Source organism: Podarcis erhardii (genome assembly GCF_964252035.2).
Source record: "Podarcis erhardii genome assembly, chromosome: 13".
NCBI lineage: Eukaryota > Metazoa > Chordata > Lepidosauria > Squamata > Lacertidae > Podarcis > Podarcis erhardii.
The window spans coordinates 38,963,553-39,213,383 of NC_138502.1; the positions used below are offsets into that span (position 1 = coordinate 38,963,553).

At 44.1% G+C, this 249,831-nt stretch overlaps 2 protein-coding genes and 2 long non-coding RNA genes across 5 annotated transcripts; 1 reads left to right on the top strand and 3 right to left on the bottom strand.

The window, feature by feature from the left end:
* Nucleotides 1-21,736: 21,736 nt before the first annotated feature.
* Nucleotides 21,737-197,658, top strand: MYO1D (myosin ID). 2 transcript variants are annotated; one of them, XR_014150687.1, is made up of 23 exons: nucleotides 21,737-22,018; nucleotides 52,540-52,748; nucleotides 53,818-53,911; nucleotides 55,586-55,751; nucleotides 58,137-58,190; nucleotides 61,161-61,256; nucleotides 63,115-63,231; nucleotides 73,517-73,720; nucleotides 74,682-74,827; nucleotides 74,916-75,030; nucleotides 76,160-76,330; nucleotides 82,997-83,067; nucleotides 84,862-84,936; nucleotides 85,648-85,780; nucleotides 92,366-92,532; nucleotides 95,575-95,782; nucleotides 112,214-112,437; nucleotides 112,953-113,097; nucleotides 115,688-115,792; nucleotides 128,774-128,887; nucleotides 139,853-140,007; nucleotides 185,917-186,016; nucleotides 197,433-197,545. XR_014150687.1 is itself a non-coding variant. In XM_081837683.1 (22 exons), the coding sequence occupies exons 1-22, from the start codon at nucleotides 21,924-21,926 to the stop codon at nucleotides 197,587-197,589; spliced, it is 3,021 nt and encodes a 1,006-aa protein (XP_081693809.1). In that variant the 5' UTR covers nucleotides 21,740-21,923; the 3' UTR covers nucleotides 197,590-197,658. The 2 variants fall into 2 exon arrangements, 1 of the variants encoding a protein (XP_081693809.1); XM_081837683.1 differs by lacking the exon at nucleotides 185,917-186,016 and having other exon boundaries at nucleotides 21,740-22,018; nucleotides 197,433-197,658.
* Nucleotides 87,532-141,285, bottom strand: LOC309328332. The gene is made up of 2 exons (XR_014150785.1): nucleotides 140,938-141,285; nucleotides 87,532-87,922 (listed from the first exon to the last, which is right to left on the bottom strand). It is a non-coding gene; the product is annotated as an uncharacterized lncRNA (long non-coding RNA).
* On the bottom strand, nucleotides 197,410-197,873 carry LOC309328327. Its single transcript, XR_014150779.1, has 2 exons — nucleotides 197,656-197,873; nucleotides 197,410-197,594 (listed from the first exon to the last, which is right to left on the bottom strand). It is a non-coding gene; the product is annotated as an uncharacterized lncRNA (long non-coding RNA).
* A 6,597-nt stretch (nucleotides 197,874-204,470) lies between these two features.
* On the bottom strand, nucleotides 204,471-210,304 carry CDK5R1 (cyclin dependent kinase 5 regulatory subunit 1). The gene is made up of 2 exons (XM_081836690.1): nucleotides 210,227-210,304; nucleotides 204,471-209,182 (listed from the first exon to the last, which is right to left on the bottom strand). Exon 2 carries the CDS (start codon nucleotides 209,034-209,036, stop codon nucleotides 208,125-208,127), a length of 912 nt encoding a protein of 303 aa, XP_081692816.1. The 5' UTR covers nucleotides 209,037-209,182; nucleotides 210,227-210,304; the 3' UTR covers nucleotides 204,471-208,124.
* Between the last annotated feature and the right edge of the window lie 39,527 nt (nucleotides 210,305-249,831).

The following is a 249,831-nucleotide window of genomic DNA, read 5'->3' on the forward strand; positions in this document are numbered from 1 at the left end:
GAGGACAGGAAGGGATTCCCCTGAGAACTGTGCCAGGCAAGGAATCTCTGGGCTGGCTTATGAAAACCACACCTGATTGTGCACTGACTGAGTCCATTAAGCTAAGATGTAATGAATTTAAAATAGAGGATTGAGTAATGTGATGAATATTTATGAACACAATGTTAGAGTTTTAAGGTAGCAAGAATGATATCATGCATGTGACTGAAGGAAGTCACATGGGTATTTGGGTAAATAGTGAGTTGGGTATAGGGCTTAGGGTTAGATATGGGGAATCTGTATATATATTATATATGTAATATATAATGTTGAAAATGTACAGTAACTAACATGTAAAATAAATAAATAGAGGGGGGGAGAAAAAAATAAAAAGAAAACCACACCTGTGCTTCCTAGGCACATGAGCCCAATGGAAATATGTATGAGCCCTAAAAGGACGCTGTGTACACAGTCTATGGTTTTAAGGGAAAGGCCTCTAATGGGCTTTAGCTTGCACAGGGCAGGAGCGTAGTGAGATTTATTTTGTATTATCTGTTTGCACCATCACTGTGTGCGACCCTTTACAAAGAGGCTGCTGTCCTGAGCGGCTTAAAATCTTTAATTTGGCACAGGGAAGCAACAGGGAAAGGTTGAAGGTCCAAGGTTGGCTCCCGTGTCCTGCCAGGGTCTGTGAGTTTAGACTTCTGGGTTCCCTGGCATTTCCCATATATGATCTCTTTCTTTGCTTTTATTTTCCTTTCTGTCTCCTAGGTCATAAGGCATGAAGGTCAGAGAAGCTGCTGTGGCGGCATGGACAAGCTGAGAAAGGGGAGGCCGCCATACTTCAAAGTGGCATTTCGCAGGTGACGGGCACTGTGATATTTGCAGCAGGGAGAGAGTTTTGCTGCATGGTTCCCTTTCCGAGCTTAGCCCCATTTCACAGCCATCACCAGGAGCCACTCTGTCCCTGTGCAGCTGCCGCTCAAGGTTGCTGCAAACATCTGGGTTGGGCCACTGTTTCCTTCTGATTCTCTGCATGGACGTGTTCACAGAGGGTGGGACTGCAGCAAAGAGCCCCTTAGCAGCAGAGATGCTTTGATTCAACCCTTTGTATGAAGCGTCAGGTAGCAGATTGTGGGAAGGTTTCTACCCAGTGGTGGCTGGTGCCCACTGTGGTTTCCCCATTCACATGTGCAAGCCTTCACGTGAAGTCGCAGTGATATATGAAGCAGCTTGCCTCATCTGAACATCAGCTGCCGTTACAAGTTGAGGGTAACTGGAGAATGGAAGTAGTAGAACCTTTCTACATGAGATCAGAAAGGAAGGGCTCTAGTTCCTTGAGAAGTTAGTCAGCCAGGCTTCTTTTGGAAGTTATGGCATGTTAATTCCATTGGATATCCAATCCCCACATATACCAGGAAGATACTATATCCTGCGTCCTTTGTGGGGCCATGCTTCCAGAGAATGGTCTCAGTCTCCAGCTCCCAAGATGATGGACAAGACAACAACCAAGCCATCCATGCAGTTCTTGGCTGCCATTTCTGGATGCCAGCGAATCCTCAAAGAAAAATCTTGATCCTCGTGCCTCTTCTCCACTGCCCCTTCTCTGTGTGGGCATGGCTCCTTCTCTGACTTCTGCTGCAACCAGATCTTTGGTCCAGAAGCAGTGGCTCAACTTTTCTCTTCTGAAGACAACAGCGGGGAGCCCAGCCAGGCTAGATAGCTGACCATCTCAAGGCGGAAACATTGGCTTCTGAGTGAAACCGCCCAGGATGTAGCAGAGCCCACCCCATTTGCACAAAACTGGGGAAAGGCCCTGAGTTCAGGTAGGAGGAAATGCTTCCTTCCCTTGTCCTCCACCATCATGGCCCAGACTGGTGCTAGCATGGCTTGGAGCCAATGTCTCCGTTTGCTTTGCAGCAAGGGAAAGAAGCAGCCTTGCTTTGGGAACCGCTTCTGCTGTCCCATCCTCATCCTGGGAGAGACTGGAGCCCAGAAGAAGGACACCAGACTCAGAGGTACTGGGGCAGGAGGAAGGAGGGTGTCCTTATGAAACACATAAGAGCCTGCTGGATCAGGCCCATGGCCCATCTGCTCCAGTATCCTCCTATCCCTGTGGCCACCCAGATCCATGGGGAAAACCTGTAAGAACCCTCTTTCCAGCCGTGACTTCCAGCAACTGCTATTCAAAAGCATTATTGAAAGGTTGCCCTTTCTGGATCCAAGCACTAGCCCTTCCATGTCTGTGAAGGAATCTGCAAGGAAACAGCTTTATGTCTGCACATCTTTCCCGCTGCCCCTTGTCCTCATGGGCATGGTGCCTTCCCATTTGGTGCAGAACTTGGCCCCTGCACCCTTACTAAAAGGACAGCTCCGACGCTGGCACAAAAAAGTACTCCCTTTATAGACATAGCTGTCAACCTTCCCTTTTTTTTGCGGGAAATTCCCTTATTCCAGTGCCGTTTCCCGCTGCTATCCCAGATTGTTAGTTATCCCGTAGACTGTCCCCGGGACAGGTGAGGCTGCTGATCCCTTATTTTCAAATCTGAAAGTTGACAGCTATGTTTATAGAGGTGCACCGTTGAAATAATATAGGTTTGTGCATGTAATACGTGTATCAGAATGAAACATCAGGAAACCCTTTGCTCTGGAGGAAGATCTCTGTGTGTGGAGAGAAACACTTGCTTGAGTGCTCGTTTCTGGGTGGATTTCCCCTTTGTCTAGTCCTCCCCTTCATCCTATTTGCTGGATCATATTTCTGAGCAAATTTTCACACACACACACCCTTGTCTGACCCTCCCTCCTCCCAGCTTTTTCATTTCTACTTCATTATTTTTGCATTTCTCTCCTCTCCCCACCGCCTGTCATCTGGGGAAGGGAACAGTGTATAGGGGGTAGCTGGATTCTGCCCCAATTGCCGGGAGGAGTCCACAGAGGCAACGGGGTCTGAGTTTCCCGCCCTCTTCTATTTTTTAAAAAAGGCGGGAAACGCCATTTTGTTTCAACAGCTCAGCCATTTTGTGGGATGCCATTTTGTTTCAACAACTTAGCCATTTGGTTCTCCTCCCTCCTGCGTGTGAAACTGGAGGGGCTGTTCAACTGCCTGCTTGGGGGGGGGGTCTTCTTATGGAGGCCCCCAATGCTGCCACCCTCTTCCAACTGCTCAATGACCTCTGAAGCTACAGTCTCGGGGAAAGTCGAGAGGCAAAAAAAAAAAAAACATGGCGACCAGCGTCATCTCTGCGCTGCTGGCCTTTGCCCAAAGCTTTCCCCACTTCAGAAACACAGTAGCTCGGCCGGAGTCAGCCTAACTCTGGCCAAATCGAAGCGAAGATGATATCATCCTCGAAGACTTGTAGTCTTGAAGGGGAAAAGGAGCAAACATGGAGTCAGCGTTCGCAGCACAAGGCATGGGGGACCAGGACACAGATTTCTTACATAGTGGGAAGAAACCATTTAAGTGCAAAGAGTGTGGAAAGAGCTTCATACAGAAAGAAAGTCTCAGATCTGCTAATATTTTAAATTTAATCCCTGGGTCGTCCCCCCAGTTAAATTTCGATATGTCTCTTTGCTATTGTTTGAAGCAGTATAACCGGTATAGTTTGAAACAGAAATAGCATTTTCAGTGGTACATTCATCTCCAGCTGAAAGATTTTCATCCTTCCCCATCAAGCTAATTCTTGTTTCACCTCGTACCATACTTCAACATAGTTATTCGGATTTAGCGATGCAATTTATTTCTTAACCAAATACCCAAATATTTCACCTCACATACACACCCACACCCCGATGCCCGTTTTGTTTTGAAGACCCTCTTTCTTTTGATGTGTCAGATTTTTTAGCCAGGAGAGAGAATGGGCCTTCTTTGCAGTGGCTCCCTGTCTGTGGAATGCACTCCCCAGGGATATTTGCCTGGCACCTTCATTATATACCTGTAGGCGCCAGGCAAAAACATTCCTTTTTAACCAGGCCTTTGGTTGATCCGATTTACATCCTATGCCCTTTTAAAATGTGTTTTTTGTTGTTGTTGGGGCGGCTATTGGGTTGTTTTTTTATTTTTATTAGGTATTTTGTGATTTTATATTTTATTCTGTGAACCTCCCTGAGACCCCCAAGTATAGGGTGGTATATAAATTCTAATTCTAATAATAATAATATAAATTTAATTTCTCACTTTTTCAATTTTTGTGACATACAAACATCCAGTACAAAAAAATCCCCTTTGATTTTTCCCTTCCCACCCCTTTCGTGGTTCCTTCAGTTACACTTTTTTATTGCATCTCAATAATCCATTTTTTTGTTTACTCCCTCTTTATTTCTTAGTCAATAGTTTTTAAGTTTTAATGTAGTTTTTAATTTTAAGATAATCCTGCAAATGAATTTAATTGTTTACAATAACTTTTCAAAGCTCGTTCCATCTTCCATGTGACAGCCCTGAGATCTTGACTCTCTCTGGTGTCACTGGATCAAACTGATAAATTTTCTTGCATTACCTAAACTAAACAGTTTTAAATGGATTTTGAATAAACGTGCAATTAATTATTTTTTAAAAAATAAAAAACTCATCCATTTTTTGGAATGCCATTTTGTTCCAACAATTCAGCCATTTTTTGGAACGCCATTTTGTTCCAACAACTCAGACATGTTGTGGAACACCATTTTGTTCCAACAATTCAGCCATTTTGTGGAACACCATTTATTTCTAACAATTCAGCCATTTTTGGAACGCCATTGTGTTCCAGCAACTTAGCCATTTTGTGGAATACCATTTTGTTCCAACAACTCAGACATGTTGTGGAATGCCATTTTGTTCCAAAAACACAGCCATTTTGTGGTATGCCATTTTGTTCCAACAACTCAGCGTATCTCCGGGAGGCCCCTACAGCCTCTTGAGATGTGGTCGCTGCACGTTTTTGGGGGGGCCGTGGGGGATTCTGGAGGAATCACAAACAATAGGACAATTCCTTCCTGACTAGGCTCAACAAAACTGTCACGCAAAGTCGCGAGGGAACTTTCCAAGTTCCCTGAGAGCTCCTCTCGCTCAATCTTCAGGCAGGGGCACGCGGGCAGGTGGATTCAAAAAGTGGGGGACAGGGAAAGAGCACAGCAAGACGGAAACAGCCCGAAGACTGGACTTCGGTAACCATATTCAGGGGCCCAGGCTGCCTAGTTATAGCTTCCCTCTGCTAGTCGGTTGCAAGAGGTGCAGTTGTTGTAAACAAAAATTGCCCTTTTCCCTTATGGGGTATCCAAGAGCCCATAGGTTCCCTATTGGTAGGAGAGAATAACAGAGGCCAACCAGAGAATATTGAGAAGCAAAGCAGCTAGTAAGCTTGATCTTTATTGATCTGTTGCAACAGGGTGCTCCCCTCACACACAGGAGAGAGGAGGGACCCAGAAAAATGCCGTGCAAGGCCTTCTAAAGACTTTTGAAATTGCCACCCTGTAGATCAAGACCACCCCCAGAAACATCATACATACATCACAGAAGGGGTATAACCTAAGACCACCCCTCAGATACATCACACCTTCATCACAGAAAAGGCGGTCTAAAACAGAAATTTGAATATTGTTTTTCTCCTGTTGTTTATCTCCTGTCTGGCAGGTTACTTGATTGGCTTGCCTGGGGAGCCTGGCCATTCTTTTGTAGTGATAAATACTTATTTCCTGGGCCAGGTCACAGGCTCACACCCTATTCAAACACAGACATACCCTTAAGACAGGATTTCTGAAGGAAAAGACAATGGGGAGGCTTTTCCAGTTTGACCTTGCAGAGAAAACATTTGCTCAGTTTAGGAATCAAAATGGCTTCAGGTCGGTCTTCCTGTGCTGATCTATGTACGTGCGGTTATGAACATTACCATATATCTAAGATCTCAAAATTCCTATCACACAGTGTTGAAAAGCTGGTTTCCTAACATTTCCTGCAGGGAGACTTCCGCCAACTGCTTGCCATTGTCCCCCCACTTTGCTCTGCAATACTTTGGCACTGACTACCCACAGTCCCCTGGGCCACCTTTGCACTCCTAACAAGATGCGTGGCTATGAGACGGGTCTTTCCCTAAACCCCTTTTATTCCTGATGCCACCACAGATGATATCAATCCCGATATTTCACCCTGATGTAGCCCAGTGTAAGGCATGCGGATGAAATCTGTTTTTTTTTAAAAAAAAAAAAAATCCAAGCAATGGTTGCATTACGGCTTGGGTACGACTTGCATCTTGTTTGTTACTTTATTACATGGGTAGGCAGACTAAGGCCCAGATCCTGCCCAATCGCCTTCTCAATCCAGCCCGCAGATGGTCCGGGTATCAGCGTGTTTTTACATGAGTAGAATGTGTCCTTTTATTTAAAATGCATTTCTGGATTATTTGTGGGGCCTGCCTGGTGTTTTTACGTGGGTAGAATGTGTGCTTTTATTTAAAATGCATCTCTGGGTTATTTGTGGAGCCTGCCTGGTGTTTTTACATGAGTAGAATGTGTGTTTTTATTTAAAATGCATCTCTGGGTTATTTGTGGGGCATAGGAATTCGTTCATTCCCCCCCCCCCTTCAAAATATAGTCCAGCCCCCCCACAAGGTCTGAGGGATAGTGGACTCTGCTGAAAAAAACTGCTGACCCCTGCTATTACAACTACAGCAGTGGGGATTAAACTACTGATCCTAAACCGATCCTAAGGCTGACCCTGCTTCAGATGTAACTACCACCCCCTACCGAACCAATAGCTCTCAACTGACTCCCAACTGCCTCACTGCCAACATTCAAACTCCTTTTCAACATTCAAACCCATTTTCAAACCCAACTGCCTCATCGCCAACATTCAAACCCCTTTTCCAGTCTTCAACAACATTCCACGCTCCCTCTCCCCTCTCCCTTCCTTATTAATATTCCCTTAATAATTCTAATATAATTACCTTCCATTTTTAATAAATTTATTTGGTTTTTCAAATTAAAGTTTTACACTCCAACATACATCATAAAAACAAGATTCCAAAAAATATCCTGGACTTGCCCTTCCTCCCCTTGGTGGACCCTACTGTTAGTCATTTCCTCCTGCATCTTTTATAATAATCCAAATCTTTTACATCTCCATTATATCCAAAATTCACCACTGAACAACAAGTGTTATTCCAATCCTACTAATGATTTCAACTGTTTGCAGTGATTTTTAAGATAAATTATAAATTTCCCCCATTCCTTATTACAATTTTGGTCTTCCTGATTTCTGATTCTTTCGTTCATTTTTGCCATTTTGGCATAATCCATCGACTTAATCTGTCATTCTTCACTGGTCTGGACTTTATCTTCTTTCTATCTCTGGGTCAATAACATCCGCATAGCCATGGTCGCATACATAAATAATCTTTTCTGCTCCATTGCAATTTCTTTCTTTTAAAAAAATATTTTTATTGGGTTTTACAATTTTATCATCATCACAATCATTATTTCAACAAAACAAAATAAAGTGTAGATCCCCAACTGCCCCGCCCCCGGGTGACTTCCCTCAACTTCCTTTTCTGGTTTTTTGGGCATATTATCTCTCCCTGCTTATTTCTTATTCTTCACAGTTGTGTTTTTTTAAATAGTTATTGTTATTCTCTTATCATTTTAACATGGTATTTCTATTTCTATATTTGTTTTTTTGCTCCATTGCAATTTCGGCACCTCTAATGTACAGTAATTACCTTCCTTTCCATATTACATCCATGCAATATTTTACGCACCCTACTCTCTGTAATCATACTGTTAAAAGCCCTTGAGCTTCCCTTTCCTGGTTCCTAGGAAACGGAGGCAAGCAAGCTGACTTAAGCTCTTGCCTCCTCCCATTGCATGTCCCTCATCTATGTTCTAAAAAGCAGATATTCCACCCCACCCTACCCCCCCAAAATGATGTTAGGAACTGTAGCATGTTAGCGTTAATGATTAAAAACTGGAGGGCGAGGTGAGAAGAGGTGGCGGAAACCCCACACCTAAATTTACCCTGGGCAGGTTAGAGAATTTCTGCTGCCCTTAAAGAGAGATTATATTTGTTTAACGTTTACTCCATGTCAGTTCATTGGTTGAACTGCTGCAGTTGAACGTTTTTATATGTAAGCCCCCTTGCGTTCCATCAGGGGGAAAGGCAGGGTACCAGTAAATACTTAATAATAACTACCATTACTACCCGATTTTCCACACAAAAATACAAAGGGGGATCCTGAACATAAGCATGCAATAATAATAATAATAATAATAATAATAATAATAATAATAATAATAATAATAATATATTTATTATTTATTATTTATACCCCGCCCATCTGGCTGGGCCTCCCCAGCCACTCTGGGCGGCTTCCATGGAAACCAAAAATACAGTAAAATATCACACGTTAAAAACTTCCCTGAACAGGGCTGCCTTAAGATGTCTTCTGAATGTCAGGTAGTTGTTTATCGCTTTGACATCTACTGGAAGGGCGTTCCACAGGGCGGGCGCCGCTACCGAGAAGACCCTCTGCCTGGTTCCCTGTAGCTTTGCTTCTCGCAATGAGGGAACCGCCAGAAGGCCCTCGGTGCTGGACCTCAGCGTCTGGGCAGAATGATGGGGGTGGAGACGCTCCTTCAGGTATACTGGACCGAGGCCATTTAGGGCTTTAAAGGTAAGCACAAACACTTTGAATTGTGCTCGGAAACGTACTGGGAGCCAATGTAGGTCTTTCAAGACCGGTGTTATATGGTCTCGGCGGCCACCCCCAGTCACCAGTCTAGCTGCCGCATTCTGGATTAGTTGTAGTTTCCGAGTCACCTTCAAAGGTAGCCCCATGTAGAGTGCATTGCAGTAGTCCAAGCGGGAGATAACCAGAGCATGCACCACTCTGGCGAGACAGTCCGCAGGCAGATAGGGTCTCAGTCTACGTACCAGATGGAGCTGGTAAACAGCTGCCCTGGACACAGATTTAACCTGTGCCTCCATGGACAGCTGTGAGTCCAAAATGACTCCCAGGCTGCGCACCTGGTCCTTCAGGGGCACAGTTACCCCATTCAGGACCAGGGAATCCTCCACACCCGCCCGCCTCCTATCCCCCAAAAACAGTACTTCTGTCTTGTCAGGATTCAACCTCAATTTGTTAGCCGCCATGCAATGAAAGGGAGGTGGAACTAAAACCCTTCCTTTTACCATTCTGAGTGTGACTTGTAAGATCTTGCCTTCTCCAATCACAGGTTCCTCATCTATGTTCTAAAAAGCAGATATTCCCCCCCCCCAAAAAAATGATGTTGGGAACTATAGTTTGTTATGGTTTCTAGGAATTTTAGAGGGAAGCTACAATCCCCAGGATCCTTTGGGAGAAGTCATGTGCTTAAAATGCTCATCGGAGGCACTTTAAATCATAGAATCATAGAACTGTGAAATTTCTCTTTTTTATAATAATTTTTATTCATTTTCAATTACCATCCAAGAATAGCCTCTTTATAACAATACCAAATTATAATACAATTACTAATAATTTAGGTGGCCCCCACGGGCTAGATTTGATGGTTTAATTATTTTCTTTTTTTCCTGCGTTCCAAAATCTAATTAATTTCAATTATATTCCAGTCAAAATAATAATCCTTTATACAACAACTGCAATATTATGTCTACAAAAAGTGTATAAGGATTGGAGAATCTTTAAAGAATATTTAGAAAACTATGGAATAAAAGGAAACAGCTTGGCAGAATTAGACTGATCCCTGTATTGCATAAATATAAGTTTGTAGGGAGGTAAAAAGAAATTATATAAGAAATATGTAACTGTGCGGTATAGAGTAATGGATAGACAGAGTACAGTGAGATTAATTGGAAGTCAGTTTTAAATTTCTTTTCTATAAATTTTATAATTGTGTTCAATACCAGGAGTATATATGATGATAATTATATTAATCTTCTTATATCTTATAGTGTGGTAGTTTGTTTGATTTTTCTGTTATTTGTTTGTTTGTTTGTTTGTTTGTATGTTTGTTTACTTGTGTGTACAGTACATCTGTTTTTCATAAATGTATCTATTTTAAATTAATAAAGATATATTTTTAAAAACTAAAATGTTATGTCTATCTCTTCCCAAGGGTCATCTTTCTAGTCCGACCTCCTACAATGCAGGAATCTCAACCAAGATCATCCAAGGCCATCCAACCTCTGCTTAAAAACCTCCAGCGAAGGAGAGTCCGCCGCCTTCCGAGAGATTCTTTTCCACTGTCAAAGAGTGTAAAAGGAGAATGGGGAGCGTACCTTTCTGCATGAGATCAAGAAAGGAAGCACTCCAGCTCCTCAAGAAGTTGATCAGCCAAGCTTTCTTTGGAAGTTGTGGCCTGTTAATTCCTTTGGGAATCGATTCCTCACATGTGCCAGGAGGAGATCACATCCTGCTTCCTTCACAGGGCCATGTTTCCAGAGAATGGTCCGTGTCTCCAGCTCCCAACCTGATGGGCAAAGGGGCAACCAAGCTATCCGTACGGTTCCTGGTTGCCGTTTTTGGATCCCAGTGCAGCCTAGAGAAGAGCAAAGCTGTTAACACACCCGCGTTTGCTCGGCACACAACCCAAGCGGAAGCGGAACTCAGGGTCTTTCCCCAAAAGGTATGGTGTGTATACAATCTATGGTTTTAAGGGAAAGGCCTCTAGCGGGATTTAGCTTGCACAGGGCAGGAGCATACTGAAAAAGAGGTTCATGCCCCAAGGGGCTTACAACCTATAATTTGACATAGGGAGGCAACAGGGAAAGGTTGAGGGTCCAAGGTGGTTCCTGAGTCCTGCTGAAAGACAGAAGCCAGGGTCTGTGAGTTTAGATTTCAGTGCCTGGTGTGGGTGTGACAGCTGAATGTGCTTCTGATGAGACGTTCTGTCCATGGAGTTCAGTCTGTGGTTTCCCCATTCACATGTGCAACTTCACTTGAAGTTGCAGTCATACAATATATGAAACGGCTTGCCTCATCTGAACATCGGCTGCCGTTTTTCTCCCAGAGGGCCTGGAGGACCCACCAAGGAAAGGACCAGAGGAAGGTTTGAAGGAAATAAAAAGTAAGGCAAAAAATGTTTGTTTAATAATAATAATAATAATAATAATAATAATAATAATAATAATAATAATAATTTTATTATTTATTCCCCGTCCATCTGGCTGGGTTTCCCCATCCACTCTGGGCAGCTCCCAACAGAACACTAAAATCAGAATAAAACTTCAAACATTAAAAACTTCCCTAAACAGGGCTGCCTTCAGATGTCTTCTAAAAGTCAGATAGTTGTTTGTTTCCTTGACATCTGGTGGGAGGGCGTTCCACAGGGCGGGCACCACTACCAAGAAGGCCCTCTGCCTGGTTCCCTGTAACCTCACAATGAGGGAACCACCAGAAGGCCATTGGAGCTGGACCTCAGTGTCCGGGCTAAACGATGGGGGTGGAGACGCTCCTTCAGGTATACTGGGCCGAGGCCATTTAGGGCTTTAAAGGTCAACACCTACACTTTGAATTAACACATACAATCAGGAACCGCCCTCAGACCTGCAGGTACAAGGCAATATATAAATTCAAGAAACAACAACAACAATTAGGATAGAAAGGAAAGGGTTAAGGAAGAAAAGCTGCTGGAGGAGGAAGAAGTGAATGTAAAAAGAACAAGTTACAGGTAGGTAACCTGTTCGTCTGCCATAGGTAAAGGTAAAGGATCCCTGACCATTAGGTCCAGTCGTGACCGACTACGGGGTTGCGCCGCTCATCTCGCTTTATTGGCCGAGGGAGCCGGCGTACAGCTTCCGGGTCATGTGGCCAGCATGACTAAGCCGCTTCTGGCGAACCAGAGCAGCGCACAGAAACGCCGTTTACCTTCCCACCGGAGCGGTTCCTATTTATCTACTTGCACTTTGATGTGCTTTCGAACTGCTAGGTGGGCAGGAGCAGGGACTGAGCAACAGGAGCTCACCCCGTCGCGGGGATTCGAACCGCCGACCTTCTGATTGGCAAGTCCTAGGCTCTGTGGTTTAACCCACAGCGCCACCAAAAAAAATAACAAGTAAGAGGGATGAAAGATTTGCATGGCATAGGGAGGACATGGTACAAGTTGAGCAGAAAAGGAGAATGAAAGAAGAAGAACCTTTCTGCAGGAGATCAGAAAGGAGGGACTCAAGTTCCTCAAGAAGCTGGTCAGCCAAGCTTCCTTTGGATGTAATGGCAAGTTAATTCCATTGGGAATCCATTCCTCACATATACCAAGAGGATCCTATATCCTGCTTCCTTCACAGGGCCACGCTTCCGGAGAATGGTCTGCGTCTCCAGCTCCCAGGCTGATGGACAAGAGTGCAACCAAGGCGTCCGTGCAGTTTCTGGTTTCCCTTTCTGGATCCCAGGTCAGCCCTACCAAGGCACTGAAGCATCTTTGTCCTCGTGCCTCTTCGCCACTTCCCATTGTTTGCGTGGGTATGGCGCCTCCTCAGCCATTTGTTGCGTTCCGGACTTTGGGCCAGAACTTGGCTGCTACATCCTCGCTAAAGGAGAGCTCCAGGATAGGAGGTAGGAGAAACTATCCATTGCGCGACCAATAGGAAAGCTTGCCTCCCATGTCCCCCATCATCATACCCCAGACTGGTGCTAGCATGGCTTGGATCCAGGCGCCTGCTGATGTCTCTGCTTTGCAGCGAGGAAAAGCAGCAGCCTAGCTTTGGGAACTTCCTGAAGCCTGGAGAGCGAGAGGGGACAGTGCGCACCAATGCCTCTCACTCTCCAGGCTTCAGCGAAAGCCTGCATTCACCCCATAGGATGCACACACATTTCCCCTTCATTTTTGGAGGGGAAAAAGTGCGTCCTATGGGGCGAAAAATACGGTATTTTTTAAGTTATACTGAACGTCTTTAACTCCCCGTGCTTCGGGTGAGTGTCTGCAAGGCTTGGGGCGGCAGCCACGGCTGGGGAGGAAATATATATTTTTTATTCATTCCCCCCCCCCAAAAAAACGAGGTGCGCCCTATGGGCCGGTGTGCCCTATAGGACGAAAAATACGGTAATTATTCAGTTCTCCCTATCCCGAGGACTCAGGATTCCTATTCATAGCTTTCAAAACCAATGAAGCCAATAGATAGCGCAAGTGACTTTCACAATGATGAAAAGCAAATGCATAAAATAATAACAGTAATTGCACGTCTGAAGAAGACGGTAATGTGCAAAAGCTAATGCCGCGGCAGATTTGTGTTAATCTTTGATGTCTCACTTCCAAAGATGCTGCACAGAACTCTCTTTTTTATCCACTTTTGAAGAAGAGCAGGATGAGTCATTTACTATAGGGCTCAAGTATGATAGCAATTTAGCTTTGACTTGTTAAGTGTTACCAGGCAATGGCTGTCCCGATACAATCCGGAAGAGCTCTTGATTTCCTTCCAGTGCTGGCGCAGTCGTTTTTAATTCACATGGAACTTTAGCTGCCCTCACCTCATACTAAAAGAATGCTCAGGACCTGATTTTATGTGCCTGAAAAAAAGAGGAGGTGGAGGAAGCGGTTAGCAGCAGATAAAAGTACCAGAGAGCCTGGCATTAATGCACTAAAATAATGCTACAGTGACTGGGCAACCTTCCTCTATTAGGGAGATTGCATTTGATAGTCTAGGATGGCAAGGGGGATTTTCCTTTAATGGATGCTAATTTGGGAGCTATTGCAGGTTTCATTTGTTATGGCCATGCAAGGGCCTAAGCTCCCATATTTCAGAAACAAGGTTCATACCGTGCTTTTTTCTGGGGGGGATGCATACCCCTAAACATTCTGTGGATCTAAGTTTGGCCTCATTGAGAGGCAGGATTTCAATATGAGTAGGAAAATGAGAGTACCCCTAAACATTTTTTTTAGGAAAAAGAGCACTGGGTTCATTTATTTAGATATGTGTGCATTTATGAATATTTGTTCTATAATTGAGACCTTTGAATTGTTAGAACAATGTTCACCTGATCCTGGAGGAATAGATCAAAGGAAGGCTCTTCATAAGAGCTGGATCAGGCCAGTGGCCCACCTACAGCAGCATCGTGGTCTCACTCGGTTCTGACTTCCCCTAAAATAAATCTTGGCTAGCCCATGTTCAGAAGCATTATATTATATTATATTATATTATATTATATTATATTATATTATATTATATTATATTATATTATATTATATTATATTATATTATATTATTGCAATAGAAAAGTTTTGTTTAGAATAGCATTTCCTAATCTGTGGGTCACACAGCCTGTGCAAGTGGATCACAGGCTTTAGAAGTAAACCCCAAGAATCTGTCCTTAACTGATATGAACGCCTCTAGTTTTGTTAGCATGATAATACTGTTTTGACGTTTGTAACTGAACATCAGAAAGACTCAAGCTCTATTATCACAGGGCTGCCATACGTCCCTGTTTCTCCAGGACATGTCCGGGAACTGTCAAAATGAAGTCCAGGCGGAATTTCGCCTAATTGGAAAACCTGGACGCATGGCAACTAGGGCGATGTTCTGAAAAAACCCTTAACTACTTAAATAAATATTTTGTTTTTTTGTTATGTTGGATATGTGATTGTAAAACTTTAATTTGAGAAACCAAATAAATAAATTTATATATATACAGTGGTACCTTGGTTTAAGATCAGCTTAGTTTATGAACAACTTGAATTAAGAACACTGCAAACCCGGAAGTAGGTGTTTTGGTTTGTGAACATTGCCTTGGAAGCAGAACATGTTCCACTTTCTGTTGAGTGTGTTCCATTTGTAAATTGAGTCCCCCACTGCTATGGGAAAGCACACCTTGGTTTAAGAATGCTTTGGTTTAAGAATGGACTTCTGGAACGGATTAAGTTTGTAAACCAAGGTACCACTGTATATATAAAAAAGAGAAACGTAACTGAATTTGACAATTGAATAAAAACGTCAAGTAAACCCTCCATCATGCATGCTGGGGTGTGCTTCTTGATTTAATATTTACCCGTTTTAGAATCTTGTAGCTATAGTATGAATAGCTTAGTTACTTTTTCATTCTGTTTGGAAGGATGTGAGTGAGTGTTGAGGAACAGAGTCCACCTTGCTGATAAGGAACCAATGTTTCCTTTATTGCAGCTATAAAGGAATAAGGGCACAAATCACAACAGTGCTGACAAACCAAGATAAGGTTTCAAGAGGAGTTCACTGAAAGTTTAATCCTACGTGCCCTACTTAGAAACAAAATTTCTTTAAAAGCATTCAGACATTAGGAACATTTGAATACAGTCCTTCCTGTTGCCTCTGCAGCGTCATTATTATGTTTTATAATTGTATTATTATTTAGAAGAACCACAGTTTAAGATGTGAAACAAGACAAAACTCCAAAAACAAAGTTCCTAAGCACTAAACTGGGAACCAGCATCTCACAAGTCTATACACATTCCATGTTAGGCACCATCTAGTGGCCTATTTCCATACAAAACTCATGAAACTGCCCTCCTGGCTTATCTAATGCTATTTATGTGAGCGTCTGTCTGATACTGGGGAGTGGGCGGAAGCAGCAGCAACATTTGTAATCTCTGTCTGCATGTATGAAAAAAGCCACAAAGCTTGATTTTGCTCGGGTTTTTCACCCCTAGCAAGCTACAAGTAGTTCATACCACAAACATATATGTCTGCTCAGAAGGAAATTCCATTGGGTTAAATGGAGTTTGCACCCAGATAAATGTTCTAGGTCGGATTATACCCTCAGTCTATAGGATTATAGCACTGAGGATACACACCGTTAAACTAAGCCCTTACAGGTGTTCCATTAATTTATATTTTATCTTCATCAATTCTCAGGTGATCATGCTTGTTTCTGTGCTGCAAGAAGCTTATCTACTACTGCCTACAGCCCAAGTAACAACTGAAATGACCCAAGGACCCAGAGGTGGCTGAAGAGCTGGAAACCCAGATTAAGGTAGCATTTAAAGCACTCTTGTAAACTTTGGGTCTGTCAAGGAAACTAGACTACAATTCATGCCTAAAGAAGGGGAAATGAGGAAGGACACTGTTGCACTAAAGAAAACACGAAGTACAAGGAAGTTGGGCTATATATCCTAAAATTGTAGACGAGTAAACCTATAGCTGGGGACTCAGGTGGCGCTGTGGGTTAAACCACAGAGCCTAAGACTTGCTGATCAGAAGGTCGGCGGTTCGAATCCCTGTGATGGGGTGAGCTCCCGTTGCTTGGTCCCTGCTCCTGCCATCCTAGCAGTTTGAAAGCACATCAAAGTGCAAGTAGATAAATAGGGACCGCTCCGGCGGGAAGGTAAACAGTGTTTCTGTGCGCTGCTCTGGTTCGCCAGAAGCGGCTTAGTCATGCTGGCCACATGACCCGGAAGCTGTACGCCGGCTCCCTCAGGCAATAAAACAAGATGAGTGCTGCAACCCCAGAGTCGGTCACGACTGGACCTAATGGTCAGGGGTCCCTTTACCTTTACCTTAAACTTATAGCTAAGGCTTAGCACAGTATTTAATAGAACAAGCTGTCTCCCCCCAACCTTTTCTTTGTAGTGGCTTTGTCCTTATGCTTTTTAGCTGTCCAGTATGCAGCGATTTAAGAAATTAAAGCTTCTTCTTTTAGGAAAGCAAGATGAGCACCACACCCCAGAGTCAACTTTTTAGCTTTTTTGCTCCAATACAACTTGGGAACTCCTTCCCTAGAGAAGCTGAACTGGTTCCCGCCCCCCTTGTTGTCTTTCCACAGGCTTTTAAGAACTGACTGTTTTTAACAAAAGGGCTGGTGCCCTGCTGTTTTAGGTGCGATTGTCTGTATGTTTTTAATAGATCTTTCCTACAGAGAGAGAGTTTTAATTCTATTAATGTTTGATTGTTTTTAATTATAGGTGCCCCCATGTTTTTAGCTATTCTTACATTATCTGAAAACCACCTTGAGTCCCTGTCGGGGGGGAAAGGTAGGGTATAATAATAATAATAATAATAATAATAATAATAATAATAATAATACATTGGTTTACTGTCTTTGTGTCAGAGAGCAGAAACTCTGTAAGGAGACATGTGCAGTGCAATAGCTAGGATTAGCATCCAACAACGAGACTGGTGCATCTCACAGCATGTTCTTTTTATGACAGCTATGGGAAGCTGCATTGCATGTTTTCGTTAAGTCCACTTTACTAGTGCATTCTCGTTTATTGTTGTCCCCTTTATCGGGGAAGGTCTCTACCTAACTTGTGCTACTCCTCTCATAACAGAACAATAAAGCAGAACTTTCCAAACTTTGCGTTGTGACACATTAGCATCTTCAACACAGTGTGTAGGCTGGAAAGGGGATAGTTTCACCTCTGCTTTGCTAGTAAAATGGAATTACCGTGTCACGAAATGTTGCATGTCTAAAAAGTGTGCCACCAGCATGAAAAGGTTGGAAAACTCTGCAATCAAAATTCTTTTTTCTTTTTTAAAAATGCAATTAAATTGCAAATCAAGGGTCGACCTAGGCTGACATCCTGTCTCATCCTTCATATCCATCCTCAATAGCAAAACCAAAGTAGCTGCTTGAAATATCCCAAAGGCATTGCATTTTTTAAAAAGAAAGAAAAAAGGTTGGAGCATTAGCCTCTCCAACCTGGACTCACTCATGAAACCCATTGAGGAATATGGATAGAGAATTTACTGCATTAAAATTATATGAAAATGATACATCAATGGTACTGTTATAAGAACTCTATGGTCCCAAGTATAAAATAAATGTTCCTAAATGTACAAGGGAAACACATACATAAGTATATAAACCACGTGTCTGAAATAGTACAGGAGAGCAATCCTGAAGTCATTGACTCTCCCAAACCATTCTGACCCTCCCAAATTGACCTCAAATATTTCTTGGCAAGGAGGAAGAAAATGGAAAAGCCTCTTCATTGTCTTTTGCTTACCTGTCTTAAGGACATATTTGTGTATGAATAGGGTGAGCCTGTGGCCTGGATTCAGGAATTAAAGTATTTACCATCACAGAAGAATGGCAGGGCTGCCCAGGTAAAGCAATCAGTGACCACTGTCAGGTATCCTGGCAGACAGGATTTCTGCTGTAGACAGCCTCCTGTGATGTATTTCTGCCATAGCTGTCAGCTTACAGATTTGAAAATAAGGGACCTGCAGCCTCACCTGTTCCAGGCACTCCAGTCTTCCTGTCCTCCTGCAGTCTGGTCAAACTCATGCTGGTAGCTTTGAGAACACTGTCCAATCAACTTTGTAACCAGAGGTTCAACTGAATAGAATCTGAATCACATGCACCACAAGGCCTGTGCATCCTCAACTTAAGATGGCTCCCCGGCCTGGCTTTGCACTGCAAAGTTTGCAGCAGCACGTGTAATAAAATGGCATTCAGCATTCAAAAAACCCCTCAGCTTGCATTAACTAGCCACACACAAGGCATGCAAGCTCCACCCCCAGTCGTTCTTTGACTTCTTATTGGGTGAGCAACACAGTTGGAGCCTCCCTCCTCCCTGGCCGGCAGGGAGAGGAGCTGCTTCCTTTGAAATTTAAGGGTACATCATTTAAGGGACATTTAAGGGACATCCATCAATAAGGGACAGCAGCAGGACATGGCACTGGAATAAGGGACTGTCCCTTCAAATAAGGGACACTTGACAGCTATGATTTCTGCTGTAGACCTGCCTCCTTCTGTGATGTATGTATGATGTTTTTGGGAGTAGTCTTGAGCTACAGGGTTGGCAATTTTAAAAGTCTATATAAGGGCTTGTGCACCATTGTTCTGGGTTCCTCCTCTCTCCTGCGTGTGGTGAGTGAGGACCCTGTTGCAACAGTTTAATAAAGATCAGGGTTACCAGCTGCTTTGCTTCTCAATATTCTCTGGTTGGCCTGTTATTTTCTCCTACCGACAGGGAACCCACTTAAGGACTCTGTACGGGCTCTTGGATACCCCGTAAGGGAAAGGAGCAGTTTTTCTTATAACAGTACCTACCACCAAGTAAACTGGCAAAAATGTATAACTCTAAATCAAATAAGTGTTGGAAGTGTAAAGAGAAAGAAGGTGCTTTTTATCATATGTGGTGGTCTTGTAGTAAGGATAAAGCTTACTGGAAATTGATATATAATGAATTTAAAAAGATGTTTAAAACAACATTTGTAAAAAACAACAACCAGAAACTTTGCTTTTAGGAATTATAGGGACAGAACTATCCAAACTGTACAGAAATTTATTCATGGATACGACTACAGTGGCTAGAATGTTACTTGCCCCAAAATGGACAGAAGTCCCAGCGAAAGAATAATGGATTCAAAAACTTTGGAATATGCAAAAACTGCAAAACTTACCAGAAAAAATAGAAATCAAGGTAACAAACTTTTTATAAGCTTTTTATAAAGTTGGAGTTGTAAAAATGAGATATGGTAGTAAGATCCTATGTGGTGGACTTGTATGGTTATAAGCGAGTTTTGGAATAACATATGATGAATTTAAGAAATTATTTAAATTTACTTTTAAAAAAAGACTGGATATTTTCCTTCTAGGAATACTGCCAACAGAAATAAAGCAAAATACAAGACCACTGCTTATGTACTCAATTACAGCTGCAAGAATACTGGTAGCAAGAAGCTGGAAATGCGAAACAACACCAAAAGACAGGATGCTATAAGTGATATTCTTTTCTTATTGTTAATTGTCTTGTGTTCTTTTTATTTTTATTCTCTTTATTTTTTCTCTTTTTATCTTCGTGTTTAATTGTTGTAACCATTTGTAATACATTTGTAAGATGATATTTTAAATCAATAAAGATTATTTTTTTAAAAGGGATATGCGGAAACTGCAAAACTTACCAGAAAAATTAGAAATCAAAGTAACAAACTTTTTATAAAAGAATGGAAATGGTTTACTGAATATTTACAAACTAAACAGATAAGAACATTGGCAGGATTATTGTAGTAACCTGCAGTTTCATAGGAGTAAATATTTAAAGCAGATCCAAATTAATTTGGTTATGCAGCAAACATGAAAAATAAATTTAAGGAACTGCAGAAAGAGGGGGAAGGCAGTCAAGCTTTGAAATGTTCAAATGACTGTAAAATTATGGAAATGTATCAAATTGAAAATCAATTTTTTTAAAAGAAACCCATTGGAGCCACTCTCTGTGGGTTTAGCCTACCTCACAAGATGGTTGTGGAGATAAAAGAGGAAAAGGGAAGAAAAACCACGCACCTCGCCTGGAGCGCCTTGAGAGGAAAGGTGGGCTACAAGCGTTCTAAGCTACCCATGCCTGGAAGAAGCGGACCAATTAGATCCCTTCCAGTCAGGATTCAGGCCTCATCGTGGGACTGAAACTGCCTTGGTCGCACTGGTCGATGATCTCCAGCGGGCTAGGGACAAAGGTGAGAGCTGTTTCCTAGTTCTGCTGGATCTCTCAGCGGCTTTTGACACCATTGACCATAACATCCTTCTGGACCGTCTAGAGGGGCTGGGAGCGGGGGGCACTGTTATACAGTGGTTCCCCTCCTTCCTCCTGGGCCATGTTTAGAAAGTGGGGGGGGGGATGAGAGTTCAGACCCCTGGGCTCTCACTTGTGGGGTGCCTCAGGGTTCTGTCCTCTCCCCCATGCTTTTCAACATCTACAGTATATGCAGCCGCTGGGAGAGATCATCAGGGGTTTGGACTGGGTGTTCATCAATATCCGGATGATACCCAGCTCTTCCTCTCTTTCAAATCGGAACCAGTGAAGGCGGTGAAGGTCCTGTGTGAGTGTCTGGAGGCAGTTGGAGGATGGATGGTGGCTAACAGATTGAGGTTGAATCCTGACAGGACAGAAGTACTGTTTTGGGGGGACAGGAGGTGGGCAGGTGTGGAAGACTCCCTGGTCCTGAATGGGGTAACTGTGCCCCTAAGGAACCAGGTGCGCAGCCTGGGAGTCATTCTGGACTCACAGCTGTTCATGGAGGCGCAGGTCAATTCTGTGTCCAGGGCAGCTGTTTATCAACTCCATCTGGTACGCAGGCTGAGACCCTACCTGTCTGCGGACTGTCTCGCCAGAGTGGTGCATGCTCTGATTACCTCCCGCTTGGACTACTGCAAAGTGCTCTATGTGGGGCTACCTTTGAAGGTGACCTGGAAACTACAATTAATCCAGAATGCAGCAGCTGGACTGGTGACTGGGAGCAGCCGCCGATACCATATAACACCGGTCTTGAAAGACCTACATTGGCTCCCAGTATGTTTCTGAGCACAATTCAAAGTGTTGGTGCTGACCTTTAAAGCCCTAAACAGCCTCGGTCCAGTATACCTGAAGGAGCGTTTCCACCCCCATCGTCCTACCCGGACGCTGAGGTCCAGCACCGAGGGCCTTCTGGCGGTTCCCTCATTGCGAGAAGCCAAGTTACAGGGAACCAGGCAGAGGGCCTTCTCGGTAGTGGCGCCCGCCCTGTGGAACGCCCTCCCACCAGATGTCAAAGAGAAAAATAACTACCAAACTTTTAGAAGACATCTAAAGGCAGCCCTGTTCAGGGAAGTTTTTAATGTTTAATAGGTTATTGTATTTTAGTGTTCTACTGGAAGCCGCCCAGAGTGTCTGGGGGGAGGGACCCAGCCAGATGGGCGGGGTATAAATAATAAATTATTATTATTATTACATCGAGACACGACGTTTGAACGTCACGTCGTATGCAAGCGCGCCCTTCGGAGCGAGCCGCCAGGTGGCCCTGCAAGTAAAGCTTTCATAGAGCGAGAGGGGAGAGGAGCGGCAGGCATCCAAGAGTGGGCGTGGCTTCTCCCCTCCCGCAGCCCCGCCCAACTCGGGCGTGACGCGCGCGCCTCCAGTCTCGAGTGGCCTCTCAGGTGAAGGGGGCGTGGCCTCCTCGAGTCGACTCCCTCGGCCGGTCGGCTGCGCTTTTCTGCCCGGCTCCGGCGCGCCCGCCCGCCCGTCCTTCTTCCCTTCGCCTTCGCCCGCCGTGTGGGCTTTGCCGCTCCGTCCGCCGGGTCCCTTCGCCCCCTCGCAGCGCCATGGCAGAGCAGGAGAGCCTCGAGTTCGGCAAGGCGGACTTCGTGCTGCTCGACGCCGTCTCCATGCCCGAGTTCATGGCCAACCTTCGGCTGAGGTAAAAAGAAAGGAGTGGGGGGAGTGGGCGGGGCGTCGCGGGTCCCTCTCTCTCTCTCTCTCTCCCGGCGCCCCTCCCCATCGAATTTCCGAGGGAGGGGGGCAGGAGCAGAGCTCTCTCTGATTGGTGGGTTGAGACGGGAACGGGGAAACAGGCAGGTGCTAAGGGTCGCGGCTTTTGCGCGGGATTCGAACTCAGCGCTCTCGAGCGGTCCATTAGCAGCGAGCGTTTCTCTCTCGCGCGCGTACCTGGAGCTCTTTTTTTACATCCTTGCGAGCCCTCGCTGCCCCGGAAAACCGCCCGGGCGTTGCTGCGGCTCCCCGGTGCGCGTGGGGTGGCTAAAGACCGAGAGCGAAAGAGAGGGCGGGTTGCCTCTGGGCCATATGGGCTGAGTTCGTGGGAAGAGGCAAGATTCAGAGCGGATTATTTCCTGGTTGGTTGGCAACTCCGTTTTCCTGGTCGCTGCCTGAAGTGCACCTGGTTGCAAAAGTTTCCTTCTCTGGATAGGCTCTTTTAATCTTATCCTGATAATGATTCTGTGGTTTTTGGTTTTTTTCAAATCCAGTCACTTAAATAGGAGCTCCGCAGCATCTTATTGCCAGTTGTGGCCATAAGGAGGGTGTTAGTTTTCATAGAATCATACATCAATGGTTTTGTTCGGTGGATGAGTCGGAGACCATATTCTTTTGGGGGAAGGTAGCTGTGGACCACCTACCTGTGATGGGGTGTGTGGGGAGGTCTGAAGCAAAAAGTGGGTGGAAGAGTTTGTCTGTCTGCCTCTTCCCTTAATTTGTTCACCCATGCATTCATTCTCTCCCTTTCCACACTCACTCATTCATTCACTCATTCTCTCTCACACCTGTTCACAGTACCCTTCTCTCACTTTTATTCTTCTATCCATTCATTACAGTGGTGCCTTGGGGTACATACGCTTCAGTTTACATACGCTTCAGGTTACAGACTCCGCTAACCCAGAAATATTACCTCGGGTTAAGAACTTTGCTTCAGGATGAGAAGAGAAATCGTGCTCTGGCGACGCAGCGGCACCAGGAGGCCCCATTAGCTAAAGTGGTGCTTCAGGTTAAGAACGGACCCCTGGAACGAATTAAGTACTTAACCCGAGGTACCACTGTATTTAGGGCTTGGTAGACCACACTGAAAGTGGTGGAGGACTGTAGGTGACCCTTGAGCTGTAGGTTGCCCCCTTGTGCTTTGTATTGTACATGTATGGTCCTGCTAGGTCAAATTAATGGTCTACCTAGGCTGACATCCTGCCTCATGCTCAATATCAATCCTCAACAGCAAAACTGAAGTAACTGCTTGAAATATCCGAAAGCCATTTCATTTTAATTATCTAAGTATTTTGACCTTTCCCTGACTTTCAGGGTAGATCCCCTCCCAAAGGAGAGCATAGAGAGATTTTTATCACCACTATTTCAACGTTCATCAGTAAGCACTGTGATTTGAATGGCATGTTTGTAATGCGTCTTAATCATAGCATTGGTAAGGTGGTGTTAGTCAGGGATCCTGCCATCATCACCGTGCCCACATTCCTAACCCTATGAAATCCAGACCACAAAATGTTTCATAATCAGAAAAGCTGCTCTTAGGTCAGGCATCCCCAACCTTCGGCCCTCCAGATATTTATGACTACAATTCCCATCACCCCTGACCACTAGTCCTGTTAGCTAGGGATCATGGGAGTTGTAAGCCAAAACAGCTGGAGGGCCGCAGGTTGGGAATGCCTGTCTTAGGTATCCCTCTGTCCCCATATTACCCAACCAGGACTGCGTAGCAGCCTGTAAAAATAAAACAAAATACCAGCCATTGTTTTGGCAGCTCCAGCAAGTGAACAGAGAGGGAGAGACTGAGTATCTCTTTCTGATCTGTGTTGCTCACAGCAGTTGTGGCTAAAGTCTGAGAGTATTTTGCCATCCTGTCCAGAATCTTCATCCAGCGAAAATGGTAGCTGAGTTGGGTTACCTGGCACATCTTGCTTTTCAGTAATGTAAAATATATGTTTAAAAACTGAACTATAATTGCTTCTTAGAAAAAGCAGAATTGAATACAATGGTTAATTGCTAATTCCCTCCAGGGCTGCCATGTGTTGGCAATGTGATCATGAAACACCTGCCCTGCGGCTATTTCATAATCACTATGCCCTGGCAAACAGCTCTTTCAAGGAACAGAATAATGGCTGAAATTCTTGAAGGCAGAACAGGGAAAATAATTTGAAAGGAGGCGGGGGAGAGAATAAGGTAAATTTTTCAGTCTTCTCTCCCCTCACCATCATTCAGAAAGTAGCATTTATGTTTATGATCTTGAGAGTGCTTGTTTGAACCCTTCCATTTATTTGAATGGGACTTATTTTCAAATAAGTATGCTTAGGCTTGCTAAGTGGAGTATCAAAACTTTTTGCAAATATTCTCTTCCTTCATTGCAAATAAGTTGCATCTAGCTTTCTTGCAGTGAAACAGGCATCTCCTCTTCTAGATGTTTAGCTCAGTTGCAGCAGCTGGTCAGTGCCTATTTTTGTTGGTTTCGTGGCAAAATGGTATTCCATTTCTCTGGGCGGGTGTGTGGTCTGTGGCTGTAGACATGTCACTATATTTAAACACATTTGGCACATATGAGCATTTCTGGGTTGGCGAAGTTTATATTTCATGAAAACAGGCATGCTGATCCTGGACATATCTTTATGGAACTTTGGTCAATTGGTTTCAGTTCAGTTTATTTTTAAGTAAATATGCCTAGCACGTTAGCATAAGCCCTAATTCATCTAGGGATAAATTGTGCAATTTGGTTTGAAAGACATAGCTGATGAACAGGATTTATGGTCTCCTACTGAAGTCTCTCTCCCCTTGTGCGATCTGACATTCTTTCTCCTATACGCTGGATTAGTTGTCCTCTTTGTGTTCCAAATCTCTCTTGAAAATCCACTGCTTCCAGAAGTGTTTTCAGGATCACAAGAGTAGTCCTGCCTGTTCTTCCAGAAGCAAGAGAACTATCTAGAGTTGCCTAATGGAAGTTCCTTGAAAATCTGGGCTAGGTCAGTTCCTGGATGGGATAATTTTTGGAAGTCACCATAGACCTAGAAGGAGCCATATAGGAACCTCTCGTTGCCTCAATTAATTAATGGCTTTCCAGAGTCTGCTTGAAGATCTTCAGCAAAGGAGAACTCCACCCCAAGTCTTTAATTCCATTGTCAAAATTGATATTATCGTTAAGGAGATTTTCCTAATGTTGAATCAAAATCTACCCTCCTGTAACTTAAACCCATTAGATCTAATCCTGCCCTTTGAAGCAGCAGGTAGCAAGTCTTTGTTCTTTTCTTTAGTGACAGCTGTTTAGGTAATTGAAGTGTGCTGTCATCTCCCACATCCTACCCCATACATGGCCAAGATAAGCATTCCCACTTCTTTTAGTCCAGGATTGGGGAACTTATAGTATTGCAGATATTTCTGGATCCCATATCCCATCACCCCTGGCCATTGGTCATGCTGACTGAGGTTGATGGGAGTTGGAATTCAACGATATCTAGAGGACCACAGATTCATAGAATCATAGAACTGTAGAGTTGGAAGGGACCCTGAGGACCATCTAGTCCAACCCCCTGCAATGCTGTTCCATACGGGGATTGAACCTTTAACCTTGGCATTATCAGCACCACACTGTAACCAACTGTCCTGCTTTAACTTTTCCTCATAGGGCTTGTTTTCTCTTCCCTTCCTCTGAACCAATACTGGACTATCTATTTCCTCCTTTAAGTGCAACAGCCCAGAACATGGCACAGTACTCCTGATGAAGTAAGACTTAGGCATAAAATTGAACTACTGCTTTTTGAGTTGAAGTGTATGACTCTCCTGCAGCCTAAAATTTCCCTAGCCTTGTTTGCAGCTGCCTCACACTGTTGACTCATTGGTATCTTGTGATTAGCTACAATCCTGAGATCATTTTCACATGTACTGCTGCCAAGTTGAGCATCTCCCATCCTATATCTGTGCACACACGCCCCTTCTCAGATGCAGAACTTTGTATCCCACTCAGTTATTTGTCCTTGCCAAACTAGATAAGGATCCCTTCTGCTCCTTCATCTAAGTCATTAATGAAAATGTTGTTGAAGTATATGGGGCTCGGGAGGACTTCCGGGTTGGCGCCATCGCCGAATGGCAGACTCCCTCCGAGCTCCGGAGGGAGCCTGCTCGGCAGGGGTTGGGTTCTACCGCGCCGGCGACGCGGGGACCCTCAAAAACCATGGGCGCTGAAACCCATGGGCATGGTGACTCGGCAGGCACCGTTTGCGCCCCCCCGACCCGCGAAGGTGGTGCTGTGAGTCCTCCGCTTTCCCTGCCGAGCGAAGCCGCATGCCATTCGATTAAAAAGGGGGAAATTTTTTTTTTAAAATTTGGAGCGAGCGGGGGAGGTGCAAAAAGGAAGTCAGCCTCCCCCCTGTTGTAGAGGAGTTAAAGCAAAGGATTTGACAACTAAGATCGAGTGCAACCTTATTTTGATAAAGTCATTAATTTCGCGATGGAAAATTACAAGACTGGGCTGGAGGAGAAAAGTGGAATGTGAATTAAAATGCAACCCCCCCCCGAAACCCCGGGAGCGAGCCGTGAGAGCGCCGGGAGAGGAGAAATAGAGGTTTTGACAGCTGTCAAAGGAGCTGTCAAAGCGGAAGAACAAAAAGAGAACTTTGTTACGAGGACTTTGCTGGTTACATTTGTTACAAATTGGATATAAATTGTTTAAAACAAGGAATAATAAGTTACTTTGACTGTTGGGTGTGATCGGGAAGGAAACTGAGTTACTATAATCCCTCTAGAGGAGCTGTGGGACACTACAAGTATTGCTGGCATGGAATTTGAATAGGACTTTTTATCTCCTGGGAAACTGCAGAAATGGAACACTATTTTGTCTACAGAGGTCTATACACTAAAGGAGACAATAGATTTATCTATTGAAGAATGGAAGGGACTTGACGTAATGTTTCGTTCCTGAATAACAAAGCCTCTGCAGAGGAATTAGAAGCTTTTGGAATTAGAACATTTGTGCAGGAGAGCAGGGGAAAAAAAAAAGGAGGAGAGAGATCAACAAGAACAACAAGAATAACAAGAACTGGACAAAGTTGGAAGTGGGAACATTTGGGACATCCAGATCTGAAAGGTCTAAAGAAATAAAATTGGAGTTTTTACTCTTAAATACAAAGATCTGGATGGAAAAAATGGACCTTTTTGAGACAGACTCCTTCCATTCGAAACTAAAGATGACCAAAAGACGGCAAAGACTATTAAAAAGACGGCAAAGTGGACTGGTGAAAGATTATGGCTTAGATGTGGGAGCTCCAGGATGACAGTAGACATTGATGGACATTGGGAACGCAACCGGGAAAGGGGGGAGGGAAATTTGGAATCCAAAGGGTGTTAAATTACATTTTATTCTTTTTTCTATCTTTTTTTTTATTCTAATCTGTATTGCATACTAAAGAGGGGAACTCGTGGAAGGGAACAGGTTGATTTTAGGGGATGGGAAAATATTTTGAAATTGGGACAATGATAATAATTTTAAAACTTGGGGTAAGAATTTGTTGAATTTATTTGAAAGAATTGGAATACAAGAGGGGGAGGGGAGGGGAAGTCCTGGAAAGATGCCATTGAAAATAAGGTTTTAAATTTGGATGTTTTTCTTTTTTTGTTATATTTGAAAATCTTTAATAAATATTATTTTTTTTAAAAAAGAAGTATATGGGGCTCGGAGCAAAGCCCTACTCCACTCTTGAGTACAGTTTTTCAATTAGCTGTTAATCCAGCTGACAGTGTTCTTGCCTAGCCTGCATTTAACCAATTTGCTAACCAAAATATGATTAAGGACTTTGTCAGATGATTTGATGAAATCTAGATTAATTACATCCACAGAATTCCCACAATTCACCAAGCTCTACAATTAGAATAAAGAAGAAACGGGAGTTGTCTGATAGAGTGTTCTTTAGTAGAAGCCAGAATAAGATTGTCCCAGCTTCTATTAATGACTACATTGTTATCAAGAATCTTACAAATGGACTCCTTTAAAATCTGTTCTAGGATCTTACTGTGTCAAAGTCAGATTGGACCATGGTGCATCCAGTCCAACATTCTGCTTCCTGTAGTGGCCCCTCTGAGAAGCCCATAAGTAAGACATGGTCAATAGCCCTTTCCTGTCACTTGCTGGCAACTAGTATTTAGTGCGCTCTCAAACAGGAGGTAGTATATAGTTGTCATGACTAGCAGCTATTGATAGACTTATTCTCCATTCTTCTGTGATGGCGAGTTCCATAAATTATACATTCTGTGAAGGAATACTTCCCCCCATCCTCTCACTTCAATTTCCTGCCGGTCATCTTCATTGGATGACCTGAGTTCTGGTGGTTTAAGAGAAGTGTGGGGAATTATATCCATTCCCCCCCCAAAATGTGTTTAGAGTGTCATCTTGGAGCACCTTAGATTTCAACATTCTACTTAGCAACAAAAATTTTGCCCTCTACAATGTAGGGCATCCCAGTTTACTCTGTTCATCGTCTCTTGATCCTATTCTATAATTAAGTGGTTTTCAAATCTGAAGTTCCTGGAGCAATGACGAGAGGAGCACAAAATTCTTGAAGCAGGCAGTGTCTTCCTTTCCTCTATCCAGGATCTGGGTGAATTTTATGCCCCTTGGCAGAAGCCCCTCATTTCTTAGGGGTAACTGCTGGTTTATTTGTTGTTTATTTATTACATTTATATACCACCATTCTCTGCCAAGGATCTCAAGGTGGTGCACATGCTTCTCTTCCCCATTTCACCCTCACAACAACCCTGTGAGGTAGGTTAGACTAAGAGATAGTGACTGGTCCAAGGTCACTCAGTGAGTTTCATGGGTGAGTGAGGATTTGAACCCTGCCTTCAGTGCCTTCTCAGTGAAGAGAGCTGCTGCTTTATTTATTTTTTGAACATATTTTTTGGTTTTTCAATTGATTTACAGCCATCCTTTTCATACACGTCAACACATACAATAAACATTTGAGATCTCTCAACATTACACCATCGAACATGTGTGTGTAAACAAGAAAAGGAAAATAAAAACTATGTTACTTATCTACTCATTGTGTTTTTACATTGTTTGCACCGGACTTCCTTCCACCTCTTACTTGGGTCCATAGAATTCTATGTTGTACGCCATCCAAGTTGTATCTAATCTGTTTACCATCTTTTCCACAGTTTCTACTAGTTATCTTTACAAGAGTTATTCTCTCCCAGTCAAGATTTTTAAATCAACGCAGTAATCTTTCAGATTTTTTTTTTAATTACTCCAATTGTTGTTAAAGTTTTGGTACTCTTGGTCTCTTAATTGCCCTGTCAACTTGTCCATCTCTGCGAATTCCACCAGCTTCACTTGCCACTCCCTCTTCGTTGGAATTTGGTCTCGTTTCCAATTTTGTGCTATCAATACTCTCGCTGCCGTGGTGGCGAACATGAATAATTTCTTCAAATCTTTGGGGATCTCATCCCCAATGATTCCTAAAAGGAAAGCTTCTGGCTTAGAGAGCTGCCGCTTTAGGCTTACATTTTGCTGAGCATGGTTTTAGGGATCTTATACTTTTTCCTAAGTGTTGAGCTTAGTATCCCAATCTAAAGGCCCTTGCAAGATATTTACTCATCTTCATTAAGCACAACCAACCATTCTGGAAATCTTAAATTCTTTAAAGAAGTGCTCGTTTCTTTGGGTTTAAATTCCTACCTTAGGGCTGGTTCACACTTATACGTTCATCACAATAGCTGCAATGTCCAGTGATGACTTGGAATCACAAGTAGAATTCTCACATAACTTTTTCTCATCAGTCACAATTTGTTCATGGATGTCAATTTAAATGTTCAATACTATGACTGCAGCATTTGGGGAAATAGAAAATGGTTACCAGCAGCTGTCATAAGTGGCTCTGCTGTTGCCACTGGTTCAATGGAAGCAAAATGTTTTTAAAACAATAGCTGAAAAGTTATTTTTTCAGAACTTGTCACTCAGAGTTAATTTCTACCACAATACTGATTCCCCACTGGCTTCTGGGACAATGTGTTCAAGAACTCTAAATATACCCTAGTAAAGCATATGTGCAATCATCTTAATACTAAAGCTAGAAAAAAATATTTGGAACTGAATGTTTAAAATTTAAGATTTGGCTATAAATTGTGCTGCAATCACTTCTTTATGAAGGGCACAGAGCATGGGAGTCTGAAACTGCACACTGTAGTGCTTTTATTTTTCTCCATATCTTATTGTAGATGAAAATATTTTCCTTCTGTTTGCATCTAAAAACATTTAGGAAGTAAATGCTACTTTTGATGACCAGCTGTATTACTAGTGAGAAAATATATGCGGTGCTGATATCCTTTTAACTTGCCCTTGGAGTGGTAGATGTTAAGCTTTCTGAATGCTGCTTTGTGCTGGTGACGGGAGAGGTTTCTGTAGCAGGAAGGGAATTCACATTATTATTATTATTGCCAATGAAAAACCAAACTCACCACAAGAATGTCCCCATATCCCCTTGTAATTCCAAACATATTACTCCTTTTGCAAAAGCATGAGCAAATAAGGCAGGGAGACTTCCTAAAATTGGCTTTCTGGTTAGACAAACAATTTGTGGACTATATGCTAGAAAAAGAAGAGTGTGAAAGCAGGTCTCATTTTACAGGGTAAACCAAACAGACTCGTTTGCGAGTGTGCTGTGCTTACTTTTGTCTCATAACTTCCTGTAACAATGCTGGATAGGAATCTGACCGAAAGGAGATGGTGTGGAGATCAGAGAGCCCTACCTTTCTTTAGCCACACATCTTCTATAAACCCCTGTGAAAAAATAATGCCCGTTTCCTAGGCTAGTAGTATATCCACTAGACCAATGGTTCCCAATTAGCGAAGTAGATCAGACTCCCTGTTTTTCAAAAGCCAAGCCATGGACCCCCTACTTTGATCTGTATGGTAGTTTTTGTTATGTAAATGGTGCTGTGGACCCTCTGCGGTCTAGGGACCATGACATTAGACCATATGATTGTAACAATAGCTAGTAATGGTTCCTCTACACACCTTGACTGAAATAAAACCCTGCATTTTCCTATCAAAATGAACTTTCTGCATGCACTTGTCATGTATATCCACATTTGCATGTTGATCAGCTTAGAATTAATGCTACATGATGAGCATTGAAGTCAGTAATCAGATGAACGAGCACAAACAATCTAAAGTTGTATCTAGACAAAAATTTGCTGCTTCTGCGTGATTGGGGCCAGGATTCTCTGTCAGAATAGATGCAGAGTTTGGGAGTCCTGTCCAACCCTACTTTTTTATAAAGACGTTCCTGTTGTGTTCGGCAGTGTGATTTATCATCCTCTATTCCTTTAGAGGAATGTCTTGCCACGTTGACTTCTGCATTTTAAATCTTTGTCATTGACTACTATATCACTCTATGTGGGCCTATCCTTGAAGGCAACATGGAAACTTCAGAAAATGCCAAATGCCACTGTGAGTTTCCTTATGCTGGTGCTAATCTTTAGAGGTTTTCAGAGGGCCTTTTGGGTAGTGGCGCCCATTCTGTGGAATGCCCTTCCATCAGATGTTAAGGAAATGAGTAATTATATAACATTTAGGAAACATCTGAAGGCAGCCCTGTGTAGGGAAGCTTTTAAAGTTTTTGTGTTTTACTATGTTTTTATATGTGCTGGAAGCCGCCCAGAGTGGCTAGAGCAGCCCAGTCAGATGGGTGGGTTATACCTCTGCAACCAACTCTTCCTCTATCAACCCTATGACAGCTTTGGTCATCTAGTTGTATAGCAGCAAAGTAAAACACTGAAATAGGCTAAGTTCTCTCTTGCACAAAAAGAAGAAAATGGTGTGTTTGTATGTTTCCCCTCATATCTTGGATTCTACAAATTCTAGAACCTACTCTTTTTTTAAAGAAATGAAAGCTTAGGTGGGGCGATCCCTCCCTTGCTCTCCTTGTCTGGTGCCATGAGGTAAGAACTGTTTCAGATAGAAAGAGGACCTTTACATCAGCTCTCCAACCCCTCATAACTTCAGCACACTCTCCTTATTGGCTTTTAGAAAGCGTTTCAAGCGGTATGTTTTGTTTGGCCTCTCGCGTGGTTGGCTAATCTGAATCTCTTCCACATTTTCATATTGCGTTTTAATCTGCTCTCATAACTGTTATAGGCAGTGTTGAGCTTCAGTAAAGCATCTCTCTTCTCCACTCCTTCCCTTTCCCTCAAATTCACTGGCCAAATCTGGACTCCAGTCAAGTAGCGGAGGTTAGACAATCAAATTATTCCTACAGTATCGGAAGCCTATAGTGCTCTGGCATCTATGAGGAGACAGCTCATACTGGGAATTACGTTGACATGACCATTGTGCTTGGGGGCAGAAAATTTACTTCTCTCCCTACCCCGCCAATAATGCCCTGTTTATTATTTACAGGCAGTGACCGTTTTAGGTGCTTCTGATATGTGCGCAAACTTCTCACACATGCACCACGCCAAACCCGGAAGTGATCTGAAAACGTCGCTAAAAGGGGCAAGGACGGAATGGGGTGTTTGCAGCCACAACTCTTTCATACTCTTCTCCCCCCCCCCCAATTTATTTATTATATTGTGGTGGGGTTTGTGGTGCTGCAAAGGAGAATTGACACCTGTCATGTGTCTCCCCCCCCCAATTAATTCCAGGGTTTTAAAGAAGAGTAATAAATTGATGTAGGATTCCCCCCCCCCCCAGCTGATGACAGGCTAAGACGCCTACAATAAATAGCAGCCTTGTTTCCAGATAACTTAAGAAATGCCTAACAGGTATTTTAGAATCTATCTAACATAAATGCCTTGCATGTGAAACTATTTGACTCGCATTCATGTTAGGGATATATTACAAGGCATCCATAGTAACTGTGCCTCATTGGATACCATAATGTTGAGTCATGGATGATTCTCTTCTAGGGGATTTTCTTCCTATCAGAAAGGTAGCATCATCCTTCACTGGGAGGCTTTTTGTGATTGTGACATCCTTGGCATGTAGCAGTATTTGATTGCTGTATGTGTGAAACTAGCACTGTATACATTCTCTGTTAATGTACTTCTGCATGCAACCCCTTTGCTCACATTGGTTCCACTATGAAGAAGTGTGCATGCACACGAAAGCTTATACTGTACACAGAACAAATTTAGTTGGTCTCTACGGTGCTACTGGACAATTTTTTAATTTTTTAATTTATTCCGACTGCACCAGACCAACACAGCTACCTACCTGAATCTATGAAATTCTTGCTATGCATGAATCAGAGTCCAAGCTTTTGGAGCTCTGAGCAAAGTTAATGAAGCTGAGATGCAATAGAAAGAGTTAATGGCACAGAGACTTCCATTCTGCTGGTATGCCGGGTTCACGCCCTTGCTTTGTTTGTCTAGTCTCCCTTGATAACCAATTAGGAGTTTCACACATTCAGGTTACCTTGGATCACTGCCTTGCAAACCTCTCAACAAGAGCATTGATATTCCTGAAACTAAGCCTTGCCTTAAATTTGTGTTGTTTAAACATGTAGGATCGCTATAATAGGCACCATAATTGGGCACATAGAATAAATGTATTGCTTTATTATTACTGTATAACTTGTTGGCCCCTATGACACTTCAGCTAAGGAGTATTAAGATAGTAAAGGTAAAGGTAAAGGGACCCCTGACTATTAGGTCCAGTTGTGACCGACTCTGGGGTTGCAGTGCTCATCTTGCTTTATTGGCCGAGGGAGCCGGCGTACAGCTTCCGGGTCATGTGGCCAGCATGACTAAGCCGCTTCTGGCGAACCAGAGCAGCGCACGGAAACGCCGTTTACCTTCCCGCCGGAGTGGTACCTATTTATCTACTTGCACTTTGGCATGCTTTCGAACTGCTAGGTTGGCAGGAGCAGGGACCTAGCAACGGGAGCTCACCCCGTTGCGGGGATTCGAACCATCGATCTTCTGATCGGCAAGTCCTAGGCTCTGTGGTTTAACCCACAGCGCCACCCGCATCCCTTTTAAGATAGTAACACAATATAAAAAGAGCCCTGGTTGGGTCAGATCAAGGATTCATTCTGTTTCCAGCAGTTGTCTGCCAGATGACAGTGAGAATCTTGTAAGAGGGCATTAAGACAGTAACCATCTCCCATCATAGTTTTACAGTTCTTATTTGTCTTTTCATATAGCCCTGAAACTTAGAACACTATTTCATTTTTTACAGGTTGGGCCCTGAAAGAGACAAAGGAGGACTGGCCTAAAGCCACCCCTGCTAATTCATGGCTATTTAAAGTTGCTTTCAGCCTTGAAAAACAGACTACCAATTTCTTTACGTGTGCCCCTGGGGTGCCTGCTAATAGAGCCCCATATCCAAAGGGATTTGCTGCTCTTTCTTCTTCAAATCCCAAAGAGACCAACTTACTCTCTTAGCATATGGAATCAAGTCTGCAACTATACAAGGCAAAGCAGCTAGGTGTTGCTGTCTTCCAAGTTCTTCATACATATCTTGCTTACCTCCTGGCTTTTGCTACTCCTGAGTTAAAATACCTGTGTCATCAAGGAATTCTGCATATATAGCTGTAGGAGGGAACTTTTTTTAATGAAACCCAGCATGCAGAAAAATGATTTCCCTTCAGTTATATTGTTGTGTGGAGGGTTCAGAAGTGGCCACGTGAGCAGCTTATACATCTGAATGGTGACATGGCCAAATCTGAGATAGCTCTTTGCTTACATTTAAACCAGAGGTGGGAAACCTGGGACCTGTGGACTACAGCTCCCATAATCCCTGACCAGAGGCCATTCTCACTAATGGAAGATTCAAGCCATCGGGAGGGCCGCAAGTTTCCAGTCCCTCATTTTAAGTCATTCTGTTGATTGAACTGATTAATTAAATAATGACTTTTAGTCTAAAATGCTATCCAGTCCCTGTTTCACTGCTACCATAACCTAGAGAGGAAAACTAAACAAGGATGGAATCTATACACATATTAAAAAAAACGCTGTGAAAATGCTTTGTTAGAAAACGTTTTGAAAAATATATTGAATTTGCCATAGCTCACCATCGCCATCTAGTGTTACATTTGTATATTGCACTTTACAACACATTTAAAAAGTTTTATTTACAGCTGTATAGCTGAGTACAAGGTAAAGAAAAACATTTGTTGCTTAATAGTAGGACCTGTTCCTGGTTCCAAAAGAGGTGATGCTTGTCATCCTTATTATCTAACTAATTAATCTGCTTCCTTGACTTCTAATGCTGCTGTTGAACCTTTTACGAGTGGCCTTTGTAAGAGCACGAGTAGTGAAGCATCTTGAGTTGGTTGCTACATAACCATAGCATGCAGTTGCTTGCCATGTCACTTTAGACAGATCCTTGTAATAAAGAGTAATAATTAACCTTTGGAGCAGTTAAACAACTTTGAATGGCAATAAATCCTTGTTACAAGTGCATGCATCTTGGGGAAGGTGCTCCTTGGAGCTCATTCAATGTGAGCAGCAAGCTGTGGCCCTTTGTTGTTCTTTAAAAGGTCCTGCTATGGCGTGATAGTCCTAAGTATCTGTCTGAAAATTAAATTCCATCCAGGAAATGGCTTTTTAAATGTGTCTGGTTCCCATGAGGTGGGACAAACCGTTGCTACTGGAAGAAGGCTTAGAGGCAGAGTCCATTATTCACCCCACCCACGTATAGCATGAAGATAGTAGAATAAGCTGTTTTTGCATGCTGTGTGCCAATTGTCAGTGCTGGCAGTTGCTGCAGCAACCCCTTGTTTGGATTTTTGTAGCTTATTGCTTCCTCCTTTTTCCTCCTGGATGTGTCCATTCTCTCTTTGTACAGTACATTTTCTCTAGGGCAGCCTAACTGATGTTGCCTATGCTCTGATAACCTCTAGGTTAGATTACTGCAATACATTATACACAGGGCTGCCTCTGAGGTTTGGAAACCTCAACTGGTGCAGAATTTGGTGGCTAGATTGCTCACCCGGGCAAGACAGTTTGAGCATATTACAGTGTTCTGCAGTGGCTGTTGATTAGTTTGTGGACCTAATTCAGATTGCTGGTTCTGACCTATTGAACCTTAAATGACTCAAGATCGCAATACCTCAAGGACCGCCTCTCCATATGAACCTACCCAGACCCTGTGATCATCCTCTGAGGCCCTTCTTTGTGTGCCACCTCCATGAGAAGTCAGGAGGGTAGCAACCTGAGAACAGGCCTTTTCTGCAGTAGCTCCCCGTTTGTGGAATTATCTCCCCAGGGAGGTTCAGCTGGAAAAAGAGAGCCAGTGTGGTATAGTGGTTAAGAGCGGTAGACTCGTAATCTGGTGAACCGGGTTCGCGTCTCCGCTCCTCCACATGCAGCTGCTGGGTGACCTTGGGCTAGTCACACTTCTCTGAAGTCTCTCAGCCTCACTCACCTCACAGAGTGTTTGTTGTGAGGGAGGAAGGGAAATGAGATTGTTAGCCGCTTTGAGACTCCTTCGGGTAGTGATAAAGCGGGATATCAAATCCAAACTCTTACTTGCTCTGCAACTTTTACTAATGTTAGAGGGCATGCTTCTAGGTAGGAGGACATATTTCACGCAATCTACTGTGTGTTTTGGAAAGTGGTTTGTCTGTCCATTTGCTTGTTTGTCCTCTCTGGTTTGGACGCCTCTCAAGATTATCATTGCCAAACTCTGCATGAGGGTTCCTAAGGGGGGAGGGAGGGGGCTTTGTTAATGTTTAATGCCATTTGAATCAAAATGCTGGACCAAAATGTGACTTTGGCATAAGTTCATCTGATTTTTGGCATAATGGGACCAAACTCAAACTACACTATCCATTTATTTAAGAAACCAGAGTAGTCACGATGTCCAGTACCACACTACTGTGACACATTTGCAGTCATATCTTTTGATGTCTGTAAGCATTCTTCTGTTGTCTGTTCATATGTATGCAGGACAGGTGGTATAAATAGATTTTTAAAAGTACATCACATCTGGTTGGCTTTAGCTTCAACATTTGTCTTACATTTCAGTCATGAGCCTAAATGGATGATCGACACTGTCCTTACCATTAAGCCAAACAAGCACAACTCTTGTTTATGCTGGCAAAGAGAACCACAGGCTAAATATGACTTGTTTCACTGGGCAGCATGAAACCCTGTTCTGCCGCATCTGTTAAATAGGAAAACGGTAGCTCCTGATAAATGATAGGCAAGAAAAATATGTATTAAGCAAATTTGTATCTGTAGGGAACTAGTTTCTGATTCAGGTGTGTTCTTTCCAACTTATGTGCAGCAGAATAACGTTTGGTATGCAAACACTGAATTCAGCAATGTGCAAAATTTAGCTTTAGCTTGGCACACTTTCTCCTATTACAGGAGTAAATGGGCAGCAGTGGGAAAGTATGATCACGAGGGAGGTGTTTGTCAATGATAAAATTTTTGAATTGGTCACAATTGTGACTTTCAGAAATATGCAAATATCCCTGCAGTGCTCACTTAAGTTCAGCTGGGAGTTTTTCCTTACTTTATTTTTTTTTATAAAAAAAATCTGGGTTAGTGCCCAAAAATCACTGAAATCGGTTGGCTAGAGAGCTCCAAGTTTGCAGCTATTTTTACTGCTTGCTGTTGGCTGCTTGTTTCCTCCAGAGAACTACAAAGACGATTTGTTCTTTTCAAGTCCTTCTTTATTATGATTATGAATTGTCCAGTGCCAACTGTGAAGGAGGAAATACCGAATAACCCACTGTAGCACTGCAAATGTGCTGTCTGGAACAAAGACTATCCAGCAAATATTTATTGCTGTTTCAGGCTTTGCTGCATGATGATGTGACCTTAATGTTGGTGTTTTCTAGATAAATAAATGTGATTTTTGTTTGTTCGTTAAATCCCTTCTCTAGCAATAGAATGGAAAAAACTCAATGCTTCTCTAATGTTTTTTCTGCCATACCTCGTGGACCACCTCTCCCCATATTAACCGATCCAACCCACACCCAGAGATCATAATCTGAGGCCTTTCTTCATGTGCCTCCTCCATGAGAGGTCTAGAGGGTGGCAACATGAGAACGGGCCTTTTCTGTGATGACTCCCCATTTGTGGAATGCTTTCCCCAGGGACCATTACCTGGCATCTGCGTTGCATGTCTTCAGGCACCAAGCAAAAACATTCCTCTTCTCCAGGCCTTTGGCTAAATCAACAATCTGTGGCCTTTTAAACTATGTGTGGGGGTGTTTATTGTTTTGTTTGCTGTTACGTTATGTATTTTTGTGTTTTCATTCTGTAAACCATCCTGAGATCCTCAGATGAAGGGCGCTCTATACATTTAATATAAAGATTAATATAAAGAATAAGACTATAAGACTATTCTCTCAGTATTCTCATAGTGGAATAATCTCCTGAGCTGCAGTTACCTGAAGGGCCTGCAAGCTTAGATTCCAGGGAACTATGGTTCATGTAGGATTATGTAGACAGTGGAACTGATGAACCGTGGAACTACCTACAGAACATTATTGGCATGGGTAGCTTATTGCAGACAGACACTGTGCCGTTTTCATATACTATGTAAGAATCTGCTTATTACATCATTATTTCTGTTCTTCTTGCCATTCTATCATGTTGGCTGCAAAGGGCATGCTTGGTCTGTGTGTGGAGTATGAAGAAATGAGCAGGGCAAGCATTGCTATATGGATTTGGATTTCTAAACTGTACCTGTTTAGACAAAATAAGACAGAATCCTTTATCATCAGTCTGAATTTATTGCAACTTGATTTTTTAAGGCAATAGCCACTGCATGCATAAAACTGTAGTGATCTGCAACCAGTATTAAAATTGTTTGCATGTTCTTTTTAGACAGGGTCAGCTGCTGAATCCCGGTAATCCCTAGTGCAAATTAAAGTCACTGCCTTGCAGCTTAAATAAAATACGTGCCCCTGCTTATGAAAGTTGTGAGTGTTCACCATTTCATCAGATCCTGAAAATTACATTAAATGTTCTCCAGTTTAATACTCTTCTTAAAATCTTGAAGCCACTGCCTGAACACTGTAGCACAAGTAAACAAACACCAGTGACCAACAGTGTACAGAAAACCAATTTCTGGTCTGTATGTTTATATACCTGGGGCCTGAGGCACGAGAAAGTAACTTGGCTGAAAGGAAGTGCAAGGGGCGAGGGAGGGGTTGACATGCCCACTCTAAAAATGTCTGGTTTTACTACTACTCAAGTCTTTGGAATGTTTATGAATAAGTCTGTGAGTGAATGGGATTACAAGGCAGAAAGGACACCCTTTTAAGGCCTTTACAAGCTTTGCTTAAACTTCATAATCATACGTATAGTGTAGATGTTTAACACTGTTGTCTACTTAATAAACTAATACCTCTCCTTTTCCCTAGCACAGTTGACACTCCTGATACTGTCCTTGATTTCATGAACATTATTGGTTTATGATCTGTTTCGGTTGCTGTGGCCTGCACGGTTGGCAGGGAATGCAAATTATTGTGGGATTCTGTGCTTATTCGTGCTAAAAGTTTTTTTACATTGTGTGCTTTGAATTTGATTTTATCATTTCAGATCTGGGTTTCTCTTGACCACTTGGTCAAGACAATGTCAACATCTCCCATTTTAAAAGTCTTTATTCTCCCAGCAAAGGTACTGCATCTAAACAGAAACTGGCAAACCCTGGACCAGATCCTGCTCTTTGGGAAGTTTCACTTCACTCCTGCTTTTGCATTCCAGGAGGCAACTCCCATGGTGTCATCAGAGCTTGTCAGCAGTCCACCTTGAAAAATGGGGAGGAGTTTTGCCTTCCATCCCTACCTCCTCTGCTTTGTGGCCATCTTAATACCAATTGCTTACTGGAGTCTGTAAACAGGAGTAGATTACTCTACATAATGGTACCAGCTTTCTTAGTTTGGGGTGATTGAGGAGAAGATTAGCTTTTGCTTGTAAGGTTTGGGACAGGCTGTTGTTGCTGTACTGATTTCAGAGCATTATGGTTGTGTTCACACAACTGCTAAAGAATCTGGGGGTTGGGAACCTTAGGCTTTCAAGATGTTGTCGGACTAAAGTTTTCATCGTCCACTGTTGGTCATGCTGGCTGGGGCTGATTGGAGTTGGGAGTCCGTTTTGGCTCCCGAACAATCAAAAACTGGAAGTGTTCTGGTTTTCGAATGATTTTTGGAAGCTGAATATCTGGCATGGCTTCTGCAGCTTCTGATTGGCTCCAGGACACTCCTGCAGCCAATCTGAAGTCACACCTTGGTTTTTGAATGGTCCCGGGACGGAACGCATTCTGTTTGAGAATCAATGTACAACTGTATCTAGAGAGTCACACAGTGTTAGAAACTGGGATAGAAAAGCTAGGAGCCAAATGGCTTCTGGGACCTGGGTTGTGCATGCCAAAACAGAATGTATAGTCACCCCAAGGGGTGGGGTGGGGTGGCAGCAACACTTTTTATTCTTTTGATAAGCATGAATTAATACACAATTCACATAAGTGACACATTGTTAATATCACATTTTTAGCAGAAATTGTTAATACATGTTTAATTTTGTGTTTGCAGTAAGAATAATGGTACCATACTTGAGTTTTCAAAACACTCTACTCTTTATTGTTAAACTCCTTAACATATTGTCTATCCTTAACATTTACTTCGAGGCTTCAAAACACAATACATTTCAGTAATCCTTGACTGTCAGCCAGGCGCAAAAAAGGGGCACCCAGACCACAAATGAAGAACTTTTAGGCGCGAAATGTGCCTGGCGCCCTGCTAATTTCAAACCCTGGGGCCACCGGTTCCCCATCCCTGCAAGAGAGGCTGCTTGCTGTGAGGCAACAAATGTCTGCTATTTCTGGCTACTGACTTTTAAGTCCCACCTGTGGTGAAATGGAAGTACTACCACTCTCTTGCTACATAGGGGAGTTCTGTTTTAAGAACATATAGCTGCTGAAAATAGCATATGGCAAGCAATATTGCCAGGCAGCAGCTCTGTGAACACTGTGGCACTTTTTCTTCTGGATACTGACATCATGAAGCCAATTTGTAGCTAAATATATGAGATTGTTTTCCTTATGTCACAGGGGCCACCTGTAGGCAAGTGCATTGCCCCAAATAGCCATGTGCCATCTTCATGAGGCAAATTTAGCTGCTTTTCCACTGTATATAGTTCAGAGTTGATTACAAGTGTATTTATTTATGTACCAATTATCTTTATCATCATCCTTAAGTCTCTTGAGTGCAAATTAGCCACTTTTAAGTCTGTTTGAAGGATTCTGGGTATTTCAGAAGCTTGAACTCTACTAATAATTTTTTTTAAGGAAGATGACTGCCTTGCCTGTTTTTTAGATCACTGTTCCTGCCATTGTTTCCATCTCCTTTTGTATCTTAAAAAAAGTGTACGATTATGATGGGCCACTTCACCTATTAGTTGTTGACAAGTAATGGTGACTTGTCGGAACTTGCAAACTAATGTCTCATACCTCTGTGTTTTTCCAGCTGGGGTTGCATCAGTTTTGTTTTGTCATGGAACGTACTGTTTTTTCCTGGATATTACCATGGAGGGCTTGTTTTCAGTCAGGGCTTAATCAGAATTTAGCCCTTGCGTGTAGAGTGAGGGCCTCTCAGCATAAGCAGAATATACTCCCTTCAGGTTGAGTAGCAGCAACTAACCCCTTCCCAATCCTGGGTCAGAGGGTTAAGTTCTAAGAAAGCTCGAGTTCCTCCTGTTAGTAATAGAGTACTGTTATGTAGCATGTAGTGTTTAGTACAATGATTTTTAGCGGTAGGTAGACGAGAGGTTGGACAGTTGTTCCAATATCTTGTTGACATAGGCATGCAAATTACCTTAGACATGTCATCTTACACTTTTCCTGGAATGGAAATAATAACCAAAGATCAAATATAAATTTGCATTGCATCTTTCAAGGTCAAAAATGCTTTGTCCATATGCAGAGAAAGTTACTGTGGTTGTCACAGCTCTTATTAAAATGTATCTTGGTAAAAGGCTACGTTGCCTTGACATCCTAATGTGTTTAAGATGGTTATTGGAAAGCATAGATACTCCTTGACTATCAGAAATGGGTCTGGAGAATGGTTTTTCTAGGCCAGAGGGTTTCAGACTTTTTCACCTAAAAGGAAGCCTTTTCACTTTTGTGCTTAAGGACACTTACCATATTTTTCGCTCTATAAGACACACCAGACCACAAGACGCACCTAGTTTTTGGAGGAGGAAAACAATAAAAAAAATATTCTGAATCTCAAGCCAGAAAAGCAAGAGGGATCGCTGCGCCGTGAAAGCAGCAATCCCTCTTGCTGTTCTGGCTTCTGTGATAGCTGTGCAGCCTGCATTCGCTCCATAAGACGCACACACATCTCCCCTTACTTTTTAGGAGGGAAAAAGTGAGTCTTATAGAGCAGGGGTGTCAAACTCAAATTCATCAGTGGCCGCATCAGCAGTTTGGTCACCCTCAAAGAGTCGGTTGTATCTGTAGAACTATGTGTCCACTCTTTATTATCATAAATTATTGTCACTGCATTCAATTATTACTGTTTTTTATAATAATCTAAGTAATAACTAGATCTGAAAGCAGAAACATAGTCAGAATAATGGCAAGTAGATATTCATACATCATATGTACTTACAGTACAGGAGAGAAGGGTTCAGGCAGCCGTTGGATCTGTCACATCACAGGATGGCATGCGCTCAATATAAAAACAAGTGGAGGTTTCCTGAATGCATGTAAAGTGGAGGTTTCCTGTGTAGAACGGCCGGCGCCGCTAGAGGGCAGACCTTCTCTGGCTTGTAGGCTGCTGCACATGCGCTGAAGAGGTGGCTTTCTTGTGTCAAAAAAGAAAAGAAAAGCGAGAATAAAAGGTGAAGGCTGGTGGCCGCCGGCGGCTACACGGGCCACATGACGAGGTCTGGCGGGCCGGATTCGGCCTGCGGCCCTTGTGTTTGACACCCGTGTTATAGAGCAAAAAATATGGTACTTGTTGCCACAAACCTCCTGCTCAGTGCAGAGCATTCTTTGACATGTTCTTGAACAGCCTTCCTCAATACGTTGCCTTCCAAATGTTAGACTACACTAACCATACTGTCTGGCGTTCCTAGGACTTGCTCAGGGCCAATGGTGCTGGTTCTTCAGATCATCTGGAGGGCTCTTAAGCTGAGGAAGGCTGCTCTATGGCACATCATCATACATGCAGGTCACTAGACATTAGACTGCACACACCCGTGTGAACTGTGTGTGTGAGCAAACACCCTCCCTATAGCTGTGTGGTGACAGCGATGATGATAAAATATCCATTGATATGCCTCCAATGAATTTAGGGGTTCCCCAGTTTGAAAATGATGGTCCTAGTGCCTTAATATTTTTCCTTGGCTGGGTCCAATATATCAACAGCCATTTATGTCAGTATTGCTCTAACCTTATGTCCTCTCAAGTCCCCGGACCTGATTGCAACCATATCTTTAGCAAGCAAATGTGCAGAGTCCTCACACACAGCTGTACATCTCTAATTCGCTGCTTGTAAGGCTTTGTTGACTGGAGTGCTAATCCAACACTGGCATTCGAAGAGGACTAGGATAAGGCATTTCAGACTCCCTCTTAAACTAGCCAGTCAGTGAAGGAAGGCAGGAGGAGGGAGAGCTGCGCCCACATCTTTCCTGAGCTTTCATACTTAGCATAGCACATTTGGGTGGCTGCTATGCTAAACTGCTGCTAGAAATTTGCCTTTGGCTTCGCTTCTTATAGGATTCTCTTCTTCCATGGATGTTTGCTTCATCTTCATTGAGGTTTTATATTGCATCTCTTAGCAAGTACTTCTGGGTTTCTCTTGATCAGTGGCTTTCAGAGCTTCAGAGGGAGCTGATTTGCCGCTACCAATCTTCTACATCGTGTGTATAGTATTGGGTGTGTTCTGGATGCCTTCTCCTTTTGTGCAGGTGATTGCTAGGACCAAAGGGCCTGGCTGGCACCCTGTACAAGCCCCTAGTTCTCACAAGCAGCAGGTGAGGTGATAATCCTGTGTCTAGACTTGATCAGTTCAGACTGAAGGTGAGGTGTTGCATGACTGAATGCCTTTCCATACCAAATAATAATAAATTCCTGCAGAGAACTAGGTGTCAAGGAGAAGGGTTCTAGCCAAGTTTTCTCCTTGACACGTATATAGTTGTTAAATGGAGCAGTAGTCAGTCAAGTGAGCCCCTCCTGCAGTCTGAAGAGGTCTGTGCGCAGGATTGCCATCTCAAGTGTTATTTGGGAAGGCTGAGTACATGTCCAGGAATATGCCCCGGAACCCTCTATGTACAACATTATGCATATCTTTCATGCTTAGATGTACTGTACAGGAGTTGTCAGCAAGATGAATAGATTTGCATATGAGAGTAGGAAATTAGTAAATTGCTATGAAATGTGTTTTCACAAGGATTCTTTAGGGGATTTCATGCACCCCATAAGTGTATTGGATCACCCGTGTCCACCTGAACTGGTGGTCAGAACATTCATTATAATGTTGGAGGGCAATTCCAAGACTGGTACCTAACCATTCTTGTGCCTGCTGAGACTTATTGGGTTGGCACCAGAGCACTTTCTCTGTTATGTATTTGTTGTTGCATTTTCTGTGGTGCAGAAATAAAGCACCAGTTCTAAGGAGTTCAGGATGCTTCCATGACAAGCTGCTTACAATAATGTGTTAACATGGAAAATACACTGTAGCGTTGCATTAACATGCAAGGCATGAAATAACTCGCCAACAAAAGAGCAATAATACTGTGCTCAGTCTCTGTTGGGTTACACATTATCTTGCCTTAGAAAGTTTAATTTAATATTTCCCCATTAGTTTGCTACTGGTGATAATAAATGGTCTGTTTAAACCAAAAAATGGGAAGAGGAAACAAAAGGCAATATAGTATACTGTTTTGGTTACCCTGGCATCTTCTTGTCCTGAATCAGCTTATGGGGCACATCGAGTTCAATTATTTCTGCGCGTTTTATGTTCTTCGGAGAAGGCCTGCTGCCTTTCCTGACTATTTCTAGGACTGGAGAACTAAATCGGTACATTCAAAAGCCCAGGCTCAAACACAATGTTCTATTCAGAAGTTCCCAGTGTTCACAGAGCAGTACCGAGTGCGAGTTTGACAAATGTAGAATATTTTTAAGAGAACAATGAAGCATCTGATGCTGCATTAGCAGCTTGTGTCTAGCTGATGGCAAGAAACAGCTCGGGATACCTATAAGAAATATTGTGTTTCCGCTCCTATACTTCAATAGTAGGAAGCAGAGGGGCTAAATTGCAGCAAGACTCAGTGTAAATTAAACGGGGGGGGGGGTTGCAGCTGGGATTAATTGTCACAAAGTATGTCCCTTGTGTGTAATCTTCCATCTCCTATATGGTAGCAATCTAGGCCTGTCCTCTGTGACTCTGGTGGTACCCACTAGTGGTATGTACCATATTTTTCGCTCTATAAAACGCACTTTTTCCCTCCTAAAAAGTAAGGGGAAATGTGTGTGCGTCTTATGAAGCGAATGCAGGCTGCTCGGCTATCCCAGAAGCCAGAACAGCAAGAGGGATGGCTGCGCAGCGATTCCTCTTGCTGTTCTGGCTTCTGGGATAGCTGTGCGAAGCCTCTTCAGGGCAGGGGGAGCCTTCCTCCCACTGCCCTAAAGAGGCTTTGCGTTGCTTTCACTGAAGCCAGAACAGCAAGAGGGATGGCTGCACAGCGATCCCTCTTGCTGTTCTGGCTTCTGGGATTCAGAATATTTTTTTTCTCGTTTTCCTCCTCCAAAAACTAGGTGCGTCTTATAGAGCGAAAAATACGGTAGTTCATACACTGCTGTGGTTGCTACAAGTTTTGCTCTTGGTTCATTCATAGTGCAGTGTGAAAGATTCTTGGCTTCACATGCCCTCCATGGTGATGTCTCCAGATAAAAGGGATCACTAAACTGTTACCCTTGTACAACACTTGTTTGTTTCATTAGAACTTAAGCTAAAGAAATTCATGAATGTGCCCAAGGTGAGAGATTTTAGTTGCTTTACCAGGAAGCATTTCTTCAGTACATGGAAATTGGCCAAAGGAGCGCATTCCAAATCCCACAGGTAAAATAGTAAGGAAATCAAAACACTTCTCCCCCCCCCCCCTTGTATTATGTCTAGATTCCTGTCATGAATGAGGATTGGTTTATGACCTTATAATGTAATGTCCTTGTTGTGAAGCTTTTCACCCCACACCTGTTGTTTGGAGTAAAAAGGGTGATTATTTGGGGTTGGAGGCAACTAAAAGAAAAAGTTGGGGAGAAAAGAGGTGAATGAGGTAGTGGTGAAAGAGTTATGTTTCTGCCATATTGGAGGTAAGTAGGGGAAACCAGGCAAATGCTAAGAAATGAGAATGAACAACAACCCAATGAATGTCTACTTGGAAGAAAATCCCATTGAAATCAATGAGACCTACCCCTACATCTGTGTGTAGAATTGCACCCTATAATGAGAGCAAAACTTGTACCTCAGGTGTTGTTTTTTAAAGAATGCAATGCTAATTGGTTAAAGTGCCATTATTCTGAGTCCTAAGATGTTCAGTTTTGATGATAGCCTAATGCACAGCTGCAGGGTTTGGCATAATACTGTATGTCAAATTTCCTCAATGCCAATACCACGTCATTAATGTTGACTTTGCTGAAAATTAGTGAAAACACCCCCCAACATTTCCAGAAGCATAATCTTTTAGGCACCTTAAAGAACTTCTGCAGCTCAAGCAAGAGCCTGCATTATATGGGGCCTAACTTACTCTTTCCCCCAATTATTAACAAGCTCAGATGTTTGCTAAATAGTGTGGTATTCAGGTGCAGTGTTTCCGAAGGGGCTAAATACTGCAGGTGCATTACCAAATCTTCTTTTACTTGACACTCCTTTGGTTCCTCCTTCTGTAAAGCTGTTACTAATGTTTTCATGTGTGTATTTTGTGTGTATGTAACACTTTTGCTTGGATCACATTCTCTGTTAATTTTAGTGAAATGGAATTTGAAGCACGTGTGCTTAGCATTACCCTTTGTTTTGCATTATCCTAAAGGCAAAAAAACTTGTAACTCTTCTTTTCTTTTCTTTTGTCAGGGAGGTCCTTCCAGGTGCCTCCTATTCTATTCTTTTCTCTCTCTGTGTGTGTTCTTTCTTTCTCTGTGTATAGTATAATTACTTGGAGTTAGGTAGTTGGTTGGTTAAAACAAATTAGGCAGGTGGCAATGGTAACATTTTTTTTTCTTGATTTATTGGCAGAAGGCACCATTGCCTCTGTCTGTTCCAGGAAACCAATCAGTTATCCCTCTGCTGCCTTTTTATTTTCCTTTCTGCCATAATATCTGCAGATAAAACAGGCATCCCAAGCCTGGCTTGCACTCCGCAGCCCTCAAATGTGGAGGAGGAATGCCTCACAGTACCCACTGACGCAAGCAGAAAGAAAAGTGTTCTTACACTCCTGCGTTTAGTGGTTTGGCTTTTATTTGCTTCTGTCCAAGGTCTTTTGCTCTGTAATATGCCGAAATTGCACTGTGCAGAAAACAGTTTCCCCTCACAAACTCCATATTCTTGCAGTTTGCCTTTCCCTAAATAGTGGCATGCCCCATTTTTTCTTCTGTATTTCCCAAATCCTTCCACTTTCTTCTTAAACTGCTGCAATAACCTTTCAACATGCCTGATTTAGAGAAACAAGTTATTGAGCTGTGTGTGTGTGTGTGTGTGTGTGTGTGTGTGTGTTCTGGCAGGAGGGCAGGAGGATGAATTTCTGGTCGGGCCAGTAAAAGTCTGACCTTTTGGCAACCCTAGAATTACAAGCCCATCCTGCTCCCCTTCCAGACTTCCTTCAAAGGAGAACTTGCCCTGTTTAAGAGTTGTATGTGAGTAAATTGCTTATCCTTGCCCTGCCCTTGCTTCTCAGTCCCATTCAGGAAAGGAGGGGCTCAAAATGCACGCTGAATGGCATTTCCTACTCTGGAATTGGCAGCCCTTAATGCTGAGTTGAAAAGGGCGTAGGACTCTTTGGTTTTCACTTGCAAATCTATTAACATTTATTGCAGGTGTGCATACTTCATAAGCAAGAGCGAAAACGAGATCAATGTCTAGGGAGGATGTATCAAAATGCTTCTGGCATTGTAAAACTCCATTGAAACCTGAACTCTCTGGGCTATATCTAACTAAATGCTTCTCAGAGCAGATCCATTAAAATAAGTGGGCTTAAGTTAGTCAGATCCATCAATTAATTGGGTCTGCTCTGAGTAAGACTTAGTTGGCTACACTCCTTGGTCTTTGGAAGCAAGTCAGTAATGCTGAACTTTCCCACTACTTACAAAGGAAATGCTTTCAGTAAGAAAACATTCCACACTAAATGAAATTTGGGATTCCGCCTCCCTTTACCTGTGTGTTCAGTGGGAAAAGAATTCAAATAGGTTGAGAATTTGTGAAACGGTTAAGGAATATCTCGTGTGAGATTAGCAGAAGGTGCTTCACTGCTGGGATTTTTTTTTTTTTTTTTTTTTTTTTTGCAGCATCTTTATAGCAATCTGGATGTTATGCAGTAGCCAGGATTTTTGTTGGAGGGGCATGTATTTTATTGGGGGGGGCAGAACCTCAGCTATATATTCTTATTGATTTTGTTGACTGCCCCTCCCTGCCCCCCTCCCGGCTACACCCGTGTGCAGTAGCACATGAAACTTAAAATACTGTATTTGGAAACCCTGAGCTCATGTTGAGTGGCTGTTTTACGGTACTTTAGAAAACATAGGCAACTCCATATAGCACTGGTATACATCAGCAGCTGAGAAGGGAGCAACCTGTGATCTTCACCGCACACTTGGTTTGGTCTTCCTTTCTCAAATTGAGCAATGGAAAAGGATTTGTCATATCCTGCTGTGTGTTTTAAGGGCATGGCACTGTGTTTGGGCCAGGATTGTGGTTCAGTCAGCTATCTGCTTTTAGAGTGAGTTAGGAAGTATACTGATCCCACCTAGTGGTGAAGGATTAGTAATAGGCTGCAGAAGATGGGGAGCTGTTGTGTGTGTTTTTTTGAAAGAAAATGTGGTGGGCAGGGAAGAGGTGGCTGCACAGTAAACAATCTCTTAGGTCAGGGATAGGCAACCTAAGGCCCGGGGGCCGGATGCGGCCCCATCGCCTTCTCAATCTGGCCCGCGGACAGTCCGGGAATCAGCGTGTTTTTACATGAGTAGAATGTGTCCTTTTATTTAAAATGCATCTCTGGGTTATTTATGGGGCCTGCCTGGTGTTTTTACATGAATAGAATGTGTCCTTTTATTTAAAATGCATCTCTGGGTTATTTGTGGGGCATAGAAATTCGTTCATTATTATTTTTTTCAAAATATAGTCCGGACCACCACATGGTCTGAGGGACCGCGGACTGGCCCACGGCTGAAAAAGTTTGCTGACCCCTGACTTAGGTCATCCATAGGGAAGACTCTCACACAGGTGTGCTAGAATCCTTTTGGACCTCAAAAGGAGATTAAAGACGCAGACCTTTGAACTTAAGAGCCTGCCCTTTATGGTTTCTGTGAAATCACACACATGCAGTCTGGAACATTTAAGACAGTTCTAGAGCTTCAGAGAGCATTTTAGTCTCTACCCTCGAGTAGGGAAACTCGGTGCCATGTGACTGACTTGAGAGTGAGAAAAACGTCTCTTTTCCTCAGCTCTGGTTTGACAGTGTTGTGAACTGGAAAGAGACAGCAGCAGCAGAAGAGTGCCCTATTGTTGGACCTATTACTTATAAAGCTCAGGGGGAGCTGGCAGATGCTGACTAATGCCTCCACCACCTACAAAGATATCCTGCTTGAGAAAGCCACAGGTTAAAGGGAAACAGTGTGCCCAAAGTGATCCTGCTCCTCCAGCTCCAGACCTGCCAAGATCACCCCCAGAACCCCAGAGCAGAGGTGGCAGCAGGCCTGAGTGGAAGCCCAGAGCCAAAGTTACAGTGCCCATCTGGCCTTATAAGCTCTCTGGGCTCTGAGCCCTGCTCTTGAGGAAGAAAAGCAGAATTCCTCTTCTGCTACAGATCAGGGCCACCATGACATACCAGGAAAGGATAGAGCAGCAGAGCAGAACTTAATAGGGACTTGCCAGCTGCAAAGCAACACATTATTCTGCTCATTATTATCACATTAGTCCGTGACCCACTTGACCTTTCTGATAAGGCAGAATTGTTGAGTCACATACCAGGGACTGGCCACTTGGCCTTAAGCATTATGTTATGAGCTTCTCTTGTGAACTTTGCTCGTTCTGCTGTTGTGTCTCTCTCACACGTTCCTTATCTTTCCTTATGATTTGTACAGTACTCTTTCATTGGTTTCCAAACACATTCCTGACATTTAAAAAGAACTTTGATCACCGTGCCATATTTCAAATGCTCTTACATTTCCCCTCATTGTTAACAAGAAATATTGTGCTATCATCTCCTTGTGTGTGGCTCACTGGACTTAAAAGAAATGTTGTTGAGCAAAGTTTCCTAGCTTGGAAGCCCACAGCCTTTTGTTCAGGAGTGTCTTATAATCACATCCTGTCTGCACTGCTTGCACTTTACCAAGCAGGAATTCCACGATACAACCCTTTGACTTGGAGCTTATCTCTGAGAAATTCCCTTAATACCGTTGGATGAGATAACTGCATCAGGGTCCCTGAAACTGAGAATCTGGTGAGTCAATCCCTTGAATGGATTGTAGAGTTGTGTGAACCATTTTTTTCTGTTTTAGAAAGCCTTCCACACAGCAAATATACACAGTTTAAGTAGTGTGGCTGATTGGAACATGCACTTTGCAGTAGTTTCCCCCTCCCTTCACCCCCCCTTACCTGAAAATAACAAGAGAGACAAACCTGGATAAGAAGAGTTCACTAATATGCTATCTCTGCATTCATCGCTAGGACTGATAGCACTTCCTCACCCCAGGGATTGTATCAGCATGGAGTGTATCTTTGGTACTGAGTCAGTTTATGAGAAAGCTGTTTGAGCCTATGGTTACTGTGGATTTTATGCTCTCCTTTAAAGCTGCCTTTCTTGTGGCTTTAATGTCATCTAGGTGTGCAAGTGAGTTATGCAGCCTACGCTCTGACTTGCCTTACATCAGAGCTTTCCAAACTTTTCATGTTGGTGACACATTTTTTTAGACATGCATCATTTCGCGACCCAGTAATTCAGTTTTATTAGCAAAGAGGAGGTGAAACTAACCCCTTTCCAGCCCCAGGAGCATTTGCGTGACACACCTACACTCTGCAGTTGACACAGTAACGTGTCGCAACACAGAGTTTGGAAAGTTCTGCCTTATATTATCCATACACAAGGGCAACATTATTCTATAAGCCGATATCCCTTTCCTAACTTGAATACAAAGTACCTTGGAATTTGTGTTTAGGAAGGATGTGTGTGAAATACTATTTTTTTTGTTAGGCCTACACTGGGAATTTAGACTTGCTTAAGAGTTTTTTCACACAACCTTTTACATTTGTTTTGATGCAAACTGATTTTTTCCAACTAGATTTTTAAATGTTTTTAAAGTGGTCTTGTTTAGTGCTTCAGTTGTCACTTTCTGTATCGTATATTAAAGTACAGGCAACTCCCAATTTACACGGAAGTTGTGTTCCAATGCACCACACATTTAAGTGAAATTGCGTATACAGTGGTACCTCCGGTTGTGAACAGGATCCGTTCCGGAGGCTCATTTGCAACATGAAAAGCCCACGACCTGAAGCGCCATATCTGCGCAGGTGCATGGCGTGATTTGGTGCTTCTGCACATGCACGAAGCGTGATTGGTGAAACCTGGAAGTAACCCTTTCCGGTACTTCCAGATTGCCACAGGATGCAACCTGAAAAAACGTAACATGAAGCAAACGTGACATGTGGTATGACTGTATTTGAGACACCATTGAAAAAGCCTGCAAGCACCCCGTTCTGCTCCCACCATTTCCCGTTCCACCCCCTTTTGTGACTTTTTGGGTCACTTCTGGGCTCGGCATTCGGCGTGATGTGAGTGTGCACAGTCACACACATATTGAATGTGGGGGGCAGTTTGCTTGTACTAGCTTAATATTCTTCTAAAAGTTGTTCCAGAATAGTGAGATTGGTATTTGGAGCCTTGATAGGCAGTTCTGGTAGTAGGACTGTCATCACAACTTCTTACACATGTTCACTTGAACCTATAAAAATTGTCATGGGAGCTAGATTCTTTTTCAGTGTAATAAAAACTGGTTCTCAGGATGTCTAATTCTGCTTCTAGATAACCAGATTCTATGTTTACATGGAAAACTTGGCGGCATGTACAGTGCCTATAATCCTTCCTAATGTACTACATATGTTTTCCATACAAGCTTTCAAACGTTATTACCTTTCTGTTAGTCTGTGAAATACTTGGGTCAATTGACTAACGGGTATGATCAAAAGCAGCTGAGGAGATGTGCAGAAGCTCTTGTATGCCCTTTGAAGTTAACTCTCTCTGTGTCCTTTGTCTTTGTCTTGCCCTGCCTAGGTTTGAAAAGGGACGGATCTACACTTTTATTGGGGAAGTGGTCGTTTCTGTAAACCCTTACAAGAACCTGAATATCTATGGACGGGACATGATCGAGCAGTACAAAGGTCGGGAGCTGTATGAGCGGCCCCCTCATCTCTTTGCTATTGCGGATGCTGCGTACAAAGCCATGAAGAGGCGATCAAAGGATACCTGCATTGTAATATCAGGTGTGTTGCAGGGTACCTGCTACCTCCAACCTGAGTCACATTCTAACAGCCCATTTGAAAGTTGAAGCAAAGGAAGTGAGTCTGGCTGCAATTGTGTTGTTTCTTCTAGTGCAGGGATGCAGCAGTCACCCTGTAGTTGTTGTTGTTTTTTCCTGTTTCCTGTTGTTTCCTGTTTACGCACACACGCGCGCGCAGACACACACACGGCACTCAAGTGCCAGCAAAAGTACAATCAGCATTCCTAATTTTGCCCAAAAGGACCCAATTGAAATAATGTCACCCACCCAACACTGCTTTTGGGATTGGTGTTAATGGTGCTAATATGGTTCCATTGGGTCAATCCATGGCAAATTAGGAATACCGCCAAAACTTGCAGCTTTGCTGAGGCTTGAAGTGTCAACAAAGCTTCAAAAAACATAGATGAAGCAATTCTACAAACTATGCTTTTAGCAGTGCGCCTTTCCCAACTTTCTCCTTCTCTAACACTCACCCCATCTCCAATATAAAACTTAGAATTATAAGGAGCTGTAATCTGTTGAATCAACCTCAGCTTAGGGGCAGGCAGTGCTTTTTAAAGAGCTGAACATTGCTTGAGAGCTGTTTTGCTTCCTATGGTTTTCATGTTTCATTTTTTCCACACCGGTCAAAAGGGTTTTGCAGTGCTTTGAGGCAAATCCCACCCTAAAACCTGTTCACCAGAAGCAAAAGTGGAATGAATTTACATACCACAAGTAAGCAGTTCCTCTTTCTGTCCATCTTCTACTGTCTCAACACTGTATGCAACTTTCTAGAATGCCATACAGAGGTCTTGCCCACTTCTGCAGTTGCTATTCTTCAACTAGAAATGCTACAAGTTGAATTTGGGACAGTACATGGTCAACACATGTCCTTAAATTCAGCTTGCATTAAAAACTGACAAACCAGAAATGACTTAAACAGCAAAATACTGTAGTACCGTGTAGAGTGATGCTGAGAATAAAATGTGTCCTCTTTATATCTACTACAACGTGATGTTTTTGAACTCTTGTGAAAGCTTAGAAAACATTTTTTCCCCTGTCTGTGCCCCCAGGTGAGAGTGGAGCAGGCAAAACAGAAGCAAGCAAATACATCATGCAGTACATAGCTGCCATTACTAATCCAAGCCAGAGAGCTGAGGTAGAAAGGTAAGGCGACTATGGTCCTGGGAAGAGGGAACATGTTTGGAATGTAATATGGTACATGGGGCTGTCCTTGAATAATTACCTGGAAGCTTCAACAGCATCTTGCCGCTAAATTGTGTGAAGGATGGGGTGATGCTGATAGCAAAGGACACAATTGCCCCTACCTGACCCCGTGGTTTCTAAGCACAGCTCCATGTGCTAGTGTTAAAATGGCTTGAGTCCTACATGTCTTCAGTGCTGTTTCTTTCTGTATGTTCCATTACAATCTGTACTGTTTGGTTCTTTGTCCTGGCCTTTGACACCCAATATATGTGCCTCAGGCACTGTCTCAGTGGTCTAAACCACTGAGCCTTTTGGGCTTGCTGATCATAAGGTTGGCAGTTTGAATCCATGTGACAGAGTGAACTCCCATTGCTGTCCCAACTCCTGCCAACCTAGCAGTTTGAAAGCGTATCAGTGTGAGTAGATAGATAGGTATCACTCCGGTGGGAAGGTAAATGCCATTTCTTTGTGCTCTGGCACTTGTCACAGTGTTCTGTGTGCCAGAGGCGGTTTAGTCATGCTGGCCACATGACCCAGAAAAGCTGTCTGAGGACAAATGCCGGCTCCCTTGGCCTGAAAGCGGAGATGAGTGCCGCACCCCAGAGTCAAATTCTACTTGACTTAACTGTCCAGGGGTCCTTTACCTTTACGTGCTTTAGGGCTCACCCTATTCTTGTGAATGTAATGTGTTTTAACTGTTTTAAGTTTTAAATTTAAAATTGTTCTAACCTGCCCTGGGACTAGCTGATGAGGGGCAGATAATAAAATAACTTAAAAATAAGTAGTAGAATGAATCACCTTTGGGCACCAAGGATGCGTGGTGCATGCCCTAGGCTGCACATTTTCCTTCCATTGAAGGTATGCCTAGGTTCAAGGGTTGCTTTGGAAGTGCAGACTTGGGCCTGGATTTTTTGGGGGAAGAGATTGAGCTTTTAATGTGCAATGTTGGAGCTGAACAGACTGGGTTTTTTTTTAATCATCATCATAATCAATCTTTATTACGGTCCAGAGACCCAACAAATCATTACAAAGCAATACACAATTCATACAGCCTACCTCCAAGTTAAGCAAGCATTTTGTTCAGAATATAGGGATTATTTGCTCTTGCAACCACCGATAAAAACTTTGCCACTGCTAATGTTCTAGCATTTGTCCGGTCTTCCAATAGAAACCTGACATAGTGAGCCTCCGATTTTCCTGGGAAAGGTACCAGCAAGGGTAGTATCAGTTCAGCCCTGGCTTGCTCATGTTTTGCACAGTGCAACAAAATATGTTTTATGGAATCGATGTCTTGAGCACACGAGCAAAGTCTGTCCTGGTAGGGAACTCCTCTCAAGCTGCCATCCAACACTGCAGAAGTTTTTTTTTTATGGGGCTGAGCTTTAGATACAAACAAAGAATACAGTGTCCAGCAGCGCTGGATTAAGCCACATGCCGGAGGGGAGCTTTATGTTGAGACATGTTTTGGTCTACTTTGCTTGAGCCTTTCATGAGCACAGCTTTTTTAATCCCACAAAATCACTAATGTGGCCATTCCGCTGCTTGCATATAAAACATGTTGATATGCAAACTTAGAAATACATAACGTCTAGACCTGGTTTCCTGTTCCTTTTTGTGCCTGTCTGCTCTCCAAAGGGTGAAGAACATGCTGTTGAAATCCAACTGTGTCTTGGAAGCCTTTGGCAATGCCAAAACCAACCGAAACGACAATTCCAGCCGGTTTGGAAAGTATATGGATATCAACTTTGATTTCAAAGGGGACCCAATAGGTGGGCACATCAATAATTACTTGCTGGAAAAGGTAAGTTTGCCTTGCCAGTAAAAAGCCATCATGATTTTTCGTAGACTTACTTTAGAATGATGAGAAGGATTACTATATTGTATGCATCCGCTAAGGAAAGCTCATGGGATAAGAACATGCCTTACTCCCAGCAGGACAAAAATCAAAAGAGTTGGCTTTAGCATAGTGAGCTTTCCAGAAAATAAAATCACAGCAGATGTCAAATGCCATGGTTTTAAAATAGAAGATCATGCCGCAGTAACAGAACTTTCTATTACATGTTCAGTCATGGGTTGATGAAAACCTCACTTAAAAATGGACTAGATGGTGGGACTGTTTTGCTTTGCGTGACTATGAGAGCTGGCTGGCTTTCATGTGGATTTCTGTGACAGCATCTGGTGTTTTGGGTGTGGGTGTTTTTTTTTTTAAGCATCTGCATTTGTTGCCCTCGAGCCTCTTTGCAGAATGAATGTAGTCTCAGCCTCTCTCTCTCCCTCTCTCTCCATCTCCATCTCAGTCTCAGGGGTTATTCCATATTTGGTACTCATATCCCCATTTGCTCATAGTGACACACTTGGGATAATTTATTTATTACAGTTATATCCCATCTTTCCCCTCCAAGGAACTTAAAGTGGTGTGCACAGTTCTCCTCCTCATCATTTAATCCTCACAACAACAGTATAGGTTCAGCTGAGAGGCAATGACTGGCCCAGTATCACCCAGCGAGTTTTATGGCTGAGTGGACATTTGAACCCTGGTTTCTCAGCTCCTAGTCCAACACTCTTAACGACTACATTGCACTCAATCTCAACCATTATAGCTGTGATGGCTTGCAAGGCATTTTAGTGATTTATTTTGGGTTGTTTTTTAAAAAGTGAAGTTGGTTTCTATCTCAAATTAAAACATGAAGGCATTTCTGCTGGTTTGGTAAGCATCCCATTTTTTAAGGAGTTGGCCCAGTTTGGTTCATTTGGAACAGGCCCTAGACAGTGGCGGAGGAAGGGGGTGCGGTCTGCCCCAGGTGTCATCACTGGGGGTGTATGTGACAAAATGAGTTTTTTTTTTAAAAAAAAAATTGGGCTCACGAAACTTTTTAGGAATGACATGGTGACTTAGGCGCCTGCAGGTTCTGCGCTGCCTGAAACGGCAGTGTGGGACCTGCGTCTGCCTATTGCCTGTCCCTCAGCCGCCCCATAGCTGAGAGGAAGGCAGCGGAGAGGCTCCAAGCATCAGAGAGGCTTGCCCCACCCCCATAAGTGTGGATCACCCTGCCCCATAAGCGTGGATCGCCTCGCGCCAGCTGCAGGACACAACCCCACACCAGGCACCCGAGCGGCTAGCTACGCCGCTGGCCCTAGATACAGTACTTGAGAAGAGTTCTGAAATCTTGGATTACCTAGGAAGAATGGACTAAATTTAATGATTATTTAATTAAATATGTTAAATTAATTGGAAACAGCTTGCAGATACTTAATTGGCTTAGGATTTTACATAAGTTAAGTGATGAATTAATATGTTCAATTTCGAAATGAAAAGATTTAAGGATGTTAAATGTTCAAGTTAAATTTTATAAGAACTATGATTTGGAAAAACAAAACAAATTCCTTCCAGTAGCACCTTAAAGACCAACTAAGTCAGTTCTTGGTATGAGCTTTCGTGTGCATGCACACTTCTTCAGATACACAGATTTGGAAAACCGTTAAAAGGATATGCATTGAAATTCAACCAAGGGGAAGTGAGGAAGTGACTTAGCAATGTTAATAAGTGTAATTTTTAATAAGGTTATGATTTACGTTTGTTTGTCTTAGTTTGTTTATAATTTTCTGAAAATCAATAAAAAAAATTGGGGGGAAAAAAAGAAATCTTGGATTACCTAAAAATACTAATAGAAATAATACCCTATTTGTCATTGCCATGTCCTCTTTCAGCCAGCTTTTTTGTTGCTCTAAAGTGCTTAATAGTAACTTTTGGGCATTCCATCCCACCTTTAAGTGGCTCAGCAAATAGACCATAGTGGTCCTGTGCCTCTATTGTAAATCCAAAGTGTAACTGCTGCCAATGCTCTTTACCTAGTTGCTTGTTCAATTGCAGTACTAAAAAAACTGCCACCACCTCGTATTTGTATTGGACTTTACAATGCGTGGGGGGGGGGGGGGGGGAGAGCCATTGATGGCAACACATCATCAAAAATTTACAAACAGGCTCAGTACTTCAAAACAGTATAGACATGTCACTAACTAACTAACTAACTAATGTTATATAGGCGGTTTCCCACTCTGGTGTTCTGGCCTGAGCCCTCTAAAACTTTGCCATGACATCACTGATGCCCTAGTCAAGAGACTTAAACTATGTTGGGTAGCAAAGCCAACTCGTAATCTTTCCCTTGTTTCTCTTGTTTCTCTCTAGTCACGGGTGATTGTGCAGCAGTCAGGAGAGCGCAACTTTCACTCCTTCTACCAGGTGAGCTATAGGCTTGGTATGCTAAGGTGAAATCAGCAGCCGAGTGAGTGAGTGAGTGAGTTGAGTGCCTCTGAATTCCCAGGAAAGACTGCTTGATTGCTTTTTGCAGTGTCCCTCATTGTGTGTAAAATTTTCAACAGATGCCACATCTCACTAATCCATGCAGGGTATATGCTTGGCTTTGATTTGTCATTTGCTAAATACAGTAACTTACAGATCATCGGCTCCAACCCCTTGCTCTGCTCAAAGGCAGGCTCTTCAAGCCTTACTCATCCAAATCGAATCCTCATTGGGTTTTTTGTTTTTGTTTCTCTTGGAAGGGTTGGTGATGCCGGTTCTAGATACAGATGGAAATAATTTCCCTATACTTCCAGCAAGCAATTAGAGTAACTGGATTCCAGTCTTGAACTCCTCTGCAGCAGACTATTCCTTTGGGGTAGTCCTTTCCAAAAAGACAACCTAAGTAATTAGCTAGGGTTGGAAAATGCTCTTCTAAGGTTGCCTGCTATAGCTTCCTGCCTTAATGGCAGTACATTGTGTTGCTAAATCTCCTCTGTACAACTTTTTATTGAATAATAATATAATTTATTATTTATACCCCGCCCATCTGGCTGGGTTTCCCCAGCCACTCTGGGCGGCTTTTAACAAAATATTAAAATACAGTAGTCCATCAGACATTAAAAGCTTCCCTAAACTTCAGATGTCTTCTAAAAGTGTGGTAGATATTGTTCTCTTTGACATCTGGTGGGAGGGCGTTCCACAGGGCGGGTGCCACTACTGAGAAGGCCATCTGCCTGGTTCCCTGTAACTTGGCTTCTCGCAGTGAGGGAACCACCAGAAGGCCCTCAGCGCTGGACCTCAGTGTCCTGGTAGAATGATGGGGGTGGAGACGCTCCTTCAGGTATACTGGACCGAGGCTGTCTAGGGCTTTAAAGGTCAGCACCAACACTTTGAATTGTGCTCAGAAACGTACTGGGAGCCAATGTAGGTCTTTCAAGACCGGTGTTATGTGGTCTCAGTGGCCGCTCCCAGTCACCAGTCTAGCTGCCGCATTCTGGATTTGTTGTAGTTTCTGGGTCACTTTCAAAGGTAGCTCCACATAGAGCGCATTGCAGTAGTCCAAGCGAGAGATAACCAGAGCATGCACCACTCTGGCGAGACAGTTCACAGGCAGATAGGCTCTCAACCTGAGTACTAGAGGGAGCTGATAAACAGCTGCCCTGGACACAGAATTGACCTGCGCCTCCATGGACAGCTGCAAGTCCAAAATGACTCCCAGGCTGCGCACCTGCTCCTTCAGGGGCACAGTTACCCCATTCAGGACCAGGGAGTCCTCCACACCTGCCCACCTCCTGTCCCCCCAAAACAGTACTTCTGTCTTGTCAGGATTCAACCTCAATCTGTTAGCCACCGTCCATCCTCCAGCTGCCTCCAGACACTCACACAGGACCTTCACCACCTTCACTGGTTCTGATTTGAAAGAGAGGTAGAGCTGGGTAGGGTGATTCTGTCATAGTTTTGTGCCATCAGATAAAGAACTTCACCTTTTTGAGATCTCTTCAGTGTGTTTTGAAAACTGCAGAGAAACCCCTTCCCTCCCTTTCAAATTCCAGCAATAGGTTAGTAAAATTAATTCAGGTGGACTAAATGATCATTATTATTATTTATTAAATTTGTATACCGCCCTTCATCCAAAGTTCCCAGGGCAGTTCACAGCAGAAAAATACATAATATAACAAAAACACATGGACCAAGGTGCCACATTTATAGGGGCAGGCAAGGTGACCTGAGAATGGCCAGCCCTTCTGACCCATAGGGAAATTTTTCTACTCTCAAATATGACAGTGAGCTCTTGCGTGTGAAGCAAAACCCCAGCCATGCATCCGAGAGGAAATGTAATTGCTCCTCTAGTATTAAGACTGCCCCATCCAAAATCCCAGAGTTGCCAGGTGGAAGATCTTAAAGGGTGGAGCAAATATGTTATTGAACAATATTTACTGCAGTATACACGTCCAGGTTTATAAACCACTGGAAGGCTATACCCCCTGCCTCCCAGAAATAATTTTGCGGAAAGGGGGAGACCAACCTCTTGCCATCCATAGAGTGAGTAGTGAAGGAGCAGCTGCTCCATTTCTTACTTTCTTCTTTCCTCCTCAGTCCATGTTCCTTTTGAACCATGTCTCTTCAGATTGTGGGCCTGTGTGCAGGAGCTGTACACAGGCATGGGCAGAAGAAAGATTGGGATCTACAGGTAGTTCTCTGGGTCATTTGTGGTGAATTAACAAGGGTTTCTAGCTACTAATAGCTTTAATAATAGAACCAACAAAGGTGACTTTTCCCACATAAATTGGTATTGAAAACAAACGCCTAAGCTTAGAATATGTTCTGAGGAACTCCTGCCCATCATTTCTAACTATATGTCTTTCGTACCTGGCTTTGGTAGGGGACGTGGATGGCGCTGTGGGTTAAACCACAGAGCCTAGAGCTTGCTGATCAGAAGGTCGGCAGTTCGAATCCCCACGACAGGGTGAGCTCCCATTGCTCGGTCCCTGCTCCTGCCAACCTAGCAGTTTGAAAGCACGTCAGGTGCAAGTAGATAAATAGGTACCACTCCTGCGGGAAGGTAAACAGCGTTTCCGTGCGCTTCTCTGGTTTGCCAGAAGCAGCTTTGTCATGCTGGCCACATGACCCGGAAGCTGTACGCCGGCTCCCTCGGCCAATAAAGCGAGATGAGCACTGCAACCCTAGAGTCGTCCGCGACTGGGCCTAATGGTCAGGGATCCCCTTACCTGGCTTTGGTAGGTATATCTTGGGGTTTTAGAAACAGAGAAGGTAGAATCAATGAACCTGCCCACCCCTGCTGTACAGCATTTAGAACTTTTAAAGTACTTTAATTGTGGATAATAACAATAGTATAAAAGCTGAAAAAGAAATTAATTTGGATAAATGACTCTCCGACTTTCTCTTCAGTTACTCCAAGGAGGTTCTGAGCAGCTTCTACGTTCCTTACATCTACATAAGGATTTATCTGCGTACAGCTATATTGGTTCTGGAGTGCAGTTAAAGGTGAGGGTGTTGCCTACTCATGAGGAATCTCTTTTTCTTGGTCCTTTTGAATTGTGGCATGATCAGCCATACTATGGACTCTGCGCAGCTCCAGCTGAATTTATGCATTTATGCCAATTTGGTTATCTGGTTTGGGCATAACGCTAATAGTTTAGCATTATAATTCTAATAATTTAGTATTATTAGAATAAGCCTTGGACACATGTGTTCCTCCAATCCTACTCTAGAAAGCTCACACGGAGGAATTAGAAAACTTCTGCTTTTGCTCAATTTTGGATTGACCACAAACCTGCACAAGCTGCAGTTGTTTTTACCAGTGTTGAATGGAAACAGTCCAATAGATTTAGACGCATCAAAGTGGTCACATTTCCCTCTCTTTCTTCCGATGTAGATCATGCACCAAGGCAGTTTCAGTTCCCAAACCAATCTGAAATTAATCCGGATAATCAGCTTTATTCCAAAGTGTCTACAGAGTTGTCTGACCACCACCCACTTGAGTACCTTGTCAAAAATGCAAATATATGAGATTGACCTAGAGTTTAACAGGGTCAAGCAATAGTTTGTTAAAATAGAGTGTCACAACTGCCTCCTTAAAACCACGGGAAGCACTCATTTAAAAGAGAGAAGGGGAGAAAAAGAATGCTGACCATCTATAGTTTGATTTTGATTTTCTTGGATTATACCAGCACATTGTGGCTTGAAATTCTCTACATGCCTTGTGTACATCCTTTGGTAAAATAGGCTGAAACAATTGCAATTGGTTACCCATGGCTACTAGCTATGATGGCTATGTTCTGTGTCCACTGTTGGAGGCAATATGTCTCTGAATACCAGTTAATAGGAATCACAGGTGTGGAAAATGTTTGTTGCGCTCGGGTCTGGGCTTCCTACAGGCATCTGGCCGACCACTGTGAGAACAGAATGCTGCACTAGATGGGCCAGAAGGCTTTTTAATGTTCTTAACTAAGTGGCCTTTCAGCACAGACTCCGCAGTCATCGTGGCATGTGAAATAGATTATCCGCTATAGGTTATCTACTATACAGTGGTACCTCGGGTTACATACGCTTCAGGTTACATACGCTTCAGGTTACAGACTCCACTAACCCAGAAATAAAACCTCGGGTTAAGAACTTTGCTTCAGGATGAGAACAGAAATCACGCGGCGGCAGCAGCAGCGGGAGGCCCCCTAAAGTGGTGCTTCAGGTTAAGAACAGTTTCAGGTTAAGAACGGACCTCCGGAATGAATTAAGTACGTAACCAGAGGTACCACTGTATACTGAAGACATAGAGACTTCTACCTGATGATAAATTGACTCTGAGGAAGAGTCATAGCTCAAACTACACAGGACGTTTTCTGTTTTCAGAGTAAATATTGTGCAATACAGTGGTGCCTCACAAGACGAAAAGAATCCGTTCCGTGAGGCTCTTTGTATAGCGGTTTTTTCGTCTTGCGAAGCAAGCCCATTGACAGCTTAGCAGATTAGCGCTATTAGCGGTTTAGCGGCTTTTAGCGGATCAGCTGATAAGCGGCTTAGCAGCTTAGGAAAAGGGGGGGAAAAGGGGGGAAAACCCGCAGGAACTCACAAGACATTTCGTCTTGCGAAGCAAGCCCATAGGGAAATTCGTTTTGCGAAGTGCCTCCAAAACGGAAAACCCTTTCGTCTAGCGGGTTTTCCGTCTTGCGAGGTGTTCGTCTTGCGGGGCACCAGTGTGTCTCCAGGGTTTTCTTCTTCTTTTCAACTCACCAGTGCAGAAATGTCCGCCATGATTTTTCTTGTCTAATACTGCACCATCTGTGTGCATGCAGCGGTCTTGCATCTGATTAATTTGTTGTTGTTGCTGCTGCTTCTTTTTCAGTGTTCTATTAATGACGGTGCTGACTTCAAAGCTGTCGCTGATGCTATGAAAGTAATTGGATTTGAACCAGAGGAGGTTCAGACAGTATACAAAATTCTAGCTACCATTCTCCATTTGGTGAGTAAGGGGGCGCCATGTACAAAGAGATGAATCTCTGGGCTGCTAACATGCTGAGGTGTGTGTGTTGATTTGAGGAATAATCAGGAGAGCGAGAGCAAAAGAGCACACTTTGAGTGGCATTATGACAGAGCTGCAGCTCCGGAAGAGGAGACCACTTGTTTCTCCACAAATTCAATATTTCCTGTCAGTACCAAGCAAATGTAGAGATCGCTACTCTCTCTTGTCCAAATCTCATATTGGATCTGACTGAGGAAAGCTGTTGAATGCTTCTCAAATTTAATTGCCTGGGATGATTAGCACACTTTAGGCTTAGAATCCCTTTACTGGGGAAGGAAAAGAATACTCTGTACCAGCATATACTTATTACGTGGGACTTGTCTAGCAGATAAGCCAGCAATCAAGGTTTCATTTTTAAATGAGTTTATGACAGATGTGTCACTGTTTTGACAGAATGGCAGAAGACCTGACTCCAGCTCTGTTACTTCATACGGAGGTAGAAGTGGAGTTCCTAGAACGCTGGAGGCGAGGGCACAGATTGTTTGTTCTGCCTCCTTTGCATGCGCGTCTTGTAAATTGACTGGAATAGTAGGTTTTGGGGTTGTTGGGTTTTTTTAAGGAGATTGCAGTGGAGTGAAAGAATTGGAGCTTAAGCCTTTTCAGCAACTTGGGAGCTGCTTCTCAACAAAGATCTTCATGAAGCTGCATTTATCTGTAACAGAAAAGAGAAGCCCACCAGAAAGAGAGTTAAAAGGACTTCTCATTTGGGATGGGTGAGGCGTCCAATAGGCTGGGTTTGGACATCCCATTGCTCAGAAAGACAGGGAACATGTCATTAATCCCCTCCTTCAGTTTATTCCTTGCGTTTTCAAGGACAGGCTTCTCTCTAACCTTCCCACCTTTCGTTGGATGACTTCAGGATTTCCCCTCTTATCTATCTTTGTTTTACAGTTGTTCCTAGATCTCTAGTTTTTTCTTCCATCTTCTTGGTTTTTAAGGTAAAGGTAAAGGGACCCCTGACCATAGGTCCAGTCGTGGCCGACTCTGGGGTTGTAGCGCTCATCTCGCTTTATTGGCCGAGGGAGCTGGCGTACAGCTTCCGGGTCATGTGGCCAGCATGACTAAGCCACTTCTGGCGAACCAGAACAGTGCATGGAAACACTGTTTACCTTCCTGCCGGAGTGGTATCTATTTATCTACTTGCACTTTGACGTGCTTTCGAACTGCTAGGTTGGCAGGAGCAGGGACCAAGCAACGGGAGCTCACCCGAATCACGGGATTCGAAATGCCGACCTTCTGATCGGCAAGTCCTAGGCTCTGTGGTTTAACCCACAGTGCCACCCGTGTCTTGGTTGTTGTTTTTGCTTTTTAAAAAAAACCCTCCTTAAATGTGCTGTGTCTTTTGTCTTTTGCCTCTCCTCCTTTCCCCATGGCTCCGTTTAGAGAAGGCAGGTGAAACCGCAAAGGAAACAGTTCAGTGTGAGAGAATAGCTAAATGTAAAAAAATCACAGGTGCCTGAGACTGAGTCAGCAAACTTTTTCAGCAGGGGGCCGGTCCACTATCCCTCAGACCTTGGGCAGGGGCCAGACTATATTTGGGGGGGGGGGGATGAACATATTCCTGTGCCCCACAAATAACCCAGAGATGCATTTTAAATAAAAGGACACATTCTACTCATGTAAAAACATGCTGATTCCTGGACCATCCGTGGGCCGGATTTAGAAGGCGATTGGGCCGGATCCGGCCCCCGGAAGAAGAAGAAGAGTTTGGATTTGATATCCCGCTTTATGACTACCCAAAGGAGTCTCAAAGCGGCTAACATTCTCCTTTCCCTTCCTCCCCCACAACAAACACGCTGTGAGGTGAGTGGGGCTGAGAGACTTGTGAAGTGTGACTAGCTCAATGTCACCCAGCAGCTGCATGTGGAGGAGCAGGGACACAAACCTGGTTCCCCAGATTATGAGTCTACGGCTCTTAACGACTACACCACACTGGCTCCTAGTTTGGCTACCAATGCTCTAGCCGTAAGCCTCTGTAGTCGGCCTGCTCCTGTTGTTGTTTAGTCGTGTCCGACTCTTTGTGACCCCATGGACCAGAGCACGCCAGGCACTCCTGTCTTCCACTGCCTCCTGCAGTTTGGTCAAACTCATGGTGGTAGCTTCGAGAACACTGTCCAACCATCTCATCCTCTGTCGTCCCCTTCTCCTTGTGCCCTCCATCTTTCCCAGCATCAGGGTCTTTTCCAGGCAGTCTACTCTTCTCATGAGGTGGCCAAAGTATTGGAGTCTCAGCTTCAGGATCTGTCCTTCCAGTGAGCACTCAGGGCTGATTTCCTTCAGAATGGAGAGGTTTGATCTTCTTGCAGTCCATGGGACTCTCAAGAGTCTCCTCCAGCACCATAATTCAGAAGCATCCATTCTTTGGCGATCAGCCTTCTTTATGGTCCAGCTCTCACTTCCATACATCACTACTCGGAAAACCATAGCTTTAACTATACGGACCTTTGTTGGCAAGGTGATATGGGTGTCTGCTTCCCAAGCACCATCTCTCATCCCAGGGAGTCCTAATATGCCAACTGCTGCCACTAGATGGAATCCAACACCAAGGAGCAACAAACGAGCCACAGAGATGTTGATCTCACCATATCAGGTGGTGTGGAAAGAGTTCACAAAGAGGGTAGGCCCCTTTGATGCCATTTTGGGTTCCTCAACATCATCCTGCCAAGTCAAAACAAAAAAATTCCTTCCAGTAGCACCTTAAAGACCAACTAAGTCAGTTCTTGGTATGAGCTTTCGTGTGCATGCACACTTCTTCAGATACACTGAAAAGTATCTGTGTACTGGAAGTATACTGTGTACTGTGTACTGGAAAAGTATCCAGTGTACTGGAAGGATTTTTTTTGTTTTGACTATGGCAGACCAACACGGCTACCTATCTGTATCCTGCCAAGTGTCATCTTGGAAGGGTGTAGCCCAGACCATTCCCCATTATGAGCAGCAATGGCCTTCCCGCTATATTCAACTCTCAGGAAAATGTAGTCTTCCCCCCCCCCCCCAGCATCAGCTAGCACTGCATCTCTGTTATCCTATAGATCTCCCTCGACTTCCCTCAACTTTTCCAGGGGTCCCCCTCAGCGTTATCATATTTTTATATTAAAATAAGGTGTTGTTTGAATAATTAAGCAGGCTGTTATTGTTGGCATAAATGGCCAGTTAGTTCACTAGGAGCAGGAAAGGGAGTCTGAAAACTCTTTTAAAATCTTCTCCAGCTGGTACTGATTCATCCGATATCAGCAGATTGGACTTGCACAAAGCAACCATCCAACTGAGCCAGTTCCTCACACAGTATTCTTCAGATGGCTCCAACCAAGGTTCTCCTGTGCCACATGCACTTAAAGTAGGTTTATTTTCTCAGCTTCTCAGTTCTTCTCCTTTAAGGTCATCTTCTTAATGGCTATTGCCCCCACTCACAGAATCTGTGCTAGGAGCTTTCAGCATCAAAAACCATTTGCTTTTTTTCACCAGCACATGATTCAACCTTTATTCCAAGTATTGCTTTGGACTTCCATAGTGAACAAGAACTGATTTTCCCTTCCCTTTGTCTGTGCTCCTCTCAACCAAGAGAGAGTATATAGTATAAGCTGGATGTTCAAAGAGCACTGAAGAAGTACATTAAAAATACATAGTACATTTCTTATTCCCTTTTTCAATTCCTTTCAACCTAGATCCATAGGGGGGAAAGCCTCAAGCACTATCCTAGCCATGTGGCTCAAAACTCGCATTTTTCTGGCACATAGCGACCCAACAACTCCCAAAGGACCAGAACATCAGAGCCCAGTCAACAAGGGCAGCAGTGGCTTCAATGGCTTTTCCCATTATCTCTCCTTTCTTAGAGATTTGTAAGGTAGCCACATGGAAGTCTTCTGCAGCCTTTAACAAACATTACAGAATAGGCACCTCTGCTGAGGTAGCCTTTTGAAGGAAAGTGCTTCAACATATTCTCCCTCCATCATAATATTTTCCACTGACTTGTGTGGCTGGAGAGAATGAGGCATCCAGTCCTCACCCCAGCAAAACCACTGATCAGGGGATCTCATATACGTCCCAATAGACTGCGATCTACTCACAGTATTAAAAAACTGGCAGTGATCTACCCATTGTCGTAGAAAGACTGGCAGTGATATACCCAGAGTTGTGGAGCTTTTCTTAAGAAAACAAAGTTGTGAAGTTTGAGCTTTTTTTAGTAAGACAAAGTTGGATTTTTTGTTGTTGTTTTTTGCTGAAGGGACAGAGATCAACCAGGATCTACCAGGAACACCCCGCGATCTACCAGCTCGCGATCTACCTGTTGGACATGCCTGTATACCTTCAACACTGGGAATTTGTCAAAGCCTGCAGCTCATATCAGGCAGTTCCTTTCCCCAAAAGAAGGAATTACTGAACTCCTGGAGCCACATTCCTTTGTTTCAAATTATTTTAGTCCAGGACTTCTTTCCGCATCTCTGTCTCAAGCTTTACCATAGGATGGAACTGGAGTGAGAGCTTAATGATTTAATTTAATTTAAAACAATTTTCCATTTTGTTAAATGGAAGTCACTTAAATTAGGGCCAGCATACGTCCGCCTGAACATTACTGGGATTTCCCAGACATTACTGGGATTTCAAAGGTGGAATTGCCATCCAGGGAAAATTTCCCCAAAGCAGCACTTTGTTCTGGATCTTAGGCAAGTCAATCGAAAAATCTTCATTTTTTGGCACAACGACTTTGGGGTTTTTCTAAAAAAAAAAGAAAAGAAAGAAAGACGCTCGAGAAATTTGGTGTCTTCTTAACAACTTGCTCAACAACAGGGAAATGTGACCACTTTGATGCGTCTAAATCTTTACTTTCTTTACAGCAACCCTACTTAAATACAAAATAAAACAAAATGGGGTGGAAAATTATAAATGTTCAATAATTCGTTTAGTACATTGGAAATACGGTCAGTGTTTGTCGTTTTTATATCTGTTGTGCAAATATATCCATACGTGGAGTCCAGATGATGGAGAACTTCCTTTGTATGCTGTTGACTTTGAAAAGTTGCTTTCTCATATGCTGCTAATGCAGATAAACTTTTTGTACTGTCGGAGGGGGAGAGTGTTCCTTTCACTATTGGAGCACCAATCTCTTTGCCACCAAAATTTGCTTTTTTAGTTCTCAAATATCCTCAGAACCCCAGGCTTCACAGGTTGCCTGGGAGAACCCTTATGGCAGGGTTGTCCAAACTTTTTTTCAAAGAGGGCCAGATTTGATGATGTGAACATGCATGAGGGCCGACCAAAGTTGTTGACCTTTTTAGGATTTTACCCCAAAGTTGTTGACCACGGGGTGGAACTGCCTGTGGCTGGATTAGGCCCCCAAAATGGACTTTGGACATGCCTGCCTTATGGCTTGGAATTCCTTTTCATCTATTTCTGTTTCTATAGTGCAGGGTTTTCCTACCTACCCATGTCTATTTTTACATACCGCAGCAGCTCCCTTCACCTGCCCATTCTATTCTGCAATGTTATTTTTCTGGCGTGCCACTGGGCTTGACAACCTAAAGTTGTTCTCTTTATTTCTTTTTTCTTTCTTTTTTTTTTTAATAATTTTTATTAATTTTACAACATAAACAAAAAACAAACAAACATAACGCGACTTCCCCAAACCTCCCCTTCACTGCATCCTTATTTTAAAATTTTTTTAGCAATCCTTCATCCCTTTTTATATTTAATTCTCTTTAGAGCTTTTTTCTAAATTTCAATTTTTACAGCTGTAATTCTTTATATCTAATCCCTTGACATCTTAACATTCCGAAATTTTACAGCAATTTTTAAGATAGATTTTGAATTTTTCCCAGTCTTCTTCCACTGTCTCTCTCTTCTGGTCACGGATTCTGCCGGTCATCTCTGCCAGTCCCATAAATTCAGTCACCTTGGTCTGCCATTCTTCCAGAGTAGGTACTTCTTTAGTCTTCCAATACTTCGCCAAAAGAATTCTTGCTGCTGTTGTTGCGTACATAAAGAATGTTCTATCTTTCTTTGGAACCGTTTGGCCCACCATGCCCAAGAGAAAAGCCTCTGGTTTCTTTGTAAATGTCCACTTAAGGATTTTCTTAATTTCATTATAGATCATTTCCCAGTAGGCCTTAATCTTCGGGCAGGTCCACCAAAGATGATAAAAAGTTCCTTCGCATTCATTACACTTCCAACAATTGTTATTGGGCAAGTGATATATCTTTGCAAGCTTGACTGGGGTCATGTACCACCTATAGATCATTTTCATTATATTTTCTTTCAAGGCACTACATGCCGTAAATTTAATACCTGTGGTCCATAACTGCTCCCAGTCAGCAAACATAATATCATGACCAACATCTTGTGCCCACTTAATCATAGCTGATTTAACCGTTTCATCCTGTGTGTTCCATTTTAGCAGCAAATTATACATTCTAGACAGATTCTTAGTATTGGGTTCTAGCAATTCTGTTTCTAACTTTGACCTCTCCTTCTGAAATCCTAGTTTCCTGTCTTGCTTAAAGGTTTCGTTAATCTGGTAATAATGTAACCAGTCTCGGACTTTAGGTTTCAATTTCTCAAAACTCTGTAGTTTCAGGTTTTCACCATCATATTCTATAATTTCACAATATTTTGGCCAATCTGAGTCCATGTTAAGTCTTTTTACCGCCTTAGCTTCCATTGGTGACAACCACCTGGGGGTTTTACTTTCTAACAAATCTTTATATCTATTCCATACATTATACAGTGCTTTCCTGACAATATGGTTTTTAAAGTTTCTATGTACCTTTACCTTGTCATACCATAGATATGCATGCCAACCAAAGTTATTATCATAACCTTCCAGATCCAGAATATCTGTGTTCTCAAGAAGTAGCCATGGTTTCAACCAGCAGAAAGCTGCTGCTTCATAGTAAAGTTTTAAGTCCGGCAGGGCAAAGCCCCCTCTATCCTTTGCATCGGTCAAAATCTTAAATTTTATTCTGGGTTTTTTGCCCTGCCAGACAAATTTAGATATATCTTTCTGCCACTTCTTGAAACAATCCATCTTGTCTAAAATTTGCAGTGTCTGGAACAGAAATAACAATCTCGGCAGTACATTCATCTTGATAACAGCAATTCGGCCTAACAAGGAAAGTCTCAGCCTAGACCATATAACGAAATCTTTCTTCACTTCCAACCAACATTTCTCATAATTATCTTTAAATAAGTTCACATTCTTAGATGTTAAGTTCACCCCCAGATATTTTACTCTTCTTGCAATTTCCAAACCGGTTTCTCTTTGAAAGCTATCTTTTTCCCCCATCGTTAAATTTTTTTCCAAGACTTTTGTCTTTTGTTTGTTTAATTTAAAACCTGCTACTTGACCAAATATTTCAGTTAGTTCCAAAACTCTTTTTGTGCTGGCTTCTGGGTGTTGTAGTGTCAAAACTAGATCATCTGCAAATGCTCTTAATTTATATTGTTTAGTTCCGACCTGTATTCCTTTAACCATCTGGTCCCTTCTAATCATGTTCAGGAAAACCTCCAGAACCGATATAAACAATAGTGGGGATATTGGACATCCCTGTCGTGTCCCTTTCTCTATTGGGATCTCGTCCATAACCATACCATTTACATATTTCTTTTTTCTTTCTGGCTCCACTTGCAGCTGATCCAGTTTTCCTCTTGCCTTCTCTGACGCTCTTTCCTCCTCCTGTAAGATTTTCCTTTGTTGTCCTTTTGTCTCTTTCAGCCACTGTTCCCTTTCACTTGTAAATTTCCTGGAACCTTCTTCTGACACTCCACTGTCCTGCTGCCTTTTATGGAGCCTCTGTGAGCAGCACCTGGGTAATGCTCCACACCTGCTGCTGTTCCTCCTCTGGCTCACCTGTGTCATTTTTCGAATCAGCTGGAATAACGTGGAAGGCAGCATCAGCTCCTGCGTCCTCCTGACATGCACACACACACACACACACATATATATATATTTATAATATATTTATTAAGATTTTAGAAAAACAAATGAGTTACAAAGTAAATGTCAACAAAGAAAATAAAAATAGAAAATAGAAAATAGAAAAAACAGTTAAAAAGAAATCCATCTTTTCATAGCTTATACTTCGTTTACTTGTTTCCCTGACCCCCTCACACCTCCCTTTTCTGTATTCCAATTCACATATTTAGTTCAGCAAATCCTTCCCCTCTTTGTTTTATTCTTAATCCAATATCTTAATATACTGTAACTTTATATTTTCATCTATTATCAACCTATTTTTGTGAATTCATTCTAACCTTATTGCTAGAACCAGTTCGTTTCAATCCAACATCATTTTAACTTTCATTAATTTTACAATATTTCTGCAAATAGTCTTTGAATTTTTTCCAATCTTCTTCCACCAACTCTTCTCCCTGGTTTCGGATTCTGCCAATCATCTCCGCCAGTTCCATATAGTCCATTACTTTCATCTGCCATTCTTCCTGACATGCACATATAATCCAATCTCATTGCACCTTAATCAAGTCCCATAGCACTGTGATGTAACTCAAGACGATCTCTGGGAGCTTTCCAGTACTGAGTTAATGTGAGTGATGGATGACCTTTGAGTAGAACAGGGGTCAGCAAACTTTTTCAGCAGGGGGCCGGTCCACTGTCCCTCAGACCTTGTGGGGGGCCAGACTATATTGCGGGGGGATGAATGAATTCCTATGCCCCACAAATAACCCAGAGATGCATTTTGAACAAAAGCACACATTCGGCTCATGTAAAAACACCAGGAGGCCCCACAAATAACCCAGAGATGCATTTTAAATAGAAGGACACATTCTACTCATGTAAAAACACGCTGATTCCCAGACCGTCCACGGGCCGGATTGAGAAGGCAATTGGGCCGGATCCGGCCCCTCGGGCCTTAATTTGCCTACCGATGGAGTAGAAGAACTGAGGGCTGCATGCCTGGTATGTTTGCTGCCTTCCTGAGCAATGGGAGGTCTTAACCCAGCATATGGGTGCCTTGTTCACCCCAAGCAGAAAGAACATTCATGGTGAGTGTCTGGTGCTTCTACCTGGTCTAAGCCACCCCAACCAGCCTACCCAATCTCAAGTCTACTCTTCCAGCACAAGAAAGTGAAAATAGCACAAAAGTAGAGGAGCCTGCCCAGCCCTCTTTCACTCCCTCCATGGAGTTGTTGTGAACAGCTTCTTAAACTGAAGTAGTGGAATTTTCAAGGATCTGATTATTGTGTGAGAGACATCTGTGAGGACAAGGGAGAAAATTAAAATTGCACACATGGGGTACGGCCCCTTGGAAAATCTAAGATGGGCTGTGTGACTTTCTAAACCAGTGTTTCCCAACTTGGGTCTTCAGCTGTTTCTGGACTACAACTCCCACCATCCCTAGCTAGCAAGGCCAGAAGTCTGGGATTATGGGAATTGTAGTCCGAAAACAGCTAAATTTGGGAAAGAGAGCTAAGTTTGGGAAACACTGTTCTATTTTTATTTTTATTTTACTTATGATTTTCAGTTTTATACATTTCAATAATTTTACAATCATTTTAACATTTCAAAACCTGACTTCCCCCTCTTTCTGCGGTTCCTTAAATTTATTTTTTTATATTTTCTGCATATTCCAAATTAACTTAATTATCTCATTTATTCATCTACTTTAAATAAATACTCTGCAAATATATACGTTTATAAAACTGCAGGTTGTTACAGTAATCCTGCCAATGTACTTATCTGTTTACAGTTTATTTTTAAATATTCAATAAGCCATATTCGATAAACTTATAAAAAGCTTGTTACCTTGATTTCTTATTTTTCCGGTAAGATTCGTCATTTCTGCATATTCTATAAGTTTTTGTATCCATTCTTTTTTCGTCAGGACTTAGCTGCTTCTTTCCATTTTTGGGCAAATAACATTCTTGCCACTGTAGTCGCATAAAAACAACTACCAGACTTTTAGAAGACATCTGAAGGCAGCTCTGTTTAGGGAAGCTTTTAATGTTTAATAGGTTATTGTATTTTAGTATTCTGTTGGAAGTCGCCCAGAGTGGCTGGGGAAACCCAGCCAGATGGGTGGGGTATAAATACCGGTAATAAAATATTTATTTATTTATTTATTTATTTATTTATTTATTTATTATATATATATCAACATAGATTGTCCTTTGTCCCGATTGGGATGCATTAAGGAAATTGCATCTGTCTGAAAGCGTTGCCTGTATCAGAAGTGGCATTTGCTGTCCTTATTTTTTTCCAATCTTTCCACAGGGCAATTTGAAGTTTTCTGTGGATGGTGACATACCTGTCATTGAAAACAGCAAGTTAGTGTCTGTCATTGCTGACCTGCTATCAACCAAGGCTGACATGGTGGAGAAGGCCCTGCTTTTTCGAACTGTTGCTACTGGCCGGGACATCATTGATAAACAGCATACAGAGCAAGAAGCCACCTATGGCAGAAATGCATTTGCAAAGGTGGATTTTGATACACTCCTGCCAACTTGGAAGTTTACAGTGGTTGTCTTGTTCTGTGTCTTCATACTTTTCACCCATGCAGATATGGCCACATAAATTGCTAGCCAGCATCTTAAGTTGTTTCCCCACACGTTTCTTTATTAGCCCTTTGCCCATTTCATCTCAAGGTGATTCTTACTTGCCATAGGGGATCAGACAAATGTGGTGGGTTTTTTAAGAGACATCTGTTTTGAGTAGTTTTATGCCTTGGGGAGACAGGTTAGTATCCTTGGAGACTTATGGAGCCTTGAGAATGCAGAACTCTCTGGACAATATACCGTATTTTTTGCTCTATAAGACTCACTTTTTCCCTCCTAAAAAGTAAGGGGAAATGTGTGTGCATCTTATGGAGCGAATGCAGGCTGCGCAGCTATCCCAGAAGCCAGAACAGCAAGGAGGATTGCTGCTTTCACTGTGCAGCGATCCCTCTTGCTGTTCTGGCTTCTGAGATTCAGAATATCTTTTTTTTCTTGTTTTCCTCCTCCAAAAACTAGGTGCGTCTTGTCGTCTGGTGCGTCTTATAGAGCGAAAAATACGGTAACCAATATACTTTGGGAAAGAGCACCAAGCAATGTCTGAGACAGAGCAACTATTTTTTCCTCAGTGGGAATTGTCCATTGGCCAGGGGTGATGGGTGAGGGGAGAACCCGTAGACCTTACCACAGATAAGAATATTGGTTTAACATGTTTAGCATCTCCAGTATCTTGCAAATTGACATCACAGTGAAACCTAAAGCAGCTAGAGAGCAAGCTGTAGTTAACCTATGCTAGTTTCCTTAAACCTTTTTAGGATTTTGACAGCTGGTTACATATTCCCCAGTTTCCTGTTAGAGTGCTGCAGAAATGCATCACAAAGCTGAACGCTAACGAAACCTGAGCAGCAGAAACAAAAAATGACCCTAGGTATTCTTTTGGTTTGAAGGCAATATACGAGCGCCTTTTCTGCTGGATTGTGACACACATCAATGACGTGATTGAAGTCAAGGACTACAACAGCACAGTTCATGGGAAAAACACTGTAATCGGGGTCCTTGATATCTATGGCTTTGAGATCTTTGACAATAACAGGTGAGATGTCTTGAGAAGGCCAGGCATATCCCTTAAATTGTTTCCAGTTGCAGAATTCATTAATTAATTCAATTTGTGTTTGCTTTAGTTTTGAACAGTTCTGTATCAATTACTGCAATGAGAAACTGCAGCAGCTCTTCATTCAGCTTGTTTTGAAGCAAGAGCAAGAGGAATATCAGCGTGAGGGAATTCCATGGAAGCATGTGAGTAGATAAGCCAGAGCGTTCCAAACTGTGTGTCACGACACTTTAGGGTGTCAGCTGCACTGTGTAGGTGTGTCACACAGACACTCCCCATGCTTCTCCCGAGCCTGGAAATGGGTTAGTTTAACCTCCGGTTTGCTAGTAAAACTGAATTATTGTGTCATGAAACGACGCCTGTCTAAAAGGTGTGTCACCAACATGAAAAGCTTGGAAAGCTCTGAGATGAGCAGTCGGACAAAACCAACATGGATTCGAAGATGCCAGGTGTTAGCAATTCTACACCAGCAGGTAGCTATTCAAAGCTCAAAAGAGAGGGATTTAGAATGTGAAAGCCCTCCGTCACCAGCCACGGAGAGTCGAGTACAGACCCATTCCATTCTTCAGGTTTTTAGTGGTGCTTTGAAACTGCAATAAAGCCATAGGGGAGCTGGATAAATGACCTGAAATACCAGTACTGGGGTACCTCCGGTTGTGAACGGGATTCGTTCTGGAGGCTCATTCACAACATGAAAAGAGCGCAAACCGCAGTGGCCCGTCTGTGCACACACAGGTTGTGATTCGCTGCTTCTGCGCATGTGCGTGATGTCATTTTGTGCGTCTGCACATGTGCAAGTGGCAAAACCCAGAAGTAACCCTTTCTGGTACTTCTGCGATGCTGCGGGACGTAACCTGAAGGAATATAACATGAAGCAAACGTGACATGAGGTATGACTGTACAGTGATACCTTGGGTTAAGTACTTAATTTGTTCCGGAGGTCCGTTCTTAGCCTGAAACTGTTCTTAACTTGAAGCACCACTTTAGTTAATGGGGCCTCTTGCTGCTGCTGCGCCTCCAGAGCACGATTTCTGTTCTCATCCTGAAGCAAAGTTCTTAACCTGAGGTACTATTTCTGGCTTAGTGGAGTCTGTAACCTGAAGCGTCTGTAACCTGAGGTACCACTGTACTGAAATTGGAAGAAATTTTGACAGTGAGCGCAACCTTTAGAGCGAAGACCTTCATCTCTGGGTAAACATAAACTGGCACTTACTCCTCTGTTTCCCTACAATTGTGTGCCTTCAATAGAGAGAGAAAACATTCCTTCCTCAGTTGGATCGCTGTTGCAAATAACCCTGCTTGAACATTCTGCAGATTGACTACTTCAACAACCAGATCATTATTGACCTAGTGGAGCAACAGCACAAAGGAATCATTGCCATTCTGGATGATGCATGCATGAATGTCGGCAGAGTCACTGATGGGATGTTCTTGGAGGCTCTTAATACCAAACTGGGCAAACATGCTCACTTCTCCAGCAGAAAGGTACTCCTTTGTGTGTCTATAATAACTTCGCTTGACTAAATCAAGCTGGGGGGGAGGGAGTTTAAAACAAACAAACAAACAACCTATATCCCACTCTTTCACAGTGAGAACAATGTTCAGGTCTGAACAAAATAGCAAACCAGGTGCAGCTTGCATTGCTCCTGTTTGTCATGAAGAAAAGCAAAGAACAGTGCCCACTCCCGTGATTACACTGCTGGGTGTTGTCATGGACTGGCTGGATGCAAAGGAGATGTGGGAGGCACCAGCCAGGGACCCCCCCCCCCCGGGAAGAGGGCTCAGAACCTGGGGATAGGTGGTGGAATGATGACAACTGGTCAGAGGGAGAAGGAGCAGATTGGGGGGGGGGTCCGAAGCAGAAGAGGTAACAGGGATTAGTGAACGAGAAGAGGCTGTGGCAGAGCACAGTTCAGACTCGGAGGCAGAAAGAGAATCCAGGGAGTCTTTCCCTCCTGCTGCAACCAGCTCCCTTGCTCTCCTAGAACACAATGAGAAATGAAAGAAGCAAAGCAAAGTTGCGTTGTGCACAGAGTCCTGGTGAGCCCTTCAGCTGTTTCATTGGGGCAAGACCCTCCTAGAAAGGGTTGCCTGAGACCACTAGGCCAGAGCTGTGGTTGGTTTCCTTGAATAGAGAATTAACTTCATTGGCCTCGGTTGATTTATTGGTTTGTTGCTGACCTATTCCTGCTTCCAGCCCTGACAGATGTCCACTTTATCACCTCATATGGCATTGCCCGTGCACTTTGTAAGTCCCGTCTCAGCTCTAAGGGCCAGACACTGAGATTCTCAGAATGCAAATTCCACCTATGCAGGGTGTGCTTAGAAGAAATACACGGCACACACTGCTTAGGTAATTGGCCTGTCTCTCCCCACAAGCTCTGTAGCTGACGCATAAGCATGAGAGAGTATAATTAAGGACATTCATGTGGCATAAGACCTCCAGAGAGTTCTCATCGAGGTGCTAAACCTTCAGACTTCAGATGGGAGTTCCCATAATGGAATATTCTTCCATGTAAAAAAAATAAAAACCTTTCCCCAAAATAAATGAAAAATAGGGTTTTGGGGGACAAGGCTAGAGCACTTTTTGGTGTAGTTTCCATTTTTATTTTAAATGGAGGAGGATGCCATTATGTAAGCCCCTCCCTGTGATCTGAAGTGGTACATTCCAGACACAGATTTCCCACCTCGGTGCTTACTGTGCCAAAGTAGCAGTAAATGGGAACTTTACTCCCAGCCAAGGGATGCAGGTGGTGCTGTGGTCTAAACCACTGAGCCTCTTGGGCTTGCCAATCGGAGGGTCGGTAGTTCGAATCCCCGTGACAGGGTGGGCGGCATTTCCATCTACGCTGGCACTCCTCACGGTCCTCCATGCACCAGAAGCGGCTTAGCCATGCTGGCCACTTCACCCAGAAAGCTGTCTGTGGACAAACACCGGCTCCCTCGCCTGAAAGCGAGATGAGCGCCGCAACCCTATAGTTGCCTTTGACTACACTTAACTGCCCAGGGGTCCTTTACAGGTTTTTTTTTTTTACCTTCAATGGGAACTTAAGCTAGGTTTGCTTGTTCTATTAATACAGCCATGCTTGTGTTTGTTAACAGAACAAGCAAACCCATGTCTGTATCTCCAATACCAAATCCTGTCTTGGAGACCCATTGCAGGACAGGTAAGAGGTTAGGTGTATGATGCTGCTTGAGGATGAAATGTGAAGATGAATGTGACAGGCACTGACCAGACATCTGCTCATTCATCAGGGTTGCCTGTGGGGGAAGGTATAAGTTGATGCAGCAGGGCATCTTGGCCCAAAAGTTCTGCACGGCATCTGTGCATGCCTTTCCCTTCCCTTCCCTTCAACTGTACTGGGAGGAGGAAAGGGGCGGTAGAAGCAGGTAGCAGAACAAGCTGGAGCAGTTCTGATGGTGGAAATGATAAGGGAATTTGAGGCCGTGTGGGGCCCAGGATTATGGGCATGTATGTGCAAGGATGGTGGCTGTTTTAGTCGGCTTGGATGCCGTTTGTAGTTGCCTGAGGTGGACTGAAATAGGTAGAGTTGAGTTGGTGGCTTGTATGGGTACTAGATGAGGAGAGCACTTGGTGGTAGTGTCCTGTAATGGTGGTACCAATTGGAGGAAGGGACCACCTGGTATCTGCAGATCTTGGACTCGAGGGTGAGAGTAGCCTAAAAATGTAAGATCCCATGACCTGAAGTACTGCTGTGCATTGTTAAGTAAGTTTTGACATTGGAAATGTCAGTTTTGCAATGCTATCCAGCAGAGGGAGCAAGAGCCTGCTCAATATTGCAGTGAAGAACTGGAGCATGAGTTTGGCAAGGCAATGATGATGTCACTCGCAGCCAATAGAGACCCGGTTTCAATTCATGTGATATTTCCTAAGCAACTAATTTCGCATGACACAGACAACACCAGCGTTTGATTTATAGTTAAATGACTTCAAAATCCACAGGCAATGACACAAAATAGTGAGCAAGCTTTTTAATTCTCAGAACACAACAGGCTGGGTATTAAGTAAAATGGGAAGCAGAAGGGAGTGGAGAGAAAAAGCTGGCTTGATGTTGAGCCACAAAATCTGCATTTAGTCACAGTCTTAAGGTGGAGTGTAGGAGATTGCAGACTTACAGCACAGTCCTAATCATGTCTAATCAGAAGTAAGTCATTGGATTAAGCGGGGCTTACTCCCAGGTAAATGGGGTTAGGAATGCACCCTTAATTGGATTAGACTGTGCTACTTGCTGTGGAGATTTCAGGTTACACCTAGGGCTGATGGGACAAAGCAACAAATAATGGCAAATTCCCAAATTTTTGAAAATACAAAATGCAGCTGCTACCTGGATCTGTCTCCTGCCCTAAGTGAAACATGTGGTTGGATGATAGAGAGATGACAAAACAGTGTTAACGGCTCTACCCAATTCTTGCTGGCTTCAAAATCACAGACAGCAGCCTGAATAATTTTAAGCCCAGAACAATGGTGATCCCATATTTTGGCAGTGTGCTTAAAGAAAGACAGCTCACTTGAAATGAGCCTGCAATGTGGAAAGAGAGCCTCTCACCATGTAGAGCAAATATTATTCTTAATATGCATGAATGAAAACTATGCTCAAGGTAGTTAACACAATAGAACCATATTTATGTATTTGTATCCTGCCCTTCCTCTCCGTAGGGTGCCCAATCAAACACTGAATTAGTTTGTACTGTAAAAAAAAAACTGGAAGTAAAGTAGGAGGGAATATCTGTAGCGGTGGCTTTATGTGTTCTTTACATAGGGTAGAATTTGCAAGATGTCAGACAGTATGGCTGCAACAGAATCAATCCCATAAAGTATAAGCAAACTATTTAGAGGAGAGGTGGTTTTCACAGATAAAAGGCTAGGTATCTGGAATTTCAGCAGAAATCGTGTTGCCACTTAATGTTATATTCAGTACCATTAGTCTCAAGTCTTCATTAAGCTGAACCTCTTAATTCTGGCACTGCTGAAACTGAATTTCATTTGATACTTGGAGAAGGGGCGTGTGTCCAGAGCTCTCCAAATTCCAAGACAAATCGTCTGTGAAAAGAGACGGCTAGATCAGGAGACATCAGGATCAGCTAGAATCTATGATGAGTGAAACCCCTCCCCCTAACTACTGCCAAAAATTGCCTGCATGCTTTTAGAATACTTTCTGCTACGTTGAGTAATAAGATATTTTACTTTGGGGGCTTCCTTTTATTTTTACACGAAAGCTCAAGTCCTCATGACTTTGTGTGTTCCTCAACCCCTATCCACATGCTTCCTGGTGCAATCACAAACTTGCATTCATAAATGTGTTCTCCAAAACACTCTTATCGCTTCCTTAATATTTCTGGCAGTTTATTATAGTGGAAACCCAGGTTTCTCTGTATCCCGCAAATCAAAACCAATCTGGTACCTTGCTGAAAGCAGCAGCAGTGACCACAAATATTGAGGCAAGTGTTTCGGAAGAGGAAAGGACCGTGTGCTTGGAAACCGTGATCTTGGAACCTCACATGTAATGCTTCAGTACTCCCCGTGAAGCGTATTGGGTTTTGCATTGGGGCAGATAAGCTCCGAGGGGCTGCTGTGCCCTACATTCTAGTGTCCTACTTTACAGACAGCAGCACACCAGATACGCAGTCAGCTTGGGGTTTTTGTTTTGTTTTTGTTTTGGTACGGCAAAACCCACGCAGCAGAAGAAAGCCTTTTTGCTCTGCGCTGAATAGAAATCTGAGTTACATTACAGGCCTCTTCCCTCTCTTGCCCGATGAAAGGTTCCTGCTAGCTGCACAACCTTCTGCCTTTCTGGCTTGAGTTTTCCCCTTCCTCTCCTCATCCACTCTGGAGAAGATCAAGCCTGCTTCACCCATTATAATTTCCATAAATGAAGCATTTCCGCACAGAGGGACTAGAGCAGGGTTGGAGAACCTGTTGCACTCCAGGTTTTGTAGACTACAGCTCCCGCCTTTCCTGACCATTGGTTATGCTTGCTGCAGCTAATAGATGTCCAACCACATCTGGAGGGCCACAAGTTCCCCATCCCTGAAGCAGGGGGTTCTTGTGATGTGTGAGTAAGGTCATGAACACATGTCACCCACATAGAGAGCCAGTGTGGTGTAGTGGTTAAGAGCGGTAGTCTCGTAATCTGGGGAACCGGGTTCGATTCCCCGCTCCTCCACATGCAGCTGCTGGGTGACCTTGGGCCAGTCACACTGCTCTGAAGTCTCTCAGCCTCACTCACCTCACAGAGTGTTTGTTATGGGGGAGGAAGGGAAAGGAGAATGTTAGCCGCTTGGAGACTCCTTAAAGGGAGTGAAAGGCGGGATATCAAATCCAAACTCTTCTTCTTCTTCTTCTACCAATCTGGTAGTTGATGCATGATAAAGCCATGCCACAGGTTATGCTAAATGCGCCCTTTTCTGCGTGGAGTTAATCACAAGTATTTTTAAGTGGGAAAACAGCAGGCTGGAATATAAGCTCCGAGCCCTTCCTTTCACCTACGACCTTTCTCTTGAGTTCCCCCTCCCTGGCTGAGTTCTCCCCCATTTTCTGCCAGACTAACTTCTGCTCTTGGAGCTTGGCTAGAAAAAAAATGCTGCCGGGAGGGAGGAGGCCGCAGGAGGAAAGCGACAGACAGGTAGAAGGTCAAGCACCCCACTGCACTTGAACTTGGTCCCACACTGTGCCCCTTTATTGCTGTCCGTTGGCGACCCAGGTCATCATCGGAATGCTCTCAGCTGCCTACATAATGTTGGCGGAATGAATCTTCAAGATCAGTTTGGATAAATCTCAGCTGCCTGCTACCATGATGAGAATGTGTCTTTTGTAGTGGGGAAGACATTGGGACACACAAGTCGCTGTTGTGAAAGCACCTAGAGGAACGAAAGAGAGAGAACCAATAGTTAGCATGGTTCTGTCAAAACCCAATCGCCAGAGCTTTTCCCCAATGTGAATGATTTACTAGATAAAGCAAAGGCCGTTTCAGTAAGACTTTTGATCTTGTAATTGCCACCACCACGACGTGGGTTTTATTTCTGTGTTGGGAAGGCATAATATACGATCCCTTAATATATGGGAAGGGGCACACCTCATTAGATCTCAGGTTCACTCCCCTATATACCATGTTAAAGGACTGCAAGTGCCGTGTTTGGGAGATACCCAGGAGCGCAAATAAACAGTAGTGAGCTAAATGAACCAGTGACTCTTAACTTTGTATATAAAACAGGGGCAAATATCCACATGCTTTATTCTTATCTAAGCAACCTTCCTGCCAACCTAGCAGTTTGAAAGAACATCAGAGTGCAAGTAGATAAATAGGTACCGCTCCGGCGGGAAGGTAAACGGCATTTCTGTGCGCTGCTCTGGTTCGCCAGAAGCGGCTTAGTCATGCTGGCCACATGACCCAGAAGCTGTACGCCGGCTCCCTCGGCCAATAAAGTGAGCTGAGCGCCGCAACCCCAGAGTCGGTCACAACTGGACCTAATGGTCAGGGGTCCCTTTACCCTTTACCTTTAAGCAACCTCAACCTTTGGATTGGCTCTTTGGCTTTCCTCACAACTGCAGGACCATTGAAGTCACTGACGCCACTTGGCATTGACATGTGAAATGGAACAGTGTTTGATTTAGTGTGTTTTATGTTCATCTTTCTGGCATATTGCTTTGTGTTTTACAACAAGAAAGACTAAATTCTGGCCCTGTTTTCACTTGAGCTAAACTACTTGGTTTTGCTTGACCATGTGAAGATTTCAGTATTCTCTTCACGCTAGCTTCACTTGGTTGCTATATCCTGTGAAAACAGACTTTTTGTAAGTTTCCTATCTGTTCACTTGGTGATGCCCTACAGTTTGCCTGTGTATTTGGTTAGATCATCGCACGAAAGAGGAGTGAACAGATGGCGGTGGAGACCCACGGTTCTTCATTCTCTGCAAGTTTCTGTCGCTATAAAGGAACAGTATCACTGAGTCTAAAAGAAAAGGTTGCCTTGACTTACGGATTGTCTGTCTGTAAATAAATACCTTATATAACAATAGAATTCGGAAAGACATTCCATTGCTAAACCTGTATGTGAAGCAGTAGTTGAGCACACTGAGAAGCAGCTGTGCAATGCTTCAGCAATATTGACTTCTTAACCATTTGTTTTTAAGCTCTGTGCTATGGACAAAAACCTGGAATTTGACAGAGACTTTCGGATTAAACACTACGCTGGAGACGTTATGTAAGTGTGGTTCCTACACTTGCTTTCTCAGTATCTGTTAACACCTCCTCAAAAACACTTTTGCAGTCGCACACGGCTGCTTCTCCACTCATATTGCACTATAGCCCAAGGTAGCCTTTCTCTTCTTTTGCTTTTTGCAAAGTCTAAGGAAATGTTTGTATATGTTTTGCTTTTCGATAGTTTTTTGGCGCTGCTGCTGTGCTATGCCACTCCTAGCTTCCCATGACTGGTCTGTGAGGCGGTTTTGCATTATTCCTCTGCGTAGCCACAAAACCACTATTCAACCTCCCTTATCAAGGGTGATAGATAAATAAATAAATAAATAAATAAATAAATAAATAAATAAATAAATATAGTTAGTTAGTTAGTTAGTTAGTTAGTTAGGCTATTTATCTTATTGTACTTGAACACATGTTTTCCTGGGCACCTTGTTAATTTCTTTCAAACACAAAAGCTAAATCTTTCCATAATCCCAGAAGCCATTTGTTTCACTCTTCTCCCTCAAGAATTTGCTTCTTGGCATATTTAATGTGTTGCTGCATCTGTACAATTTTAATGTAGCAACACACACATGAAAGTGTGCAATTTCTGGAGGAAATGTTAATGTAAGGGAAACATGAATAGAAATGTGGGACGAGAGGAGTGACCAGTGGTTGGGTATGATGGGAGTTAATAGCCCAACAATACTCGAAGGACCACTGGGTTAAAGTGTTTCACCGTATAACCCCAGTAATATTTACAAAAGCCCTGCAAGGTAGGTCAGTGCTATCTCTGTATTGCTGTCTTGAGAGCCCTGTTGAGCTATTTTATAAGATCTACATTTAAAAAATCATAGGCTTGGACGTGGACTGAGGTCAAGATAATGGGTGTGGGTGTGTGGATATGTGTTTAAGGTTGTCTAGTTAAGTCCACAGCTGAGATGAGATTTGCGCTAGAGTCTTCCCACCTCACTGTTCCTGCCCTTAGGTGTCTCATTCCAATAACTCTCCACTTCAAAATGGATCTTCTTAAATAATACTATTATGCTGGTGAAGCAAACTTGGTTTTTTCTGTTTTCAGATAGGGCAGCAACTACTGTTAAGAAATTGGCACGTATTTTTAAACTAGAAAATACGCACAGCTTTGGTTTGGTTTGGTTTGGTTTGGTTTGGTTTGGTTCTTATGTGTCTGTTTCAAGAAGTTCTGTTTTGTTATTTGGATTATATAGATAACATTTGATAAAAAATACGCATGGCTTTAATTGCTAGCTAAATTCGGCCAGTCATATAGTGTCCTCCGTGAGAGGAGAAGAACAAAGGTGAGCTTTCACAACTAGTACACCTTCTCTCCAGTAGTCAGTCATCATGTCACTGTGTATGAAGTATATTTTGTTAGCTTCTGATTTAGCCCACTGGAAGTCTACCAGGGAAGAGAGAACCCCTAGTGCTCTTAATTTTCTGCTTGGTAAAATGTGTGGTGCCACAGTACTGATAACCATGTGTTGCTGAGACTGCGGTGACCCGTTCCAGACACTGTAACTCGTGTCTCTGCAGTAGGAGGCAGCAATCTTTCTGAACACCAAGTTACTGGAAACTGCAGGAGGAGAGGGTGCCCCTTTGCACTTGGGTCCTGTTTGTGGGCTTCCCATAGCAATCTGGCTGGCCACTATGAAAACAGGACACTGAAACTACATTGGCTCAGTCCAGCAGGCTCTTCTTATGTACTAAATGCCTCTCCCTTTCACTTGCCAATTGTTACTTTTGTCACTTGAGGTTCACTGAAATTAATTCTCTCTCTTTCTCTCTCATTAACCAGCTACTCAGTCACAGGATTCATAGATAAAAACAAGGACACTTTATTTCAAGATTTCAAGCGCCTGATGTACAACAGGTAAGGAGTCAAGCTTCAGACATGTAAAAGGGTAAAACTGGGAAATAAATTCATAACGAATTTTTAAAAATGTTTAAAAGTACTTCCCCCTCCAAAAAAAAAAACCAAAAAACAAACAAACCAGAGTCTTTTTCGTTGAGGTTAATTCAGATGGAAATTCCCGTGTGTCCAAAAAAAAGGTTATTTATGTATGCCACTACTGTGGCCTGTGTTTTTGTTAGCCCCAAAATGGAAAATGAGTGAGGTCCCAACTAAAGAAGAATGGCAACTTAAACTGATGAAATATGTGCAGCTTGTGGACCTAACAGATAGAATAAGACAGCAAGAAGAGCATATGTTTAGAGAAAATTGGAAAATGTTTATTGAATGTATTGCGGGGAAATTGTGTACACTTGAAAGCGTTGGCAGCATTAAGATAAATACAACAGTGTAAACAAGTTTTGATGGATGTAATAATAATGGAATACTAAATGGTTTAGTTTATGTAAAATATGCAGGGATTTGTGATATGCAAAATGAACCATGGAAAGAGAAGAAGGGAAGTCATCAACATTTTAAGGTTGCTTAAATGAATATTTCAAATGGTAAAACAGAAAATTTAATAAAAGTTATACAAAGAAAGGAGTCAAGCTTCAGCTATTTGTATGTCTTTTCACTACAGCTGACCAAATATTACTGACCTTTCTACTCTTTTTTCCCCTGGCTTTGTAGCTCCAATCCCGTACTGAGAAAGATGTGGCCAGAAGGCAAGTTGAGCATCACAGAAGTGACCAAGCGACCACTGACCGCTGCTACCCTTTTCAAGAACTCAATGATTGCTTTAGTGGACAACCTGGCGTCAAAGGTAATAATGGGTTTCGGTTTAAGGCAGGGGTGGGGAACCTTAGACTCAGGGCTAAATGGGACCTCCAGGCACTCTCCATAGGACATACCCCCTCACCAGCCCTGATATGCAACTTCCTTGAGTGACTTAGCTGAAATTCTTGCACGGTCATCATGCCTGGATATTGAAACCTCATGACTTTTCTTGTGGCTGGAATGTAGCTTACTGTTCAAAAAAGAGTTACATACTTCTCCTGTGTCCGCTCTTCCCTTTGCCCCAACTCACAATTCACGAGTAGCCTTGGCAAAGTGGCTCTCATGATGGAAAAGGGTCCCAGCACCTGGTCTAATGTCAGTTTTTTTCATCTACCCTGTTTCCCCAAAAGTAAGACAATCCCCCCAATATAAGACCTACTTCCAGTTTTGCCTCTCGCTGTAATATAAGGCCTCCCCCGAATATAAGGCCTCCCCGATAATAAGGCCACCCCGGAATATAAGGCCCCCGAAGCTACCGTAAGGCATTGTACAGTATACAGGTAATAAATTTCCTTTTTTTTTTTTTTAACAATAAATGTGTACCGTATTCTTCTTCATGGAAAAATTAAGACATCCCCTGAAAATAAGACCTAGCGCATCTTTGGGAGCAAAAATTAATATAAGACACTGTCTTATTTTTGGGGAAACAGGGTATGTAGGATTTCATTATTAAAAATACTAGGCTTCCAAACAACAGCAGCAGCACAGAATTCCTACAGCATGTTCTATGTTCAGAGGGTTAGATAGTGCTTATTGCAACCCTCCTGCCAACACGGAAGAAAGTTGATGATTTCTTTTAAAGATGAGAAAGCAGAGGTTGATAGGCTAGCTGACCCAGGACTTGAACTGGGCTCTGATGTTTTCCAGAGGTATAATTTCTAAAGATGGGTGATGGGTGCAAAGCTTGCCAGGAAACCACTCTGACCTGGAAGCATGAACTGAGGAGATTTCACCCCTCCCATACCCAAGAATCTCCTGATCATCTCCTGAGGTCTCTGCTGACTCTACAGAGAGGAGGAGCAATGTACTGCTCTCTACTTAATTAGTCAAGTGAGTGAATGTGTGTGAGAGAGAGTCAGTCAGTGTGTCGGAGAGAGAGTGCAAGAGGTCGTGTTTATAGATAAGATTGCTGCTAGGAGCAGCTGCAGGCACTCAGAGTATAGCATTGATGTATGCTCAGAATATTTAGCTCTGTGTATAGTTTTGTATTATAGCTGTAGTTATAGAATAAAAGGAGGATACTTTACAGAGCTGCTCTCCGAGTGGTTTATACTCTGCAAGACTCTGCAAAACGCTGCTGCGCAACGACTGTATTATTGAGACAGTGAATCCGGTGCTCTCAGCTCCAAGCTGTGAGTCCACAGCACTGTGACCTGTTCCTGTGAGAAAGGAGGTCTCTGGCAGTGCTACCCAGCTCGCCTAGCCCAGTCGGGGCTGTAGCGCATGAGTCCAGTTGGTACACTGGCTCAAGGGCGATGCTGACATGAACCTTTAGTCTAATGCGTGGTAGAATTGGTTAACTGGTCAGTCTGGGCTTTGTATATGACTAGTGGCGTGCTATGATTGGTTGCAGACTTAGTTGGTATTTTTATGTTCCGTTGCTGCATGAGCAGAAGGAGAAAGGGGGCAGATTTCATGAGCTCTCTGATGACATTAGTGGCGGTCAAGTGACCTGCAGCCGTTCTTTTGCTGTCTTAGCTTTACACCAGTAGGGGAGTCAGGACTTGCCCAGGGGTAGTGGAGATAGAAGGGACGCGGGTGGCGCTGTGGGTAAAAGCCTCAGCGCCTAGGGCTTGCCGATCGAAAGGTCGGCGGTTCGAATCCCCGCGGCAGGGTGCGCTCCCGCTGCTCGGTCCCAGCGCCTGCCCACCTAGCAGTTCGAAAGCACCCCCGGGTGCAAGTAGATAAATAGGGACTGCTTACTGGCGGGAAGGTAAACGGCGTTTCCGTGTGCTGCGCTGGCTCGCCAGATGCAGCTTTGTCACGCTGGCCACGTCACCCGGAAGTGTCTCCGGACAGCGCTGGCCCCCGGCCTCTTGAGTGAGATGGGCACACAACCCCAGAGTCTGTCAAGACTGGCCCGCACGGGCAGGGGTACCTTTACCTTTACCTTTAATGTAGATAGAATCTGCAACAAGCTGGCCATTCCTTCTGATTGCCCCCTCCCTGTGCTTCTGGAGACGTCCATTTTCTCAGTCTTAGGCTGGTTTAGTTACAGCAGCATAGGATTTACATCGACAATGTTAAAGGTAAAGGGACCCCTGACCATTAGGTCCAGTCATGGTCGACTCTGGGGTTGCGGCGCTCATCTCACTTTATTGGCCAAGGGAGCCAGCGTACAGCTTCCGGGTCATGTGGCCAGCATGACTAAGCCGCTTCTGGCAAACCAGAGCAGCGCACGGAAACGCCATTTACCTTCCCGCTGGAGCAGTACCTATTTTTCTACTTGCACTGTGTGCTTTCGAACTGCTAGGTTGGCAGGAGCAGGGACCGAGCAACAGGAGCTCACCCTGTCGGGGGGATTCGAACCGCCAACCTTCTGATTAGCAAGCCCTAGCTCAGTGGGTTAGACCACAGCGCCACCCACGTCCCCCACCGACAATGTTACGATGCTGTAAATTTCCTACACGATCATAACCTGGGCTTATGTTGGCATAGAGGACTTAATAGCAATCCAACCCTTGTCTGGTCAGCATAACTTGAGGACAGAATACTACTAGCAGCCAACTTTATCCCATGCTAGCAAAGATCTTGGCAAAGGGCTCTGTAAGCCACTTGTGCCTTGCACCCCCAGCAGGAATAGCGCCAGCGGGTTCCTCAGAAACAGACAAGCTTCAAAAACAAAGGAAAAAGCTCTGCTGCTATTCATACAGGGTTGGTGCCTGTATCTAAGCTCACGTGGGAACAGGTCAGTGCAGCGCCTCTGAGGTTTATTTCAGTTTATTTCTCCATCCTTTTTTTTTTTTTTTTACTGACTTGAACCTTCTTTTGCATGATGGGCATTAATCACATGATGGGTAGACAGTGCTCTGTGTGAGGCAAAATTATTGAAGCTTTAAAGTCTTAATTTAAAAGGCGAAGCAGTAAAGAGACCCAGGGAGAAGCTACAAACAAAATGCATTAGGAGGTCCCATGGGGATTTCTTCCTGCAGAGTGTATCGGAAAGGTTCTGTCTTGATTATTCAAAAGTTTTATGTGCAATCTTTTCCTTAATGAAGAAGGACTGCTGAGTTCTTCAGAGCAGCAACGTGGACATTAAAGTCTGACTCTTTGGCAGCCATTAAGAGCTTTACAGCTGTCAAGCCAATATGTTAAATAAATGGGTTATAATGGTTGCATTAAATTTTCTTTTATGAGGGAAGCGTAATATTGTGTGCTAAACAGCTGACAAAATGTGCTGTTCAAAAACTGTCCAGTGTTGAATAGCATTAACTTCATTGTTGCCTTTATTTTATTTTTGAAAGATTACATTTGTAATGCACTATATATCTATATCTGTAACTATATCTATATCATCTATATCTCGCTTCTTCAAAAAAAACTTGCTGTGGTTGCTAATATGCTGTCAATATACCAAATTAAGAATGTTGGTGCTTACCTGTAAAGACTTAAACAACTTGGGACTAGCTGAATCCTTCAATAGTATAGACCTAACTGCTCACTAAATATTCAGCCAAGGTACTCCTGGTTGTTTCACAACCAACAGTGATCCATCTTGCAACAACCCAGAGGATGATCTTTTCTGTTGTGACACCCAGCCTATGGAACAACCCTCCAAGATAATGCAAGGCCTGCCTGCTTACTAAGAACTTACCAATTATCCTACTTTTATATCATTTTGCATAAAAATCTTAAAGCAATTCACAATAAAACATTAAAAGTACAACACAATACCTTCGTGTATTGGTAAGTGTTGGTGCCTTTAAAGCCCTAAACGGCCTCAGTCCTGTAAACCCGAAGGAGCGTCTCCACCCCCATCGTTCAGCCCAGACACTGAGATCCAGTGCCGAGGGTCTTCTGGCAGTTCCCTCATTGCGTGAAGTAAGGTTACAGGGAACCAGACAGAGGGCCTTCTCGGTAGTGGCACCCACCCTGTGGAACACCCTCCCTTCAGATGTGTAGGAAATAAGCAGCTATCTTCTCTTTAAAAGACATCTGAAGGCAGCCCTGTTCAGGGAATTTTTTAATATTTAACGCTGTATTGTTTTAAATACTTGATTGGGAGCCGCCCAGAGTGGCTGGGGAAACTCAGCCAGATGGGCGGGGTATAAATAATAAATTATTATTATTATTATTATTATTATTATTATTATTATTATTATTATTATTTTCTAATGTCTTATTATGAACTGCTTTGAGATTTTTATGAAAGGTGAATAAAAAGTAATTTAAATAAAGAGAAAACAGTTTAATAATAATTTAGAAGCCTGCTGATATTGTTAATGGTCTCCTCTCGGTAACCTCTGATTCTGGCCGAATATTTTTGCTTAGATTCTCCATCTGACCTTCAGACTTTCCCCTTTTCCAATCAAGTCAGTGGAGCATGTAATACAGTCAAGAGTCTTCGGTCATGGAGCCATTGGCAGAGTTGTCTTATTGTTCAAACCATAGAAGAGTCCTGATTCACAAGCTCTTATGTTGGGTTGGGGGATTACCACCCAGGCCAATTAGTGCTCAGAGACTTATTTAACAATTTGACTGATTACCCTGCAGTTCCTTCCTTAAACTAGAGATTGGGAATGGTGCACAAACTAAATCCCCACCTAAATTGTTGTCAACTACTCCGCGAATATTTGGCCTGTAAATTAGCCTGTTCACTTTTTTGGAATAAATGCACTAAATTTTGCTCTGACTCTCCAGCTTCAGGACCTAATGTGTCAGTTATGGCATGCCAATTAACTGCCTGTATAGATCTCAGATTTTTCTAGCACTTAACCTCAGTCCATTTGTCTGTAGAGATTTGCTTCTTGCCCTATATTCCTTTTGGGTAAGGTGGGCAAATATTCTCCTCCTTTCTAAAATGTCGTTTTGTGACTCACTAACAGTAAGAATGACGAGCCATCCCACTCAGTGGATGAAGGAGTAAGACTGCATTAGAATGTTAATAACCAAGATATCAGTAGGTATGTAAAAGCATCCATTTAGGAGCATTTATTAGAAAGGATACACCCCAAAGCCTTCACTCTACCTTTATTTATTGTTATATCAGGATCAAAAGAATATCTGGGCACCATAAAAGCTAAATGTACTCCCCCCCCTTCCCTGTCTTATTAAGGGGTTTGTGTGCTCTCATTTCTTGTCAAGCAGATCTTGTAAGTCAGGAAATAAAAGACAAGAGGTGTTTCCCATGCACCTTTTTAAAAATAATATCTTTGGACTGATTTATGCTCCTGCCATGTGTAATGGAGTGTGGCTGATAAATACTAAATTCTTAGAGTTGCCTCTTGAGGCTTTGGGCTTCTTTCAAAAGATCACCAGGGGTCTTTCCTTAATGTTCCTTTCACTGACAGCTGTAGTGAGTGATGGACGATTGTGAGACTTGTTTTTTTTTAATCTCTGGGGACCCCTCTCATTTGTTTCTTAATCATTTGCTGGCCGAACCTGCTCCCTTCTCCTTCCTCCTTGTGGTTCCATTTGTTTCCACTGCAAATGAGCTTTGTCAGTGTACTTAATTCCATCACTTAATAAACCAGGCATCTAGTTGAAATGCATCGTCTCTTAACCTGAAATGTGTAGCATGTCGTTTGTCAAACACTTGCCATAGCAAACCTCTGAATGCTTTTTTTAAAATAAATAAAAATTGTTGAAGCAACCCTTAATACAATCATTTCCAGGCAATGCTTGCCTTTTCATTTGGATAGCTTGGCCTTCCCCAAGTTAGCAACCTACAGATGCTGTTGGATTCCAGCACCCATCAGTCCAACTGGCATGGCCAGTGCTCAGGGCTGATGGGAGTTGCAGTCTAAAACACCTGGGGGACATCAGGTTGGGGTAATAATAATATAATAATATTTTTTTATTTATATCCCACCCATCTGGCTGGGTTTCCCCAGCCACTCTGGGCGGCCCCCAACAGAAAATTAAAAGCGCAATAAAATGTCAAATGTTAAACATTTCCCTAAACAGATGCCTTCAGATGTCTTCTAAAAGTCTGGTAGTTATTTTTCTCTTTGACATCTGGTGGAAGGGCGTTCCACAGGGTGGGTGCCACTACCAAGAAGGCCCTCTGCATGATTCCCTGTAACCTCATTCTCGCAGGGAGGGAACCGCCAGAAGGCCCTCGGCGTTGGACCTCAGTGTCCGGGCTGAACGATGGGGGTGGAGATGCTCCTTCAGGTATACTGGGCCGAGGTCATTTAGGGCTTTAAAGGTCAGCACCAACACTTTGAATTGTGGTTAGCCCTAACCATGTTTAGGACCAACATGGAGGAAGAGGAGCATGCAATTCTCTGGCTTGTTTTCTTTGCAACGATTATCCGATTTGGAGTATTACATTTGCACTGCCCTGCCCTGCCCTTGCACCTTGGCTCTTAGCACTAAAATTGTTGTGTTCCTCACTGCCTGCCGCTAGGAACCATACTATGTCCGCTGCATTAAGCCTAATGACAAAAAGTCGCCACAGCTGTTTGATGAGGAGCGTTGCAGGCATCAGGTGGAATACCTTGGACTCCTGGAAAACGTCAGGGTCCGAAGAGCAGGTTTCGCCTATCGTCAAACATATGAGAAATTCCTTCACAGGTAAGGAAAGATAAAACTGACTAGCCTTCAGATGTTTGGGGACCATCTAGAGGCTTGGCAGAAATGACTGAAATATATCGTGTTGAGTGGTACTGGCTTTATATACCCCCTGCTTTATTTTGGAGAATAAACTAACTTGTAGAGGGATTTCTTTCTTTCTTTCAAAAAAACTTTACAAAGTAATAATCATAAATAAATAAGAATAAAAATGTGCACCCCACTCCGAGACCATTCCATTGTAACTATCCAACCTCCCAAAATTTCAAAACCTCTTGCGATGGTTTGACCCCTTTCCGTTTTAACAATACAAATTCTACAAATTCCTTCCATATCTCCTCAAAATCATTTCTCCTGCATATTCCCCATCTTACCTTAATAGCACATGTTAATTTATCATTAATAGCTATATCCCACACCTCTTTATACCATTCTTCCATTTTATATTCTGCTTGCCCCTTCCACTTCCTCGCTATAATAACTTGTGCAGCTGTCAATAAATCTGTGAGCAAGTCCTTCACTGCCTGCAAACCTTCCACCCCCATCGTAAATGGATAATAATGCTACCTCTGGACTTTCAGCCAGCTTTAACCCAGTGATTTCTGTTATCTCCTTAAACACCCTTTGCCAAAAAAATAGCACACATTTACACGTATAGGGATTTCTGTTGGCATTAATGAGAATAGTTTCACCAGGCCAGTTTTATAGACCTTTAAAAGAGGCATGGGGAACCTTTGGCCTTCCAGATGTTGCTGAACATCAACTCATCATCCCATGCCATCTGCCATGCTTGCTGGGGCTGGTGGGAGTTATAATTCACCAGTATCTAGAGGGCCATTGGTTCCCCACCTTTAACACCTCTGCTTTAAAATATTTTGCATGTAATTTTGTGGTCATAGCTTTGGTTTCTTAGAGAGCAGCTTGGTATCATCCCTGTAGAATAAATTCGATGTCCAGAAGTTGTGCGGTTCTCCCACTACATCTTTTCTCCCAAGAAATATTTTCCCCATCCGCGGTTAGCAAGCAGAGAGCTGGAACCAAGAGCAAGAGTTTGGCTGTCTGAATATATCAGATATTTATGCCATGGGCTCCCTGTGGCAGAGCAGGAGCTCCTCAGCAGATCTAAATGAAAATGGATGCGCATGCATGCTCCCAAGCGCACACTCTGGTGCAAAGCTATACGCCATTTTCGGCAAAGCACCTTTCTGTATGACTGAATATGTGAGTTGCAGCTTCTTTAATTCCAAAGAGATACCGAGGTCACCTTGGACACTGAATGCTGCTATTTATGCTGGTGATAAGCTGTTAAAGCTTGAGCAAAGAAATTCAGATGGGAGAGCAGGGCTGCCTTGTAGTGTGCTTCTGCTTTAACTTGGGGAGTGGCTGCCGAGACCATATAACACTGGTCCTGAAAGACCTACATTGGCTCCCAGTATGTTTCCGGGCACAATTCAAAGTGTTGGTGCTGACCTTTAAAGCCCTAAATCGTCTCGGCCCAGTATACCTGAAGGAACATCTCCACCCCCATCATTCAGCCCAGATACTGATGTCCAACTCTGAGGGTCTTCTGGCAGTTCCCTCCCTGCGAGAAGTGAGGTTACAGGGAACCAGGCAGAGGGCCTTCTTGGTAGTGGCGCCCACCCTGTGGAACGCCCTCCCGTCAGATGTCAAGAAAATAAACAACTATCTGCCTTTTAGAAGATATCTGAAGGCAACCCTGTTTAGGGAAGTTTTTAATGGTTGATGTTATGTTCTGTTTTTATTCTGTTGGGAGCTGCTCAGAGTGGCTGGGGAAACCCTGCCAGATGGGCGGGGTATAAATAATTTTTTTTTTTTTATTATAGGCAGCCCTTTCCTGTCTTTGGCTAGGATTTTGTAAGGCATTCTTGGGCCATATGGACAACTATACTCAAAGCCAGCTGTGAATTCTCTGTCTTTTGGCTCCAGGAGACAATTGCTGGAAGATACTGTTCTTGAGCAGGGAAGGGCAGAAGATTTGCCAATTGTTGAACCTCTTCTTGCTTTCTGTGCCTGAAAAGGCCTCTGACTTAAGCACCCACAATGCCTGTTGACTTGCTAGGCTGGTGAAGGTCCTTGTTCAGTCCCAAGAGTCCTTGGCAGATATGAATAATTCTGCTTGATCCAGGCCCCACCCTCTTATCAACTGAATTACTCTAGCCCATTGAGCGTATTTATCTGGAGTTTCATTCTGCAAAACTGGAACATCCTTCAAGCTTGGTAGTCAAATTGGCCATTCAAATGATCTGTCAAACAGTAAGATGACACTCCGTGGAACATAAACCAGTTCGAACCCAGTTCGACTGAAGCCTGCACAGGTCACTGATTCCATTATCTGCATTTGCAATTCCTTTCCATGTGAAGTGGAAAAAGATAAAGTCCCATCACATTTGTTGAGGTCATGCTGGCGATGCCCTAGTAATAATAATAATAATAATAATTTTTATTTATACCCCGCCCTCCCCAGCCAAGGCCGGGCTCAGGGCGGCTAACAAGCAATAATAAAAACAAATTGAATGAATACAACTTAAAAACAAAATTAAAATACAACATTAAAATATTGAAACCTCATCGCAGGAGGAGAAAGGAAAAGAAAGAGGGGGAGTGAATCAAATTGGCTCCAAGCCAAAGGCCAGGTGGAACAACTCTGTCTTACAGGCCCTGCGGAAAGAAATAAGATCCTGCAGGGCCCTGGTCTCATGAGGCAGAGCGTTCCACCAGGCCAGAGCCAGAGTTGAAAAGGCCCTGGCTCTGGTTGAAGCTAATCCAACTTCCTTAGGGCCCGGGACCACTAGGGTGTTGCTATTTATGGACCTTGAGGCTCTCCGTCAGGCATACTGGGAGAGGCGGTCCCGTAGGTACGAAGGTACATACTGGCTCCCAGTATGTTTCTGGGCACAATTCAAAGTGTTGGTGCTGACCTTTAAAGCAAAGTAGCCCTTTACCATGATACTGATGAGTCTGGGAGTGAGCAGAGATGGCAAACACAACTCCAACAGTGCTTTCTTTTAAAATTCTGGTTTGCAGGTACAAGATAATCCCTGAATTTACTTGGCCAAATCACAAGCTCCCATCAGACAAGGAGGCTGTGAAAAAACTGATTGAGCACTGCGGGTTCCAACACGACGTGGCCTATGGCAAGACCAAGATTTTCATCCGCACGCCTCGGACACTCTTTACATTGGAAGAACTACACGCCAAGATGCTTGTGTGGGTTGTTCTCTTCCTACAGAAGGTGAGAGGCAGTAGCAAAAGCTGCTCTAAAATAACCCAGCTCTAGCCACTGCGGGCTTATTAAAGGTGGCAGTATGGCCTGTGGCAGATTCCCAGTGCACTGTTAGCTTAATCTTTATGCTGAACCTGATTTGTAGGGAAAGGGTTCCAGTCTCATTTTGGAGTCGGCTGTTAATGCAAATCCATTTCCCACGATTTGCATTAGAGAGCAGTTCAAACACTAGCCTCCAAAGTTTTCCAAGGGCTACAAGTCTTGTGTCAGGTAATTACCGTATTTTCCGCTCTATAAGACTCACCAGACCACAAGACGCACCTAGTTTTTGGAGGAGGAAAACAAGAAAAAAAATATTCTGGATCTCAGAAGCCAGAACAGCAAGAGGGATCGCTGCGCAGTGAAAGCAGCAATCCCTCTTGCTGTTCTGGCTTCTGGGATAGCTGCGCAGCCTGCATTCGCTCCATAAGACGCACACACATTTCCCCTTACTTTTTAGGAGGGAAAAGGTGAGTCTTATAGAGCAAAAAAAAGGGTAGTTGGTTTGTCGAATTAGCCATCAAAATCCGAATTCAGCACAGGGAAACTGGGCACTTTTAAATAAACTGCGCTAACTTAAGAAGACCTGTGCAAACCTGATTTGTAGCAATAAGCAGTTAGTATGTTGTAACTTTAAGACGATTATTGACCTTTGCTTACCTTTAATCCAGTTAGAAAGCTGGTTATGGTACAAGAGGAATGGACAAGGCAGGGGTGGCATTTTGGAGCAAGACACAGAGGGACATGATTGGGCATAAAAGTTCTAGGGCACCTGTCTGGGGCCGTATTTTCTAACAGAGGACACCAGAAATGAGGGCTTGAAAAGTGTGTCGTCTCAAACATAAACCGCATCCCTTGTAAATCCAACTTTGTAGCCTTTTTCTGCAAGCCACCACCAAAGATAGGAATAGTAAAAAAGCACACTTGTGAAGATTGCTTTTAATAACCCTTTTACGCTGTGATTATAATAAAACACAACGTCGTAAATCTGCTCAGAATAAGGGATAAAATTAACGACGTTTCTTGCAGCGGAAGGCCTAGAAACACCAGCACTGGTATGTTCTGTTTTGTGCATAGCAGTACTCACAAAGTATAAACGGTTGTTACTCCAGCTTGCATCTCTGTAGGACAAAGGCAGGACTGATTTCTGTAAATGATCCCTTTTGCTATTGCTTGTATGACAGCTTTCCCCACTGCTAGAATGTCCCAATGGGTAAGAGAGGGAAATGGTTGCTGCTTTGCAGTAGCTTGCCCCTTTTACTGTTGCTACCAGCAGGAAGTAGGAAATGAATTTTTAATGTAATGCTAGAATATTGATTCATTACAGCGCACATTAAGTAAACAGAAAAGGGGATTTATGGAAGTGTGATGGGCCTTGTGATGCCATAGATTTCTTTCGAGGGACTTGGTTTTCTAAAACAAAAAAAGAAAGAAAGAAAAGGTAATTAGAGGCCTTACCTGGCTTGAAATGCTTTGGAATTGTTATTACATAATTCCTTAAAGACCTATATAGCTTAGCCTAGTTTTTGCTCCATCATGCTTTTACTTAGGACTGCTACTTGTTTTCCAGCAGATGGAGCCCTTGCAGGCTTCCAGTGAAGAGATGAAGATTAAGCTTCAAATAAAAAATAAGACCAAAAAAATGAGGCAGTTCAGTTTCTGTGTCACTTTTGTGTGCTTCTTCAGAATGTTTAATAGTTAGCAACTCCCCTTTTTATTTGCCGCCGAACAAGCTTTTGTCCCCCCCCCCCCCAATCTGTCTCCATCTTGCACATTATGTGCAAAACGTGACTGCAGAAAATACTGGAAGAAACTGCTTGCAGTCCTGAGGCGCAATAATTTTTGGGAGATTGTGTGGAAAATGAGAGAGGGATACAGAATCTTGTTGATGGGATGAAGCACTGCTCTTGGCTCACTGGAGAGTCTGTGGAGGGTTCTGGATTTGCAGTCTTGTGATGATGTTGCTGTGGTTGTTGTAATATGCAAGAGAGACAGATGGTGATCATGGCAACCTTGCTTTCTGTCCATCCTTCTCTGTCTTTCATATTTTGTATACTTCACAAGACTCTGCTGATGGGGTTAAGCACGTCATAGTTCAGCCTCCCCTGCTTAACGGAACTTGGAGGGTTTGTTTATTTATTTATTTGCATCTACAGTCAAACCTCTAGGGACATGGGTGGTGCTGTGGGTTAAACCACAGAGTCTAAGCCTTGCTGATCAGAAGGTTGGCGGTTCGAATCCCCGCGGCGGGGTGAGCTCCCGTTGCTTGGTCCCTGCTCCTGCCAACCTAGCAGTTCGACAGCACGTCAAAGTGCAAGTAGATGACCGGCGGGAAGGTAAACAATGTATCTGTGCGCTGCTCTGGTTCGCCAGAAGCGGCTTAGTCATGCGGGCCATATGACCCGGAAGCTGTACGCCGGTTCCCTTGGCCAATAAAGTGAGATGAGTGCCGCAACCCCAGAGTCGGTCACGACTGGACCCTTTACCTTTACAGTCAAACCTCAGTTCTTGAATGGCTCAGTTTTCAAATGTTTCGGCTCCCGAACGCTGAAAACCCAGAAGTAAATGCTCCAGTTTTCAAACAATTTTCAGAACCTGAATGTGCGATGTGGCTTCCATTTTGAGTTTCCCTTTTGAATTGAGGCTTCTGCTTTCAGTTTTTGATTTCCCAAAGTCAAACGGTCTTCCGGAACGGATTACGTTCGAAAACCGAGGTTCCACTGTATAATCTTTCCGCGCCAAGTGTCCAAGGCAGCTAAGAGTAACAATATGTAAATGCAATAGAAAAGCAAATGAAGTAAAATGACAATTAAAAGAACAATAAATAAACGCAAGAGCAGGTTTAAACAGAGAAGCAAAATGAATCTCTCTCAGCGATTTTGAAGGCTTCTACTGTCCAATGAAAAGCCAGCTGAGAAGAGACTAAATAGGCCTGGTTGAGAAGTGAGTTCAAAACGCTGGTGCAGCCACTGAGAAGACTCTTTCAGTATCCTTGCCAAATGTGGCTCATGTGTTGGTGTGACCCAGAAATCCATTATTTTCTGAGAACCTTAAAATTAGGCAGGTTCTTGCATGAGAAGTCATGTTCCAATGTTTAGGAGAATGCTCTCCTGATGTTTTGGACTACCCCTTTCATCAGCCTGCGCTGTCCTGGGGCGGATGGTAACTCTGGCTCAGCACATAGAGGGCACTACATTAGGGGAAGGTGGACTTAGGGCTTTGAGTATCATCTGAAGTTTCTGAACGCTGTTCTGAAGACTTCTTCACACAGTTAAACTGCGGAACTAGGTCCCACGAGAGGCAGTGATGGCTCCCCATGTGGATGGCTTCACAAGAGGTTTGCAGAAATTCATGAAGGATATGGCTATTAGTTTCTGCTAGCCACGATGGCTGTGCTGTGCCCCCATGGTCAGAGGCAGTCACGCTTCTGAATACTACCGTATTTCTCACTCCATAAGACACACTTTTTCCTTCCTAAAAAGCAAGGGGAAATGCCTGTGCGTCTTATGGAGCGAATGCATGGTCACTGGAGCCGAATTGCCCAGGGGCGAAAAGCAGATCATGCAGTGGCGCAAAAACATGGTTACAGAGCACGGATCCACATGGATTCTCAGGATTTTTGCATTGGGCTACCCCAAACTCACCGTCAAGTCACATGTCTGTGGCCATAGCATGAACCACAAAAATCATACATCCACTGTTTCGTTCCGAATATTTTTTTCCCTTGTTTTCCTCCTCTAAAAACTAGGTGCGTCTTATGGAGCGAAAAATATGGTAGTTGCTTGTCCTTTTATGGGTATTTGAGTTGGTTAGAGTTCAGTCCCCATAGGGGACGCCTGCATATTTCTGCATTGCAGGGCGTTGGACCAGATGAACCTCAGGGTTCCTTCAAACTCTGCGCTTCTTTGATTCTATGAAACCACAGGAGGGGAGAGTGTTTTTGCGCTTATGTCCTGCTTGTGGGTTAGCTACTGCGAGAACAGGGTGCTGGTCTAGATGGGCCAATGACCTGGTCTAGCAGGCTCTTCTTACTATTCGGAGGCAGCCCCAGGTAGAGTGTGCATGTTGTTCTAATCCGAATGAGATGTAGCTGGGGCATTTGTCACCATGGCCAAACTGGACGTTTCAAGGAAGGGGGTACAGATGGTGCCCTGGCCTCAGTTGAGCAACAGCGTATGCTTTCTTTGCCCTTGCCATTCAAAAGTGTCATGAACAATTGGGGTGGGGAAGCTCAGAGGTGGAATTCCCCATCTGCTTCATGTTCAACCAGTTATCTATTTAATAAGTGGTTTGCTTCAAGTAGCTGTATGATACCTCTATGAAAATAAACACAAGCGGTGTTATCTCAGCATTCCCTCTGAAAAGAGCCAGCAGGACTTAAATAGCAAATGTAATGGTGTCTCTTCAAATCAGGCTTCTAACACCTTCCTCTTCGCCCTGATCATTCTTGGGTTGACTGTTCCTGTAATGCAGACTCAAGCCATTTAGGACGCTGCCAAGCTTTGCTTCTATCAGAAACCATTACAGTTAGTTCCCCCTGCCACCTCGTCCTTTTATAAAGGCATTAGGTTTGGTTGCATCTGTAAGGTTGAACTGCTGGACTCCATGCAGTTGTGCAAGAAGACAGGCTTATTAACGTTTCAGCCCGGCACACAGGAATGTCCCTTTTGTTGAAAGGGCTGTGTGTCTGCCATCCTTTCCAGTATTGTGAGCTGACAGTGTTTTCCCCCACCCTCTTCTCTCGTCTACCCCCCCCCCTTTGCCTTGAGGCATTTTATTTCCCCAGACACTTCTCTCAGGAGGCTTGTCAATCAAGACCCTGCAGCTGCTGTTGCCATAGCAACATGGCGGTGGTGGTGGTGGAAATAAGTAGATGGGGGAGAAGAGATGAGAACAAAAGCTGCGGCTGACTTGTCATAATTTAATATTTTGCTTTTCTCTGTCCCAACATGCCCTTAAAGCTGTACATACTAGGAATGGGTGAGCTGCCAAAAAAAGAAGAAGAATAGGAGGCTTCCACTATTAACAAAAGACTGCGTTTTCATATTAGATTACAGTCCAACAGCTGTAATCAGAGAAGGGCTTCTGCACAGTGACCCACATCAGGGATGATATAAGGGGTTTGTCATCGATTTAGAAGGCATTTCCCTGTCTTGTGTGTTGGGGTTGTGGAAAGAAGTAGAAATGGGAATTGTTCTGTATCTGATGTAACATACCTGACATGCCATTACGTAGGGATCTTCAGCCAAAATCCTCCAACGTTTCTGAACACCCATTGCTGCATTGCAAAGGCCATTTATTCCTGCCTTTAGCCCAGTGCTTGGGCCACACAAAAACTTGGAAACCAGTATGTTTAACAGGCACCTTCATTGCACACTGAAGTCTGGATATATGAAGAACTCTAGTTTAATGAGTAAGCCAAGTTGCATGTGCCCTGCCCCCCGAGTATAGTATCAATTTCACAGAACCACATTTATTCTGTGTGCAGCAATACAATATCCACTTTTCTGACTCAAACTGTGGTGTCCCTAACGCTAATTAAAAATGGAGCAGGGGAACAGGCGTTGTCTCTGACTCCATAATTAGTGAGGCACAGTAGGAGAATCAATTGTATCAGTTTCCACTTTGAATATAAAACTGAACCTCTTTTTGAAGAATATTGCCCCTCTCTAAGGGCTCTTTTACCTAATTTTGGATCCCAGCAGCTTAGAGGCAGAATTTTTTCCCTGCTGCAATATCAACAGCAACCTCTGAAGAACAGATCCCATTTGCAACGCTCTGGAAGCCATACAGCAAAGCTCCTGCCAGTGTGGAATTTATCTTGCTAGTTTCAGTTTTGGTGCCTGGAGGATCAGCTGTGCTTTGACAGTGTGAAATGTTGTTTGCCTAGCAGCTCAGGCGACTGTGAAGCAGGGTTGGTAGGAGAGGGCACGTGTGCGTCTGCTGTAGCAAGCACGAAAATATTTTTGCAAGGTTCGTACAACCATAACATGTCTCTGTGTTGCACTATTGGCATTTAAATTTCAGAATGAATTACTCGGCTTTGGTGTGGAGTTTATGTGTATCTGTTGGGTTGGGGTTTGAGGTCTTGGATCTGGTGGAGGAAATCTTCAGGGGCTAACACAAATGCTTTTCCCAGTGAAACTGGAGTTGCGAGGAACTTGCTGAGCAGAATCAAAATACAGACATCCTGCCTCTCTTTTCTGTCAATGCCCCTCTGTTGACAAGGACAGTAGATGCTAAAAGAATGTTCTTGATTTGTTTCCTCCATGGCCCCATCCTATCCAGCGTTCTGCTCATAGCCAGAGCCTCGTTACTTTTTAATGTGGCTTATTGTTGATCTCTTTAAGGTGCAGATAGTCCTATCATTCTGGTTATCCACACAAAAGCCCCCTATGAGGTAGTCTCTACTAACGCCTTGCAATGATGGGGGTCTAAGCAAAATAGCATAATAATTAAGGGTATCCTTGTCCAACCCCCTTTTATGAAAGGTTCATTCACTTGATGCCCCAACAACTGTGATGGGGAAAGTTGAGGTATAGCAAGAAGTTACCTTGTTGTTGTTGTTGTTTAGTTGTTTAGTCGTGTCCGACTCTTCGTGACCCCATGGACCAGAGCACGCCAGGCAGTTCTGTCTTCCACTGCCTCCCGCAGTTTAGTCAAACTCATGCTGGTAGCTTCGAGAACACTATCCAACCATCTCATCCTCTGTAGTCCCCTTCTCCTTGTGCCCTCCATCTTTCCCAAAATCAGGGTCTTTTCCAGGGATTCTTCTCTTCACATGAGGTGGCCAAAGTATTGAAGCCTCAGCTTCAGGATCTGTCCTTCCAGTGAGCACTCAGAGCTGATTTCCTTCAGAATGGATAGGTTTGATCTTCTTGCAGTCCATGGGACTCTCAAGAGTCTCCTCCAGCACCAGAATTCAAAAGCATCAATTCTTTGGTGATCTTTATGGTCCAGCTCTCACTTCCATACATCACTACTGGGAAAACCATAGCTTTAACTTTGTTGGCAAGGTGTTATTAGATTTATTTCCTGTTGTGGATATTGAACACTGCTGATGGTAGTGTTGTGCTGCAGCATATCTTTCTCCTGAGCCAAACCATCCAGTCTGAGAGGACTAATGCAGTAGTTATTAAAAAGGGGGTGGTCTTCTTCCCTCTCCCCTTTCAAAAGTGTGGTTTGTAGGTGATGGTCTTTCAGATGTTAAGTTCTGACATCCTGCACAACACCAAAGACAGGGCATTCTAATTGAAGCACTCCTAACAGATGAACGTCCATTCTTGAAAGGTTCAGTGAAGATGCCAGCTTCCTTAGGCAGGATCTTTCTTCTTTTGTTTGCTTGGTTTCGAAGTTTGGAAGTTCTCCTAAGTCCAACATCTTTGTTACAGACATTGCTTACTGACTCATCTTCAGAGCAATTCTTCGAACACTTCTGTGTAGTGCAAGTGCAAGACTTCTGCTGACTTCACAGTAGCTACAGATTTTGAAGTGGGTTCAAGGTCAGCATTTCATTGGCAAAAGCCCATGCATATTCATTGGGAGTCCATGACACTGAGGTCAGTGAAACAGTTCCAGGTCAATGTACATTGGGTTGCAGCCATACTGTCGGGTCATGGCATGCCTCGGAAGTTATTTTCATGAAACTCAAGCACATACCGCTTGGCTCCTCGGGGTCAAAACCATGTCGCACTAAATGCATAGTCAAAAACCATGTCGGGGAATTTTAAAAATGTAATAGGAGGCATTAAATTTTCATTGGCACCCACAGGAGCCTTTTATCTCAGGCTTCTTGTGGGTTTGATGAGTGTTTTTCAACAGGATTACAGCTTGGGAAAGGAGGTTTCATCTTCCATCTTCACATGCTGAAGTCCCAATGAAACACTCCCCATGATAAAGTATTAAAATCCCCTGACATGGTTCTTAACTACAAATTGCGATCAACGTCTAGAGCCTGATCCTTATTTGGAAGCTTTGGCCATGTACCAGTCTTGTGTGCTTTGGATCCTGTGATTTTTATTTTTTATTGTAGACTCCCTGCCTTTTCCACAGGCTTGTCAAGTTGACAGTACTGTGGGAGGGCCTGGTCCCTTTGCTTGACTCTTCACTGTCACTCCTTGCACAGCACTCGTAATTTAGGCTGCAGTGGGGAGTGTTTGCTCTTCGGTTTTTATCAATCTTTTAAATAAGCTGCCTTTTTAATGATGCATTATGGTAGGTGTTAGAATGGAAGCCACTTCAGATCCTGGAAAGCATCTCACGGCTGTCGTTTTCTTGAACTCGTCTCTTTTTTTGCTAACCATACTGGGTAGAGTGGAATTCTTCTACTTCTCTCCCACATGCCTCCTCCCTCCTCCCCCCGCCCCACAATTTTACCACCTCCAGAACCATATTTTGAGAAATAATGATGCATGTCACACATTGAAACAGATGGGGCTGTGCTCTTTATTTGCATATTTTAAAGTGAAATGTGTTTGTCATGAGTACAGTTCATCCCCCCCCACCACCACCACACACAGAGACAATTTTGGGGAAGGGAAGGAATTGTCCTTTGACTGTCAGTAAAAGAGAAGTTAAAAACAAACATGATTCCTAATGTGGGGAGAGTTGGTTCGGAATTCTCACCTTAGGGCTGAGGGGTTCTGAGACTCGCATCTGGAGGCCTCACCTTATAGCCCGATCAAGCCCCAAGTTTGATTCAGCAGATAGCCAAATTCTATGAGCAGACTAAATTATAAAGCCAGAATGCAAACTCTGTTAAATGAACAGTGACAGCCTGTTCAGCATCTACCGTCGTAGCAGATTTATTAAAATGTGCTACCCATGCTAAATAAGAAGCTGTGTCCTAATGGCATAGCAGTCAAGGGTCAAAGGGAATGGATTCAACATCGAAATAGGAAATAGGACCTCTGAAGGCCTTTCTAAAAAGCCCCAGTGTATATGTTGGGAATAATATCCAGGTAAATATTAAAAAGCACTAGTACTGAACAACAGCTAAATGTATGGTAACCATGTTCCTGTACTGGAATGGGAGGGAATAATTTCCACTACACTTTAAGTTGGGGAGGGGGAAGAGATGCAGTAGTTGTATTTCTGTGGGAGAGAGGGTCTTACTTGTGACTATACTGTGATTGTTCCCGCCCACTGAATCACCATGACTTATGGCATGAAAATATACATAGAATGATTATTCTCTCAAGGATCAGCATCTCTGCTTGGGGCAGAGTGAAGCGAAGCTTTTAACTTTGCTTGCTTAACATTTTTTGTTTCTTCCATTTTAAGTTTCGACGATCCCCAAAAGGGCAAGAGGTGCTGGGTTGGGTTTGTGATCTAGGTGGGAAGTTGGCAGTCAGGAGACTCTGGCAGGCAGGAAAAGGTCAGTGGAAGCCAACTAACATAGAAGAGGTGAAGGGAGGAGATGTCAGAAAGCAATCGCAGAGCAGCATCAAATGGGGGAAAGAGCAGGGACTCACCTTCCAGTCTTAACGGGCAAGAAAGTATATAAGATAAACCACCTCTGATGTATTCTGCCTTCTCTATTCTACATTGAGTTTCTGCTCCCATCTATATTGAATCTCTACTCTGTTTTGATGAATAATACTTACCTGTCTTCTTTCGCTCCCAGAATATGGCCTTTTGACCACTCAAAAGGCCTTTTGTCAGGGGAAACTCTTGAAGCTTCCGCAACTTGGTCCTAGGGACTTGTCTTTTGTTAAGGACTCCCTTTGTGAGTGTAGCCCGGAGGCATGCCTGAACTGGGTAATTGGCCTGGCTGGGAGTGAGGGGGCTGCTTTTTGTTGATCTTTTGACTCTTAGAGAGGTTTGGGTAGCTTTCATAATACGGGCTGAGAGTGTCTCAGATTTTTGAGAATCCCTCTGTACTCCAGATTCGGTCCAGAATGCAAAATCCACCCAGTCAAGTGAATAATTTGCTTCAGTGTTCCCCAAACGCCGAAGGGGAAAAATGGACTCTGCTTTGGGTCCCTTTACTGACTCATCTCTTCAGTGGGTTGGGGCAGGGGAATAGCAACCCTGGCTTATTTTGGAAAGCAAGAACATATCCCCCCCCCCCCGCATTGACTATTATTTCTTGCTGTACTACGTGCAGCAGCATATGGAAGGAGGAAAGGTAGCTGTAAGGCAAGCTAAAAACAAACAAAACAAATACCCCTGCAATAATACTTAAGTGCAGTTTAGAAAATATAGCGTTAAGGGCAACAGAAAAAAATGATGCCCGTGGGGAACATGCGTGAAGCTGTAAATCTTTTTTCTTTTTTTTAAATGGGAAGCTTGACACTTGTGTATGTTGTCACATGTATGCATACATTCATCCTTCGGCAAAGCTCCCTGCCCTATGTAGACAAAGAGCTACTATGAACTGAAGAGACCTTGGACGCACTCCAAATAACTGTCATGTGCAAACTTAAAGACTAGCCGATTTATTGTTTCATGTGCTTCCGTGGGCTAGAATCCACTCCATGGAAGTTTATAAATGTATTGGTCTTTAATGTGCCACAATACTCTTTGTTGTGTTTGTTCCAACAAATACGGCTACTGCTCTGCAAGTTGTAACCCACCAAATAGCTTTGCAAGACCACCCACTGGGCAAACAGGGGTTTACACAAGTGTCGCATTACCTCTCCCGGCAAGTGTGCAGAACAAGCAATCCTCAAGCCCTGACTTAGAATTATGTCTGAAGAAGGATCGCTGTTTTGTGCCAAACAAACCACAAAGTCAAGGTTTGTTCTTGGCTTACCAGTTGTGATTTGTTAAAGCAAAACAAAGCAAACCATCTTCCTTGGTTCAGATGTCACACTAGGCCAGGGACTATTATATTCCATTGTATTATTTATTGTTTGTATTTGATGTGTTTGCCATGCTGGGCTCATAAATTTAGTGAATACATATTTGTAGCCCACCCTTCACCAAATGGTGTCCCCATAAAAGAACAATTAAAATAAAGTACAATGTAGGGAGCAGCAAAGCAGGCATGATTTGTTCATGCACAGCTAGTCATGGTTTACAGTAGCTTACCAATTTTGTGCAACTTCAAAGTATTTTACTTTAACAATGCCTGACTCCAACGCATTCTTGATTACTTTCTGTATTTTAGTAGCAATAGATGCACCCACACACACAAATCAAAGCAGGATAGATGAAAAGATGATAATGCAACTGGTAGCTTGGGGGAAAGGCCACTTAAGTTTTGCTCTGGTTCCTAAACACTTTGGAGCTCTTGCTCAGGCAGCTCACAGCTTGTGGGCAGCTGCCAAAAAGAACTCAGTTTATCTCATAACGTAGCAGAAGAGATGAGCATGCTGAAAGGAGATACCTTTGTGGAATAACAGCAACAATCTTTTGTGGTGATGCATACACCAATGCAATATCCTAATTACATTCTCTTTGAACAGTTGTTATTCCAAATAGGGACTGGAAATATGTGTGCGGGTGCAGCATTAATGCAGGGTCACTCAATAGGTTGGTTAGAAAATCTAGCATTTAGTCTGACCGCAGGTGGAAGGATGGATTTAAACTCAGCGGAGCAGGGTTTCCCCTTGGCTCAGTTTTTGGGGTTGAAGCAAGATTGATGATTCGTTTCTACTGCAGGTAGGAAGGTATATCTTAACTGCTCTAGGTTGACAGAACTCTTTTCCCATGAAGGTTCACTAGTGCCTTAACCTGAGCGTATTTCAGGAGCAGAGTTTAAAAACTGATCTCTTTGATATGGATATGATAGCTATGGTGAATTGTTCACAAGTGTTTCTTCATTTAAACTCGATACTTTGCTGTTTTTCATTAACTTACTTGGAGACCCCAAGTCTCTGGAATAGGGTAGGACAGTGCTTTTCAGCCAGTGTGCTGTGGCACCCTGGGGTGCCTTGAATGATCGTCAGGGATGCCATGGGCAACCACTTGTCTCTGTCCCTCTTTCCTCCCCCCCCCTCCTTCCAAAGGCTTGCACAGCTGTTTGTTGCAGCAGCCCTGACCACAAGCTCCACAGACGAATGGTGCCTCTGGGGCTGGCCAGGGGTTGCTGGTTGCCAGGAGCTGAGGCAGCCTTGGAGTAGGCAAGCAGGAGGGTGAGGGAGACCGGGCAGGCTGGCAGGCAGGCAGGCAGGCACTGTGCTGGCCTTTCTTGCACTTGCTGTGTGCAATGCCTGCCTGGAAGCTGAGTGCCCAGCGCTGAAGGGGAGCCTTTCCACCATGCAGGCCCAGCAGCGCCCACTGCTGCCTCCCAGTGAAAGGTTCTGGCCTCACGTTCACCTTTGGTCAGTGTCCTTGTTCACCTTTGGTCAGCTGCTAAGGCTGTAGGCATCCTCTTCCTAGGCCCCTGTGGGGCAGTGTGTGGGGCGGCAGCAGTGGCCGCCTGGAGGACTCCCAAGGAGTGGGGAGAGGAGAGGAGGCTTAGGGAAGACTCCACGAGGGTGTTCAAAAAAGGGTAAGACGCTGCCAACTCTGCAGGCAAGGGGTGACATAACAGGGCTCCTGAGCCCCACGGGGTGCTGCAGAAAGAATGTGGACTCCAAAAGGTTGAAAACCTCTAGGATGGGATACTATCCACAAAAACATAATGGTCTTAAAACAGTGTTACAATGATTCACACATACTGAGTAGCGTTGGCTCTCGAGAGTCTTGAGTTTTCTGGAGGTGGGTAGAATTAAAGGGCTGGATATGTTCCAAAACGGATTGCATGATCTTCTCCCAGTTCAGAATCAGTGAGGCTTGCTTATTAATTCATTGTTGGGACTCTGCAGCAAATATTTTCTCTCCCCATCTGTTTGTCCCTTGTTTCATCATTCCTAGCTTGACGTAATCTATGGTTTAGTGAGGCATGCAGGAAGGACCTCCACTTGACACAAGCTTCATAAAACAAATAGCTGTGGCGCTAAATTGCCTTGGGTAATTAATTAATCCTACTGTAAATGGAAGTACTGATGCACATCTGTATGGATCTATAAGATGCCAACTCAGGAGCTGAATCAACTTCCCCAGCCAGGCCCTCAGTGAATTGCAGGGCTGTCAATTCACCAGCAGGAGAAACAAAACAAAAAACCCTTTTCCATTGAACTCAAAAGAGAGAAGAGTATTGCTCTAATACAGCACCAGGCAATTTGAAACAGAGTGCAACCATTGTCGAGTTCCTAGAGAACGCTTCATCTAATATGGTTGAAATGTAATACGAGTTGCATGGTGAGAATTTGACGTCTACATTTGCCATCTCAGCCATTTGACATCCATAGGGTAGAGGAACTGCAGTTAGGAAATTCTTCACTGTGGAATGTTCTCCCAAGCAAAGGAAATGATCTTTTTGCCAGATCATGAGAAATGACCACTGAATTTGCCAATGTGTGTTTAGTGTTGTCGTATTATTTATATTTATTGGACTCCAGAGGGTTCTCCTCTCAAGCATGAGAAACTGCCTTCATCCTCTTCTGCCTCGCCTCCCTCTGCAACTGAAAAAATCCCTTTCAAAACACCGCCCGTGCTGCAGCCTCTCTCCTTCAGATCCCTCTGCCAAACCTACCTTTCTCCCTTAGTAGATAAGAAGGCATTGCTAATGGGATTAGGTCCCACCCTCTGACCTTTAAAGATAGAGATGAAAAAGCTGCTTGCTGAAGGACATCATCCACCCACAAATTCACACACCATCTTCCTGCCTGAGACAGGGAGGCAAAGTTTTATTGGCACCCTTCAGGGCTTCACCCCCCCCCCCGCCAGAAAAGGTGGCAGAAGAAATATAAATTTAAAAGAGATTGTTAAGATGAATAGAAGACAGGGAGCCCCAATCCTAAATGCTTGCTTTTGGTTTGTCCCTGTCCTGCTGTTCTTTCCTCTATAAAGCAGTACAGTCAAACCTTGGTTGTCAAATGCAATCTGTTCTGGAAGCACATTTGGCTTCCGAAATGTTCGACAACCAAGGCACGGCTTCTGATTGGTTGCAGGAGTTTCCTGCACTCAAGTGGAAGCTGCGTCAGACGTTCAGCTTCCGAAAAATGTTCAAAAACCGGAGCATTTCCTTCTGGGTTTTCAGCATTCGGGAACCGAAACATTCCAAAACGGAGGCATTCAGGATCTGAGGTTTGACTGTAGTTAGATAGCTGTTTCTCTGGTCTATTATGACACAGAGGAGCTCTTCAGTGGGCAGCAAGGCATCCACCTTTACTTCACCTGTTCCTTAGGAAACAGAAGCATTGCTCATGGTCAGCACGACCCCTGGTGATATTCCTTCCTTTGAGTGTAGCAGTGAGGTCCACATGAAAGCAGCTCTCCCAAACACTGAGGGTGTGGAAGATGCATGGAGCAATAATGACTATTCCTCCTTCTGTCAAAGCCCTAGGTCTTCATTTTTTGCTTGGGTATTAGACATGAGAGACTCTTGTGCCCTGGGATGTACTTGTTTTACATTTTCCAATTAAGAATGTTGTCCTGTCCACAAGGGGAGAATTGAGCTACCCTTCATCCTTCCTTGCAGTAACTTGAATCATAAATCTGAATAATGGCTGGGCAACCTTTATCCTGTCTAGGGCAAGGTTCCCCAAACTTGGGTCTCTGTTGGACTACAACTCCCATCATCCCTAGCTAGCAGGACCAGTGGTCAGGGATGATGAAAACTGTAGTCCAAAAACAGCTGGAGACCCAAGTTTGGGAAACCCTGGTCTAGGGTTTCCCAAACTGCTCAGGGGCAGTTTGCCCTGGCTTCATGCAGTGGGTGGAGCCAAGGCTCAGTGTGGGGAGGGCCACCCATTTTCCCCCTCCTTCTTTGCCTTTTCTTCCCTGCCCAGAGGACTACTGGGGAAGGGGCTTATTGCTGCTGACCTGAGCATGTGGAGATGACGTTTGAAATTTGTCTGAGTACTACAGGTTACCCACCCCTGCTATAAATAAATGTAACAGCGGAACAGCTATACTTAGGAGAATGGTTTCTGTTGTCCCCACTGTATTACATAATTCTCCAGTTTATATAGTTGTGTTTTTAAGCGGCAGTGTCTATAGATCCCTTAGTCCTCATCCCTAGATCCTGTTGAGATTCCTGCATAGCAGGGGGGTGGACTGGATCACCCTTGGGGATCCCTTCCAACTCTACAGTTCTATGATTCCGTGATCCCCAAACAAAATTAAGCCTGAGTCCACTTAACTCCGCTTGTCTGTTTACTCTGTCACCTTTACCCCTCCTTCCCTATTGGGATTTAGATAGAAAGATGCTTGGAGCAGTAGCCTGTCTTTTGGTACGCTACTTCATCAAAGGCCATGTCTGGCAGTGGCACAATATAAACAATGATAGAGGGAGAATTGGGTTGGCACTTCTCTAACTCTGTCTCCACGCAATTAATTTACTCTGCAGCGTGGCATGACAAGGGAGCACTGGCAGCAGAACTCTGTATTGTTACTATTTATTAGCTTTCTTCCCCACCCTTCAGCATCGTGTCCCGGGGCAGGTGGCGGCAATGTTGAAAATGCAATATTAAATTCAGTTAAAATGATTTATCTTCAGAGGAGTAGGGTGGGTCCTAAGGGACTTCCAAGCGGCAGCTCTTCTATGTCCTGAAGAGCATTTTGCCCCTCTCCGTGCCTAGCCGAAGCAGAATAAGCTATGCAGATGTGATTGTTTTTGCATAATTCACATAGCCTGTATAAATCAGGCTTCTTGGTACAGAATCTGGACTATTTATTTAATATGAAGTATACAAGGCTTCTTGCACAGTGCTTCATTTTGTGTATATACATATAAGCAAAAGCTGGTGGGGTGAGTGGCAGGTGCTCTCTGGCATGTATACGCAAGTATACTGTGGTACCTCGGTTTCCGAGTGTCTCAGAAGCCGAACATTTCAGTTTTCAAATGCCAAAAACCCGTAGTACAGTGGTACCTTGGTTCTTGAACTTAATCTGTTCTGGGAGTCTCTTCAACCCCTGAAATAATTCAAAAACCAAGGCACGGCTTCTGATTGGCTGCAGGAGCTTTCTGCACTCAAGCAGAAGCCGCGTCGGACATTCAGCTTCCAAAAAACATTTGCAAAATGGAACACTTATTTCCAGGTTTGCGGTGTTCGGGAGCTGATTTGTTCGACAACTAAGCCGTTCGAGAACCAAGGTACCACGATAAGTCCTTCCATTTTTGAACGTGCCTCAGAAGTCGAACGGCTTCTGCTGAGGGTTTTTTCAATTTTCTCCACTGGCTTTGCAGCCCAGCCCTTTGCGCCTCGGTTGTTGAACATTTTGGAAGTCAAACGGTCTTCCAGAACAGATTACATTCGACAACCAAGGTACCTCTGTATTATGAAATGCATGCTCCATTTGCGCTATTACTTCGTAGCGATACATGAAATATTGAGTAGGAAGAAGGAAACTACTCATCCCCCCCCCATTTCTATTGTCCTAACTTTTTTGCGGGGGCTTCTATAGGTTTGGAGGGGCACGCTGGCTCGCCTGCGCTACAAGAGAACCCGAGCTGCCCTCAAGATCATAAAGTGCTACCGCCGATACAAAGTGAAGTCGTATATCTGCGAGGTTGCCCGGCGATTTCACAACGTGAAGTCTATGAAAGGCTACGGCAAGCATGTGAGATGGCCCACCCCACCCAAAGTGCTGCGGCGGTTTGAAGAGGCTCTGCAGGCAATCTATCACAGGTAGGAATCGAAGGCAGTTTGTTTCTTGGGCTACAGAGCAGGAACATTACCTGATAGTGCCAGGTACAGTGTAACCTCGAAAGCCAAACGCCTTGCAACCCGAACGTTTCAGCTTCCGAACGAATGAAAACCGGAAGTGATTGTTCCAGTTTTCGAAGGTTTTTTGGAAGCCGAATGTCCAGCACGGCTTCCAATTGGCTGCAGGAAGCTCCTGCAACCAATTGGAAGCCGTGCCTTGATTTTCGAACGGTTCTGGGAGCCGAACGCATTCTGTTCGAAAACCAAATTACAACTGTATTGTATTTGAGAAAGTTGCAAGTACCATTTAGGAATGTGGTGGCCACAGAACAAAGCCAGCCTGTGGTTATTTTTAGTGATGCCAATCAATTGGTGAGTGGGATTGCAGAATTGTTTGTATGGAAATGCTGATAACTATTTAATTGGGCAACCGTATATTCCAATCCCTCTGCTAGTCTGATGTGCAATTGCTTCTGGTTTGTTTGTTTTTTTTCCAGGTGGAGGGCGCACGAACTCATCAAGAGCATTCCCCCCAAGGATGTGCCTCAGATCAGGGCAAAGGTGGCAGCAGTGGAAGTGCTGAAGGGCCACCGAAGTGATATGGGGATCCAAAGAGCCTGGCAGGGCAACTACATTGCATTGGTAAGCATAGTAGAACACACAGAACGTCAGTCATTGCGTTCTGTGATACCACAAAGATAAAAAGTAAATAACCAAGGCCCATGCTATCAATTCTTTACTCTTTGCAGAAATAGCCTTTTCCTCTGAAATTCCAATCCTTGTCCCTCTTTCCTCTAATTCAAGCCCTAATTGATTTTTTCTTAGTCAATGAACAACAAAAAAACTATTACAGAACTCTGTCAAATCTCACTCTGCAATCCAGTCCACCGTGTCCAATCTTTAAAGAAAGTGAGGTATATTAAAAACAAAGTAGGCAAGCTAGCTGTATACAAATCTGCAGAATTTATTCTAGTGTGAAAATTGGAAGCGTTTGCAAGTGGAAGGTGTGGTTATTTTAAACACATGATTCCAGACAATTTCCTATATTGGTTGCCTGCAGACACCAAAGCATCCTTTGAAATGTGTAGGTGGTTTTTTTCAACTATGGTTATAACTAGAAGAAAGGCTTTCACTTCTCAGTCAGAGGATGGTATAAACGAATGAGCCCCAAATGAAGTTAAACTTCTGTTCAGAATATCCTTGTAAAATATGCTACCAAAGGCGGAATTGAACCGATAGGAAAAAAAGCCTTGTGGAGGAAGATACAGTGTATGTAGAATGAAGTTCTGCCCCAACACACTTTTGAAATAATTCGGCATCATGCATGTAGATGGGGTGATCTCACAAAAACTTGTAATACATCTGTTAGTCTTTAACGTGCCACAAAACTACCATAGCTACCCCTCTGGAAGTTGTTACCTCACCAAAAGCTCTTTGTTGTAAAATAAAAATGGATAGCTCCTCTGGTAACTGGTTAAGCAACAGGAAGCAGAGAATATGCGTAAATGAGCAGTTCTTGCAACGGGAGGTAGAAAACAGTGAGGTCTAAGGCTCCGTGCTTACATAACTTGTAAATAAATGTACGGGGAAATGGGCATTCACATTAGGTCAGATATACAGAAGCATATAAAGTGGTGCATATTGGGGCAAAAACCCTAGCTTCAAATAGTAGCATAACCACCCAACCTCACCCCACTTACCATTCCCCCCCTTCCCCCCTCTTTTCTTCCTAACACTTTTTTAAAAAAATGTTTGATGAATTAAAACAAACAAACAAAACTGTTCTATCCTGTTTGCCCTTTGTTTAAACCAATTCATGAGCCAATAACTTATACATTGACCACTAATAATGAACCATATGTTGTAGATATCCCTCCACATTTATTATGCTATTTTTGTGATATACAAATGACATGAGAAAACTTTGTATACTCATTTGTATACTTATTCTTGTTTTATAAAACCCAATAAAAAGTTATTCAAAAATAAATAAATCCTAGCTTCATGTACACACTGATGGAATTTGAACTGGTGGTGTCTGATCAAGAAAAAGATCCAGAATCAGAGGAAGTACATTGGTACCTTGGGTTAAGAACTTAATTCGTTCTGGAGGTCCATTCTTAACCTGAAACTGTTCTTAACCTGAAACACCACTTTAGCTAATGGGGCCTCCCACTGCTGCCGTGCTGCCGCTGCACGATTTCTGTTCTCATCCTGAAGCAACGTTCTTAACCCGAGGTACTATTTCTGAGTTAGCGGAGTCTGTAACCTGAAGCGTCTGTAACCTGAAGCGCCTATAACGCGAGGTACCACTGTATACTATTAGCTGGAGAGAAATAGTGGGAGAGCGCAGTTCCCTTCCTGAGGGCCTTCCAGGAGCTTCTGTTTGGAAACAAGAATGTTGGATTAGCACAAATGTCCTTCTAGTATAGAAGGACATTTGTGCTTAGTCCAGTAGTGCTGCTCTTCTGTGTTTTGTGACCATGCTTGAAAAGAAGGCCCCATGTATGTATTGGGTTCTGCTAACTATAGTATGGAAAACAAACAGAATGCAGGACAGAACAAACTTGTATGCCTCCTTAGAATGCCGACTCACTCCCATTTTTCAGGGATGTAGAAACCACAGCCCATGCCCTTTCATAAGAAAAGCACCGGATCAGACCGAAGTCTTGTTCTCACAGTGGCAAGCCTATTGGAAACAAGCAGGGCCAGATTGCAACAATGAACACTCTCCCCACTTGTGATTCCCAAAAGCTGTTATTCAGGAGGATGCTTTATTTCAGGCTTCCTCAACCTCGGCCCTCCAGATGTTTTTGGCCTACAACTCCCATGATCCCTAGCTAGCAGGACCAGTGGTCAGGGATGCTGGGAATTGCAGTCTAAAAACATCTAGAGGACCGAGGTTGAGGAAGCCTGCTTTATTTGCTGCCTTGTTCAGAAAACCTAGGAAATTCAACTCCATAATTAAAAGACTGCTGGCCATCTCTTACCTGAGCAGTTCGAACATATCCTGCTCTAACATAGTCTCTGTTTAAGAACTGCAACTTTTGGAATCAAGGAGGTGCTGGGCTTGGAATGCTGTCTTTGTGTTGAAAGATAGCAATTGCGGTGTTGTTACAAATGTATATTTGAGACTTCTATAGCTGGCTGACCTGGAATGGTAAAGATGCTGCTGCCCTTGCTTTAATGATGAAGACAAATTACCTGCCTGCCTTCCTGTTTGCTCCTTTAGAATCCAGATAACCCTCAGGCTGCAGGCTCATTCGTCCCCATTGCCAATGAGTTGAAACGAAAAGACAAGTTCATGAATGTTCTCTTCTCGTCTCACGTCCGCAAGGTAAGCACAGCAACTGCTGCAGAAGGACGATGAAAGCCTCTGGAAAGTAAGGGGAGGGGAGGGCTTCATCAAGAGGCTTTTACATTGCTGAAGCTCAGGTAAAGGAATTTTGAAATACTAAAAAAAAAAAAAATGAAATTATTTCAAAAAGACAAAAAGAGGATAGTATTTAGAGCTAGGAAAGTGAGAAAACAGTCAGCAAAACAGGTGAGGATTTGGAGAATCAAACTTAAAATTTATTGTAAAGAGGTTCAAAACGGGTTGAACGTGAATAGAATAAAGAAGACCTACATTGGGGCGCTGAATTTGTGTGCATTTTGAGCAGATCTTCTTTTGCAATAGTCCTTCAGCTCTGCTGTGTTAAGCAGGTGAGCTCAGGGAGTTACAGAGAGATCTCCTTTGAAATGCGAAGGTCAGATCCATACTAAAAAGCTTCTTCGCAGGCACCTTTGGTCCAGTGCTGGCATCATGTCCTTTGGTTCCTGGGTAACTTGCTTGGGAGAGCTGCTTGACTCCTTGGCCTTTATTCTGCAGAATTTTGCAGGATCTCATTCCTCCAGCCCTGTGCTTTTAAAACACACTAAACCTGAGAAATCTGGAGTTTTGGGGTGAAACATCATCAGTAAAGTGATGATGTATAGCTGTACCTCCCCATCTGCTTTAGGTGACATTGCCAAGGTCCTAAATTGATTCTGAATGGGATGGCTAACGACTAGTAAATTGAGGTTCAGTCCAGATAAGACCAAAGTATGGCTGATTAATGATACACTTGAGCAAGCAAATCAGATTCAACCTGTTCAACATGGGGGAGGGGTGTTTGCCCTCCCTCCCAAAGGATCATGTTCTCATCTTGGAAGTGCTTTTAAATCTGGATGATCAAGTTATCTTTTGTAGCCTCTGGCACTTCGTTCAGCAGCTTTGGCTGATTCAGCAGCTGTGGCCAATCCTGGGGAAAAAATGACCTGTACTCAGTTATTCATGCCCTTAAAGAATCTATATTGCATTACTGCATTGTGCTCCACGTGATGTTGCTTTTGAACACGTATCTAGAAACTACAACTGGTGTGAAATGCAAAACCTTGTTTGCCAACTGCCTCATGCCCTAGGAAACATTTCTTTACAAACTAAGCTGACTGCCAGTTAGGTTACAAGCAGAATTCAGAATTTCTATTTTGCCATTTAAAGCCTTAAATGCCTTAGAACAATAGTACCTGAAATTATTATTATTATTATTATTATTATTATTAATTATTATTTATACCCCGCCCATCTGGGAGGCTCCCAATCAAGTGTTAAAAACAGTACAGCGTTACATATTAAAAACTTCCCTGAACAGGGCTGCCTTCAGATGTCTTCTGAATGTCAGGTAGTTGTTTATCTCTTTGACATCTGATGGGAGGGCGTTCCACAGGGTGAGCGCCACTACCGAGAAGGCCCTCTGTCTGGTTCCCTGTAGCCTCACTTCTCGCAATGAGGGAACTGCCAGAAGGCCCTCAGCGTTGGATCTCAGTGTCCGGGCTGAAAGATCACCACCTCCCAAATGAATCTGCTCACCTCATAAGATTCTTGTCTGAGGCCCTCTGTGTCCCCACATTTTGAAGCAAGATGTGCAGCAATAAGGAACAAGGCCTTTCCAGTTGTGAAGCTGCTCTTCTGGGGCACAATTCATTCCTTCACAATTCCTGCTCTATTTTAGAAAGAGATTGAAATCAGTACTGTTTCCCTCAGTTTTTATTGAGAATCAGTATTGCTGATGTTTTTACTGCATCATATTTTGTTTTAAGGTATGTGTTTTTATTGTGCTAGCTCCATTGTGAATCAGTTTTGTTTGAGAGGTGGAATATAAATAATTTAAATATATATCCCTTCACCGGGGATGGCACCAATAATAGCCGGCCAGCGCAGACACAATACTGCATATTCTCCTGACTGAGGTTAGGAGATCAGTAACCCACATAAGATTTGAATATTCCTTTCCCCTCTTTTCTCTTACCATCAAGGTTGCAAATCCCCCCACTTCTCTTTTGGGAATCAACATGGTTAGCATACATGAATTAACCACGGATAGCTGCCACTCTTAAGTTTAGAGACGTTGTTAGAACCAGATTAGCAAATTCAGGTCTGAGCTAAAAATGGTTAGGGTTAAAAACTGTTTGCATGTAACACTAACCATAGCTGGCTCCAGAAATGGAAGGGAGAAAGACTCACATGCAACAGGGGAGGGCAAATGTATAGGATACTTCTGATTTTGTAATCTTGATCAGCCAGGGTTGTGTTTGCCTTGCACTAGCCTGGCTTGTTGTCTAACCTTGGTTAAGATTTCAAATGTGTTGTGAACCCATAGTTTAATTTGCTGAACAGCACCCTACCCCCCAAATGGTGTAAGGGGTTGATCTGCTTCTCCCCTTTTAAGCACTGGAGACTGGAGAGAACACAAAATTGCCTTAACTGTGGCTTGCTCAGTGCTGATATAACACACAACCATAGCTTCACATCCCAATTTGGGGCTAATCCTTAACTGTATGTAGCATTTAATTATGGTTAAGTTCAATGTCTGTATAAGGACATTTCTTAGGTTTGGTAGTATTTCCTTCGGTTTGGGTGTATGTAGAATATAGCAGGGCTGTAAAATACTTCCTTGGTTTATTCAGTTGACATTTAGGAAGGGTGTGGATCGGTGCAATTGGTGCTATATAGTCATTACTCCCCCTCCCTGCAAGGTAGAAGAATGATGAGCAAAAGAGAATTCATCTGCTCTCTGTCCTTGAGTGCCTCTAAATCCCTTGCATGTACCTGCTTTAAAGGATGCTTCAATCTGAATTTGTGTTAGGACTGACAAGCCGCATCTTTGTCAGGGAGTTTTCTGGAATGTATTTTCTCTCTCTGTGTTACATAATTTTAATCTCTTTAAATCTTTTCTCACGTCCTTCCTGATTCAGATTTCCAAGCATAATGTAACAAAGCCCTCTACCCTTCGAGTTGCAAAAGATTTGTTTGGTTTTGATTGGTTTAAACTCTAATGAAAACATACTAGAAATAGACAGCCAAACAGAAAGCTTTTTGTGATTGGCGATATAGATCTTGATTGATAATGGGATCCCTCCACAGATGTGTGTTCACGAGATGCACATCTCCAGATTTTTCCTCAAGGAAGCAACAGTGCATTGTGCAGATCTGTAACGGCAATGCAATTTTTTCTTGCTCTGTTTGCATTCTTTCTTTTTTCAAACTGTGTTTTTGCAGCAAAGGATAAATAAAGGAAGCAACTGGGCTACACCAGGAAGAAATAGAAAGCCTGTATGGGGCACAGAAAGTTTCCTCCCCACACCCAGCCTAAAGACTAAGACATCTTTCCCCAACTTTCTTGCACCAGCAGCACTCTGAGAAATCATTGCTCTGCGCACGTGTAACATGTGAACTGTTATGTGGCCATAAAACATTACCTTTGCTTTGAAAAGAGAATTTTATTAATTAATAAAAAATTAAATTAATTAATTTTATCAGTTAAAAATCAAATGCACTGGCTGGCTGTTTGCTTCTGAATCCTAAACAGTTTGACACTAAATTACTTGGTGGACCACTGGCACCCATATGAGCCTGCTTCAAGCCCCAAGAGCGGCCACAGAGGTCTTGCTCACAGACCCGCCAGTAGTATACAGTCAGGCTGGTGGAAATACAAGACAGGGCCTTTATGGTGATGGCCACTTACCTGTGGAATTCCCTCCGACAAAAGGTGCATTTGGTCTCATCCCTGTTTTCTCTTAGGCAGGCCATAAAAATGTTTATTTTCCATTAGCCTTTGATTAGGTAGCTTGTGTGGGTTTTAAACTTTCTTTTAACATTATTAGTACAGTCTTACCTTGGATCCCAAACGCCTTGCGACTCGAACGCCTTAGTTCCCAAATGCCGCAAACCCGGAAGTGAGTGTTCCAGTTTGCGAACATTCTTTGGAACCCAATGTCTGACGCGGCTTCCGATTGGCTGCAGGAGCTTCCTGCAGCCAATCAGAAGCTGCACCTCGGTTTCCGAATGTTTTGGAAGTCAAACGAATTCCGTTAGATGACCAGGGTATGACTGTACTGTGGTATCTGCTGGCACAGCTTGGCTGGGTGTTATATGCTTGTTTTGTTTTTATGCTGCTCTATTCGCTTTTAGATGCTAAAAATGTATCATTGGTGTTTGACTCTAGTGGTTGGATTGGTAATGCTGTTTTATTGCGTTTTGTCATCATTATTTGAGAGCCACTTTAAAAGGGCTTCAGTTTTTAAAAGCAGCGTAAAAATCACTTAAATAAAAATAATAATCAAGAGCGGCCACAAGCAAATCTGGCCTTCAATCCCAAAATCACAAGGCTCTTTTTCACTCTAACTCTGAATTTCCATTTCAGTCTCCTTTGCTCTGTATAAGCATGTCTTCTTTCGATTGCTATTGTTCTCTTCACTCTTTCTTTTAATGCATTTGGCTATGCTGCTTCCTATGTTGATAACAGCCTGCTTTTTCTTTCACATCAGTCCCACAGCCTTTCCCTAACAGCCAAAGCCAAGTGTTTTTTGCACTGTCGCTCAGTTCCCCTTCTCCCCCCGCCCCATCCCTGTCAGGTTTTGTCCTTGCCCATTTGTCCTCTCCATTTAACAAACAATAAATTCACACTCTGCAAACATGTAAGGAGGAAAAGGCAGGCACAGATTCCTCACACTCACAGCGAGCATCTGCTGTTCTGCTGCTGATTGGGAGTTCCTGGTGTATGTCCCTGCTTGTTTTTAAAGGTCGTATCTCTGCTTTTTCCATTTCCTACACTGGTATGTTGGGGAAACACTGGTGTCACTGCTTATTGCGGCTAAAAGTGTGAAGCACCACTGAAACAGCAGTGATGGTGTTAACTGCTTTGTACTAATCAGCATACAGGGCACACTGTCAACACTAAGTAGATGCTTAGTCAAGAAGTGGCCAGGTTAGGGCAATTGCAAAGCAGAAAGTAGGCTGCTTTTTTGCTTACAGACAACAAATGAGAGGGAAGAAGTGAGGGCTATAGAAAGTGGAATATTGGGTGCTTAGTATCTGATGTATGGAAGTGAGAGCTGGACCATAAAGAAGGCTGATCGCCGAAGAATGGATGCTTTTGAATTATGGTGCTGGAGGAGACTCTTGAGAGTCCCATGGGCTGCAAGAAGATCAAACCTCTCTGTTCTGAAGGAAATCAGCCCTGAGTGCTCCCTGGAAGGACAGATCGTGAAGCTGAGGCTCCAATACTTTGGCCACCTCATGAGAAGAGAAGACTCCCTGGAAAAGACCCTGATGTTGGGAAAGATGGAGGGCACAAGGAGAAGGGGATGACAGAGGACGAGATGGTTGGACAGTGTTCTCAAAGCTACCAGCATGAGTTTGACCAAACTGCGGGAGGCAGTGGAAGACAGGAGTGCCTGGCGTGCTCTGGTCCATGGGGTCACGAAGAGTCGGACATGACTAAACAACAACAAGTATCTGTTGCCTTCAGGCAGAATTTGCAGTTGCTCTTTTGCTTGATGCTTTTGTGCAGGGGTCAGCAAACTCTTTCAGTAGGGGGCCAGTCCATTGTCCCTCAGACCTTGTGGGGGGCCGGACTATATTTTGAAGAAGAAAAAAAGAACGAATTCCTGTGCCCCACAAATAACCCAGAGATGCATTTTAAATAAAAGGACACATTCTACTCACGTAAAAACATGCTTATTCCTGGACCATCCGTGGGCCGGATCCAGCCCCCGGGCCTTAGCTTGCCTACCCATGCTCTTGTAGAAGTGAGAGCATGTGTTTGGCATGTGTGAGGCCTCAGTATCTCCAGTTAAAAGGTTTTTTAAAAAGAATAGTAAGACTGGTGAATATTATGGCATGGTCTTTAGGGCACACGATGAAGCTACTTTGCTAAAGCTAAGCAGGTTTGAGTCTATGCCCAGGTGGGAGAACCTGGAAACTCCCATGCATATTGCTTTGAGTTCCGTGAAGGAAGAAGTGTGGGACAGAAATGTAATAAAAAGAATAAATAGGTAATATAAAGATGCCTACCAAAATTCAGCAGAAAGACTTAGAGCAGTGTTTTCCACCAGTGGGCCTCAGTTGGACCACTTTTGGTTGGACCACTGCCAACAGCTGAATGAAGGTGTCCAGGGGACAGAGGGGAGAATGGATGGGAAATCTCCCTCTGAAAGGATAGGACCAGAGAGTGCACTGGAAGAAATTAGAAAGAGAAATACATGGTTAAGTTGAAGCAAATGAAATAAAAATAAATTAAGAATAGAAAAGGGAATAAAAAAGGAAAGCTGTTGTAGGAAGATGAAGTAAATAAAAGGAGCAGCAAGAAATGATGAAACAAACCAACACTGGTGGAAGGAAAGGTACAAATTAAGTGTGAAAGGAGAAGGGGAGAAGAAATTCAGGAGATGAGTATTTTCTGTAGCCCCTTGAACAACTAAGATTTAATCAAATATTCCTGAGATGATGCCGTTTTCTAGCACCCTCCTTGTTTTCCAAAACTTTCCTCCAGGTTCCTGCAAGAACCAGCTGCCCATAATTAGTAACCTATGATTTAGAAACTTTATTTTACACACTTGCTGGGGGCTTATTTTACCCAACAAACATCATGCCATCTTGCCCTTACGACTGTCAGCTGGTAACAAGAAAGACCTTCTTTGAAAGGAATGCCCTACCTTTTTCATACGGTATATGTTTAACCAATCTCTTTACCCAATACCTTCCAGATCTCTTTCTGGGCAAGTCTCCTATTGAATGTGATGCTTCTCTCTCATCAAATTGATTAGTTGTCCCGGGTAGAGTTAAGCTATAGCAGAATTGCTGGAGGGTGTGACATTAGAGAACCAAGCTAGAACTGTCATGTTCTGTACAAAGTCGGCAAGACTGACAGGTTGAAAGAGTGAATGACATGTGCTTCTAAATGTGAGAAGAATATGGGTGAGCAAGCTTCCAGAATCTTGAAAGGTTATTGTCAAGAACATAAAGAACCACCCTTTTATTTATTTCTGACGATGAGGACAGATTTAATTTGTTGCAAAGCGGAAAGAAAAGATCAGCAACTTGGCTCACTTACTAGAGTCCATTTGCTCTGCAGGTGTTTTGTGCAGTTTGGCGACTCTGCTTGTCGAGGAGTTGAGTTTGGATAGTTTGGATTTTGTTTTTTGCGGTGCTACAAACGTTGCATTAAAGTAGAAACTTGGAACTTAACGGCTTTGAGATCCTTTCTTGGTCTTCTGGTCTCAAATTCTGCAGGTGTAGCATAAGTCAAGATACTGGGCAAGATATTCATTTCTGCTGTGCTCAGAATCTACATGGGGCTCTGATGTGCATATAAAACTCAGCATGAGTTTCCCTGTTCTCTTCAGTACAAAGGACAGCTCCGTGTGTGCAAGGCAGGATACTGACTTTAAGAGAAAGTTACTACATTCTTGCTTTCATGGCACTCTTTGTGTATGCTAGTTACTGGACTAGGGCTACAATATCTGTTGAAATGCTTGATCTAATAAATTGGTCTGCTGTTTCTGAGATGCTCTTGCAATCTACTTTGTCACCATTTCAGCACCAGTTAAATGGCCATCCGTCTGAGATTACTACTGCTCCTGTTACCATATCATAGATAACAATGGCCAGGGTAGTCCGGAGGGTGAAATTGCTGCTGGTGAAAAGCATTTCATGCTACAGAAGCCGCTTGTACCGTCAGAGATGAGACTGGATCTAATAGCACCCCCAAACTACAAACCTGACCCCTAAGCGGTTGTGCAGTTCTGTCTCCCTGGGTAAACAAGCCATTCACCCAAAGGATCTGTTTGCTAGTCTGGAGTTATTTTCTATTTACTGACCCTCTCCCAGTCCAGTACTGATCTTAGGTACTGGTTTATTGCATCAACTGCATCACCTGAATTGGCAAACAAGGGTGAAACAGAATTATGTGTCACCGGTATACAGAAAGTGCGCCTCAGTTCTCTGTTCCACTGAGAAACTAATCAGTGGTTCCATGTAGATTTACTGTAACTGCAACTTTTATACCGTAACCTATATGGCCGTATCCAAAGCTAGTCATACTCTGAGTAGACGCACTGAAATTACTGAACAGGTTCATTGTTTGCCGGATTACGTTGCAGCACATTCTGTAGCAAGGATAACTCCTCCCACTGGAACTTGCTAGGTAGGGCCTTCAGAGCCATACATCCTATAATAGCTAGCCTGTACACTTGATATAGCATTGACTTCTTCTCCCTTCCACCCACCCACTCCACAAACATGGGACACATCCTTAAAATAATTAGTCATTTCATAGTGGCTCTTACGAAATCACCTAAGGTCAAGACACTTTTACTGTGTGTGTGTGGATGGTAGTAATCATGGTGAGATACTCAGTCTTGCGGACTAAACAGTGTAACAGACTTTGAAGATTGCTGTTGGAAGCAAAGAAGGCAATCAATCCCCTGACATGGTCAGAGCAGCTGTATGTTTATGGCAATCAATAAGCACACAAGTGTTTCGCTTGTTTGTTAGTAGTACATTTTCCACTTGGCCATAGTGGCTGAGGAAGCCCATCTTTGTGAATGCCTTGAAGCAGCAGGGACAGAGCAAATCAGGTGTTGATTATTCATAGCAATGGAAGAAGTGGTAATCAAAGAGAATCATGGCTTACTTTTGCTCTTCTTTGTCTTTCTGTGTTTCTGATTGATGTAGTGGAGCTTTCCATGTTGAAGATGGTGCTGTTACATGCATAAATATATGGCACGTGCAGTGTGTACTGGCAATTAGTACTGCTGCAGAAGACAAGCCCTAGTTTCCCATCTGTCATCTCTTGGCTAGATGGTTCTTCAGAGCGTTGCCTACTCTCTGTGTTTGACACCTAAACCTCTTAGCTGATTTTGAGTTACTGATACAAGTGACAAGCTACCTGGAAAGGGTGAGGTGTCCTACCTTTGCACAGATTTAAGGGATTATTTGACTCTGTTAAAGAGAGCATGCTGCTTGTCTGAAGGACTCACGTTGGTTACCAATAAAGGAGATGCTAATTGTGTAATTTGGGCTCCTGCCAAACAGTAGGATGAAGTCAGAAAGGCTTTATGCCTTGGAGAGGGCTTCCTTGTTCATCATTATCTCCACAGGCAGCTGGGTTTTGTTTTTATTTTTAAATTGTACATAACCTAGAAAACTGTATACACAATAATAAAAATAAATAAATAAATAAATTATGCATTGTTGCTTGTCCTATTCTCATTAGTTAGGATGAACAATTCTTCTAAGATTTATCCTTCTTCTTTTTAGTGAAAATGATTTCTGTACATATGCATGCGCGCGCGCACACACACACACACACACACACACACACAAATATACCCCTCTGATTTTTGGGCATGGGGAAACTTGTTCTGCATTCCAAACCATCTCTTACTGAAATCCATTGGAGTAGTCTTTTGTTCTTTCTCCTCCTGCTACATCCAGCCATGTGGAATAGATAGATAGATAGATGATAGATATAGGCAACCCGTCTTCAAGGCTATGCTTTGAACTATCATTTTAATTCCGTTTGCCCAGCTGGATGCCTGTCAATAGCAAGTTGGAAGGGAAAACTGATCTAATGGTGCATTTCTCAGCAGGGGACTCAATTGTGGTTTACTGAATCCCAGTGGCATCCTCAATTAATTTCAGATTTGGAGTCTTTAGCTGTAAAAGTAGTAACAAGTGTTTTTCCTTTCACTGATGGAAATGGTTTCAGTCCCATTTTGGAAACAGTTAGCAAACAGTGTGTTTCTTTTTTTTTTTAAAAAAAATGATATTTTATTGGATTTTAACAAGAAAAAAGTTACAAAACAATCAAGAAAAACAAAAAACACAAGAAAAATACAAAAACCAAAATTTAGCATAAAAAAAGAAAAGAAAAAAAGAAAAATCCCTTTTTTCCGTTTCTTACAATTCATTTACTTATTTTCCTGACCTCCTCTCACCTTCCTTTTTTGTATTCCATTTAGAAAGTTGGTTCAGCAAATTCATACCCTCTATCTAATATCAATCCATTCTTGCAAATTCTTATTTTACCTTATTATTAGAACAGCTTCATTTCATTTCAACATCATTAACATTTGAAAATTTTACAGTTCATTTTACCCTTAATTTCTTTAACCTTATCTTACCTTCAAAACATTAAAATTTCAAAATTTAAACCATATTTAAACTTAACTTCTTCAAAGCCTTTCTGCTAAAGCCAATTAATTTCTTTCCAGCACATTTTAGTGTTTCATTAGTATTACACTAATTCCAAAAATAAAATAATTTATAGAAGAGAAATTCTCATTCTGATTTTATCCAACGTCCCTTCTTCCTGGTTTCGGATAATGTCAGTCCTTACACCATTATATCCTGTCCATCAGTCGGGTGTTCTAATATCTGAGGCTCTCAGGTCCCTTCTGTGCCCCCTCTGCAAGTTTTCTTGTTCCTGTTTATACTTGCACACATCCTTGTCCCTTGTTGGATTCTTGCAAATTTTCTTCCTTTTCTCCATGGGGAGTGAATCTCCGGGGAGTTCCATATAGTAATATTCTCCATTTTCTTTTTTCAGGTTGTCCCATTCCCCGGTAATCCACTCCCCAATATTTGATTTATAATCCAAAAGGTAGTTGTTCCATAAATAATCATCCACTTGTTTCACAATCCCACCAGAGCTAAAGACTTCCTTGACTCCAAAGTTTTGCAGGTGTTCTCCAAGTTCAGTCTTCCAATGTTGCACCTTTTGGTCATGTGGGATTTTGAGTCTCTGTGTCTTTTGAGGTGCAATCGCGCGCGCGCACACACACACACACACACACACACACACACACACACACACAAATATACCCCTCTGGTTTTTGGGCATGGGGAAACTTGTTCTGCATTCCAAACCATCTCTTACTGAAATCCATTGGAGTAGTCTTTTGTTCTTTCTCCTCCTGCTACATCCAGCCATGTGGAATAGATAGATAGATAGATGATAGATATAGGCAACCCGTCTTCAAGGCTATGCTTTGAACTATCATTTTAATTCCGTTTGCCCAGCTGGATGCCTGTCAATAGCAAGTTGGAAGGGAAAACTGATCTAATGGTGTATTTCTCAGCAGGGGACTCAATTGTGGTTTACTGAATCCCAGTGGCATCCTCAATTAATTTCAGATTTGGAGTCTTTAGCTGTAAAAGTAGTAACAAGTGTTTTCCCTTTCACTGATGGAAATGGTTTCAGTCCCATTTTGGAAACCGTTAGCAAACAGTATGTTTCACGTTGCTAGCATTACACACGTAATGGTAATTTAGAAATGGTGCTGTTCTGCCCTCCCACACACTCCCAAACACACTCACACACAGCAGAATACCCTGGCATTTGCTATCTTTAGAGTTGTCACAGCAAGGCATGAGTCTTCCTGTTACAAAAGGCATCCAGAGTTGACATCTTTAGGGCGTTCCCGGATAATGCTAGTTTACATAGATGCTGTACATATGTGAAGCCATGTTACTTCGCAGTGGCCATAATCAAAACAGTAAAAACTTCAATGAAATCAATCTGAAAAACCAAGTAGCCTACCATAAACCAGTTAACAGAAAAGTGGGGTTATTGCACTGCATAATAGCGGGGGCTCAGACAGCCACCCTGAAAGCCTCATGACTAGGTGACAAAACAAAATTTAGGGGGAGGCCATGCTATGATGTTGATGCCATAATGTTATGCACTGTTCCTCTCGTCCACCAGCTGCAATTTAATTAGCTTGGGAATCTGGAGCAGTACCTCCAATACTGATTGAAGGAGAGAAGTAGCCAGGTCCCAAGCCATTAGGGCAGGCGTGGGGAATGAGTGGGGAATCTTTTTTCGGTCCAGGGTCTGCATTCTCTTCTGGGGCAACCTTTCTTTTTCATTTTCCTCTTTTTTTCTGAACTTGAAAGATCTTTATTGAGTTAAAATGAATACATACACACTGTACTGTCTGGGGCAACCTTTCAAGGGCCACGTTCAAGCGGTGGACAAGGCCAAAGGCAAAAATGGGCAGAGCAACAAACGTAAACGTCACCTTTGTATATAGACTAATTTCTACACACATTGGTACACCCTGCTCTTCCCTCCATCCAGGTGAGCAAGAAGCATTATTGGAGTTCAGGGATACATTCCATCCAGGCAAAAGCACTCAGGGTGAAAAGCAGGACCAGTGAGAGGTGTTGCCTGGGGGCATCAGCTGGGGAAATCTGAGGGGCAAATAGAGAGGCATTGGGGCCTCATTTGGTACCCAGGCCTGAGGCTTCCCACCCCTTAAGGCTGTAAAGGAAAGAACTAGGACTTGAATTGAGTCCAGAAATGCATGGCTAGCCAATGAAGATAAGAGCACCAGAATAAAATCGGTAACAATCTGGCAGCTGCATTTTGGACTGATTTAAAGCTCCTGGATGTTTTCAAGTGCAGCCCCATGTAGAGTGCATTACAGGAGACTAGTGTAGACTTTAGCTTTCATACTCTGTGAAACTTCCTAGATACCTTCCAGTATACCAGAGAAAGCCGAAGCTCAGATAAGCCCTGCCTTTAAAGCAAAGTCCTACCCTCTTGCTCTGTTTTTGGGCAGTTTATGTGGTTAGAGGGCTAGTCCCTGTCCCTCTTTAGTGAACAAATACAGGCAGCAACAGGATCATCGTGTTTGGGCTGATATCTTACCAATCAAAGTTAAGCTAACGGAAGTACTTTTCCCTTCTTTTTTAATCTCATTGTTTTCAATTACTGCTTTCTACACAATACCACCAAGTTGAACTCATCTTAAATCCGGACCATTTTTAATCCTTCTGTCAGTTAAAACCTGATGTGCACATGCCTTTTAGAACCGTGGAAGCAAAATTCAAACATCTTAAGGAGCCAGTAATTCTACTATCATACTGTTCAGAGTGTGTGAAGTGTGTTTTGTTTTGTTTAAAAAAGGAAATGACTTTTAATTCTCATGGGGATTTGATTATTTGCAGATAAACCGCTTTAGCAAAGTGGAAGATCGGGCAATTTTTATCACTGACAGACACCTTTATAAGATGGATCCAACAAAGCACTACAAAGTGATGAAAACCATCCCACTGTACAATGTAAGTATTGGAGCTGGAGCCAGGACTCCACAGTACGAAATTGCTAATGATCCAATTTCTCTGTTGTAAAATTGATGAGAGCTCTGGTCAGAATTCTGTGAAGTGCATAGAGGTATCTGTATATCTTCCACAAGTACAGTGGTACCTTGGGTTAAGAACTTAATTCGTTCTGAGGGTCCGTTCTTAACCTGAAACTGTTCTTAACCTGAAGCACCACTTTAGCTAATGGGGCCTCTCACTGCCTCTGCGCCACCGCCGCATGATTTCTGTTCTCATCCTGAAGCAAAGTTCTTAACCCGAGGTACTATTTCTGGGTTAGCAGAGTCTGTAACCTGTAACCTGAAGCATCTGTAACCCGAGGTACCACTGTATATATATTTAAAAAACTTGCAACCCACTCTTTGTCAAAAAACCCCAGGGTGGGTTACATCAATAGTGGGATTGCATTTCATAATTAGCATATTGTTGCTGGGAAGTTTCAGTTGGTGGTGGAACTACCAAGAGGAGATGCTCAACAGATCTCAAGTTGCAGACAGAATGGTATAAGTACCAGCTCTTAAGGTAACAGGACTCTAAGCCATTCAGGCTTTATAGGTCAGTACCAAAACCTGGGCTCAGGCTCAGTAGCAAATAGGCAGTCAGTGCAGATCTTCAAGAACCAGTGTTTATGGTCTTTAGCTTTCAGGACCATCAGAATACTGACAACTGTATTTTCCGCTATCTGCAGTCTCTAAACCATGGGTAGGCAAACTAGGGGCTGGATCTGGCCCAATTGTCTTCTAAATCTGGCCCGCGGACGGTCCAGGAATCAGCATGTTTTTACATGAGTAGAATGTGTGCTTTTATTTAAAATGCATCTCTGGGTTATTTGTGGGACACAGGAATTCGGTTTTTTCCCTTCAAAATATAGTCCAGCCCCCCACAAGGTCTGAGGGACAGTGGACCGGCCCCCTGCTGAAAAAGTTTGCTGACCCCTGCCAGGTCTAAACCATATTCAAGGGCAGCTCCATGTAGAATGTTTTGCAAACAAAATGTTTCTGGAACCAGGATCACTCTGACCAGGCTATCCCATTCCTTGTCACCAAAGTCATTTGGGCTCCCAATGACAAAGTATCCAGGAGCACCTACCAACTAGAATCCTGGTTCTTCAGAGGGAATGCAGCCCCATCCAGAGCAGGCTGCCTCCCTAATTCCCAGACCCGGAAACCACCAATCTCCAGTACTTCTAGCATGTCAGGATTGAGCTTCGGTTTAAACATTAGGAAGAACTTCCTGACAGTGAGAGCTGTTCGACAGTGGAATTTGCTGCCAAGGAGTGTGGTGGAGTCTCCTTCTTTGGAGGTCTTTAAGCAGAGGCTTGACAACCATATGTCAGGAGTGCTCTGATGGTGTTTCCTGCTTGGCAGGGGGTTGGACTCGATGGCCCTTGTGGTCTCTTCCAACTCTATGATTCTATGATTCTACTGGCTCTTGTTGCCTCCAGTACTGGTCAAGAACCTGCATGATTCTATTGTCAATAAGCCTGCATGATGGCAGGAGAATGGGGTGGGGTGGGGGCTGTTCTTCTTCTTCCTTCCCTAAAGGCTTAGAGGCACAGAGGAGGTTTGGAATCTTGTTCTGTTGCAGTTTCTACTTCCAGCATGTACAGAAAGTGCTAATGGCTCCTGATCTCATTCTGTACCACGGATAGGAAGTCTCTACAGCCAGCCGAAGGGCCAAACTAAGTGGCATGGAAAATCCATGAGCAAAATTTCCTGCTGTCTTAAAAAAAAAAAAAATTACTTGGAAAGCCGCATGTGGCTGCTTTGAAAATCAAGGAAGTAGGACTAGGTTGTTCTGAACTCCTTTCCTCCTGACCAAGCGGCTGTTAGCTGTGTTTCCACACACTGAGCTATCTGTGTGTTCTTCCCCTACCCTCAGCCCCGACCTGTGAACTAATTCTTTCCAGAGGAGTGGTGCAATTTATATCAGGGGTAAATGAAACACAGGGACACGGGTGGTGTTGTGGGTTAAACCACAGAGCCTAGGGCTTGCCGATCAGAAGGTCGGCGGTTCGAATCCCCGTGACGGGGTGAGCACCCGTTGCTCGGTCCCTGCTCCTGCCAACCTAGCAGTTTGAAAGCACATCAAAGTGCAAGTAGATAAATAGGTACTGCTCCGGTGGGAAGGTAAATGGTATTTCCGTGCACTGCTCTGGTTTGCCAGAAGCGGCTTAGTCATGCTGGCCACATGACCCGGAAGCTGTACTCTGGCTCCCTCGGCCAATAAAGTGAGATGAGCGCCGCAACCCCAGAGTCGGCCACGACTGGACCTAATAGTCAGGGGTCCCTTTACCTTTACCTTAAATGAAACCCGCACATTGCTACTTTCGCAACCTTCAAAGCAACTGCATGGGCCTGCTATTTCAGTATTTTTGAATTGGGGTAAGATCTTGATCACAGCTCTCCCTTCCCGTTGGCCACTGACTCGCAACTGTGTTTGTCTCTTGTGGGTCAGCTTGTCCCTTAAAGAATTTCTTTCAAATGTGTGATACTCAGCTGGGGGTTTGTGCCCACAAGGCCTGAAGAAGTTTAACATGCTGAAAGGCTGGCAGACTGGCTGGTGCAAAGGAAGTCGCAGCTGGGTGACCTTGGGCCAGTCACACTTCTCTGAAGTCTCTCAGCCCCACTCACCTCACAGAGTGTTTGTTGTGGGGGAGGAAGGGAAAGGAGAATGTTAGCCACTTTGAGATTCCTTTGGGTAGTGATAAAGCAGGATATCAAATCCAAACTCCTCTTCTTCTTCTTCTTCTTCACATGAACAGTGGCTGTCATATAATGTTTGAAACACATTACCTTGCCTATGATGGCTAGTACATTAGCTTCACACATGCATTTGGTAGTATAATCAGATTTGGCCACTGAGGCACCCATGGGAACTCCCAATGAATTGCAAGCCAGCTCAGCTTGCCTTGTTTTCAGGGATCTGTTTTAACATGGTAGAAAAAAAATTAATGTAGGAAGGAATTTCAGTTAGCTCATAAAAAAAAACAACCAAATTTGTGTATGCGAGGACCAAGGAAGTGGGAAATAATGTGGTACAGAGTGGACAAAGGGCAAAAAATAAACACACTGTATGGTGCTGGAATGTTGGAGTTTTATTTTACCATCCCTGCTTGCAAAGAAGCAAAAGGAATTGCCTAGTAATAAGTAGATAGTATGCATATTGCCTTTGAAGATGATGGCCACTGGTCCCATCACCTCCTGGCAAATAGAAGGGGAAGAAATGGCGGCAGTGAGAGATTTTACTTTCTTGGGCTCCATGATCACTGCAGATGGTAACAGCAGCCACGAAATTAAAAGACGCCTGCTTCTTGGGAGGAAAGCAATGACAAACCTAGACAGCATCTTAAAAAGCAGAGACGTCACCTTGCCAACAAAGCTCTGTATAGTTAAAGTTATGGTTTTCCCAGTAGTGATGTATGGAAGTGAGAGCTGGACCATAAAGAAGGCTGATCGCCAAAGAATTGATGCTTTTGAATTCTGGTGCTGGAGGAGACTCTTGAGAGTCCCATGGACTGCAAGAAGATCAAACCTATCCATTCTTAAGGAAATCAGCCCTGAGTGCTCACTGGAAGGACAGATCCTGAAGCTGAGACTCCAATACTTGATGTTAGGAAAGATGGAGGGCACAAGGAGAAGGGGACGACAGAGGACGAGATGGTTGGACAGTGTTCTCGAAGCTACCAGCATGAGTTTGACCAAACTGCAAGAGGCAGTGGAAGACAGGAGTGCCTGGCGTGCTCTGGTCCATGGGGTCACGAAGAGTCGGACACGACTCAACGACTAAACAACAACAACAACAATATGCATATTGCCAATGGCCTTCCTGGAGGAACTGCTGTTTTCCATTGTCTAGTACTTCTAAAGACATCTCGCTGAAATAAATGTAAATGTGACAAATTAGCTCTTGTTTTGTGCTGGAAAATGTTTCCTGGGCTGCTATGTCTGTGGGGGTGGGTTTGAAAGGTAATAAATTTTCAAAGAGCCACCCTGATCCAAAGCTCAGTAGGTCACCAATGTGCCCATGGATCTGTGTGAGCCAGTTTTCTGCATGATGGAGGTTTCTCAAATGCTGAGGAGCACGGCCAAATTTTCATTCATGCACACTTCCATCAATATTTGTTTGTTTATTTACTATCCCATCCTTCATCAATCCACAATCCTAGGGTGGGTTACATCATAAAATATATAGGTAAAAGTAAAGGGACCCCTGACCATTAGGTCCAGTCGTGGCCGACTCTGGGGTTGCGGCGCTCATCTCGCTTTATTGGCCAAGGGAGCCAACGTACAAATTCCGGGTCATGTGGCCAGCATGACTAAGCCGCTTCTGGTGAACCAGAGCAGCGCACAGAAATGCCGTTTACCTTCCCGCCAGAGCGGTACCTATTTACTTGCACTTTGACGTGCTTTCAAACTGCTAGGTTGGCAGGAGCAGTGACCAAGCAATGGGAGCTCACCCTGTTGCTGGGATTCGAACTGCCGACCTTCTGATCGGCAAGTCCTAGGCTCTGTAGTTTAACCCACAGCACCACCCGCGTACCTCATAAAATATACACAGTGGTGATAATACCTTGAGGGGACTGGTGTGTGAAATCTTTCCAGCCTGCCGAAATTAACCTTATTTTCCTCATCAGTATTTTTGACGTTTTGTTGCCCACATTATCAAACTCGGTTTGTTTTAGGAGCTGCCCATTGCCGCTGATTATTATTTTTTTTTACACATATGCCCTCTTACCTAATACCTTTTATGTAGTGAAAGTGGGGGAGCCTCGAAATCTGCATAATCGTGGGGGGGACGGGTTTCCCCCTTGCTCTTCATAGAAAAGCTCCATTATTTGGACTGATGGTTTCACCAAGAACATGGACCATTTATATTTGAGCCTTGCTGTTTATTTCTCTGCCTCACCTGAAAAGATGTGTTTCCTTTACATCTGTAAGATGGATTGGCCCTGTGAAGGTGTACAGGGGAGCTAGCCTCCTCAAAGTGCCTCTGCATGCCAGCAGCGCTTACAATCACTGTTTGCAAAGCTGCCCTGTCAACATAGCAACATCCCTTGGGAAGGCGTTGCCATGGAGATCTCAGGCGGTCAGCTGATGCCTGGTCCTGCCGAAGCTTGTTTTCCCAGCTCAAGAAGCCATTCTGTCACTCCTAACCTTAAAAAAAAAAAGCAATTCCAAATGGGGAGTAATATCCCACGGTGTGCCTTTGACTTGTGGCAGTAAAAATCCTGGTGACTTGAAACCTCTGGTGGAGTTCTTGTCCCTGGTGTTGCCATATGGCATATGCCAGGAACTGAAGGATAGCAATAAATAAGTGCATTAAGATGGGAAGATAGGATCCTAGGGTTGAGGAAGTCTGTAGCTGGTGTACAGATAATTAGGAAATAATAATACATTCTGGAAAACGGAGGAAATGAAGATCATTTTCTCTTATTTCACACATGCCTGTTACTGTCACTTTGCAAGCTTGTTTTGTTAAATTGAATCAGGATGCGTTCAATTGTGGCATTTTGAGAGTTTAGATTCAGTGGATTCGTGCAGAGTTTGGTACCTCACAAAGCAGTGGTACAATTGCTTCACCATGCACCTGCCTTACAGGGCAAATCACAATTGCCCACACCAAGATGCCAAAACCAGATTTAAATCAATTATTTAAACTAATCTACCCTGCTGAAGAGGCCCCCTGTAGCAGATTATTGGAGCTAAATTTATGTTATGGAGCTAAACTTTTTTATGTTAGAGGTAGCTCCTTGTTCTAAAACTAAGTAGCAAATGTAGTAATATCCAGAAGTCACAGTAGTACAACTGACGGTTGAGTTATTGAAGGGCACCAAATTGACTTTCCCCATTCTAAAGGCGTATAGTTTTTTCAGGATTAAAACCTAGAGAACAATAACTTTGTCCCAACTGTTTGCTTGGGGACACAACAGTTGGCAGTGGCCATTCCCCCTGGAATTGGCCTGGATAGAGAGGGGAAGGAAGATCAGGAGTGGGTATTGGGTTAGCATTCGCTCCTGCCTGACCCCAGCTCATAACTCCCCATATTTGTTGGAAGAAGGTACAGGCCAAACACAGCTGGGAGCTGGGGGCACTGTTATACGGTGGTTCTGCTCCTTCCTCCTGGGCCGTGTCCAGAAAGTGGTGTTGGGGGATGAGTGTTCAGACCCCTGGGCCCTCACTTGTGGGGTGCCTCAGGGTTCCGTTCTCTCCCCCATGCTTTTTAATATCTATATGAAGCTGCAGGGAGAGATCATCAGGGGGTTTGGGCTGGGTGTTCATTGGTATGCAGATGACACCCAGCTCTATTTCTCCTTTAAATCAGAACCAGTGAATGCGGTGAAGGTCCTGTGTGAGTGCCTGGAGGCGGTTGGAGGATGGATGGCGGCTAACAGATTGAGATTGAATCCTGACAAGACAGAAGTACTGTTTTTGGGGGACAGGGGGCGGGCGGGTGTGGGGGACTCCCTGGTCCTGAATGGGGTAACTGTGCCCCTGAAGAACCAGGTGCGCAGCCTGGGAGTCATTTTGGACTCACAGCTGTCCATGGAGGCGCAGGTCAATTCTGTGTCCAGGGCGGCTGTCTAGCAGCTCCACCTGGTACGCAGGCTAAGACCCTACCTGCCCGCGGACTGTCTTGCCAGAGTGGTGCATGCTCTAGTTATCTCCTGCTTGGACTACTGCAATGCGCTCTACGTGGGGCTACCTTTGAAGGTGACCCGGAAACTGCAATTAATCCAGAATGCGGCAGCTATACTGGTGACTGGGACTGGCCGCCAGGACCACATAACACCGGTTCTGAGAGATCTGCATTGGCTCCCAGTACGTTTCTGAGCACAATTCAAAGTGTTGGTGCTGACCTTTAAAGCCGTAAATGGCCTCGGTCCTGTATACCTGAAGGAGCATCTCCACCCCCGTCGTTCAGCCCGGACACTGAGACCCAGCTCTGAGGGCCTTCTGGTGGTTCCCTCATTGCGAGAAGTGAGGTTACAGGGAACCAGACAGAGGGCTTTCTCGGTAGTGGCGCCCACCCTGTGGAACACCCTCCCTTCAGATGTGAAGGAAATAAGCAGCTATCCTATCTTTAAAAGACATTTGAGGGCAGCCCTGTTCAGGGAAGTTTTTAATATTTAATGCTGTACTGTTTTTAACATTTGATTGGGAGCCGCCCAGAGTGGCTGGGGAAACTCAGCCAGATGGGCAGGGTATAAATAATAAATTGTTGTTGTTGTTGTTGTTGTTGTTGTTGTTGTTGTTGTTGTTGTTGTTGTTTTGTTGTTGTTAAATGTGGGGTCTCTTGATCCCTTGCAAGAGAATGCCTGGTCACAGAGCATTCAGCCTTCCGCCTGCTTTCAATCTCATCCCTTGATTAGAATCCTAGAAATACAACTGAACACACCTAGACGCTGCTCTTGGAGTCTTTCATAACAACAATTTCTAGAAGTATGCACTGCTGTTTGGGGAATTCCTTTTTACATGAGCTTTCTGGTGCACTGAAAATTTCTTGAAGTCTTAACCTTTCTCTCCCGCAAGGGGGAAATGGCAGAGAGGTGTTGAAAGGTGTCAGAAATGAGACAGTCTCTTTTTTTCATGCTGAAACAAAGAACAGTCCTTGAAGGTTGAGGTTTTTTTTTAAGTTCCCTGAAGAAACTAGCAGTCAGTCTGATCCAATTATAGCCATTCTAAATAGCTAGGAATTCTCATCTGAGTACACTTTTGTCAATGCTTGACGTTTCACTACAAAAATAAATAGCAATTATTGGGTTTGTGCCTGAAGAATTGTGCTCTCCTCTGGGATGTTTGAGCGATCAAAGCTGTATCGGCTTTTAAAATTTAAAGCTTATACCCTCTAATATACCACATTATATGTATGTGCGTGTGTATTATGTATGTATGTGTGTATATATAAGTAAAAATTCTGGGGCAAAGCTCTTTCAAACCTTTGCTTAATTTAATCCCTGATTATTAGACAAAAGCTTGTGTGTGCCAAACACAATCCAGAATATAGAAATGTATTGGCTTTTTCTACGGGTCTGACTAGCAGAAATGCACTGTAAGCAGAATCAAAACCCCATCACCAATACTTCGTCAATCAGTAACCTCTTTGTTATTATCAAGAGAGCCATTGTATGGTAGCATGCACAGATATTTCAATCTTTGTTCTGTCTCACCTGATTTATTGCTACATTTGCACAAACCTTTTAACTCGTTAGTATTTTTTTAATAAAACACATATGCCTCTTTTAAAAAATGAATAACGAAGGGAGGAGGATTAATTTACACTTACTGAACCAAGACACGCACTCCAATCAAAAGAGCATAGAAAATGTCTGCATTACTAAAAAATGTTTACAGAAATGTAAGATTTCAGGGGGAAATGCTTCAAAAATGGATACATCAGAAGAATAAAGGTAAAGGGACCCCTGACCATTAGGTCCAGTCGTGGCCGACTCTGGGGTTGTGGCGCTCATCTCGCTTTATTGGCCGAGGGAGCCGGCGTACAGCATCCGGCCAGCATGACTAAGCCGCTTCTGGCGAATCAGAACAGCACACGGAAACGCCATTTACCTTCCTGCCGGAGCGGTACCTATTTATCTATTTGCACTTTGATGTGCTTTTGAACTGCTAGGTTGGCAGGAGCAGGGGCCGAGCAACGGGAGCTCACCCTGTCACGGGGATTCGAACCGCCGACCTTCTGATCGGCAAGTCCTAGGCTCTGTGGTTTAACCCACAACGCCACCCGCGTCCCATTCTTTAGAAGAATATATGCACACAATTGTATATGAATTTTCATGTGCCAATGCAGAAACAGAATGGAAAATGAGAAATGGAGAGAAACCAAAATGGGCAGATTTCACCCATCCCTACCCCAAGGCTGTACAGCAGCAGTGTATAGTCTGGGATGTGTGTACTGTTCTGCTCCAAAAAAAAGGTCTCCATACTGTGTTCAGAATATTTTGTGCCATGCAAATACATTTTTAAAAATTGTTATCAGTTGTCAATTTCTGTGTTCTGTGTGACGATCGCATTTTGTGGGAAATGTGTGAGTAAGTTTGGAGATGAACTAAAAATTCATAACAACATAGTCTTGGTAGCCCAATCTGGTCCAGCCGTCTGGTCAGGCAGATGCCCACAGGAAGATTCAGTATGGGTACAGTGGCGCTCTGATCATAATCCCCAGTGCCTAGTGTTCAGAGACATGCTGCTCTGATGCAGGAGATGAAATATGGTCATCATGACAAGTAGCCATTGATAGCTTTTACGGGGAGCTAGATAATTTCATGGAGGGATAAGGCTATCTAAACTGGTAGCAAATTCCAGAGTTTAACTAAGTGTGAAGAAACACTTCCTATCATCTCCTCTGAATCTCTTGCTGTTCAGCTTCATTGAATGACTCCAGAGTCTCCTATTTTGTGTGTATCTGTGTGAGAGATACTACCTATCCACTTTCCCCACATCATGCAAATACATCATTATCCCCTCTCCCCATATTCATCTAAAAAGCTCCAAATGTTGTAAACGTTCCTCAAAGGGGAGTTGCTCTTGCCCCTTGGTGAGTTTGGTTGCCCTTTTCTGCACCGCAGGCAGAGAGTGGGACTCCAGATACTTTTTATAAATGGCTCAGGGCCGCAATACCTCAAGGACCTGCCTCTTTCTATATGAACCTAACTGAACCCTGTGATTATCTTCTGATGCCCTTCTTTGTGTGACTCCTCCTCGAGAGGTCTGGAGGAAGACAACATGAGAACGGGGCCTTCTCTGCAGTGGCTCCCTGTCTGTGGAATGCTCTCCCCAGAGAAGTTCGCCTGGCGCCTTCATTATACACCTTTAGGCGCCAGGCAAAAACGTTCCTTTTTAACCAGGCCTTTGGTTGATTTGATTGACATCCGAAGTCCTTTTAAAATGTGGAGGGGTGTTTTTTTGGGGGGTGGGGGTTATTGGGTTGTTGTTGTTTTTTTATTCTATATTTTATGGTTTTGTGTTCTGGTTTTGTTCTGTGAGCCACCCTGAGACTCTGGGTATAGGGCGGTATATACATTCAATTAGTAGTAATAATGCTAATCAGTACTTTTTTTCTGGGGGGATGCAGGGATATGCATACCCCTAAACATTTTGTGAATCTATAAGTTTGGCCTCATTGAGGGGCCGTGTTTCAATATGAATAGGAAACTGAGAGTACCCTTAATTTTTTTTTAGAAAAAACCCCTGATTCTAATAATTATAAATATATCATGCAGTGCAATGAAACAAAGCTTCCTAATATATTTCTAGTATGCTTAGCATGCTTCCTAAGCACCGTATTTTTTGCTCTATAAGACTCACTTTTTCCCTCCTAAAAAGTAAGGGGAAATGTGTGTGCGTCTTGTGGAGCGAGTGCAGGCTGCGCAGCTATCACAGAAGCCAGAACAGCAAGAGAGATTGCTGCTTTCACTGCGCAGCAATCCCTCTTGCTGTTCTGGCTTCTGAGATTCAGGATATTTTTTTCTTGTTTTCCTCCTCCAAAAACTAGGTGTGTCTTATGGTCTGGTGCGTCTTATAGAGCGAAAAATACGGTACTTGAGGTGCTACTGTGAAATTTAATATATGCGTTGCTTTTAAGGTTCTGTTCAATTGCTCAGCTGTCTGTAGGCACTTCTATATTATACAAAGTCATATTTGAAACACTAATGTCAAAACATATTGTGTGCTGCTCGTAGTAAATGTTCCTGTGTCCCTGTGTTATTTCTGCTTTGAGGTCACTTGAGAGGCAAAGGCCGGGCACTTGCCCTGTTAAAGTCTGGTTAATCGGACATGGCTGTCATTCCAGAAACGGGTGGTAGGGGGAAGGTGTCTGTATTTGTAATCTAATTTTCTATGACTACTGCAAAGCATCCACGAAGGCATGGAACTTGGTGAACCTTAACGTTTCCCTTCTTTCTTTGCTCAGCTGACGGGATTGAGTGTCTCCAATGGAAAAGACCAGCTTGCAGTTTTCCACACAAAGGACAACAAGGACCTAATTGTGTGCCTCCTCAGCATGCATCCAGTCAATGAGAGCAAGATTGGAGAGTTGATTGGAGTCCTGGCAAATCACTTCAAAAGGTTAGTTTGAGTACGCATCATCAGGTCTTGCTTTGGGATGGCTTTTGACTCCATTTCTGTAAACATCTGGATATCTCTCTAGAGTTTGACTCCTCAGGGCTTGCACAAACCTGTATTTTGACCATGTAAGTAGCTCTTTTTGGCTACCCAACAGATGTGTCAACTGTAAGCCAAACTCTAGGTGTTGTGACACCATGCATCAGTATGTGCTTCAGGTTTGACTGTGTAGGGCCAGAATGACTGCTGATAGTTGTTCCATGTCTGGAAAGAAGCAGTATTTGGTCTCAGCTCGTCTGTGCCCTTTAATTCCCAACAGCCTATTGCACTGCGCCTTCTATTTTCCACTTGCACCCACTAATTATGTGTATAATTTGAAAAGCACTCGGCTTTTGTCGCAAAGTTCTTTCACACCCAGAATCATTTTGACTTGATTAATAATAGCTGCTGCTGCAACGGCTCTCCCATTTATTACTCATCCTAGCTTTCCCTTAATCTGGCATGGCCAAACTTGGCCCTCCAGCTGTTTTGGGATCGCAACTCCCATCATCCCTAGCTAACAGGACCAGTGGTCAGGGATGATGGGAATTGTAGTCCCAAAAGAGCTAGAGAGCCAAGTTTGACCATGCCTGCTTTAAGTGAATTCCGTTAAAAGGTTCAAGCTTGAAATATGACCAGTTTTGGTCAATAAAAGTTGGCCTCTACTACATTGTTAATAGAGTTCAATATAATATGTTGTTATGGATGGAAATCCAAAATGGTCCTCCTTTCTGCAAAATGGAGTTTGGCCTCCTACATCCTTGACATGGTTTCATAGTAATCTACTCTTTATTAAAACATACCACAGGAGCCCAGTATAACTTATGTGGAACCTTTTGCTGAACCTCGTCTCAAATTTAAATTAGTAGCAAATACTATGATATTTGGAGGGACGCAGGTGGCACTGTGGATTAAACCACAGAGCCTAGGACTTGCCGATCAGAAGGTCGGTGGTACGAATCCCCACGACGGGGTGAGCTCCCGTTGCTCAGTCCCTGCTCCTGCCAATCTAGCAGTTGGAAAGCACGTCAAAGTGCAAGTAGATAAATAGGTACCACTCCGGCGGGAAGGTAAACAGCGTTTCCGTGTGCTGCTCTGGTTCTCCAGAAGCAGCTTACTTATGCTGGCCACATGACCCGGAAGCTGTACGCCGGCTCCCTTGGCCAATAAAGCGAGATGAGCGCCGCAACCCCAGAGTCGGTCACGACTGGACCTAATGGTCAGGGGTCCCTTTACCTTTACCTTTACCATTACCTTTACTATGAGTGCCTCCTTCCAATTCACTGAAGTTTCCCCACTCCAGATTATACCATTGGGTGTGGGAGAGAATATCATGTGAAGCAAGCTTTTTGTCTGTGTGATTTGTGCCCCCATAGTTGTATAGGATGTTAGGGGAGCAGGTAGTACTTCTGGTGGGGGATATGTCATGTTCCTTCTGGGGTAGCTTGTCCACCTTTGGTCACCACCCTGCACTCAGCTCTCACCAGTGGTTCCTAGAAACTGTCAGCATGTGACAGCATCCCCAACCTGGGAATGGCTTTGGCTGGCCAACTAAACCAGGTGAGGGTAGCTGATGAGTCTCAACCCCTCAGCGAGTTAGTGACTTCCCCTGCATGCAAAGACAGGCTCTGGCAGATGAAGCAGATGTGACCAATAATGGGTCCAACAGTCAAGAAGGTGGTTTCCGCACATGCTATAGAAGGAAGTGAGGGGCTTTTCAACCGGGGAAGGTGGCGCATCTAGAAGAAGGAAGCCTCTGGTCCTAAACTTCTGCTGCCTTGTGGGATATTTTCGGGAAAATAAAAGACTAAGGAGTAAACCCTACACAAATCTGGAGTGGAGTCCCTACAGCGGTTGGATGGCGTCTTGTATGCCTCCTTCTGGCAAATCTTGCAGCCAGGCTGCTGCCAAATGTATTGTTCTGCTTTTCTTTGGACCATATCACCAAGGCCAGAGGGGAGACTTTTCGTCTGGCCACCCAGGACCTCCATACACACCTCCTAGGCTTGTGCCCCAGAGAGATGCTAACCCAGTGGTTTGACTTCACCCCCGGAGGCGCACTCCTTTGTCTCTTGAGACGATAGAGATCAACACGTTTGTGATGCAGGAAATTATACAGATACCCAGTAGAGGGCGCTAGTGAGGTGGGAGAAACTGCAATGATGGGAGCTTGAGATCTGCTAGTTCCTGACTTTCTTGATTCCAGCTACCCCAGTGCCTTTAGCCTTTACCTATTAATTTACTATGGCATAATTCAAGGTGTTGTTGTTGTTGTTTAGTAGTGTCCGACTCTTCGTGACCCCATGGACCAGAGCACGCCAGGCACTCCTGTCTTCCACTGCCTCCGCAGTCAAACTCATGCTGGTAGCTTTGAGAACAATGTCCAACCATCTCGTCCTCTGTCGTCCCCTTCTCCTTGTGCCCTCAATCTTTCCCAACATCAGGGTCTTTTCCAGGGAGTCTTCTCTTCTCATGCGGTGGCCAAAGTATTGGAGCCTCAGCTTCACGATCTGTCCTTCCAGTGAGCACTCAGGGCTGATTTCCTTAAGAATGGAGAGGTTTGATCTTCTTGCAGTCCATGGGACTCTCAAGAGTCTCTTCCAGCACCAGAATTCAAAAGCATCAATTCTTTGGCAATCAGCCTTCTTTATGGTCCAGCACTCACTTCTATACATCACTACTGGGAAAACCATAGCTTTAACTATACGGACCTTTGTTGGCAAGGTGATGTCTCTGCTTTTTAAGATGCTGTCTAGGTTTGTCATTGCTTTCCTCCCAAGAAGCAGGCGTCCTTTAATTTTGTGACTGCTGTCACCACCATCTGCAGTGATCATGGAGCCCAAGAAAGTAAAATCTCTCACTCCCTCCATTTATAATTCAAGGTATAGTTCAGTAAAACCATCTCTCTGGTCGTCTCACACAGAACAATATTTGCTTCAGTCAATAAGCCTTAGTTGACCTAAGTCAGTGTTGGCCAGCATTTATCCTCCAGACCAGACAGTGGTCCTCCTGGAACCAGGAGTTTGCAAACTGACCCCCTTACATGTGTCCATGGCCAAGCTCCATAGTTAAGTTGGTGTCATCAAGTAATAATAGCTTTGCAGTTATGAAGGCATGGCTGGAGCATGGCACAGGAACAAAGGCCTTATACTGAGTCAGACCCATCTAGCTCAGTGTGGTTGGCACTGACTGGCAGTGGCTGTCCAGGATTTCAGACAGGAGTCTCTCCCAAGCTTAGTTGGAGATGCCAGGGTTGAATGTGGGACCTCCTGCTTTCAAGACAGATGCTCTGCCACTGAGCCCTTTCCCATAAAAACATTCCAAAAAGAAATATTACTTGAAAGCATAGATCAAATATCTTAACAATTAAAAAAGTTTAGCCAATCAATTTCCTGAAAAGAGAGTAGCATTGAAAGATATTGATTAAGGAAGCCTGTGGCGCTGTGGGTTAAACCACAGAGCCTAGGATTTGCCGATCAGAAGGTCAGTTCGAATCCCCACGACGGGGTGAGCTCCCGTTGCTCAGTCTCTGCTCCCGCCAACCTAGCAGTTCGAAAGCACAAAGTGCAAGTAGATAAATAGGTACCGCTCCAGCGGGAAGGTAAACGGCATTTCCGTGCGCTGCTCTGGTTCGCCAGAAGCGGCTTAGTCATGCTGGCCACATGACTCGGAAGCTGTCTGCGGACAAACGCCGGCTCCCTCGGCCAATAAAGCGAGATGAACACCGCAACCCCAGAGTCGGTCACGACTGGACCTAATGGTCAGGGGTCCCTTTACCTTTACCTATGCATATGACAGTATCAGGAGGGGAGGAAAAATAGGGACCACAATTGAAAAACAAAACAAATCTCTGATTTGATGGACCCATCTTCCAACTACCCTAATAATGTGGATTTCACTGAGCTTTGCCACACCTGTGGTGGGGGTGAGGAGATTGTTTTCACTGCAGCTGCTCTGGAAGCCCTTCAGCAGCCAAAAATATTTTCAGTAATTTGCTTAATGGAAACAGTGGAATGCAAACCTCCACTCCCTTAAAAGAAAAGGGGGGTTCATATTGCATAGCAACTCCAGACAGAAATGCTTTTTGTCCCTCTTTTTTCTACAGTCAAGTTTATTGTGCTTTTCTGAACTGGGATCCTGATGCTTAATTTATATCTTGCAGCACTTAATTGCTATGTCCTGTTGCCTGCTTTGGGAGCGTGGAATCCCAATGTACATAAGTAATGCACAATTAAAATGCTTTAAAGATTTTGAAGTTGCCCCACCCAATCCAAGGGCTCAGGCTCATAACCATGTCCCAGATTACTGTCCGGAAGGCTTGCAAACTTAAGAGCAAGAAATAATGAAAGTAGGGAATAGTTGGAGAGACAAAACATAAAATCTAACGGGATACATGCATTTCTACACTGATGGGGTGTGTGGAGAGGTAGGCCAGCTAGATTGAACCAAGGTATTCAGCAAACAATGAGTCCTATTCACTTCATGTGGCACCCTTGTGGATGTGGTGAGAAAGTCACTGTGTTGGTGCATCATGCCAAACCATGGTTTTGTGTAATGTGAGCATCAGGCTCCTGTGCTCCCCATTCCTTCTCCTCCTACATGGTCAGGAGAAGGACTTGGGGAGCTTTTATTTTCCATTGGCCTTAAATGCATCTGTTTGTTTCATTTGAACTGATGAGCATGGTTTCGCACCATGATCAGTTTCAAAACAAGCCAACTTCAGACCATGGTTTATAGAACTGACTTGTTTCAAGAAAACCTAGTTAGTGTAACCCATGATCTCCAGTACAGATGAAATTACAAGTCACATTTATGGGAAACCAAATGTAAAAGCTGCTGAAATCCTCCTCCTGGCTATGCAGGGGGACAAGTGTGTATTGGAGTGGCAGGGAATGAACAAACCTTGAATATTGCTACAATTCATGCATCTCGCTAAAACCATGGTTTAGTGTGACATGCAAGCACAACCAATGTGTTTTGCTTTGTTTGCTTGAGCTCTACCTCCCAGCTTTCAGATTCGTGGAAGATGTCTTTAAAAATATGAAGTCAGTATCTGCTTCTGAGGGGTGGGCTGCTGTTTGTCATGAAGAGATTTGAGGTGCCAAATCTAGATTTGCAAATTTTGTTGTTCTTGTTGTTTAGTCGTTTAGTCGTGTCCAACTCTTCGTGACCGCATGGACCAGAGCACGCCAGGCACTCCTGTCTTCCACTACCTCCTGCAGTTTGGTCAAACTCATGCTAGTAGCTTCGAGAGCACTGTCCAACCATCTCGTCCTCTGTCTTCCCCTTCTCCTTGTGCCCTCAATCTTTCCCAACATCAGGGTCTTTTCCATGGAGTCTTCTCTTCTCATGAGGTGGCCAAAGAATTGGAGCCTCAGCTCCTTGGACATTATTGTTTAGGACATGACCAAATTACATCTGATGTATAAACATAAGAAATCAAGAGAGCACTAAAAGAAAAGGGAAACTAAGCACCTTTTGTTGCTTTGGGAAACACAATCATATGCTGTGTAGCTCACCAGTACTCACAAGGATTATTCTGCTACCTTTTGTGGGGTGAAGTCCCGGGTGCATTCAAATGGTTTGTGAGTGACGGGCAAACTTTTGACAACTCCTGTGTTACAGGTCAAGGTGGAGAAAGGACTGGGGAGCAGGTTACATGTTGGCACAGAATATTTGTGCCTAGCAGACGGTCCCTCTGCTGCTGGCTCACTATGCTGTGCATACAAAGATCTCCCAACTATACCAGTCAAAACAAATGAGACTTGCCAGACACTTTCATGCAATATTTTCCTCATTTCTCCAATGCAGTGTACACATGCCTCTCCCCTTGCCTGTTTGTTTTTCCTTCTCTTTAACCTCTGTAAAATGGGGCCAGTTCACCAGACTTTTTCATAAACAAGTGACACACGGAATAACATGAGCCACCTGCACACGTCAGACTAGCTGAGTCAGCTGAAGCTGTTTCAGGTGAGCCCAGTCTTGGGTCACTAAACATCCAGTATGCAAGGAGATGAAACTGGAAGGGTTGGTGCTGAAGGTACAGGAAAAGGAAATGGGTGAAGCAATTGAGGGCAGAGGGAAGACAGAAGCAGACAGCAGCCATTTCAGAATGACTTGAAATACGAAACATTCACCAGCTGTGGATGTTGCGGCTTGTGGGTGTAGTTTTCTGGTCTGCAAATGGAGATACTGCCCGGCCTAAGGACTACTCTCATTTAACATCAGATTTACACAAACATTGTGGTGGTGTTTTTCATCATTCTCATCAAAAGTACTTTTAGAAATCCCACCCTCAATCCTGTGCTCCAAAAACATAGTGGAGCTTTTGTGCTCAGCAAACAAATGCTATGTTCTTGTAAACAGAGCTGGTTTTGCGTTGTGGTTAAGAGTGGCAGCCAGAATCCCTGCTTCCAATTTCACCTTAGCCGTGAGCTCGCTGCGATCTTAAGGAAGGCACTGTGTGTTAAGCTCAGGCCCACCAGCTGCAGAATGGGGAAAATAACTGGTGTCAGTTGATTGGCAGAGCTGTCAGGTTCACAAGATCCCCAGATGTGTAGCACTTCAAGAACGAAGGCCTTTTGCACTCCCTAGAAGCAGTGCTTTCTTTGTGATGGTACTCACCATTGCAGAGTACTGTCACCTCTCCCCCTTTGTCTATGGCAACCATTCTATGCTGGAACTCACAGCGCTCTTATCAAGATATGGGTACCAGCAGCTCATTTTACTAAAATAATAATAATGAAGCACTTCCTAAAAGCAAGCCAGATTCAACACAGTAGGTCTTTTCCATCCGCAAACATGCTTTGGGTTGCACTACACATAATACAGTCATACCTTGGTTCTCAAACGGCTTAGTCGATAAACAAATTGGCTCCTGAATGCCAAAAACCCAGAAGTAAGTGTTCTGGTTTTTGAACATTTTTTGGAAGCCAAACCATAGCTGTCAACCGTCTCTTATTTGGCGGGAAAGTCCCTTATCCCAGCTCCGTGTCCCGCTGCTGTCCCTTATTGATGATGTCCCTTAAATTTCCCAGGTTTCAAAGGAAGCAGCTCCTCTCCCTCCCTGCCTGCCGGCCAGGGAGGAGGGAGGCTCCAACTGTGTTGCTTGGCTGCGTTGCCCACCTAATAAGGAGTCTAAGAATGACTGGGGGGTGGAGCTTGCATGCCTTGTGCTGATCAAATCTGCTGTGTTGCCTGGGGACTCGCCTTTGCTCAGCGCTTCCCAGCGGAGAGGTGACGGTGGTTTTCCTTGATGCATCCCCTTTGCCGGGTTGCTGCGCTGTGGGAACCACCGCTTGAGGCTTCGCTTGGCTGCTGGCTAGGCTTTCTGCCTTTGGCTCGGAGGGGCTCAGAAGTTGAACATACCTGTGTTCAGAAAATCCCTTATTTTGGCTGCTGATCCCTTATTTTCGAGGCTGCTGGTCCCTTATTTTCAAATCTGTAAGTTGACAGCTATGAGCCAAACGTCCGACGTTGCTTCCGCTTGAGTGCAGGAAGCTCCTGCAGCCAATTGGAAGCCACACCTTGGTTTTCAAACAGTTTCGGGAGTTGAACGGTCTTCCAGAACGGATTACATTCGAGAACCAAGGTTCCACTATATCTGAATGCTGAGTATTAGTACTTCTTATTTACTCTGCTTCTTTTCATATTGGCCCAGAGCAACCTTGAGGGTGCCTTTAATGCAGGAGTGGAGATCTCTAGGCTCTCCAGATGTGATTGGATACCAACTCCCATCATCCTCAGCCAGTGTGGCCAGTGGTCAAGAATTATGGCAGCTGTAGTCAAACAGCAGCTGGAAGACCATAGGTTTTACATCTCTTACTTTAGTGTGTTAGATGTCCTTGCCGCTTCATTCATAACATCCGCTGCTCAATTTTTGGAACTGCTTTTCAAAATCTAGTTTTAATATTGTCCAACCCTTCAGCTTAAAAACCTCAAAATCTGCCTCCCTCTTTTTCTTTCTTTCTTTCTTTCTTTCTTTCTTTCTTTCTTTCTTTCTTTCTTTCTTAATTTTAAGCTTGGGTTGCTTCCTTCTCCTCCATTAAATGCTGCCCTCAAGAACAGTATGGATACCAAATGAGCTCCGACTCAAATAATTTATTTTGCAGTCTGTTAAACAAGTGCAAGCTTCAGGATTATTCCCACCCCCACCCCCATTTCAGCAAGGTTTCCTCTCTATTTGAGAAGAAACACTGGAGATGTTGCTGAAGCGGAATATGCATAATGCCAGTGTCTCTTTCGAGACAGATATAGAGACATGGCAAGGTTTATAGTTTCCCCTTAATGTTAATGAGCAAGCATCTTCCTGAGGAAATGGCTCTCTGCAGAAGTGCAGAACACCTCCACTGGAAAGAGCCATTGAAAACTTGCTAATGTCAGATTTATCTGTCACTTAAGCATTTGTATGCTGTTGGAAAGTTGATTTCTGCTGACAAAGGATGCCGGTAAAAGGAGGCAGCCAAATCCTAGCTAATGACAGGGCCTTGTCTGCAAGAGTATGTGAGGCAAAGCAACTTGCCAGAAAAGACCCTAACTACCCCTTTAAAATATACATTTCATTTTCAATTTATGTTATTTGTTAAGCAAACCATTGTTTATTAATGCAGGCAGCATCCACCTCTCCTCTCATATGCTGGCTTTGATGCTTCAATCATGGCAACCCACAATTTCCTGTTACATCTGAAATAGCAAACTGAGATGGATTAATTTTAGTTTACTAACCATTTTATAGTCCTGGCTTCATAACCTTGTTAGTAAACCAGGATTAACTGAGATCTGGTGGTATTAGGAAACCATGGTTTAACAAACCACTATAGAAACAGTCACTCCACTGTGGGAGGGCAGGAACAAAGAGGGGAGTACCCAGGCACAGTGCTTGTTCTCAGCTTAATAAACCATGGTTTTATTTCGTCGAGATTGTTAATGTCTGAACTAGTCCACTTAAATGAAATGCAAGCAGATTAGAGGATGTGAAAATATTTTGTGGGACAAACCTTTCTAAAGGCCTGCGTGATTGGCTGTAGATAAGTTTGGTTTGGAAACCTGTTCCACAATCTTGCAGTTGCTGTATACAGTGGTGCCTCAGTTCTCGCACGGAATGCTTTCCGGAACCCCATTCGGTTTTCAAAACATTTGAAAACCTTAGGTGCGACTTCCCATTGGTTTCAAGAGCTTCGTGCACTCAGTGGAAGCTGTGTCACATGTTTGGGTTCCGAAAAACATTGAAAATGGAAGAATTTACAGTCATACCTCAGGTTAAAGCTGCTTCAGGTTGAGCATTTTTGGGTTGCGCTCTGCAGCGACCTGGAAGTAACGGAATGCGTTACTTCCGGGTTTTGCCGCTCACGCATGTGCAGACGCTCAAAATGACGTCACGCTCATGCGCAGAAGCGGCAAGTTGCGATCCGCAGACACAGGTTGCATTTGCTTCAGGATGTGAACGGGCCTCCGGAATGGATCCCGTTCTCATCCAGAGGTACCACTGTACTTCTGGGTTTTCGGCATTTGAGAACCGAAACGTACGACAGCGAAGGCATTTGCGAACCGAGGTACCACTGTATACCATATTCTGGCATTCTAGGGATCTAAGTTTCTTTAGTTCTTGAGCGTACACAGTGACTTAAAAAAACCCCAAACCTAACGGCGCATGTCCTACGGCAACTAAAATCTAAATTCTGAACGTAACGCACTTAGGACCTCAAAATAAAGCTCCATTCATGGCATGTTGCTGCCTGATAGTGGCTGTGCAATTGTCTTCTCTGGGATCCCCATTTTCTCTCAAGGTGCCTACCATCTAGAGACCCTCCTCTTTATCTAGCAGTAGAATGCTTCTGAAGTTGTTGTAGGCTGGAGAAAACGTTCCTCTCACCCTGAGTAGATAACCATGGAATTCCAAGAGTAGCAGCAAGTTGTGGCCGTGCTCTACAAAAATGTGTGTTGAATGCAGTAAGCCGCCGGAGTCCCAAGGATCTAAAGGTGGCTGGTCTTGCTGCTAGTTTTCTTAGGCTACCTGCTGCTCCAAAATCCTTTGTGCACACTCACAAACAGATGGTGGCTGATTTGGCTGCTCTAGCCAGAGTTTAAATTCACCGACAGCAGCATTATGGAGCTGTCAAAAGATCCATCTGCCCCAAGCAGCTGTCCTGGCATTTGCCTGTCTGCCTCCTTGGGAAATTCTGTGCCTCCTTGTTCTCAGGCAGACATATAACTTTGCTGCTACTGCTGTTTTCTTGGGACAGGAATGGAAGCAGGACCATCTGCCTGATAGCTTTAATCAGAAAAAGGTTACTTCTCTCCCCCAGCCTCCCCACAAGCCTTTTCTTATCTTTTTAGCTGATAGTTTTCTGGCTGTGTCCAGAGGCAGTTCTGGCTGTAGATAGCTACTTCGGGTTTCTTGGACACAGGTCATGTGCACTCATTGTGTTTGTGTGCGAGAGAGAGAGTGAGTCAGTGACTCTTGCCTTTGTGTGTGTTCCCAAACCCTCCAATGAGTAAGGCTGAAAGACTTTACTTAATTAATTTTTACTACATTTCTGTTTAACCGCAGATCTATCTATGAGTGCCTTTTTTAAAATCATGACTCTTTTACATACCGGGATTTATTTTGGTCTGTTTAATTGTTCTCTGAATAGGAGAATCTTTATGAAAGCTTGAAGCTATTCAACTAGTTGACAGATGAGCCACCCTGTACTTGTAACCAAAAACTGCTGTTTGGTGTTTTTAAAAAGTAGGTTTAAAAATAAAATACCATTCATTTGTTTCAATGCATTTATTTTTTATCTGATGCATTTTCAAATTAAAACCACTGAAGAATTACTAGGTGTTTCACAATCAATCATTCTCTTTTCTTAAAAAATAATAATAAAACCACCCAAACAATAAACTATCAATTTTAGATATCCTGTAAGCCTGCCAGCGTGGGTGGAGTATACATATAACAACAACAGCAACAAATATGTCTTTAAGCAAGCAGAATAGCCCACAATCCACAATGCATCCCTATCTGCATTTTTGTAACAAGTTGTACAAAAAACCTTGTAGTTTGTGTATATTTCTTGATCAAGTAGCTGCTGATTTGCCTTGCATATACATGTTAATTCTGTGACATTAATTCTGCAGCTACCAAGCTTCCAATGCAATGAATAGGCAAGTGTGGATACTTGATTACAGTGGTACCTCGGGTTACATACACTTCAGGTTACAGACTCCACTAACCCAAAAATAGTACCTCGGGTTAAGACCTTTGCTTCAGGATGAGAACAGAAATCGTGCTCCAGCGGTGTGGCAGCAGCAGGAGGCCCCATTAGCTAAAGTGGTGCTTCAGGTTAAGGACAGTTTCAGGTTAAGAACGGACTCAGGAACGAATTAAGTACTTAACCCGAGGTACCACTGTACTTATGAACAACCTCACTTTGGTGGCAGAATTATATATTAAAGTCAATAGGGATAAAGCAACTTTTACCACATATGTGTTTTTATGCTACTTGGTGTCTGTGTCAGATCTGAATTGCTTTTTATATTGCTGCTTTTAAAAAATTGTTTTATATCTAATGTTTCTATATATGCAAATGTTTCAACTGTTTTTATATATTGTGTTATTCTGTTTTGATCGTATTGGAAAGCCCCATGAGAAGCATCTCGTAAATGAAAGTACGCCTGCAACAGTGGGCATCGGAAATTACAACGTATATTCTTTGATAAATTACAATATTTCAATGGGCTTCTTTTTAAGATGCCGTTGTGGTATTTTCAAACCTGCATAACAAGCCATTGTGAGCCTCTTGCATTTGCATAGAATTGCAGAGTTGGAAAGGTTCCGAGAGTCCAACTCACTGCAATGTAGGAATCTCAACTAAAACATCCTTGGCAGCTGGCCATGAAACATCTGCTTTAAAATCTTAAATGAAAGCGTACACCATCTTCTGAAGGAGTCCATTCCACTGTCAAGCAGCTCTTACCATCAGAAAGTTCTTCCTAATGTTCAGTCAGGATATTATTGCGTTGCATACTCTCACCTGCACATGGTCACCCATTCTTCTGCTAAAGGTGTAAAGCGCTTGGATGGTCACAGCAAACTTGCCCCCTTCTTTCCAGTTGTAATGGCTGCAGCATAAACCAGCAGACTGAGACTCTTTAATAACAAGGAATATTCTTAGTAGGTATCCTGCGATGGAGCTGTCCGTTTGTGGCAGATCAGCAATAAAAGAGTTCAAGTTTCCGTATTCAGCTAACTCCACATTAACATCAGATATTGCTCTGCATTTCCAATATCTCATTCTGATAGGGCACCTGCACCTGCAAATTATGATTAGAATTTCAACTCTCAATGACGCATGGTGATTTTGGGGGCCCAGTAGGCCTGGTCAGCATTCCCATGTGAACTGCATGTTTCATGGCAGACATACAGGGATTTCTTGCCAGCTGAAAAAGATCCACGGAAGATTAAAAGCTTGAAAACAGCTAGTGTATATATGTTATAATGAGGGCTAAGTATATCAAAATAGGGATGTGGGTGGCACTATGGGTTAAACCATAGTGGTTTGCCAATCAAAAGGTCGGTGGTTCGAATCCCCATGAAGGGGTGAGCTCCCATTGCACGCAGTGCAAGAAGATAAATAGGTACTGCTCCGGCGGGAAGGTAAACGTCATTTCCGTGCACTGCTCTGGTTTTGCCAGAAGCAGCTTAGTCATGCTGGCCACATGACCTGGAAAAACTGTCTGCGGAAGCGGACAAACACCGGCTCCCTCAGCCTGTAAAACGAGATGAGCTCCACAAACCCAGAGTCGTTCGCAACTGGACTTAATTGTCAGGGGTCCCTTTACCGTGTGTGTGTGTGTGTGTGTGTGTGTGTGTGAGAGAGAGAGAGAGAGAGAGAGAGAGAGAGAGAGAGAGAGAGAGAGAGAGAGAGATGAGACAACTGGGATTGAAAAACTATTGACTGTCTCTCTGGCCGAAGGCCCTTGCTATGTCAGCTTCAAGACTGAGGTAATGACTCTGACTTGGCATAATTTGGAAGGCATCTGAGGTGCTTTTGAAGTGCCAAGCATTTATGAGAACAAGTTAATGAGGTTTCAGCTCCTCAAACAGTGATTCACACCTTGGGTAGAGACTCCAGATCACCTCTCCTATATGACCTCCAGCCAAAAGAAACCACACACACAACACCAGAAAAACTTAATTGCATCTCCCATTCTGCCAAATTGGTGGAGTGGCTATCTATTAATATCCTGGCTTTACAGCTACAATCAAAGCGCCCCAGTTTGGCATGCCTGTGTTTGTTTTATTTTATATTTTTTAATCCTTAAAGATGATCCACTGGCCAAGTGGTTATACCATTTTAATAGAGTGGATCTGGAATAATGAGAGCCATTATCTTGTTACAGACCATTCTATCCCTAGTACTTAGGATGTCAAACAAACATTTGTATTACCATGCTTTCTGTTGTCATAAGGTAGCTATGGATACTGTTGCACATACATTCTTTGCTCAGAATTGTGTTGTATCATTGCATTTGTAGTCGTGCCATATCTGTAACAAAACCTATGATGCAGTGCAACTGTGGCCCAAGCGAGTTTCCAAAAATATATTTGTTTTATGGTTCTGCTGATTTTATTTTTAACTTTTGTAAACTGTCCTAAGAATGATTGTGGAAGGGCAATATAAAATTCTGACCAATAAATAAATTTATTTGGAGCTTTAGCAATTTGACATATGGCAATGTGGCAATTGCACTGCAGCAGTGCACACTTTTTGAAATGCCCTTGATTCTGGAACAATGTAGTAAGCCCAAACAGTTTCACCATCTTGCTACACATAGTAAGGTTGACCATGCCTTTCAATCGCCTCTCCAGCTGCCTGCCCAGGCCCTTATCTCTTCCCCTGTCATCTCTACTGCTTCACATCTTCCCTTGATGAACCCTCCAAACCTCATTGTATTTGTGTTCCACAATCTGTTCATTTTGTAACCTAGTAAGTCGAAAGGATCTCAAGCAGGCAGGGGAAAAAAGATGCTTGTGTGTGGGTGTTTTTGGATTCGCTATTCTTTTCTGTCTCTATTCATGAGGAGTCAGGAGGATGTTTCAGAAAACTGGGTCAGGCATAACTCATCCTCTTCAAGCCCTGCTCAGGCCTTGTAGCCAAAACCTCCTTGTATGAAAAGTGACAGCAGATATTTGTCAAAGTGTTAATGGTGACATTTAAACCAGATTCCTAGCTGTCTAGCTGTTTTTCTTAGTGCTTGACCTGTCAGCTCTTTGTCAGCATTCTATGTGATGTGCCTCGGTATATTAACTTTGTTTGTTATTAAGCGTGAAATATAACATCAGTGTGGGTACTGTTTCTCTCTCTTTGCATGAAATATGGTGGATTCCCTCTGCTGGGTGAAGATTCACTTAATGAGCTTCAAGGCTGTGTTGGCCAATGCTTTGTGAAGCATCAGACATAGGGATGAAAGCTATGCTGTTCAAATGGGGAAGCCAACTTCTCTTTGGCCTAGTTTGGATTCTGCAGGCAATTTTATCTCTGTGGATGCTTTCAAGGAAAGCTGAAGTGAGATAGCAGCTGTAATGGGTGCCTGGGAGGGCCTGGGTCTACTTTGGATTACTCCCTCCACCAGTGGTTTGTGGACGTACCACACTTTTGCCCTTGAGGAGGACTTGGAAGATTCAGAAGCACCCAAAAAGTAAAGTGCTTCTGGGCACACTTTGACCAACCATGCTGAAAAGCCCCAAGTAGAGTGTTGAATTTCTGTTCCATTTAGTTTTATCAGCTGGACTCTTTCTTCTTCTTCTTCTTCTTCTTCTTCTTCTTCTTCTTCTTCTTCTCCAATATGCCTTCTGTTTTAGATATGAAGTCCCCTTTCTTTTCTACTGCAGGGAGTATCATTTCAACTGTTTACTTGTTTGAAAAGACAGAGAGCTTATGACTAATGGATTACTGTACAGGAAATCTACTTTCTGTGTGTTTGGGAGGATTCAAGTGGGAGCAAGTTCACAGCAGCACCCTTGTGACACTGATATAGAAATCCCCGTTTCCTCATATCGCTCAATAGCTGCTTTGACTAAACAATTCAGTGCATAACCCAGGTGCCAAAGACTGACGTTCCTGAAACCCTCCTGTGCTCAGCAGGTTTTTATAAGCTGAGGTTTTGATGTATTAACAGAGCAAGTGACTGGAGCCTGCCTGCCTGCCTAGGCGGGCCTGTCTCTTCCAGCCTTCTCTTCAGTCAAGAACTGGAAATTCTGGCTTTCCTGATAGACAACTGTCTGCCAGAAACGTGACCAGGTCAGGTGAAAGCTGTGGAGATCTCAAAATGGCAATAGGCCATGGCTGTCCCTCCAACAGAAAAGTCAAGCAAATCATAGTCTTAATTTCTGTGCCAAGGAAAGACTTGTTTTCTACAGTGGTACCTTGGGTTAAGTACTTAATTCGTTCCGGAGGTCCGTTCTTAACCTGAAACTGTTCTTAACCTGAAGCACCACTATAGCTAATGGGGCCTGCTGCTGCTGCCACGCCGCCAGAGCACGATTTCTGTTCTCTTCCTGAAGCAAAGTTCTTAACCCGAGGTAATATTTCTGTGTTAGCAGAGTCTGTAACCTGAAGCGTATGTAACCTGAAGCATATGTAACCCAAGGTACCACTGTACTTGAAATTGCAGAAACATACACAATGTTTAAACTATGCATAAAGTTGTTCTGCGCAGATGCTGCTTAAATGTGTTCAAATCTTTCCTCACAACCATGAAAACTAGATATTTTGAAGGTCTAAGCTGAATGCGCTTGCAGTATTTTGGGAACATTCTTGGCAGTGATAAAAATTGCCCCCCCTTCAAGATTTTTTGGCAATAATAATCACCCTATTTGTTTTCATTGCTCTCTGTTACCTTCAATGGGCTTAAATTACCTTCAGTAATATAGTCAGTCAAATCTGGCTATATTCTGTTATATCATTCCATTTGCAAGGTGATCCCTGGTTGTATTGGGTTTCCCATGTGGCAGTGCAGGAGAAAGAAGCAAACAGCAACTTGAAAGGGGGGGCAACAAAATAGTGGCAGAGAGAAAGAAACAAAACAAGACTGAAAAAAAGTTTTTAAAATAAATATTTCTATACTCCTCCCACCAAACTCTATTTTTGGCCCCAAAATTCCAAACCAAATAATATCTGATGCACCTGTAGCTTTAATAATAGTGTCCATATCACTTTTAAATTAACAGAGCTTAACAACTGGGATGGTGCTTTCAGGTTTTTCTCAGTGGTTGGCCAATGATGAAATTGATGAGAGACTGATACATCCGGTCGTTAGTTCTGAAAGATCTATTATTATAGCCTTGTAGAGAAGCTCAGGCTTTGTGTGTCTTGAACCACCTGCATTTGTTCCTAATTTGTTCCTGTGTTGACTTTGCTGCTCTTTGTGAGTCTTTCAAACCTGGCATTTTAAGCAAGAGTCATGGCCCTTGTTTTTACCAGCAACTTCATTCCAAGTTCTGTCTGTCTGTCTTGACTATGTCATTCTGAAATCAAGTGCCGTATGCATTTGATTTCCCGGCATTTCCCCCCTTTATTTCCCCCCCAAAAGCAGGTTGGGGAAACCGAACCAGGTCGAGGAACAGCGGGATGGCGGCGCTGTGCCTCCCTGTTGTCCCCCGAGATTGTGGGGCTGGCCGATGTCTGCCTGGCGCGAGGGGCACTCTGCTTCAGGGCGCCCCGCCCGCCGGGCGGCAGGCTGCTATCCGCAGCGTGGGGAGCCCTGCGGGGAACTCCTGCAGGGCTCCCCACGCTGCGGATGTCTGTCCGGCGCGCGGGCACTCTGCTTCAGGGTGCCCTGCCCGCTGGGCGGCAGGCTGCTACCTGCAGCGTGGGGAGCCCTGCGGGGAACTCCTGCAGGGCTCCCCACGCTGCAGATGTCTGCCCAGCGTGAGGGGTGCTCTGCTTCAGGGTGCCTCGCCCGCCGGGCTGCAGGCTGCTATCCGCAGCGTGGGGAGCCCTGCGGGGAACTCCCGCAGGGCTGCCTAGGCTGCGGATGTGTTCCCGAAGCGCCGGGCGCTCTGCTTTCAGGGCGCCCGACGCTCCGGGAAGCAGGCTACTATCCGCAGCCTAGACAGCCCTGCGGGAACTCCCGCGGGGCTGCCTAGGCTGTGGATGTCTTCCTGAAGCCTGGAGAGCGAGAGGGGTCGGTGCGCACCGACCCCTCTCGCTCTCCAAGCTTCAGCGAAAGCCTGCATTCGCCCCATAGGACGCACCCAGATTTCCCCTTCATTTTTGGAGGGGAAAAAGTGCGTCCTATCAGGTGAAAAATACAGTATTTGTTTGGGAGTGCATCACAGAGAGTCACTTTAATGGCTGGTTCTCAGTTTTCTTGCACATTTCATCCCATGCAAATCATGCCACTGTTGCCCTTTTATAACTAAAAAGTAATGTCACCATTCCAGATATTTTTACCTGGTGAAATGTTACTAAAACTCTTTACACAGCTATAGAAATAAGAGGTGTTTGAGAAATTTGAGGCCTGAAAATGAAAACAATGTACTTTGTTTCAAGTCACCGCTGCTCCCCACATGAACCAACCTAGACCCTATGATCATAATCTGAGGCCCAGGACATTTTTGAGTACCGGGACATTTGCAAGAAAACCAAAAGGCCCTGGGGGAATGCCATAAAAAGGCCAATATTATATCAACTGATACAAAAAGTACAACCCATGATCATTATGCTGCAAGAGACATAAGGCAAAATGTATAGGTGGATTTCTTAACTGTGCGAAATGAGCACTTAAATATATTACACCTGGATTTTTATTTTATTTTTTATTTTTTAAAGAAATGATTTGGGGTTTGCAGAGCTGAGGAAACCTCTCCTTGAGACCTTGGAGAGTCACTGCCACTTGGAGTAAGACGTTGTTGGGCCGTGAGAAGCAGTAATCTGACTCAGTTTAGGGCAACATGTGCCAGTTGGGAATGCAATTTGAAAGCCGACAGGTGAGTTTGTCAACTGAGAAGCCCTAGAAAGCTGAGCAGCCCAAGCTATGCCTCATGCTGCTTTGGCATTGCACTCTGCTGATTCATAGGAGGCGGAGGCAGCACTGCGGACTGACTTCCCTGTCTTGCAGACCTCTTTGTACTGTGAGAACCAGATTGGGCGGTGGCACAACCAGGTTAATGGCACAAGCCCTGTGGGAACTGATGTCTGTTTAGAGCTTGATGATTTTCACTATATAGGCACTGTTGTTGGTGCAACATTGGGACTTCAAAGCTGGAAATGCTAGGAATGCTGCCAAAGGACGCAGTCAGCAGGTGCACACATTAGGACATAGGGATTGAGAAGGCATCCTATATATGGGAGAGAGCTGAACATTTGCCAGTGAGCTGCCCTTGACTTTATCTCATTCCTTACACACACTTCCAAAGATTTCACAACTCAGGATTCCAAAGAACTGAAGGATCCCACAGAATTGTTGCACCTCTATAGCATGGGTATCACCTGGGGGCTCTGCCGGAGCCGAGAAACAACTTGTCCCCATATACACAATTGCTTGCCACTGGAATGGGCATTCAGGGGGTAGAGAGATTCTCTATGTTAGTAGGCCAGGCTGTGGTGTGGTCTTCTGCATCAATGGAGGATGCCGCACGTAATAACTGAGCCCAGAGTAATGCCTGGAAATCTTTATCAGCGCTGTGTGTCTGAATCCTCTCAATTTTTTATTTGTGCAGTGTCCACAAAATCTCGGGTACCATTATTGATAAGGATTACTAAACTTCTGTCATGTACGCAAAGCCATTTCCGCATTCTGTAGCACCCCTGTCTTATCATCTTAACCCGGCGAGCACATGTTTCAGAGCTTAGGGCATCTCAGGGCATCACAGACCTGCCTACGTACTGCAGTAGTGCTGTCTCAGTACTGTGGACTGGGTTCGGGGTAGACCAGTGGAGTAGTCCCATCTGCTCAGCAAAAGATGGGAAAGGGAGCCTTGTGTTGTGAGAGGCACCAGTGAACTCTGTACCCTGACTAGGGTACTGGGGACAGTGCTTTCCATTTGCATGTCCCATGGTTGTGACTTGGGCTAGAGTCATGAAAGCAGGAACAGGAACTCGCTGACAGATAACCTGGACACTGCTGCTTTCCCATAACAGCAACAAGGGAAGCATGGTTTTAAGCTTTTAGTTGGATACAGTTTGAGAATGACAGAGGTAAAAGTGGCCCTTGCTTCTTTGGCCTGAGCCTACTGTTCCACGGCCAAAGGGTGCCAGCGTTACCATGGCGAACCTGGCATTCTGTGATGGGGACAGCCAGGCTGCAGCGCATAAGCCAAATGTAGTCCCTGAAGTAATTCGTGACCTGCCTAAGATTCTATTCATGTCATGGGGGGTGGGGGTTTGCTGTGGGTTAAACCACAGAGCCTAGGACTTGCCGATCAGAAGGTCAGCGGTTCGAATCCCTGCGACGGGGTGAGCTCCAATTGCTTGGTCCCTGCTCCTGCCAACCTAGCAGTTTGAAAGCATGTCAAAGTGCAAATAGATAAATAGGTACCGCTCTGGCGGGAAGGTAAACGGCATTTCCATGCGCTGCTCTGGTTCGCCAGAAGCGGCTTAGTCATGCTGGCCACATGACCCGGAAGCTGTATGCCGGCTCCCTCAGCCAATAAAGCGAGATGAGCGCTGCAACCCCAGAGTCGGCCACGACTGGACCTAATAGTCAGGGGTCCCTTTACCTTAAAGGAGGGGGGTGCTGTTTTCAAAGGAGATAATTCACAGTCTAATGCTACATATATGCTTTGGATTTTATATGCCATGCCACCCACTGAAAGGATGGGTGGGGTCAAATCATTACCAAAACACGCCTGCAACTCAGGAACCACTTTCTGCTGCATTAGATAACATTCCCAGAATTCTCAACTTTGCCTGTAAAGGAACACTGAAAAAAATGTGTTTAAAAACCAAAACTTTTGATGTGACTTTTTCAGACGAAAACCTGCATAGCTGCTATCAAGGCTTTGATGCACTTATTTCCAGGGACCAGAAGCTTATTCTTTGCTACTTTGACTTCCTGCAAGCTGCAGTTTAAATTGATGCTTACAGTTTAATGTATTTATTGTAGGTGATTAATCATGGCAAGCAATTACTATATTTTTTGCTCTATAAGACTCACCTTTTCCCTCCTAAAAAGTAAGGGGAAATGTGTGTGCGTCTTATGGAGTGAATGCAGGCTGCACAGCTATCCCAGAAGCCAGAACAGCAAGAGGAACAGCGATCCCTCTTGCTGTTCTGGCTTCTGAGATTCAGAATATTTTTTTTCTTGTTTTCCTCCTCCAAAAACTAGGTGCGTCTTGTGGTCTGGTGTGTCTTATAGAGCGAAAAATACGGTATATTTGTAATTAGTTGGAAGCTGAAGTTTTTCTTAATCCACTTGATTTCTATAAGAAAATGTGAGTGGATTCAAATAGAGAGTCAGAGAGAGACAGGAAGGGAGGAGTTTTGAACTCTAAAAGGTTGAGCAATGAAAACTGCTGAATAGCTGCTGCTGAATCTCCTTCCTTGGAACTTTTCTTTTTTTTTTTTTTTTAATTTTTATTGAGTTTTGCATAAGTATACTTCACAAACATACAAAAGACAAAAGTAAATAAAACAAACATAAAAAAGAAAAAAGACATACAATACATACTACCCAAACAACACAACTTAACATTAATTTTACAACAACATTGATCGACTTCCCTTTATCTCGATTTCGGATAATGTTATCTTAGTTGTCTATCTGCTGTATCTATTCCAAAATGACGTTTGTAACGTAGTAAGCGTTATTTCATGCCTACTGTGATTTATTTTTTTTTTTTAATGATACCTATATATTTCTGATTAACATTTTGATGTACCCCTTATCTCTATTTCCATATATGTTCTAAATTTATCCCATTCATTACTAAATTTTGTACGTTTTTGATTTCTTATTTTTTGTGTCAATTTTGCCAATTCTAAATAATCCAATAATTTAAATTGCCACTCCTTTAATGTTGGGATTTTTGGTGTTTTCCAGCACTGTGCTATGAGGGTTCTAGCGGCAGCTGTTGCGTATTGGAAAAAGGTCCTATCTTCTTCTTTGATATCCTTGCCAATTATCCCCAGCAGGAAGGCTTCAGGCTTTTTGACAAACGTATATTTGAAAATTTTTTTTAATTCATTATAAATAGATTCCCAAAATTTTTTGATAATCTCGCACGTCCACCACATGTGGAAGAATTCGCCCTCCTTGTTCTTGCATTTCCAACACAGTTTATCACCTGTTCTATAAATTTTATGTAATTTTATCGGCGTTATGTACCATCTGTACATCATCTTGTACATGTTTTCTTTGAGTGTCGTGCATGCTGAATAATTCATATCTTTGCGCCATAAAGCTTCCCATTTATCAAATTCTATGTTATACCCTAGATCTACCGCCCACTTCACCTTCCTTGGAACTTTTCAAAGGCAGGTTCAGCAGGGACATGCATAAATGTTTAGATATTTGCCATGTTTTCACTCATAAGAGAGAGTTGCCAAATGGCCTGTGTGATTTGAACCTGGCCAAGATACACTGAGTGCATTCATATTAAAGGGAAGAGCACAGCTTTGCTTTTCATATGAAAGGTCCCACGTTCCGTTCCAGGCATTTCCAGGTAGGGGATGGTAAAGGCTTCTAACCCTGACAGGCATGTGTGAATCAAGGGGTGGGGAGTCCATATTGCTCCAGGTATAATTGAACTCCAACACTCATAATTCCTGATGGTTCAGTATGCTTGCTGGGGCTGACAGCAGTTGGGAGTCCCACATTATCTGGAGGGGTTCTGCACCCCTAGTGTAGGCAGAACTGAGCTGGTTTGTCTGGTTCAGCATAAAGCATCATTGCTCTAGTCCCTTCTCTTTATTTTAGCACAGGGCTAATCATTGCTGAGGGATGCAGGTGGTGCTGTGGGTTAAACCACAGAGCCTAGTACTTGCCGATCAGAAGGTTGGCGGTTCGAATCCCCGTGATAGGGTGAGCTCCCGTTGCTCGGTCCCTGCTCCTGCCAACCTAGCAGTTCAAAAGCACGTCAAAGTGCAAGTAGATAAATAGGTACCACTCCGGCGGGAAGGTAAATGGCGTTTCCGTGTGCTGCTCTGGTTCGCCAGAAGCGGCTTAGTCATGCTGGCCACATGACCCGGAAGCTGTATGCCAGCTCCCTTGGCCAATAAAGCGAGATGAGCACTGGAACCCCAGAGTAGGTCACGACTGGACCTAATGGTCAGGGGTCCCTTTACCTTTACCTTTAATCATTGCTGAAACTTTAATACACACATAACCACTGCTCTAACTTCTCTGCCGGCAGAGCTCCTTGCAGAGCTCATTCTTCCTCATCCCCCCAGCTTTTCATCCAGATTTCGCTGGCTACTTGGAGGCTATCCCAAGATCAGCAAGGACACAATGCGCAAAGACTCATATCCATGAATTAGCATCATGGTCCTATGTATGCTCAAGTATTGTCGGTGAGAAGAGTACTGATTTTAGAGTACTGCATTAAAGCAGCAGTTCGTGCCCTCTCAAAACCCCTCTGCTTGCACACCTAAATAAAAAGCTCCAGTTGCAATTGCAAGGTGGGCTTTGGCTGAAACAGCTCGTTTTGAAATCTTAGGATGAGACGTGACTTTTGACTTCTTTGTTTTCAGCTGTCTGACCCAGTTTTATGTTATGGCCCTGGGAGAACTCCTCCGGGCTGCCTTCTCATCATGCAGTGACTTCATGCTGGAGCTCCTAATTGTTGTGTAGGATTCCCAAGCTTTAGCCATGAGACTTACTGCTTAGTTGCATAGGCTGCATGATTAACATAGTGTGGGGAAGTGAATAGCTCCTGCCCCCGCCCCAGACCACAATGCAAATTGGGCAGGGATGGAACATGCTATGTCGCACCTAAAAGGGATAAGTTTTGATGCAACTGCATTGTGATCTAATGCTAAACTGTGAGGAACCACTAAAATGCAGTTTGCACTTCCGCTGCACGGTGGCAACTCACTTTAAAGATTATTATTTTCTTTTCTTTTTATGTTGTTGTTGTTGTTTAGTCGTTTAGTTGTGTCCGACTCTTCGTGACCCCATGGACCAGAGCACGCCAGGCACTCCTGTCTTCCACTGCCTCCCGCAGTTTGGTCAAACTCATGCTGGTATCTTCGAGAACACTGTCCAGCCATCTCGTCCTCTTTCGTCCCCTTCTCCTTGTGCCCTCCATCTTTCCCAACATCAGGGTCTTTTCCAGGGAGTCTTCTCTTCTTATGAGGTGTCCAAAGTATTGGAGCCTCAGCTTCACAATCTGTCCTTCCAGTGAGTTTATTTTTATAAATTTATTCAATTTTCAGCTTTTGAAATTTACAAACAATTGTTAAACAACCAAACCCTAAAGAGAATTCCATAAATTCTCAGGGACTTCCCTCCTCCCCTTTGTGGGTCCTTATGTTAACTTTTTTCCTTTTGCATCTTCTCTGTTAATCCAATTCTATTAAATCTCCATTACAGCTGTAGCCCAATGTTCCATTACAAGTAGCATTCCAATCCTACTAATAGTTTTAATTGTTTACAGTGATTTTTAAGATAAGTTATATATTTTTCCCATTCCTTATTAAAAAATATTGGCCTTCTTGATTCCTAATTCTTCTGGTCATTGTTGCCATTTCAGCATAATCCATCAGTTTAATCTGCCATTCTTCTCTGGTAGGGACTATGTCTTCTTTCCATTTCTGGGCTAGTAACATCCGGGCAGCAGTGGTCCCATACCTAGTCTCTTCTGGCCCCTTGGTATTTTGGCACCTAGAATTCCTAGAAGAACAGTTTTGGGTTTTTTAGAGAAGGTTATTTTATTTTTATTTTATTTCTTGCAATGTTACATTCAGAAAGATAACATCTTTTAGCATTCTTTACATTATGTAAATATATAGCCATATGTCACTATACCTTTTCTCCTTTTATGTCCCCGTGACTTTCCTCCACCCGTGCTTGACATCATTTAGTTATTTTATATCCTTTAATGTTGTGTTAAAACAAAGTACTTTACATAATAAACCATAGTATCTTTTCCGTCTTTTAACCTGACTTTACGAACTTCAGTCTAAACATATCAATAAATTTCTTTTGGAGCAATACTTTGCCATATATTCTTCTACACATTCCCATTCTTTCCTTAGTTTTTGATTAGGTTGTAATCAAAATTTCTGCCGTCATTTTAGCCAGTTCAATAAATTCACATGTTATTTTAAACATTTTTTTCAGTTCATTGTATATCATCTCCCAGAATTCTTTTGCTGCTTTACAAGCCCACCACATGTGATAAAAGGTGCCTTTTTCCCCCTTACATTTCCAGCATGTATTTGACCTTGTTTTATACATTTTAGCTAATTTGCTAGGGGTTAAATACCAGCGACACATCATTTTCATATAATAACCTTTCCCATGCTGCAAGTTGTATATTAGGTCCAAAGTCTCTCGTTCAGTGTATCATAACTGATTTAACCTGTTCGCCTTTCGTAACAGCTCTTTTTCAAATTTAGAGGTTTCGTCAGAAAAGCCTTTTTGTCCATCTTGAATATATCTTTAAGCTGATGGTATTGTAACCAATCAGTTAATAGTCCTCTTATATTTCACTTTAAAGATTAGAACACGTTGCTAAGGAAGCATTATTACTATCAACCTGCCCTTGTTAACCACAGAGCTTATTGTCCTCTATCTCAGACAGCATCCTTAGCCTTCTGGCTCCTTTGGGTTCACAGCTCATCTATCTCTTTTCAAACTCAAATTCCCAAAATAAAAGCAGTTCTGAGAATTAAGAGAGAGACTGTGTTGCTGCCACTCCATGGGCCTTTTCAGATGTAATACCAAATTATGACTTAGAGTTATGTGCATGAGCTTGGGCCTCACATTCTGCCTGCTTTTCTCTCTTCCTACGGCATTGCTACAAGCACGAGATCAGAATTTTCCTCCTTATGGCTAAACATTTGGAGGGGGGAACTGTAGTTAATTTAAACAAGCCAGGACTAACTGGTTTGTTATGTGTCTTCCTTAGGTCCTCCAACACAATGTGCAATGCTGAATCCTCGCACTGTCTCAGCCATTGATGCGAGACTGGAATGGGGAGACACACAGTATAGTGGGCCGTGTTCAGTTAACTCAACGAGTTAGCAGAAGCCAGCGCTAAGGTTCCCAATAGTGCAACAGAGGTTCCGCTTGCTGTCCTGGCTTGTGGGATTCAGAATCCCCCCCCCCCATTTTCCTCTTCCAAAAACTAGGTGCGTCTTATGGTCTAGCAAAAATACGGTATTTTAAGCTTGCTCTCCCCCTCCATCCGATGCCATGATGGCTGGCTTGAGCAGTAGAGCATTGAAATGTCTACCTGAAGTTGCAGGGTTAATGGATCAGTGGTTGCTAGGCAGCTGCTGAGTGCTCCCTCCCTCCCTCCCTCCCCACAGGTCTGATCTAGAGGTCTGAGGGGTCCTTTTAAGCATGTGCCCTGGCTACATGGAAGGAGCTGCTGACGGTCCTTTAAACAGCACAACCGCGCAAGGACAGGGGCTGACCATGTGAGACTTCCCCACAGATTTGGCGTACCTGCTAGTCAGGACTTGCACAATAGGCCCTTGCTGTGTGCTGAATCACCCTAGCGGCACGACTCAGAGAAAAAGCATCTTCTGTGTGTTTAGGCTTCCTAACAAGGGGCTGAATATGCAGCTAGGTCTGCAGTCCTAGCACTTGTTTCCCAAATCTAGGTTGTTGCTTCTGGTGTTCTGCATGCTCTTTCTCTCTCTCCTCCCCACCCCTCTTTTGTAATATCCCAGAGCATTGAAATGTATTTTTGTTGGTGAAAGTAAAAAAGTGCCTAACATTCCTTTAAACATGAACCTTCTTAACTGGGCCACAAAGTGGGGAAAGGAGCTTTGCATTCTAAGGCACAAACCTGAATGCCTGAGAGGAGGAGGAAGGGGTGCTGTACTGAGAAAGCAGAGGCAGCAGTCTGGGAAGAGGCTCAGGCAACTGCCAGGGACACCAGCAGACCCTTTAAACACAACCAGTTTATCATGCAGGATCAGTCGGCTGCCTTCAAACACAGCCCTCACGTGTTAATTGAATGCTCACATGTCCACTATAGCTGGGGTTTTTTTTAAGCATACACACACACCAAAGACACTTTGGTATGAAGTACAGAATGTAGAACGAGGGCAACAGAGGAGCCAAACGCTGACCTAGATATTTGTTGTTGCTGTTTACTTGGCAAAGGGAGAAGTGCAGAGCAAATATTGAAGTCGGCCTGGCAATAATGATCCTCCTGTTCTTTTGGAGGCTTTCCTTTCTGTGCCAGCTTTTAGGTAAGGGGAGGCAATTTCCCCAAACAATCTTCTTATACCTTGTTTCACTGAAAAGGTTAGGGGGATGCCCGTACATTTACTCAGCTTGATGCCTCCTTGTTGAGAGCCAATGGGGTCAGTGGCATAGCCAGTCTTTGCGTGCAGGGAAGTCACTAACTCATCAAGGGGTTTGAGACCCATCGGCTGCCGTCCTCTGTTTCAGCCAGCCAGTTGAAGCCATTCCTGGGGTGTGGCTGCTCTCACAGGCTGACAGCTTCTAGGAGCCACAGGTAAGAGCTGAGTGCAGGGCGGGAACCAAAGGTGGGCAAACTACTCAGGAAAGAGCATGACATGCCCCCCACCAAAGATTCTTCCCTTCCCCTAACACCCCATACACCCTGAGAGAGTAGTCATGCTATAATGAATACTGAAAATCATTTTGTTTCCTGGTAAATGGCAGAGGACAAATGATTTTGTTTTTCTTAATGGTTATTTTAATTTATGAATCATAACACTTGCTTAGGCTCCTGTATCACTGACATAGTCTGAGCTCTGCACAAACTCTGAAGGAAGTCGCATAGGAAACAAAAAATGTCTGCAGTGCATTTGTTTGAGGATTAAGATGCTGGTTTGCTTCTCCAGGACTTGTTGCCTTCCTTTTCTCTAATGTTCTTATGCCTGTCTAATGACCACGTAATTAGTCCTGATCTTGTATGCTGTTGATTCCTTCTGTATATTGGAATGATGTGTTATTGCTGAGACACTCTCTGTCTTTTATGGAAGATAAAAATAAAGATTAATTAAAACTTTTTTTAAAAAGATACCAGTCTATTAGTGGGACTATGTGATTATAATGAGTGGGAAGTAGCTAGCTTGGCATGTGTTTGAATTGCACCTTCTTCTGCCGTGAAATAGGATGGGGCTAAGTTACCCTATGTCATCATCATTCTCTTTCCCCATGACTCTCACTTCCACTCCTTCCCACTCTCTCTTGCGCTACTAGAAAGCTTTTGAGTCTGATCCGCCCTGAATGTTGCCAGGCTGGTTTATGAAAAGTTGCCTACAGACTGACAGGAACCCCAAATCCTGACCTCGACATAGCTAGGCTCCCTTGTCCATTTAGAGCAGGGATAGGCAATTTAAGGCCCATGGGCCACAAGCGGCCCATGTGGGTCGTTTAACCGGCCCACGAGCCAGCCCCAAACTGAGCCGCCCACTTGGCAAGTCCCCGCCGTGGTGCTAAACCAGCGCAGCATGGCATGGGGACCCGCTTCCGCAACACCAGAAATCACGTCTGTGCAGACGCAGACACCGGAAAATGAGTCTGCGCAGACGCCAGAAATCACACGCTCACGCACGTGCACGATCCAGCCCACGGAGGGATCTCCACTGGAGTGAACTGGCCCAGGCAAGGTAAACCTTGCTGACCCCTGGTTTAGAGCTAAGGCAAGTTCTGTTGGTTATGCAAGTTGCAGTAGAAAGTGATATACAAGGGGGTTGTTTTAGAGCAGGAATAGAACTACAGTGGTACCTCGGGTTAAGTACTTAATTCGTTCCCGAGTTTTGTTCTTAACCTGAAGCACCACTTTAGCTAATGGGCCTCCTGCTGCCGCCGTGCCGCCAGAGCACGATATCTGTTTTCATCCTGAAGCAAAGGTCTTAACCCGAGGTACTGTTTCTGGGTTAGCGGAGTCTGTAACCTGAAGCGTATGTAACCCGAGGTACCACTGTAATTGCAGGGGGTTGGGCTTGGTCAGGATGATGATGATGATGAAGATGGTGATAGTTATTGTTCACTGATCGTTAGCATCCATCTGTCTCAAGAGACAATGGAGTGCGCCTCCGGGAGTGAAGTCAAACCACTGCATTAGTAGCACCAAAGTTGCCTCCCCAAAGCGCAAGCCTGGGCAATGAGCGAATGGAGGTCCAGGACTGCCTAGACAACAAGACCCTTCTCTCAGCCTTGCGGATGTGGTCCAAAGGAAAGCAGAGCAGTACGTTTAACACCAGCTTGGCTGCAGGAGTTGCCAGTGGTGTCCAAGGCACCACCCAACTGTCTTAGGGACTCCACTCCAGATTTGTGTAGGGGTTTTACTCCTTAGCCTTTTCTTCTCCTGAAGATATCCCACAAGGCAGCAGAGGTTTAGGACCAGAGTCTTCCTTGTCCTAGTTGGGCTTCCCAGGTTGACAAGCTCCATCCATCCCTCACGTCCCTGCAGCATGGGCAGAAGCTGCCTTCTTGACCATTGGACCCACTATTGGTCTTGTCCTCTCAGTCCATCAGAGCCTGTTTTCACATGCAGGGGAAGTCCCTAACTCAACAGAGGGTTTGAGACCCATTGGCTTCCCTCACCTGGTTTAGCCAGCCAGTCGAAGCTGTACCTTGGGTGTGGCCAGTCGGTTGAGACCAACCAGTTACCGTATTTTTCGCTCTATAGGATGCACTTTTTCCACTCCAAAAATTAAGGGGAAATGTGTGTGCGTCTTATGGAGCGAATGCAGGATCCTTGGCTTCAGCGATAGCAACGCGAAGCCTCCGGAGTGCAGAGGGAGCGCTCCCTCCTCGCTCCGGAGGCTTCGCGTTGCTTTCGCTGAAGCCTGGAGAACGAGAGGGATCGGTGCGCACCGACCCCTCTCGCTCTCCAGGCTTCAGGGATAGACTCTCCTGGCTTCAGCGAAAGGAACCTGAAGCCTTCAGAGCACTGCAGAAGGTCCCGCGGTGCTCCGAAGGCTTCGGGTTGCTTTCGCTGAAGCCAGGAAAGCAAGACTCTCCTGGCTTCAGCAAAGAGGGAGAGCTGCGCAGCACCTCTTCAGTGAAGTGGGAGGAGAAATGGAAGGGGTTACTTTTCTCCTGTCACTTCACTGAAGGGGCGCTGAGCAGAGAGGGGGAGATTTTATTTTTTTTCTTGTTCTCCCCCTCTAAAACAGGGTGCGTCCTATAGAGCGAAAAATACAGTAGTTGAGGCCTTTGGAATCAAACACTAGTCATGCTAGGCACTGCTGACAATTTTCTCTCTCTACCATATCTTGTGCTTCTCTCTATATACCTCACGAGGGCTGGAACTTTGCTTTCTGTTTAAATAAGCTTCTCGTGCCATGAGTCACGAGTAACTTCAGTTGAGACAACCAAAGATCATCCCAAGCTACAGACATATCTCAGGGCACCACTGTCTCATTGCCCAATGCTTCATGTTCACTTGCCAGTACAGTTTGGCATAACCTTGATTTGGGATGTGATAGCATAGCAGTGAACAAAACTTCCAGGCTGTCAGCTTTGGTTTGGAGTCTTCGGATAAATTCTGTGTGGCAGATGGAAATTAAGTTCACGTGTCTGCATGCGCGCCTAAAAAATCCTGCAAAATGCTAATCAGGTGGGTGTCCTTTGAGAGTCTACGTGTCAGAAAATCAGGCTCTCATCAAGTACAGCCAATAACACCACCCTCATTTAATTAGTCTGCTATAGCAGCACTGTTATCTGGAGGGAAAGAATTCATGTGGGAAAATGATGGGAGAAGATACAGACTTTCAGGGCTCACGCTTTTTTTAAAGCAGTTGTAAAAATGTGTTCAATCTTCTGAAACAAGCATAGGAGCAAACAGCAAAATATACACTTTGCTGCTGGCTAAAAGTGAAGCTTTCATGAGGTGTTTACCTCATAAGTACCAGTAGAAAAGGCTACCATTCTAGGGAGAGGTGGAAAGGACCTTAAAGGTCCTTTAGTCTGATCTGTACATGTGTTGGTTTTTTATATTTGCAGTTAAAACTTCTTTATACGGTCCAGTTTAAACTGACTTATTTGGGTTGTCCGTGAGGTGGTTGTCGACACATACCTGTTTCTTCTTGAGCTTGGCCTCAATGTGTATCAGTATGCAATTTCAAAAGATTTATTTATTTGCGGAGAGAGAGAGAGAGAAAGGATGCTAATTTTTCTCTTAGACTTTGGCCCTGTAAGTTTTCATTTTAGATTTGTGACATTGCAGTTCAGCAAACCTGCTGTATATAAGAAAATTCAGAGCACTCAAAGGAAGTACATTAAACAAATCCTTCAAGAGGAACTCTTAGTATTTTTAAGGGCATCATTAAAACTAGAGGGCAAAGACATTTAGAAAAATATTTGCTGTGCTGCCAACATTTGCAAAATCCATCTAGGAAAGGGCCGGGGGTGGGGTGGTGGATGCAGAATCAGCTAAAAAAATACTGACAATAAAAAGATAGTATTAATTTAGTGAGGGGAAAGCCCAAATGGGTGCTTCTTTGCCAAGCCAACCCCTGTGATGGTGCAGGATGCTACTACTCTTTGCAGGTGGGGGTAGGGGAGGATGTTTTCAGCTTGACGGTAATTACAGATCCAGTGCAGAAGGAAGATCTCTAAGCAAGAGCCCAGGTTTCCATGGCAACAACATCAGCAGCTGAATGACTTTCTGTCACACCAAGTTGGTGATTTAATGAGTTCATTACTGAATTCCAGAGGAAAACATGAAAGTCTATGTGAACCATTGCTGCTTCAGCCCCAGAGACACTGCAGTGTGTGTGCGTGTGCGTGTGTGTGTGTGTGCGCGCACACACACACACACACACACAGAGGAATTGCATATGAATCACATTATGTCTGAAAGAAGGATTATGGTGGAAGCAGAAGGATGGGCCAGCCATCTCCCTAGTCCTTCCTGCTTGGAATGTTAATACTATAAATGTGCTCTAGCTTATTCGACGAAATAAGCTGAAAGGAAGGCAAGTTTCTCCAACCAATATGGGGTCTTGCTTTTGTTTTGAGATTGAATTTTGAGATTGAATTTTCCAGTGCTCAGCAAGGGAAGGGAGAAACCCCTTGTTTTGTGCAGCTGCATTGAGTCATAATGTGTGGTGATGGGCCTCTTCAGGTTAAAAAAAGAAAGAAAAGAGGAAATAATACCAATGAAGCTACTCCCCCTCCCATGACACATCGGGGATATTTGTGGCAAGGCCCAGCAGTGAGTGTCAGTACCAAAAAATATACGTGGGAAGGCTTTGCTACAATAGTAATAATGGGTGGTTTTCCTCACAAAATCTCCCCTCTTTGTCAGAGCAGTCCTATTCATAGTCAACTCTCAATGATGAATCCATTAACCATTCTAGGCAAGTTGAGACCCGTAGGCAGGCCATGAGTGAGAAGGGAGTGCCTCTTTTTTCTTTTGTTATTTTACTGGTTTATGATTACCGTTGTTATAAGGGAAAAAACCTGCTCCTTTTCCCTTATGGGGTATCCAAGAGCCCGTATAGTAAGTAGGTCCCCTATCGGAAGGAGAAAATTATATTATTATTATTATTATTATTATTATTATTATTATTATTATTATTACCCCGACCATCTGGCTGGGCTTCCCCAGCCACTCTGGGCGGCTTCCAAAAAAATATTAAAATACTGTGATACATCAACAGAGGCCAACCAGAGAATATTGAGAAGCAAAGCAGCTAGTAAGCCTGATCCTTATTAAATTGTTTCAACAGGGCCCCCCACTCCCCACACACAGGGAGGGAGGAGAGGAACCCAGAACAATGGCCTTATATATTTTTGAAATTGCCTACTCTGTAGCTCAAGACTACCCCCCAAAACATCATACATACATCACAGAAGGAGGCACTCCCCAGCAGAAATACATGGGGGGGGGGGCGATCTACCATGAAATCCTGTCTGCCAGGAAACCTGACAATGGTCACTGATTGCTCTACCTCGGCAGCCTGGCCATTCTTTTGTGATGGCAAATGCTTTAATTCCTGAATCCAGATCACAGGCTCACCCTATTCATATGCCCCTAAGGCAGGTAAGCAAAAGACAATGGAGAGGCATTCCCATTTCCTTCCTCCTTGTAGAGAAATATTTGAAGTCAATTTGGGAGAGTCAAAATGGTTTCAGGATTGGTCTCCTGTAGTATTTCAGATACGTGGTTTATATACTGCACTTATGTATGTGTTTGCCGTGTAAATTTATGAACATATGATTTATATTATATATAGGAGTCCTTAGAATTCCTATAACACTGTAATAATGAGTTTTTCCATATTTTTAATACATACAATGATTTGTTTAAAAATAACATTAAAAAGGTAGTCTGGTAAGCAGTGTATAATCTGTATTCTTTGGCAAATCTGCATGATCACAAGTAGTATGTTTTTGCCTATGATCTTCCCAGCCCTGCCTACTCTTGTTCACGTGTCTTTGGGTGCTTCTCCCCTAGATACGTAGCTGAAACTGCCATTCTTCATTTTGTTTCTACAGTGGAACCTTGGTTCTTGAACTTAATCCGTTCCGGGAGTCCATTTGACTCCCGGAACCATTCAAAAACCAAGATGTGGCTTCCAATTGGCTGCAGGAGCTTCTTGCCCTCAATCAGAAGCCGTGTTTGACATTCGGCTTCCGAAAAACATTCGCAAACCAGGTTTGCAAACACACTTCTGGGTTTGTGGCGTTCGGGATTAGTTCGGGAGCCAAGCCGTTCGACAACCAAGGTACCACTGTATAAATTATTCAGGCAGTGGAGCCCATTGCAACTGAATGCTTTCTGCATTCTCTTTTCCACCCTCTTCTTTAATTGTGATAGCTTTTGTAAGTTTAGAACCATTTTGCAGTGCCAGGTAATAGAATCATAGAATCATAGAATCATAGAGTTGGAAGAGACCACAAGGGCCATCGAGTCCAACCCCCTGCCAAGCAGGAAACGCCATCAGAGCACTCCTGACATATGGTTGTCAAGCCTCTGCTTAAAGACCTCCAAAGAAGGAGACTCCACCACACTCCTTGGCAGCAAATTCCACTGTCAAACAGCTTTTACTGTCAGGAAGTTCTTCCTAATGTTTAGGTGGAATCTTTTTTCTTGTAGTTTGGAACCATTGCTCCGTGTCCGCTTCTCTGGAGCAGCATAAAACAACCTTTCTCCCTCCTCTATGTGACATCCTTTTATATATTTGAACATGGCTATCATATCACCCCTTAACCTCCTCTTCTCCAGGCTAAACATGCCCAGCTCCCTTAGCCGTTCTTCATAAGGCATCGGACTGCCAAAGCACAATTGAGGCACCTTGTGGGAAGAGTGATCCTGTTGTTGACATGATTGGTGATGCGTACACCATTCTTTTTTTAAAAAATTACAGAAGGAAGAGGGAGCATAGCCCCAGAGACCCCCGAGCCTGCATTTTGGAGGAACTGAAAAAGGGAGGGGAAGGGAAGGAGGGAAGCCTTGAAGAAGACTCAATTTGACCACCTACCATCAGCAGGAGAAACAAAACCAGTCTCTCCTCAGCTGCTACTAGCTGAGATTCTATTTTATATATATCTATATCTATATATCTGTGTCTATATCGATATAGATATATATGTTACAGATAGGTAGCCGTGTTGGTCTGCCATGGTCAAAACAAAATAAAAAAATTCCTTCCAGTAGCACCTTAAAGACCAACTGAGTTAGTTCTAGGTATGAGCTTTCGTGTGCATGCACACTTCTTCAGATACACACTGTGTATCTGAAGAATACACTGTGTATAGATACTGTGTATCTGAAGAAGTGTGCATGCACACGAAAGCTCATACCTAGAACTAACTCATTAGATATATATGGTTTTACATATTTAAAAGTATAATCACACCAGAGCATATCCACAGTTTAAAGATTCCTTCGAATCTCTGGACTTCCCACCTTCCCCTCCATGAGTTCTGTTGTTAAACCTTTCCTACTGCATTTTTTTCCAATAATTCAAAAAAATTTAACTCCCTTATACCATGCTTCTCGTTACAAGTGTTGTTATAGTCCGGCTAATGTTTTCAGCTGCTTACAATGGTCTTGAAGGTAAATTATAAAATTTTCCCATTCCATATTAAAGTTTTGGTCTTCCTGGTGATTCCTGAGCTTTCCATTCAGTTTTTCCATTTTGGCATAGTCCATCAACTTGATTTGCCATTCTTCTCTGGTAGGGACTTTATCTTCCTTCCATCTTTGGGCTAGCAACATCCCTGCACTAGCCGAGATTCTAAGATGGGGGTATGGAAAGTCGTGGCTGAAGCACTGGAATTTTGTGTGTGTGTGTGTGTTTGTGTAAAATTCAGGATGAAATTGCAGTTCTCTCTCTTCTTTCCCAGATCTCCAGACTGTATGGGAGGGAAAGAGGAGGAGCACGTGCTTGTTTCACAAATTATTACACAAATGCAGTTGTTCTGAGCATTAATTAGTTCGCTAACACTTTCTTTAAAAAGGAAGTGGTGGATTAAGGAAACAAAACATTAAAGGAGAGGGGAAGGAGAAAATCATTTCAGGAAAAAAAATAATTAAATGACTAGTTGTAATCCTGTTAAGAGACTCAGGGGCTGCTTTAAATCCATACCGAGGAGACCTTACCTGATCAAAGGCTGCTAAGCACACTTTCTAGGGAGTAAGTCCAACTTAATAGACTAGGACATACTTTTGAGGAAATACACTTAGGATCACTAAGGTTTTGCCTTCTCTGTGGCGTAGGCCTATAGGATTGTTATGGGGGTACATAGCTCTATATGAAGTTCTGTGTGGAACCACAGTTACAGTTCCACATTCTGCTGATTGCAGGCTCTAGTGTGGGAAAGATCTGGATATTAAAAGTTTCTGGGAGTTTGTTTTTTCAGTAAGGTACAACTGGAATAACTTTATTACGTCCTTGCAAGGAAATGCAAAAAACCAAGTTTCCCACATAAGTGTTTACTAGTCTCTACGTCTAAACATCTTTATGTCGGTTTTTTGTAGCCTATAAGAAAGAGAATTGATTTCTGTAATGCTCACTTGGAGCTATTACTTAGCTCTTCACACTTGACTAGCTATTTACAAAGCTACTTTATGCAAACTGCAAAACTCAAAGTTACTGTGAAGGGATGAATTGCAGGCAATGTTCCAACTCTGGAGTGACCATGGATGCAAAGTGATTCCTACAACTAAAAAAATTATCCAAAGTTAAGGTCAACCCACAACTTGGGGTATGAGGTACTGGGTGACTGTGAAATCAAATAATTAGAAATAATAATAAACCATTTTTGAGGTCCTCTACTTAAAGCACGGGACGCGGGTGGCGCTGTGGGTTAAACCACTGAGCCTAGGACTTGCCAATCAGAAGGTCGGTGGTTCGAATCCCCGCGATGGGGTGAGCTCCCGTTGCTCGGTCCCTGCTCCTGCCAACCTAGCAGTTCAAAAGCACGTCAAAGTGCAAGTAGATAAATAGGTACCACTCCGGTGGGAAGGTAAACGGCGTTTCTGTGCGCTGCTCTGGTTCACCAGAAGCGGCTTAGTCATGCTGGCCACATGACCTGGAAGCTGTACACCAGCACCCTCGGCCAATAAAGCCAGATGAGCGCTGAACCCCAGAGTCGGTCACGACTGGACCTAATGGTCAGGGGTCCCTTTACCTTTACCTTTACTTAAAGCACAGGCTACGCAGGCTTCCAATATCCCGAAGCTAGATTCAGTTTCTGAATTACTATATTTTGAGTCCAGCTCTATTCTGCAGGAAAACTGATATTACCTCCATGTTATTGACTAAAACAGCCCTTCGGCATATACCGCATATAAAAATGCAAGCTGGAACACACCAGTAGGCATATTCACTAGTCTAGCCTAACTATGTTTAGGTTTGTTGAGATCAGAGAGTTAACTGTTCTAAGGGAGAGATAACAGTGCCAGATACGGCATATGATATGTTGCAGAGATAGCCCCTGCAATAAAGATGTTTTCACTTGCTTGCACCTTTGCAAAGGCTCTGTGGGCGGAAATAGCTCTTTCATCCTACTTGTTCAATCTTGTAGACAGAAGATGGTCATCCTGAAGCAAGGGAACTATGGTTAGTAGCCATAGCAAAGGTACATTCATTCCCTGTGTGGGTGCGTGCTGCATGCACACACAATTTTGCCTCCTCTGTTGTAAGCGCTTCCAGCTTTTCATGCAACCTTTCAGTTTTCCTTCATGCAAATGCTCATTGCTCCAAAAATATTAGAGTGTTCCCTATCGCCTATTTGATGTCTGCGTATAAAACTAACTTGATACCAAGGCTCACAAAGAGGGAAATAGGTCATTGTTAAAGAAGCTTGAACTGTTGCTAAGGGACACACAAGTTCTTAGCTGTTGCCAGTCAGAATTTCTTGTGTATGGCTGGGCTGGGGCAAGAGGAGCATGGAATTTTAGCTGTTTGACTTGGGGGTTGCACTTTGCTAGGAGATTAAAGCTCACAGGTGATGGTCTGCTGTTCAGATAAGTTCTTTGGGGGGGGGGTGAACAGCTTTGCCGTGAGAGCTCCTGCTTTCATTTGTCAATTTAGATACGTGTCTGAGAGCAACTGATGATCAAGCTGAGCCCCTGGCAGTTGGGCAGGTTATAAAAATGTGGAAACTGAAACAAAAGTTCATTTGATGTTGCAACGAAGAGATGGCAACAAACCTGTCACAGGAAGTTATGCATTTCCTCTTCTCATGCTTGCTTTCACTTTGCAAGTTACAGCTTGTGGCCTTGCTGTTCAGATAAGACTCACATTGTAGGTTGTACTACATCAAACAGAACCTAGATAAGTGGTGATGCAATCTTCCTTACTTGCCTGTGCTAATGTCCTTGCTCCATAGCACAGCTAATTAAATAGCCTCCGTTTGAAGTGTTGGAAATCACATGATCATAAACGTCAGCTGCTTTGCACACTGTGTTTGTGATTCCTATTCTTGCACTTTGCCTTTGCCCTAGTCCCCTTCAGTGAACCTTTGGGCCCACATTCGTTTTCTGTGTGATAAATACCCAATCCAAGAAAGCTATCGTTTCTCCCAGAATTACACTGTATATTACTAAAAGTAGCTTCCCACACCACCTCAAGGGACCTGCCCTTTGGCTTCCGCTTAGGGTGTGTTTGGTCTGTTTCCTTGCTTATAATATCTGTATGCCACCCTATGATCATGTTGTCAGGGTGGCCTTACAACACTGCTTCAACTTGTGAGCAGAGAGCTTTGCACAGAAGACGCCCCTATATCCTAGGATATGTCCCATGTTCGCGTGATATCAAAAGGAGTGGTGACTTTCTGAAGCAGTCACAGTTTGCAATAGAGCCGTACCTTGGTTTTCAAATGCCTTGGGAGCCAAACATTTTGACTCCCGAATGATCAAAAACTGGAAGTGATTGTTCCGGTTTACGAATGTTCCTTTGGAAGCTGAACGTCCGGCAGGGCTGCTGCAGCTTCTGATTGACTAGGAGCTTCCTGCAGCCAATCGGAAGCCGCGCCTTGGTTCCTGAACATTTTGGAAGTCGAACAGACTCCTGGAACGGATTCCGTTCAGCTTCCAAGGTACGTCTGTATTGTAGCTAAAACGACATACCATTGGAAAGATCTCCTCTCCCTGCCTATTCATAAAACCAAGTGCTTCATGGTCAACACACTGGGATAGATTGCTTTCCCAACCAAGTGTGTGCAGAAAGCCCAATAAACTGCCTTTATCTCAGTGGTTGAGTGAATGCATTGCTTATCGAAGGTCCTTGGTGGGGTCCCTGGCAATGCTGAGAAAAACATGGGAGACCTTACAGAGCCACTGTCGGTCAGAGAAGACTGAACTGAGAGCTAGGTGGTTGAGAAAGTGGCTCATCATATCCTACCAGTTTGTTTTTATCAAGTTATATGAAGTCTTTATTTCTTCATTGTGTTCTCTTTGACGCGGGTGGCGCTGTGGTCTAAACCACTGAGCCTCTTGGGCTTGCCAATCAGAAGGTCGGCGGTTCGAATCTCCGCAACGGAATGAGCCCCCATTGCTCTGTCACAGCTCCTGCCAACCTAGCAGTTTGAAAGCACACCAGTGCAAGTAGATAAATAGGTACTTCTTCGGCGGGAAGGTAAATGACATTTCCATGCACTCTGGTTTCCGTCACGGTGTCCCATTGTGCCAGAAGCAGTTTCATCATGCTGGCCACACGACCCGGAAAGCTGTCTGCAAACAAACGCCGGCTCCCTTTGCCTGAAAGTGAGATGAGCGCCTCAATCCCATTGTCGCCTTTGACTGGACTTAACCGTCCAGGGGTCCTTTACATTTTACCTCTCTTTGACTAAGGAGGAGGCACGCCATCTTGCCAGCCCCAGAAGATACAAATGAATAATGTTCACCTCAAAGCAAGCCTTGGAAAGGGGAAGAAGGCAATATTGCCTTTTGGATTCCTCAGCTGTCGTGTGAGAATGGAACAACAGCAGGTGTCTTATCCCATGAAAGGCCAAGACATTTAAAACACATTAACACAATACAGCAACTGTCTTTTTTTTTTCCCGACCTGAAAATCTCTCCCAGCTGGGAAACTGTCCATTGGAGTGGTCTAGCTAAATTGGGAAGTAGCTCTTATCTCACTGGAATCTGTGGAATGGAACTCTCCAAATGGGCTTGGTTACATCTCTTGAGGAGATGAGTTGTGTAGGCAGGAGGTGTCTGCTCCTCCATTCATCCATAGCTCTCTGGTTTTCTTCCTTATATAGGGATGCCAATATTTCCTGACTGGGTTACAACAGGGATCCATCTCTGTCCGCTTCTCTGTCACTCTGCAATAGCTTCTGTTCGTTGATTCAGCTTATTCAGCTAAAACAGCCTTGCAGATAAGTCTACAAATACTGCTACACACACACACACACACACACACACACACCCAGCCTTCTCCCTCCCGTAGACCTGTTTACTCATTTGTGGGTCTCAGGCTGCAATCTTACATGCACTCACTTGGGAGGACTTCAGAGCAGGCATATGTCGCACCGCAATGTAATAACGAAAGGAAATATGCCTTTACCTGGTATTTGCATGGTAATTTTTCTTCTTAAATGCTATTTTATGTTCCAAAATTTGTCCCCATATTCTCCAGGAAAATATGTATAACGAGTATAAATGAGTGTCAGAAATCAACACTGGCTTGGAATACTATTTTAAATAGAAAGTAAGTAAATGATCGCAAAGGTATCAGTCAACATGCCATTAATACTGGAGGATGCAATGTTTAATTGATCCACCAAATTAATATTATTTTTTAAAAAAACTTCCAGTATCTAAAAAATGCCCCTGTTTATCAATAAATATCAATTAATATTAATGCAAGTACTTCTTAGAACTTCTTAGAAAAAAGGTGACAGAACTCACCATGAACACCTCCCTTGTTCTCTTGGAATGCCAATGGCACCTACCTGACAGGTGCCAGAACTGAGTTTTGGCTGGAAAAAAGCTCCGGTAGGAAGACAGACAACCTCATTCTCTGAGGAAAAGATGTCTCTTCTAACACTGTATTTACACATTATCTAATAATGATGTACCGTATATTTTGCTCTATAAGACTCACTTTTTCCCTCCTAAAAAGTAAGGGGAAATGTGTGTGCGTCTTATGGAGCGAATGCAGGCTGCGCAACTATCCCAGAAGCCAGAACAGCAAGAAGGATCGCTGCTTTCGCTGTGCAGCGATCCCTCTTGCTGTTCTGACTTCTGGGATTCAGAATATTTTTTTTCTTGCTTTCCTCCTCCAAAAACTAAGTGTGTCTTAGGGTCTGGTGCGTCTTATAGAGCGAAAAATACGGTATGTTTCTTGCTTTAGAACTATTGTGTTTAACACAAATGTAACTAAGTTTTCTTTAGCTGACGGACACATTTTATATAGGAATATAATATAACATTTTACAGATTAGCGAACTCAGACAGAGATTGGCTTTAACACTTCATATGTTAGGTTTGGATAAGTTATGCCTTTAACTATTGGCAGTTCTATGCTGCTGTATTAAATCAATTTGCAAGGGAAGAACCTTTGAGGTATGAGTGGGAATCTTAAATATTTAGGTAGTTGGGACATAATTATACTGAAGCTTATACCCATGTGCAGTGCTTTTTGACAGCTGAAAGAAATTTGGCACCCACCCTCTGGACACGGAATTGATAATGGCAATCATATGCCTTTTTAAAATTGTTTTTTTTGGGGGGAGGTATTTTCTGTTTTGATGAGAAAGGCCAGTGTAGCCTTTCCATATGTCCACAGTCTTCTGGACACATCACATGTCATCCATGTAATGAGATTAGAGGTTAATTCGTCCTTTGTCTGCATGCAAGCATCTACCTCAAAAGGTGGAGTGTGGGTCTTTTCCATCCTTGGGGATTACTCCCAAGCCCACAGCATGTTATCTTGTCACTGCAGCAGCCCTTCACAAAATAAATAGCAATTTACAGGGAGTCTCTTGAAATGCTGCGATAATACTCAGAACAAAGAATTCATCTGTTACCCTCCTGACAGCATTTACTCTGCAATTGGCTTTCTCAACCTTTTGGCTTGATTACCCTTTTTTTGGTGGTTTGGTTCCCTTTCAATTTTTCATAGACAGAAATATGAGAGATTGGATTCTGGTACATTCATTAGAAATCCATTGAAACGGCGCAGGCGACCAGGGGGAGAAAATTCTTCAGTTCAGTGGCTAAAGTAAAATCAATTAACGCTAAAAGCTTAATGCACTGCAAATTCTTGGAAATTCAGTGCTGCCCTTTTAGCAGATAATTCAGAAGTTTTCCAGTATGCGGTTGACAAAATGCAATTGATGCTTCCCTTCAGGGATCCAGTTGCCCTTTGCAAAAACCTTTGTTTGCACAGGAGACAGAGAGTGTGAGTGGATGGGAAATTCCACCTCTCCTGCTTGGCTTTCTCTTGGCCAGGTATTTCAAGGTTTGCCTGGATTTTTAATGCGTCCCTTCTCAGTGAGTCAGTTTGTGGGGTGTGGGGGAAATTGGCAAGCATTTTGTTCATACGAAAGCAGCCTAGAATGTTATATTAGAAGAGCGATCAAGGGGTAGGGGTAGGAGGGTGTTAACATACCAAAATTGCTTTGTGGCACATAGAAGATTTGGGAACAGCATCGTAGGATTTGGGTCACTGTGTTTCTGCTGATAATTGGCAGCTTTTTAACAACTACCGAATCACCTTGTTGTTTCTGCTGATAATTGGCAGCTTTTTAACAACTACCGAATCACCTTGTTAAGAGAAGGGGCGAGGCAGTTAGTAAGCTCTTTGTTCATCAGAAATAGCATTTAGCTAGCATGAACTCCTCCTCACTCCTGCAGGGATAAGATAGGAAAGGGAGGTGGGGCTCGCTCTTCTGGTGCTGAAACGGGAGCCACAAAATATGGCATGCCATATGTTAAATGCCCTTTGCTTCTTTAATTAACACAATACTGGTGTTTCTCCTACTTTTTGAAATCTGTGGACCGGAGGATGAGTTTCTTCTGGGCTTGCTACCCTTTTCCTTTGCAAGAGATCCAGCGGACCAGATCAGGCCTTTGTTTTCATTTCCACCTCCCATTTCCAACATGCACCGTTTGATAAAGGAACAGCACTGGGAGTGGCATGGTTGCAGCTACGAGGCCAGACGGGGGCGGGGGGGCGGGGACTGGCAGCCTGTGTGGGCGGAGCCACGCTGGCAGGTGGAGGGCAGAATTCGAACTGAGGAGACTCTTGGGGCAAAGTTACCTCTGGACCCTGATCCGAGTCCCAGTACAGCAGAGCTGGCCCACCCGTGAGGCAAGGTGAGGAGGCCGCCTCAGGAGACAAGGTCTACAGGAGCGGCAGATCCTGATGTAGATCTTTATTCTCTCCCCCCATCTCCATCCCCACCCCCGTTCCTGTAGATCTTTCCTCAGCCCTTCTTCCCTGACTGGGGGAATGGGCGCAATTTTGTGGTTTGTCTGGGGCACCAAAACGTCTAGGGCCAGCCCTGCTGGAACATAGACAGGGAGCTGTCTTATACCACCCGCCCTGTGGAACTCCCTCCCACCAGATGTCAAAGAAATAAACAACTGTCTGGCTTTTAGTAGACATCTGAAGGCAGCCCTGTTTAGGGAAGCTTTCAATATTAGATGAATATTGGGGAAACCCAGCCAGATGATGATGATGATGATGATGATGATGATGATGATTATTATTATTATTATTACTACTACTACAGAGGAACAGTGGTGGCACAAGGTGGTTCATTAGAGGATGAGGGTTGACCTCCAGACAGTGGGCAGACTGCCAGCCCCTAATGTACAGCACCGTAAAGACATTGAGTGGCAGAATGTTTTGCTCCATGTCCCAGTTGTCTTTTTTCCTTGATCATTGCTTCATGGCGTCATTCTGCTCCCTTGCCGTCCCCTCTGCTGGTATCTATTATATTTGTGCTGAGTTATTCCTCAGTGCTGATCGCAAGGAAGACTTTGCAGTAAACTCAAAGCCATCAGATTGCTGTGATAGCCATCAGCTCCCCACCTACCGGTGCCTAATGAAAACCTGCCACTAGACTGAAAAGGTCATAAAGGAGCCTGTTCCTTCCTCGCTTAGCATTTATTGTTCTGGAAGTCAGTCTCACTGTTAAGAACTTGCCTCAGTATAAGGGGTGCCAAGACCTGACCTCATAACATATTCAGGCCTGTTATGAGTTGCCTCTCAAACACGTGATATAAACACAAGAGTGCCTCTGAGCCATGTGCAGAGTGCTTTTACTTGGCCTTTGAGGAAAACCCTAGCACGCACCAGCATGTTTGGCATGGAAACGATGCCTTATGAGGAACGGCTAAGGGAGCTGGGCATGTTTAGCCTGGAGAAGAGGAGGTTAAGGGGTGATATGATAGCCATGTTCAAATATATAAAAGGATGTCACATAGAGGAGGGAGAAAGGTTGTTTTCTGCTGCTCCAGAGAAGTGGACATGGAGCAATGGTTCCAAACTACAAGAAAGAAGATTCCACCTAAACATTAGGAAGAACTTCCTGACAGTAAGAGCTGTTTGACAGTGGAATTTGCTGCCAAGGAGTGTGGTGAAGTCTCCTCCTTTGGAGGTCTTTAAGCAGAGGCTTGACAACCATATGTCAGGAGTGCTCTGATGGTGTTTCCTGCTTGGCAGGGGGTTGGACTCGATGGCCCTTGTGGTCTCTTCCAACTCTATGATTCTATGATTCTATGAAAGCCTTGCGAAGAATGTTGCACAGTTCTTAAAACCAGCTTATTCTTCCAGCACTTCTGTTTAAGAAATCAAGCCTTCTTTTCTGTTACCTCTTGTGAGTGTTCAGTAATAATTTGTGTATCTGTGAGAAACCCCTTGACAATTCAGGTTGAGACACACACACACACACACACACACACACACACACACACAGAGTGTCAAACCTCAGTTGTCGAACGTAATCTGTTCCGGAAGCCTGTTCAGCTTCTGAAACATTCCACAACCAAGGCGCGGCTTCCGATTGGTTGCAAGAGCTTCCTGGACTCGATCGGAACCTGCGTTGGATGTTTGGCTTCCAAAAAACATTTGAAAACCAGAGCATTTACTTCCGGGTTTTTGGCATTCAGGAGCCGAAACGTTCGAAAATGGAGCTGTTCAGGAGCCAAGGTTTGACTGTATAAGTTTTCCCCTCATCTTACCATCTCTTCTTGTTTTCGGCATAAAAGTGATCCTCCCCCCCCCCCCTTAAAGTTCTGCTTTAGGTGAGATTGCAGTTCAAGGCTACAAGATTTTCACACACTCGCCTATTCATTTCTGTGAATGCAACCTTCTCTTGGTAAATTGGGAAGAGCAGGAACAGAACTAGGTCACTGCTTTAAAGGAGATAGTGTCTGCTGGCAGAGTTGCCCTTTCCAGGCCTACGCAGATTGGCCGGGGAGTCCCACGATAGCAGCTGAAGCAGAAAGGGCAGGTGGTGATTCTTCACAGATTGTAGCTTTGAATTCTCTATGAGCACCGATTAAAAAGCTGACATTCATTAAATTGCAGTTGTCTCCGCGCTTTGCTCTGGATTCCAAAATGTGTAGCCTGATGAATTTTTCTGATCCAAGGTCTTTGATAAGGGCGGGTAAAGAGTTTTTTGGCAGAATCTAGTATGATTGGAGAACAGCATTCCTGTGCCTCGTCACATGCTGCCTGACTATAAAGCCATATTGAGAGCAATCAGAGATCTGGTGGGGGCAAAAAGCTCCCTACTCCCTTGTATGCCCCCCAAATGCATATTTTAAATTCTGATGACGCCTATCTCTGTGGAGATGAGGAGTGCACCTGTAGGAGAACCCAGTTATGTGGGTCATTTGACGCAGGTAAATGATGAATCAAATCAAGACGAATGTGCAACAAGCTGAGAGTTCTGATGAGACTCCAAAGCATGTCTGCCTATTTTTCTTGACTTATAAGGTCACGGCCAGTTTGAGGAATCTGGCCCATGTAATATATACCAGCAACAGGTAAAAAAAATTATATAAGTGTGCTAGCTTGCACACCAACATTCATCCACTCCCTCTAGATATATCAGTAGAGTCCAAGACACAGTTTGCTACCAGGAGATAACCAGTCCATTCACACATTTCTAGGTAGCACAAGCAAGTGAGCCAATCGACACAGTGTCACGGATAACACACCACTTCCTTCCAGGTCACAATAGCCAACATACGTCAGGATTTATAAACTTTTTTTTTTTTGTCTTCCCCAGCAGTATGTAGGTCACTTAAAACATAATAATGGGGGCACTCCCCACGATGTAGTAGGTGCTCTCTCCACACACCCCATCCTGCAATGACATGTTTCTGCTTCTTTGCTAATTTTGCATGAGAGGATTTGAGGACAGTGTGCCTGGAAATGTCCCATCTGCTCAGTTTGGTACTGGCCTGGCAAGCACCGTGACTAATCTGGGAGAAGTGGAGAGGAGTGGAAGACAAGTTGTAGAACAGTCTCTGGAGGACCGTCTCAGATAACGGAAGGGCTGTAGCTCATTGGAGGAGCACAAGGTTAATAACAGGTGAATCACAAACATCTCCAGGTAGGCCTTGCCTGGAACCCTGGAGGGTCAGTGCAGACAGTACTAAGCTGGATGGACCACTAGTCTGAATTCATATAAGGTATTGTAATGGTTCTAGGGGGTTGCTCGTGCGTAAGTCATCGCCACACCTGGCTGGGTTACCTGGGTGAACCCTTTCTGTCCGGACAGCCACTCATCCGTGGCTGTCTCAGTCGCTGGCAGAATCCGTCAGTGGGCGTTTCTTGAACTTCTTCCAGCAAAGAAGTTATTTGACACCAAGTCTCCACCTACTCTCCCTGCGCGGAAGTCTTCTGCGCAGGGAGGGTGTGGGCAGCGGAGGACCCGTGCTCTCCCCGCTGGTCTCCGGCAAGGAGTCATGGAGCCCCCTCACCGATTCCCCCCTCTGCCCCCCCTTCTCTACTGGTGTTGCGCTGATTTCCTTCCCCAGCAGATGGGCTCTCTCTCTCTCCCTCTCCCTCCTGGGACGCTCTCCGTCATCCCTCTGGAGCCCTCCCTCCTCCTCTGGCTCTGATGGCAGTTCCCTGACAGGTATCTTCCTATCTTCCTATGTTCTTAACAGGCACTGAAGAGCATCAGACAGAAGCAAGGTGAGGACTCTGCCTACTCCACACTTTAAAAAAAAAAAAAAATCCCACACCAAGAAAAGTTAAATTCTGACCCGTAGAAATTACACAAGTTGGTCAAATTTGCATGACTCGCCTTATTTTGTGTCTGTTCCGTGAGGACCAGAAACTTCCTTTTTTTAAGTGCAAGCTGAGATTCCTGGGAAAATGACTTCTGTCCCTGCTGCCACATTCTGTCAAATTGCAGCGTAAGCCAGCCCTGAGCAGCCTGCAACAAACTCATGGTAAACAATGTTTTCAGTTCTTCTTGCAGTTTTAAAAGGTTAAGAGCAGGCCATCTCAGTTAGTTGTGAAACTTCCTTCTTGGAAGATAAATTTGTGGTTTTCCTTTTCAGGCTCTTGAGATCTGTTGGTTGATGCCAGTCACCTAGAGTGTGAGCTGTCGCTTTGTTTTAACGTTGTCTACCTTGCCTTGCGTTCTCCCTCCAGGCACCATGAAGAGGTCAAATAGAGATTTCCCTCCCCATGTTATTTACCCCTTCAGCACCCTGTGTCGTTCTGGAAGAATATCTCTGCATAAGTGCTGCCACCTTGGCTTCAGATTTCCTATCCTCAGTGAGTTGCCTTTGGTGACTGCAGTCACTTCCTTGCAAGTATTTGTGAAAGCAGGTGGCTTCCTTTATGTCCTAGTAACTCTGCCCCCTAAGGCTGACTCCTGTCGCACCTCTAAGATACGTAAAATCCAGGGTGTTAGCAAGCTACAAAGATGATGATTTTAATTGAAGTTTAGTGTCATATGTTGTTTTAATTCATTACGCTGATTTTGTATGAGCCCCATCCTGGAACAGCATGGTAAATATTTCTAATAAAATAGTTGGAAAGACCAAAACAAATTGCTTCACATTTACAGTGGTCCTTGGTTCTTGGACAAATTGGCTCCTAAACATCACAAACCTGGAAGTAAGTGTTCTGGTTTGCGAACGTTTTTTAGAAGCCAAACGTCCATTTCGGCTGTCGGCATTGTTTCTGGGGCCAATCAGAAGCCACGCCTTGGTTTGCAAACATTTTGGAAGTCAAATAGACTTCCAGAATGGATTGAGTTCGGGAACCAAGGTACTATACGGCTTATAAGAGCACACTGAAATTGCTGAACTCTTACAGCAATCCTGTATGCTAGTCTATGCATTTATTTCCTCCCTCCCCTCCTCCCCCCCAAAAAAGAAAAACTGTTCCAAGGTCATGTCCTCAGTTCATAGCATAGGCAAGATTTCAGCTGGGAACTTTGCAACTTGATTGTTCAGTCTCATAGTGACTGTAACCCACAGACTGGGTTGAGCAACATTTGCCTGGGAATTTGAATACCTTTTCTAGCCATGACCTAGATCAGCCATCATTAACTGATAGGTCACAGGAAGAAGCTGAGCTCTGCAATGAGTTACTGGCAGACTAAAGGTTTGGGATAGGATCTGAGGGCACAAATGCCTTTTCTTCCTCTTTCACCATTATATCCTCACTACAAGACTGCATAAGAAGAGCCATGCTCAGAGCGATGAGGAGGCATTTCTCTCGAGAGGGGAAACACAAGTCCTTTCCATTCTTGCACTGATTTCCCTGTACTTGGAGCCTAGCAATGTAGATTGGGGGTGGGGAGGCAGCTGCCAAACAGTCTGGTCAGGAATGGTCCTGTCCCCAGTCTTAAAAGCTGGCGTCCACTGGCCTAGGAAAGAGAAAAAAAGAGATCTTTTGAATATTTAAAAGGGTCTTGCAAAAAGAAAAAAGGAAAAAAAGAGGAGCCCTTGTTTATATTATTTACTTAAGGCAGCCTTCCCCCAACCTTGTGCCATCCAAATATTTGGGATTTCAGCTTTCCTAAACCCTGATAGTGGGCCATGCTCGCAGATGGAAGATGTAGTTCAAAACACCTGGTGTAGTTCAAAACACCTGGAGGGGTACCAGACTGGAGCTGACTACAGTGGTACCTCGGGTTAAGTACTTAATTCGTTCCGGAGGTCTGTTCTTAACCTGAAACTGTTCTTAACCTGAAGCACCACTTTAGCTAATGGGGCCTCCTGGTGCCGCCATGCCGCCGGAGCACAATTTCTGTTCTCTTTTTTAAAAAAATTTAAAAAATTATTACTTTTCTGTTCTCATCCTGAAGCAAAGTTCTTAACCTGAAGCACTATTTCTGGGTTAGCGGAGTCTGTAACTTGAAGCGTATGTAACCCGAGGTACCACTGTATTGGCTATTGTTCATCTTGTTCACTGAGATTAGAGCAAGAAGCTGTTGGTTGATGTGAAGCTGATTTTGCTGGAATAGCATAAGTGAAGATTCAAACCTACCCGGACCCTGAGATCATCTTCTGAGCCCTCCTTCGTGTGCCTTGTCCTTGAGAGGTCCAGAGGGTGGCAACATGAGAATGGGCCTTCTCTGCAGTGGCTCCCTGTCTGCGGAATGCTCTCCCCAGGGAAGTTTGTCTGGTGCCTTCTTTATATAGCGCCAGGCAAAAATGTTCCTTTTTAACCAGGCCTTTGGTTGACCTGATTGTTGACATCCTATACTCTTTTAAAATGTGGCTCTTTTTTGGGGGGGTGTTATTGTTCTTATTTGGATTTTATATATTGTGATCTTTTCTGTGAACCGCCCTGAGACCTCTGGGTATAAAGCGGTATATAAATAAAATAAATAAACAAACCATGATAACATAACAGACAAGTATCAAATAAAAACCACACAATCAATGATGGAAATCGGTAACATCAGTGATAGCCCAAATAGCCACAATCCAGGACAGCTTTCATGTTCCAAATGCCTGGACAAACAGAAAAGTCTTCAGCTTACATGTAAAAATATCAGAAGTGGGGGGCAGATTTGATTTTCCCCAGGAGGTGGTTCTGTAACCAGGGTATCTCCACCAAGAAAAGGTCCTGTCTCATGCCACCACCCTCCCAGCTTCTGCTGTAGATGGGGACAACAATCAGGACCTCTCCTACTGATCATAATTCCTGGGCCAGTTGGCGGTTGGAAATATATTTGGATCCCAAATAATTCAGATCTTTATAGGCTAATAGCAAAGCACTGCCACCCATAATGAGTTAGGCATTGCACCACATGTTTCTACTACATCCTGGACATACCTGGAGGTGTGCAGGGGAACAGCTAGCTTAAGGGTTTGTGGTGGTTCTAGGGGGTTGCTCATGCGTAAGTTGCCGCCACTCTTGGCTTGGTTGCCTGGTTGAACCCTTTCTGTCTGAACAGCCCTTCACTTCGTGGCTGTCTCAGTCGCTGGCAGAATCCGTCAGTGGGCGTTTCTTAAACTTCTTCCAGCAAAAAGGTTCTTTGACGCCCAGTCTCCTCCTACTCTCCCTGCGCGAAAGTCTTCTGCACAGGGAGGGTGTGGGCAGCGGAGTACCCGTGCTCTCCCCACTAGTCTCCGGTGAAGAGTCCTGGAGCCCTTTCTCCGATTCCCCCATCTGCCCCCCTTCTCTCCTCGTGTAACGTTGATTTCCTTCCCCAGCAGCTGGGCTGCCTCTCTCCCTGCTGGGACCCCCTCCGGCATCCCTCTGGAGCCTTCCCTCCGCCTCTGACTCTGATGGCAGTTCCCTGACAGGGTTGCTAGCTCAGGCGCCGTAGTTGAACTTTTGCAGAGGTGGAATGTGTCTGCCATCCTGATCAACAAAGAGATGCACAAGCATTCTACACCTTCCAATGCTTACCTGCTAAAACTTCAGCTTTGGGACTGCTATGGTGCCCTCTTTTTTGGGTTGGGCCTAGAGCCACTTTGCTGATGCCGCTCTTAACTAACAGCTAGTAATCATTATCATCAGATTTTATTGGTCAGCTAAATACAGGTTATAGCCAAGAACAAACAAAAATGGACACGGAAACTAATTCAGGATGGTGAGCAATAGCCATTATTTGATGTATTCCTTTGTTTGTTTGTTTTTGCTCTCTTTATCCAAGATTATTTGGAGCGGGCGACTGAACTTTCCTCCAACCAGTAAAATTAACGTTAAAGTTTCCATATCTTCCCATTGCCACTGAAAGCCCTGATGAGTGTGTGTCTTTAAGAGATCCCTGGATGTTGGCAAGTTGCTCATGGAGAGAAGTCCCAAAGATGTGAAGTGGATGTTGGAGACATGAACCCTGAAGACACTTTGTGACCTGTCCTCCTTGAATGGACTTAGTATTCGGATGTGTTGTACGCAAAATGGGCATGCTTGTTGTAGACTTTGGGCTGATGGAAAAAACTAGTACCAGCTATGCGCTTAAGTGAACAAAACTGCTCAGTTTGGTGGTTCTCTGTTCAGGTTCCAGATCTTGCAGTGCTTCCAGAGGGAAGCTTTCTGCGAGTGTGCTGGGTCACGGCGTTCAGTCTGCCCTATGCCCTCAGTCCACCCAGAGGTCACCTTGTGCCAATAGCTGCATCTCCCAACAGCTGCAAGGTTTTTGTGAGCAGCAGAGCAAAACGGAGCACCAAACCAGCAACTTGTATCCCCAAGCTCACCCTATTCTGGGTGGGGGGGGTGGATTTCCTGTCCCACGTCCTGTTTAGCGAGCGTTAGATGTTGCAGGAAGAAGTCACCTGCAAGTGCATGCGCATTTCCCGAATAAATGCTGTTGTGCTGCAGAGCTGTGCAGATGAACAAGGACTGCAAAACGCTGCTCACGTTGGCCTTCTCTAATACTAATAAGCGATCGGTTTTAAAATTGGGTCGTAAGCAGGCATCCCTAGAAGAGGCAGCAGCCTCTAGCCCCACCCCCGCCCGCCCCCAGCCAAATAAGAGCATGCATGACAGTCACATCTTCTGGTTGGCTGGCAGTGATGCACTATCAGATTGAACGGCTAATATCCAGGTTACTATGGTGACCAGGACCAAGAGAGTTGTAGTGTTTGAAAGCAGTGGTTTCTCCCTTCAGAAACCCTCCACCCCTCTGCTTTTCTCCCGCACAGACTGTTTCTCTTCTCTTGCTTCTTCCGTGGAACAGTGTGAGTAATATTCTAGCTGAAGTGATCTCTGGCTTGTCACGTTTCTTCCATTTTAAACCTTCTCTCCATGACATTGAAGCACGCTGGGTGCAAAATGGAATGCGAGCAGCACCATTTGCCCACATGCAAGAAACTCCGAAATCCTGAAGCTAGAGTAGGGATCAGCAACCTTTTTCAGCTGTGGGCCGGCCCACCGTCCCTCAGACCATGTGGTGGGCTGGACTATATTTAGAAAAAAAATATGAACGAATTCCTATGCCATGCAAATAACCCAGAGATGCATTTTAAATGAAAGCACACATTCTACTCATGTAAAAACACCAGGCAGGCCCCACAAATAACCCAGAGATTCATTTTAACTAAAAGGACACATTCTACTCATGTAAAAACACACTGATTCCTGGACCATCCACAGACCGGATTGAGAAGGCGATTGGACCGGATCCAGCCCCCAGGTCTTAGTTTGCCTACCTATGCCGCTTGGGTATAAAGCTTTGATGTGCTTCGTTCCTTGAAATTAAAAACCCCTTTTTTCAAAAGCTTCAAAATACGGAAATAGTGCAGATATCAGAAATGGGTTTGTGATGGGTTTGCATCCGGTCCCCGGACCTCAGTTTGCCTATCCCTGAGCTAGACCCGCTGGTTCATTTAATAAGTAAGCCTAGCAGTATAGATCCCTGGGTCTGTTCGCCTTTGAGGTAAAGAGGACTCTGAGATAATCTAAGGTCAGATCATCTCTGCTAGAACCTGCCTCTCATGTGTTTGGGTACCATTTTCAGTCCAGCTGTCTACCACATTCATCTCTCCAAAAACAATTTAGGCAAGAAAGCCATGTATTGCAGCTTTCTGACTCATTTTGTCTTTGGCCACCCTATCATTTTTATTATTACATTTTCTGTCTTTCAGGAAACTAAAGGATAGTGTTGTGTTTTTTAATTTAAAAATAACAGCAAGGGTGACACTGATTCGCAAAATAACATAGCTTTCAATTACCTGCTATTGTATAAATCATAAGGCAATTTGCTAGGGAGGGAGTTTCGCCCTTTGAAAGCAATGTTAAGCAGAGTTGCGCAATAGTTTTTGTGAAATGTTTTTACATTGAAGGGTGGGGGGGTAGATTAAACAAATATGGGGCATACTCCCCTGGAAATAAGTTCCTCTGTGTTCAGCTCTCATGAACGCCAGGGGAGGTGCTCACAGGAGATGGGTTCAACAAGTTGCGCTTGTTTGGGTAGGTGCTATGACACCTGAAGTATGTGCAGCAGTCTGGTAAGGTTGTCTAAGTCTTGGGCTTGGACATGAGAGAATTAGGTTGACCGGTGGCAGGCAAGTGCTGGCTTGGGGAACAACACCAGCACAGACACGTACATTCCCTTTCTTCTCTGGTGCACGCAGGCACGCACAGCTGTTTCAAGACACTTTGAGTTATCCACCCTGCTCCTTGCTAATGGTGAGCAGCAACAAAGGTCAGGTGCATTGTGCAACATGTACACCTAAAGATGTCCACCGAAAAATGCAGAGCACATAATCATGTAAGAAAAGTGTTGGTAGCATAATAATATTTGTCCTTGTGAGTTGTGAACTGTGCTATACTATTTGTGGCTTGTACGAGTCCGCTGTTTATTTGATTTGATTTGTTGTGTTGCGTTTCATGATGGGCGTAAAGCCGAATAAACATTTTGATTGAGAGGTGCCCCACAAGACGAACGCCTCGCAAGACGGAAAACCCGCTAGACGAAAGGGTTTTCCGTTTTGGAGGCGCTTCACAAAACGAATTTCCCTATGGGCTTGCTTCGCAAGACGAAAATGTCTTGCGAGTTCCCGCGGGGTTTTCCCCCTTCCCCCCCCTTTTCCTAAGCCGCTAAGCCGCTTATCAGCTGATCCGCTAAAAGCCGCTAAACCGCTAATAGCGCTAATCCGCTAAGCTGTCAATGGGCTTGCTTCGCAAGACGAAAAAACCGCAAGACGAAGAGCCTCACGGAACGGATTAATTTCGTCTTGCGAGGCACCACTGTAGTATGGCTCTTATCTTAAACAACCCATAGAGAATCCTTTTTATTATTATTTGTTTATTTGGTTTTCAAATCTGAGTTTTACGATCACATATCCAATATATAACATAAAAACAAGATTCCAAGGAATCTTCTGGACTTCCCCCTCCTCCCCTTGTGGATCCTATCATTTCCTTCTGCATCTTTTACGATAATCCAAATCTTTCTCATCTCCATTATGTCCAAAATTCACCATTAAACTACAAGTGCTACTCCAGTCCTGCTAACAGTTTTAACTGTTTACCGTGGTTTTTAAGATAAATTTTCCCTATTCCTTATTAAAAATTTGGTCTTCCTGATTTCTGATTCTTCCGGTCATTTTTGCCATTTCGGCATAGTCCATCAACTTGATCTATCATTCTTCTCCGATAAGGACTTTATCTTCTTTCCATCTCTGGGCTAGTAGCATCCGCGCAGCCGGGGCCGCATACATAAATAGCCTTTTCTGCCCCCTTGGGATTTCGGATTTCCTGGATTTGTCTCCCATTATTTGTGAGCTGGCCTTTTGAATCTGGACTTGCCTTTTCTGTTTGGGACTGTCCCTGAAGCACCGAGCTCTTAGTTACAGTTTGGAGTCTGAAGCAGCATTTTACAAGCTAGTTTTCAAGAGCCCTCTGTTGTTAGGGACATTGCTGCTACAGTCACTGCCTTCCCAGGCATGCTTTCTACGTGTGGACTGTGACCCCAGACACATACATGGCCCCAGTTGGCATTAAAATGTGTAGTGAGAGAGACCTGTGGCACAAACCAGAAAAGTAAATACTGCTTGTTTTTCATGGTTAGACCCTCGCTGTTTGTTTTTATTAAAAGGGGGAAAGAAAAACAGCTTCTGCTGCACACATTGGATGAATCATTTCTGCAGCCTTTCAAGAGCAGAGGTTACTGAACTGGTCTGTGGGCAGGAGGCTGTCTGCAAATGACTTCCTGTGAAGTTTTGATGAAACTGGCTCTGTGCTATTTCTGCTTCTTGTTCCAATAGGCAAGTGTATTCTGCATGTGCATGCACAGTTTTGTACTGGCAGCCAAGATTCTGAATGTGTTTATGTTTGCTTATTTTGCATATTTCTGCTTTTGCTGTTTTATTTTAAGTGCCTATCCTCGAGATGGGGAAGTTCACGCACAGCAGTGAAACTGCTAAAAGGTAAAGGTACCCCTGACCATTAGGTCCAGTCGCAGACAACTCTGGGGTTGCGGCGCTCATCTCGCTCTATAGGCCGAGGGAGCCAGCATTTGTCCGCAGAGGGCTTCTGGGTCATGTGGCCAGCATGACTAAGACACTTCTGGCGAACCAGAGCAGCGCACGGAAATGCCGTTTACCTTCACGCCAGAGTGGTACCTATTTATCTACTTGCACTTTGACGTGCTTTCGAACTGCTAGGTTGGCAGGAGCAGGGACCGAGCAACGGGAGCTCACCCCGTCGTGGGGATTCGAACCGTCGACCTTCTGATCGGCAAGTCCTAGGCTCAGTGGTTTAGACCACAGCGCCACCCTAGTCCCCTTATTTAAACAGCTTCTTACCACCTCTGGCTCTGCAGCTTTGAAAAAGTATTGCCGACCTGCTTTCACATCTAACTTTGCAGGCATGAGGAACAGAAATTGAGTGGTGGGATGTTAATGAGAACAGAGGTGCTCAGGATGCTGAATTCTGCGGCCAACCCAACTTCATGTCATCTCCCCCCTCCCCCCAGCCTTGACAGAATTATGGAATTCAGACATGTCCTCTACGTGTCAGAGTAAAAACAAAGAACATTGTGAACTGCCCCTTGGAAAGTGTTGTGTTTTAAGCTGATATGAAAAGTTCTTTCCTATGATAGTCAAACTGGCATGAAACGGATGCTACACCAACACACACCTTTGTGCAACTTAGCTGTGTTGGAAGACCAGTGCCCTAGCTTGCTATAACAGTATCCAAAAGTGATGGAAACCACCTTTTGATAGACTCATCCCCACCTGCCTTCTTGGGCTTGCTGATCAGAAGGTTGGTGGTTCGAATCTGCATGACGAGGTGAGCTCCCGTTGCTCTGTCGCAGTTCCTGCCAACCTAGCAGTTTGAAAGCACATGAGTGCAAGTAGATAAATAAGTATCTATCTGCAGCGGGAAGGTAAATGGCGTTTCTGTGCACTCTGGTTTCCGTCACGGTGTCCTGTTGCACCAGAAGCAGTTTATTCCTGCTGGCCACATGACCCAGAAAGCTGTCTGTGGACAAATGCTGGCTCCTTCAGCCTGAAAACAAGATGAGTGCCGCAGCCCCATAGTCGCCTTGGACTGGACTTAACCGTCCAGGGCTCCTTTAGCTTTACCTATACTCCACCATACCACAAATCTCAAGAGTCAATTAGTCGAATGTGATCAGGCGATGGGAGAGGAGCGTTAACTATGAGTGAGAGGGAATGATGTTGACTATGGAACCTCTGGTGATATAACAAGAAGCAGAAGTTGTTGCCAGTGCCCTTTGTAAAAGCAATATCCAACAGCTACATTCTTGCTCAACCAAATGAACCAGATGAACTTGAGAGTATAGAGCAGGCTTTCTCAAACTTGGCCCTCCAGATGTTTTTGAGACTACAGTTCCCATCATCCCTGACCACTGGTCCTGCTAGCTAGGGATCATGGGAGTTGTAGGCCAAAAACATCTGGAGGGCCGAGTTTGAGGAAGCCTGGTATAGAGTATTGTTCTCTCTTACACACACACACACACACACACACACACACACACACACACACCGGTGATTCACTTTGTAAATGCATCCACCTGTGATCTGCTGTGACTTTACCATGTGTTCATCTGCTAAGGCACTGCGAAAATAGCAAATTAATCAGGGATTTTCAATGCAACTCACTGTGGCGTTAAGTCAAGAAGTATTAAATACCTGGAAGATTTGGCCTCCTGTCCCGATGGCACCCTGACGTGACAGCGATCAGTGTTGGGCACTGTCTTTCTTGTTTGTTAGTCTTTTCCCTTTTCATTTCTTTTCTTTTAAAAAAGCAGACTAATTTTTAATATTAGCGGCACAGCCCTGAGCATGTTTATTCAGCAGACAGTCACATACGGGGCTTACTCCCATGAAAGGTGTGCATAGAAGTGTAATCTAAGCACTCCTTGATCCTTTCCCTAAAAGGGGGGGGGGATTATTTTTCTAATGGAAAGCGTTGGCAGAAAACAATGAATTGGTGCAATAGTTTAGGTTTCCCAAAGAAAAAGAAATTTGGCAGTGTTTTGGGGATTCTGTTCCCATTTTTCAGTAAGTGATACAGGACCTTTTTTAAAAAAAACACAAACAGATTTCAGCATTTGGGCATGTTAATCTTGCCAGCTGCACATTGAGCTCCTGCATTTAAAATTATTGTTAGCTGTCTTTCCTGTAAGGGAAATAAAACTGCATTATTACACTCATGAAGCGGGGAAGATTCTTAAAACCCAATATGCAAATTACGCAAGTTGCTGAATGTCCTGCACCCCCGCAATGGAAATTACATTTTTTTAAAAGCTGAATAACAACTTAAAATAAAATATTCTGTTTCTCTTTGCATTATGTTTCTGGAAATTCTTTCTTCTAGACAGCATTGTCAAAAACACTGTGAACTCTCTTTATTTAAGCCTGACATTCAATCCAAGGGTCGTGTTTTTGTTTTGTTTTGTTTTTTAACAGAGCTGTTTTATGGGATCTAATTTTTCACTCTGGGGTTGAATTTCTTATGTGGGGCTTCTAAGTTGGAGTGTTAGGAGAGAGCAAGCCAGCGAAGGAAGGACTCAAGTCTCACCCACATTACCTCCATCAGGAACCCTCTTCTTACCTCCATCAGGAATGATTTTTTAAAATACAGCAAAGTAGTCTCTGGAACTCATTCCGCTGGAAGAACTGTATTAGAAAGCGGTTTGCAAAAACGACTGCAGTCTTTGTGTTGCTCTGCAGGAGTCAGCAAACTTTTTCAGCAGGGGGCCGGTCCGGTCCACTGTCCGTCAGACCTTGTGGAGGGCAGGACTATATTTTTTTTTTGGGGGGGGGGGGAAATGAACAAATTCCTATGCCCCACAAATAACCCAGAGATGCATTTTAAATAAAAGCACACATTCTACTCATGTAAAAACACCAGGCAGGCCCCACAAATAACCCAAAGATTCATTTTAAATAAAAACACACTGATTCCTGGACCGTCCGCGGGCCAGATTTAGAAGGCGATTGGACTGGATCTGGCCCCCAGGCCTTAGTTTGCCTACCTATGCCTCTTGGGTATAAAGCTTTGATGTGCTTCATTCCTTGAAATTAAAAACCATTTGTTTCAAAAGCTCCGAAATATGGAAATAGTACTAATATCAGAAATGGGTTTGTGATGGAGGGAACTCCATCAGTTGCACAGAGGGGACTCTCTATACCTAAGCCTGGATGAGTAGCTCTATCTACGCACCTTTGGCCCCATCCCAAAGAATGCACAAGTTGCCCTCCCTTATGGCCTTTCCAGAACCGTGGCTGAAGGAGCCGGTGGTTCTTTTTCTTCATTTGCATGATCCGTTCTAATCTTGGCCGTTAATCACGGCCTCCCGAGCTGTTAGGAGGTGGTGGAGCTGATCTTACAGGTTCAAGGTGGCCTTTCTTCTCCCCTTCACACGCTTTAAAGTCTCTTTCTTTAATGTGTCCCCCCCCCCCTCTCGCCCTGCAGTGAGAAACGTCGCCTGCAAGTCAGTGTCGCCAATCCGGTCCAGTGCAGCATGCATGGTCGGAAATGCACCGTCTCCGTGGAAACCAGAATAAACCAATCAGAGCCAAACTTCACCAAGGATCGGTCAGGCTTCGTCCTGTGTGTGCCTGGAAATTAGCATTGCTTCTGCTAGGGGAGGGCTGGGGGGGGGGAGGGAGGGAGAGAGACTCCCCCTCTAAGCAGCCTTCCTTTCCTCTTGTGCCTTGAATCTTGCATGGTACGGGGAGGAGGAGGAGGAGGGTTGTAAAGATGTTTGTCTGTGACACACATCTAGACATCTCTAAAGCTACACTGAGCAGGAGCTTAAAATAGCCCCTCCATTGTGCTGGCTATAAATTTAGAACTGGCTCCCATGCCATGTTTTAGCAAAGTGCCTTTTATGAATGGATATATATATATATATATGTCGAAACGTCGCCTAGACACCCCAACTTTTACACGGGAAGACACCCGAGGACACCAAAACCTGCATTCCTGTACCCGTGAAAATCTACGAAAGCATATATATATATATATATATATATCCGCTCTCCTCCTCCTATTCCTCCCCCCCCCAAATAGCTAAGATGATTGTGTAATTAATCCTTGGGACTCCAAAGCCTTGTATGGGAGGGAATAGGAGAGGGGGGGAAATCCATTTGGATTTCATGCAGGCCTTAATTTTAAAAGTGATTTGTACTTAAAAAGAGGTGGGCTTTCTGTAGCACAGGGGCAAGGGGCTGGCAGCAGCTTCCACGGAGTTTCCCCAGCCCCTTTTGTTCCAAAAAGGTTGTGCCTGAGAGAAACCTCCCCCTCCCCAGGCCAGGGGTCGCCCACTTAGAGCCCTCCAGATGTTATGGCCTCCTAGCTCCCATCGTTCCTGCACATTGGCCCTCCTGATTAGAGTCTCGACAACATTGGACGGCAGCACGTGGGCTGCCCTTGCCCTGGCTTCCTCAACCTCAGCCCTCCAGATGCTTTGAGACTACAATTCCCATCATCCCTGACCACTGGTCCTGCTACTAGGGATCATGGGAGCTGAAGGCCATAAACATCTGGAGGGCCGAGGTTGAGGAAGCCTGATCTAGGTGGCATTAGCCATTGCGCCCTGGAAAGGGTGTCCTCTTTTGGCATTAACTGCTTTGCTTCAGTGCTTGTGTTGCACTGGAGTCCCAGATGGGCTCTAGGTGGTTGCACCCGGACACCAACAGACAGATGAAACAGTATGTCTGTTATCTTCAGAGAGGGGGGCTCCCCTTTGTGCATGACTTGGCACAGATTTGCCTTCGCAACGCTGCTGTTAGTGCAAGCGCTGGAGCCGATCGCTCAGGCCAGCTCACAGTGTGCTTTATTCAAGCGGCTGGCATCATTCTGGCCAGTGTAGCCTCATAGTTAGTTGCCTTTTGTCTGTCTCTCTGGCTTTCCGCTGGGTAGCGGGCACAGCCTCGTCGACGAGCTTTATTTTCTTCTCGTGCCAAAGTAGCTGTGTTTTGCTTGACCCTGAGCGCTTCCAGCATCTCGAGACATGGGCCAAGATGCACCGTTCTGGAGCACCTGACAAAGGCCCACACCAAATAAACAAAATACCAAATAAGTAAAATGAAGTAAATGGGGTGTGGAGGGACCAAGCCTGACACTGCGGGTCAGGTCAGGATTCATTGACTTTGCGATTGCTCACAACCCAGGTAGGAACATTGAATGACTTCGGTTGAATCAGGTTTTCTTAAAGCAAGGGAATGTCCTTCCAAGATTAATGGGTGGTGGAGCAAACTGGCTTGTTCCTGGGGAGCAAGTCCCCACCACCATCAGATTGATGAACAAAGTCCTTATTACACAGTTCCCAGCCATTCTGGCTGTGCTGTTTCCCCATCTTTGTGGTCCAGCTTTCCAGAGAAGGGGACCACCATCTAGGTCCCTTTCCTTGCTTGTTCTGTGGCTAGCCTGGACGTGGCAAGACCTCACCCTTTTAACATTTTAAAGTACTTTTCGGTAGAGATGCCCACAGGCTGGGGTGGTCAATACCGTATGAAGTCTTTATCCGCTTATGGCATGTATGAAGTCCATTAGCCATCCCTGCGTTTGTTCCAATGAATGTCAGGCACATCTATGCTGAACGGCGTTCAGGTTGGTCCTGGCCCATCTTGTAAACCCGACCAAAAGTTTGCACTCTTCCCTGTTGCCAGTAGCGAAACGGACCTATCCCCACCCCAGTGTCGTCTTCTCCTTCTCTGTTAATTACTCAAAAGCCTTCCAGCTCTCACTTTCATAGCAGCCAAATTAGCCATGGAAACTTTTTAATTAGCACTTTCATACGGTGTCCCGGCATAATTGCTGCATTTGAATGATGACAGAAACCGGCCCTCCAATCCTCGGATGAAGGGTGGTTTAGAAATTTAAGAAATGCAAAATAAATAAACAAATCGTGTGATAAGGAAGTCTCTCCAAATCTGTAAGACTGGCTATGTCGCGTGCTATGAAGTATTTGTCTTGATTTAAATGAATATACAGTATTTGTGCCTTTTCTGTTGTGTGTATGTGTGTGAGTGAGAGAAAAGAGAGATTTTCTCGGTTTTATCTATAAATTAACTATTCCTTAATTGTATGTTTGATTTTTAAGCCTGAGGGGATAATGGAATGAACATTTTTAAATGTAGTTTATATAGAAATGTGGGCAAGCACCCTTGTTATAATTGAAATGTATTTTTGTTTACATCATTCATTGCAATAAATAAAAGAAGTATCATTTATACCCAATAATGCTCTCTCTTTGTATTTGGGAAGCACAAAGAAATAATACTATGTAGAGAAGATTGCACATGGGTGAAGGGAAGTAATGGGTATGGGGGGAGAGGGATATAGGGCAGTATTTGGAAAATTGTTAAAGTGCGCATGACTCAAGGGATCAAGAACAAGGAGTTTTGAAACAAAGAAGGCGACAAGCAGGCTGACGATTGTGCAATTGGTGAGCAATTTTGGGCAATCCCCCTCAAAAAAAGCTCCACAATTATAGGCAATCTCCCCCTCCAAAAGCTGAACAACTCTAGGCAACCCCCTCACCCATTTTCTTATTTTTAAGTCCCCAAAAATTGGGGGCGTCTTATACACGGGGGCATGTTATACACAGAAAAAATACGGTACATAGCAAGGGCCCATGGACCTTTGGAGATTTGCTTCTCTTTCTTGCCAACTATGCTAGGTGTTATCCCATATAGATCAGGGTTGTCCAACTGGTCGATCGGGATTGAGTAGTCGATCCCTGGGAGGTTCTGTTTGATTGCTGTCAACCACGGGCTCCTTTTTGTTAGCGGTGGCATAAGAGCATCGAGCCCTGCCCCCTTCACCCCACCCTCCACTTCTTCACTTCCCTCTCCAAAACTTCCCTCCCTTCCCAAGAATTACCAACAATAGAAGAATGGCAGATGAAGATGATGGATTTTTCGGAGCTAGCCGACCTAACCGGAAGAGTCCGCGACCAGAAGGAGGAGGAGTATCAGGAAGAGTGGAATAAATTTAATGATTATCTAGTTAAATTTGTTAAGTTAAATTAATTGAAAATAGCTTGCAGATACTTAATTGGCTTAGGGTTTTATTTATGTTAAGTGATGAATTAATATGTTTAATTCCATAAGGTGAAGATTTAAGGATGTTAATGTTTAAGTTAAATTTCATAAGAATTGGGATTTGGAAAACTGTTAAAAGGACATGCAATGAAATTCAACCAAGGGGAAGCGAGGAAGTCACTTAACAAAGTTAATAAGTATAATTTTCAATAAGGCTATGATTTATGTTCCCTCCCTAAAAAAAAGCTCAACAACTTTGACCTGAGCCCCCCAAATCACTGCCAGTTTTTTATTCTTTGAGTAGATCGCAGTCTCTTGGGAGTTGGACGTCCCTGATATAGATGAATTGGCATTTTCTTCTTAACCATTTGGTTTGAGACAGGGATTGTAAAGGTAAAGGACCCCTGACAGTTAAGTCCAGTCGCAAATGGCTCTGGGGTTGCGGTTCTCATCTCGCTTTACTGGCCGAGGGAGCTGACGTTTGTCCGCAGACAGTTTTTCCGGGTCATGTGGCCAGCAGGACTAAGCCGCTTCTGGCGAAACCAGAGCAGCGCACGGAAACGCCTTTTACCTTCCCGCCAGAGTGGTACCTATTTATCTACTTGCACTTTGATGTGCTTTCGAACTGCTAGGTTGGCAGGAGCTGGGACTGAGCAATGGGAGCTCACCCCGTTGCGGGGATTCGAACTGCCGCCTTTCCAATCGGCAAGCCCAAGAGGCTCAGTGGTTTAGACCACAGCGCCACCCACGTCCCACAGGGATTGTAGATGGGCGCAATAATTAACACTCAGTACAGTAAACAAGGGAAACCCAAACTGAAATGCCCCTGAAGATGTTGGAAAATAATATCTGGGATACAGCAATGTCTGAGCATCTAGCCAGACACAGGAGAGTGATTAAAGGCATAACATAAAGAGACACCTTCCAAGAAACGCGGACCCCTTTAACTATGTTAATGACACCAAATCAAGACCTTGTTAGACCAACTGCTCAATCTTCTCTGTGGAGAGGTTATGGTAAGGAAGGCATTGAATGTGTAAGGCTTATGTGTAATGTGTAAGTGTAAGTCAATGGATGTGTAAGTCAATGGATGTCAGCGACCATGTTGAAGTGGACTGTACATATGAAGAACGGCGGGAGCCTCCCCCTCCCCCTGCTCCCAATTCAGGATCCTGAATCTTCCCAAGAGCAGGAGGACAGTATAGATTTGGAACAGTGGTTTGCAAAGGGAAATAGTTCAAGAAGACAAAAGTTGGGAAGAACTGGGTGGTGAACAGCTAGGAGATGAAGAACTGGACGAGAGAGAGTCAACGGACACACTCTCACTGGAAAGCCAACATCCGCCCAGCCCAAGGTCATTGACGAGCAGATGTGGCAGCACAGAAAGCAAAGTGGTTGCAAGATCAGGTTGCAAGACGAGGAAGTGACAAGGGTGACCTGGAAGGGAAGTGGGTGTAAACCTTAACTGGGAGCACCTTTACTCCGATAATGGACTCTTTGTCCTTTCGCTGTGATCATTAAAATCTCTTTAAATGCTAAGAGACTATTTTTGCTTTGTTCTGCTTATCCACGGCCAAAGGAAGCCGCTTCCCCAAAGCCTGACAATGAATAGAACAAACACCATTTGTTGCTGCTAAGTGTTTAATGGTTCTTGTATATTTTTTTATAAACCAATAAATGGTTGTTGTTGTTTTAAAAAACCCAAGGGTGAAGAAATAATGGATAGGATCCAGCGAAATGTGAGCAATTTTAAATCCAGTTGATCTCAATGGAAGATATTTAGGCTCTGCAGACTCAATGGGGCTTTTAAAGTTTACAACTCATGCTGAAATCACGGCAAGTTGTTTTGGTTGGAATACACCCCGCATTTCAGGATACCTTTATTGTAAAAGGGTGAACATGATGCAAACGTCTCTATTCTGGATAAAAGGCTTCCCTCAAACACAGAGGGAATGCCAGTAGCAGCCTCAATGTTAACTTACTTCCAGTTTCTTGATTACTTTTTTTTAAAAGTAGCTTTCATTGTCACCTTAAGGAAGAATTAACCCCAGTCCAGAAAGGGAGCCTGTGAAGGATGTTGAAAATGGATTAGCTAGTGCTTGTGAGCTCATGAAGAAGGAAAGCACCCTCAGAGGCCAAAATGTGCTTAAGAACTTTGCATTATTGTTTAGTTCTGAACCTTAAAAATAATTTTAAAAATCTCATTAGCTGGACTCTAGCAAATGAACCAGACTCACTTCCTCTTCTGAATCTCCTTGTGACTCATGCACCATGTGATCCCAGGAATGCCATTCACAAAGCTTGGTTTTCTTTCTCTTCCCAATGAGAGACTAGCTCCAAAGAAGGAATTGCCCTCCCTGTTTTCCTCTTCTGACTCCCCATCCCTCCAAGACAACGTTGCCCCTCAAAACTACAATATGGAGGGGTGACTTCAGCCGTACATGATCTACTTTTATATATTTTTTGCTTTTTTTTGAAACTGGAATCCCGAGGGTCCGCTGATGGGTGTTCTGAATGTGAAAAGCACACAAGGGCATATTTGAGGTTTCTTCATAGTGAAGCCTTCCAGGTGGACTACAACTCCCATCAACCCTGAAAAAGCTTGGCTGGGGATAATGGGAGTTGGGAGAACAAGTCTGTGTTTTACAGTGCAGATCCTATGCAGGTCTGCTTACAGAAACAAGTCCCACTAGATTTAATGGGGCTGACACAGGTGGCGCTGTGGGTTAAATCACAGAGCCTAGGGCTTGCCGATCAGAAGGTCGGCGGTTCGAATCCCCGCGATGGGGTGAGCTCCCGTTGCTCGGTCCCTGCTCCTGCCCATCTAGCAGTTCGAAAGCACGTCAAAGTGCAAGTAGATAAATAGGTACCGCTCTGGCGGGAAGGTAAACAGCGTTTCCATGCGCTGCTCTGGTTCGCCAGAAGTGGCTTAGTCATGCTGGCCACATGACCTGGAAGATGTACGCTGGCTCCCTCGGCCAGTAAAGCGAGATGAGCGCCGCAACCCCAGAGTCGGTCACGACTGGACCTAATGGTCAGGGATCCCTTTACCTTTACCTTTACTACCAGGTAAGGGGACACAGGTTTATAGTCTTAAGTGATTCTAAGTGTGTACTATTGGTGAATCAGATCAAAGTCTACCAAGGCCAGCATCTTTTGTAAAAATCCTAGCAACCATCTGTCATGATGTTGTCGTCCAGCGAACTTCGTTCTGCCTACTCATTTTCTGCAGGATATTGCCTCCGTGGCAACCAGGAGAGAACCCGTGAACCATGCTGACTTAACCTTGATTTAAGAGCCTCTTGCGTTAAACCGCCTCTCAACAAGGCAAATCCAATTAAATTCCGATGGCTCTGTTATTTACAATTGTCTTCATTGTCTATCATCACCTCCTGCCATCATACAACAGCATATGTTTTTTAATATATGTATATAAAATAAAGCTCTGAAAACCATCATGTAATGGATGGTCAGTGCATTTTATTTTTAATCAGCACAGTACAAAAATAAATAAAAATAAGGGGGGGGGGCGTTAAGTTACAGGCACACACAGCTCTGTGACAGTCTTGTCATATTTATAAACCTCACATACTTACAAACTCACTATAATACACATACATACAAAAAGGACAATTTATAAATTAATTTAAGTAATAATAAGCAATAATCATAATAATACCAATTTTGGTCAACAAATATCTACAGAAGAGATTGCACACTAAAAAAAAAACAAAACCCCAAAAACCTTAACATACACATACATGTAGAATTTAGCAGGTTTTCTGTTTTTTTTTTTTTCTCCTCTTCTCCCCTCCCCAACCCACCCCACACATAAAATGTACAGGTATGCAGAATTTCAAGTGAAAAAAATGGCACATTTTTTTCTTTCAGTTTTTTTTTCCTTTTGAAAAAGAAAGAAGAAGTAACAACGGTTTAGAACACAGCTGAACTCTTAAGAACTGTGTACAGTTAAGATTAGAAAAGGTCTAGAAGTCTCAAGATGAAAATAGATCGATTTGAATGACCTAAGGGTAGGAGGGCCTGATTTGACAGCGGTGGGGGGGGCTGATGTGCTTGAAATTTGTGCACTGCGGTTTATTTTGCTTCTTTGTTTTTACAATCAGCTGTTCTAAGGTTTTGCCTTTTGTCAAAAGATGCTTTTGGCATGCAAAAACGTCACTGGGAAGCAATGGTGAAAGAACAAAAGAAAGACCTTTTTCCCTCCCACCCACACCCCTTTGTATTTATTAGCATAGATTTTGTTCTAAAAAGTATTCGCTTTGTATAGCAGCACGTTAAAACCCCATTCATTGCTCTTATGTACTCAAGTATATCAGTTGATCTTTTGTTTGCTGTTACAAAAATCCCAATAAATACACTAGATCCAAGACTCCAAAAAGAAGAAGATAGGTTTTCGCACCAAGGAATGCACATACGGCTGTTAGCTCCCTCTGCAATGCAACCCATGGTTTGCTTACTTTGGAGTAAGCCTTGCTGTGTTCACTGGGGCTTTCTCCCAGGTAAGCATGCATAGGACTGCAGCCGCAACCTTCCAGAACCACGTTGATTAAAGAACTATAATTTCCCTTTTATATTGAAAAGAAAAGAAGGAAAGCATTTGGAGAAGGGGGGGGGTTGTTTAGGAGAATTACTTATCCAGAGACAGGCTAGAATTTAGTCTTCAAGGTGTTCCAGGTGCCAGCGAAGAAGCTGAGCAAGGAACGCCCAAGTTGATGATGATGGGGGGACTGAAATTAAATATGTGCCATCCATTTTAGAGCAGCAAAAATGGTCATGCAATGGAGATCTGTACACCCCCCGATTCCCCATTCACTGCGAAGGACCCAAAGCCCTCCCTCGCGACTCTAAGGCTCTCCTTCCCGCTATGAACCCAAAACATACGCTTAACAGTCAGTGTCTCGCTTTTGAATGGCTCAGATTTCGGCCTAGCTTTCGGAGGCAATGGCAGGACCTGCTTAGCAAACCCAGCAGCCGTTTCATATTCACAAAATCTCAGCTCCTGTCTACCTCAAAGCCTCTCAGCTCAGACCTTTTTTTTTCCTTTTGAAATTTCACAGCTTTTTTTCCTGTTCCTCTTACATTATTTTTTTTTTTAATTTAAATAGTGCTCTGCTGCTTTGAAGTTAATTGCAAGCTACCCTATTCAACAACCGTTAAGTACAAGACAAGCCTTCCTTCTGCCAGAATGCCAGCATCCATAACACCAGGATCAGAGATGGAGCCCAGAACGCTTTGAACTTGGCCTTTTGTCCAATAGCTACCTCAACACCCGACAGTGTTTGAGCGTCTTTGTCCTCTCTGTTGTCCCACGGGAACTTAAATACAGAGAAGATGACCTCCATTGTAAAGGAAGTTCACATCTTCAGCAGAATCCTAGACCCGGGACTATTGGCATTTAATACGGCATGTCATTAACTGAGCAAAATTCAGTGTATATTTCGGTGTTGTTGCACTCCCTCCCTCCCCAACCACCCCCACCCCCACCCCCTGCTCTTCTCTATATACATTTACCATCCCTGAAGCTTGCTGATCAGAAAGATTTTTTTAACCTCTTCCTTTTTGAGAATCAGAGGGCTAAGCAAAATAAATTAAATTCCTAAGCACCGGAATATTATTATTTTTTTAAGAGGACTACATCAAATGTTTCAGTGCCAGAAATGTGGGGGGAAGGGATACTGAAAAAATATTAGGAGCTAGCATGCTTTTTTTTAGAGACTAAAAAAGCAATATAAATCTCAGAATATACTAAATGTGTGTCTATTCTGTATATGCTTCAGTCTTATATTCCCAAGCTTCTTTAGTCACAATCTCTTCCTGAAATTGTAGTGTTTGCTATGGATCTCTTTATGATTACATAGTCATCATTCTTTCCCCGCTTGGTACGTTCCCTCCCCCCCCCCTCATAAAATATTAAGATGGTTGGCTGGCTAAATAAATGCCAAGGAATTTTCCATTTCAGGATGCGGGGGGGGGGAGGAATCTGTAACAAAGAATATCCGCTGTATATCGGGGTTTCAGCACCGAATCATCTGGACAACAAAGCGACTGGCACCAGCCTTACATTTTCCTGAAAGGTTTATCTTGAAAAGGGACCATTATTCCAGCTGCTCAGAAGGCCTCAACAGAATCATAGTCACTCTGATCTGAAGCAGCCAGTTTATATACTGTGCAATAAAAAATAAAACTCAAAATGTATCAAACGTCCACCTAAATAACTTGCCAGCAAAATTAATACTAGGTGAGTGCCCATTCCCTGGGGCCATCTTTATCTCAGCCACCTCTTCCATATTGGCTACCTTGACATTTTCCTCCCCTTGGGTACTGTCACAGGAAATGACCCCCAAAATCTCACCTTTGCCCTTTGGCACAGATGTAAACCAAAGGGGCTGCCTCCCCCAGGGAAAGGCGGCGAGAGGGGAGACATCCCAAAGGGCCTGCAATATGCCTGACTTTTCCTTCCCCACTTCTGCTAGGGTGTAGCCACGTGTTTCCATGCAATAAGGGTCCCTTTCCGGAGGCCAATACTGTTTTGGTGTCATTTCGCTCAGGCGAGTGCGCAAGATGGTGGAAAGAAAAAGAGGAGGCGGATCCCGTCCTTCGATCCCTTTTCCAGAACGCCAGGCTCTGCAACATGCGCTGGGTTGGCTCCCGCTTTTGTCTGGAGGACAGTAAATGCTGTTTCGCCACCTCCGCAATCCGTGCGGTGAGGAATTCAGAAGTACAATATGGATCTCCCCTCCCCGGCTGAGGATCTCTGAGGCAAAAGCCAAGTGGCGAAGGAACGCCGTGGTCTTGCCAGTGTTGCGCTTGGCTCCAAGCCCCACCTGCTCGCCCCCTCCTTGTTGACATTAAGGGCGAGAGCAAGCCACAGAAAACCAGACAGGCAAGGCCCGACGTCACCACTTCTCCTTTTCGAAATGTGTCTGTTTTTTGGATCCCAAAAAGCCAAGCCGAAGAACGGAGGCTCAAGTGTTCTCTCTCAGCCTTGCCCATGCCCACCTTTTGTGTCCCGGTTTGTTTCGAAAACAAAAACAACATAAAAAGAAGGAAAAAATGTTCCCCCCTCATCCCAGTGGCAAGGGAGCCCGAAAGCTCACCGGTCCAGGCCGATGAGCAGCCTGTTCTTCTCTTCCTGGCTGCTCTCGTTCTTCAGGTCGGCAAAGACCTGAGTGAAATAGTGCGGGTCGGCGTTGATCTGCAACATTTTGGGACTCATGAGGTTAATAATGGAGAGGCAGCGATCCCAAAAGGCCTCCTTGCAGCTCTCCACCAGGAAGGGCTTGAGAGGGTAGGAGATCTCGTTGCCCATGTAGGAATAGGAGAGATAGAGGCAGGTGAGCAAGACGGCTTGGAGTTCATGGTCCGTGGCCACTTCGGAAGAGATGACGTCCCGGCAAAGCATGTACAGGAACACCACGTTGGCCGGGGTGATGAAGCCTTGGTCTTGCCAGCCTTGGAGGAGCAGGGACCGGTCAACGCTCCGAAGCCACAGGACTGGGTCGGTTGGCGATAGGTGCTTCAGGCGGTAGCATCGCCGGCAGAGGAACTCGCCCAGGCACCGAAGCAGCTCGCTGGTCGAAGCTTGGACAATGACCCTCTTTGGGGTGCCGGTGGAGTTGGTGTTGGGGGTCTTCTTGACGGAAGACAGGTTGCTCTTGGAGGTGGAAATCTGGTTGTTGGGCGCCGGCGGCTGGGCGCCCTGGTTCTGGGCGAAAGTGGAGAGGTTGGCACACGAGAGGGACTTCTTCAGGTTCTCGTTGTTGAGGTGCGTGACGTTGTTCTGGTAGCTGCTGTTGGGCTGGACCTTCTTGGAGTTCTTCTTCTTGGCCGACACGGCCACGATCCGCTTCCAGGGCAGCACCGAGATGATGGAGTGACGCTTGAGACTCTTGTCTTTGGCGTTCTTGCTGTTCTGCACGGCCGTGTAATGGCCCACCGTGGACGAGCCATCCTCAAAGAGGGTCGCCTTCCGGTAACTGGGGGAAAGGGACAAGACGGTACCCATGGCGCAAGTAGCAGAGGAGGGAGGGAGGCGAACGGAACAGGGGGGTTGGGCGTCAGCCTGCCACCTTTGGGGTTGCTGGCTGGGCACGGGCAGCGGTCTCTGCTTCAAGCACCCCTATGCTGCAGCCTTACAGATTCAGTTCAGACCTGCCAAAGGAAAAACAGTTCAGATAAGCAAGGGCAGAGGTCCTTTTTTCTCCCAAACATGCAGAATCTCACTCCCCACCCTCTCCCTGAGGGTTCAGAAGCTCCTTCTCATCCCCTCCCTTTCCTGTCCCCATCCAGCCTTTCCTGGCATTATTTTCTACTTCCACTGCTTCCCTCTCTTTTTCTTCCCTCCCCTCCCCTCCCAAATCTTTAAGGCCACCTCAGATACACATTGGTTGCTAGGTCTCTCCCCCCCCCCTTTTTTTATTTTTACCGACATGGCCTGACACCCTGCCCTACTCCTGCAGACCCGAAGCCTGTGCACGACCCCCTGCGCAAGCTCTGCACACGCAGCCATGTGCTAAACCGTGTGCGTTCCCTAGAGGTAGCCATATTATCCCACTGCAGCAAAAAAACAAAACAAAAGCCTCTCGCCGGTGTGTTGGATGGATCACGGCAGCACCTCCGGTGGGCCAGAGCAGAGCCCCTTTGGCCAGCAACATGATGTCAGAGGTGCACATGCCTCTCCAAAGAAACAGACTTTGCCCACTCATGGGGAAGCTCTGCCTGAGCACATTATACGGGCATCAGTCATGCATTTCATATAATTACAGACGCGCAACTTGCTGCATCGCGAATACTGACCCTTTGCAAAGCAGCTGCCGAACGGTTGTGCCTTGCATGTGCCACTGAGCAGATGCATGTGTGTGTGTGTTTGTGTGTGTGTGGTTTATTCTCATTTTCTCCTGACCCACCCTGGCATCTTCAGAGGAACGGTGCTATACGAATGCAATTTAAAACGACAACAACAAACCATTCACCCTGCCTTCCCATCTTTCCCGAAGACACCTTTCCTCCTGCCAGTGTTTTCCTCCGACCCATCCTGGCGTGTACACACACACACACACACACACACAAACGGGACTCCCTACCTCCGTCCCCCCCCCCATGTTTTTTGCTGCATCCCCTTCAAAGGGAGGGGGGAGAAGGGATGCTCGCCATGGCGCCCTGCACCCCACCCTTCCCCTTCCCGGTGGTACCCACCGCAGTGCGCGCTCCCTCGGCCGACGGCGCGTCTTCTGTCCAAGGTCCTGCAGGGCCGGCTTGGCGCTGCGGGGGGGTCTCCGTCCAGCCTCCCCCTCCCCCGGCTCCGAGGCGCGCCGGATCAGTCGTGCGGGGGCATGGAGAGCTTCGGCTAGCGCGGAGAGAGAGGGGGGCGCGCGGATGGCGCGACGGCAGGCAGCACCCCTGGGTGGGGGGGCACCCCCTTCCCACCACCCACCCACCACCCTTCCCTCCCTCCCTGCCTGCCCGCAAGGGCGGCGGCGGCGGCGGCGGCGACGCGGGGCGTCCGGACCGCCTGGCGCTCCTCCGCCACTCCCGGCCCCGGCTCTCGGCTCGCGGCTGCTGCGCGCCTGGCTGGCTCGGCGCGTCCTGCTCGACTCCGGCCGAGACGCCGCTCGCCGCCCGGCTCCGCCTCCGCCCCCGCCCCGGCCGCGCCTCCCCGCCTCTCCCGCCGCAGCCGCAGCGCCGCCTGCCAAGCGGGGCGCCCTCCGCCGGGCGCCAGCGGGAAGGCCACGGAACCCCGGGCGAGAGCGCCTCTGAGCGCGTGCAGAGGGAAGGCGGCGCAGGAGCTGGCGGCGCCGCGGACGAGGGGATTCATAGGTGGCCATTGTTTCCTCTCTCAAAAAAAAAAAAAAAATTATTTGGTTTTTCAAATTAAAATTTTTCAATCACATATCCAACATGCATTATAAGAAAGGAGATGCCAAAGAATCTCCTGGACTTCCCCCTCCTCCCCTTGGTGGGTCCTATTGTTAGTCATTTCCTCCTGCATCTTTTATAATAATCCAAATCTTTTAGGTCTCCATTATATCCAAAATTCACCATTAAACTACAGGTGTTTAGTTTCTATCGTTGTCTGTTGTTATTATTATTCTGCATTTTAACCTGTATTTTAAATTGGTTTTCTCTCTCTTTTTTTCCCTATTATGATTTTATTGCAGAAGACAAAAGTCAGAGATTGATGTGCATTATAATGAATTTTGTCTTCTGGGTTTCTGGGAGTTTTCCTGTATTATTCTGTCTCTCACAGCTACAATAAACCACCATTAAAATTATGGACTGACTGGTCATTTCTTCGTCACAGGGTAAATGGGCAAATTTAGCAGGGGATCAAATACTTCACTGTAGATCAATAGGTACCACTCCGGCGGGAAGGTAAACGGTGTTTCCATGCGCTGCTCTGGTTCGCCAGAAGCGGCTTAGTCATGCTGGCCACATGACCCGGAAGCTGTACACCGGCTCCCTCGGCCAATAAAGCGAGATGAGCGCCACAATCCCAGAGTCGTTCGCGACTGGACTTAACTGTCAGGGGTCCGCTACCTTTACCTTTTTTTAAATTAGCGAAAATGTATAAAACATGCTCAAATGTATGCTGGAAAGGTAAGGAAAAAGAAGGCAACCTCTTATCATATGTGGAGGAATTGTAAGGTGGTAAAAGGATTTTGGGAAATGATATATAGAGTTGAAAAATATATATTTAAAATAGCCCTTATTAAAAAGCCTGAAGCCTTCCTTTTAGGAATTCTAGGTGCCAAAATCCCAAAGGAGCAGAAAAGACTACAATGGAACCTCGACTTACGTACGGCTCTACTTACGTACGATTCCAGTTACCACCTTCAGTAGGTGCTTCGACTTATGAACTTCCCTCTAGATACGAATAGAGGCCTTGCCAGCAACCCGCAGCTGGCCAGTGCTGGGGCCTCCACTGCCAGGGAGAGGGCCCACCCAGGTAGCCAGGTAAGCCCACCCACCCTCAGTGCACGTAAGGGATTTTTTTTTTACTTTTTCCCATCTATAATACATTGTATTGTATTGTATTGTATTGTATTGTATTGTATTGTATTGTATTGTATTGTATTGTATTGTATTGTATTGTATTGTACAGTGGTACCTCTGGTTACATACTTAATTTGTTCCGGAGTTTTGTTCTTAACCTGAAGCACCACTTTAGCTAATGGAGCCTCCTGCTGCTGCTGCGCCGCTGGAGCACGATTTCTGTTCTCATCCTGAAGCAAAGTTCTTAACCCGAGGTACTATTTCTGGGTTAGCGGAGTCGGTAACCTGAAGCGTGTGTAACCTGAAGCGTATGTAACCCAAGGTACCACTGTACAGTACATTGATTATTGCCTTCATTTTATGGATCTATGGTCTCTTAAGACAGTAAAATCCTAGTTAAAATGCTGTTTTAGGGGGTGTTTTTCATCGTCTAGAACGGATCAATTCACTTTTCCATTACTTTCTATAGAAAAGTGTGCCTCTACTTATGTACGTTTCTAGTTATGACCGGACCTTCAGAATGGATTATGGTTGTAAGAAGAGGTTCCACTGTATTTCTGTATGCGACCACAGCAGCGCGGATGTTATTGGCCCAGAGATGGAAAGAAGATAAAGTTCCTACCAGAGAATGGCAGATGAAGTTGATGGACTATGCCGAAATGGCTAAAATGACCGGAAGAGTCAGAAATGAGGAAGATCAAAATTTTAAGAAATAATGGGGGAAATTTATAACTTAACGACTACTGCAAACAGTTAAAATCGTTAGTAGGATTGGAATATCACTTATAGTTTTAAGGTTGATTCTGGGCATAAAGGAAGGAGTAAAGGGTTTTGATTACTATAAAAGATGCGGGAGGAACTAATTAATAATAATAGGACCCACATAGGGGAGGACAGAAGTCCAAGAGATTCCTATCTCTGTAAAAGTTTAAGTTGAAAAATCAAATAAATAAGTAAATAAGTCACAGCAGGGGACGTGGGTGGCGCTGTGGGTTAAACCACGGAGCCTAGGACTTGCGCGGTTCAAATCCCTGTAACGGGGTGAGCTCCCGTTGCTCAGTCCCTGCTCCTGCCAACCTAGCAGTTCGAAAGCATGTCAAAGTGCAAGTAGATAAATAGGTACCACTCTGGCGGGAAGGTAGACGGCGTTTCCGTGCGCTGCTCTGGTTTGCCAGAAGTGGCTTTGTCATGATGGCCACATGACCCGGAAGCTTGTATGCAGGCTCCCTCGGCCAGTAAAGCGAAATGAACGCCGCAATCTCAGAGTCGGCCACAACTGAACCTAATGGTCAGGGGTCCCTTTACCTTTTAAGTCATGGCAGTGCTTCGCAGGAGTTTCAGAGCAGGGCCGAGAGGCAGAAAGAAGGTGAGGCTTGCAGCTCCTGGAAGATGCAGCCCCCTCAACGGGGCTGGCGAATGAGCCAGCCGCCAAACCACTCTCTGATTCCAAATGTGGAGCTGGTGCTGATGGTCCTATTTTGTCTTTGGCCTCAGACAGAAAAATGCCTCACCTGTCGCCACACACAGGTCAGTCACATACACACCATCCATTCAAAGCACTCTCTCTTTTTCTCTCTCTCTCTCTTTTTTAAAAAAATCTTTATTAATTTTCACAATAAACAAAATCATTACTTTAAAGAAAAATAAAAGAACATAAAATGAAACATTTAAAACAGGCACCCCCAAACTTGACCCTCCAGATGTTTTGGGACTACAATTCCCATCATCCCTGACCATTGGTCCTGTTAGCTAGGGATGATGGGAGTTGTAGTCCCAAAACAGCTGGAGGGCCGAGTCTGGGGATGCCTGATTTAAAACAACTGTATACATACTTAATATTAAATCCACATTATGGGATTACTTCCCTTCCATCCTTCCCCTGGTTCCTTTGTATTACCTTCATTTATGCATGTCAATAAAGTCTTTATCTCTAATTACCTCCAAATTTAAACATTATCCATAACATTGGAAGTTGTTTTTTTATAAAAAATCCTGCTAATGTAGTCACTTCCTCACAATGCTTTTGTAAATGTGCAGTGAACATTTCCTTTTATATATATATATATATTTGTTATCGTCTTGATTTCTAAGTATCCCTATTAGTTTAGCCATTTCCGCATATTCCATTAACTTAATTTGTCAATCTTCCATAGTGGGGACTTTTTCTTCTTTCCAGCGTTGGGCTAGCAATATTCGAGCGGCCGTCGTTGCATACATAAACACAAAGCACTCTCATGCCTCTTTAAAAGTCGAGGGGAACCCTGGGAAATGTTGATTGCGCAGGGTGCTTGGAATTGTAGCTCAGTGACATCCGTGCCCTGGGCAAACTACAGTTCCCATGATTCTTTGGTGGAAGCCATAGCTGCAAATGTGGACTTGAGCAGAGACTTCTCTCCCTTAATCTGCAGGATTAAGACATTCCTGCCTAAGAAGGCCTCCGGCCTTTAGAGACTGGTTCCCATAATTCTACACAATCCCTCTCTGGTTTTGAACTCTGAAAACAATACAGAAAACAGCACCGACTTTCATCATATTTCTGATGGAGTTGCTTCAAAAGTGCTTCCGCCGCTGGCTTCCGTTTTCGCCTCTTTCAGTAATAAATAATTTTGCTATTTTCGTAAACTGGAACAGGGAGAAAAGGTTGGGAGTTTAAATTGATCAAACCAAATGCATAATAATAATCCTGTCCTGTGTTGGATGCACAAATGGCCATGAAATGTGTTACTTTGCAAAGTGTGAGGCATTACAGAAGAGTAAACTGATGAATCCCAGTTGTGAGTCACGACCCAGTCCAAACCCAGAGGTCACACCAGCAGCTAACAGTTGCTATCAGAGCTTTTAAATTTTATTTTATTTTATTTTATGTTAGAGAGGGAGAGAGAGAGAGAGAGAGAGAGAGAGAGAGAGAGAGAGAGAGATGGGTGGAGGAGAGCAAGAAACAGAGGGTAGGAGATATGAAAATGATATGTTGTTGGTATCTAACACCAAGTAAACTGGCAAAAATATATAAATCTAAATGAAAAAAGTGTTGGAAATGTAAAGAGAAAGAAGGTTCCTTTTATCATATGTGGTGGTCTTGTAGTAGAGTTTAAGCTTACTGGGAAATGATATATAATGAAATAAAAAGGATGTTTAAAATAACCTTTAAAAAACAACCTTTAAAAAACCAGAAGCTTTTCTTTTGGGAATTATACGGACAGAAAAACCTAAATTGTATCAAAATTTATTTATGTAGCAAAAATGCTACTCGCCCCAAAATGGAAACAAACAGAAGTCCCAGCAAAGGAAGAATGGATAGAAAAACATGCAGAAATGGCGAAATTTACTGGAAAAATAAGAAACCAAGATAACAAACTTTTTATAAAAGAGTGGAAATGGTTTATTGAATATCTACAGATAAAAACATTGGCAGGATTATTGTAATAACCGTAAGAGTATATATTTACAGCAGATGAGCAAATTAAAAGAATCTGGATATGCAGAAAATATTTAAAAAATAAATTTAAGGAACCGCAGAAAGAGGGGGAAGGAGGTCAAGTTTTGAAATGTTAAAATGATTGCAAAATTAATGAAATGTATAAACCTGAAAAGGGATGTGGGTGGCGCTGTGGATTAAACCACAGAGTCTAGGGCTTGCTGATCAGGTCGGCGGTTCAAATCCCTGTGACGGGGTGAGCTCCTGTTATTCAGTCCCTGCTCCTGCCAACCTAGCAGTTCGAAAGCACCTCAAAGTGCAAGTAGATAAATAGGTACCGCTCTGGCGGGAAGGTACACGGCGTTTCTGTGCGCTGCTCTGGTTCGCCAGAAGCAGCTTAGTCATGCTGGCCACATGACCCGGAAGCTGTACGCCGGCTCCCTCGGCCAATAAAGCGAGATGAGCGCCACAACCCCAGAGTCAGTCACTACCGGACCTAATGGTCAGGGGTCCCTTTACCCCTTTACCTTTACCTATAAACCTGAAAAGTATAAATAATTTTTTTAAAAAAGAAAGAAAAGGGGGAGAGACAGAAACTAAAGTTACAGTATCAGGTGGAGTTTATTAGAAACAGGAGAGAGCAGTGAAGACTGGCCCATCTGACCACCAAACAGTCCAGAGGATGTCACTGCCTGTCAGCTTCCCCTCCTTTGCCTCAGGGTTGCCCTTGTAGAACTCAGCAAAGAGGATGGGGACAAAACAACTGCATAATTGGCTTGGCCTGTCCTGGGCTCTGGCGCCACCTGCTGTCAGCCTCCGTTCTTTCTGCCCTATCAGTTTCAATGAGCAGGAGGTGGGGAACGAGCTGCCAGTGGGAGAAAGAAGAGCAGGGCCAGATTTAGGTTTGAGGAGGCCCTAAGCTACTGAAGGTAATGGGGCCCTTTATATGTCCAGCTGCCCTTTGTCGCTGTGCAGACGGGGTCCTTGCCGTGGGATCACATTCATCCAGTGCTTTACCAGCTGCACTGGCTCCCGGTGGAGTACAGGATCAGGTTTAAGGTGCTGGTTTTGACCTTTAAAGCCCTATGCGGCCTAGGACCCACGTACCTACAGGACCGCCTCTCTTGGTATGCCCCGCAGAGGACCTTAAGGTCCACAAATAACAACACTTTGGAGGTCCCAGGTCGCAAGGTGGTTAGATTGGTCTCAACTAGGGTCAGGGCCTTTTCAGTACTGGCCCCGATTTGGTGGAATGCTCTGTCACAAGAGACCAGGGCCCTGCGGGACTTGACATCTTTCCGCAGGGCCTGCAAGACAGAGCTGTTCCACCTGGCCTTTGGTTTGGACTCAGTCTGACCCTTATGTTTCCCTCCCCTTCTGGTTTTGATCTATGGGCTACTATTAAAAGGAGGCTGCATTTTAAATTGTATTTTAACCCATATTTTAATAAACTGTTTGTTTGTATCCCCCCCATTATGTTTTATTGTAATTTTATTGGTGTTAGCCACCCTGAACCTGGCCAGGGAGGGCAGGGTCTAAATATATTATTATTATTATTATTATTATTATTATTATTATTATTATTATTGACAATTTTTCACTGGTGCACTGCATGTAGGCATGCTGTTATCTGCAGGGAAAATGCATTGCCACTCCAAGTGGCATTGAACTACAAATCCCATCATCCTTAGCCAGCCTGGCCCAATGGTAATGGATGATGGGAGTTGGAGTCCAGCTGCCTCTGGAGATAGCCTACAGGTTCTTCATCCCCGGGCTTGGGAAGAGATTGTGGCAGTCAGGAGAGCATGAGGTTTTTAATCTCAGGGTTGTGGGTTCAAGCCCCACGTTGGGCAAAAGCTCCCCATGTTGCAGTGGATTGCTCTAAAATGATCCTCATTATCCCTTCCCACTGTGCCGTTTTATGAAATGTGCTTCCTCTCTAGATAGGAAGAAAAAGCACTTGTGCATATGAGTGTGTTTGTTTTGGAGAGTTTATTATTAGCCTTTTGGGGGGAAATACACACATATTGCAAAAGAGAGCAGCTCCTGCTGCAGTAAATCTGTTTGGTTATTAAAGCTGCAGATGGCGTCACCTACTGGCAAAAGGCAGCATTGCGCCTCCAAAGATTAAAACAGAGCAGAGAGCTCCAGGCAGACCCTCCTTCCAAATATTATCCGATGACAGAATAAATTTTCCCATTATGTACTGAATGTGAGGGCAGGGAGCTTTTGTTTTCAAAGGGCACTGTCTAACTGACTTATACTCAGCGCTGGCCCACTGGAAAAATGGACTTCAGTCCATTAATTTCAACAGGTCTCCTCTTGACCAACTCAAGGGTGGCGCTGTAGGTTAAACCACAGAGCCTAGGACTTGCCGATCAGAAGGTTAGCGGTTTGAATCCCATGACGGGGTGAGCTCCCGGTGCTCAGTCCCTGCTCCTGCCAACCTACCAGTTCAAAAGCACGTCAAAGTGCAAGTAGATAAATAGGTGCCGCTCCGGCGGGAAGGTAAACAGCGTTTCCATGCACTGCTCTGGTTCACCAGAAGCGGCTTAGTCATGCTGGCCACATGGCCCGGAAGCTGTACGCCAGCTCCCTTGGCCAATAAAGCGAGATGAGCGCTGCAACCCCAGAGTCGGTCACGACTGGACCTAATGGTCAGGGGTCCCTTTACCTTTTACCTCTTGACCAAAATTAGATTATCACCCAAAGAGTCTGGCATCTCAGGTTTTGTTCATTATCTTGCGCAGGTTATTCCCATGACCTTCAAAGCAAAGCGATTCAAAACATGTGTAGAGTGCCTTTCTTTTCCGATGTGCTTTTTTAAAATCAGCATAAACATAGTGTCTTTGAGCATGTTCAGAGTGCTCCTCTCTGTCTTCTTTTCCTTTTAAAGAAAATGGATACTTTAGAAAGCAGGGAAATTAAATAATTGAAAGCACAAGTTTTTGTTGTTGTTTTTTACTGGTTTGATCCTATTTTGTTCTGGCAGCTAACTGGAGAACTCCAGTCTGTCGCTGTTTTGACGGAGAGATTCAACTGCATGCCTGCATTTTAGGTTAGCACAATGAAAGCGGATTAAATCTCCCGGTTGCTCCAGCACTACATATCCATTTGTTTTGAAAGCAGACTTTTTGCAGTTAGGAAATTGACAGGGAAAATGCACCCAAAAGTGTAGGATGAATGAAGAACAGGAAGGTGTGTGAACCAGCAAATCAGAACAAATGCTTGACAAAAACCGGACGCAGTCAAACACCACCTGAGCTTTGGGCAAGGAAATCAGGATGAATGTTCAATGAACAGGTTATATGGAAGAGTTACGAAAGGATGAGATTCTGCTCAGGACAGGGACGTTCTAGCCAGGTTGAAACCCCCAAAAGGCAAGAACAGAATCAGCCACATGGAAATAGCTTAAGAAAGAAAAATGTGCAGGAAGGAGGGGAATGTCCAAAATATATACCGGTAAGATGATCAAAGATCCATGAGGGACATGGGCAAGGGAAAATCGAACACACATTTTACTGTGCCGTTAACATGTAACAGACAGAAATTCAACAGGAACATGTTGTTGTTGTTTAGTTGTTTAGTCGTGTCCAACTCTTTGTGACCCCATGGACCAGAGCACGCCAGGCACCTCTGTCTTCCACTGCCTCCCGCAGTTTAGTCAAACTCATGCTGGTAGCTTCGAGAACACTGTCCAACCATCTCGTCCTCTGCCGTCCCCTTCTCCTTGTGCCCTCCATCTTTCCCCACATCAGGGTCTTTTCCAGGGTGTCTTCTCTACTCATGAGGTGGCCAAAGTATTGGAGCCTCAGCTTCAGGATCTGTCATTCCAGTGAACATTCAGGGCTGATTTCCTTCAGAATGGAGAGGTTTGATCTTCTTGCCATCCATGGGACTCTCAAGAGTCTCCTCCAGCACCCTAATTCAAAAGCATCAATTCTTCGGCGATCAGCCTTCTTTATGGTCCAGCTCTCGCTTCCATACATCACTACTGGGAAAACCATAGCTTTAACTATACAGACCTTTGTTGGCAAGGTGATGTCTCTGCTTTTTAAGATGCTGTCTAGGTTTGTCACTGCTTTTCTCCCAAGAAGCAGGCGTCTTTTAATTTCTTGACTGCTGTCACCATCTGCAGTGATCATGGAGCCCGAGAAAGTAAAATCTCTCACTGCCTCCATTTCTTCCCCTTCTATTTGCCAGGGGATGATGGGACCAGTGGCCATGATCTTCGTGGAACATACTTTCACGAAGATCATACAGGATCATACAGGAACATACTTCCCCAGTATTGCATCGCTCTGCCCAAAATTACTATTACGTTTACTGACGATTGCTTCCTCCAGCCTCAACAAGTCAACTTGGATGCTCAGCAGCATTCTTTGTTTATTTTTTTTTTAAAATATGAATGTTTTGCTAAATTTAACAGATTCTCTCTCTTTTAAGACACAGCACAAGTGGGCAAACACAGGTAATCCCTGGAACACAAATCCTTAAGTGGTTGCTTTCCAAATATGTGCTGTTGCTAAAATCTGAAGCATTTAACGGATTTCGGAGTCAGCTTTAAAGGGCCACTACATTATTGTTGCTGTCAAAATCGTAGCTCAATAATAGGAAAGCACCTTGTGATTTTGGGGTGGTAACATTCCAAATACCCCTAAGATGCAAAAATTGATAAATGAAGCCTGCTGAAGGAATTACACACATACACTCCAATCCCACCCGCCAAAAGCAGCCTCAGTTTATTTTGTCGTGGAACGCACAATTTAACAACGTACAGTTGGGAAAATCGCTTTTTACGATACGTGTTACAGCACATGCACACATTTAAAGGCCACCTGCCAGGCCGAAAGCCCTCTCAAGGTTAGTTTACATAAAAATATATAAATTACATTCAATTTTATTTTATTTTTAAGCATTTAAAACACTTCAAAAGTCAGCACCACGCTTACTTAAAATCAATTGAAACATCTAAAAGGAACGATTTAAAAGCAGCTCAGAATAAAGGGGCTTTCAGGGCATACCATAAGGCCAGCATTGAAAGTGCCAAAAATATGTCTACAGATACAGTATAGGGAAAGCTCTATATACAGATTTAATAACTGTATGTTATCTGTTAGGGTATATGCTGTTTGGGGAATCTTCTGCAACGCCTTAGTCTCTGCTGCCATCTAGTGGCCAAAAGGTCCAACAACAACCTACTTTCCTCCCTCTTCTTTGGCAAAACAGGCTCCAGGACACTAAGACCAAGGTAGCCAATCCGTTGCTCTTCGGATGTTCATAGAAACATAGAATTGCAGAGTTGGAAGGGACCACGAGGGTCATCTAGTCCAACCCCCTGCAATGCAGGAATCTTTTGCCCAATGTGAGGCTTGAACCCACGACCCTGAGATGCATTCTTTTAAACAACTGCATTTCAAAATTTTTCTTTTCTATACCAAAAAGTCTTTTCGTCCTTAAAACTCCTAGCTACTTGTCAATGAGCAAATCACTGAAGTTGAAACCTTCTTTGATTAGTTGTTCCCTTGTTTTAATTTTACAGTCCCTTTGGCTCCACTCTAATCATTCTTGATAGCTTAACCATTTCTCATTACTTACCATCTCCTTTCTGGAGAAAGAGCGCTTCTTGCATTGCAATACATAAAGGTACCTTCATATATAAACTACTGTAGGTTTGGATCTATTCCAGACTCTCAATATAGTACGTCTGACAAAATGATTTTTAAACGCCACATTTACTTTGACCTTGTTGTACCACATATATCAAAAGGGAAGCAGGTGGTGCTGTGGTCTAAACCACTGAGCTTCTTGGGCTTGCTTGCCTATCGGAAGGTTGGCGGTTCGAATCCCCGTGACGGGCTGAGCTCCCGTTCCTCGGTCCCAGCTCCTGGCAACCTAGCAGTCCGAAAGCACGCCAGTGCAAGTAGATAAATAGGTACCACTGTGGCGGGAAGGTAAACAGCGTTTCCGTGCGCTCCGGTTTTCGTCATGGTGTTCTGTTGTGCCAGAAGCGGCTTAGTCCTGCTGGCCACACAACCCGGAAAGCTGTCTGTGGACAAACGCCGGTTCCCTTGGCCTGAGAGTCAGATGAGCGCTGCAAAACCCATAGTCGCCTTTGACTGGACTTAACTGTCCAGGGGTCCTTTAACTTTTTCTCTTTTTTAACCACAGATATCCATGCTATCCCAATCTTAAATCATGACCTCCCAGTTCCAAAATTCTCCTACTTCTTAACCAAAATATATTTCTCAACATGCCTTCAAGTTCAGCCAGATTTCCCGCGTTGGCCCCTTGCTCCTCTTTGAGTTTGGTCTTGGCTTTGTGGTCCTGGTCCTCTGGTTTCAATCTCCAGCTCGCGGCCGCTGCCTCCCTAAGTTCAGCAAGATCCTGCCTGGCTGTTCTGGGCTTCAGGGCCTCAACAAGAGGATTTTGCATGGCTCATCTTTCAAATACATAAAAGTCCTGACCCCTAAAAGGCTGGTAAGGTAAAGGTAAAGGGACCCCTGACCATTAGGTCCAGTCGTGACTGACTCTGGGGTTGTGGCGCTCATCTCCCTTTATAGGCCGAGGGTGCCGGCGTACAGCTTCCAGGTCATGTGGCCAGCATGACTAAGCTGCTTCTGGCGAACCAGAGCAGCGCACGGAAACACCGTTTACCTTCCTGCCGGAGCGGTACCTATTTATCTACTTGCACTTTGACGTGCTTATGAACTGCTAGGTTGGCAGGAGCCAGGACCGAGCAGAGAGAGCTCACCCGTTGTGGGGATTCGAACCGCTGACCTTCTGATCAGCAAGTCCTAGGCTCTGTGGTTTAACCCACAGTGCCACCCGCGTCCCTAAAAAGCTGGTATAACTCCCCAAATTATTACAGGTGGCAGTGGGAGGGGACCTTGTCGCGAAAACCCGTTGACATCGGAGGCCAAAATTACCAGCAGTTTTGAACTTCAGATGTGGAGTGGCTGAGCTCCTGAAGTTGCAATCGAAGCAGAACTTTCCTGCCTTCACGGACCTTATTTTTAGCTGCGAAAGGGTGGGTGGGGGAAGCAGACGAGCAACGAAAATCCTTAGCCTTCTCTGGATAACGTGTTGTTTTTGAACTGCTGCCCCTTTCACGCCAGTGCGCTCTGCTTGTTTGGATTTGATGCTCGCTTTTCCAAATCCCACAGAGCCCCTTTCCCTTTTCCCATAACTCCCCCGCATTCCCGGAGTTGGTCTCTCTGCTCAGGGGAAAGAAAATCAAATCCTGCAATGCCGTAGCAACTTTATGTCCTCTGCTCGCTTTCCAGTCCATGCTGGCTGCTTCATCCAGAATTGGCATTAGTTTTTTTTTTTTAATGGAGAAATACAGACAAGGTTCCTGCCAAACCATTGCATTCCAGTCTTTCTTCCTATCTTGGCACCCCACCTCACCCCAATTTATGTTATAAAACTTAGATCGCAGCTACAGCGCTGATCTGAGCATCATGCGACCAGCAAAACACAACTGAGGGAATGGGCAGGAGGAATGAGGTTTTTTTGGGGGGGGGGTGAAAGCCCTGCCCTTTTATTTTTCTTGCTTTAAAAAATCCCTGCTTTTAAAAAAAGCATTCAGGTGGGGGGGAGTTGTCTGTGTATTTTAAGCCTCTTCCTTGTTTGATCTGGTGGTGGTCGGGGAGAGATGCCAGCCTCTTTTAGGAATCAACGTAAACATCTTTCTTCCTCAAAGGATACGGCCCGCTGCAAGATGCCAAGAGAAACTGCTGCTAAGTTTTTCCAAAATAGGGTGGACAGGGTGGTTCCCCCTCCCCGCCCCCCAGCCACAACAACCAGGGTGCTTTGCTTTGTTTTGTTTCTGCAAAGTGAAATAGCACAGGAAATTCTGGAGGTGAAATTTTACTAGACTCAGGCAGAAAGGTAGGGGGTTTTTTGTTTCAATTACGGAGCTCAGAAAAGAGAGTTTTTGGAAAACCTTCTGTGCATGGTTGTAAGACATTTGCCCAGGTGACATTGCAGTATCTTTCAAAGAGGAGTCACAGTAGTGGGGGGTAGGGTATAAATAATAAAATTATCATTATCATTATCACCTTTTGCTTGGCTTTTGACATGTTGGTTTTGCAATGCTAGGAAGTTAAACGCCTGCTCAGCTCTTCCATTAGGCTCCTTTTCCCATGCTTCAAGCATTAATAGTTTTTAAGCAAAGGGGAAGTACATTAAATGTCCTTTGGCGCGTGCTTTTTTAAATGGGAAACATTTGAACATAAGTTGGAAACTGCTCTAGGTTGCGGTTGTCAACCTTCTCACAAGAGTTTTGCACAAGCATATCAAGAAACCTTTAAAGGCTGGGGAGAACATCCCCTTTTCACAAAACGATGCCTTTTTTCCTGGAAGGCCAGTTTGAAAAGTGTAATGAAAGAGGAAGCAGTCCCGACCAAAGAAAATTGGAAAACCAAGTTAATGCACTACGCTGAAATGGCAAAGTTAACAGGAAAGCTCAGAAATGAAGATGACAAGAAATTTTTAAAAGAATGGGAAATGTTTCTGATGTACAGTGGTACCTCGGTTTACAAACTTAATCTATTCCGGAAGTCCGTTCTTAAACCGAAACCGTTCTTAAACCGAGGCTCACTTTCCCTAATGAGGCCTCCCGCTGCCGGTGCCCTTCCGCCGTTCGGATTCCGTTCTTAAAAAGGTAAAGGGACCCCTGACCATTAGGTCCAGTCGTGGCCGACTCTGGGGTTGCGGCGCTCATCTCGCTTTATTGGCCGAGGGACCCGGCGTACAGCTTCTGGGTCATGTGGCCAGCATGACTAAGCTGCTTCTGGCGAACCAGAACAGCACACGGAAACGCCATTTACCTTCCTGCTGGAGAGGTACTTATTTATCTACTTGTGCACTTGACGTGCTTTCGAACTGCTAGGTTGGCAGGAGAAGGGACCAAACAACGGGAGCTCACCCCATCGTGGGGATTCGAGCCACCGACCTTCTGATCAGCAAGTCCTAGGCTCAGTGGTTTAACCCACAGCGCCACCCAGACCAAGGCAAATTTCTCAAACCAAGACACTATTTCTGGTTTTGCGGAGTTCATAAACCAAATTGTTCTTAAACCAGACTGTTCTTAAACCAAGGTACCACTGTACTTAGAAAAGTACTGTAAACAGGTGATCGACAATGCTGACAATGCTGAAACGGTGAAAATGACAGGGAAAATCAGAAACCAGGAAGAGAAGAACTTTAAGAAAGAATGGGGGAAATTCACAGCGTATTTAAGAGAACACTGTAAGCAACTAAAAACTTTGGCATGATTTGAGTAACGCTTGTAATGTACTAAAAATTAAGGTAAAAATGGATTATTTAAGAAAAATCGAGAAAATAAGTGAAGCAGTTGGAAGAGATTGAAAATGATAACCATGGAAGAGCGAGGGGAGTCAAAGGATGCAGGGAATCCTAAATGATGTTTATGTTTAATGTTTGAATTTAAATTTGCAATGTAAAACTCAATAAAAAAGTATTTGACAAAAAATAAATAAATCACCACATACATTGAATACCACTTTAAACAGTCGCGGCTTCCCCCATAGAATTCTGGGAGCTGTAGTTTCTTCAAGCGCTGACAGTTGATCAGGGATCACTATTGCCTTCACAGAGCTGCACTGGTTTAATTCTCAATCCCTCTCCCCCAGGGAACCCTGGGAATTGTAGTTCTGTGGGGGGATTTGTGGCCTCCTAACAATCCTCTGCACCCTTAACAAACTACAGCTCCCAGGATTCTTTGGGGGAAGCCACGACTGTTTAAAACAGTATTATCATTATGCCATGGGCGTAGCAAATAAATAAAAATACTTACCTAACGGACCAATTGCGTCACAGATAAGCCAGCCCCTCCTAACAAAAAGCCTGCCCCCCCCCCTAAAATAAATCCTGGAGATACTTTTGGGAATTATAGGGACATAACTACCGAAACTGTATAGAAACTTATTCATGTATGCTACTACAGCAGCAAGAATGTTACTCGCCCCAAAATGGAAAGAGGCAGAAGTCCCAGCAAAGGAAAAATGGGTACAAAAAATTATGGAATATGCAGAAATGGCGAAACTTACCGGAAGAATAAGAAACCAAGATAACAGACTTTTTACAAAAGAATGGAAATGGTTTATTGAATATTTACAGATAAACTGTGAACAGATAACAACATTGGCAGGATTATTGTAATAACCTGCAGTTTTACAAGAGTATATATAATTGAAGTAGATGAATAAATGAGCAGGTTAAGTTAATTTGGATAGGCAGAAGATATTAAAAATAAATGTAAGGGACCGCAGAAAGAGGGGGAAGGAAGTAGAGTTTTGAAATGTTGATAATGTATAAACCTGAAAAGCATAAATAAAATAAAATAAAATAAAATAAAATAAAATAAAATAAAATAAAATAAAATAAAATAAATCCTGGCTATGCCCATGCATAACGCCTTGGATGTATGACATGAATGTCATCTCTGTGTTCCTTGCTCCCAAATCAAGAATGAGGAACTTGGGACCTCAGGAGGCTGTTGCTGTTGGAATTTGGATTCCATCTGCAATTCTAGTCCACTATTTCCCAAACTTTTATATATATATATATAAATAATTTTTATTAATTTTCCAACATTCATTTATAATATCCAACCTAAATTTATCACATATTTTCTCTTTTGGACTTCCTTCAGCCTCTCTAACAATCATCCATTATTCAATTTTTTAATTACACATTTCCTAATTTTTATATTGCATTTTATATACTTTCACTCTCTTATTTTTCTTCAACACAATATTCCTCAAACATTCACAGAGCTTCTTGAAATCCCACTAGCGTTATTTGCTCATCAGAAATAAATTTCAAATAATCTGAAAATTTTCCCCAATCTTCGATGAACTTTTGGTCTCGTAGATATCTGATCTTCCCCATTAGTTTATCTAGTTCTGCATAGTGCATCAGTTTCATTCTCCATTCTTCTAACGTCGGTAGTTGTTCCTGTTTCCATCTTTGGGCCAGTAGTATTCTCGCTGCAGTTACTGCGTACTGGAAAAGTTTGCAGTCCTTTCTATTTATCTCATTTCCTACTACTCCTAAAAGAAAAGCCTCTGGTTTCTTAACAAACACTGTTTCCCAAACTTGGGTCTCCAGCTGTTTTCAGACTACAATTCCCATCATCCGTGACCGCTGGTCTTGCCAGCTAGGGATGATGGGAGTTGTAGTCCAAATGTCCAAGTTTTGGAAAACACTGATCTAGAGTGAACTGCCCTGAGACATGTACATGTGTGTGTGCGGTATATAATTCAATAAATAAAAATAAAAATAGAGGGCCACAGGTTTCCCCCGCCACATGCACACACCAATTCAAACGAAGGCAGGCTGGCAGCCCCACCACAGCCATTCCCAATTTTCCGTGTTTTCATCGTGTGGGCTGCCCCATATCTCCCCGCAGCAGTCGGACCTACCAGTTTCAGGCTGGGCTTTGGCACCGCAGCTCTAGAAAGAGACCCCAAAAGCAGAGCTTCCCAGCTCAGAGCTTTCAGCATAGAGAACATTTGGCTGATAAACTCATTTATTGTAGAGGGCAAGGCACCTTTCCCAAGGCGGCTGCTTTTGTTGCGACAAAGCAGCCTTTTCCCTGCAGCTGAGCTGCAACATGTTGTTGGGTATACCGTATTTTTCGCTCCATAAGAGGCACTTTTTTCTTCCTAAAAAGTAAGGGGAAATGTCTGTGCGTCTTATGGAGCGAATGTGTGGTCCCTGGAGCCGAATTGCCCAGGGGCAAAAAGCAGATCATGCTTTTGTTTTTTTGAAAGAGGGAAGTGAGTGTTGAAACAAAGCGCTGATTATTGATTGGGGAGAGAGATAAGGGACGCTAGAGATAAAGGAGGCTGCCTGGGAGCGGGGAGGTAAAGACAGCAAACTTGCAAAGGGGGAAAACAGGAAGACTAAAGCAATAAGAAGAGAAATGAGAAGAAAAGGAGGATCAAAAAACTGCTCCAGCTAAGGAAAAGACACTAAGGCAAACAAGAGGGAAGGGAGTGTTGAAAGGAAACAGATGATCGGTGGGATCAGAAGAGAGAAAGGGGACGCTAGCGGAGGCTGCCTAGGAGGGGGGAGTTAAAAGCCCATGGATCCTCAGGATTTTTACATTGGGTCACCCCAAATTCACCATCAGATCACATGTCTGTGGCCACAGCATGAACCACTAAAATCACGCATCCACTGTTTCCTGGGGCCGCAATGGTGCAAAAACGTGGTTACAAAGCATGGATCCACATGGATCCTCAGGATTTTTGCATTGGGTCACCCCAAATTCACCATCAGATCACATGTCTGTGGCCACAGCATGAACCACAAAAATCATACATCCACTGTTTCGTTCAGAATATTTTTTTCTTGTTTTCCTCTAAAAACTAGGTGCATCTTATGGTCAGGTGTGCCTTATGGAGCGACGTCGCTATTGACCTGGGTTGCCACCTTTCCACCCACCAGCCCTGCTCCTCTGCACCTTCTGATGCCGAGAAATTTAGGAGGCGGAGGCAAAGCTTTGCCTATCAACTTCCATTTCCACGGCAGGGGGAATTCTTCATGTCAGAAGTCCCATCTGTGCTTCCACGGTGCAAAACCGAGAGGCAGGCCTGGTTTTCCTTCCCTTAAAATGGAGGACACAAGTACGAAAAGGCCTTATGCCAGAAACATCTGAGCATCAAGGCTGAGTCTCATCTGCCACAGGTCCCTTCCCTTCTGGCTTAAGGTAGCTTTTTAGAAGCAGGGCTTCCTCCTGCCTGTGATATTTTTTTATTTGGCGGGCGAGACAGGATTGATCCCAGAGTCTTCTTTCTACATGGGGGGCAGGACACCTCCTGAGTTAAATCCCCCCCTCCTTCCATCACCATCAGTCCTGGTTATACCACTTAGGATCACGAACATGCTCTCCCATGTGCTCTATTATTATTATTTATTATATGCATGGTTTATTTTGTGTCGTTTGCAGGCCGATCCCTCCTCCCTGAGGTTTCACTCCGACGGGTGGCAGAAGCTTAGCTACATCTGCTGCAGCATTTCACAAACCTTTACTATTATTATTATTATTATTATTATTATTATTAAAAAGGAAGAAGATACTTTGTATGTGGCTGGGATTTCCCTCCTCCTCACCCCATCTCCTCTTCAGGTCGAGCCACCTCCCGCCCAGCTTTGGCAGGGCTCCCCTTGTACCTTTCAACACAGCTGCACGACAGGCAAAAGTCCAACAGGTGCAGTTCTTTCCTTTCCCCACCCACTTTTTTTTTTTTGCAGTTTGGGAGATGTTGCAATGGGTTAAAAAAATATTCTTTTTTAAAATTCTCAACTGTTGCAAGTTCTCCGCCGTAACAGCTGCTGAAAGGGACAAGGGGGGGGAGGAATTTGCAAAAGCTGCAATCTGATCGGGTGCGTAGAGAGACGGCGCAGGTATCTCAGCAAGCTACAGCCTAAGGCTTATTTGCAAAAAATAATAATATTAAAATGCAAAAAAAATGCAAAATCTGCACAACCTCCAGACTTCCGATCCCTTCCCTTCCCCCCACCCCAGCACACTCGGGCGTCCAATATGGCAGACAATTATTGATCTCGTCTCCTACCAGCACCCCGTTCCCAACATGCAGCTCTCGATGAGCTCAGGAGCGTCGCACTGCATGCTGGGACTTGTAGTCTCTGAATGGGATGCGGGCTGCAAGGAGGAGAGAGGCGAATTCTCTATAAACACCGCTTACCTGGCAAGATGCACGGCGCAGGTTTTGAACGACTTCCCTGGGAAATCAAAAATCACCAACCTCATGAAACAAGGAAAGGTGTTTTGCTGCAAAATGTTTTGCAGATGCGTCATCAGACCATCAACTCTAGCGCCTCAATGACATCTCAGTGATTGGTATTATTAATTGTATTATAATTTGGCCTTGTCATAATGAAACTGTTATTGGATTGTTGTAATTTAACACGAATATAATTTGGCCTTGTTATAATGAAGCTGTTATTGGATTGTTGTAATTTAACACGAATAAAAATTATTATTAAAAAAAAACCCAAAACGTTTTGCAGATGTGTTGCAACAGCAATTTTTTTTAAAAGGGTAGGAAGAAACGCCAACATGTTGCCAGAGCAGTAATTGGTTGGTTGATGATCGTTGCTGTATATATATATATATGCATATAACAATTTTGCATGCTAATTTGGGGGCTTTGCAGAGAACCAGGATTGGAGGTTGGTTTGAAGTGGAATAAATGATAGCATGTTGTCATCGTTTGTACCCGTTTGGCCTCTTGAAGATTTGATGCATCCATCAATCCGCACGAAGGGTGGTGCTGTGGGTTAAACCACAGAGCCTAGGACTTGCCGACCTAATGGTCAGGGGTCCCTTTAACTTTACCTTTATCCATCTGCACAATTGGAATGCCTTCCATTGAGGTTGCTGTTTTGCAGATGACTGAAGCACCCCGAGCAATAATCCTTTTTATGTTGGGGAAATGCAATACAGTGGTACCTCTGGTTAAGTACTTAATTTGTTCCGGAGGTCCGTTCTTAACCTGAAACTGTTCTTAACCTGAAGCGCCACTTTAGCTAATGGGGCCTCCTGCTGCCGCCACGCCACCGGAGCACAATTTCTCTTCTCATCCTGAAGCAAAGTTCTTCACCTGAAGCACTATTTCCGGGTTAGCAGAGTGTGTAACCTGAAGCGTATGTAACACAAGGTACCACTGTACTGGGGCAAGGCTGTCATTCAGGCAGCAAACCCATGTCTGGGCTGCACCACTGAAGAGCAGGGCTTATCCCGACAGACTGCTTCTCTATATCAACAACAAATAATTAAATCCTCTATCTCTCTCTCTATATATATATCACTCATACACACACAAACTAGCTGTGAGGGAGAGAAATTCAAATCTAGGCTTACTACCCCTGACATGCTGGTTGAGTGTGTGCGGGGATTTTTTTTTTTGGCATGGAGTGTGCTTGTGGATTATTGCTACTTATTGGACTTTCCCGGCAATAGGGTTAGTGACGATACAGCCATGGACCACTACCACCTGCAAGATGGTGTATAATGAACTTAGCTGTTCTCGGAGGGGCTCGGTGGCTCACTGCAAATCTAGTGCTTGTGTACTCATCTGTTGTCGTCATTGCTATTCATTATGATGATATACAGTAGCAGTAGTAATAACCAGTGCTGTTTTTCTAGAAGAAGAGGAGCCGGAACAAACCATGAAAACCTCCCTCGTTCTGTTATGGTGGCCATGGTTCCCACCTGAGAAGAGCCAGCACTGAGTTATTTATTATTATTATTATTTATTGAATTTATATACCGGCCTATACCTGGAGGACTCAGGGCAGTTCACAGAAAAGATCAACATAAAAACCACAATATATATAATTAAAATTAAAAAAACCACCAATAATACCCCCCCAAAAGAGCCACATTTTAAAAAGGTATAGGATGTCAATCAGATCAACCAAAGGCCTGGTTAAAAAGGAACATTTTTGCCTGGTGCCTAAAGGTTTATAATGAAGACGCCAGGCAAACTTCCCTGGGGAGAGCACTCCAGACAGGGAGCCACTGCAGAGAAGGCCCTATACTCGTGTTGTCACCCTCTGGACCCTTAGAGCACATGAAGAAGGGCCTCAGAAGATGATCTCAGGGTAGGTTCATATGGAAAGAGGTGGTCCTTGAGCTATTGCGGTCCTGAGCCATTCCAGCTGGGGGAAAAAGCCCTGGTACAGTGGTACTTCAGGTTAAGTACTTAATTCATTCTGGAAGGTCATTCTTAACCTGAAACTGTTCTTAACCTGAAGCACCACTTTAGCTAATGGGGCCTCCTGCTGCCACCGTGCCGCCACTGCACGATTTATGTTCTCACCCTGGAGCAAAGTTCTTAACCTGAGGTACTATTTCTGGGTTAGCGGAGTCTGTAACCTGAAGCATATGTAACCTGAAGCGTATGTAACCCAAGGTACCACTGTAATAACAACTGTGAAACAGCAATGAGCTTAGGAAATACGGCCCAGCGATTTCTGGGAGCTTCCGATTCTGTAGCATGGTTGGATGTGAATTTGATCGACGTCTCATGGAAACCCAAACCATAATGAGCACCATATATGCTGCCTTGAGAGATGTGTGCATGTTAATTGATTAAGCGGCTGCAAAGTGACTTATCATTTTCTGAAACTTTCATTTTACGTGTTCCAGATCTGCTCTGTTAAAGGCCCCTTTCATTTTATTCATTCGAACGTACCCTTGTGCACACCAAGGGTGCAAACCTTATGCACACATTAGAGCTCCTCAGACAGGCGCAGATACCCAGGCAGGGCTGCCGCCGCAGAGAGCCCTGTTTCCTCAAGGTCAAGCCCCACAGCAGAGGCAGGAGTCGCAGCCACCAGCTGCTTTAACAAACAACAGAAAGGAGAGCTGTTTTGTCTGGTCCCTCTTCCAGGACACCAGGGCAAAGAGCCTGCTGGCCCTGTTCACTTGCAGTCAATATTTCCCCAGAGGGAGAAATCTGAAGAATTGGTATCTGAAGAAATGTGCATGCACACAAAAGCTCATACCAATAACAAACTTAGTTGGTTTCTAAGGTGCAACTGGAAAGAATTTTTTAAATTTGTCTCGTCCCCAGAGGGAGGTTCACCTGGTGCTGTGGTCTAAACCACTGAGCCTCTTGCGCTTGCTGATCAGAAGGTTGGCGGTTCGAATCCCCGCAATGGAGTGAGCTCCCATTTCTTTGTCCCAGCTCCTGCCAACCTAGCAGCTGGAAAGCACACTAGTGCAAGTAGATAAATAGGTACCGCTGCAGCGGGAAGGTAAACAGTGTTTCCATGCACTCTGGTTTCCGTCACGGTGTCCCGTTGCACCAGAAGCAGTTTAGTCACGCTGGCCACATGACCCGGAAAGCTGTCTGTGGACAAACGCCGGCTCCCTTAGCCTGAAGCAAGATGAGCGCCGCAACCTCATAGTCGCCTTTGACTGGACTTAACTGTCCAGGTGTCTTTTACCTACATTTTATTCCACAGAGCAGCACCAGCCGTTGAAGACAGAACCAGGCAAGGTGCTCTTGAACTAGGGCCGGCCCAGCCATGAGGCAAGGTTGGGCTACTGCCTCAGGTGGTCGAGCCAGAGGGGCGGCAGGTCCTTTCTCCAAGGAATGCCTCGCCTTCTGCTGCAACGGCTCGCTCCTCAGAGGCCAGTTCTCCTGCCTCCTTGGCAGACTTCCAGCAACGCCATCTCTTCAGCAGCCTTGGTGCAAAGAGAAGGCGGTGTGAGGTTTCTTTCCTAGGGAGGAAATGGGGCTGCCCTCCTGTGCTCTGCAGCTGCCTGCTGTGATCCAGAGTGGACCCCTTTCGCCCCGCAATGGCCTTTGATTCCTGCTTCAGCCTTGTTTCCGATGTAGCTCTTCGCTCACACCTTCTCCCCTGGTAGGGAGCGGAAGCGCCATTTTGTGTTTCGCCTCAGGTGCCAAAATATTGTGGGCCGGCCCTCTCTTGAACATTCAGTCCTAAGCAAGGTTGTCTGCCGTTGTCACTGGGTGGCTATTCCTGGACCCCATCTCTTACAGAACCATGCGGGGTGTCAAAACCCTTTCATCTCTGCTTCCCCCGGATTTTACCGCAGAAGAAAATGGGGGAAGATCGGTTGGCGGGACTCGGAAGAGGTGACTGTCTGCTGTCCGCTGTTCTGCATATAGTATTGTTATGGGGTTCGGGTGTGGCAGGGCCAGTCTAGATGATATCCTTGGATCCCTTCCAGGCCTGTGATCCTATATCCACTCGGGGTTAGAGAGAGGAAGACATGTCTTGCTCTGCGGTGGACTTTGTATCTTCCCTGGAAGCCTAAAGGGGAAGTGAGATCTGTTGGGAGGGTCAATGTTGTGAGTCCCGCCAGCCTATGCTCAGATCGTATATATGTGTAAGATGCTTTTGAATTCTGGTGCTGGAGGAGACTCTGGAGAGTCCCATGGACTGCAAGAAGATCAAACCTCTCCATTCTTAAGGAAATCAGCCCTGAGTGCTCACTGGAAGGGCAGATCCTGAAGCTGAGGCTCCAATACTTTGGCCACCTCAGGAGAAGAGAAGACTCCCTGGAAAAGACCCTGATGTTGGGAAAGATGGAGGGCGCAAGGAGAAGGGGACGACAGAAGACGAGATGGTTGGACAGTGTTCTCGAAGCTACCAGCATGAGTTTGACCAAACTGTGGGAGGCAGTGGAAGACAGGAGTGCCTGCCATGCTCCGGTCCATGGGGTCACAGAGTCGGACACGACTAAACGACTAAACAACAACAACAAAGACATTTATCCTAAAGACCCTGCAGTCTCTGCCAGGGCTGGTCCAAGACATTTTGGCACCTGAGGGCTGCCAGGGAAGAAGAAAAGTGAGTGAAAATCGACATCAGGAACTAGGGGAGGATAAAGATCTAAATTGGGAATCAGGGTGGGAGGAGACCAGCATCGCTTCCTGTTTGCCAAGAGGCCACTGTGGAGGTCTGGCCTCCAAGAAGAGTGCCATAGCTGTCACTGCCACCGCAATAAATGCATTTCTTGGAAGCTGGATCTGCTATCCTGCCACTGTGGCAGTTGCCTCACCTTGCCTTATGGGTGGGCCGGCCCTGTTCTCCACTGACCTTCATTCCAAGGAAACCAAGCCCGGCTTAGCACAGGAACCCCTGGAGTCTCTCACCACATGGAAATTGCAGACCCTCCAACTGTCCGTATTTTCCAGGGACAGTCCTGGATTTACATAAGCCATCCTGGTTTCTGATTTGATTCTGGAATATCCTGCTTTTCCTTAGGACGTCCCTATTTTCATTGGAGAAATGTTGGAGGGTATGGGGTTCTGTAAGGGATGATTCTCATTCTCCATCCACCAGTAGAGCTTGTGGCAGATTCAGGGCCATCTTAACTATATCCGGCGCCATGGTGCAAAGATCCCTCCGGAGCCGGTGCCCACCCTGTTTCTCAGAGCTGCCGACCTTTTTACGGCACTGCCGGGAGCTTGGCAGGAGGAGGCGGGCAATGCCTGGAGGGCAGAGAAGAGGCAGAGGCTCTGGGTGCGGGTTGCTTCAGCGAGGCGGGCGAGGGTGGTGAGCTGGTGCCAGGAGGTGCTGTGCCCAGCCTCTTCCCTGGCGCCCTCCAGAACTTGGCGCCCTGGCACCCCACGCCACTTGCCTCTATGGGCAAGATGCCCCTGGGCAGATTCTTGAGTGGCAGATTTCCCCAGTTTAATTAGTATTTTTGTGTCCCCACTCCAGCTGCTTTGTAAGAAAGCGGAGGAGGGAAACGAAGGAAAATACAGCGGTACCTCAGGTTAAGTACTTAATTCGTTCCGGAGGTCTGTTCTTAACCTGAAACTGTTCTTAACCTGAAGCACCACTTTAGCTAATGGGGCCTCCCGCTGCTGCCACGCCGATGGAGCACGATTTCTGTTTTCATCCTGAAGCAAAGTTCTTAACCTGAGGTACTATTTCTGGGTTAGCGGAGTCTGTAACCTGAAGTGTATGTAACCTGAGGTACCACTGTATGTTGGAAGATCCCGTCCGAGATCTCCTGTTGGTCCTTCCTGCTTACTGAGCTCTCCTGAGCAAACGGAAAACACGAGAAAGTAGTTCCTGCTTCAAGAAATTCCAAAAATGCAGTGGAAAGCAGAAGCAAAGCCAAAAGGCTGGGGGAATCCCATAAGCCAAAATGCTTCTGACTCAATAACTTTGGCTCCATCAGCCCTCAGGAAAATCCAGCCAGCCAGTACGCAAATCCGCAGGCCTGCTGTGCTGAAAAAGGAGGAAAGAATCCAAGGATCCACTCCATTCTCCTAGTTATAAATTGGTTTTAATACTGTATTTTTTATTGTTAAATGCCCAGGGACCTTATGGAAAAGGACAGGCAAGAAATCCAAGAAGTAAACAAACTAAACAGATAGGTTGGGAGTCAGGAAAGAGGAACCCAAAATAGTCACTTGAAGGAATAAGCGAACTCTACAGTAATAAACTTTATTGCATTGTAACCAGGGCTATAATTCCAGTAACTGTAGTTTGTTAACGAGTTTCTGGAAATTGTAGCTCTGTGAGGGATAAACTACAATACCCATAATTTATTTGTGAGCAGGAATGTGCTTTAAATGTATAGTGTGTACACGGCTGAGGAAACTCAGGCTGCATATACACAATGCATTTAAAGCACATGACTTCCCCAAAGAATCATGGGAACTATAGTTTTTCCAGCATCCTTAAAAAAAACACTACAATCCCCATGATTCTTTGGGGGAAGTCATGTGCTTTAAATGGGTCTTAAATATATGGTGTGTACACAGCTTGTCAGATTATTTAACAGCACGCAGTAATGATTATACAAACTTGCAGAATGTTGTATTCTTGCTGGTTTCAGGGTTGCCAACTTTCATAAAACAAAAAAACCCAGACCCTGTTCCTGCACAGTTAACAGCCGCCTGGCTTGGAGAAATTAAGTGGGCGATGTTTTCCTCGTCTCCATGCCAGGAAAATCTTCCTCTATTACATGTCAGTGTGCTATTTAAAAGCATGAAAACAGAGTCACTTGAGAAAGCTGGCCACAAAAGCTTTTCCCTTTCTTCCTTTTTACCGTGAAAGCTAAACTATTGTGTAAAATTTGGCAGGAATTGGGAGTGGGTGAATCTTCCCGAAGCAGAGGACGAGGCAGTTTGGAAATAAATGTTTAGAGGAAAGAAGTAAGTAGGGAGAAACCAGGGTGGGGTGGGAAACCCACCTGTTTGAAATTGGGCTCAAGTAGATCTCATGATTGTGGGATCCATTATTATTATTATTTTTATACTAGAACTCCACTAGTTGGTACCAGGTAAAAAAAGTGGCTTTTGGGGTACAGCCAGTTACAAAAGGGGCTGGAGTTCTGCCGCACCCTATGAGCTATAGGCTGGGATGGCGTGAAAATACAACAAACCATTGTTACAGATCAGTGAGGTTTTAACAGCCTAATTGAGTAAAAGAATTGCCAGCCCTTAGACTATGGCTACATTAACTGTGTATGTAAGAAAGAGACACATAACTTGATTTCAGTGGGGGCCTAGCCCCATTTCTTACGACTTGGGGGTAATTTTCCACAGCTTCCCCTATAAAAACAAACTTGTACAGAAAAGGCGAAAGGCTGGTTCACACATGCATATGTGCATCTTCATATCTCTCTTTTTTTAAAAAAAATAATCTATGTTTTTCAGATATATACATTTTACTGATTTTACAATCATTTTGACATTTAAAAACGTGACTTCCCCCTCTTTTTGCGGTTCCTTAAATTTATTTTTAATATCTTCTGCATATCCAAATTCACTTAACTTACTCATTTGTTTATCTTCTTTAAATATAGACTCTTATGTAACTGCAGGCTATTGCATTAATCCTGCCAGTGTTTTTATCTGTTTACAATTCATCTGTAAATATTCAATAAACCACTTCCACTCTTTTATAAAATGTTTGATATCTTGATTTCTTATTATTCTGGCAAGTTTCGCCATTCCTGCATAATCCATATGTTTCTGTACACATTCTTCTTTTTCTGGGACTTCTGCTTATTTCCGATTTTGGGCAAGTAACATTATTGCCGCTGTAGTCGCATACATGAATAAATTTCTATACCATTTAGGTTGTTCTGTCCCTATAATTCCCCCCCAAAAAAGCTTCTGGGTTTTGTTTTGTTTTAATAAAAGTTATTTTGAGCATCTTTTTCAATTCATTATATATTGTTTCCCAATAAGCTTTAACCTTACTACAAGACCACCACGTGTGATAAAAAGAACCTTCTTTCTCTTTACATTTCCAGCAATGCATGTGTGCGTCTTGATCTCTTACCGCTTAGAATCATAGAATCATAGAGTTGGAAGAGACCACAAGGGCCATCGAGTCCAACCCCCTGCCAAGCAGGAAACACCATCAGAGCACTCCTGACATATGGTTGTCAAGCCTCTGCTTAAAGACCTCCAAAGAAGGAGACTCCACCACACTCCTTGGCAGCAAATTCCACTGTCAAACAGCTCTTACTGTCAGGAAGTTCTTCCTAATGTTTAGGTGGAATCTTTTTTCTTGTAGTTTGGAACCATTGCTCCGTGTCCGCTTCTCTGGAGCAGCAGAAAACAACCTTTCTCCCTCCTCTATGTGACATCCTTTTATATATTTGAACATGGCTATCATATCACCCCTTAACCTCCTCTTCTCCAGGCTAAACATGCCCAGCTCCCTTAGCCGTTCCTCATAAGGCATCGTTTCCAGGCCTTTGACCATTTTGGTTGCCCTCCTCTGGACACGTTCCAGTTTGTCAATATCCTTCTTGAACTGTGGTGCCCAGAACTGGACACAGTACTCCAGGTGAGGTCTGACCAGAGCAGAATACAGTGGCACTATTACTTCCCTTGATCTAGATGCAATACTCCTATTGATGCAGCCCAGAATTGCATTGGCTTTTTTAGCTGCCGCGTCACACTGTTGGCTCATGTCAGGTTTGTGGTCAACCAAGACTCCTAGATCCTTTTCACATGTACTGCTCTCAAGCCAGGTGTCACCCATCTTGTATTTGTGCCTCTCATTTTTTTTGCCCAAGTGCAATACTTTACATTTCTCCCTGTTAAAATTCATCTTGTTTGTTTTGGCCCAGTTCTCTAATCTGTCAAGGTCGTTTTGAAGTGTGATCCTGTCCTCTGGGGTGTTAGCCACCCCTCCCAGTTTGGTGTCATCTGCAAATTTGATCAGGATGCCCTTGAGTCCATCATCCAAGTCGTTGATAAAGATGTTGAATAAGACCGGGCCCAAGACAGAACCCTGTGGCACCCCACTAGTCACTCTTCTATTGATGACTCACAAAGGCATGAGCCAAGGGACTTCATTGATAAATATTGCCTTTGAGGTGATGTGTAACTGTTCTGTCTGCGGTTGCTAATTTACAGGTTCATCCAAGTCATTGACACTGTATCCCCCCGAGTGACAAAGGTACTTGTGTGAACCAGCCCAGGAAGAAAGGCAGCCGAGGAGCGGAGATTATCTTTGCTGATTATCTCAGAAAGTTAATTGCTCCTGGGGGACGGCCATAGGGATGTTTTGGTAGTTCTTGCAGAGCAATAAAACTGTACCATGGGTGATCTGCTCCCAAGTACGCTAGGAGACCCACCTCGGTGGGAAGACACTTCTGACATTAGCTATTAGCCACTAAAGGGAATCTTTAGGGCAGGGGTCAGCAAACTTTTTCAGCAGGGGGCCGGTCCACTGTCCCTCAGACCTTGTGGGGGGCCTGACTATTTTTTTGGGGGGGGGAGGAAATGAACGAATTCCTATGCCCCACAAACAACCCAGAGATGCATTTTAAATAAAAGCACACATTCTACTCATGTAAAAACACGTTGATTCACGGGCCCCAAAGCACTGTGTTATGTACTGAGTTGAATAGGATCCAAAATGCAGCAGTCTGATTGGCCCTAGAACAATAGGATTCAAAATGCAGCAGCCTGATTGGTCCTAGAACAATAGGATTCAGAATGCAGCAGCCTGATTGGTCCTAGAACAATAGGCTCCAGAATGCAGCAGTCTGATTGGTCCACAGGAGCCACCCAATCCAGCTCCAGGTGGAAGTCAATCCGCGGCCTGATTGGCCTACAGGAGAATCCCGGAATTAGCCAATCACGTGGGGCCCATTGTGTAGATAATGTATATAAAGCAGACATTCTGGGGGAACTTCCATTCCTCCTCATCACTATGAGCTGAATAAAGAGCATGAAATCCACTCTCGACTCTGAGTATATTTCACACTGCTACCCACTTGCTTGTCCATTCCCTCCTGCTGGGCCCAAACCATGCAAACACCCAGGTGAGCACAAAACAGGTAGAGGATGCTGCTGTTATCTCTACCTCCTTGCCAGTGTCTGCATGCTCAGAGCTGCATATTCAGAGATGACAGGAGAGCATGAGGAGGAACAGCAAACAGGCCTAGAAGCAGGCATTTCCAGCAAGCGGCAGTGGCTTCCTTGCAAGGGATGCGGACTTGGCTGCCGCCCAGTGCTGCCCACACTTGTTGGCAGGTGTAAACCAATGCTAATGCTGCTCCAGGCAGCATCAACAGAAGTATAGTGTCCAGAACAAGGGAAATCACAGGACTTCTGCTCTATCCTGCCTTGGTCAGACGACACCTGGAGTCCTGTGTCCAGTTCTGGGCACCACAATTTAAGAAGGAAATGGACTAGTTGGAATATGGGTGACAAGAGGGTCATTTTGGACTCACAGCTGTCCAGGGAGGCACAGGTCCAGGGCAGCTGTTTACCAGCTCCATCTAGTACGCAGGCTGAAACCCTATCTGCCTGCAGACTGTCTCGCCAGAGTGGTGCATGCTCTGGTTATCTCCTGCTTGGACTACTGCAATGCGCTCTATGTGGGGCTACATTTGAAGGTGACCTGGAAACTACAACTAATAGTGCAGCAGCTAGACTGGTGACTGGGACCGGCCACCAAGACCACATAACACCGGTCTTGAAAGACCTACATTGGCTCCCAGTACGTTTCCAAGCACAATTCAAAGTATTGGTGCTGACCTTTAAAGCCCTAAACGGCCTCAGTCCAGTATATCTGAAGGAGCGTCTCCACCCCCATCATTCTACCCGGACACTGAGGTTCAGCTCTGAGGGCCTTCTGGTGGTTCCCTCATTGCGAGAAGCAAAGCTACAGGGAACCAGGCAGAGGGTCTTCTCAGTAGTGGCACCCACCCTGTGGAACGCCCTCCCACCAGATGTCAAAGAGAACAACAACTACCAGACTTTTAGAAGACATCTGAAGGCAGCCCTGTTTAGGGAAGCTTTTAATATTTGATGCATTACAGTATTTTATTATATTGTTGGAAGCCGCCCAGAGTGGCTGGGGAAGCCCAACCAGATGGGTGGGGGATAAATAATAAATTATTATTGTATTATTATAATATTTATAAGGGTCCAGAAACTAAGCCTGATGAGGAACGGTTGAAGGAGTTGGGTATGTTTAGCCTGGAAAATAGGAGACTGAGAGGAGATATGATAGCCATCTTCAAATACAGTCGTACCTTGGATCCCAAACGCCCTGGAAATCAGACGTTTGGTCTCCCAAATGCCGCAAACCAGGAAGTGATTGTTCCGGTTTGTGAACATTCTTTAGGAACCCGAACGTTCTGCAGCTTCTGATTGGCTTGCAGGAGCTTCCTGCAGCCAATCAGAAGCCGCAATTTGGTTTCCGAACGTTTTGGAAGTCGAACGGACTTCCAAAACGGATTCTGTTCGACTTCCGAGGTACGACTGTATTTAAAGGGCTGTCACATGGAGCAAGCTCGTTTTCTCCTGCGTCGGAGGGTAGGACCCAACCCAATGGCTCAAGTTACAAGACAGGAGGTTCTGACAAAACATCAGGAAGACCATTTTTGACGATAAGAGCTGTTTGACAATGGAAAACACTCCCTCTAAAGGCGGTGGATTCTCCTTCTTAGGTGGTTCTTTTCCGCATTGGTTGGATGGCCCTCTGTCATTTATACTTTCGTTGATATTCCTGCATTGCAAGGGATTAGACTAGATGACTCTTGGGTCCCTTCCAACTCGACTATTCTATGATAAGCAGGAATGACTATCATTTTCATGCCTTCCTTGTAAGATTCTCAGGAGGGAAATACAGTGGTACCTCGGGTTACATATGCTTCAGGTTACAGACTCCGCTAACCCAGAAATAGTGCTTCAGGTTAAGAACTTTGCTTCAGGATAAGAACAGAAATCGAGCTCCGGCAGTGCGGCGGCAGCAGGAGGCCCCATTAACTAAAGTGGTGCTTCAGGTTAAGAACAGTTTCAGGTTAGGAACGGACCTCCGGAATGAATTAAGTACTTAACCTGAGGTACCACTGGACTGGACTGTATGGTCCTTTGACTGCTTCGTCCAAGCAGTTGCTAGATTTACACCATCATGAAACGTTTTGGTGTGATTCACATAGAAGGGAGAGGAGAGTTTTAAATCCCTGGAGTGCCTGGACTCCCCCCCCCAAAAAAAAACCTCCCTACCCTGTGAATTCTAGCTCTTAATGGTGAGTTCTCCATTTATCGGCACCCTAATACAACAAAACCAGAATGCATGCTTTCTGTTGCTTGTGTCATGAGGTAATCTTTTATTGTCTTAGCTTGCCCAACATTTAAAAATGTATGTTACTTGAAAGGATTTCTGGCAGGTTTATAGAAGCGCTGTTGCCTGAAGAATCTAGCTCGCCCAGGTACTGGAAAACCACGGATCGGTTTGTGCAATATTTGTTTGTGCTAGCTTCTGCCATTATTGACCTGTTGCCAACTTCAGAATTGTTGTAAGAGCTACTCTTGTACTGCACCACTTCAAACTGCTGGTAGGGAGCGGTAACCTTATTTTTTATATACGATATATACAATATCTTTATTGTCATTGTCCCATGCAGAACAATGAAATTGAAAAACTACATAAAACTACATAAAAACTACATAAAACTACATAAAAACTACATAAAACATTCAAAAACCCCTAAAAACTCTGAAACCCCATTTTAAAATACACTATACTATAGAGACCCCTTATGCTGCGTTTAGAACCAGAATTGCACCTCCTGCATGGAAAATATATATATATTGCCTGTATTTACTAAACCAGATCAGGAAGATGTTTCCTCCCTTAAGAGCTAGTTTACTACATGCAGGGAGTTGTGCATGTGGATTTTTCTAAAACATACTGGAGCTTTCGGAAATACTTTTTAATTCGCCTTTTGCAGAATACATTCTAGACATAAGGAAGAGCTTATCGCCAACTGATAATTAAAAACAAAACAAAAAACTGAACTATCAGCAACTCTGATAACTTAAGATGACGAAGTCATTCACCAAAAGCAGGGGTCAGCAAACTTTTTCAGCAGGGGGCGGTCCACTGTCCCTCAGACCTTGTGGGGGGCCAGACTATATTTTGAAAAAAAAAAGAACAAATTCCTATGCCCCACAAATAACCCAGAGGTGCATTTTAAATAAAAGCGCACATTCTACTCATGTAAAAACACCAGGTAGGTCCCACAAATAACCCAGAAATGCATTTTAAATAAAAGTGCACATTCTACTCATGTAAAAACACCAGGCAGGTCCCATAAATAACCTAGAGATACATTTTAAATAAAAGGGCACATTCTACTCATGTAAAAACAAGCTGATTCCCGGACCGTCCGTGGATTTAGAAGGCGATTGGGCCGGATCTGGTCCCCGGGCCTTAGTTTGCCTTTCCATGATCAAAAGCTTGGATCCTATGAAGAAGGCCAAGATATATCTACTTTTAATAACCTAGCCATTGCCAGTGTGTGGACAACTGTGGCAAGTGTTTTCTTTTCCCCCGAAGGACACAGCTGGCACCTCCGAGTTTGTACAAAGACACCTGTTTGCGACAGATTGCACGTTGCCATCCATAGTCAAGGCCACAGCAGAAGACTCTCCTCCAACCACGATGCAGAATTCTACCCCCTCCTTTTGCATTGTGCGCAGAACAGCTCCATCGTACATCTCTAGAGGCATTGACCCTGTTCCTTCCCAAGCTTCGCCGAAAAAGGGATTAGGAGATAAAGTACCCCCACGCTAAATGCATCCGCTTATTAAGAGATAAAACATTGTGCACTTTGAGAAACCTTTGTTTCAAGGATGTCTTTCCTCTTCCCGTTTCAGCAAAGGATTAGCTGGTTACATTAAATTTTCCCAGGAATAAGAATTTTTTTAAAATGCATAAAACCCACAAACTGTCTTGAGTTCACATTTTCAAAGACTTTTGCAGAGCTGCAACTTTCCCCTTCTCAAAGTTTATTGCAATTTTAAGAGAGAGGTGGTAAACTGAATCCCGAGAAGGCTCTCTGTAATCTGGGATCCTTTCCAAAATAGGCCCAGATCCAATGAGCTCTGCTTCTTCCATGGCACTTCCTTACGAAATTCCTCTTTCCCCCAGGGAGACCCCATCAAGCTCCACGCTTTCAGGTGACACAGGCAAATATCAAGTTTCTTTTTACTGCTCTCTGGATGCTAGAGCTGGCTGCGGGCTGCTGTGGCCATTTCCCACAAATAAGCTTTTACATTTATAATCAGGGTGGATAAAAATCAATGGTGTTTTTTTTAAAAAAAATCAATATTTAATCGGATTTTTTTTTTGTCTAAATTGGATTTTTTAACATTTAAATTGGATTTTTAAAATAAAATGCTTTTAGAGGAAAAATCTTTCTAAAGATAAGTTTTCTATTTAAGTTACATTATAGTCCAAAGGCTATTCATCGGGAAATAAGGATTTGTTTTAATTTTTCATGTGTGCTAAAACTCAACCTAAGTTTTTGTTTTTAATTGTTTAACCACATCAGTTAACAAACATGGATGCATATGCTATAATGTCATTGTTTCAGTTAAGTAAATTGTTTAGTTATTACGGAAATGATTATTTTCCTCCTTCCAATAAAGTATAGCAGAAAAGTTGTCCAAATATAATCAGTTAACTTATTAAACCTCACGGTAATTTCGTAAGTACTGTATTGGTCTATGTATTTCTAATAGCATAACCAAATCAGTAATTTTTGATATAACTGTAAAAAATACTCTGAAAATTTATTATTCCAAAAATGAAACCTTCATCTGGTTGTAAACATTAAGATTATACTAGCAAGAATGAGTCTTTCTGTAAAAAAAGAGAGATTTAAATCAAGTCTTACTGACCAGTGATTTAAATCGTGATTTAAATCGATTTGATTTAAATCAAATCCATCCTGTTTATAATTAACTTTGTTTTCATCTAAAGGCTTCGTTGCAGGCAGTGAACCTTTTGCCCAACATGGGACTCAAACGCACGACCCTGAGCTTAAGAGTCTCACGCTTCATTTACTTACTTTCTATACCACCCTTCATCCAGGGATCACAGGATAGTTTGCAATATAAAACCGCAAAAATGCGTAACATAGTAACCACCAAAAAGAATAACTTTGCCCCCGGTTTAAAGGGCCATCATTTGTTGACATAGTCAAAGACCTGGGACAGGAGGAATGCTTTTGCCTGGTGCCTAAAGGTATGTAACAAAGGCGAGCCTTGCTGCGGAGAGCACTCCAGAAATGTGGAGCCACCACCGAAAAGGCCCCGCTCTCGTGTTGCCACCCTCCGGACCTCTCATGGAGGAGGCACAGTAGTAAGGGCCTCAGCTGATGATTGCAGGGTCTGGGTTGGTTCATATGGGGAGAGGCGGTCCTTGAGGTATTGCGGTCCTGAGTCATTTTAAGGCTTTATAGGTCAGTTATACCAATTATGCCACAACAGCATAACGAGGAAGGTGAGAGAGCGACAAGGCCGTGTCCTTAGCTAGAGCAGCTCAAGATCTATTCCATCACCCTTCTTCATTTTACTGTGAGCTAATTCAGGGACAGACGAGGAAGTGGTACCTCAGGCTAAGTACTTAATTCGTTCTGGAGGTCCGTTCTTAACCTGAAACTGTTCTTAACCTGAAGCACCACTTTAGCTAATGGGGCCTCCTGCTGTCACCGCGCCACCGGAGCATGATTTCTGTTCTCATCCTGAAGCAAAGTTCTTAACCTGAAGCACTATTTCTGGGTTAGCGGAGTCTGTAACCTGAAGCGTATGTAACCTGAGGTACCACTGTACCGGGGTAAATATTAACAACTGTACCATTTGCTACATTTTTAGAAGTGGGTGTATGTTTCAATCTGTGCTTCAAAGGTATACATATACAGTGAAGGGGTGGCAGATGCTATCACTTGAGGGAGGCTGGAGGAACCTTTGGGGCATAGGTAGACTGGGTTGTCTATACCCTTCCACCCCATAAACAGCAGGGCTTTGAAGGGAGAACAGCTTGCATTCACGAAGGAAGCAAGGAACCTATTTCCTTGGGGGTGAAGAATAAAAAGCAAGAACATGTGGTTGTAGGGGGAAATAGGTGCAACTGGTTCCATTTCCCAAACCCAGAAAGGGATGAGGAGATTATCTCACCAGTGTTTAACATGCCCAATTCTCCTCTTTTTCCTGCCTCCTCCCCGCCTGAGAGAAAAGTAGCACGAATTAACCGACAAGTTAGAAATGTGAAAGCGTTCTGTGTAGCTCAAAACCTTGCGACTCCCTTCACTGCTTGTCGTTTCCTCGCTGCCGGCTCTGAAACATTCGCTCCCTCCCCACTGCAGAAGAGGACAATGCTTTGTCTGTTTTTTGTTTTTGTTTATTTTAAAAAACCTTCCCTGGCTAAAAGGCAGAGAAAACAGATCAAGGCAGACTCAAGAACCAGACACAGAGAGAGCTGCAATCAAAGTCTTAGAAAGTGAACCCAATTTTCTGCTAGCTTGGAAACAGTATTTTGGGTGACACAGAACTCTTCCATAGCTGTAGCTCCAAAACAGGCTCACACAGCCTCCATCAGAAAAAGATGGGGAGCGTATACAAGAAGGAATTAATTTGGGATTTGGACAACCCAACAGCTTCTGCTGGGGGTTTATTTCATCAGCAGGCCCAGACCTGGAGGGGGGGGGGCTCGACAAAACCACTATTGTATATCTATATTTTCCATTTTGTCTTTATATGCAAATACGGTTCAAGCCTTGAAATAAAATTATTTGTCAGCATAACCTTTGTGAAAATTATTTATATACCTACTTATTTATAAGACTTCAGTTATCCCCAGGGTAAAAAAGAGGGGGGGGTACATTATCTACCTGGCCCGGGCCTCTGCCTGGTTCTGTTTATCAGTTTTGCCAAGGCACCATAGCTGTCAACTTTTCCCTTTTCTTGCAGGGAATCCTATTCGGAATAAGGGGATTTCCCTTTAAAAAAGGGAAAAGCTGACAGGTTTGCTAGGCACCCGGTGAGATAAAACACCAACCACACAAGGCTTTCCTTACCGATGAGCCCCATATTTTATTGCTCTAGAAGCACAGAGGTACTCTTGGCATCTCTTTCCAGATGTATTTTTACGATGCACACAAGTGGTAGTTTAATGAACCTCTTTCTATGGCAGTCGCAGCTGCAGCACCACCCTTTTTAGCCTGTGGTGATTTCTCTCTCTCTCTCTCTCTCTCTCTCACACACACACACACACACACACACACACACACAGGCCTCTGCCAACTTCTATTCCACCCCACTCCAAATAATAATTTTGCTTGCTTCTTAACATACTGACACTGCACTCCTAATACCTGACACTGCACTCCTAATAGGTTAACATACTGACACTGCACTCCTAATAGGTTTTTCCTATGGGATGTAACATAAGCAGTAAAGTACAACACTTCTCCCCCTGCGTGTGACTAGGTGGATGGGCACGCATAACCTGTGAGACCCCATAAAAGGGCTGGTCACGCAGCCATCTTCCTTTCTTCTTTGTTTTATTCCATCTTGATGTATTTTGCTGTCTGCTGGCTCTCAGCCAGCAACACACGAGCTCAATCCCCAAATGGGATGAACTCAAACTCTATTCTGTAACTCCAAGCTATAGTCTGCCTTCAGGGAACCTACTGTGAAGTGAGTGTGAGTAAATGTCTAACTGCTTTTAAGGAAGACTGTTGTGTCTTTATTCTTTTTTTAGGAGGGATAAAAGGGGAGTTTACCAGGAACAAAACCCAACCAGATTGGATTGCTTAAGTAAAGAGATTCAAACGAATCTACCAACTAGCTTCCTGTTATATACTAGGGAATGTACTCTGTGGAAGGATAATATTGAGTCAATATATCCTCTCCCACTATCCACAGCATTCCCACAGTTCCACGGAGCTTCATGAGGCTCCCTCCTAGTTAAGCAGGGAGTTTTGCAGCCCAGGAATTGTGTCCAGCTTCTAATAAGAGAAACACCTTCCTCTTCCCGTCATGACAGCCTCTTCTGCAACCTGGAATATTCCCTTCCTTTGGCAGGCAGTAAAGCAGGGGTGCAGAACCCGCAACCCTCTAGATTATTATTTCTGGGGTCTCCAGTTTCCCATTTGCTTCAGCCAGCAAGAAAATAAGATGGATGGGCCTGACAGGGTTATTTAAAAACTTGTTGGGGCAACCCAGTCAGATGGGTGGCCTAATAATAACAATAATTACTGCAGCTGCTGCTATAGACACTGAAGTACAGTGGTACCTCGGGTTAAGTAGATGGAGAATTTGTAGCCCTCCCGGGTTTTGATGGTTAAATCCTCATCATCTTCAACCATTTGCCAAGCTGGCTGTCTGGATGAAGCAAATGGGATCTGGAGTCCACTGGCCTTGGAGTAGAACGGAACAGTGTTGCAAAAACAAGATGCATTTTATATTGAAATAATTACTATGAAATAATCCCATTTTGGAAAAGCAGTGTTGGCATAAAATGAGAGAACTAAATACAGTGGCACCTCGGGTTAAGTACTTAATCAATTCTGGAGGTCTGTACTTAACCTGAAACTGTTCTTAACCTGAAGCACCACTTTAGCTAATGGGGCCTCCTGCTGCTGCCTCACCGCCGGAGCACGATTTCTGTTCTCATCCTGAAGCAAAGTTCTTAACCTGAAGCACTATTTCTGGGTTAGCGGAGTCTGTAACCTGAAGCGTATGTAACCTGAGGTACCACTGTACTTAATTCATTCCGGAGATCCATTCTTAACCTGAAACTGTTCTTAACCTGGAGCACCACTTTAGCTAATGGGGCCTCCCGCTGCCGCCGGAGCACGATTTCTGTTCCCATCCTGAAGCAAAGTTCTTAACCCGAGGTAATATTTCTGGGTTAGCAGAGTCTGTAACCTGAAGCGTATGTAACCCGAGGTACCACTGTATTAGAGGAGAGACTGCTCCATTTATAGCAGGGATGGGCCTACAGGTGTAGGTCAGCTGTTCCCAGCGCTAGAAATTGGTGCATTTTGTGTCAGGTGTGAGTCCAATTGCAACCATGCAGAGATCTCGGGATGCCGGTTTGGCAACTGACATCTCCATCACCCCTCCGGCTTTCTTAAGCAGCCAAGCAGAAGACCTTATTTATTGCCTTTATATCCCCACCTTTTTCTCCAAGGAGTGTTTGGGTTCAGCCCCCCTCCTTAGTTCAACCCTACGACGACCCAGCAAGGTAGGCGAAGAGGCTGTGACTGACTCCAAGGTCCCCCAGTCCGCTTCATGGCTGAGTGGCGATTTGAACCCTGATCTCCCAGGTCCTGGTCCAACACTCTAGCTCAGGAGTAGGCAAGCGAAGGCCCGGGGGCCGGATGTGGCCCAATTGCCTTCTCAATCTGGCCCGCGGACGGTCTGGGAATCAGTGTGTTTTTACATTAGTAGAATGTGTCCTTTTATTTAAAACGCATCTCTGGGTTCTTTGTGGGGCATAGGAATTTGTTGCTTTTCTTCTTCAAAATATAGTCCTGCCCACCACATGGTCTGAGGGACGGTGGACTGGCCCACAGCTGAAAAAGGTTGCTGACCCCTGCTCTAACCACTATATAATACTGCCTTCTTTGAGCCCTTCATATAAACTAAGTTGGTAAATAAATATGGGGAAGGCAAAAGTTCACTTAGAGAAAGATCTTAAATATTTTCCTCGAAGCTTGAATTTGTTTTAGTCTGGATTGTTTTATCTGCTTTTTTAATATGTTGTAAACTGAGATTTTTTTACTTTAAAATGAATAAACACAGAAATATAATTAAAATAACAAGAAGAAACTCCACGGGGGGGTGGGGGACGTCACCTAGAAATACTGTTGTGGTAATTTGTAACCCAGGTTTAAAGTGCCATTTTGAGATTAGCGTGTGTGTGTGTGTGTGTGTGTGTGTACTTTTCTATCCATGACCCCAAACTTTCCCCCACTATTGACCACCCGAAAATTGCCGAAGGTCTTGCTGGACCACTTAAATGATTTTTCTGTCTGTCATGGAAATTGCAATGCACTGTGCAAGGCTCCGTATGATTTTAATCGTATTCTTATTGCGTCTTGTATTTCTTACACGGCATTTTCTTGGACTAAAAATTAAGTTCTACGGAACTCGTGATCGCATGCAAAGGAATAAATAAAAGAAAGGCTGAAAATGCAATTTTAAAAGCAATATGAAGATTCCATGCGGACCTGCCACAGAACACCTGAAAGACACTTGCAGAGCACTGAAACTTTGGCAACTCCAATGTTGGACTTGATCCTCCCTTGTCGGTTGACAACGCTAGCTAGGGCCGATGGAAATTGAGAGTTGAACTCTATCTAGAGGGCCAACTGCTTCTCACTGCTGCCCTAGATCTACCCAGCCCCTTGTCAAAAGAGGCTAAAGTGTTAAACTCTCAACTCTTCTGCTCAACTCTTTAATTAGGCAATAGCTACACACCACAGAAAAGGGACGCGGGTGGCGCTGTGGTCTAAACCACAGAGCCTAGGCATTTGCCGATCAGAAGGTCGGCGGTT

Coding starts and splice junctions, on each gene's coding strand:
- CDK5R1 (XM_081836690.1), bottom strand. CDS start 209,036: ATGGGTACCGTCTTGTCCCTTTCCCCCAGTTACCGGAAGGCGACCCTC.
- MYO1D (XM_081837683.1), top strand. CDS start 21,924: ATGGCAGAGCAGGAGAGCCTCGAGTTCGGCAAGGCGGACTTCGTGCTG. Junction 85,781..92,365: donor TGGACAACCTGGCGTCAAAG/GTAATAATGGGT, acceptor GCCTGCCGCTAG/GAACCATACTATGTCCGCTG. Junction 113,098..115,687: donor AGGGCAACTACATTGCATTG/GTAAGCATAGTA, acceptor TTGCTCCTTTAG/AATCCAGATAACCCTCAGGC.